Source organism: Anopheles gambiae, chromosome 3 (assembly GCF_943734735.2).
Source record: "Anopheles gambiae chromosome 3, idAnoGambNW_F1_1, whole genome shotgun sequence".
Classification (NCBI taxonomy): Eukaryota; Metazoa; Arthropoda; class Insecta; order Diptera; family Culicidae; genus Anopheles; species Anopheles gambiae.
Window position 1 is genome coordinate 20,314,986 of NC_064602.1, and position 268,848 is coordinate 20,583,833.

The 268,848-nt window shown below is 44.5% G+C and overlaps 9 protein-coding genes and 2 long non-coding RNA genes across 18 annotated transcripts; 6 read left to right on the plus strand and 5 right to left on the minus strand.

Moving 5' to 3' along the window:
* Positions 1–61,788: 61,788 nt before the first annotated feature.
* LOC133393309 (uncharacterized) lies at positions 61,789–62,146 on the minus strand. Its single transcript, XM_061657768.1, has one exon. The coding sequence runs from the start codon at positions 62,085–62,087 to the stop codon at positions 61,815–61,817; it is 273 nt and encodes a 90-aa protein (XP_061513752.1). The 5' UTR covers positions 62,088–62,146; the 3' UTR covers positions 61,789–61,814.
* Positions 62,147–66,835: 4,689 nt separating this feature from the next.
* On the minus strand, positions 66,836–86,348 carry LOC1279881 (activating transcription factor of chaperone). Of its 4 annotated transcripts, none has more exons than XM_319661.6 (4): positions 86,101–86,348; positions 84,474–84,791; positions 84,259–84,369; positions 66,836–69,453 (listed from the first exon to the last, which is right to left on the minus strand). In XM_319661.6, the coding sequence occupies exons 2-4, from the start codon at positions 84,625–84,627 to the stop codon at positions 68,276–68,278; spliced, it is 1,443 nt and encodes a 480-aa protein (XP_319661.5). In that variant the 5' UTR covers positions 84,628–84,791; positions 86,101–86,348; the 3' UTR covers positions 66,836–68,275. The 4 variants fall into 4 exon arrangements, with proteins under 4 accessions (XP_319661.5, XP_061518974.1, XP_061518976.1 ...); XM_061662990.1 differs by having other exon boundaries at positions 84,259–84,366; positions 86,101–86,272; XM_061662992.1 differs by lacking the exons at positions 84,259–84,369; positions 84,474–84,791; positions 86,101–86,348 and adding an exon at positions 76,213–81,496.
* On the plus strand, positions 81,253–83,072 carry LOC133394104 (uncharacterized). Its single transcript, XR_009766603.1, has 2 exons — positions 81,253–81,374; positions 81,446–83,072. It is a non-coding gene; the product is annotated as an uncharacterized LOC133394104 (long non-coding RNA).
* A 2,761-nt stretch (positions 86,349–89,109) lies between the features above and the next one.
* LOC1279883 (glutathione hydrolase 1 proenzyme) lies at positions 89,110–101,442 on the plus strand. Its single transcript, XM_061662993.1, has 6 exons — positions 89,110–89,579; positions 95,126–95,920; positions 96,011–96,436; positions 99,369–100,181; positions 100,271–100,699; positions 100,780–101,442. Exons 1-6 carry the CDS (start codon positions 89,575–89,577, stop codon positions 101,297–101,299), a joined length of 2,988 nt encoding a protein of 995 aa, XP_061518977.1. The 5' UTR covers positions 89,110–89,574; the 3' UTR covers positions 101,300–101,442.
* A 2,002-nt stretch (positions 101,443–103,444) lies between these two features.
* Positions 103,445–104,841, plus strand: LOC1279884 (large ribosomal subunit protein uL30). The gene is made up of 4 exons (XM_552798.4): positions 103,445–103,548; positions 103,638–104,011; positions 104,115–104,307; positions 104,390–104,841. The coding sequence occupies exons 2-4, from the start codon at positions 103,638–103,640 to the stop codon at positions 104,651–104,653; spliced, it is 831 nt and encodes a 276-aa protein (XP_552798.4). The 5' UTR covers positions 103,445–103,548; the 3' UTR covers positions 104,654–104,841.
* A 2,876-nt stretch (positions 104,842–107,717) lies between these two features.
* Positions 107,718–116,309, minus strand: LOC1279885 (DNA topoisomerase 2). 4 transcript variants are annotated; one of them, XM_061662996.1, is made up of 6 exons: positions 116,182–116,309; positions 115,350–115,625; positions 110,559–114,611; positions 109,654–109,779; positions 109,226–109,546; positions 107,718–109,137 (listed from the first exon to the last, which is right to left on the minus strand). In XM_061662996.1, exons 2-6 carry the CDS (start codon positions 115,362–115,364, stop codon positions 109,060–109,062), a joined length of 4,593 nt encoding a protein of 1,530 aa, XP_061518980.1. In that variant the 5' UTR covers positions 115,365–115,625; positions 116,182–116,309; the 3' UTR covers positions 107,718–109,059. The 4 variants fall into 4 exon arrangements, with proteins under 4 accessions (XP_061518980.1, XP_061518978.1, XP_061518979.1 ...); XM_061662994.1 differs by having other exon boundaries at positions 115,943–116,309; XM_061662995.1 differs by lacking the exon at positions 116,182–116,309 and adding an exon at positions 115,845–116,088.
* Positions 116,310–117,335: 1,026 nt separating this feature from the next.
* On the plus strand, positions 117,336–120,697 carry LOC133394105 (MAPK regulated corepressor interacting protein 2). The gene is made up of 3 exons (XM_061662998.1): positions 117,336–117,865; positions 118,443–118,815; positions 119,109–120,697. Exons 1-3 carry the CDS (start codon positions 117,849–117,851, stop codon positions 119,256–119,258), a joined length of 540 nt encoding a protein of 179 aa, XP_061518982.1. The 5' UTR covers positions 117,336–117,848; the 3' UTR covers positions 119,259–120,697.
* Positions 120,698–121,569: 872 nt separating this feature from the next.
* Positions 121,570–126,128, plus strand: LOC1279886 (E3 ubiquitin-protein ligase CHIP). The gene is made up of 5 exons (XM_319666.5): positions 121,570–122,375; positions 124,304–124,644; positions 124,729–124,834; positions 124,911–124,967; positions 125,037–126,128. The coding sequence occupies exons 1-5, from the start codon at positions 122,256–122,258 to the stop codon at positions 125,277–125,279; spliced, it is 867 nt and encodes a 288-aa protein (XP_319666.2). The 5' UTR covers positions 121,570–122,255; the 3' UTR covers positions 125,280–126,128.
* Positions 126,129–127,337: 1,209 nt separating this feature from the next.
* Positions 127,338–131,087, minus strand: LOC133393413 (uncharacterized). The gene is made up of 2 exons (XM_061658357.1): positions 128,271–131,087; positions 127,338–128,183 (listed from the first exon to the last, which is right to left on the minus strand). Exons 1-2 carry the CDS (start codon positions 130,964–130,966, stop codon positions 127,466–127,468), a joined length of 3,414 nt encoding a protein of 1,137 aa, XP_061514341.1. The 5' UTR covers positions 130,967–131,087; the 3' UTR covers positions 127,338–127,465.
* Positions 131,088–133,889: 2,802 nt separating this feature from the next.
* LOC1279888 (uncharacterized) lies at positions 133,890–206,024 on the minus strand. 2 transcript variants are annotated; one of them, XM_061662419.1, is made up of 6 exons: positions 202,791–206,024; positions 138,017–138,115; positions 137,729–137,927; positions 137,475–137,653; positions 137,213–137,369; positions 133,890–136,620 (listed from the first exon to the last, which is right to left on the minus strand). In XM_061662419.1, the coding sequence occupies exons 1-6, from the start codon at positions 204,054–204,056 to the stop codon at positions 135,677–135,679; spliced, it is 2,844 nt and encodes a 947-aa protein (XP_061518403.1). In that variant the 5' UTR covers positions 204,057–206,024; the 3' UTR covers positions 133,890–135,676. The 2 variants fall into 2 exon arrangements, with proteins under 2 accessions (XP_061518403.1, XP_061518402.1); XM_061662418.1 differs by having other exon boundaries at positions 137,213–137,378.
* On the plus strand, positions 153,697–154,319 carry LOC133394051 (uncharacterized). Its single transcript, XR_009766585.1, has 2 exons — positions 153,697–153,892; positions 153,959–154,319. It is a non-coding gene; the product is annotated as an uncharacterized LOC133394051 (long non-coding RNA).
* Positions 206,025–268,848: the final 62,824 nt, after the last annotated feature.

The window sequence follows — 268,848 nt, forward strand, 5'->3', positions numbered from 1 at the left end:
ATCTCTTCTTCATAGTGAAACCGTCTTCGTGTTTCCCAAAAGTGTCCTTAAGGACAAACAAATCGAGAAATCGAGCCCCATCTTCGGTGGTTGGGCGAACTGCTTTTCTGTGCTTCTTTTCTTCCACCGACAGAGCACTTTGGACCAGTTTTGTGGCAAATCGGATTTCCTCGAAAGGTTCTGAATCGTTCGGACAGCAGAGGACAAGAAAAATGGGCACGACAAGCTACAGCTCTCTGTCATGGTAAATTCAAGGCAGCTCCGGCAGCCAAACTGATGCCTGTAAATATTGACATTACAGCGGAATCGGGCAAATCACCATCGATGGTCGGAGTGAAGTGACAGTGTGAAGGACAAATCGTTGGGGCCGAGTCGAGAATTCCCAAAGCTATTTGGCAAATATTTTAATTTGTCTTACTTGCCGACCTGAGCCCTGACCTCCGCCTCCGCCATACAGAAACGGGGACTGGGGGTTTGATTTTGCCCGGTGGAATGCGCAAGACGTATTCTGGCTGGCTGGCTGGCTGGCTGGTGTGTGCGATGATCCCCGACGGCGGCGGAGGTGGTGTGAGATGATGAAAACGTTCGTGTTTATTACACCGGAGTTGTATTTCTTCAAACTGGCAACTCCCCCAGCTTTCGTAAACCTTTCTTCCCCTTGGGCTGTTACAGGATGATATAATTTTACAATTCTCCAGTAGTTGGTAAATTGCCCCCGGGGTGGATCAGTGGCAGTTGCTATGATTAACTCTTGCACGGGTGAACCTGAACGAACGGATGAATTCGGATTGGCTTATTACGTTGCAAGTGTTTAAAGACGGTCTGTTTGATTTGCGTGGCAGTACAGGTGTGGTTACAGTCTAGTGGAGAGCTGTTGTGCTTTTGACCGTTCGGTAGATGCGGACGCTTTAATGTGAATTAATTCGTTTAAAGGGTGGTTTGTTGACTGAGCATAAAATGATTTAAGTTAAAACCAGAATTTGTCCATTACATTCATTAGTGACAACACAAGTTGTGTGGAGTTATAGTTATGTACATAGCTTGATAATCTTGATCTAAAGATACCATCAAATGTTCATCACTTTGTAACACGCATTGCATACCTTAAGGCGCTTGATGGCGTAGCTGGAGCGATAATTTCCTGAGCAGTAAATGGAGCTGCTCCAAAACAATGTCGTGTGATAATTTATCAACAAATATGAATAAAAAGAGCATTACAATTTATAAACAAAAACTGTAAATATTCATTCGTATTCGTTTGAGCTTATGTGAGAAAAGCCAAATGTTACATCAAATTGCATACCTTCAGGCTCTTCATGCTTAAAGCTCAAAGGAGCTGAAAGCAAACCAAATGTTAATATGCTCATATTGAATATTTCTTAAAATGAATTCAATGACTTTAAATGTAACTTTTTACAATGTTTAAGATTTAAATCCTTCCCAAGTTCAAGTTCGTTTAACCACTTGCCTAGCGTACATCCCACACCGTTTCTTTGCTAGCTTCTTTCGACGGTTTTGCTTTATGACTGTCCTTCGCAACCGTTTCGGATTGTCACCGAAAAAAAACACACACACAACCTTCCGGCAAAGCACGACCGTTTAACGATCCCCGCAAAGAGAATTATCATCCGGGCGGACACCAAAGCGACCAATGTCTCGCTGCGTTTCCGAGGAGCAAATGTCCTTCGCAAAAGGTTTCGAGCTGTACTGTACTGTAATGTTTACTGCCAGCGTGGCACTTTGCCCTCCTGCATTGGGTGCAAAATCGTGGTCAGCCTGTCAGACTGCGGCACCGTTGACAGGAAGTGGGTGGGAATATTTAAATAAACTTAAAGTTTTATTTACCTTACACCGAGTCCGGGTGGCTTACACAGTGCAGAGACTGTAGCAAGGAGGTTGTGGGAAGCAGGAAAGCAGCAAAACACTTACAAACAACGCACCCAAGAACCTGCCTGCGTTAAGATGAAGCATGTAGAAAGAAAGTGTATGAAATCTCGCTGGTTTAACATCTAGAGGTAGAACTGAAATGGCTACCACGCAATGATTCATTATGGTGGCGAATAGACTAAATATACAGGACGGTTCCGGAGCAACGGACTGTGTTTAATACTGTTGCAGGGATCAGGGTGGGTGTGGATTACCAAAGCATCTTCAGCTCAGGGTACGAGCATTGGTTGCTAATTACAAAAAGGCGAAGGGTAGAACTGTGTTGCTCCGGGAACCAAAGACTGTGAGCAGAGCAATTGTGATAGGTTGCTCCTCGGTTGCTTGCGCGTTTTAAGGATGGTCATCTGTTGGTTTCTAATTCTTTGTTTTGAAAATGAGTTTTCGTGGATTATTTTGAATGGAGAAATTGATAAGAAACCCGAGAGAAACTCGCTTTCGCATGCCCTTGAAGGTGCAAAGCGATGTAATTTATTAAAACAGCATCCAAATAATGTAGAAAAAATGTTCACTTTGCACAATTTTATTGAAAAGTATACAAGTATATAAAAGAGTTATTTTGCGAAAGAATTCATTCAATTCATTTAAGCAAAAATACAGCAAATAAAAAAATGTGCAGTTTCGCGACATGAACGTCCTAAAAAAAATGGAGAGTTTAAATAAAAAATAATAAATTAAAAAGGCCTGATTTGCCTCTTTTAATCAGAAACTTACAACTAATCGTAATATCTAACATCAAAAGATTTAATATTGATAATTGCTTTGCCAAGCTATCAGCATCAATTTTGCATATCTTTAGGCGCTTTGCGCTCTAAGTCGAAAACAATCTTTACTGCACACCTTTCATAATACTATATTCATTATAAATATGAAGTAGTGGTAGAAAATAAAATAAACGGTATATTACAGTACATGTTTCAGCTACAAGTTAAGCAGTGATGTATAACAAATTGTTCTATTAGATAATAATTCCAAAAAGGTACAAAGCACCAGGCTGCTCCATCGGGTTCGTCTTTCGCTCCAACTCGCAACAAATTCAATACGCAAATACTTCGAAATGAAATTGTCCATACCGCGAACCATTAACCTTGTCCTTTTCGCACGCACTTTGGCGCTTCGATCTGACCGGAATTTAATCAAACAAAATGAAGATGTCAAAAAAGGCCCCGCGCGTCCGTTTAGCGATTTAATTAACTCTTGCGATTAACGCTTCAATCACAGAGAGAGAGAGAGAAAGAATGCTCCGTGCTACGTTCTTAGCATTGCGCTCCGTCTCCCTTCCGTCCCCGTTTCCGATCCAACGGCGTACGGCGTCATGGCGTTTTCGTTAATGAACCCATCGTGACCGTTGTCCCCAGAAACGAGCCACAAACACCACCGGTCACCGGTTGCCTGCCCCGCAGCTCCCGCGTGGGAAAGGCTCCCGAAAGGGAAAGGCTGGCGCTAACATTCTTGTGACAGGAGAGAGGAAAAACTTTTTTCGCTCCTTCCAGCAATGAAGCAAAAAACCGGCAGATACAATACTCTTTTCCTTTCACTCTTTCGCGGATGCTGTGCTATACTTTGGAAACTTTCTTTTTTTTGTGTGGTTACTGTTGGTAGAGAATTGACCAAGCTGCTAAGAAATGCCAAACACAGTCCAAAGGAAAGCGGAATGGACGAATTAATAAAAATCAACTCGTTTGCGTGCCTGCTTTTCCCCCTTAGTAATGTTGTTGCTGGAAGTTTAGTAGAGCGAGCTGTGCCGGGAACGCGGTTAGTGTTTTCTCGTGTTCGGAAGCAAACACAGAGAGACACACATTGTGGACAAGATTAAACAAACACCAAACGGCCCGGCCCGGCCACATTCACTTCAATCACAATTACAACTTATTCCTGCACGATTCCGCTTCCGTGGGGGTATGCTCGTACCTAGAACAGGCGTCCTCATGCCCTTTCTGCTGCGCGAAACTCATAATTGTGTAACGCACCACCTCCGGCCGGTGGAATTTCCGGCTACCGACGTCATCAACCCTATCGGTATCGGTGCGGGGGCGTGGAGGGTGGGATGCGAAAATTATCGCCATAATCTCGCATCGTCGTCGTCGTCGAACGTCGTCAATATTTTGACGATCACCGTTAGTAACACACCGTCGTCACCGAAGGTCACCAGTATGGGGGAAAAGCAATAGAATCCATCCCCGTGGCAGGTCGGAATCGATAGAACGGCGGAGGGATGCGAGCGGAAGCCAAAGCCGAGCAATGTCTTAATGAAACATAATTCACGCATTGGATCCTGCTGCTGCTGCTGCTGCTGTTCGAGCTGGTAGACTCGGTTTGCCGTTGCCGCTCGCAAGCAAAGAACGGGCAGCAACAGGCTTGACTCGCCATGCTTTTCCATCACTTCTGCCTCCCCTTTCCCGGTCGGTTGACAGAATATTGATAAAGTCAACAGCAATCTGTTGTTTATACATGCGACTTTCGTACTAACTAGCCGGTCGGCGGCGAAGCGAAAACGGGGGCGTCCGTCCATTAAGCGGGCGTAGCGACCGGGTGAGAGAAGCATATGCTGGAGACATAGCCAAACACGACAGCGGTGTATATGCGAAACAGGGAAAGATTACTACAACAACAACGACAGCCAAAATGGGGGAACACACACCACGACACCAACGACAACGACGACGACGACGAAATAAATGAACACTTTCCGCTGACGTTCTGATGCTTGTTGCCATGGTGGCGACACTTTGCCGGCTTGCTGAGATTTATTTTCGTTCATCAGGTTAAATCGATCCCTCCGTTTCCTCCATCAACCACCATTCTTTCCTTCCCGGCATGCCGCATCGATGGAAAAATTATCACCCAAATGCTATTCCGATCGATTCCGTCCGAAACGCAAGAATCTTGTGAGTGCGAGAATCGGCACCGAGGAACCGAAACACCGCGAACCACGGGCGCGAAGATGACGTTGATGTACACGCTACAGTTGGTGGCGGCGATGGTGAGGAGCGTGATGTTGCATTTTCTAATCTTTCTATCTATCTATCTATCTATCCACCGGCTGGAGACAGACGACTGCGCCCGACTGCCCGTCTAGAGCGCCGGCGGCTAATGTATGCAAATTGTTTTCTCACTCATGGCGACAATCCAATCAACGCGGCAGGCGTTGATTTAAACGCGCGCGCGTCGGATGGCAGACGCATACGCCACGCAGCATCGCTGCGCGCTTGATAATTATCAGAAGGCGCGCGAGGATGAAAGCTCTGCCAGTGTATTTGTAGCTAATTTTAAGCTCACAGTGTAGAGGGAGTTTATTTTTATAATTTTGATGTGATTTGTTGTGCAAAAATAAGCAACTGCGTGGGATTTAATGAGCTGAAGTCGAATGATTGGGAATTTGTGCATGAATAGAAAGGTAAAATGTTCATCGTTCTTGTCATAGAAGAATGCAGATGCATTTTCTTGAAAGGAAAAAAAACGAACGCAGCAGTGTTTTTTGTTAGTTTTTCGCTGGCTAAAATATGTGCAATATGATGATTTTTTTTTTCAGACAAACATGATTATTTTTTTTATTGAAATAAACGATAAACATGAAATAAAAAAAAATGCCTCGATAATGCAAAGGAAAAGTGTTCTTGCATCCCTTTGCTCATAGGGGGTTAAAATTGAATTTCAAAAAATTGCCTACATTCGTTTAGATATCCTCAAAAGTAATTATCAATATTTTTCTTATATACCCAGCACAGATGCTGTTTGAAGAAAAATGGCGTAATTAACCACCCCTAGTGATAAGGCCATAATATGTTTATCTAAATGTAAAATATGTAATTTCCGGTTTTTTCTGTTCCCCATTGCAAAGCCTAAATCCAATTTGATTATGCCAATTTTCTAATTAAATTTCTTTGGAATAGACCAGAAGCCACCAGAATGGTTCGATCTCGCCCCCCCCCCCCCCCCCACTTGCTTCTAACCCTATCGATAGGATAAATCTGTTAATTTAAAAGTAAAACAAAAGTCCCCGCCGCCAAACACCAAGTAGCGGCAGAAAAACCTTCTACACTCGCACACCCCAATCAGTTATTGAACAGAATTGTCAACCCACCCCCCAAAAAAAGCCCTAGCAATAGGAAAGCAAAATCATTTAATGCATAATTAATACCAATGGGCTCATGGCCCTAGGAGGGAAAAAACGGCACAAAGAAAAACCTCAAATGGAATGTAGACGATTTTTTTCGGTTTTCTCGCTTTCTACTTTATGGATTGATTTTATGCTTTGTCGCTAATAAACTTCTAGATTTCCTTATTACACCACACCAACGCGGTTTCATTTAGCGTCTCGTTTTCGCCGAAAAGAGTGCAATGGCTTGTCGGGGAAAGCTCGAGACTTTTCAGAAGTGAAAAAGGAGAAAAAAAACAGGTAAGGGGAAAATGTTCACCAAAGTTAATTTTAATTTTTACGTCTTCATACACACCTTTCTGTTTCTGTGTTTTGTCAAGCATTAATTTCGGATTCTTGGTGTTGATTTCCCATTATTGAAACACATGCATCTGCTGATGAAAGAGGGGAGCATGAAAAAATGGTACTAAAAACGGAGGAAGAAATAGAAACACAAAATTAGAGCCCGTTAAATGTTGGTCAAAAATGTGAAAGAAAGTCACTGTTTTTTCAACCGATTTCATAATTGACTTTTAAGCAAACGCAACTCTGCTGACACTTTTTTTTTGCTAAATGTTGCGCGTGCATTTGGGTGTATAATTTGACCGACACGTTGGTGGGTTGGTGGTGAATAAGTTTATCTTTTACCTTCCATTTAGTTTTGTAAAAATGAACGAAAAGAAATATCAATCAAATGAAATCTAATTAAAACAAATTAATTCTTATGACAGTTTTTGGTTTCGGAAGCAAAAAAAATCAAATTCACACTTTCTTAACGTCACCGGACGTTAATGCATCTTTAAGAAATGAATTCTCGACTAGCCTAGATTCGCCCATTGATTGGTGTTGTGCGCGGTGTGCCGTCCGCATCGGCAGTGGATTAGATTGTGTTTTACCATTAATCATGCTGCGAGCGGTTGCAAAAAACAACAACAACAACAACGAGGCCGCTGGCCTGCCCCCCCCCCCCCCCCCCCCCCCAGTCAGTCCCCAAATGCAAATAGAAGCGGTTCGTTGCTTTCGCTGCCTTCGCCACTAATCCACTGGCGCCTGCCGGAAGTATCATTTTCCCTTCTCGGCGTCGCTTCAATCAGAAGCATACGCAGGCCTGGGTTCTTGGGGTCCCACTTCGTACCACTCCCAATACCACCCATCTCCTCACGAAGCCGGCAAAGACGATGGGGGGTGGGCTGCTTTCTTGGGCTGCTTATCGCAGCGAAGCACAAGTAGAAGTAGAAGTGTGTAATGCATTCACCCAGCTGGGGGGGATCCAATTTTTTGTTTTGTTTGAGGGATGAATATCATCGACATACACACACACACACACACGTACGGACAGAATCCGGCAGAAGCATTTCGGGAAGGTTCGAGCTGTTTGCGACATTTTTGTTCCCCTGTTTGACATTGACGGTCACCCATCGTTTCATCAGTGCCAATCGCCAGCCATCCGTCTGGAGACGATGGTACGATGGAGAAACAAAACGAATAATAATAATAATAATAACAGCACCAAATCTGTCAAATAACAAAACCCACCCACCGCTGCCACCCACTCGAGTGAGTCTCGTGCCACGTATTCAGCGGTGTGGCCGGTGGATATCGCAAGACATTTTGGACGGCGCGCTTCGGTCGTTCTGGTGGAAAATGTGACGAAAAATAAAACAAAACTGTGGCTAGCCGGGCCCATAATCGATACCATTTATCATTTTCCTTTTTTTCTAATTGTCTAAGAATGTGTGTGTGTTTGTTTTTCCTTCGAATATAAGGCTGCGGTCGCTAAGGTGTGTCGTTGGAGCAAATTATGAAATGAAGCTCGATTTCAGCGCAACCAGAGGCAGAAGGTAATTGGGTAGAGCTTTTTAAGAATTGCTCTTTTCTGTACTGTGGTGTTGATAAAGGCAAAATCAATCACAGTCCAAGCAGTACCGATTAAAAGAGCTACAAGCAGAGAAGAATGGTAGATTGTGGGAAAAATGTAAATTGTTTTGCTGGATATAATAAGCTCAGTTGATATGTGACTAAGTGAAAACTTTCGATTTACTCCATGGGCCATTTCTTTTTCGATTATTTTATAATAAAATTATATATTATGAAGAGAAAGCAACTATGCACGATCATACCAATTTGTGTCTCAATTTTATGATTTTGTATATGGAGGAACTAGTAAATTCCTTGATTTTGATCTTTGATTTAGAGCAAATTTATTAAAATAAAAATAAATTGACTGTGACGCTTTGAAATGAAATAACAATGTAAATTGACGACAAAATGCATCAACACAATCTCAGACTCATAATAGGCTAACAGTTTTGCTGAAATAATAGTTCATTTTTTTAATTCATGTATTTGTCGGATTTTTGTTTCTTTTTTACCGATTGCAGCTACTAATTGAAAAATACACATGACGCCAGATAATCCTTCGCTTGAAATTTTAAATTTCATTTAAATAAGAAATTTCATTCAATTTGCATTCGATTTCTCGTTGCCACAACAATTTGCTTCGTTTCAAAAACGAATGAAGAAAAAAAATCCACACAAACCTTCAGCCAAAGCACTTTGTTTTCAATTTTTCCTCCCACAGCAGCAACCAATCACCATCTAAAGTGCATTGGTGCAGGCTGATCCACTTACATTGACTGTGGATTTCGTTCCTCTGCCCCTTGTTCTAGTTAAGCTTCTAACAAAAAAAAAACGAAAAGAAAAACACTGACACAAACAAAAACTGGTTGCGGACAACTACTTGTTGATTTTTTTTCCATCTTTTCCTATTGCCACGCGATGTAAGCTCAGCTGCTAGACGGCACCTCCCCGTCCTCCGAACCTGAACCTGAGTGCTAATACACGCTCCCCAAACGACGAGGGTCGACGATTGGATCCCAGCCACCCCAGTCCCGGCAGACGCATGCAACAGGTGGCCAATGATGATGAAGTTCTGGCATCGATCTGCCCTTTCTGTGCTTGTCTGCCATTTGCGATGGTGTGTGGTAGGTGGAGAGTGGGTGGCAAAAAATAGAACGATCGAAAGCGGAACGAAAATCCCCCATAATTGTTCCAAGGGATGCTTTGTGCAAAGACGAATCGTAATCGTTTTTCACTTCATCTGAAGGAAAAATATTTAACCCTTGAGTGATTAGCAAAAACGAATATGATGTGAGAATTAAAGCTTTATTGTCGGGTCTATTGATATTGCTAAAATAAAAAGTTTAAATTTATCACAAATATATTCTAAGGATTTATAAAACAAATGTACCTTTCTAGACACTACCAATTCAAGGGTTATTATAGCTTTTATCCTCCCGTAGCATAAGGGACAAAAATGGATGCTATTCAAAGTATGAGTAAAGATCCGGTGTATGTAGAAGGCAACTCTCAAGGCAAAATCGCAATCACGTCAAAAAATGTGTGTGTGTGTATATACCCTGTGTCTAGCCTGCGTTTCCACTGTGTGTGTGTTTATGTGTGTTTGACGGCACTCACAACAACAGCACAGACACAGGCAAGCGAGCGTGGTCGCAAGCTTGTAAGGAATCCTGCTAGAACATAATGGGCGAATTAAGAATACTTAGGATGCCACAACGAGGCGCAATCCGATTGTGTGGGACGTACACGGTGCCCGGCTTTGTGGCAAAATAAAAACCAACTGCATGTGGGATCTTATTGAGATGGATTTATAAAGTGAAAAAAAGAGGAAGAGTGGGTAAGTGAAGGTAGGTTAGAAAAATCACTTTAAAAGTAGATTTGTTGAGCAAGCAAATTTCTTAGTAAAACTTTACAGACTGTAAAAGTTGTGAGAAGGAAAATAATGCAATAACAATACAAATAAATAACAAATAACAATAAAAGTCACAAAAGAAAAATTCAGTAAATGAACAAATTGAATGTAGTAAAACGATATAAATACTTCTCAGTAGTGGTGGGAGCACGGAATCAGACCTACCCGATTCCGATTCCGTATTCTGAATAAATTCCGGAGCCAATTCAGATGGTGGAATCGATTCCGATTCCGGAGCCGATTCCGGAATTCGCTCTGAAGTCGTTTCCGGAGTTGACTCTGGAGCCGATTCTGGAATTGACTCTGGAGCCGATTCTGGAGTCGACTTCGGAATCGATTCTGGAGTCAACTTCGGAATCGATTCCAGAATCGGTCCTGGAATCAGAATCGGTTCCATAATCGAAATTGACCAAGGAATCGCAATTTGTCCCGGTAACGAAATCAGGATTGACTCCAGAAATGGAATTAGCTCCGGAATGAAAATCAGTTCTTGAATTGAAATAAGAAGTTTCAGTAGCGGTATCAGTCCGGCAATCTTCATGATAATAGATCCTTTACAAGTGAATTTTGATTCTTAATGCGTAGCATCATTGGACCCAAACAACTGCTATTATGGAGATGCCGAAACCGACTCCGTCTCTATGACGATTCTGATTTTGGAGGCTATTCTGATTTCGGAGCCTATTCCGATTCCGGATCCGACTCCGCAAACAATTCCTGAGAAGATTCCAATTCCAGAGCTGATTCCGGAATCTATTTCGGAAACTGATTCTACTATACAGCATCGATTCCAGAAAACTTTGGAGCTAACCGGAATTGATTCCGACAAAAACTTCATTTTTTCCATCACTTCTTCTAAGACAAAAGAAAAAAAACATCTACAAATAAATACCATTTTTAAAACTGTAATTATCACCAAACAAAAAGAATAAAATCAGAAAAAACGAACATCTTCAAACGTAAAAATGAACTTATACCATAAATGATGTCAATATAATAGAACATATAATGAACTCATTTCTATGAATCAAAAAGCAATAGAAACAAAGTAAAAAGCACCTAATGAAATGCCTCTCACAATGACCAAAGTAAGTGACTTTCCGCATCAAAAGAAACACTAAATTTAACGTTTAATTTTGTCCCTCGAAAAATCTGGAAATCTTTGTTCAATAACCCACAATAGAGCAGAGAGAAGGAGAGACAGAGAAAGAGCGCTGCCTCTAAGGTGCTCGAATAAATCTAGTACCACTTTAGCTGCGCTACTGATAAAACGTAATTTAAAATGATTTTCAGCCAATTTGTAGCCGTTTCGGTGGAAAGCCACCCAATTCCAAAGAATCTTTTTGTCACTCTCCACTCCACTTCTCCCTGAATTTAATCCTCAACACATTTGGTGGTATGGGAAATGGGAAGTGAAAAGGCGGACATTATCTCGATACTTTCCCACCACCACCCAATATGATCTTGACTTCTTGTGCGCCTTCTTTTCCGCTATTTTCAGTCCACTCGTGTGCCACCCGATAATAAGCAACCTTCTTTTCTTTTTACCCCGGTTGGTAGCTTTTCTTTCTTCCCAGCTTTTTTTTCTTCTTCTGTTGTTGCTATGAAGCTAAACGAGGCTGTTGATTGGCCAAGGAATTCAGCTGGTGACAAAATCCATTACACTTCACGGTAAAATGTCACTGAGTGTGTGTGTATATGTGCACGCGTATCCGTTACAGCCGCCTTTTTAGCCGTCGTGCCCGTTTCCTTCCGAATCAGCGGGTGGCGCAGCACGAAATGCGATGATATTCTTTCCCATCGCGAGAGCAGATTATCGGCATCGGGGATGCTGGATGCTGGAAAAATCGGCTTCGTTCCGGTGGTCGAAGATTTCGAATTGAGCGCGTGGAAGAATGAACGCGTCGGAAAAATGCCTTCGACCAAGATCGTAGAACGGAAACGGCATGTAGAAGGAAGAAGAGCAAGAAGGGGGACACACACACACACACACACACACATTGCTTTAAGGACACACCATAAAAGGAAGCATATCGTGGGCTGCCCACGCACGCCTTTGCTCCCTTGGTTTCAGCGCGGAACGAAGAAAAACAACCAACCTGCAAGAAAACCATCCGCCCCCGGGACGAGAAGAATCTTGCGCGAGAGCGGTATTGACAGTTTAGAGTAGGACCGGCTCAAGATGAGAACCGATACGGGCACCGAAGGAGGGGGTGGCCCCCAGAGAGGGAGAGAGAGAGGAGAACCCGACAGCGAATGAGCTGTAAATGGATTGGAAAATATGTTATTATTTTTATTATTATTTGATTATCGTTTCAGTTGCAGGCATCAGCGACCTGGGACGCTGGGCTGGAAGCGCTTATGGGAGTCGTAGGCACGTGGACGCGTAAGGACGCAATGGGAGCGCGCTGACCGGGGGGGGGGGGGGCGGCTATTGTCACACGCCGGGTAATTCTTGAAAGACTGACTGACATCGTACAACAATGGAAGAGCGGGGAAAAGGGGAAAAAAGACATATTGTCAAGACACCCAGCTCCGGGCCAAGACGGCCGAGAACGGAAGCAGAACGTCTCCGTGGCGTGGAAGGATGAAACACTTCACATCAGCCGGGCACATTAGTGGCCCGTGTTGGTTATGATGGGCAAGGGTGAGTGAAAAATGAGTTGAAATCATACGCGCTGCGCTAGAAGCTGGTTCATATTCTGCGAACCGTTTTGCTGGGAATGGCTGGTACGGCTGGAGGTGATCTGTGGTGAGTGGTTTTCTCGATCGAAAGGTTTGTCGTATTATACAAACATTGATAATGGAGAGCTAATGATGATGGGAATCATTAATAACTTTATTTTATAGACAAACTTTGAACCTGTTTTGGTGTTGCACAAGACTACTTAAATGGTGTATCCTTGTAGTATTTTGTTTTGACTAGATTTCAGGATCTTCAGATATTCTTTAAATGCTTTCATGCGTTTTGAATAGTTCATTTAGTGTATTTGTGTTAACATGAATGAGCTCCAGCGTCTCTCATTATGTTGATTTTATCCGAGTTGCCGACTGCTAGAGCATGAGCATCCTTATTTAAAAGCCTTATTTATAAGAAAATTGGTCTGACAGGCAGGTATGACAATTACTAATTAGAAAATGCAGACTCTATGCAAGTATGCGCACGCGAGGGCTATTCGATTAGAAAATGTCAGCTTAGCAACGATTATAATCAACTCTTAAGATAAGATGAGATGAGATAAGATGGTAAGATCTTTACAAGATCTACTTAATTTCCGTGCAGCCTGGATTGGTAACATGCGCACCTCCAGCTTAATCCTGCTTTGGATAGTGTACCATCGGCACTTAAATCATAGTTAAAACTTAAGCTTGACATTGATTCTAAAGTACAGCGTCAACATATATCTCAAGCTTGGAAGTATCTGGCAAACACTGGCAAACACGCAAACGAGTTTTATCAAGTTTTCTACGAAACTAGTGAGTTCTGTGAACGTATTTACCCCCTATTCCTTGTCAAGCTTTTTCCGCTAAATTGTTGTTTGACCCCTAGAAGGCCACTGTACTTTTGCGTATTTTCAGTATTTCAAGGAAGTAAATGCCATTTTATTATATATCTGGAAACTACGAAAAAAAAATCCATCGCAGCATACGTCCAATTTAAACCAACTAACCAAGCAGCTTCGACCACCTGTATCTTCTTCTCTTCTTTTGGCTCAACAACCGTTGTCAGTTAAGGCCTGCCTGTACCACTACTTGTGGGCTTGGCTTTCAGTGACGTATTGATCCTTCCATAGCAGGATAGTCAGTCCTACGTATGGCGGCACGGTCCATTTGGGGCTTGAACTCATGGCGGGCATGTTGTTAAGTCGTACGAGTTGACGAGACCATCTGTATAGTCTATTACATTTATTGGATACATCTTACATTATATTGCACAAAATATTACATTATATTTTATAACCCAAGAACATAATGAAGCATACAATGAGGTAGTATTGGATGTGGTCATCGGCTTATATAAAGATCAGACGTAGTTCGATTCTTACCCGATCTGCCGTCCCCACGTAAAATCGTCCAATGACTTTGTTTATCCCAATAAGACTATATACAATCACAAAGATCATTAGATCCATAAAAAAGGAGAGTTGGTGAGTTGAGAGTTGGAAAGTTTGATCACAGAAATACCAAAATATCATTCATCTTTTTTCCTTTACTTTAACCAGAACTTGGAACTTACTTAATAAAAGAAAATGTTTTTCCATTCAACATTTCTTGAAGGTAATTGATATTGCAAAACCAACGTAGTTACAAGGACAAGACACAGTGTCCATTTCCCAGTAAAAATTACTTCCACTACAAACCGGACTACCAGCTCGATTACAAACGTCCGGACAATCATTGCTTCCGGTGTGACTTCAAAGCACGACTGCAATTACCAGCGCAGTGCTCAAACTCATTGCTCAAACTCAATGCTCTGCTCCTATTCCGCCCGTTGGAATGTGTGTGTGTGTATGTGAGGAACGGTAAAATGGTACATTGAGGCAAAGTCAACAACCGTTGTTGGCAATAGGTTTGTAAGTTTGCATAAATCCCTCATTCACTCACTCACACGTACGCACTGGAACTTGAATGGTCCCTCCACAGGGTGAAGATACACTTACACAAAGGGCGAGAAACATAAATATAGAGCTCGAGAGCCAAACGCACTCGGAAAGGTGTTAATTATACACCTGTCAAACCTGCACCACAACCTCGTACGCTGTCTACCATCTAGTCTACCCCAGCCGAAAACGGTCGGTTGCTAGCAAAACGATGCTGAAGGAGCTTCTGATGAAGCTATGTTACCTTCTCGCCTTCTGCAAAAAGCACAATCTTTCGCCGTGTGGAAGAGAAGAAACGGAACGAAATCCAACCCGCTCATCGCTAACGCGTGGAGGTAAAGGGTGCACCACTTTTCACGTAACGCAGGTCGTAACCTTTTCCTTTCCGAGGGACTGGAAGGATGGTTTGGAAAACAATCCCAAATCCTTTGCTTTTCTCCGCAAAAAAAGAGAAGACCGGTGGATAATGAAATGGGATCCTGTTGGCAGCCACTCGTCCTCCTGCACCCTTGTCCATCGATGGCTCGAGGACCACAGATGGAAGCAAAACAAACACACACACACACTCTTATCCAGCATGGCCGGGCGACCGGGACGTAGCAAAAGAATTGGCCCCGGTTTCACTTCATTCTGGCCGAAAGAATAAATCATTTCACGCCAACTGAACCGTTGGCCCAAATTAGGGTTCTTCAACACGGCGGGAGGATAACAATCGCTTGCACAGGACTACCAAGGTACCAGCAGTGCCACGTGTCAGGGAGAAGGTGAACATTTTGGGGCTTGGAATAAAATTGTTTCCATCCTTTGCACGGCGGTAGAAGCATCGTGCTACAGCAACCCGTTCTCAACCTCGGTGCGGTAGTTCATGGTTCGGTAAAGATTTCATAACTCTGGCACAGACACACGCGTGTGCACGCTTTCTAAAGAGAACTGTTGGTTCGGAAGGATTGGGTGGGCTCAAGCTCAAATGAAGGATCCGAGAACGATGCAACAAGTACCGACTGAATCGTGCAGTGTGGTTGATAAGATATTTTGAGTAAGCAGCCGTCGTGTATGCAACAGGTTTGGAGTGCTCAGCGAACCACCCGGTTGCCGGTGCAATATGCAACTATATTGGGTGGATTGGGTGGGTGGGCTAACGAACCTTGGACCTTTCTTTTGTGTGGTTGAGATTGATTCCAAAAATACTATTGTCGATTGAACGGTTCGATTGCTGACGAGTGGTTCAGGGTAGATTAATCTGGATGCATCTGCATATGGACGAAATATGTTTACCATCGGGCTATACATGATATGTTTGCGTGCTAGGATTTGGAAAAAAAACTTCTGTAACAGAAGAAGTATAAGTATGCATTGAAGGATGTATATTCGAAGCACTAATTTAACATAAACTTTTAAAAGCTTTTTTGGTTTAAAAGAAAGCTTTAAAAAGACCTTTGGACAGTTTTTAGCTGTGTAATCGAAGCAGGCATTGCAAATTCTGTTTTTAAATTGCACGTTAAACTCCTTTGAAGATTGTCTTGGATGTTAAACCGACAATATTTCAAAAGAATAAAAGAAAAGAAAAATAAGCAAAACAAAAGCTAGTATTATTGATTATGGCAAGTAAGAAAAGCGAGGGCCGTTTAAAGCAATTGGCCAGTATGGTCACGCATTTCTTTAACAACCAGCATCGAGAAATTGCTGCGAGATGATGATATATTATTTTCAGAGAAATTGATCTACTAAACCTTAAAAAAAAAGAAGAAAAAGCATGAAAACTTTAAAGATTGTTCACCAAACTCATCCTTTAAATCTTCCCCAAAAAATCCCCACCTTCAAGTAAACGTAACACACAGATCAGAAGGCCATCTCATGTTTCTGTCTTGCCATTTGTGGTTATCCACTTACGGGTTAAGAAGAACACAAAAAAATCTAAAGGGAAAAAGGGCCAACATCCCTCCCCCAAAGACGTATAAAGTGCCAACGTTTGACGAGCATGAAACATATCACATGGTACGCACCAGCACCCAGCGCCCGGAGCTCATGACTCGACACATTTCCGCACGCATCGATACGAAAATCCCAGCCGAGGGAAAAACCCTCCCCCTTACCACCACATTGGAAACACTTCTTTCCATTTCTCTCTTCTTCGATTCGGCGTTCTTCGATCGCCATTTTTTTTGTTACTTTTTCAAGAAAAGCAGTCACATCACAGCCCACAGTCGAGAACGTAACGTGCCCTGATTCGGCATAAATCAATTACCGCATCATGAGGCGTCACTTGCGGTGGTGCTAAGACATCGTAAAACGTGTGCGCGTGTGTGTGTGTGTGGGTATCGTACGAAGTGTCTAGAAGAAAAAGAACGACCTAAGATACCGCCCCAAAGTGGTGTTGGATAAGATAAATAGCCCTTAATCGACCGGTTGAATCGATCCGTTTTGCTCGAGATAGGAAGAAAACAAACAAATATGGTTCACATGTGTGTATGGAAACATTGAAAGCAAGTGGTTGAACGCATTCTGAATGTGTAGCACACAAGAAAACAGTGAGAGCGCCTTAACCTCTGTAACACGCAACCACCTGTCGATACATCGTTTCATATACGTTTGCAATTGCATGCTGGAGGCAATTTCTTCGTGCTGTAGCGTCATGTTATGGGGGCGACAAATCAATTCGTCTTACACGCACTCGTCAGACGCTAAATATTTGCCGTGTAAGGCCTGTCAGGTTGGCTGACTGACGGACTGACAGTGTGGCAAGGCGAACGATGCGCAATGAAAGTCTCACCCGTTCTATGAGTTCATCAGTATCCCACCTCATACCTCATAAAACTCATACGTAAAGAGATTTCTCCCCGCCCGAGGAAGGGTCACCGAGAGATAGCGACCGAGATTCTAGGAACGACACGCAAAAATGTCAACGACAACATTTCCTCGTCATCTTTTCTGCATCGCTGCTTGCTACATGCCCGAAATCGACAGTTCGTCCGCCGCGCTGACGTATCCCAGCCGAGAGTGCCCTCGGAATCGGTATCTCCTTTGGATGGCATGGAGGCAAGCGTGCTGTGTATATGTGATGTATGCTTTATGAAAATTGTATCAACATGATTTGATATTTCCTGCGTAGTTTGGGGTGCAGAGGAATTTCTTGATCGATGCCGCCGTATGCGCTCGAGGGAAGAAAGTAGAAGACATGAGGGGGTGGAATTTGTTGACATTCGTAATCTCTGGCCGGGGTGGGAAGTGTTATTTGAAACGGAACTAGAGACTAATCGAGTATATAAATAGCAGAAACAGTCGCATTTAACTGTCGTGAAGTTTACAAATTCTTGCACGGCTTGGAAACTTGCACGGCTTTCGCATGTAGTTTTTATCGTATTCTGTTGTATTTTTTTAATTAACTTTACAAGTTTAAAATTTACTTTTATAGGCGCTTTTTCTGATAGGATTTAGGCTAAAATAGACTAGGAAAAATTTAAATATGTATAAACCACTGTAAACCCAAAAAAGGGACAATTTTTACTGATTTTGTCATTACAGGTCGAGCTTTGGAAAACGCCTAAAAGTATGCAATAAAAAAGAAAAGCTCAATTGTCTAATAATAGACGAAACAAAGATTTAGGATTTAACAGACGACGAAACTGATTTAACTGAAATGCACATTTTTGAAAGACGTTAAAACTTATCCAAAATAACTGCTATGGTCCTAAAAGTCATACAATCTACTGCCACTTTATCAGAAACTATGCAATAATATATTTTCTTGGTAAATAAAATTCAACACGAATCGGCACCATACCGTTGAAAAATATTCAAAAATGTCCATCCGTCTAGACATGAAGCATACGGGCTTGTAAGTAAATTCCGGCCAACCTTCCTACAAGAATGTCACATCCCAGAAGTGTGCTCGATAAATCATATAACATTTCGCTAGAACGAACATCCTTCCTATATCCATCGGCTCCTTTTGTCGGCTATTGAAAAGCGACAAAATGATAACCTATCAACGGGATAACGTAAATTCCAAAAACATCCGCACCCCCCCCCCCCCCCCCCCCCCCCGGTCGGCTTACATTGGATTCACCCTAGCAGTCCTCTACCTGCAGTCCCGGCACGGAAGGAAAAATTCTTAACACAAACCCACACACCCTACCCTGCAGTCTAGCCGTTTCAAAGTGTCAGCACGGATATCAGCTTGCTAAACGTGTTAACTCCATCAGTACATAGCTTCTGATACTGCACCATCATCATCATCATCATTGCCATCACCATAATCATCTGCGCGCGTATCTTTTGTCAGAATGTCTCCTTAGCGTGTTCTGCTGAATGTGTCCCTTTGCAGGCGTCACACGCGGAAGGACGCTCACAATGGCCTCACTCAATCAGGCGCACCCTACTCCGCACCGTCCCACAGTCACCGTGTCCGAGGCAAGTGAGAAAATGCGTGTGGCTCGTCGTGGTTGGGTGTGGAAACGAGGGCCAGACTTTAACGCAAATGTGAACGTATGCGCAACATAGCGGGCGTCCTATGACCTTCCGAAAGCAGAGGAAGGAGGTCGTCGTCTTGTACACTTTTGAACCTTCTGGCTACATGCACAGAATGCTTTCCGTGCCCGTGCCCGTGCCGTACCGTGCCATTGCCGTTGATGGAGTAATGATACAAATTTGAAAATATGACTCAATTTATCTTATTCCTCTTTCTACTGGGCACCGGGCACTGCTTCTAGCTTTATCACCGCTTCTCGTGCTTTCGTCTCCGGTGGTTTAGAATGGCCCCCGGATTTCGCTTTGATTGTATGTAGAGCAATGAAGACGCTAGAGCAAATGTCTACACCATAGGTCACTGGGCCGGAAGGGACGGAATAGGGGTCTCCACAAGCTCTGGCGCATCGGACTAAAGCAGTTTCATATAGGTGGCCGTGGTGCCTTTTCTGCCAAGTTGAGGCCGTTTCTTCACTTTATCCCTCTCGAAAAACAAAACCTCCTGTCGCGCATCGCGCGTAGTATGTCTCCTGTCCATCGACGGAAGATCACAAAAGTGTAGCTACTCCTGTACATTATGTTATTCTTGCGCCTTGCTGTCTCTCCCCAATTCCTTTCGACTTCTGCAGGTTCGCATCATTTTTTACTACTTGGGCAAAAAGTTTCACTTGAAGAACCATTTCCATCGTTGCGGCCAGCTCGCTCGTTTGCGAGCCCGGTCTGCGTTTGAGAGGTTTTCCTGATGGGCAAAAGTTTTTCGCTCTAGCTCTATTTTATTTCCCCCCATTTGTGCTGCTTTATTTTACACTTTTCGGTCGAGCGGGAGTATTTTTACCGAAGTGTGGAGTGTGTGATTGAGGGAGGACAAAAATAGGAGGAAATATAAAACTGGAATGAAAAAAAAAAAAATGACAAACACAACATTTGTGTTCGGTGCAGTCGGACTGTCTGACTGTTTGCTATTGGGACGATGTTAGTATTGTAGATTTTTAGAGAGAAAACTGATATTTACATTGGATTTAATATTTTTCTAAGAAATTAATTTTGGATTAAGAAAATACAACAGATGGTCACAAAAACTCAACAAAACATTATATATAAGTCCCACATTTAAATCCCACATTGAGTAGTACACAGTTGTCATTGTCAAAGAAATCATAAAAAAAGAGTTAGAGAAGAGAAACAAAAAAGTTGACAAGGTTTTATGCAACATACTTGTAAGAAAAATGTAAAATTTAATACTTATACTTATGTTCATTTTATACATGCTTAAAGTAATGTATTTTAAACCAAACAATGCTTATTAGCACAAGAAAAGCATCTCATTGCATACTTTCGGGCGTTTACTTTCGAAAAGATAATCTATATTTGGCCTTTTTTTTAAATTGAGACCGTAAGCCGTACTGATTATTTTTTAATAAAAACAACATGTTGGCTCAAGGTCTCTATAAAAAAAACAAAAAAAAAATTATAGATAAACATTCTGTTGTAGTAATTTGCTATTTGATGTACCTGTGCAAAATGCATTCCGTTTTACGATTCAGTAAATTTCTTAATTTTTGTTTATTCATGTTTCAATGAAAATATTTATTTCTACTCTTTATCACACATCTTTCTCATTAGTGGCATTAGTTGTTTAGTTAAAATTCCAATATTTCATAATATTATAGTCTAATTGCAAAAATAAACATCAATTCACAAAAAACACTACATTTAAACAAAATTGTGTCTAAAGGTGCTTCGTCAGCTAATAATCTTATGAATAACAAAATTGATCCCAATTTCGCTCTCAATTACGTTAGTGTCACATCTTAAATAGATCTCATATGACCCACAAAGCATGACGCATCTCCAGAAGGAATGTGATGGATGACGTTTGCTTTTCTGTTCGGTTGTAAGCTGCTAAAGGTGCCTGCTGCCCGAAGCGTGTTATTTCGATTGACGCCTCGTAAATGTTTAATTCGATCTTAATGAATTATTTTACCACTGTCTTTTTGCGGGTGTAACAATACACACTTCGTATCGCTGTACTCTTTTTTTGCTGCTTTTGCCGCTCATTTACTCGCCAGTCGCCAAAAATGCTAATGAGAACACGCGGCACGAGAACGAAGCGAAACGATAAACCAGCAGCCAAGAGGTACGATAAACACGAGACACCGTGGGACACTGTCTGTTTTGCCCGTAAAGCTCAGCCCGCCACAGCCCGCCACAGCCCGCACTTAATTAACTTTTCCCGTTCTGACAGAATAACAAATGAATGGTTGCGTCGCTCGGCAAAAGGTTCGGGCAAACCGCAGATACTGTTTCATGTCCTTCCGCTTTGCCACCTGGCAGGAGTCTGTGTGTGCGTGCGTGTGGTTTGGTAGTCGTTTGAACAGTGCTCTACCGTTTGAGAACACTTCGAACCCGAAACACACATCGGAATGGATATTCTACGCCACGCCACGCTGGGAAAAAGCCGGCAAGGCTGGAAGTGAAAGACAAAAAATAGCTAAATTGGGAAAGACGATGACTTGAAGAACCGGTGGACCGGAGCTCGATAAACTGACGATGATGCACGGTTTTGCACACGAACAAAAAAAACAAGACCACCACCATAGTCAAGAGTGGGTGGATGGGTTGGCGATGCCTAAGAATACTAATTATAGGATGATGCTAATGATGGGTCACAATCGTCACAAAACTCCACCCGCCCTTTCCGCGGGGGTGCCGACCGTATGCAATTATTTGGCATTCTCAGCTAATGGGAAGAAAATTAATTTCAGAAACACACTTGACGGCGCTTGGGAAGGCGACGATATTTATCATTCTGCCAAGATATGTCTTAATCAGTAAAGACAAGAGTTGAGTTTTAGTCGAATTGATGACAATAACTGGAAATTGGATGCGTGATGTGGTAAATGTTTCGACATTGTAGTGTTTTTCCTTATAATGATTGAATGGATTTTGGCGGTTTTACATCACTATGGGTCTGAAACACTTAAAAATAATTGTAAATCGAACGACTTATAATTTCATTTGCAAAATATTTGATAATATTAAACACTACTATTTCGCCCATAAATATATTGAAATTACCGACAATGAAATATATCAAGAGAAAGTTACAATTAAGTTCCACAGACTCAACGCATGACTACATGTTTAAAATACTGTGAAATATGTATACAAAAATTATAATTGAATAATGACACAAAAAAGGTAGAATTAAGACAAAACTAAATAATTTTACAGTTTTTTGTACTTTTCAATTGATATTTTTAGTCCTGTACATTTTGTTAAGTTTGATGTTTTCATGTAGGTGTTAAATGTATGTATAGTTGTATGTGTTAGTACATTTTCAAGTACATAAATGTGTATATTTATGGCATTATAGAACCCCTAAAAAAGTAACATACGAATAAAAACATACATTGTTGCATATCTTTAGGCGTTTTTAAAAAAATCTAAATTATGTGAGATTATTTTAATTTCTCGCGGGCTCTAACCATTATGAAAAAAAACTACTTCGAGTTTCTATATTAAATTCAATCATGGAAGAACAACAATGTTGTTTTTACAAACAATGACACATTGTAAAACGCAAATTAAAAATGTTGAACATTTCCTGTATTTAAAATAAAATTAAACATCAACCGAACTCATGTCCTTATGCTCACCCTTTTCAGCACGTTCTCAATTAGTCAATTCAATTTATACTGTCCGACATCGATCCGCATAGTCATCTTTAAGCAAAAACACCAATGCAAACCGTTCGCTTTCTTTATGAGTTGCAGTTGGCGTGCAGCATTCCGACCCGAAGCACGTAGCCCATTTCTGATGGATGGATAAATTTTGCAATCTACCGATCGAGAATGAAATCTACTCCCCGTTCCCCGTGCAATACAATTCGTCTCCACCGGAAGCCAAAACTTCAGAATCCGGCAGTGCACCGCCCAAAAGCAGCAAAACTCGCACCGACTTGAGCGTTGCATAATGTGGCGAATTAATTATTATTTATACGCAGACACCTTTGCCTTTGACGGCGAACGGGAGGCAGACAAGGGGCAAGGGAAAGTTCTGAAGCACAAGACATCACGTGCAACAGCCGCCAAACAGGGGATGGTGCTGCTTTGCAGGAATAGAGTTGAATTTTCTTGCCCCTATACTTGCTGCAGCACGTAGCAAAAACGCGTGTAGCAAAAAACCGAATTAAAACCATCGCAGCACCTGCCCACCTGCCTTATCCGGTTTAGCGTCTTGAGCGAGCGACGATGAAGCAGATTGGTTCGAAATCTCGCGATAAGGCAGCCACCCCGGGACCTGTTATAGGTTGGACCGTGCGGGTCGTGAGCTTTCTTCCCCGTGCAAACAAACAACGGGAGGCTGCTCCCGAGGGGTCGTTTATCGGAAAGTTCTGGTCAAAGTAAATTGCTTTCAGGGAAATTGCATTCTCCTCAGCCCATGCTCCGTTCTCACTCGCCACCTCTGATACATCGGGTGCATCTTGCGATCGTCCCGAATATAAAGATACCATCCCGACCTGCCCTCCCGGACTGCAAGAGCAAACGTGAAGGTGAACCATAAACTAAGCTGTACCGTGCGAACCTGGTCGTACCTGGTAGGTTAAGCGAATAAGAGGTTCTTATGTCACCTGGTGTTAAGATATTTGCTCGCTCCGCTGGTAGTAAGGGCTTGGCAGCCCACGCTCCGAACGGGGACGACCAAAAGTGGTACACTATAAACTATAATGCCACCCATTATTTGGTCGCGACACCAGCTGCACTACTGCAGCGGGAAAGGAGACAAAAAAGGGGGAAGAAAATAGCAAAACGCACAGCAAAATAGGGCCAAGATAAATTCCCATTTTCCTACCTACCTTCACTTCACCGCAAGGTCTGGACTTTAGTGGTACAAGGGTAGCATCTTCCGTGGTGCTGCTACTGCTGCTGCTACTAGTTGGCCAGGATGTCTCCGTTTCAGCAGGATCGTAGCACAAGCGGTGCTACCACTGCCGCCCTGTCACTGCCGTCTCAAGCCGGAGAGAATTATCTAATTAGCAATTTAATTTATTAATGGAAAACTCTCGCTGCCACTTCACTAAACACACGCACCGCACACACACACACAGCACCTGCACCGAGGCTTGTCGGAATAGTTAGTAAGTGCTCAGGGCTGGGGTAAAGTGAATATCACCTTTGACACTAGAGCACGGGCACACAATCACGGTAGCAGGAAGTTGGAAGTATGCTGCCAAGAATGGTGCCAAGATGCGTGCAAACACACACACGTACACTTCTTGGAGCACGTTCTAATTGGCATCGAATCACACGGCAGCAGTGTCAAAGTTCTATACAGTCCTCTAATTGAGCGTGTAGTATGCCACAACACTCCCTGGGAAAGGTTTCTGGGAAGAATCACTTCTAAAAGTCTTTCCGCAAGAGCACTGGGAAACTTTTGCTCCCTCCTCGATCTAGTTGTCACTGGGTAATTGTTGGTACGCTCTGGCACTACACGACACCGACTGTGCTGATGAATCTTTAGGGGACGTTTCTAGCCAAAGTAGCTTACAAAGCAACAGGTAGGATGTTCGCCTACTGTGACTACCAACTACTGCACACTCCGCACATTGTATTATTCTTCTTCGTTTCTACTCACAATGTCCACTTCAATCACCCAATTCGATCATCGATAGATCATTGGTCCGATCCGACACTAACGCACACACAAATCACCTCTAGCACCCACATCCACGGGGGACGTTCAACCTGGACTATTGATTGGCGATGTGCAACAGGCAACTGTTGGACGCGTACTGAACCGAACGCGGGCCGCAACACAGAAGCAACACGTAGCCGTGTCCCGTGTGTCGCTTGTTTTTCCCACCCGCACTTCCCCACCCCATTCTGGTTCTATTTTCCACCCCGCTCACCTCCACTTCTTATCAGGCAGCACCAAGCGGGAAATGGGAAAACACGCCAACAACAAAACACGAACGAAGGCTTCGTGAGGAGCAGAGGAGATTCTATGTTTCGGTCGCAACAGGTTCTCGAGTGTTGTCGGTGCCGCTTCGGTACCGTTTTTCCTTCCCCCACACACGCACGCCATTCTCGGCTTTGGAGAGTTTGTTTCACTGTACTGTTCCTTTCCACCCACCCTCTTTGTCCCTCAAGATGTCCACTGCGCGTCAATGAAAAACCGCGAACAGGAGGCCGAACGGCAACAGGGACGGGGGGCGCGCGCGGTCACTAACTGTAACCGAACTTGTTGCTTTTTGCCAACAAGTGGTTCGTTCGGGTTCGCTGTTTCGGTGGCTCGCAAAACTTCGTGCCCGCTTCGTGACCCGTTCTTTTCAGCCGCACAAATGCCGTTGGATAGAGCGGGTGCGGTACAATTCCCCATGCTGCGATGCTGGTGGCAGTTTTGGCTGCCGTGCGATTGTCCTGCACCACACTGTACCGAAGGGATGTGAGACGCGATGGATATGCTAGTTGTGGTGTGGTTCCATTCCTGTTGGATGCCCGGTGACTTGGTGCGGCGTGAAAGAGTACACTTGCACTCCCGTTTCGCAGCGTGCGTAGCCTACTTGATGTAGGCAGAATACTTGCTCCTTCTGCCGCTGTTGCTGAACGTTTTAAATCTGCTACTGAGATGGCAGAGGCTACAACGCTTCAGCGCTACCCACCACGGTCAGTGTGTGCTGCGGTCACCGCAAAACGCGCTTCTGCCGCTGCCGGTTAGGTGGATAACGCGTGGGAATAGCTGCGGTATTTTTGGCGGCCTGCATGGGACAGTTTGTCGCGTGCGTTCGGTGGATTTAGCGCGGCGGTGTGTTGGTTGTTTTTTTCTTTGTGTGAGCGACCAGGCGACTCCATCGGGTAGCGTGGTGCGTAGGGAAATGGGGTTGTTTTTTTCGACACACACACGCAAAGCCACCGATCAGTTGCAGACTAGCGGCTAGAGTTGTTTTGGTGCGGTTGGAGTTCTAGGATGGCTCTTCGGATGGTTTGGATTTGTTGGTTTCTTTTGTGTTTTTGTACCATTCACGCGCTGAGATAAAGGATTAATGGGATTACTCTTTCCGCTATGCGGTTGATTTATGCCGTTTTAGCAGCAGCAAATAATTCTTATGATTTTTTTATGGTAATGGTTACATGCAGATACAAAAATCATTTCTAAAGACCAATATTTCAACATTTATATTGTTAAAATTGCAACGATTTTTAGCTATAACATCTTAAAAATTTATTTGTGATTCTTTAAAAATATATAGTTACTATTAAAACTTCTAAATTCATCATTAAAATCAGCTTTTTTAAGGAATAGATCAGGTTGAATTTCGATCAATTTTGTTTTACACATTCCCGGATATTTAGCAAACCATTAACATTGAAGTCATATGACACCTTGGTTCGTTGATGGTTTATTTTTTGTAGCGTTGAATAAAAAAAAAGAAACGACACATGCCGTATGAATATAAATAGCATAAAAAGGCAATAAACTTCCATCCCATTCAATATTTCGTCCACCCTCCGACGCGACTCGCATGACACTCGAACCGGCTTTCAAATTTCGCATACGTTCTTATGCTGAAATTGAATTCTTACCCAACGACTGTACGACCTCCCTCGCTTGGCAATCGAATTTCCAGCCTATCGTCTTACGGCGCCTACGCCTGCCTGTCTGTTTTTCCGATGATCGAAGTCGCATCGAACGGCATCGAACCACCGTAAGCCACCAAGCGCCTCCTTCTGAATGTTCTGAAGGGTGTCTGCCTGCCTTCTACCACCTTCCCTGTTCCCCCGTTGTCTCCCTTCTTTAGTGTCCACAAGCCTTCGACCGCGTACGAGGACCGCCTTGGTTCCGGGCGCGCTAACGCCAACGCAACAGGCGCGCCAACCGTTCTCTAGCAGGCACGCAACACGAACCACAAGACAGCGCGTGGAAAGGATGGTTCGGGTTGGATTTTTTCCCCTCCACACGAAGCACAGCCGAACCGAAAGTACAAGAACGAATGGTTCGCAGTGAAGCTGTCACTAGCTGTGAAAGCATTCGCTCGTCGAACGCCGTACAGTGTGGTAGCGCGTTGCTGCTTCATGCCGTAAGCAAACGCTTTACGCAACACGATGCATATCGGAAAGCGCCGCAATGTAGGCAACCAGCGCTGCAACAAGTAGCGTAGAACGTCGCGCAGCGGACATTCTTTGCAAATTGTGGAATGTTTTCTTTTCCATTCTTTTGGCTGCTTCTTTTGCGAGAACGGGAATGGCATAGGGACGTGTCCGGGACGTGGCATAATAATGATAATGTGACACGAGAATTTAATAAAATCTTATCGAACTTGTTTGTTGGCGTATTTTCACACGCCACGCCTGTGGTTCTATTTTCGTTTTCCCTCTTCTTCGGCTTTCACTGCCCCTTTCCCACTCGATACTGTTTTGATAAGGGTGTTTTGCGTTGGCTTGAGCGAGCTGTTGTAGTGGAATAATCTTATCTACCCCTAACAGTGTGGAGAATATGGAAAATGTTTGGGCAGATAGTGGATAGAAGTTATGGAGGGTTTGTTTTCGTTCTTGCGTTTTTGGTTTTTTTTTGTGTTGAATATGCAGAACAATTATTGGAAGGCAGAAATGGTAGAATTTAGCAAACATTTTCTGGTTTCAAAAACCAAAAATATTTTAAAAAAAAGCTAACAGAACCAATAAGCGCTTCAACTTCTCAATAACAAAAGTTTGAGGAAAATTAGCACACGACAAGACAAATCGTCCTGCTCAATTCACGGATGCCTTTCCCGATGACGAGGGTTCTTTTTCCGCATTTGCTCCTCTTGCCATTCAAACTCCAAAATAAAACACTTCATCACCGTTCATCGATTGTCGCCGTCCATGTTTTTCTTTCCCTTTTCGACTGTGGGACTGTACGAAATGGGGGAAAAATAGTATGCTTCAACTAGCACCCGTTCTGTAGGGCGAAAGTGCCAACACACACACAATAGGGGTGGCCGTGGGATTCTTCCACCGGACGACGCCGTTCGCTACCGCTTCCCCCGTTCAAAACCCACCACGGAAGCTGCCCAGAACAGAGAAACAACATTAAAATTAGACACGTTTACTCAGCGGGTGTCCTTTTTGCCTTCCGCCTGTTCGGGCTGCTTCGTCCGTGCAGACCGTGCTGACCGGTAGACGGGAAGTCATGCCGGGCGCGTTTCATCATGGGAATGACGAAGGTTCTTCACCGCGTGCATCTCACTGCAATGTCGCCGTGCATTGGAACAGCAACGAAATAGGAAAGAAAAAAACTAAACAAAACCGATGGATTCGTTTTGGGATGGATTGGACGGCGAGGTACACGCATAACACGGCCACTCACCACTATTGACGAGCTGCTGTGGTGCTGGTGGCGGAGTAGCTTGTATTGAAATAGCTGCCGGGACGGGCATATGGACCGCTAGGTGGGACGGCAAATACGTCAGACTGGGTCAGTCAGTGTGTCGCTCGTTTAAAGTGTTCGATTGTGTGACGTCTTGTGGGGGTTCGAACGGTTCTTGGTGAGTTTGGGAATGGTTGAGGAAAGGTCAATGGACGCAACGGTTGATCGATATACTGTCGCAGTACAAGATCATTGGCAGTGAAGTTGAGTTGGATTGAGTGTTAGATGGTTGAAGATGGGTGTCAAAGCTTACTGTCTTAGAAATATATTAGATATGAATAAACATTTGTTCTTTGCCCTAGCATGACTATTGTTAATTCAATTCTGTTTCAAATTGTTTATATTTTCAATTTTGTTTTTTATGAATATTCAGAACAGAAAATTTTCGCACAAGTAATCAATAATTAGATTTTTTATATATAATTTAAAAACTGCCTTTTTTTGTAAAATTAAGCTAGTACATACCTCAAGTTACTTACGAAAAAATATTTAAATACAAAAGAAGACATATTGGTTTCACTGCCTTACCTAATTATTATAAAGACATTTTGCAAAAAAGACATGACATTAGAGGCACCTGTTGGATTATTGACCAGGTGATTATTGGACCTGTTGGATTGGATTGGAAATATTATTACTAGACATAATAAGAGTTAAAAGAGGGCCGGTCTGGTGGTACAGTCGTCAACTCGAACGACTTAACAACATGCCCGTCATGCGTTCAAGCCCCGAATAGAACAAAACCCCATACGTAGGACTGACTATCCTGCTACGGTAACAAAAAGTCACTGAAAGCCAAGCTCACTTCTCGTTGACGGTCAAGGCCTGCCTTGTACCCACCCACTAGTTGTTGTGCCAAAGAAGATGAAGAAGAAGTGTTAAAAAGAAGTATAAATTGACAGAAAAACTGCAATAAAACCGATTTTAGAGTATACAAGTCACAAAATAACTAGTTTTTCGCTTTAAATTTGTGATACTTGTATCTCAAAATGAATGATTTTGTAAAAAAAAACTATTTAGGAAATAACATATTCAAGAAAGTTATGATATTCAAGCTTTTCTCCATAGATGGCAACCTTAAGTATCGACGCCTAAAGGCATTGAAAGCTTAAGAGAAAACTGCGCCAACACTAATATTGAACGATGTTTTTTGGTAAAAATAGATGATGAGAATCGTACCTTTTCCCAAGTATAACTTCTCTCACTACGAGACCCATTCACTATTCGTACTGCTTCAAAACATTCAGCACCGAATGATTGCACTGACAACAGCATTACCCAAACCGATGGTAAACAGACCACCATCATCGACAGCATCGGAACGAACGGTGATGATTAAACTTTCCCCTTACAGCTGCTGCTGCTGCTGGTCTGTGTAAGGAGTGGAGGGAACCAGATCTGCCATTATTTAAATAGTTACCAGTGGAAAACCTGTTGAATAGGAAATGCAGTACAAATGCAAATAAGCCACCACACACACACACACGGTTCGACGGTCGAAGACGATGCCAATTATGAGGGTAGGATGGTTTTCGTTGCTGCAAGCGACAAAAAAAGGAAACTCACACGTCTAACTACATTAAGGGTGTGGTACGGTCATTGACCTTTGGTTTCCCTGGACAAGTGGAAAATGCAAATTAGCCTCAAATATTCAACCATGAGTTTGGCATGAGTTTTGTAAACAGCATAAGCTTACGTATGATGAAAGTGGTTGCGTGAAAATGTGTTTGTGGAAATGACATGTTTGCCTTTGCTAAGAAACGTTTTGCGATAACAGGTTTAAATAGAAAAGCAAAAAAAAAGCTTTAGTCTTCCAAAGCAAGCAAAAGTAAAAATAGCAACCCCTTCGTTGGTTTAAATCAAGGAAATAGAAGCACTCAAACCACCATGCCCCGTCTGTTCGATCGAACGCAATTTGCGGTAATTCTGAATCGGGGCGCATATTAATTGCTACCACTGGCTTTCACGCTCTGCGACTGCAAATCATGAAATCCTTATCTGAGTGTGGTACAAAAAAATGGAAGATAAAGCACATACATACGAACTTCCTCTTTGCAGGCGCGATATATCGATAGCAATAAATTGATGCTAACTGTGCGCAGCCCAAGCGACAACCGTCCGCGCGCTAGTGGTCGCTGATTGCGCGATAGGGAAGAAATGATAGATATGATCGCTCCTTCCCCCCTCTCCCCCTTCCTCTTCAAAACTACACACTGCGACTACACCTTCCCCCACTGCTGGATGACTTACGATGGAGCACACACGCACACACATTTCCCGGGACGTTCTCATGCTTTTCCACGCGGAGTTTGCGAACATTGCGCCACGGCGACGGTTATTGCAGGTGCAATCGCTAGCGCGAATGTAAATACCTGTCGTAGAGAGAGGGGGGGATGAGGTGAGTTGTTGCTTATCAAACGAGTTTACGTCATGTGATGATAAGCCTGCTGCTAGAATGTGTGTGATGTATTGGCGGTGATGTGTCGAAAGGTAGCCAATAACGATCGATCGCTCGCTGGTAAGAACGCGAAACACGTGAACGCGAAGGAAAAGCGAGCATGAATTAAGGGTTTTTTTTTATTAATTTTGCTTTTCTTTTAGTTTAAAAGAGTTTAATCATAGAAATAGATACATAACAAAGATAAATAATAAATTCATGTCTTTTTCTTCTATTTGGCGTAACGTCATAAATGCCGGTCTATACAGGCTTATTCAGTACTACCAATAAGCTACTGTAAAATCATCAATTGAGCAATGCTAGAACTATGTTTTTACTCTAAAACACATATGAAAAAATAAATAAAAGCATGAATGATTAGCTTAGATAAAGAAGTACTTTGAATATTTAAATCAAATTCGTATACTAAACCTATACAACCATATTCCTAACGATCACCACCGCCGATCGCGATGATCAGTGTGTCTGTTTACTTCCCACTCGCTCGTAAAACTATCCTACCCGCCGGACACCCTTTTCCCTCGAACTACATCTCTAGCACGACTTTTGCTAATCCACCGACACCGATGTGAATCTCGTGCAGTTGCTATCATTTTAAGAGCGTAAAACTTTCAATCCCACGCCATATGTATTCAAATAGTCGCTCCTCACGATGGTCGAACGTTTGCCCAGTAATATCACTGCTGGCCTCACCGCCCCCAAAACGAAACAGTGGTCACTTACTTTGCGTAGCTGATTTGCATCTTTTGAAGCGTTGTGAAACTTATCCGAGGGGAGCAAAATAAAATCAACCCTTGCAAAGTAACAGATAGCAAAGTAAACCGTTCAAAGGGAAAACAAAACCCGTACCGCGGGATGCAACGCGGGGAGAGGGAAGGAAATTAAATTGAACCAAAAGTGGAAATTTACTTCGAAAATCTCCACCAAAGCGACAGTTCTGGTTTCTGGTGTGCTAGTGATGTCCTTCTCCTTGCGTGTAGCTTCGGGGGATTTTGGGGTAGGGGTGAAATTGGGTTGAGCAGATAAAGTGACATAGTTTGCCAAAGTGGCCACCGTTCGTGATACAAGAAGTGATACAAGCAACAACGAGCAAAGAAAGGTAACAATCGATGCTGTTTTGTGCAAATGTGTGTGCGTGTGTGTGTGTGTCTTTTAGGTATTCCCAAAGAGCACTCCAATAAACAATCCCAATATGCTTCAACAGATGGTGGATATGCTTTCAACCAAATTAGGACCGAGCATCGATTTCAATTCGCATCTAGTCAAATTTACTAAATTACTACGCTAATTTGATGCTAGTGGTTTGGAGGTTTTTAGTTTTGTTTTTGGGAGGATTTATTTTAGTTAAATTAACGTAAATGCCAATGCTAATTCCTTGGCTGATTTTTGACACATAAGCTATACTGCGAAGAATGGTCGTCGACTTACGGAGTCAGTTACTGGATCGAAACAAAATCACAATTCACGGTTTGGTACAATACCAGCTTCAGTATCAATTCCAGGACTGGTATAGGTTCATGGTTGATTACAGGGGCATAATGGATGCTTGATCAGTTCCAGGTGGGATATAGAATCAATATAAAATCCAGAACCAGTACGGGATCAATATCAGTACCAGGGCAGTTATGGTTTTAGTATCAGTTCTGCTACGAATTTAGTATTAGTCATATAACCAGTATGCAGCTCCGCGATCAATTACACGACTGAGATGGTAACGAGCTCGTTCGTAGAGCAATGAAGAGTTTGTCATTAATTCATCATTTGGTTTTTAGTTTGGTAGTTGTTTGTTTCGGCCTATTTATTCTAGTAGTGGGAGCTTCGGATTGGATTCCTGAATCCGCCCAGAGGCTGTTTGTTGCGGGACTCCTTAATAACAGGGTCGAATCGCCGGCGCTTCTATCTAAGCTCAACATCTTACGTCCCGCCGAGATTGCTCCGAGCTAGATCGCCACTTGACGTGGAGGAGCGTCGCACACGCTTCGGCTCCTCTGATCCGTTTCTTCATATGCGCCAAGATCTATTAAGGAGAACAGGTCGACGCAAAGCCCGTTGCTAGGTTGCCATTTTCAGCTCGCTTTTGACAGTTTCATGAAAAAGTGTTTACAAAAAAACGCCTTATAGTTAACGTGGAAAAGTGGACGAATTTACTATTAGGAAGATTATATTGGTTAAATTTAGAAAAAAGGAGAAGTAATTGCAGTCTACTCTGTAAACAGATAACCTCATTGCTTGCCATTCCGTGGCCACGAATCACTACCGTTTGCAACGGTCCTGCTGGAAGAACGAAAAGTTTAACAGGCATAAAACAGCACTTTACATGTTCCAACTGGGTAACAGAAGTCCTATTTACTTTCATTTAAACACTGAGAGTAAAATAAAACATCGAATCGGCACACACTAGTACAATTTGCATACCGTCTTCTGCTTATAACCCGGCGACGAATGATAAAAGAGATCCTTGGATTGTATCAGCCATGTAATAATCTAACTGGATTCTACTTCTTGTAATATTCTAATAGGAAATGAGTGCAAAATGTTGAACAAAATTCTTATTCACTCCATAGCAACGTCCATCGCTAAACATAAACAATCTTCAATTTAACTGTCAAAATTTTCCCATAGCTTTCTGTCAATTTACTCTAAACGCGCTGTTGGCGCGCACCGAGCTACTAAATAATATCCGTGCCGTGCCGTCCTTCTACGTCCTAATTTTATTGACTGACTGATTGACTAATTTTATGACTGAACGCATACATGTATTTTGTATTTTTAGAGCATAACATTGCGAAAAGCAAGGACGTAAATAATTATTCATGATTTTAATTTTTAATCCTTTAATTTGTATTTTTAATAACTTAAATAAAACATGCAGTACAGTATGGAATATTCGATCAAACAAAGGATATCACATGCTTTTACAAATTTTAATTATTAAACTATGTTTCATTTACGTCTTCTATTACACCAAAATAACTCAATTTAACATTATACACTTCTATACTAAATATATAAATCAATCAATCTTACCACTCTATTACAACCGACCGACCGACTGGTTTTATGTATCGATTGCTTCCACAATTATTGTGTCGATTTTACAAGCGACAAATCTATCACACACGTATCGCCTGCACCCGGCAAGGTGCGGATAATCCAAGATGTTATCCGTTCTCCGTGCCAAGCTTCCGTTCGCATGGCGTTGCATAAAATTGCTGCCTGTTATGCTTGCACACATACACACACACACCTAAACGTCCCCGTCCCTCCTCTCTGGCAGGTGTTAAACGCTTCTCTCTTCTAATCAAATGTAACTTCAAACGGTGATGGTGAAGAGAAGAAGTGAAACATTCCACCTGCCAGCATGCACACAGGGGATGAGGGATGGACTAATTTCCAACCCCGTTTTAACGTGGCAACCGTGGCAGCAGTAAACAATAGTTCTGTAACACACCGCGTACACGCTCGACACGTACGTAGCGTGATGCAGCGGTGGTCCGTTCTCATACTGAATACGTCCCTGCTGCACTGCAGGATGATGCAGGTGAATATGTAAATTTTACCTCTCCCCCAGCACAACCGTCCGGACGAATCGTGACGAATCATCGGATCAACCACGGCCCTTCGGCTGTGTGAGGTGCGAAGCGACAGCGTCAATGGTGAATCCAGTCGCAATACCCGGAGCTGTTACAAATGTGGAAAACGCATGCACGCGCAACAATGCCCCACATGGCATGGCATGCGTTTTCCCCCGGGGGTGGAAGTAAGAGAACCCTTACAGGGCGTGGGTAAATCGGAAGACGTAGATTAAAAGCACAAATCACTTAATAAAATGTACATCCAATTGCACAATTTCCCTTGCATGCGGGGAGGCCTTTCATTCCCTACCTGGCTGGGAAAGTATGTAGCAATGGCGTAAATGAAGGGGAGTTTTGGTTTTTTTTGTGTGGTAGGATTTAAGCGCTTCAAGTCAACGAATATTGAATTGGAGGTTTTATGAAGGTTCGTCATGTCAAACGTTTCGGACGGAGAGACGGTTTGAGGAGGTTTTGCTAAATGTTCACACGGTGTGCGTATTAGTGATGGGTAAAGTTGGCAAAAATCCGGAGTCGACTCCGATCCGACTCCGATAAATTTGGAATCGACTCCGATAAATTCGGAATCGACTCTGAAATGTAGGTCCACGCTGCAATATCCGGAGTCGTTCGGAATCGTTCGAAAAGGCCTGGAGTCGTCCGGAGTCGTCTGGAGTCATCCAGAGTCGGAGTCGTCCGAAAGTGCACGCGTAAAGTGAAAGACAAAAAAAACACAACAAAAGGAAAAGTCTGATCACAAGCACTCCGACCAACTCCGATTCTGAACGACTCCGGACGACTCCGACTCAGACTCCGAACGACTCCAAACGACTCCAGACGACTCAGGACGACTCCGGACGACTCTGGACGACTCCGAACAACTCTGGACGACTCCATCTCCGGACAACTCCGAACGACTCCGGACGACTCTGAACGACTCCGAACGACTCCGGACGACTCCGAACGACTCCGGACGACTCCAACTCCGGGCGGATCTAGTGGTTCCATTTTGCCCGAGTCGAAATCGGACTAACAATAGTCGGAGTCAGATCGGAGTCGTGGGTGCGCTCCATACAGCACATCACTAGTGTGTATTAACTTCATTGCTGTTCGTAGTATTATTTTACAATCCTTTTGGGAATATGAGAACTGAAGTTAACAGAGTAACCTTTAAAGCTTTAAATAAAAAAATAATATGTAAAGAATTATATTTTACGGTTTTCAATGAGAAAGTACCTTGGTACTTTTTTATTAAATATGAATAATTTCATCAAAATTAATTTTAGAAGATAATACCACCAATTCATCATATACAATTGAATAAGTATGGCGTAAGGCTAGTATAATCAAGTAATAATAGATATAAAATATTGGTACCAATGTTATACTAAGATTCAGCGAAATATAAATAAAATACAGGAACAAAAACCGTTATTTAAAACAGTGATACCGTTGCAAAGTAACTAACATCCTTTAACACGACACCAAACCAGACAAAACCATCCACGGGCACAGTCCTCCGGCAGCCAAAGCGCCATCCACAGCGGAAAGTGTTGGCGGAAAATTAGAGCAACGATCGGTCCGGCGCCAACGAGCCAGACACCGGACAACAAGTGATTTAATTCATCTCCTCATCTCCTGTTCCCTTTTAGCTCTTGGCTCGTGCGGCGCCCTTTAACGGGGCGAGCGTACCAATAGTGACCGACATTAACACACCCCACCTTGCTCCTGTCGTGTACAAAGAGTGTACAAAGCACCGCGTAAACCGACCTAGAGTGCAACGCGACAAGAGTGGAGGCAAAATGCTTCCCATTTTTCAGCTCCATCCAATGCGGAACAACTATAATAAATCAGCTTAAAAATTGTTCACAGATTCCGTTGAACAAGTGAAGCCTGCGGGCCTGTATGCCGTAAGATGTGTGCAAACTATGTGCCCAGCAAAACCACTAATCTCAATATCATTCCGTTGTAGTTGGGGATTCTTTTTTTGTGCATTGTTTTATGAGCCTTTGAAAAGGGGAACTTTGAAAAACAAAGTAAAACAGAGAGAGAGAGAGAGAGATGGAGAAAGAGCAAGGTGGAAATAGTAATACAACCAACCATCCTTGATCTGAATGTTACGAAAGGGCGCGCCCATGTCACGCAAAGCTAATAATCGTCATTATTTACCGAACGATTTTTATTCGAAAACTTTACCGTTCTCTCGACCCAGGGCCGCTCACGCGCTCGTGTGTCCCCGTGTTCGTGTTTCCCGTTCTGATAGGTGGCTTATCTGGCTGGCTTCCTTCAGCTTTTCCCCTCTGCTTCCCAGGGGTAGCCAGTGGTGGTAAGCGATGGAAAACTTTTCCCATTCCCAATAAGGCTTCCGGTAATTGCGTGCACACTTTAGCAAAGACCGCCGTACACCCCATCATGTGTCAATCATTAGATGGGGAATGTTGGGAGAAAAAGTGAGCACACTTACCGATTTACGGGAAAGTTTTAGCACTGCAAGAGGAATGCAAAACCTCCACCCCGGGTGCTGTCGTTGGTGTGGGTTGAAGAGGAAAGTTTGATGTGGAAATGAGGTGTTATATTGAGCTTTTCGAAGGGGGGATGGTGTATGATGGGACAACAGATTCATAATTTGGACAAATATATAGTGGATGGTTGGTAAAGGCGGACACTACTGGAATGATGGACACTTCTCATACATATATTTTAGAACATTTTAGGCAAGCATATCTAACAAATGCGTTAAATTCATGAACAAAACAAACAAAAAATCATAATCGTGCGCATCCTTGTGGATCTAATTTGGCTTCTATAGATCATAAGCTCATCAATTTACGTAGTATTTTCGGTAGTTTTACTAAATGGGTGAGTGGTCTTGATTATTAAGCAAAAGCCTGGTGAACAACTGATAATGAAAATAATAAAAGTTCCTATTTTCTGGCGGTTTTAGCATCCAGAACACCAAAGAGGGAAAGGCGGACACTCTATCGTAGGGAAAGATAGATGAACACCATTTTATGTATTTATTTTACTTATTATATCACTTGATGATTCACAGAAGTCATCAAATACCTTGAACTATCCAGCCAATAGAAAAAAAAACATTGAAATAAGCGAGAAGTATTCTCAATAATCCTGTGAAGCGGTGAAAATTATAGCCATGCGTTATGACATTACTCGCTCGACGCTGATGAGGCACTTCACAGCACCTAATATCTTGCCATGACGTAGACTACTTTAATTAACCAAAAGAAGACACATCGATACGACATCATTCAATAATAGATAACAGATTCTAAAAGATTACAACAACAGAAACATTTTGATAGTATCGTAAAATTTCCTGGTTAGGGCGACTCCCATACTAAACCAGAACAACATTGGGCTAAGAAGGAAAATTTAAGATTTTTGTAGAAATAATTATTTTTATAACAATTTCATATTTGAATTTTGCTCAGTGAAATAAGAAACTGAGCTAAAAAGCTGAGAATTCCATAAGTAAAATACACTGAGTTGTATACTGTAGACCTCTACCTTACTTGATTTAATGAAACACCTGATGACCACTGCATCACATTACTTTTATAGCGCACTGTTAACGAAGATTGTGGTGCTTTCCGTGCAAATCTTTCGGCGAGACTTCTGAATGCACTTTATTATGTCTCTCCAACTCAAACAAAATTAACAATTCATAAAAGGTTATAAAAATGTGGCTACAACCAGTGAGCAGTAACAATCAACCGTACAATAACATCATAAACCCCTGCGCCTGACGAAGTGGTCAAGAAATAATGCGTTTAGCTGCCATTTGCTTCCTTTCGTTTCGTTTACACAATAATCTACATTCTTAACCAACATTGTAGCGAATTATTGATGGTATAATTTTTATCATTCCTTTAGATCAAATGAAATCTCTTAAATCTCTCGCTCATCCTCACCGATAGCGCAAACATAAAACACTTCAGCAAGCGACATGTTGTAGGTAGAGCTATCCACGAAATGAAGAGATATCCAATGTTTTGCCACTCCACACCGAAACCGGGCGTAAGGTCACGAACGTGTCCTTCCCCACCCCCCCCCCCCCCAACTCGTTTCGCTGGTATCGCTTCAAGGTGTACACATGTATTTAGGATCATCTTTGCATCATGTGCGTCGCATCGGTACGGAGTATCGACGGTTTACCCAACAGGTGCCGTGCCGTTGGGTGAGGGAAAACCACGAGAATGAATAAGATAAACAAATAAAGATATTGATTACATCAATAAACACCTCACGAACGTTGACGAGCGATGACGAAACGTTTGCACCCCAGCGGCAGCGGCAGCGGGCCTATGGGGGAAACTGCTTGCTTCCTGCTGGAAGGAGTACAAAGCTCGGAAAAGGATTGAAGGACATACACCGCTTACATTCAACCGTGCTCAATGCAAAACCATCGGATCGGGCATCGGGGCAAAGAAGGGGTAGGAGGGTCTGTTTACCCCCCCCCCTCCCCCTTAACCGGTGACACATCCGTGAAGGGTTCTGTATCGGTATCGAGTATAGCACCGGATAAGCACCCACGCAGATCGAAACCGGGGGAAAACTTGGAACCACACCGTCGAGTGTCGCCATGACAGTGTCCAGAGAATGTGCTAGCATCTTAATATAGGGGGTTTGTGCATGTGCGTATTTATTCGTGCGATAATATGTTTACCATCAAGGCATCGGTCCTCGAGGTTGGATTGGATTCTGGGAACAAGCTTGCAAAGGTGTGAAGGTGTTTTATGTCGAACACACACGCAGAATGGAATCAGTTTTATTTGATATACATTTTAAATAGAGACTAAAATAGATTCGTTACATAAATTACTCATCTAATTTTGGCAATTAGTGAAGAAGCTGGCGTTTATAAAATCTACTATTTAAATGTATTTGAGTCAATTAATTACGTTACAAATTAATATTGCATTCATTTTAATCATATTTAAATTAGACCTTTATCTTTAGCTAAACATTATTGAAAATTTCAATAAATGAGGTATTATCATTACGAATACAGGCGTTTTTAGGAGTTCATATTGCGACCACCACATTTCAAACGTCTTGACACAAGGCTAAGCGCCAAAGTCTATATAATACAGAGGTCGAGTCATCCAGAAAATTTTATCAAAAAGCGTGGGAAAGTTTTGACAGTTAGATGAAAATGCTTCAATAGTTTCATCGCAGCATGCAGCATTTTAGTTAAGGTGCATGCAGTGGTTTGGATGCAGTTTCAGTCATTTTTTTAAAGTTTGTTTATAATTTTGTATTTAAAAAAGTTGACGAATATGAAAAAAGATAGAAATATAGTGCAATTATCGATTATAACCAAATCAGTGCCGAAAATTAGGACTAAATCATATTCAGTTCATAAGGACCAATTCTAAGAGGCTACTTTTTGTGATTGTAGTCGTTTTTAATCGATGAAATACTGAAAAAACTACTTCATGCCACGTACATACGTACGTGGGACCAAAAACGTGCTATGTATCGACCTCTGTATTATACAGACTTTGGCTAAGCGCAGTCATCATATTTCTGCAATATAAATTAGACCAAGATTTGAACACAAACCAGGCCATGACAAGCTCCAATTAAACCATTGGTAGTTATGGCATAACGTTATGTGTAGCAAATTAGATTGAGACACCCTTTTAGGACGGGCACATTGGAAATTCCTACTGGATTTCAAATCAGCTTGCCTGAACAGGGTACTGTAGAGTCCACTTCGTGTAAGACCTGTGACTTCGTGTAAATAAAGTATCCTAAAATTATGAGAGCCTCTACAAAACAGGGTTTTCCGATAGAACTCAAAACCGCGGGACACTTTGATGAATCGGTGGCAGTTAATCGCAAGACTGCGGAACGGTACGTAAAAACATTGACGATGATCTGACAGCAGGGATTTTTCAATTTCAAATTTTGAGTGTCCACTGTTTGGGGTTTGGAAAATCAAACATTGGGCCCCTCTTCCGTTTTTAGATCGTAGGCTGAAATATCAGCCTGCCTACTGTTGTGCATTGTATAGCAGTTTTCGAAGCAGCTATCAATGTGAGTATAGTATTCAGGTGGGCTTATCCCAAGGTGTATGTATTTAGAAGGCTGATTTTTATCACTTCTGTTTCTGAAGTAATTTCTGAATGATTTGAGTATTTGTAGAGCCTCCAGAAAGCTTGTTTTAGCAAAAGATGTCACCCGTCCTGTCAAAAGTGATGTTCAAATTTGGTTTAAAAAACATGCTATGAGATCACCTGGACTACATACACTTTGATTCTAGAATCCATCACCTGATCTCTTTAACCTTCGTTTCTATGTCCAAAAACCCACACCCTCATCTTTATTTGTATTTGTATTTTTATGGAATTTGTATTTTTATTGGTCAAAATATGTCTTATTTAACTTACTCTATGCAGCTATAATAACAACACTTCTTTTTATGTTATAAATTTATGATGTATGGTTTTTAGTTACGTTAATTGAATGCACATCAATTAATTCAACTGACACTAATAGACCGCCATGTCGTCCTGACTATCGAGGCCAAAGTCTATATAATACAGAGGTCGAGTCGTCCAGAACATTTGATCAAAAAGCGTGGGAAAGTTTTGACAGCTGGATGAAAAAGCTTCAATAGTTTCATCGTAGCATACATTGAGGTTTTAGTTGTTGTGCATGCAGTGGTCTGAATGCATTTTCGGTCATTTTTACATCGTTTGTTTGTAATATTATACTTAAAAAAGTGGACGAATATCAAGAAAAGATAGAATTATAGTACAATTATTGATTATAACAAGATCAGTGCCCAAAATTAGGACGAAATCATGTGCAACTCAAGAGGACCAAAGTTAATAGGCTTGTTTCCTGATTTTGGTCGTTTTTAACTGATGAATTAGTGAAAAAACTACTCCATGCCACGTAAATGAGAAGGAAATGTATAGTTACATTAGATTTTTTACAGAAAAAGCACAATTGGCCCTAAAAAGTGTTTGGTTGTGTGGAATCGTTCACAAACTTTTTCATCTAACTGTCAAAAACAAGCTTTCAAAATGGTGGACCAAAATCGAGCTATGCATCGACCTCTGTATTATATAGACTTTGATCGAGGCAATCATTTCAATCTATATGACTTTAGAAGAATATTTGGAGCTAGAAAACTTTTGGAATAGATTCTATAAATATAAGTACATGCATTGCAGTACATATCATTACAAAATTAGCGACTAAACCGAAACCAAAATCATTTTATTGTATGTATTACCTGTAGGTGGTCTTGGTGATAGAAACGAAGGTTATTCGTAGGGAGACGAAATACTGTAAAATTCAGAAGTTTGACAATGTGAGATTAACTTGATAAACGTGCTGTGTAGTAAAATAGGCATTAAAAGTAAAGTGTAATAATTTCAAAGTTAATATTAATGCAAATCCATACTTTACATGTAAGCAAAACAAAAAAATCCTAACAAAAAATCGGTGCAACTCTGTTGTCACCGGCTCAGTGTCAACGCTTTTTTTTTATCAGCACAAATCATTCCAACAACTCGCTATTACTACCCTTCGGAGAATCTCCCTCCTTCCGGCCTTACATGTGTACCGAAAGGATCAACAAGTACCGGACAACGGTCACGAACCACGAAGAAGAGAATAAAGGGGACTGATTAAGTACTTGGTACACGGCACTACCTTAATACCTGCCATCCATCCGACAGACAATACTCGTTCGATCGGAGGGGGAAGAGGGGGGAGGAGGTGGAATTTTTTGTATCGCTTCACCTGGGTCCGTTTGTGCCACCGCCCACCACTGGAAAGGAATTAAACTGGAGCAAGAACGAATCAAACATCACGCCTGGCGGCGCGACGATGCCATCAGCAACCACCCACAGGTACACAGGTAGTAAAGATGATATTAAAAACTTGTGCATCAAATCGTGCAGTAAATATTGACGATCGTCGGTGTCCCTTTTTTCGCTTTGATTCCCGTTCCTGTCTACACCTTCATCGCTGCCCAGCGTTTGCCGTGGTGACCGATTTTCCGGCGACATTTAATACGCTCGATAAAACCGCCGATATAGACTGCTTACGATTGCCGTTTATTCTGTGCACACAGAGCGTTTGTTGCCGTGGAGCGTAGTGGAGCATCATTTCCATCATTTCATGGATTATATTTTAACGACGCTGTCGCTACTGCAGCCTGCATGCGAACGCGCACTGATAAAAGATCTAGGACATTCAATGGGCACGCGGCGGGGGGGTTAGCCGTTGCGTTGTGCCATTACAATAAAAATCTATTTCCGGCTAAATGTACCTCACACCGATCGGTCAAGTGTGCTGGACAGTTCCCTGGACGTCCCTGGATTTAGTAATTCAAAAATATCTCCCCACCATTACAGGGGGGAGCTTCTGCATCGTGGCCCGTATTGTGCCCCGTAGCATCATTTCTTGCCAAAGGCGTGCCACAGACGTAGTGCAATTTCAACTGCACGACATACGACATCCACCTAATAACCCACCTTCAATGAAGTCATCCCCGAAGGTACGTGGTTTCGTTGACAAATTATCCTTATTTGCCCAAAACACAAATGCGACTGGCGGCGCATCGCTGTATCGTTTTGCCCCTACCCCAAAACCGCCGTGCCCCGGGAAGTACCCCGGGCGAAGTGGACGCCAAGTGGAAACGTTGACAAGCCGTGAAATAGCTCCCGATCTCCCCTCTCTTTTTGTCTACATTGGACGAAAACTTGCCCCAGCGTGCCCCATCATCTATTTCCCGTTCAATTTTCCAACTGTCACCCCGGACAGGGCGGCGTAGGGGACCTACCACACTCCCACTGCCTTACAAAAGCATGTGTGTGTGTTTGTTTGTGTGAGTCCACACGATACCCACGCGATCATTGTCACGCCGTCCGAAGGTCCGTCCGGGCGTCCAGGGGTGAGGTTTTCTGTGTACATTTTTATCACCAAGCTATAATTTATTATGATTACAGTTTGAATGTTTCAAATTAATCTTACTTGCGCCCGGTCCGGTGCGGAGCCGTACCAATCACGGCCTGGACCCGACATCATCACTCCGACACGTTCTTGTCGCTTTGGTGTGAGATCAACACAGTGGCGGCAAATAATAATAGCCCCCAGGGCAGGATTGGGGGGGGGGGCGTTACCGAGCGATGGGTACATTCTTTGAAATGTGTATATTTTTGTCCTCATTCGTATGATAATGAAGGGAGGCTGAGATCTGTAGCTCTGTACTCTTCAATAGAGTGTCTGTAACTGTATCTTCCCATTGCACCATCAACAGTCCAGCTTTTATGTTCAGGTCACAGTTCGTTGGCTTAACAATCTTTACGGACATTAAATTGCAGTACAAGAATTTCTTACCAATTGACAGTTGAGTAAAGACCGCTCCGGACCGGCGCAATCGTTCAAACACCAAAGCCTACTGAAAACGGAAATGCAACAGGTTAGCCATCATGGGTCCCATCTATGTAAAGCGACTTTGCTTTGCTACTTACCCGGATGTCGGCCTGTTTACACCATTCGGTACCATTCCGGTCACGTTTTTCCCGTAAGACAGCATTTCACCGCATGTTTGGCGTGGCGTCGATCCGCGAGGGTGGAAAGATTTCTGAACAAAACAATTTTACTAGGTCCCCTGCGTACGAACCTTTTGCCCCGTTTGGGTAGGAGTTTCCCTCTTCTTAGCAACATCCAAGTAGGCCAGCCAGCGCGGTTGAGTTGCTCGTTCGGTGGTAGGAAAATTAATGTCAGCTCCTGTGTGTTTCACCCGGTGATGACAAATAGGTGTGTGTGTGTGTGCTTGTGTGCGTGTGTGTGACAGTGTTCAGTCAACCGGGTGTGCATAAAACGGCACACGCTCTAATCTTGTCAAATCTATTGTCTATTGCTGTAACCCAACGTGGCCGAGCAATTAATAAAATAAAAATAAAATAAAATAAAATAAAATAAATCACACGTGGACACATTGCTCTGAGGTTCGCCCGGTTTACTTTGTTAAAATGGAAATAAAAATTGATAATATGCGTTCGGCCGTAGGTGTGCGTGTGTGGGTCGCTCGAACTGCTGCACGACAGCATGATTGAGATGCAAATCGAATTTGTCGAACCTTTGGCCGAACCTTTTCTGTCAATCTTGGGTGTGTGTGTGTGTCAAATGAAGTCAAAAATAATGAAGATAAAGATTCACTCGTTGTGGGAAAACACGCGTTGGTGTGTTTTGTTTCAAAGTCTTTCAACGAAAGTAGGAAAAACTAAACCGGAGCGTCTCGGGGAATTCATTAATTTTAATTTTCAATCATCCGTAACTAGACAGATATTTACAATTTGACACGTTTTTTTTTTTGCTGTAATTGAGAGAGTCTGTGGCAGTGATGTTATTTTGAGATCAATAAATAAGTCAAGAAAGAACGATCAATTGATCCAGCAAACCGAAGTTAAATTTATTCTTCACCAGCAGATTGGTAATAGTACTTATACTTTACTACTACGAAAAATGAATATTTGGTATGTGATCATTGATTGTTTATTATAGTTCATTCCAAATGCACATATTTGTATGGAAAATTTGGTAATATACGATGTAAAGTATTTTAAATATGTTTCCGGCGAAGGTAAGATCTCGTCGTTGTACCGGGATCCGTTGAGTGGAAGGACATATGGGGTCAAAGTTCCTTCTGAGCATCTTCATCTCGAATGCAGCTAAGAGGGTTTCGTCAGTCCATATCTCAGAGGCATATCAGTGAGTAGTTCCGACAGGTTATTCCAGGTGAACTGCATTCTCAGGATTTAGAATGGCTTATAATTGGCAACTCAGACTCCATTGCTGTTTTTGGTGCTGACCTTTGACCTGAGAAACGGAAAATTTTGGACGACTTCAAAAGCACGATAATCACGAATCCACACGTTATCCTTACGTAAATCGGGATTTGTTTTATATGATGTAAAGATTAATCGATGCTTTAGTAAGGTATAAGCCTTAGTGACTCATCGATAATTGTTTTGAATAGGTAAAATATGATTTATAAAGTGGATAAAAATTCAATTTTTAATTTATTGGTTGATATTTCTGAACAAAATAATCCCATTTTCATATCCAAATTTTGATCACATCGATGGTGGTTTTAATAACAGAAAACCTATTTCAGATCGCAAAATCCTTCCACAGGTGCATCTGACATCGACACCACTGTCTTTGACAATCTAACAAAATAAAAGAAAACGAAGAGGATAAAAAAACACAAAAATTGCTTGTCTAACTCAGACTTCCTACCAATCCAGCCGGTGCAGCAGCTGGAGCAAAGATTCCACTTTTCCTTAACAACAACCTGTTCATTACACCGCATCGCACACAGCATGGTACCAAGGTTTGCGTCTTCACAACTCAGGCTCAGGCCCAAGACGCTCCCGATCCAGGGCCCGCACAATGTCTCCTTGTCGAACATCATTGCAAGCCATCTTGAAGGCTTAATGCCCGCATCACAATGCTTGTATAGCACTCGAAAGTGCGTCCACGGTGTGCTGACACACAGTGTGGTCCTCTTTCTTTTTTTTGCTATTTTGGTTTTGCTCAGGGCGCATAGTTCGGTGCGGGAGAAGGAACTGCCTCTCCCATCCAAGAGGAGCGCAAAAAAGGGGTATCATCTTCATCTTGCATTGTACTGTGCTGACATCATTATATAATTGAGGCATTAAATGAACTGAGAGTGCTATTGACGTTTTCATTATTATCGTTATAAAGTATTATTATTGTTTCCAGCAGCAAGAGTGGGTACGTCTTGCACGCGCATCGGAAACGCAGCGGCAGTCGATTGTGCAAACGCAACAAAGAAGAAAGCACCAAAGCAGCACCTGGCGCTAAGAATGATGTTGATGGCAAATAAATGGGAAACAATCAAACGATAGCGATGGTATAGCGATGGAAAGTTGTGAATTAATGTTGAAACAACAAAGTGAGATAGTTTAATGTGTTGTTGTTTTGGCTTTAATAGGAAGGCTAAGGATGCCATGAACTAGCCACTAACACTGACAAACGTGGAAATTGTGTTAAATAAATACGGAAATGAGCACGAGACAGTGAAAGTCAACCGCTACCCAGACCAGAACCCATTGCAGAAGGTAAGCTTCTAACGGTTGTTGTTATCTTCACACTATCAACGTGTCTCTATCAACGGGTCCTATCAACCTCTCCTCTCTTCTCCTAATCATTAACAAAGCCATTTCGGTTTAATTGATTTATACTAATGGCATTCAGAATGTTGAACCAACTGTCAACTCATCGGCCCCAAAAGGCCCAAAACCATTCTGCTGTCTCTTGCCAACTGCTGCCCCAAAAGCTGCCAGCTGCCCGGGGCCAAACAATAATTATAGCCTAAAACGGAGATACACCGGATCGAAAGACACCTCCATGGGGGAAGGGGAGCATTCACGACGCATCGGAGGCGCCCCCTGTCGGCGTTGTTGTCGTACATCACAACGTACAAAAAATTAATCCAATTAAGGCGCAAGCGTAAACGCTTAGTGCGAGCACATAAAGTCCTCGTCCGGTAATAAACACGGCAAGGGAAATGCTCGTGGAGCACGATTTATGGGTAGTCCGGACTTTCGGTTGGAAGGTTGATGGCTTGTAATCCTACGGCGTGGCGTAGGTAGGTAAGAGTCTTCAAGCACTCTTTTCCGTCCTATACGCACCTAAACGCAACGGAAAACGATTGACCTTTTTCGGAGGCGGGTGGGGGGAGGGGGGTGTTTTTCTGCAACCTCATTGCCATCCAGCATCACCACCAGAGTGCTTTGTGAGTGTGTGTGTATGTTTGGATTGGAACTGCCCATGAGCTGTGAGATTTTAAGGTTGTTTTAGGACGGTTCGGTATGTTTTAAGGACCAACAATCAAGGCCATTCGTGATTTGGAGATGAGTCTGGTCGTTCGCTTTAATGCACCACGGATTAGCTGCTATAGCTTCGATGGAAAGGGATTGTAGAGAAGGTGTATCTTTATTTACAGTGAAACATGAAACAAAATAATGCTAGCATAGTTCGCAAGAAGATACATAAACACAAATTGATATGATAATAAGTTAGAGTAGGAGGTTATCGTCTGTTCGAATCGATCACTTCTAAATGTTGTTCAATATCAAAGAAACAGTTGAGAAAGGTTCCACGAAATACGGCTTTTTTTCTAATTAGAAAAGAGCTACCTGAAGCAATATCATTCCTAATGATGGACCATACACATAAAAATAAAGAAAACATATTTTGCTTGCTTAAAACTTGTTGCTTAAAATAAAAATTAATCTAAAAATCAACTAAAATAATCACTAAAATGTATAAGTAGCTTTAAACCCACTAGTAAAAAAAAACAAGAAAAAAGCAGACAAAACGATAATAACATTTGAATAAGCAAGCAAATACTATAAAATAAAATAAGAAATGATAATCAAATATTAAACAATAATAAAAACAGTCAACTCTCTCTTATTTGAGAGCCGATGGGACTGGTAAGAGGGGGTTTCAAATTGAAGAGGTTGTAGTGAAAGAGAAATTCATACAAACTAGAAAGAGATAGAACATTTAGTAAACAGCCTTGACTGTTGCTATAGGACACTGGGAACACGATTGCAGATTGGAGCAGACATCATTCAATAACCATGGCAACACCATACACAAATAAGAGGGATCCATATTTCAGCGGTTTTTTTTCAAATTAGAGGGGCAAAACTGTACTTAAAATGGAGGGACTGTCAAATAAAAGGGACTTTTTTAACTGGAGAGGTCTCAGATTAGAGAGAGTTCACTATATGTGCCGGTTTGGGTCGATCCCATAGAAAAATCGTCAACTCGTACGACTTAATAACATGCCCGTCATGGGTTCAAACCTGGACCTCCCACTCGTAGCAAGGACTGACTATCGGGCCCTGTATAGGCCGGCAGGACCGCGTAGACAGTTACGCCAACAAGAAGAAGTACCGGTTACAAAGTTGCGCAATGCAGTTTAAGCTGATCGCTCACCTGTGATGTGTACGCCAAGCAAAATGATTCAAAAACTTAGTGAATCTGTACTTAATCCTAAATTCATACCGCTGCAGGATCTTATTTTCTACTTTTATTGGTTCTGGGACTGATCCTGAACATGAACTAGTACTGTAACCTACCCTGAAATTGAGGTCCTAACCTATCCTAGAATTGTTGCAGGACGCGTGACAATTTTGGAATTTATACCAGCATCAGACCTTCCGGAGTTGGTTTTGAATTTATAACAGTACTGATAATGATGTCGATCACCTACCGGTCCTGGAACTAATACTACACCACCTTTTCTGGTACTGGAATTGTTCCATTTTGTATTCTACTCTAACAACTGTACCTCTGTTACAACTGTAACAACTTTCTGTCTCTGTATCGGTGCATGAACCGATACAGTATCTACTACGATCCAGCACCATATTCTGAGGGAAACCAGAATGAAACTGAATGATTCCTTTGCAGGTCTATCAGAACTATTCCTTCTTGAAAGTTCACCTTACTTTCTAATTCAGTGAATTGTTTTACGTGTACTTCTTTTCTCTAGTTTTAACATTCCCAGCAACTCCATTTTTGTGCCATATCATCAGATCCACTTTGAGTTATCGTTTCGCAATCTAATTTTTAGTTTCACCGTCAAACAAGAAAAACAATGACACCCTTAGCTTTCACCTCCAACATCCTCCTTAACCTACTCCTCGACACCATGCTTGATCGATTGGAAACCGCTTAACCACTACAGCGAAAACGATATTTTCTTCCATAAGCTTGTGCCAATATTGTTCCTGCCCTGCAGGTGCCTTCGCGTCGGACAACTTCACAACCCACCCAGATGATCTGCTCCAAAGTGCTCCAAGAACATCCGTCCCACGAACATTCTCTTGCTCGCTTGTCACGCTTGTCTTGCTTTTATGGGGGAAGGGGGACAGTGCGAGTGGAGTGGAAATGATGTCTTGTTGTTTTTCGCCCCCACTCACCACCATTCCTTTGCTTCCCGGTGCACCGATCCACCGGGTTGCACATCTTGGAAGTTGGCTCGCGTTCTGCACGCGTCTGTTGACTTTGGGATGTTGCAATATTGCCGGCAGCAATCGAGTGCCGCTCGACGAAGGAAACCCGGCAAAGTTCCCGTCTGCAAAGGCGGACCACACGGCAACGATGCAACTGTGAAGCCGTGTGGTATAGGACAGTGGCAGTGGATATTCACGTGGAGGAAGCAGCAAAAGTTCACCGCCAATTTGTCGCAGGCGAGTACACTTCCGTTCTGTGCGCTGCGGGGATGCGGCAAAAGGATAAAGCTTTAACCGCAACCAGAATGTAATGGCGTCAGCAAACGCATTCTAGTTGGTTTTTGGGGAAAAGGGGAATTTCCACAAGCGGTGTGAACGGTGTGCAATTTCCGATTGTTTACGCGCACGAAATTGATCGACAAAAATTGTGAATACAAACGAAAGCAATCGCGTCGCCGGATGGTGGGATAGGATCAAATTGTCTAGCTAGTTGCAGTTTCAAATACTGTTGCGCTGTATGTAAAAGCTTCTCTATGTTGCTTCATTCATTCATTTACATAAAAGAATGTTTTATCATTTACATTGTGATATCATTACAAATAAGTCTTTTACTGTACGTATTTTCTCCATTTTTGGACATGATTTCACTGCTTTGAAAACCTTTAAATAGCATTAAATTAAGTAATAACGAGAACATTATCGTTTGCATGGCAGAAGCAGAGCAGAAAAATCAATTATATAGGCTACATGTTAAAAGCTGTGTGAAAAGGAACTGACCCATTAACAAATAATTCATTAACTACGATTTGCAAATTGATTCATTTTAATCATCTCAAATTCACAATTCCTTTAGATTAATTTAGATTATTTTAGATTCACTAAGATAATTTAGATAAGATTCAGCATCATGCTAGGATTAGGAGTACCTTTCATTTCTTTCTTTTTAAGAAAATAGTTTATTTTATAATATTTATCAACTTTATTTATTTATATTTATCAACTTATTTAGTTATGTTGTTATTTATTGGTTTATTTATGTAATTTCCGTTTTATTTAATTATTTATTAAATTATTAATTTATTTTTTTATTCATTAATTTATTTATTTATGATTTTATTTATTTATTCATTTGTTTATTTTTTAAATTTGTTTAATTTTTTTTTATTTATATATTATTTATTTATTTATTTATTCATTTATTTAATGAAGTTTTGATACAACTTTTTTTCTATTATTTTTATTATTTATTGATTTATTTATTTATTAGATCAAATGTAAGAGTAATTTAATTATTATTTAATACTTTCTGTGAAGTTTAGTGAATAATAATTTCTCTCACTTTACTCAATGTTCATATTTTAACATATTTTTACGGATTGTTTTACTTTTGATAAATATATGCAGTAAAATTTATCACTAATAAAACTACACAAATGACAATTATTTTATAAAATAAATTCGTCAAATGAGCTTAGATACATTGCATTATAAAAAAAAATGCTTAGTAAAAGTTGATGCTTAATTTAAGTGTTCGAAAATGAGTGTATTTTGACAAAATCGCCATTGACAAAACTATCACATGTATTTAACAAACATACAAACAAGAAAAATGAAATTGCTCAACTGATGGATGATATATTATCATTCCTTTTTTAGGTTTGATTTAAGCTCCTGATACATCGTGATAAAAACTTCACAGTCTCAAGTAAATTATGGAAAACGCTTCACTCCGTCAAATGATTCCCGCCTGCCCAAATGGGCCAACAATATTGCATTCCATCGCCGCCTCGAGGGTTTATGACATAGTCGGAACGCAACAGTTATCACCATCCCCTTAACCAGAATGTCCCCTTCCTACTCGACAATGATAATCGACACAACCGGAGGACGGCATCAAAATGCTAAACTAAAATAATTTCCAAATTTAACGAACCGAACGATGGAACATCACCATCACCAGCCGGACCAAATCGGTGTGTACTACGCCCGAAGTACGACGCCAGCCAGCGTTGACTGTTTAGAAGCTCACACAAAATGGGACCGAGTGTGTTCCTCTCTTTCTCTCTTTCTCTATCTCTCCTCTTTTATCTCTCACTCTCTTTGTACTGTACACACTACCGGGAAGCTGTGCGAACCGGAACACTTTACACACACCCCACAATTGTCGATATCCATGTCAGTGGAAAGCTGTGAGCGCCGGTTCCTGCAAGCTGTGGCTGTGTGCATGTGTTGGCACCCTCCGGTTGGCGCCTGACTGGCGATTCATTATCTCCGATGATGCTGAATTATAATTTGTAACCATTTTCCTCGCCTATAAAAATAGCGTGGTGGAAAGTGTTGTGCCTTTCGCTTTCTCACTGTTACATCCTTCGGCCACCCCTCGCCGTATGTACCTTTGAGGCAGCATCCCCCCGCTCGTCACTGCGCCTCCCCATTCCACCGTGTGTGCGTGTACCGCGCGCGTCCAGAACGCTAGCTACACACACATGTATGTGCGCGCACCCGAACCCCTTTCAAAACCCTTTCAAAGGGGGTGGTTGGTACCAACCAGTTTGTGGTTGATGCGACTCGCATGAATGCACCTAGTGAAAGTGTGCCGGTTTTGTGGCCGATAAAGGCAAACACTACAGCAACAAGCAACAACACAAAGAACGCTGCACCCTGAACGCTGTTCGAGAGGCTTCGATGGAGAAGCTGCTGTGTTACTACAGTGTTTCGTATTAGATTGGGGGGAGAAGGAAAACAGAACGGAGAATACCTAGAAAATCCTTCCGAGATCATGATGACATCCTCCTTCCCGAGCGGTGAGGATGTGTGTATGTGCGTGGACCGTTGCCGCCAAACTGGAGACAAACGTTTCTACTCGCAACACCTCGCCCCTTTTTTTACACTAATAAACCACCTCTTAGGATTCAAAGGGGTGTGAAGAATGGGAGTGTGTTGGGTGTAACACCTAAGTGTTTTGTTGTAAATGTGCGTGGGCTGTAAGGTGTAGTGAGGCTGGAAGCTGGAAACTTTCCTTCAGGCAGTGCTGTGTTTTTGACGTTGTTTGATGCAAATATTAACGACTCGTGTGTCATTTCAAACTGAACTTCGCTCAGTTAAGCATGGGCGCCTAAAGGTATGCAATACAATGTTTGGTAATGTACTGAATATTATTGATTATTGAATATTTTAACCAAAACGTTGGACTGGTGCCGCAGTACTGGGATTTAATCGTAGCCTGGTTAGGACCGACCACGATTGTTACTTAAAATATGACGAAGAAGTTCCAAAAATACAATAATTTCACTTAATAACAACAATTGAAGGTGACTTGGCTGAACGCCTTAAAGTATGCAATTAAACATTTTTCATGCACTGTATACTATTTACCGCGACAAATCATTTTTTGATGTGTAAAATGTGTTGCAAAACACACAAAAAAATTTGGAAATATATAATAAATTGTATAAAAACAAAGCGTTTGCCGCACATTTTCTTCAGAACATTTTAGCAATATTGTTTGTTAATTTATCGGAATTAACCAGAGTTCGATTGAATTATTGAATGTTGTTTTATATGAGTTATCCTTTCTACTATGAAATTCTTCAATAGCTCACATTCAAACACAAGTTTGAAGGTTATCAATTATGTTTTAAAATTTTTACACATTTTTATCTGGAACACATCGAACATAACACAGCTATGGAGTATAACAATCTATTTCATTCGCTTTTAACAATAATCTGCTAAGTATTTCATCCTTTAGTAGTAATCTTCTCATCGTACGGTACATACCTCATTCTTTTACTTCGAACAAAAGTGCATTCCTACACACAAACGACTGTCCTTCTTCAGCCGGCAGCCCATTTGCGGGCGTGTGGAAAGCGTTATTATGTAATTTACTGTTATTTTCTCACTTGCCTTTTCCTACAATGTAACGAAAGCGGATCGTGCGTTAAGCTCGATGGTGCCGTACACTTTCTTGAGCGCCGCACGTACCGGTTGATCAGGCAATTGATTAAATTATCGATTGTGTCTGTTGATGAAACGCTAGTTAGAAACTTAATTCCACCGACACTCAACCGACTGTCGCTGCTTTGTTTTCCATTTCTTTTAATCAACTGACATTTGAGCTCGCGTCCGACATTGCCTGTTGACACACGTTGATTATCACCACTGTAGGTGCAACGGTTTGAAAGAAAGAGAAAATAATGTCATTCTGCAGATCCAATTAAGTGGAAAGTAATTAATTTGCTGCAGTAGCGTAACATACCACCTCCAGTACGATATTACAAGAACAATGGTGTTATTTTCTATACCGTAACAGTCAATTACTATATTCGTAGCACGTGTTTTTCAGTTTGAATTTATTTAAATTATTTTACTTTTTTCAATTTCCCCAATAAAATAAAATAATGTGACCCAAGTAAAGCTGAATCTATAAAACGTGTGAAATTATGCCGACCTTTCGCATGTAACGAAAAAAGAGAGTAATAGATGCCCTCGAGACACGAGATTAGTGCCGAGGGAGTTAATTTACTTCGGCGGACAGGCGTGAAATGTGAACCCCCGCAGCAGTTGTCAGCAATTTTGGTGTAAGTGATACGCTTTTTCGTCCACAATTCGCCAACCAACCGACCGTCCGCCAGCGATCTCAATCAACGAGAAGCGACAGGACGAACGGCAGCGACAAAACGACACGATTAACGAATTTCAAATAGGGGTCAGATATTTAAAATTAATGAATTAATCACCCACTAACGAGGATGTTGGCACGGTCATTTTCAGTTAGGGCACAAGCGGCAGCGTCTATTAACGGGCACACAGACATTTCCAGAGCCTAATGAAATTGACAAACATTTTGAAGGTGTGCACTAATGCATAAGCCCTATTCGATTAAAACGTACGACTAATTTCAAACCGAACGTCTGCTTTTTTCTCACTGATTCCGATGGGATTTTGTTGGATTAAAAGGGAGCAAAAAAACCCTCTCGTAAGATTGCTGTAGGAGATTCGAAGCATTTATCAGTAAGTTTCAGACGTAGCGTGTTCGTGTTCGTGTAGCGTGTTCAAGATTCATATGAGAATTTTGAATGAATATGAGTATTACAGCTATATTTTATGTAGACAGTATATTAAATATAATTATTGATTATTTGGTCTCTTTTTGTTGTGGTTTTGCTCTATTTAATTCTATTGTTCATACAATCTATTGTTTATACATCTGAACTTGTTTTAATCAGAATTTAACGTTTTGTCATGCTAATTGCATACCTTTAGGCGTTTCGCTAGGACGTTAAGCAAGAAATGTTCAAGTTCCTCAAAAAGGGATAAACGATGAGTTTGAGCGTATTTTCGATTCATTTTTAGATTTTATCTGCTTGATTACAGTAACACAACCTAAATAAAAAATATTCCCTATGACCCAAATATCAATATTGATCTCAATATACTGATTTGCAGCAGAATAGCTTTTGATTCGTTTGACTCTGATGGGGGAAATTTGAACACAGAACGAAGTCATTTTTAAACCATCTATTTAACTACCGTTAATTGCCACTGAACAGCTCAGTTTCTAAAACAATTCTCAAGATATTTTAACTCTTACCACTATAAGTTCACCCACCCAGTACAGGCAGACGGCGCAGCAAACCCCCCGGAGCACCATTGCACAAAACAGTAAATCGTCCATTGTTTGACGTCATTCGAACGCTCTGCTCGTAAGACACCCACTCGCGCGTCACGCTACTTACATCGTGGCGATGGCGGGTAACGGCCCTGGCCTAAGCTCCATACAGCCGGGCCTACACAAACAGCGGGCGCAAGCGTTTGTCTACCTTTTTGGCTCACAGCACAACACAACACACAGACTCGCACGATGACGGTATTCTTATTTTCCATAGGCTCCTTAGAATGGAGATGGTGGGAAGCAATACGGGAGCGAGCATCACTTTCGCTCACACACGCTTTATGAGAGCAGGTGTGTGTGTGTGTGTGTGTGTGTGTGTGTGTGCGCGCGTATAAGCATGCGGTATGTCTTGGCACGCTTCAAATCTCATTATGAACTTTTCAATACAATTTCTGTTGCCCCTTTCAATATGTGCGCCATCGCTGTTGTGTGATTTTATTTTGTTTTACTTTGTATTCTTTCTCTCTCTCTCTCTCTCTCTCTGTTAGATTTCCATCCATTTTAAATCGATGAAAACTGATTCGCCCTTACATCTACTCCTACTTCAACCCAACTCCTCTCGATTGGGCGCAAATGATAAAAGCGACCGTACAATACCACCTCTTCCTCCAGCAAAAGGGGAACGCGGGGAAAAAAACCGGATCAAGTTTTGCCGCTTTCTATTCATAGTATTTTTCTTATCACGCCAGCACCCCGTGCCCGTGACGCGAGCTCTGGCGCAGCTTTTCCCGTTGATGCGTTATTATTGTTCGACCCACCGGCACGGCATGGGAATATCCTTTCGCGCTGGTAAAACGAACCGACGGGAAAGCGGTCCATCTCCCTGGCCCACCCGATACTCCGATTATCCTAGCTGAAACGGGCTTCCATCATCAACACAGCGACGGTTATGGAGTATGCGGTTAGTGGCATGATGCACCCCGCCTTCGTGTCGAGTCGCGTCACGATGGGAGGTGAATAAAAATCAAAGAAACGTATAAAAAATAACTAACCAGCCCGGCACTGGCTGGTGCGAGGGGGGAAAGAAATTAGAAACTTCATAAATCTGCACATGAAAAGTGAGACTTTCCGTTCTGTGTGCGTTGTGAAAAAAGTTGCTCCTATCGGTTTAGCGCAAGGGAGTTTCCGCTGGTTCATATCCTCGCTGCAGTCACTGCTGCAGTCACTCCCTTATACTGTGGCTCCGGTGACGTGAGTGGTACTGCAACGACGGTGAAGTTGAATTGATGTCTTATGAGATTAGCTTGCGTGAGTCAAATACTGAACCGCCGGGGTCGAGGCGGACAGAGTCGTTTATGGCGTTTTGATCGAATGTATTAAGTTATGAAAATTCGACACTCAATTATCGGTTCGTTGGACCGAGCGGGACCGTGGTAATTGAAGTAGCGCACCCAAGTGCTACTGAAAGGAGAGACTGCTTTCTCTGCTAGTTCGTATCAAGCGTTTGATTTAGCAACACTAAGCAGAGCAACTTCCTCTGTAACAAAGATATGAATAAAATATTTTAAATAGTGAAGAATTCCTATTTTTGGGTAGTAGAACGCATGAAATAGTTGATTTGTTAAACGAGTAAAGTTTATAGCAATTAATGAACTTGAAAAGAAATATAATATAATGCTAACAAATCTTGTAGCTGTGTTGGAGCCAAAAATTGGGCATATAGGCGCCTAAAGCGCCTAAAAGTATGCTGAGTGGTTGTATCCTTGCTTTTTTAGCTAGATTCAATGTTTGCTGGTTACATTGCATACCTTCAGGCGTGTAACAAGACAAGCTAAAGGAAGGCAAATACTTATGCCTCAAAATCATGAAAATTGTAGATAGTCGCAGAAAATTGTAGACATCCGCAAAAATACGCTTTATTTCATAAACAATGCAGCGAAATGAGTAACAAAATAAAACGATTTAAGAACAATTGTCAAGAAGCTGTTTTAATTTGCCCACTAATATAATTGGTGCTTTTGGCTTAATTCTGGTTTGAAAAAGGTTTCTTAATTTCGTTTCAGAATGCTGAAAAGCTTGCGCTTAATTGGAAACCACACTATTTGTGACTAAAATTACACTCTGCTCATTACCCTCCACTAGCAGCCTGTTAACTACGAAATGTCCCACTACCGCAATCAAAGGCAATCGGTTTACAACAAAACCCATTCAAAACAATCCCTAGCCAAACGAATTTGGGGTTTTGATTATTATTATTTCCACAAGGAGCTTCCCACCAGACCCTGTTCTATCTGCACTTCCCAGTTGCCAAAGCGGCCAACATCAAATTGTTATCGTGTACAGCCTTTCTTCTCCTCGGTGGCCATTCCTGTTCAGCCACACGCGCCACAGTAGTCATGGAATGGTGAAGCGTGGTGGATAATTTTCCTACGATTGTCATCAATCATGCGTCCCGGCCGTGTGCCGTCCGATCACAACCAATATCCAAACCAACAGCACTACCAGCACTGCCGCAATCAATTAGCACTGGGCACCATGGGGCGAACCGTACCAAAACGGACACTGGATCGCTAATTAGCATCGAACAATGAAGTTTCAATTTCACAATAATCGACTTAGCAGGGATTCAATTTCTCGACCTCACAATACCGCTCCCCCTGTCGCCCGTACCCTTCGTTTTGGTTCTTCCCCTTCCTATTCCGCCATGGCGTGGCTACATTCAAACATAACTAACCCCTTTTAACCAGCCCGAAACTGAGGGCGAGAAGCGTACTAAGATTTAGGCAAACAACGTCACGATTGATAATGTCCTTTGGCGCCATGGTGGTGATGGAATTTGGGGAAATAATGAATCACAGGCAAGCAAACAGACGGCTCGAAAAAGGGTAGCAGGGTGCCACCGTATTGTAAGGATTCGCTGTCGCTTCTCTAGGTGACCGATTATTAAACAGATTTCTTGTTAACAAACCATTTAACACTGTTTTAATGAAAGCTTTCGGTACTTTTTGTGTTTTAAAACATAATACTGATACAAACGCTATGTGCTCAGAAATTTAGTTGATTTGATTTGAAACTATGTTTTGCTCAGAATTTGATTCAAAATATAACCTATATGTCCTTAACTTGTGTGACGTATTTTACTGCATGAATGCCTGTCTTTAAGGTTTACTCTCCTCTCTGTTGCCAACTTTTACCCCTACCTAAACCCATTTTCTATCATTATTGGTGTATAGTTCCTGTTATAAAAACGAAGCCTTAGTAATCACATTGGCTCATTTGTTAACTTGTACTTAGTAGTTTTTGTTCAACAAAACAGCTTCCAAGGCTCACAGTGAGACAAACATTTATAAGACAAACCAGTACGCTAGGATAATCGATTCCTTTTTATGGCTTCGTTTGCGTACATGTTTAAGTGGGAGGCTTTAATTATAGCTTCAAATAGCTCCCGAGTGTTCGTTTTGTTTGTTATTGTTTAATTGATTGTACTCTGTAACATAGTTCTGATTTTACGTACATAAATGAGATCATATTTAATATTAGGACAACAGCGTCATGTTTGCATAACTTCAGGAGCTCTGACCGTTAAATTAAGGCAAGTAAAACATAAAATGTAGGCAAACTTATGATTATTGATTTTTGTATCTTTTCATTACTAACCAGTATTGTGACATCTACAAGGCTTTCCTAAGACTTTCCCACAATTCATGGAGCGATTGCCGGAATTTTTGGATCATTTTTATTGATTTGCAATGGGATGATTTTTAATAAATCCATGGAATTGATCCAATAATCTATGAGATACGGTGCATAAATCGTGAGGCGCACCCAAAACATTACTGGAACTCAGCTGTAAATCGTGGGAAACCCTGTATCGAATTAAAAAAAATCGTCTCACTTCATCCCATACATCATTGTAGGCGCCCGCTTAAGATGCTCATTTTATCGCTCATCAAATGGCTACAATCAATCGATAAACAATAGCATGTAATCACTATTTAGCTCACAACAAATGGATAAACGATGTCACACTCTCCTAATAACTGCCGTACCGAGGGCAAACCCTCAAAGCGATACCATTGTCGACTCTAAATAAAAGACTCATTTACCACTTTGACTACCAACCGTACTAATCGCTTTGTGCGAACAGTTTTGGTCAATTTTATGCTCGCCTAGCTTTATGGCTCGACCCCTAGCCGGAGCTGGTAGCTGGCTACGGTGACCACGGTGGTGAAATGGTTTAACTCTGTTACCCTCGCCTCGTACACTTACAGTGCGCCGGTTTCATCTTTTAATTGCGTTAGTTTTTCAATTTCACCCTACACCATCATCACAGGCGAAACCGGCAGCGGCCGGGATGGATACAATATTGAATTTTACATTCACCACCTGATGCTTCGAATGCATCCGGGGGAGCATCGGGATGCATCGCTGGCGTAAACTCTGTTATGGTGGTGTTGGTGGTGGTGGATTGTATCGAAATGCTGACGAGCTAACGAATCGAAGCATGCCGTGCTGCAGATGCATTCTTTTGTTGTTGTCTGACTACTCGTTCACTCGTTGAATGGAGAAAGCAGAGAAACGGAGCGAGAATTCTGTCAAAACAGCTTTGGAAGTGCCAGTGGCAATTGAATATTTCATTTTTCCACAAATGTTGCATTTATGGTGTTTAGCAAAGCTTTCTTCAATGGAGATGTTTTACTTTAAGATCTCTATCGCATTATGTCTGAAGTGGATCGCTGGATCCTAACGTTTGAACGACTCCAGTTGTAGATTTGAATTGATTTTGCTGGACAGATTCTGGAATTGTGCCACATTACTACTGTGTGCGCTGTAAAGTTTGACCGAATTCTATCTTACTCAATCTCTCAGCTTCAATGTCCACATGTCCGTCATGGAGTCAAATCAAGAATGAACTCGTTCTTCCGTTGAAAGGACTTTGACTGACTATCCGGCTGCGTGGTACTGAAAAAAATCACGAAATTCTGTATAGGCCGGTATGTCCTCGCAGGACGTTACACCAAGTAGAAGATGGCAGGGTCTGATCTGATACAGTATCACCCGACACTCTGGCACCAATCGAACAAGACATCGAACAAATTGTCAAATTGTGAACCTATCATGTCATGTCCGATTGGTGCCAGAACGTGGCCTATTTTTTTTCTTTTTCTGAAGAATTTTTGTGTCATAAAAACGTTCGAAAAGCTAACGATCGTTAAATAATATACCGCTAGCAACTTTATATTACTGGCTTCTCCAATATTTTTGCAGTCTCCAAATGATTTTGCGTTCATCTTACGAATTATTGACACTTTCTCACTTGTGCTTGAACCATTCCATGATTGATCAACCATTCCTCAAAACTGTGATAGTTGATCTCACAATTTATTGACTTGAAACATCTTCTTATTTGGCACATCTTTGTCGGTCAAGGCCTGCGCCTGTACCACTACTGGGCTAGGCTTTCAGTGACTTTTGGATTATCCCCACTAGCAGGATAGTCAGTCCTACGTGTTGCATGTTGTGAAGTCGTACGACCAGACCGGATCGGAATCATCTTTAAGTTACAAAGCAATTTCGAATAATTCTTAAAAATAGTAAGACATTCGATTCGAGTCGAGAAAATTAACTCCAACGTGAACTTTTCCATACAAATGAATACACAGAATTCGAGGTCGACTCGATTATAAGAATAGAATACGACTGATTGAAACATATTTGGGACACAGTCAATCAATCGTAGGATCATTTCTAAACTTTTACTTTGCAAAACCCTTTTAAGAGGTGAAGTGATATCACACTATCGTTCAAAGTATTTAAGCAGCAACGAATATTTCACTGAACGATGTTGAACACATAAAGAAAGTGTTGATGTTTAGTGAGCTTTTATTCCTTATCCACGGCTGATCCAGCCTGCAATGATGTCAAAAATAAATTTGGTGAAAATTGACACGCGTCCTTGCGGGTTGGCCTTCAGCTCAGCCTCGATCTCGGCCTCGGATTTGGTACTAGCAGTCTGCTCCTGTCCCTGAGCTCCCTGAGATGCCTGTGCCTGAGCGTTCGCATCCTCGGCAGGCTGTGGGTAAGCCTGACAGATGCACACCACCGCGAACAGAGCAAGCAGCACAAGAGCGAACTTCATGGTGACGGTTTTATTGTTGAGCGTTGGGTACTAGTCAACTGATGATCGTACGAAAAGCCCGAGCCTATGCTTTTATACTACATCCAGCAAGGGAAGATGTCCTCCAAAGCGCACAACAGCTTTGCGATGAAGTAGAGTTTGCTCAGATGGTATGAGAAGCACAGAATTTTGCATTCGTGGATTTGTATAACGTGTTCAAAAAGATTTCTGTATCGATTTTTATTGCACGAACGCAACATATGTCGACCTGCGTCAATGAAAGCTAGCGATGTAGCAACAAGATCTGTTTATTTATTTTACTGTTTTGAGTTGTGTCTACACGATAGCACATATGCGTTCAATATGTCCCATTTTGTATGGTATTTGTATAAGAACTTGTAACTAAAATCAAATCCGATTTCAGTTTCTAGGAAAGAAACGAGCCAATTAATGGACACCAACTCAAAAGTTGACACATTATGGAGATTCAATTCAATGAGTTTGATCAGTATTTGCTTCAATAATGTTTGTCCGATGTAAAAACATGGCAAGACAAATTGAAAACTATGCAGGAACAGTCAATAGACAATTTTTTATGTGTGAAGTAAAGTGATATCGCACTATCGTTCAAAAAGTGAAGACTGATATGTAAGTTTCTATCGTTGCTTTAATACCTTATCCACGGTTGATCCAGTTTACAACGAGGTTACCAACGATACTAGCAAGCGCTCCCCAAAAGCGTCCCTTCGGGTTGGCTTTCAGCTCAGCGATGATCTCGGCCTCGGACTTGGAACTAGAAGCCTGCTCCTGTCCCTGAGCTCCCTGAGATGCCTGAGCTCCTTGGGATGCCTGTGCTCCCTGAGCGTTCGCATCCTCGGCAGGCTGTGGGTAAGCCTGGCAGATGCACACCACCGCGAACAGGGCAAGCAGAACAAGAGCGAACTTCATGGTGACGGTTGTATTGTTGAGCGTTGGGTACTAGTCAACTGATGATCGTTCGAAAAGTCCGAGCCTATGCTTTTATACTACATCCAGCAAGTGAAGATGTCCTCCAAAATTGTTTTTTGAGTAAGTTTAACAGCTTTTCGGCCAAGTAGTGTTTGCTCAGATGATATGGGAAGTACAGAATTTAGCTTCCGTGTGTTTGTATTAGGCGTCCAGAAAGATTTCCGTATCGATGTTTTTTATCACACAGGCCTACCATATGTCGGCCGAACGACCCGCGTCAATGTAGGATAGCGTGGTAGCAACAAGATCTGTTTTTTTAGGTAAGCATTTGGACACCATACAAGATAAACAAACACAAAAACCACTCCACTTGAAAAACAGCTCTTTGCGTATACTGTCTTATTCTCACAAACATCCTTGTCGATCGGGTTTAGTAGTTGAAATGTTATAAATGCAAAATATTTTTGGGTAAGAAAAATAAAAATTTAAACGTTCCGAAGCTGATAAAAATTCACCGAAAATTAGGATTTTTTTAAAAGAAAAAATAAACTCCATCCCATTGGAGTTAATAAAGCACAATAATAATGCACTTATATTAAAGAACAACAATTCTACAAAATGCAAATATTTTAAAATAAATAACAGTTTGTATATTGGCCTTTAAGTTTGCAAAGCAGTAGATTGATTCGAATCCATGTTTCCTCCATTGACCTTTGCTACACTTCTCCTGGCTTAAAATCATTATGTTATGCTGTAACAGGTATATTTCCTGATTCGTTAACAACTGCTTTTTATTTGCTTTACAACGTGGCAACGTTCGGTGCGGTACATCCTCTATTGTGTCATTCAACCTTCATTGGCGATCGTGTAGCAAGCAAAGAGGCGGAAGTATTCACTGTTTAGTAGGTTTTCTACACAAATCTCTCGCAGTGTGGCTGTCTGTCGTTGCAAAACCATCTATGCAAGCAAAAGTACCAGCTTGCGTACCCCACATATTTGGGAAATACATGTTAAATCTGCTGTGCTAATAGAAACGTATGGAACATTTTGAAGGACGGCTTTAGTGGCGAGTTTAACGCAACTGCGTAAGGTCTATCGATTTGGGGGACCAGTGGATTTAATACAGTGGGAATAGTAGTCCCGTGAGGGTTGATGGTTGCATTCGTTTCTCTAACCGTAGCATAAGCATCTGGTCGACCGTCTAACTCTTACTAGTAAGGAGAAAGCAAGAATCACGGCACACCATTTGAGGCTCAAATTGCGGCTCATTTGAATGCCAACCCGGATACTACCTAGATTGCTCGTATCTGATTCACAGCGAGTAATTTGTTTGGAGGCGTTGTTTCAAAATAATTTAAATAACTTAAGGAAATAAAAAAACATATTAACATATTTTTTCCTTTTTTTTCTTTCCTGTATTAACACAATAATCATTTTGAGACGTGGTACAGCCGACGTGATACAGCTCAAACCCCCATTAGACCGTGCTCCCGTACGTAGGACTGACTATCCTGCTAAGGGTAATCAATAACTCATTGAATGCCAAGCCCCACTAGTGGTACTAGGCCTTGACCGACAACGTTTGTTGTGCCAAAGAAGAAGAAGAAAAGGGAGAAAAAGAAGACAGTCGCCAACTCACACAACGCTCAACATGGCCTTCGTGGGTTCAAGCCTCATATGGATATCACACTACTTGTTACTTTATAAGTCTCGAAAGCCTGTGTGTTGTGGGCAGCCGTGCCGACCCCTGGACTTGCCGTGGTAGTTGTGCTGCCACTGGTCAATGTCCAGGGGACGACAGTGAGTCAAGCACACTGTCGTACGCACACTAAGCGCGGGCCGCTTAGTGTGTGTTGTGCGCTCGGACAAGCAAGTGTTGCGAGCAGCCGGTCGAGCAGGGCTCCCGGCAGGGCACGGTACGGCTGGCGCGCGGCCGAGTATTTTAATGTGTATTGTGCTTGTGAGTTTATACTTATTATGTGTACTGTAATTTTGTATGTAATAAAGTACCTGAGAGCAAGCCAAAGACACAACACTGTGTACTTCGGCGGTATGATCACGCAGGTCATTATACCAATTAGAAGAAGGAAGTTATATTGACAATTTATTAGAGTTAAATAGTTTTCCAGGGCTATACAATGAGCGTGTTGCTTACTTGTATCTTGATTGATATGTTGTTAAGATGTTGACTTCTCGCCCAATATTGGTGTAAGTGCCGAATGAAAATCTATTTCAATTCTGCCGAATTTCTCGGTTGCCTGCCAGTTGCTTCGATATGCTTCAGGTATACAGTTAGCCCGAAGTTCAATTTTGTTTACCAAGATAGCCATAATCTTACTTGCTGGTCTACTCTGGGTTGAGAACGTCTTGCTACCATGGTCAGATGGCTAATCGTTCTTCAGGTTACTCGGTCTATGACCGCCTTCCTCTAATCCTAATACACAGTCAAAATTCGACAAGTTCTTCGTCGCTCGATCTTAGTGAGACATTTCGCTCACAGTCAATTGTAGCACCGTTTTAGTTCTAGCGATATATTACTTTAATGTGATCATCATTCACAGTAAAGCAAGAACTCGAATGCTCTCGAAACTGTGATGGCTCCACTAGCTACCAAATTTCACAAAAAATTGCGGCACCCTCTTTTTGTTATTTTTTAAATACAGCAGTCATTTACCGTCTGCTAAACGGAGTATTTTAAGATTCCTTTTAGGCTGAGAGCTGGAGTCGATTAGACCCCGTTTAGGAGTCGTTTAGTGGATTTGTTGCGCTTGGGATATTGCAATTAGACTGAGAGCTTGAATCGTTTAGACCTCGTCTAGGAGCTTTTGAAGGCATTTGCGTCGTTTGGGACATTACTATACCACTTTTCGGTCCACAAAGTTTTTATATCTAAAAAAAAATAATTATTCACTGATGAGCGACGATTTTTGTTCGACGAACGAAATAGCTAATAAACCCGCCTTTTAGCATGTTCACCTTTATGCCCCGTGAATAACCAGAACATCGTAAATGTTTCGAGTTGTTTTTTTTTCGTAAACGATACATGCTCAAAATTGATACCGAAAACCAGCATTTTTGAGAGCTTGGTTCGCCTAGTAACGACAAGTGTGACATTTGTGCCGTTCGAAATGCTGCTTGGGTTTTACAAACCCACAGGCGTTACGTGCGTAACGTCACCGCAGCGCGACGGGGTGGCTACTTCAGCAGATCATATGATTGTCAACGTAAACATAAACACATTCGTTATTCCGAAGACCGTACCGTGACCTTGGGCCATTCGTTTCCGTTCCCCGTGTGTGTGTGTGTGTATTTCCGTCCCGCCCAGCGATGCCAAGATGGATCTGCTCGAGCTGGACGAAGATTCGCTGATGGAAATCTTTTCCTACTTCTGCTTCAACGAGCTGCTGCTGCTTTCGTCCGTCTGCAAACGCTTCCTGTACATCAGCCAGCGCCATTTGCGCAAAATACGCAACTTCGAGCTGGACTATCGGAGCGTGGCCGGGCGGGACAACTATCCCGAGTATCTGCGCAACGTATTCACCAGCCTTGGACCGACGATGGAAGCGTTCCGCTTTTCCGGCGGCTACATTATGGACGAAACGCTCAAGCAGCACATAGTGGACAATCTGGCGGCGCACTGCAGCAACCTACGATACCTTACCATCAACTACACTATCCTTACCGAGCAGCATCTCCGTCCGCTGGCCGTACTACTGGCCACTCTGCACCACCTGGATCTGGGTCGGTGTGATTTGACCGACGAAAGTTTGGGTGAGTTTCTACGGTCCCGCCCGCTGCATCTTCGCACGCTTGCCATACCGGGCAATCCGAATTTGTTGGGCAAGTTTTTCAACGATTGGACCACGGCCCGCGAGCTGGAGCAGCTCGATTTGAGCTGCTGCTTTTCACTGAATGTGCAGGAAATGGATGAGTTTTTAAACACCGCCAAGTGCCTGCTGGCGGTCGACGTTACCAAAAGCCTCTGGTTGGAGCGGAACAAGGACATCTTCCAGAAGGACGGTCGGTCGATAATGCTGGGCACGAGCCTGCCGGTGCTGGAGTACTACAAGGCGGGCTAACGAGTTGTAGGTATAGAGAAATTTACTTTACCTTGCAAATCAATGAAACAATTCCTTCCAAAGTGTTCCAAGTTCCAAGTGTTTTCAAAAGGCCTACCCAGAGGAGCGAGATTAAAAGCCGTCCAGCTTAGTTGGTTGTTAACTACACTATATTGGCCATCGTTGTGTGGCAGAGCCTACTTTAATGCGACAATCTCCCTCTGGCCGGCTACACAGGCATAGATCCTACGCCTACTACACAAAGGTGATGGTACAAATAATCGATTCTGAAAGACCTAGTTCAAAACGATATTCTAAAACTGGCAAAGCCTCGAAAAGCAATCAATTTATTATTAATTGTATTAAAAGAAAAGGTTTGTGAATGTTTTAGGTAGATTATTAATTCTATTATTGCATTGGTAAGGCCTTTTTGCAGCAACCTACCATGAAAGTTGCATTCTACGATCAATACGCTAGTACCTAGCCTGCCACTCCCAAGTGCACATACAAGCACGATCGATGATCTCATCGATCAAGTCATTTGAAACGCGAAGAAAAAAAAATCACCCTCCCCCAAGATCCATACAGACGAGATGATCGTAGACTAGACGTTGGTTTTTTTTTTTTTGAGCCGGTTTTTTTTCTTACAAATATCTTTCAAACACATAGACAAATAATAACGCCAACCAGTTTTCTTTCCCCGTTCGGTATAGGGTTTACCGATAAAAATATATATATTTGAATAAACAAACGGGGGGGTTTTATTTTCTGTGATCAAAATCTTCATATTCCTTTCTGGATGTATTTATGTGTATTACGCCATCACTATCGTATTGAATTCGTTCGCTGCCCGATTTGTGCCTTATGGTTGTTTAGAATGAAACGTATTTGAACATGAAATACAGTGCATTTAAAATGTATTAAGAGAGTGTGTGTTTCTTTTTTTTGTTTAAATTGCCTTCCCTGACCCTAATCTATAACACAGTTTGCGTGAAATTTCGATCCTGTCTTTCTGTTCCTCTCTGTTGTTGACAAAACAAAACGTTGTACATATGTTTTCCTCCCCGAATTCAATACGATCCCCTTGCGCCACGAAAAAAAGAAAGAAACCCTTCCCCCGCCGGAGTGGTGGTAGACAAACGGTTCTGCAGAGCTTCGGCACAGCATCACACTGCACGCCATGCACAGAAACCGCCTGCCCACCCACACCGGCGGGGAGCGGGGAGGGGGGACATACAAAAATACAAAACATAGAAACGGCCGTACAATAAATGGCGTCAACTAGCGACGTATGCGTAATCCGATCTCAACGTGAAAATCGCAATTTCCACCGACATTCTCCTACGATTAACTGCAAATGGTCGATGATGGGTAAGATCGATAGAACTAGACGACGAACCCCGGTGGCGGCATTGGCGCGACAAAGTGTCCGGCACACTTGGGTATAACGATTGCCTTTCACCCCCCAACTACCAAAGCCACCTCCTCTATGGGACTACAAAACCCTCTACTCTCTCTCTCTCTCTCTGCCTCTGCTAAGATTCTTCGACTTCTCACGACCGTGTTCCTCTAAAACTGAGTGTCGAGCTCGGGATCAGACCGGCGCATTCGTTTGCGCTGCTTACACTAAGCCGACGCGAAAGGAATGAAGATATGGAGTTTTGTTGTTGTTAAAGTCTAAAATGCATCCATCATGATCCATCCTCTTCTACCCCTGCTTAGGTGCGTTATAGAGGTGTCCTTGGGGTCCTCCTCATACCTCACCTAAGAAAGGGTAGCTTCGGCTCGGACATATAGCATGGATGCATGGATGCATGTTTAAAATAACGACGATCGCTAGGACTGTCTCTACACGAAGAAGGTACGCGAAGTAAGTATTTTAATGGTTGTTCTGGTGGCGCTCTGGAGCGCTGCTCTCTCCAAGTTTGCCGTTAGCTCGGTAGCGATTACTGATTGAGCTCCTGATTTTAATATTGCTTTATTTTGCAGGCAAACTGCTTTTGCGTGTAAACTATAACTGGGGTACGAGAGATACAAACAATAATTATCTTTTACTGCTTTTTTTACTTTTACTTGACTGTTTTACAAATGGAAAATGTTTTGAATCGCTTTTTTTAGCTTTTGCTTCTGTTAGATCAAACCCTTGCTACGGCAAAACTCGCGCATCAGCTTCTTGATGCAGCTGATCTCGCGCCCCAGATCCTGCGACTTGCGCTTCAGCTCGTCATTCCTTTCGCGCAGCTTGCTCTCCTCAATAAGAATCTCCTCGATTTCGGCCTTCTTCTTCTGCCGGTAGCGCGTGGCCGCGTTCTTGTTTTGCTCCTTCTTGCGGGACTTTTTCTCCTCCGGCGCGCGGCCACCGTACGTGCGGGTGGTGGTGCTGCCGCCGGTACGCTTTTTCGTGACGGCACCGCCGTTCCGGACGCACAGCTTCTTCGTCTTCGACGGGCTCCAGTCATCGTCGTCGTCGTCGGCGGTGGCGGCGGCCTCATCGTGCCGGCTACCGTAATATCCGGACGATTCGGCCGAATCGCTGTACACGGGCGAGTGGGCGACCAGCGAGGAAGCCGACGAAGCTGACGACAGCGAATCGGCACCATTCTCGACCGAACCGGTCTCGGAAAATCCGGCACACGAATCGTCATCGTCATCGCCGCCCTGGAACGAATCATCGTCCATCTGCAGACTGCGCACGATGTTGGCCATCTCGCTCAGCTGCTGGGGCGTGTAGTTTTCGCTAAAGTGGAACGGAGCGGACCCGATGTCGGCCGGTACCTGCTGCAACGGTTCCATCGTGACGGTTTGTTGTTGCTGCTGCTGCGGCTGCTGCTGCATGCCACCAGCACCGATCTGCGTCATGGTGGCATACTCGTCCACGATGTAGTAGCCGGTCGAGAGCACGTTAGTGCCCTGGACGAACGGAACCTGTTGCTGCTGCTGCTGCGGCAACAACAGTTCCGGATTCGACAGTGGAGCGTACAGGGGTTGGAACTGCTGCGCTAGCTGCTGTTGCGGCAACGGTAGCTGGGTCTGCATGGGCAGGACGGTACCGACAACACCACCGAAGGCCGTCGTTTGGGGCGGCGTTTGCGGCGGTGTCAGCTGGCTCATCAGCTCCAAGCTGCCGGCCCCGGGACAGTCAAACTCCATCATCAGCTCCGGTCCGGCCCCATTGCTGCCCTTCGCCTCCGGCTGCAGCGTGAACGGGTAGAATTCATCCTCCACAACGGTCGGCAACGCGCCATAGCTGGCGGCAAGCAGCTCGGACTCGCTGGACGATATCTTCACCTTGTCATCGTAACATAGATCTGGCGGGAGAAATAACCAAAAAAAAGAAGAATTTATTAATATTATCTTTCAAGTGCATTAACCGTCAAAAGAGCGTTCTAGACTCGAATCTCTTCCCCGCGGGACAGCAACAGCTGGACCGCGATCACGATTCCATTGGGTGGTGATAAAAGCTCCATTCAACGACAGCAAAATTCAATGCATTATAAATAAAAGGCATCACAACACGGCGGGGACCTTGCAGATACGGTTGACCGTAAGAACAAATCGACACCAGCCAAGAGAGATAACCGCGTTGCACGAGATCCGGCTCAAACCGGACCGTCCCGAAAAGTGGATCGTTTACAAAACCGGCTATTGTTTCTATCGTCGCATCGTCGGTCCCACCTTTGACCGCTGTTTTTGTAGCTCGGCAGCTGTCTAAATTTACAACCGTTTCTCCCTCCGCTCACCTTTTGGACATTTTTGTTATCACTAGACGATGATTAACTAGGCTTGCGATTGTGCGAGATTGAAGCTATAGAGTCAACATGTTGAATTATTTAGGGGAATATTTAAGACTGGCAAAATCAATGAATGAGGATTTTAACGCAACCGTCTCTAATGTTGAGCGACGAACGTCGAACAAAGTGCTTTAGGGAGTACCACACCATATGCTGCAGACGGTATGACTCACAACACTATCCACCGTTTGCAAGGCAAGAGAGCATAGCATAATCAGGAGCATTTTACACTCTCAAACCATGATGTCACGCCACACCTCGCGCCTCATCGCGCTAAGGCCAATTTCCAACCGCGCTCTGAGCGATAACGCTCCGATAAGATACTCTTCTAGCACCTCCATGCACACAGACCGAGTTTGATTTTTTGCGATATGATGGAACAGACCTGTAGTGTACGGTAGGGTGTTCTGCACCTTTCTTTCCTTAGCAACAAACAGCGCATTTATGCTGCAAATATGTTGCGCATAGCAACATAAGGTAAGATAAGGCTGATATGGCTAACATATTGATGAGTGTTTGCGTTTTTCTGTGCCCTACTGTAACCCCGGGGAGGACACGTTGTAGATTACATTTTATGACTCAAACGTTCGAAAACGGACCTGCTTTCGGTAGAGAAGCGCCCGCCCAACTTTCTCTGCATCAAATTGTGAGAAGCAACAAGAAATCCCCCTCTCTTATAATATTCAGAAGTTCGAAATACACATCTCGTCCGAAAATAAAGGATGGTTTCCTCCCCCCCCCCCCCCCCCACCCCTCCTTTCTTATCGCGCTGCCTACCTGCGCGGGGAAAGTGATAGTTAAACATTTCCGCTCGTGATGTGCAGCGTCAGGCTTTTGCGTTGCTCGCGCGATTCGGCCCGCGGGATCCGGTGCAGCAGGCCCCCGGTCGCCCCACCGGCACAGTAGCAGCAGCAGCAGCAGCGACAATCCCGGGACACGGTGCAGCAGCAGCAGCAGTGTACCGAACCCTCGCAGATTGGGCGCGACGACGAGAACGGTGCGGCACCACCACCACCACAGGCGGCAACCGACGCAGAAACAGCAAACGATGACAACGGCGTTCCAACACCCGGCAAACAACCGTGCAGCAGCGGTGCGTAAGCGTTTATCTTCATTGACACAGGCGGCGGAGGAGATTGTCTCTGTGGACCGTGGGGGTGATTCTCCTTGCGCTTTTTGAGAGGGACAGAACAGAACAGTGTCTTCTTCCTTTCTCCTTCCGTATATCCTTCCCAGCAGGGGATGCAAATGCTGATCACCACCACCACCACTAACTTGATCGCTTATTTCAAATCTCTATTTAAAGCTCAACCGTTTGAAGCTACTAAATTTGAGGAGGGCCTTTAGGTAAGCCTTCTTGCGCCCATTCGAAGTCTCCTTCCGTTGCCGCACACTACAACAACCCAGCGCACACACTAACGGTCGGCTGCAAACTAAACTGACTCCTGGGCCCCACCAAACGGACGCCCGAGTCCTCTCCTCGCAAGTTGCCATCAACATCATCATCATCATCGGCGGCGGTGGCGGCGGGTTGCGCTCTTATCGGTACCATGAACCTTCCCACCCCAACCCAATAGGTGATAAGGCAAGGGCAGTGGTAGTAGTCGCGGGATAGGTGGCACCCCCTCTCCCCGATGAGCCTGGGATGATGATGCCTACGGTACACGATCTTGAACCATCTCCTCCACGGACCTCCAGGGGTAAGACAATAAATAGGAAATTTGCCAAAGAAACTCCCACTGGACACATACCACACATCACAAATACCACAAAAAGAGAAAAACAAATACATTGTAGAGAGCGAAAGAAACACTTTCTTCCTTAATGGAGCTTTAATACGATCGGGCCGGAGGGTTCGTCGCTTCTAACGATGAAACCGAAGGACACCACGCACGGACTTCTATCAGGCAGGGGGCATCTATTTCGGGGACAATGGTCTCCCCGACTCGCCGATTGTGCACTCTTTCACATCCAACCCCCATCCCCTTTCTCTGGTGTTGTTGGTTCAGGGTTCAGGTTAGGCTTTCACAGACAACAACGTACGCTTGCTGATGCTGCTACTGCTACCTCGTTAGCCCCGTCGTTATCTAATACCAGGCCAAAAGCAGAGCTTTACAGTGAGAGCTAAGCCAGACAGAAATTCCAGAACTTTTACTCTAATGCAAGTGATCTTTCCGCGATGATCGTGCTATACACGCATGAGAGCAAGGCATTGACCGGGTTCAAGGAAGCTCGTGGTACGAATTTCCGGATCACTGCGCTCCGTACGGTGCAAGGTCTTCTTTTGGGGCCATAAGCCAACAACGAACCAAACGTTTTACTTTTCTACCACGAACAATACACGTGAATTGTGTGGTTTTTCATTCCATTTTGGTTGCTCAAACAAACAAACCAATAATGCAACAATAACAATGCACAACAACCGTGCAAAACACGATGCGTTTGCAGTCTTCTTCTCTCCATTTCTCGCCTTCGATCGATCAATCAACCTATATTAGATCGATGTGACAAAACATTGGTGTTGGTCGGTTCGGATCACGCCACGCCACCGGTCGATTGGCGGCATTGTGTGAGACCGTCGTTTGATATCAGTGTCACGTTTTGCAAAACAACACATCGTGCGATACTACCACTCTGCTCTTGATGGTGGGTCAGAGAGATATTGGGGTACACAGAGAGAGGAGGGATCAAAATGCCATATTTCCCTACCGATTATGTGCTCTTTCTTTAATGAGCATGCACTTGTCTCGCAAGGCAAGGACTCTTTATGATTTGTTGTGTCACTCTAAATCACAATTTCATCATAGCGATCATTACAATATCTGGCTCACTCACTCCAAACTACTCTATGGCCATCAGTTGCATTCTCTAGCTCCTTCGCACTTGTTCTTTCTCTTGAACTCATTAAAGCATTACGCGTACATACACGCTCGAGCTGACCTACTTTTGGCATAAACACACACACCAGAAGTCCTCAATTCGCACGCAGCCGAACCAAAACACCGAAGGAATAGAAAGGCAAGGCCAGCGGGTCAATTCATTGATAACTTCTACACCACCACCACCACCACCTGCAGCAGAGCTCCTCCACTTCGCATTCTTCAACATCAAATTTGGCGGGCTTAGCTTTGCTTTAAGCTTCAAAAGCAGCACTGCGTGATCAGAAAAGGGTCATTGGCTTGTGCGTTTTTTGTTGTTATTCGGCGAAGGCATTTCAAGTTTCAAGGTTACATCATTGGCGGGGTTGCAGGGGTGTGCTGCTTCTTGTCCACACTTCCTGGCATTGCAAATTTGATAGAATTAATCGAACAGAATCTTTCCACGCAAACATCCAATTTCAAAGTCAACATTCTACCAGATGCAAGAAAAACAAACCCATAACATTTATCACACATCATCATGCACACAACTCCCTTTGCGCGCCCGGGCTAGACACTCTCCATTACAAAAGCCGGAGTGTGTTGCAGTAGCACACCGAATACACCCAGCGACTGCTGCCTGGCGGCGTACTTGCTTCTCGCAGATATAACCCGATACAAAAATATAAATATTCATTGACCGTGGAGAATGGAAAGCGCTCTAAGGCTGGCAGAGTTTGGCGGCCTCCCTCGGGGCGATCCAGCACAACCCTTCCGAGGGGAAGGTGCATCCATCCCACTACTAACACGATGCGAAACCTGTTCCTTCCTATGGCAAACAATTCCTCATTGTCGCACGGGAACACCGGTTTCTTCATTCCCTTCCAGACCTTCCTTCCTCTTCGACACACAGGTTGGTTCGTGGTGCCTGCCTGGTGGTGTCGTGTATATTCATGGATTCCGCTTTTATGGGTTCAGATTCCACACAATGCAACATTCGCTTTCTTACGCAGATGGTGCCACACACGCACACACACACACAGGACCTGGGACCAACACCTCCTTGGGAGGGAATGGTAAAACTGGTTAAAAGCAGTTTGTGCAAGCTCTCTTAAGTCGCGCAGTTAGAACAATTGCCGTCACCGTCACTGTTGACGAGTGTGTGCAGTCCGTGAGCTAAATGTCCCCAACTCCCGCCGCAATGTGACCGAATATCGACCGACAGAAAATTGAAACCTGTGTCGGGCGTTTGATTAATAAATAGACCACCAGCTTTGCCGCTTATATTGGCTCGCTGCCCGGCTGTGTACTAAGCCGCGCTGCTTTAAATGGACGCCCACACACGCAACTTAACCACACCACATTTGCATGGGTAATGCTGTTACGTTAAACGAGTGGGGGAGAGGAGGAGCTTCGTTTCCTTCCACACCGGTGGGGAATAACCACTCTAAAGCCAGCCGCTCTCTCCCTCCGCCTTCCGGGGTGTGTGTAGGTACTTGTTGTAAAACGATTCTCAATTAAAAAAGCGATCAAGGGTACTGGTACTCCCTAACCGCGATAATGGGGAAAGAGTGAGTGCTCCCGCTGCTCGATCGTTCACGATCATGATCATTTTGCATGGGAAAATTAAAGCCCATTACAATAGGCCGCTTAAACAGTAAAACAGCGTTCTTTATGCGTGCTTTAGAGTGTAACGTAAGGAAAACGTTACACTCCATTCATGAGCAACTGTTTAGCGATGAGTTGAAGGTGTTTAACAGATGTGTGTATATGGGCAGAGAGGAACCTGTTAACGCAGGCTGAATGCATTATTTACACTGACGCATAGAGTTTACGCAACACAGGCGCCATTCCATAGGCAGTTAAGTAAACAGTCTGACGCACAGAGCTGTACAGATATTGTTGAGGTGAGTTTATTGAATTCCCATCTCATCTGTGAGACCTAGAGCTGTGAACTACCTATGCCTAGAAGTATGGGAATCGCGCGGAATAACAATAATAACTTCCGGGTTTAATGCACATTTTAAACCTCGTGTATGTAAAAACCCAATCCAAGATTGCGTTAAAATCAAATAAAACCAATCGATAACATATTATGAAAATGAAATATTCAAATAAGAATTTGCAGTCATTATAAAAAAATTCCCCAAATCTATGATATTGATGAATATTTTTAAAGATTTAACATTGAAGAAATTCCAAGATGTCCAAGAAAACAAAAACGTCATAAATTGTTGAACTATAAAACATCTAAAAGACAAGCTACCAAGAATCAATGTAATAACCAATAATTAACAATTCGTTTAAGATCAAGATCAATCATCTAAAAGTTCTAATTCTTGTTCAAAACGCATTCCAGCTCCTCCAATGTACAATGGGGACAACCCGGCACAGATATCAAAATCCTATACTACCAGCCAATAAAACGATAAGTCACAGTCCGCACACGCATCCACGGCGATGGGGGGGACTCACCGACGGCGTGCTGGATCAATGTCCAAACACACAGACACTTTGGGGGGCGCCCTCTATCGGTAACCTAATTTTGGACGGAATCTAATCTACCAACTACCGCGCGCACCGTACACCGAAGATGGGCCCTCCTCTCTCAATGATTTGCGCAGTTCTGTAGCGGCACCATCTCTCTAGATTCATGCGCTCAATGCTAATGTCAATCACTTAAAATAAGGCCACAAAACCACACACCACACCATTGTGCAATCTGATCCTGATAGACGTATTGTTTAGTAAGATGTGCATGCATCATCACACCGGATCATTCTTCAAAACCCCTACCACAAAGCCCCACAAAATGCATCGGACCTCTTTCGAAGTGTGTGTTCGCGTGTGCTGACTTATCAGCCTTTTCGCAGCCTTACGGCCCATCTGCCCAAAGAAACAAAAGCCGTGTTGTTTACATTCTTGCGATCATAACGCTCCCGACCAGTGTGTCCTAACCATACCGCCCGGTTCGCTCAACACACACTTATCAGACTCACACGCGCCGCCGATGAGTGTGACGACGAACCTTCGAAAAAATAAAAACCGATCGCGCCTTAACGCATCCGCTGCTTCATTTCTCATCTGTGGCCTCTTCTGCTATGCGCGAAAAGGCAAAAGTCAAAAGACACTGCCGCGGATTGCTGATAACCGAACGAAGATAGTGGAGCTGTTTTGCATTTGCAGAAGAAGCAAAGGGCGACGCATCTCTTCGCACCGGACTGGAGTCAAACTGGAGCAATGGCTTCAGGTTTAATCTTCGTTTCGTTGCTGCACGATCGAAGAGCCATCTTCATTTTATGACGGGTAAACAACACAAGGGTGTTTACATATCGTTTCGGCACTTTGAACCCATACACATGGGAGGGGGGGGGGGGGGGGCAAATGCAAATTTAACTTGAATGCGTTCCATACTAACCGTAGACATTCATCATCTCGTAGGGATAACCCCGCTCGAAGGGGTTTGTGTAAGCCGTGTGGGTTGATTTGTCGAAGCTTTGCTGCTGCCGCCAATTCCTACCCACAAGCCGTTCTCTATTGTCTATCCCCTACTCTGATGGCTAAAGTTCCTTCCTTTCACCTGTTACGAAGTGAATTGAACGTCTTCCGATGTCTATATCTAAAGACCCTCCTGCTCGAGAGGCTCCTTGAGACAGCTCGTATCGTATGTGTGTGCGTGTTTACTGCTTTATTGCTTCCTGTCCTGCTGCTCTCTCTCGCGCTTCACTCGTACCGTCGTCCGAGTTAGAACAATGACAAACAATCTAATTTACGCGGTTCAAGTGCTACTAATGACTACTTCTACTCTCTAAAATTAATCTCGCAACAGTGCAATCACACTAAAGTTTAAAAATGTATATATGCTTCCTATGACTAAACCTCTGCTGCTTATAAGCAATATCCACCAGGGATTCGAAAATATGGGCACAAAAGAATTTCACAATTGGTTTTTCGACAATGCGCTAATGCTATTTCTTTCTCCTCCGGGCAAGAATCGAGTGGCAAAAATTGGAAATATTAATGCTGCCAAAAAGGTACCAACAAAACCTTATAAAGAAAGGATAACGAAACGGCAAAACAGTGGCGGCCACACCACCAAAAGCTCACACACACTCACCCACTAACCCCCGAGACTGTGAGTCAACCTCTGTCTGTGTGTGTACGCCGGCGCTGAGAGAGACTTTACCGCACTACAAAATCGTACTAAAATTTAAGCAAATCGTCTAATGATCGTTAACAACAAAACAAGCAAACAAATTATGGTTTAAACGTATTAATAAAAAAACACACAGCAATTTTCAATCACAGATATTGTTTGCGCACACCAAATGAGAAATAAAATATTTCAATATTAAACACACACGCACACAGGGTGGGTGGGTGTTAGTGGTTTTGAGTATTGGCAAGATCCCTCGGTTTGCAGTTTTGTCTATTTTCGTGTATCCTTAACTCTCTTCTTTTTGGGGGGAGGTTTGTTGTTGTTGTTGTTGTTGTTTTTCGTAATGCCTCTTTGCCTCCGGAGAAAGATTTAATAACTCTAAAACCGTACTAAAACTGCAAAAAAGAGAGCTTTCTTTAATTATTGTCCCTATATACGTTTCCTTCTCAATTCACAAAAGTGTTCGTTTAATTCTGCACGTTTTACGTGGCGTTTTCCTACTCAAAAAAGCATTGGCCGTTGTACAAGCGTAATGGGGTTTCGACTCGTGCTAAAGGTCCTTGGACTGTGCTATGTTTGATTGCCCTCTTCTTCTCTTCCTCTCTTCCTCTCTCTCTCTCTAGCTCGCTCGGAAGGACTCAGACGGCAGCAGCAAGCACGGTACGCACCAACGCCACCGGTCGTCTCTTCACCAGCTTCTGGGAGTTGAACACGATCTCGCGATTCCAAGTGTATCGATAGGCCACCGCAACGACGGCCACGACGCTCATGCTCACGGGTGGTAGCGGTAGCACTGTATGCCCAATCTTGCCAGCCCCGTTGCTACAGGGCGCGAAAAAGGGGTTAGGATCCCGCACACACAAACACACTTTTTACATGAAACTTCCGGGTCCTGGTATCGCTCCACCGGCAAACACCAGACGACAGCGGACGACCTTCTTTTGCTTCATACACCTCCGCTCACCGAAGCGACACGGACACGGGACACGCACGCACACACTCTGGTGTGGTAAGTTTCACGCGCACTTTTCCTTTCTAAAAATGTCGTGTGCGCGTAAACTGTGTAATTCAATTAGAACACTTGTCGTATTTGTTTGAATAATCGCCTGCCGAAGTAAAAACAAAGCACAGAAGCTTCCACACCAAACCAAACGGCACCAATCAGAAGAATAAGCAACGCAGGCAAAGCTTTACGCAAGCGCTAGCGCAACCACGCGGACACGCGACTCAAACGATCGACTGAGTGTAACTGATTGAGCCTGTTTTGTGATGGCGCCGCCGCCACCGGACACCCTCAGCAGCACCAGCAGCACCAGCTATTGGTATTGGTGATGGTTCTAAAGGTGATTTCGATTCGATTTCTCATCCCCCGAAGCAGGGCAGGGTGGGTGACGGCGCATTTTGCTGAAACCCTGAAACAAACACAAACGCATTCCGCATCGGGGTGTGTGCGTATCAACACCACCGTCAAAATGGCTCCGCCACACACACACACACACACATAAGGGTGTTAAGTGTGCTAGTGTATTACCCCCGCGCAATCAATCCAGGCCAGGAGAGCCTAAACGGAGAGCGGGCGAACCGTACACATCGTGGTCAGTGAGAGTGATCAACACCCCGAATACTATCGCGCAACCCCCGTGTTTTGAGGGGGTGAGGGAATCGACCAAGACGACCACACAACCCCCGCTAATCCCACACCAATACACCCAGCAGCACCCAGCCAAGCACGCATGTTTTGACGCACACCAATGCCACTAGCGAGCGCCAAGACGGGTCAAAATATAATGAGAGGCACAAGTTGCTCGCCCATTGTGTCGACAATCTCGCGATTCGTAATATTAATGGACGATCTATGGGCTCTGAAAGCGTGTACTAGGGTGGGGATGGAATTGCACCACCTTGTAGCGTTCATCTCAACCTGCACCAGACGTCCACCAGCGAAGAGCCTGTTTTTAACATTCCTTGCAATCCTCCTTCGTGCCTTTGTTTCCGTGCGCAAGCATCTTACGCATCTTCGCGTTTGGGTAGATGACACGTTTTTACACCCCAAAACCACCAAACCCCACTTGTGGCCAGTGAAGGGTCTTCCGAAACGGTGTATCTCTGTCTGCAAACGCCATCGACGACATACGACGACAGCAGCAGTTGAACCTGTTACACCACTTCCCGGGTGTTGTTCAAGACTCCGAACCACCCTTTACCGGGGAGGAGTAGCCACTTTCCCGTAGCTGCCCTCCTCTTCACGCCCGTGAAGGCTAATGACGGTGACGATGGCCATCCAATTTTAAGAGGTAAGCGCCGCCCCAGCCAACCCCTTGCTGGCTTTGCTGACCCGCGATAAGCGCAGCTGGTCCAGCGGGTCCAACGGGTCCAACGGATCACAAAGAAAGAGAGAGGGAGAATAAAGCCTATCACAACGCGCCATATCGTACGGCTGAGGACAACAACAACGGACGGCTTGGTTACATGCAGGGAAGGTTGGAAGCGGCCGGAATAACTTAACCAGGGCGCGCACACATACTGCACCCCAAGACCCAGTGAAAGTCATCCGAATAAAAGCGGGCGACAACAACACACACCTGTTTGCCATGGATTTTCGTGTGGAATCGGAAAAAATATTCGAGGCTACCGCGAATTAATGGGTTTCCGATGTTGGGAGACAAACCCCGTGAGACATCGAGAGGGTGGGTGATGAGGGGGCTTGAGATTCCTAATTAGAGAGGAAATCTTTGACATTTTCATTTGAATCTTATGCAACGAGTGTTTGTGTGGAATGACCCGACTTCAAGCAGATGATTTTGGAGATCGGCTTAAACGAGTGAACAATTATGTTCCCCAATATCTCCATTGGATTATACAGGCTTTTCGAGGAGTTTTCATAGTTTTGGAGCACTTTAGTGACTCTTTCTACCTGGCAAAGGAATCTATGTCATGGGAATTGGACCCAATAGGAATTTCCAAGGCACCCTGTCCAAAAAGGGTGCCATATAGCCCAATTCCCGTCAAATAAACTTCACTTCCAAAAGGATAGAGTCAAGGAAGTGTCCCACAACTATGAGGATCCCTGGAAACCCCAATAAAGTACTTCTTGTAGTACACATCGCACCACTCAATGCAACCTCCTCATCACTTCAATTCTCTGAGATTAGCACTGACTGCCACAACGAATCGCCACCAATGCCGATAACACTTCGTTTTTCAGTGCATCATCCCTGTCTCCGACTGCATGATGCGTTGGTGAGATCACGGTCTGTGTGTTGTATTCTGCTTTCCAGAATGCGAGAAAACATCCTCCACCAGGTCATCTCGGGTGTGGGCACAACATTAAGCCCTAACCTTCCCTCTATCTTATCACACCCGAGGCAAGAAAGAGCGCACAAAGCTCTCTCAGTGAGGACGCTTAATGCATTCCCGGAAGGAAAGAGCAGCAGATTGTTTGAACCGAGTGATCGTTCATAGCAAAAAGTAATTTCACACGCTTAAAAAACATGACACCAAAACAAATTGTTTCCATCAACAAACACGCAGCAGCGTCGTCTGCTCTGGTTGTCCATCGGTGTCCCCTCCCAGGCAATCTTGCTATACAGACATTCCCGTACACACACGCACACACACCAACTGACAGTGACAACGACGCAAATCCCCAATCACATGCTTCAATTAAATCGTTTAAATTATTTATCATTTACCGCGCGTTGTAAAACGTACATCAGCAGCGACTACCGTAAAAGGGTGGCAGGCTGGCTGGCTGGCTGGCGGGCTGGCGGCGCTCCTACCAGGGTTGTATGCAAATTGCGACAACATGCGACATATTATTGCCTGTGACTGTGATATTGAGACAAATCACTAGTAGCAGGACAGCGTACAACACATACAGGCAAGAAAATCAAACACACAAAAAGAGTTGGATTGTTCATCGCTCTATCGACTGTCCAGATTGACGGCCACGGGGTATTGCTCACACCAGCCAACCCCGCCAACCGGTAGGTTCCTGTTGACCGTTTCAAATCAATCAAAGGGATTTCCAGACGATTGGAAATTGCCGGTCGATTGTACGGCCGTGAAGCGAGGGTTTCCCGTACCTCATCGCAAACCGGGCATCGAACGTGACAGAACAGAAAGCCCTTTTTTGTGTTTGTCTCAAGAAACGGGTTTCAGAGAGGGTATTGCTTTCTTTCAAAACAACAATCCTCTCCCCCTTTGTTGTCGCTCCCTCTAGAAAGGGCATTTTGAGCGAGCTCGGCTTAGTGTCAATGTGTAAGGGTGTGTAATGGTCGCTCGCGCTATCAGCATCCACCCAAACGTGCTTCGGGCTAGGGCAGAACGTGTTTCAGACACAGCCGGACAGGACACAGGCACGGTATTACGTCCAATACAGGAAGCTAACCCGTCAAGGTTAGATACGGTTACATGTGTCTGTAAGTAGTGCGGTTGAAGTCTTCTGATTAAAACGTACCTTGTCAGCACAATATTTAATTCTTTGGACTAGGTTATGCTTTCCGGGTGTCTCAATGGATCATCAAGGGCTTTTTTTTAAACAAAAGCAATTTAACAAATCATTGGAGGAGATCGTAGAAACTATTTAGAACACAACGAACCAGTTCAAACCAGTCACAGTTTGCACTGGTTGTTAGATAAACGATCATTTTGTTTAATTCGTGACCGATCACTGAAAGAACCGGTTGCAGTAAACTAGCAATACATGCCTAGACGTGCAATCATGATTGATCAAGTGCTAATAAATTAACATATTGCAGCTATCCTAACGAAACCGCTAAAGTAATGGAGACTATCAATATAATGCGGTAATTCCCAATCGATCCAGCAATACGTATCATTCCATTTTCATCATTATAGAGCTTCAAATTTGCTCGTAGCGAACGGATTTTTCAAAAGCATTACTGCTCCTGCTTTACCTTCATTATTTACTGGTGAAGTTAATAAACTTGTTCCATTATTTTAACGCTCCAATGATAACGCCTTCAGCTCAACAAAGGAATAACGAAAGCATAAATAATAAACTTAAAATCCCCCGGCCCAGCCCGGTCGAATCGAACACCACCAACTTCCTTTCTAGGTGGATCGATCATGCAGCAGTCACGTGATATCGCTAACCAGTAGCCGCACTCTAGCTGATTCGAGCCCACACGCACACACACACCCACAAACACCCAACCCATACACAGCCATCGAACGCTCGCAGTAACATTGCCAAAGTTGATAGCTCCAAAGCACATTGGGGCTGCATTTGGGGTCCCGCTTGGGTCAAAAACTTAGAGCAAAACAAAAACGACCCAAAACGAAAGGAAAAAAAACAGAACTCAAAAAAAAAACACCAACTAACACAAAGCGATCGAAACGAATCATCCTCTCTCGGGGTGGCACACTGATCCCCACCACAAAACCACAGCCTGAATAATGATGCGTGATGGAGCAGGTTTTTGCTTCATGGAAGAGTTTGTTCCATTTTTTGTGTGTGTCTGTCTGTTTTTTAACTTCATTCAAACCTCTCGAGTCTTTGATGGAATAGAGGGCATATAATTTACTAATTACAGGATTTTCCAAAACCAAATGTAAAAAATTTTTCAATTGAAGTTAATCGTAACGTTTTTTTTCTCCAAACCGTTATTAGACCTAATGAACAAAGTAGATTTAATGTTTTGCCCATTACTGACTTTTGTGAAGATTTACTTGTATAGAAGATCAAATATGTATCATGAACGTTCAGTAGATTAATTCATGTTTTTGTTATGTTATTAAAACTAAATTAAAAATTGAGTACATTAGTATCTTATCTTGACTTCTTGATCGGAACTACTAATGTCGATCAACATTTCACACATCTATGCGAATTTAAAGCCAAAGATAAATTCATCCAAAAGTCAATTTTATATGTTGCAGTTCACTACAGAGGGAAACTTTCAACACTCATGGAAATTGAAGATTAAAATAAAATAATCGTGATTTTCTCTTCATCTTATCAAGTCAGTCAGCTCACAACGGCCATCACACATCCAACGCGTGAGATAGCAAATGGCAAATCAAATGCATTACGATTATGTTGAAGCGATAAACACAATTAGCATTACGGAAGAAATATAATCACAATATAATCCACATTATTGTGCTTACATGGTTATTTCATTTTCGACGGCAATAGCATCAGATATCAGATATTGATTATACAAAACGATAACATAAACCTTTCAGCCTTAGCTGATAGTCGTTTATTTAAAGCAGCGGTTTTCAACCGATGGGTCTTTTTGGGGGGGATTTTTGATCAAATCTTCGCCTAATATCTTGGGTTACAACGCTCTCCCCATGCTCATGATCTTGTGAGTGGGGAATGAAATCCTAAATGCGCCCTACATTGGGGAAAAAGCTGCAAAAAGGTTTAAAACCACTAATTTGAAAGATCATAGCTGATTAGCATTAATGTGGATTTAATTGTTTGAAAATCGAAACAGCAATATTCATTGTATTTGTAATTGGTAAGGTTTACATGAAATATAAATAAATAGATCGTGAATGCTCAGATAGCCAGGGAGTTTTGAGAGCAACGTCAATTTCTTGTATCAGAAGAACTTATTGCACAAAATGTATATGGCATATAGAGAGTCCAGCCCAATGATGAGAATTTAAGCTACAGAAGGCATAATTTTAGATCAATAACTAATTATGTATAATAGTTACGTACAAGCCACAGATCGTCCATAATGGACATTGTTTAAGGTTAAAAGAACCAAGTTTTGTTTAATAACTGGCCTTCATAACAGTAGGCAACAGGCAGAACGATCGATTATCGTATTTGCTGTAAATAATTACTGACTTATCTGACTTAATAGGAAAGTAACCATTTCCTTCTATCAGATATCTAAAAAAGTGTTTCTAGTTTGTCATAAAATTTCAAAAGTTTCGTGATGCTTTTCTTATGGCTTCTTTTGTTACGGAAGACAAGCATTTCTTGTTTCTTCAAGAGGATAAGCTATCCCTTTTGGGTCGTAGTAAACCTCCCCATTGCCACAAGTCTAAGGCATGAAAAACGGAATGGCCATTCTTGGCAACACACGAAAACAAAAAGTTGTTGAACTTTGATTCTTCAGCTCCCTCAGTACAAGCTTATCTCGTTATACAAAAGAAAACGTCTTTTTTTTTCAAACAAACGTATTCCAAAACGTGACCGTAAAGTGTAAACATAACAACGCGGAGCGATTGTTGACAAACCTTGGCTGCTATACAGTGTACAATGGTACAATTTTGTACCCATTATCCCCAGAAAGACACAAAAAAAACCTGTCCTACCTTCAGGCAGCGTTTCAAGAGGAACCTCCAGAAAACTACCATCCACTAGTACCGATGGTTCCGGCTTAAAATCAGTTTCTAAATCGATGAGAGCATTATTGAACAGGTCTTCTAAAACGAAACAAACGAGAGAGAGAGAGAGGAAAAGCAAATTGAAGTGAGTTTTGTTTGGTTTGCTTGAAGCTTCGAATTTGCCAGTGCACGAAAACACACACCTTTGCAGTAATCGTAGGTGTCGTCGAAAATGGACTCCTCCTTAGCAAAGGAGAAGTCGGATGGAGACGCCGGCTCCATCTTGCCCTCCCAATCGATCTTCAAGGGAAAGGCGGTCGGCGTCGTCAGCATATCCATTATGGAGGCGGACTGCATTGGTGCGGAAGTTGGATGCTGTTCTTGTTGATGATGATGTTAATGTTCCGCTAAATTGCTCCTGGGCAATGATGGTGGATGATGGTAAAAATTGTTCTTGTACGAAATCGGTGGCCTCCGTCGCTGGGGACATCATTTTGCTGGTTTGGGGTGCCATGACGGCGCTGGAAGTTGGAGGAAAGCAGAAAAAAACATCAGTGTTTGTGCTAGCGTAGACATCGAAGGGTTTCATTTCGAAGTGCAACACTTGCTCAGCCCATGTTCAACACGGCAGAAGCGCAAAAATCCCCCGTAACCAATTACCTCACAATCAAACTATACGATCGAGGCAGCGTAATGTAACAAAACAAATACTATCACATCTGGCATATCTCTTATCGCCGTATCATCGCACTCGACAGTAAATAAACAGCGTTTCGTTTTCGATAAGATTTCGCATTCCGCACCGACCACTTACAAGGGTTCGACGTTAAGAAAATTGATTTCACCCAACCCCCAGGTGGGTTACCTGGCAACGTACCGCGCGGGTCTCTTCTAATGCGATGACGATGACTCATGCTCTCGCAGCTAGAGATCAGGAAATGTGCTGTGCGTGTTTGTGCAACATATTTGTATGTGTCTGTAGGGGTATGTGTATGAGGGTATAAGAGCATCACGGCAAAATTGCTTCGTCATTCGCATAGCATTAATATGTGACGCTAATGGCAGCATCACGTCACCCGCTTCAATACACGGATGCCGGGCCGATCGAGCAATGGTCAAAACGTTGTGAAATTCGCTATTCCACCACATGGAGCATTTTTTTTTTCTACAACAAAAAATAACTCCAACCCATGCTTCAAACAAGCCGTGGTAAAAGTAGGTCAACATAAGCAAAAGAAAATCTGCACCGCGTTGAACTAGCAAGTGCAACACACCCCCACCCATCAATCTATTTAACCCGTTAAAGTGTCGACCACAAAACCAGTTTTTCCCCGATAGGCCGAGTAGGCCGTGCTTTTTTCGCCACACACTTGGTGTGTTGGGTCCAACGGGACCACTAACACCACCCCGAGGGGAGTGAAGGCGTCCAACATGAATTGCAAGCACGCGCATAGGGCATTACATCATTCTCGACCGAAATAAATTTCCCTCGCTTTTCCCAAATTTCCGGCATCGTTCGATGGGCGCTTTGTTTTCCTTCCGTTTGACACCCGTTTGGTGACGGTGCGATTACGCTAAGCGGGTAAAATTGCTGCATTTTTGATTGCAGTTTACACACACCCCTCCGCCCTCGCGGTACGCACAGTTTCAACCCACCCTTTTCTCCATGACGCGTACGGCCCCCGGGGCTAATGGGCATGTGTATGTTGCGTAGCAAATATTTCGCACCCCTATGCCCCTTCTCGTTCCTTTACACACCCGTTTGTCTACGAATCACCCTATTGCTTCTCACTGTTCCGTAGGTATATGGAGCGATTTATCGATACTTACAACGTGTTAAATAGCATTTTGTTGGGTGTACTTTGGGCACCGTAGTGCGCTTGCTTTGCAGCTGGCGATTAATCCATTTTTCACCTTTTTATGAGCACAACACAAAATTTCAGTACGTTCGTTCTTGGTGGCTGCATTTGGGAAACTGAACTCCAATCGTCGCGTGTAAACCACGGTACGGTGTGTAGAGAAGAAGGTGAGATCATGGCGCTTTGCGAACCGCCATGTTGTATACACGTTTCAATTTTGATGCGTTGGCATGTTGGTACGTTGAACATCATTTTGAATGTTTTTTTTTGTTATTGTTACTATTACTTGATTTTTTATACCATTACCACATCATATAGATTCCAGTAAATTATCGGCACACAATTTTGATTAATTTTAATATTTTATCAGTTTTACCTTTATAATTTAAAACTTTATATTAGCACCTAAAAATTCCTGTTTTTATTTATCAATTAATCTTCAATCATGACTTCTAGTTGACTACACATTCAAATGCACAGCATAATACCGTTAATTTAAAACAAAACTTTCCGTAAACAAATAAAAAATACCTTAATTTAAATATTCGTGCTTCTGATTGCAATTTCACTCAGCCCAGTGTGCAATGGGCCAAATATTCCGATTGACAGGCTAATTTACAGCTGATCGTGTATTGATGATCTTCGCTGGCGGTTGCGACGGAAAAGGTAAACAAGGCAAAGGTGAAAAGCCGACGCCTATAAAAACAGTGAGTTTTGTTAGTTGTTTTGTGATCAAGCGCAAAAACAAGCTTTTGCAAGTTATAAGTAAATTAAAGTTTAACATTTCAATAGTGAATGTGAGTATGGCAGTTTGGTGAATACCGGTCGTGCAACGTGGAAACATTTTACCTGGTGAGTGCCGATCGATTGATCTTTTATTGCATTTTATTCGTGTCTTTCGTGGATAGCAATTATTGTAATGATAACATCATTGTGACTAAAATTAATAATTCATGTCGTTCTTTCACATCTTAATACATATAACTCAGCATAATTAACTCACATAATTAATTGTTAGATTGTCGATCTGTTGAAGTGTATTGTGCGAAAGAAATTTAGGCTAACACATTTAGATCACGTGATTCGGGACACATCATGTTCCATCTTGTTAATAGGAAGAGCAATTTTCCTTCGATATAGAATTAGAATTTAAAATATCTTGTATCTGCAAATATCTACTTACGTAATCCATCGAACCTAACGTACTGTGGGTGGGGATATTTGCCATCAATTGTCATCATCCGGCGCGCAAACCTTTTTACAATACATCATGCCGGCCCCATACGGTCCAAAAACCTGCACCATCAAAACAAATTTATTCCCAAAACTTTCTGCACCAATCAATGTGCAATCGCGAAATAAATAAACGCCTCGTAAACCTTATCAAATTCTGCCAATCGATCAAGCGTTCGCGCGTTCGCTTTCGCGTCAATGAGATAATTAATATGCTGTCTCCGAAACAATTATCTTTGATTGTGTCGCGAGAGATCGCACGGTTTAACCTAGTATTTGGGCACACGCTAGTGAAGAATGCTAGTACACACGCTTGCCAATGTTTACGAGCATCTTCAACGATCCTCCGGCAGCATCCACTTGGTGGCTACCCTGTTGGCAAAACTCAGTGGTGCTTCTGAGTGACGGAACTCATGCTGCCGGTACTTTGCCGCATGGAATGAGCTACCTTTGCGAAAGTGACCATATCTCAAAAACTACTCGTCACATTCTAGCGAGCGATACCGTTTTGGAATCTGCTTGTCCTATACAGGCGGTCCCCGAGATACACGGTTAATGGGGACCGAAAACGGGCACTAAATGCCGCGTATCTTGAATTTCCGCGTAAGTCGAATCTCGTAATTTCCATCCAAAATATCACAATTGGTAGTATAATTTTGTAAGTGGTTTTAGATAATTTATCAATTATTTTATATGATACTGACTGAATACAACTGTTTCAAACCTTTTGAAATGGTTTTTCACATTCGAGAAATTCTAAAGAGAAATGATTTTTATTTGCCAATTTATGTGTCAAATCAGTACAATTTGCCCAAATAACTGTCAAATTTAGGAAACTGCGTATCTCCGAATTCTCGTGTGAGAGGTACCGTGTATCTCGGGGACTGCCTGTAGTTAAAAAATCAATTTCTGTCTCTATTGGTCATCAAACAAAGATATAACGGAATGAGGGGTTTTAAACCAACTTAAACGGGGAAAAAATGACCCCTGATCTTTTATTAGAAGGAAATGTAGTATCGTTATCAAATCCTAGCATTGCAACTAGACATATCAAATAGCGTCGCACTGTGAAGCGTGAAGCCAAAATCTATTACATATGATGATATTTGATGAGAAGTCCATACAAAAGCAATCGCTTCACTGCGTGAAATTGACTCGACATGTCTGGATGCAAGGTAAGGTTAGAGAGCGTAGATTAACCAGCAACGGTGCGTAAACTTGTACAGATAATAGGTATACGATAAGCGGAATATAAGACGAGTGTGAAGAGATCAATAAAGAGAACGATCATTCGTGTTGAGAGCACGGAGTGGAACATTACAGGTATGCTGTATTTTTATCTTTTTTTCTGCTATTTTATCAAAACCAATGATTGGCTGCAGTACTTCCGATAATTTCAGCACACTTTCTAAACACCTTCTAACGTTATGTCGTATTCTGTCAACATCACAAAGCATTGATACTCCAATCACATGCAAAACATGTTCACAGTTTGTTCACTATTTCGTTATTAAAAATCATAAGCACTTTAAAGCGAGGTTTCACCAACCAAGCTGTGTGTAAGTGAGTGCCACTCAAATATCGTTTCAACCGGACGGCAGCGATCCAACGCACTGCTGGAACATGGAGAGGTTGAGATTGAGTGATTATTTGCCAGCAGGGCAGAGCGCGCGCGCTCTATATGCCGTAGGGCCAGCGTTCCACGACGACGCAGTGGCAAGGGTCTATTGTGCTGCGGGCAGACCGCGTGCAGTCGTTGTGGACGCCGGTACGTCCCCCCTCCCTCCACCTCTCGTAGTCGGTACGCGGAGTATATTAGGCGGTTCATATCGCTTGGCCTCTGCTATCAGTCGCCTCAGTCGCGGTTCGGCAGTGGTGCCCTAGAGATGTGGTTTTACTACGGCGTGATCGATTTTCTTACGTGTTGCTGCGCGTAAACCTCCCCACCAACCAGCGAGATCTCTGCTAAAGAACCGACTGTAAAGTTTGCGATACTTACTATTAACTCATAGTGAAATTTTGAGTGCGTGTGTGATCAAACAACGAAAACGGGGTGATACATATTGGAGTTGTGATTATAATTCAATTAGCGTTTGCGGAAAGTGGAGTAGTGGTTATTTAAAAATTGCGTTACTTTAGGCATTCGGTATCAACGATCCCGCCTGCGTGTGTGTGAGTGCTTTTTTTAACTTCAAACCCGGAGGGTTAGAAAATGATGTAAGTTGACAACTACAAACTCAAAAAAAAACATTACCAACGCACCTCGCTGTGAGCCACGTCAAGCACCTGCGCAAAGCTTGCGGTTGTGTCACTCACTGCCTGCCGAAGATCGATTTGAACCGATCGCGTTAACCTAGCTATGCAATTCTCTCTCTGTGTGTCTGTCTGTGTGTCGTGTTGTTCTGCATCTATTATTTCCCTTACATCATACAGTGGATCATTTCTTGGGGTCTTGAGTCTTTCCCATTTCTCTGGCACAACATTTATCTCGAGCGCACCCCTACAAACACCCTTCTATTTACGTGCACGCTGCTTATTGCGGGACTCCTACCATAGGTTACACACTAGCAAATAAGTCGAAACTCTGATCGCGATCGACACAGAAACCGATCAGATAATGTGGATCATTCTAACCATGCGATGCGTCTCCGAAGATGTGAATTAAGGGTTGTATGCTTATGGTGATCAATGGACACCCTTTGTTCATGGGGAGGGGAAACACCCTCTCCAGTGCCTGCGTGTACCGATCGGAAAAGCCATCCGGATGAGAGGTACCACTCCTCCACACTCGCGTCAACCCGGTACTCGACTGCAAACACAGCGCCTCTAGCACAAGCTGTGGAACAAGAATGGTGGACAGGCCGCGTGCAAACATTCTGTCATGTATCGAACAAGTATTTGACATTATCTTGAAAAAGTGGGGAGGTGTAGTGTACGGGGGTAAAACGGGGTTTTGTGGGGCGATTTTACAACGCTTCCCGCGATAACCACATTCAAGATTCAAGAGCGCGTAGCACAAATGTACCTCAACCGGTAAATGAAGGCGGCGTGCTGAAGCATTCCACTACGCAGATGGCGCAGATAAAGCCTCATACGCGCACTCAATTGTTTGGCGTTATCTAGAAAGGACCAATTATGATGACGGATTTTTAATCCCGATTGCTAGAGTACACGGTAAATTGGGGATCAATGACTGGACAGTTTTGGCCAGTTCGCCCGGGTCCAGCATATCACACGTGGTTATGCCTGTGACAAATGGTTCTTTTATTTTTAGACGAGCTAGTTTTCGGGCATCCATCAGGTGCGAATGAACTTTTTTATTAGAATACATACACGGTTCAGTCTATTTCCGGTTTCGGTTTGGCGAGGTAATTTTCCAGGCCCATTACGGAACTCGTTGTACAAAATGTGCAAAACGGGGTTTTTTGAGGGCTGATTTTTTTCCAAACATGATCGTACATCTATGGAATCTATGGATGAATACATTAGAGAGAGAGATAATGATGGCCGCGACGCCAATGGCGACGACGATCAGCAGCAACCCATTCGTCCGTCCGTCCTCTCTATCAGGGTTGTTTCTGAATGAGAATAATAGAATTGTTGCAAAAAAAGCCCTCCACACACACACATAAACACACATTATTGTTCGTATCGTGCATGTAGGGCTTATGGGGGGATGATGGGAGACCACCCTTATTATTTGATGCAGCTGTACCATTTGGCCTTGGACGTACGGTGAGTGAGCTATAGGCATGGGAGAGCATGGCAGCATTTGGTACGTGCCCGATCCACAATGGACAATATCTCGCACAACCCCGATTCCAATGTGAAGCCAAATCAGATAGAGAGCACGCGAGATCTTGCAGGGGGAGATCTTGCAAAGGGAGAAAGCACAAACCCACTTCAGTGCCACTGGCGGAGGAACAGTGATCTTTACCAAGTGCCACCGGCCGCTTATGCAATCTACTCGGATAAAAAACTTCCTTTCATTCGCAGTTTGTTGCTTCACTATGTGACACTCAGCATGACGCCCGTGACTGATTGATACGGCGGTCCGTTGGTTGGTTCGTTTGCTGGCCACCGGCCGGCTCGGCAAAGGGAGCTACAGGCGGGGAGATCCTTTTCTCTATTTGACTTGACGATGAATTGACAAAATAGGAGATAATTGAAAAACAACCAGCCAGGGAACCAGCCAGGGCACTACACAAAAGGTTGTGATAGTAGTACCTTTCCATTTGCTCGCGCTCCCTTCCATGCTGGATCGATGGCAAACGTCGTCGATCGTCATACAGTAAGGCTGTGACTGACACAAAGCGTCGACCAAAAATAGCCAACAATCCATTTAACACCCAATTGTGTGTTTGTGCCTTTCGGATTGCGGATGTTCGGAACAGTTTGAATGGTAATAGGAATGTGCCAAAATCGTCGATCATGCCAATAAATTTAACACCCTTGTTGTGGGGTGTCTTTCCCATTGCATTCACGCTCTCTCTCTCTCGCTCTCTCTCTGTCTTTTTGCCTGGCGTTTTATTAATTGAAGAATAAAATAGAACAAAACCCAGCTACACTTCCCGAAGATCACTTAAGAAACTAGGACTAGTTCAATCAATCATCGCCCAATTGTGATGTACAATTGGCCTACATTTGTTGGGGACAGGCTTCCCCGCAGAGTAGCCGGAATGGGCAATAAATAGTGTTTTGCGAATTTCATCTTTTCCCCCACCCAATTGCGGTGGTTCAATCGGAAAACAAACTGTATCCCCCGCTACGCGGGAAAGTGTGTCCATGTGTCAATCTGTCTGTATGGACTACTGTTTAACAAGCTATCAACTTTATCAATCACCTTCAATGGCGGCACAATTCCCACTTCCCACTACTTGCTATCTGCGATCTCGTTTACAAGCGTTCATGTTCGTGATCAATGTCGTTTGTGCGAGGGTTGCACATCGCCCGCCCAAAAAACAGCTTAAATGTTCCCCAATTTTCTTGCACACAAGGTCGTGTGACAACATCCTGCAAGGTGTGCCGAGGTAACGGGAACCCTTCAAGCTATTTGCTTTTTTTCTTCTTTGCCTTCCTTTTTTACATGTTAATAGGGTTGTGTGGAACGATCGCTTGCACACTTAATTGCCGCTCCCGATCGATGATGCCTATGCTCCAATTCGGTGCCCGATCACCTTGAACCGGCGGCCGGGCAAACATAAACAGACAAATTGGTACGCAAATTGTGCCCTTTTAGTGGTAAAAGTACCCGTCACGAAGGTAGACGCTGCCGGGAAATGGGGACAGTTGGTGAAGCAGTGGTACTAATTATCCTCACCCATCGTCATGTCGTTGTTACGGTTCTGGATCTCTCCCCCTCCACACACAACAACAATTAGCAACAACAGTAAGGGGTATACAGTTTTATTGTTATACAAGTGCCGCACGTCTGTGTCCCCACGGCTTTTGGAGAGTGGGAATGCACGTGGTCGGTTGCACTGTTGTCCACTGTCCACTCTAAACACTCTCGTTCAGGTGAACCCGTTAGCTACCGTGTGTGGTTGCGGTGTGGCTTGTTGGCGCTCTACTGTAAAGCTGTTGGGCTTATTCCGACGCGTGCTGGCACTTTTGAAGCGGTTGTTAAGTTTGAAGTATTTCCCCCAGTGTGTGTGTGTGTATGTGTTTCCGTAAGCTCACCCCAACCGAGCAATGTCTTTATATGGGCAATTAGTTGGTGTTCTAGGTAAGATAAAGTGTAGAATCATTCCAAAACTGTGACCGTAGTTAACTGCTGCGCCATGCTTGAGCAAAGGTCGTAAATGTCTTCTGTGCCAAAGCATGCTATCGTTTGCCGTAGCTCCATACCGAGTTATCAGTTACGATCACTTTTATTGTTCCGCCGGTTGATAAACGTAACAGATTCCGTCGAGACAGTTCTTGGGTGGTCATCGTCACAGGGTGTGAACTCCGGTTGGGTTGGTCTACCCATTTTCTGAAGGAGGTTATCGTAGCATCGGAGATTGCGGTGAATTCGGACGTCACGGCACTTCCGCGCCGGTTACAAGTGGATCTACCACATACCTGAATATGGATCCCATGAGGAGCATTTAAGATTGGGAATTATTGTTTTAAGATTGGGGTGTCCCCCATCTTGCTGTGAGCTTTATGGCCTAGACTGACGCTGATAATGGTTGTTGTGACACGCTAAGAACCCAAAGAGCAAAATGAAGACGAGAGTGAAATTAATAATTAGTATTTCAACTCTTGGCACACGATCTTCTCGCCCAGTGCTGTCTACAATAAAATACCTCTTCCAAGCTAATTACGACCTTAGCCGCTCTAGATCTTCTCGTTGGGCTCATATATCTGGCAACTCAAAACATGTAGGTGCTATCACAACAGTGTTACATCTAGTTAGGGATGGAGAGCTTTTATGGTACTGCGCACTGCATTATACGCAGAGGCTCGTGCAATCTTTTTTATTATCCTTGGATTCTACTATTCGGCAAGAATATATGGAAATTGTAGGTTTACTATAGGCTCCCATTTTAAGCAGTGACTTAAGGCGACGAACTCGATGTTCTTAGGTTACACAGGTTATAATCAGCGAATGTTGATAATTTTGGTCAAAGTTTCTGATATCTCATTCTCCTCCTTGGTATATTCACGAAGAATATTAGATCGTTTGGTTCAATAACCAGGATTGTTTTTTTTTGTGTGTGAAATTATAAAATGGAAACCAAACAAGTTCATCTTTCGCATCTTCAAGTTCCTCTTAAAGCAATAACAATGTTTTCTTAGCTTAACTTAGGTTAATAGCTCACGTGGAACCGACTTACACCCTTTTTTAGCATATTTTATTACGTTTCTGATGCTGTTAATACAATTTAAAACAAAAATCGAGTTGTTTCTTATGTAGTCCATGTAAGATGAACCTTCCTTCAAATTATTTTCAATGTGGTGCGATCATCTGCTACACTGCACGGCGATCGCTGGATACCCGATTCCGAGGCTGCAGCGTATGGGAGCTGCGCATGCGTCGGGTTATCCTGGGATGATATGTGACACCGCACGTGGAGCTACAGCTGAATGCCTGAGGCTACAAATCGTGGGAACGCCTTGCTTGTTGGTATAGGTTGCCATTATAGTAAAAATAAACATAGAGCATAATCTAAGCTCTAGATCGCAATGGTCAGAATAATGAAGAATTCTTCAATAAAAACCGCATAGAAGGAAATAAGATCATTTATGTTTGCGTAGTCCGTAGTCAGCCCACAGCTCATCTCGAGTTACACAGTAGTCCAATGGAGAGAAAAGACAGTTGGGCTCGAGTAAATGAATTGGGATATTGATGTACGAAACAAAAGTTTTCGTGATCAATTCCACCGTTAAAAGATCGTTATTTTGTGGTGCCTTACCCTAGTCATATAGTTGCAAAGTGCAGTAACGATTAGCAATTGTGAATCTTTGATTGTTGTCAAAACATTGAACTCATCTTTAAGCCACACTGTCCTAAAACAAACATATTTAGATGCGATCAAGACGGCGGAAGCATTCATAAACCGTTTCCACTGTGGTGCCCATCAAGAAGAACTGTGTGAAGATATCTTCATAACTGGTATCCTAAATCTTGGAATTCTAGACCAAATTTGATCCTCTCATTGTGTGCTGTCTTCAAATCATACTACACAAAACCATGTTTTTGTCCCACTTTGCTCCCGTGATCTACCCCATAACCTCTGCAACCGCTCTTACAATCCTGCACCTGTGTCACGTTGCAGATTGAATGTCAATAAGAAAAAGCTTCTGCTGCTATCCGTCCTAGCAGCGATAGTGATCGTCGCCCTTGCCGTCGGCCTCACCGTCGGGCTTCGCTCGCGTGACAGCTCAGACAATCAGCATGCCCGCCTTACCGGAGCCGCCGTCACCTCCAACGGCATCGAGTGTGCCGGCATCGGTGCAGACATCCTGCGGCGCAACGGTTCGGCAGTGGATGCCGCCATCGCAACACTATTCTGCGAAGGTGTAACCTGCCCCCAGAGCATGGGTCTCGGCGGTGGCTTCCTGGCCACGATCTACATCCGCGACACCAACACGGCCGTGGCGTTGGACGCACGCGAAGTGGCACCGGCCGCCGCCACCAAGGACATGTACGTGAACCAATCGTCGGTACAGGGCGGACTGGCGGTCGCTGTGCCCGGTGAGGTGAAGGGCTACTGGGAGCTGCACCAGCGCTACGGACGGCTGGAGTGGAAGGAGCTGGTCGAACCGACGGTACGACTGTGCCGCGAAGGCCACCTGGTAACGGGCTACCTGGAGCGCATCCTAAAAGGCCGCGAGCAGCGCATCCGCAACATACCAACGCTGCGCGATGTGTTCATCAACCCGGCCACCGATCAAACTTGGCAGGAGGGCGATCGGCTGAAGCGCCCAACGCTGGCCGACACGCTCGAGGTGATTGCGCGCGAAGGCGCGGACGCACTGTACAGCCGCAACGGGACGCTGCTGCCGATGCTGATGCGCGATCTCAAACTGTTCGGCAGCATCATCACCGAGGACGACTTTTACAACTACGAGTAGGTTATCCTTCCAGTCTGTGCGTCTGTCTGTGTCTAGGGTCAGGTATGATCTCGTCTAACGCTTTCGGCCCAATTTGCCATTCGCAGACCACGGTGGGTTGCTCCGTCACGAACCAGTATTAGAAAGTCTAGTCACGTGTACTCGTTCCCGCTGCCCGGCAGCGGTCCCGTACTGAACTACATGCTTAACATCCTGGACAACTACGACGAGCTGCGACCGGACGACCCACTGTCCTGGCACCGGATCGTGGAAAGCTTCAAGCACGGCTACGGCATGCGCACGCGCCTCGGCGACCCGGCCTTCGTGCCCGGCATCGAGGACAATCTGGACAAGCTGGCGAGCAAAACGTACGCCCGCTACATCTCGGAAACGATCCAGAACGATCGGACGCACGCCGAGTACGCACACTACGGCGCGGAGTTTTCCAACGAGCGCGACCAGGGCACGGCCCACGTGTCCGTCCTTGCGCCGAACGGTGATGCCGTCGCGGTCACCAGCACCATCAACAGTGTGTAAGTGTGTGTTGTGTGTGTGCTATGTCTATTGTGTATGTGTTCCGGCACCGTTCCTCACACCTCTTCCCTCCGTTGCTCTTTATCGTCTATCGACAGCTTGGGCGCAATGATACGCTCCCCCTCGACCGGTATCGTGCTGAACGACGAGATGGACGATTTCTCCACGCCCGGGCTGATCAACTCGTACGGGCTGCCCGCATCGCCGGCCAACTTTATCGTGCCCGGCAAACGGCCGCTCTCCTCGATGACACCGACAATCGTTACCGATGACACGGGGGACGTGCGCATCGTGGCGGGCAGTGCGGGCGGCTCGCGCATCACCACCGCCACGATGCAGCTGATCGTGCGGCACCTGCTGTTTGGCGAAACGCTCGGCACTATCATTAGGGCGCCCCGGATGCACCATCAGCTCGCGCCGATGTCGATCGAGTACGAGAAGGGATTCGATCCGGTCGTGATCGCCGGGCTGGAAGCGCGCGGGCACGTTTGCGTGCAGGCTGCGTCGGACGGTGGGTTTGCGGCGCTGACCGCAATCGTACGCCACGCACGCGGCACACCAATGTCCACCCTCATCGAAGCGACGTACGATCCGCGACGATCGGGCAGTATCGAGATTTTGCAGGATTGCACTAGCACTAGTTGTTAATTTGTGCTGTGCGAGTGTATGTATCCATGCCAGATACATACCATTAGAAAGATAGATAAAGGGAAGAGAGGAAGGCTGGAGCTGCGTGTGGGGTTCCTGTAGCGGTAGCTTGCCGTTTTGTTTTAGTATTGTTGCTAGTGATATTACAATTCATTTATGTCGACACCAGTATACGTCTGTACAATCGTTACCTAGTTACCAGATTTTGTATAATAAAATGAGATTTAAAGAGCAAACATCACGTGTGCGTACGTGCGATGTATAGCAACAACAGCAATGATGGGGACAGCTTCCTATTCTAACAGCAAATCGCACCGCTTCCTTTCCGCACGTAACACCATGACTAATCTTCGCGTACTACTAATCCAAAGCACCCAAGCGCGGTGTCATCCATCAATTACGTAACGCTTAAAACCCTTTTTTTTAACATATAATTACTATCCAATTCCTCTCAAACCCGGTCGATTTCAATCAATTTGAAGATGCGCATAAAGTTGTGAGTCTTGTTTGTACGAAATTGAATAAACATTACCAAACAGCCCTTCCAATGTATATGTAAAGAGCTACAAAAAACATGTTTGAAAGGCTTTGCTTACTTAATAACTCAAAAGAGTCTTAACACTTAATACTTAATTGTTAAATGTCTTAAACAATCCCTCGACGGGGAGTCTAAACGACCCACAAACTCAGCCAAACCTTTAGACGGCAAACAGTAAACGCTTGATTGAAATAGCAATAACAAACAGTGTAGAAACCCAACTAACGAAACACAATGCTTTTTGATGAGACTGAGAATATTGTTACGGATATTAGTTATTAACTTATCCGGCGCTATAAACGCTTTGCTTTGTCTTGGTCTGCCTCAGGAGTGTCCGAACCCCCTTACGGTCTCGCTCCTTAGTCTGCCAATCCGTCATTCCGGCCTCCACGCCATCTTGCCACCTCAATTCGGGCATACCACGCGTCCTATGTCCTTGTGGACGGCCTAAAAAAATAAGAAATAATTAAAATCTCGATTTCGTTGAATAAAGTAATTTCAATTTCAATAAGAATAAAGTAAATAAAGTAATGGTGATGGAAATCGATGTTTCCGTCGGAATCGATACCGGCTAGCTCCAAAGTTTTCTGGAATCGATTCCGGAAGTATGTCCGGAATCAGTTTCCGGAATCGATTGCGGAATCGGCTCCGAAATTGGTTCCAAAATCTGATCCTTAATTGGAATCGACAACGGAAATGGCTCCAGAATCATAATCGTTTCTGGAATGGGAATCGGAATCGGTTCCGGAATCGGAATCGTTTCTGGAATCGGAATTTAGTCTGAAATCTGTTCCGAAATAGGAATCGGTTCCAGAATCGGAATCGGTTCCGGAATCGGAATCGGTTGCGGAATCGGAATCGGAATCGGTTCCGGAATCGGAATCGCTTCCGCAATCAGAATCAGTTCCAGAATCAGAATCAGTTCAGGAATCGAAATCGGTTCCGGAATAGGAATCAGTTACGGAATCAAAATCCGGAATCGGAATTGGCTCCGTAATCAGATTCGGCTTCGAAAGTCGGAGTCGGTTTCGGCATCTTCACAAGAATAGATCGATCGAGGAATGGGAATCGGAATCGGAATCGTTTCTGGATTCGGAATTGGGTCTGAAATCTGTTCCGAAATAGGAATCGGTTACGGAATCAGAATCAGTTCCGGAATCAAAATCGGTTCAGGAATCGAAATCGATTCCGGAATCGGAATCGGTTCCGGAATCAAAATCGGCTCCAGAATCGGAATTGGCTCCGAAATCAGATTCGGCTACATAAATCAGATTGAAGGAGGATTCTTCCAGTGCTACATTTTGTGGCAATAGCACAGGCCAAGCCCGGAATAAAAAAAAAGCAACTTTAGCGTTACGTAATTGATGGATGATGCCCAAGGTGGCGTCGAAGCATGAACAGGTCATCTAGCGGGTTACGCGCCATCGATCCTGTTATCAGCGGCACGAAATTGACCGGCAAAACAGCTTAACTAACACACGTTCGCATACCTCCAAAAATGATGGAATATACGGGGACCGTACAGGATTGCATGTAACATTTAGCTTAGTGTGGCTTCGACTGTGCATCGGTTCGGTAGTAGAGTAGTAGATTTACACACTTTCCAGCAGCATGTTCTAACAGTGTTGTTTTTTAACCCCCATTAACAAGAAAAACAAATCAATGGCTTATTAAATACATTGTTTTTGCTTAAAAAAGAAATTAAGCAGTGCGTTTCGATAGAACACTCAGCGACCCACCCCCAGCATCATGAAGCGCAGAACCATTCTCTCGCTGCTGATCGCAGCGATCATACTCACAATCCTGATCGTCGTGTTTGTGCTAGCCACGCAGGGCAACATAACACTCCCCCCTCCACCGGGTGAACCTATCGCCCATCATCACCGTACCGGTGCGGTCGTCGCAAACGGTGCCGAGTGTGCCGCGATCGGGGCCCAAATCCTGCGCCAGAATGGTACCGCCGCCGACGCTGCCATCGCAACGCTGTTCTGCGAAGGCGTGACCTGCCCGCAAAGTATGGGCCTGGGCGGTGGCTTTCTGCTGACCATCTACGACCGCCAGAACGGTACGGTGGAAACGCTAAATGCACGCGAATCGGCACCGGCCGCTGCGGAGCGCAGTATGTTGCGCGTAGCGAAGGAACGCGGCCAGGATACGCGTGGCCTTACCGTCGCCGTGCCGGGCGAGTTGAAAGGATACTGGGAGCTACATCAACGGTACGGACGGCTGGAGTGGGCAGCACTGGTACAGCCAACGATCGAGCTGTGCGAACGGGGCCACCTGGTGACGCCCTATCTGAGCCGGATACTGGCGCGCGTTGAGCGACAACTGTACGCAGAACCCTCGATGCGGGAAGTGTTTATCAATCCGGCAACGAACCGCACGTGGCAGGAAGGGGACACAATCAAGCGACTGCAGCTGGCAAAAACGTTGCGCATCGTAGCGGCGGAAGGAGTAGACAGTTTGTACAGCGCAAACGGGACGCTGCTGCGCATGGTCCTGAAGGATCTGAAATCGTTTGGCAGTATTATAGAGGAGGAGGACTTTTTAAGCTACAGGTAAGAGCTGGATACAAAAAACCAAGAAAATGTTACAAAATAATGATCCTCTTTGTTCCCCCCCCCTCCCTCTTTTCCCCTTTTTGCAGACCACGCTGGGAGGCACCGGACACGGTAACGCTGGCTGCCGGCGAACGCGTCCACTCGATCGTCGTGCCGGGCAGCGGGACGGTGCAGAACTTTATGCTGCGCGTGCTGGACGGGTACGCGAACATGAGCGCGACCGATCCGCTCAGCTGGCATCGCATCGTCGAGAGCATGAAGTTTGCGTACGGGCTGCGTACGCGCATCGGCGATCCGGCCTTCACGCCGGAAGCGGTGGCGGTCATACGCAACCTAACCGATCCCCAGTTTGCGGCGTACGTGCGCGAGCAGCTGATCAGTGACGAGCGTACGCATGACGACTTTGCGTACTATGGGGCGGAGTTTGCCGACGTGGAGGACAAGGGAACGGCCCACATCTGTGTGCTGGCGCCGAACGGTGATGCCGTGTCGGCCACAAGCACCATTAACTATCTGTAAGTGAAAATGGGGGGGGGGGGGTTGAAAGCCACTATCTTACAAAAAGGAAGTCATCATCATCATCGTTTCCTTCCAGACTTGGCGCTAAAATACGCTCCCAGTCGACCGGCATCATACTGAACGATGAAATGGACGACTTTTCCACACCGGGCACGGTCAACACGTACGGGCTGCCGGCATCGCCCGCCAACTTTATTGCGCCGCGCAAAATCCCACTCTCCTCCATGACACCCTCGATCGTGACCGATCGGAACGGTGCGGTCCGGATGGTGCTGGGTGGTGCGGGTGGTTCGCGCATTACCAGCGCAACGGCCGTCATGATCTATCGGCATCTGGTGTTTGGTGATGATCTCGCCACGATCATGAACGAGAAGCGACTGCACCATCAGCTGGCCCCGATGTGGGTCGACTATGAGGCTGGCTTTCCGCAGACCGTGCTGGATGGGCTGGTAGCGAAAGGGCACCGGGTGAAGGAGAAAACGCCGGACGCTGGGTTTGCGGCGGCGACCGGCATTGTGCAGGATGCAGCGGAACATCTGGTGCAGGCGGCTTACGATCCACGGCGCGGTGGCAGTGTGGAGATTGTGAAAATGTAAGGTGCGCACAGTTGAGGCGCATACGCGGGGTAAACGTAAGGGGAACGGTTTTGGGTGGGAGTTGGTTTAAATGTAATCTTTATAATTGAAGTATTTACCGACAAATAAAATGGCACACAAACAAGTGTTTGAGGACATTAAAAGTTTAAACGTTTGTTAAAGAGAAAGCAACACGTCGAGCGATCACATCCGCTGTTCATGAAGAGTGGGTACGATATTGTGATTGTTGTGGCGTAGGAATTTAACTTTAACTATTTAACAATCCAACATACATGAAAATGTAAAAAATCTTATTAACTACTTTCAATTTGTCATGTCATTTTCCGTTCGACCTTCCGTGCGAGTGCCGTGATTAGGCGCATTATTTGCAATCGTCTTTCGTGTTAAGCTTTCTGGCTCACCAAAGCCAAGCATAACAAGACAGAATTGAACCTTTCTCCTAAACACGACATGTTTAGCATTCTGTTAAAGATCATTCGTATAATCAATTGCTCAAAAACGGCTATTCTTCGCTTGAACGGTCCAGAACCTGTCTTCGTAAAGGACAATACCTCATAACTCGTGTCTTCTGGAAGGCTTGCCAATCTCAGTAGTTTGAGGAGTCCGTATTAGGAACGATTTGCTCCCGGATATCACTTATGACATCAATGTCTACATTTTCGACAATATACAGGTTTTTTTTGTATTCCAGTTATTTTTCGTCTTATCATATCCTTTTTTAATCGTTTCTGCAATTTATTGGCATCCTCACAATATTTTTGAAATTAAAAATTATCCAATGAAAAATGAGAAACGCTTTAAGTAGGGCGAATTTAAAAAGCATATAAAATTAGGAATTAGGAAACAACCAAATCCTAGGGAAAATCTGTAACGCGCTTTTTCAAATATTCTACTCATAATGCAATGTCACCTTTGTATGTTTTGTGTTGTAACGGGGTTTGTGATATTTAATGTTGGTGTTACTATCTACATTAACTGCACACGTATTAAAACTTTATAAATTAACATAAATGTATTATTAAAAATCTGACTGCTTGCGCCGAGGACGTTCTTGTAAGTGCCGCGTTACAACCAACGTGTTCGGCACCATCGCTCCCGTTCATTGGCCTGGCGAGCGATCATTGCCCTATCCTGCCGAACCGCTCTCACTAACACATCAACACGCTGGCAGGACTGTCAGCGGTGAGTGACTGCAATAACGGCGATCGCAAGTTCGGCAGGTCGGGTCACAACAGTATGGACTTGTCATTTCTCAACAGCACGGATAAACGGACAGCCGGATAACAGGTACCCGGATAAACGGCGCTTCACTGTAATCAGAAGCTCACGGAGCCCCTAGCTGGTAAGTTGTAATAATAATGAATACTCAGATTATAATGCTGATGTTGTGTATTTGTCCGAGTCACCAGATACGACACAACCGTTGCAAGATAGTAGATCTCCTTTAACTATTCGAAATTGATGCTGTGTACGACCTCCTAAGCAATTTATATCACAATTATAACCATTGACGTAGGTGAGACCTTTTGAAAATAGCACTATCGATGTCAAGGCTCTTTGTATAACGGCTTTTTAAACGAAGTTAAAAACAAACATAATCGTTATCCTGTTTTGGATAAAGAATTGAGTTTTAACAGCCGAAGAGATTGTTACATCACGTTTAAACGGTAATGCTTTCAGCATTGAGAATTCGGACTTAGAAGATATTCAAACGAATCTTACAAAACATTCGAAAATTTTATCGTTACGTTTTGAAATGACAGTCAAGGGGTGTAATAGGATATGTTGTCTATATTACAATGCTGGTGGTGGTTACATTTTCCTATAAACTGTCCTTCCGAACGTAAAACCGTTAATACAAATAAAATTGACCGTTAGCTGCGACGTTAATTGTAGTCAGCCATGATTAGTATTATTATTGTGACATAGATTTTGTTTTTTTTTAATTGAATTGTACCCCATCGCTCTATAACTGTTTCGTAGTTGCCCACGAACAACATTTCCTGCAAATAAAATTCCAAACATATGTTTACAATTTCGCTACCGGTTATTTTGAAATTTCAAACGCATTCCAAGGTACATCTACAACCCCTCTAGCCATCTTGCCCTTGTTTTGCCGAGTTCGCCCCATACGGAAACTCACCATTTTCGCCCCGCCGTTGACGGTTGCCGGGCTGTCAAATTACGGCGCTACCAACTGATGACAACTTCCTACTTTTTCGGTCTTTTCGACGTACAACGTGCTGAAGGTAGGAACGGTGCATTGTTTTCCTGCCCGAAAAATAGCGCAACAACAGTGAAATCGGCCCTGCTAACCGTGCGCTTTCCCTCCCAACAGATGGCTGATAAGGCTAAGAGTGCCCCGCAGGCAGTGAAAAAGCCGGCCGTCGCCAAACCGGCGGCCACGAAGGATGCGAAGCCGAAGGAGGCCGGCGCGAAGAAGGTGAAGCGGCTGCCCGTGGTGCCGGAATCGTGGCTGAAGATTGCCAAGTGCAAGCGCGGCTGCAAACCGAATGTGCTGCTCCAGCGCCGCAAGCTGCGCGCCGTGCGGCTGCTGCGCCGCAAGCAGAACCTGCTCCGCGCCATGAACTACGAGAAGAAGTATCTGAAGACGGAGCGTGCCGTCGTGGAGCAGGCCCGCATTGCCAAGGAGAAGGGCAACATCTACATCCCGGCCGAGCCGAAGGTGGCGTTTGTCATCCGTATCCGTGGGTAAGTGGTTGGATGGTCTTAAAAAGCCCCGGTACGAAGGTAAAGTGGTGGCCCCGAAATGAATGCTAATGCACGCCTTTCTCCTCCCCCTCACCGCGTTCAGTATCAACAAGGTTGCCCCGAAGGTGCGCAAGGTGCTGCAGCTGTTCCGTCTGCGCCAGATCAACAACGGCACGTTCATCAAGCTGAACAAGGCCACCAAGAACATGCTGCGCATTGCCGAGCCCTACATTACCTACGGCTACCCGACACTGAAGTCCGTTCGTCATCTGATCTACAAGCGTGGCTTCGTAAAGGTGCGTTTCCCCCCACCTCGAAACTGATTGCGCCCCCCTCGCCGTACTAACCTGCTCAATGTTCCTTCTCTCCATCCTACAGCACCGACACAGCCGCATTCCGATCACCGACAACTTCGTGATCGAGCGTAAGCTCCGTGGCCACCGCCTGCAGTGTGTGGAGGATATGGTGCACCACATCTACACCGGCGGCGCGTGCTTCAAGAAGGTGAGCAACTTCTTGTGGCCGTTCAAGCTGAACACGCCGACCGGCGGCTGGCGCAAGAAGAACAACCACTACGTTGAGGGCGGCGACTTCGGCAACCGCGAGGACAAGATCAACGAGCTGATCCAGCGTATGGTTTAAGTTTTCCCCGTAAAACACACTGCGCGTCCATCCTGGTCTGTCCGTGCCTGGCGGCGAACAGCGGCCGCCTCACCGGGTGTGGGCAGGGGCAGATTTGTGGAAAGCTTTTTTTTTTAGGTTGGTGTGTGTGTGTGCATCGAGATAAGTGGAATAAACGTGAAGAGAAAAGCCTCGAGGTGAAAAATCTAGCTGCTCTTGCGTGGAAGTGTATTTCAGCGTTAATTTCGTGTGTTACTTTGATGCGTACGTACAGCTGGGTGCGTGTGTGTGAAATGCTGCTCGGTTTAAAATGTGGCATTGTGTACGTTGGCAGAAAATGGCAGAGAGTGTTGGTGGCATTGCTTGGTTGCTATGGCGATTGAGACACATTCGAAGGTGGTGGTGGTGGCGTGGTGTATGTGTGCGTTCCGCAGAGGTGGTTTGTTTTAGTTCGTGATTGATTAGAGGAATTTTGTTCTTCTTCCTTGGCACGCGTACTTGTTCTATTGGTATCCGGTGGCGTTAGTTTTGTTGTTCTTGTTCATAGTAATGTGTTCTGGTTGTGTTGTGTGTGATCACTTAAGTCTTCTCCAACGGGGAGCTTTTCCGACAGGATAAGAAATCCTGATCTTTAAAGTGTCCAGGGGTGGTCTAGTGCTGGTATTTGTTGCTAGTTTTTTTTTACGGTCAACGCATAAAGCTCTCTAAGGTTTTTGAAGTCATTGGAATGTACTCGCGGCTGTTCCGCTTACCACTCTCTAGCGCTTTAGAATTTAGAGTTTTTGGTTAATAGAATACGCCAAACGTGAACCCAACATAGAGTAATGTAAATGCAAGCAAACGATTGTTCCAAAATTACAGCAAAATCGAGTTGAAGATACATCAATCCTACGTACCTTAAACCGATTGATTATATTTCGCTGTTTGCGGAAATATCAACAGCCTTTTGTTGGTGAATTTGCTCCACGTGGGCCCTTCATCTCGGCATACTTCACTCAGTGATCATTCGAATGGTCTCTATGGTCGCCCCACTCGGTAGCACAGGCTATGCATCAAACAAACACATCCGAATCAGGTCGTTTATTGTTCGTGCCATCCTCTACCAAAGCTCCTTCCACTTGATACTTGACGAAGAATAATCAAATTTAGTCCTCAAGAAAGAAATGTTTTATTTCAGCGTTTCGAAGAAGAAGCAGCAACGAAAATAACTAAAAAAGGTGTCGATGCACGTGGCGTTGGTTAGCATGCTCACTCAAGCCAGTGACTAAGGACTGCAGAAAACTAAAGACAAAACAAATTTAACACATCTATCCGATCATACAATGCAGATCATCCCGATGGACAGAACTCGATTAACAATAAATTAGATTGACCGCCAACTTATGAACATCTTAAGCAAAACAATTTCTTTATGCCAATATGCCCGTCCTGAGTTCTAGCCCCGAATGAATCGTTTGAGCCATACGTAGAACTAACTATCCTTTGCAGCACGGGTAATCATAAAGTCACTTTAACGGCTTTCATGTCCTTTTTCCTCATTTCGCATCGGATCGAACTGTAATTGGCCGTACAAATGAATCCTTCGTCCCACATGAACATTTTGCCTAGAACAGTGATCGTCAAATTTTACGACCGAAGGAGCCAAATTCTACAATAATGTTCATATAGTTTCACGCGAATAGTCAAATTTATAAACCAAGAACAACAATGTGTGAAAGTACTATGGAATATATGGAACTGTTAAGAGCCGCCATCTCGATATCAAATAGTTGCACTTTTGTCGATCGCTGGCCTAGGATATCACAAACGCTTGCATTTACGGAGAGATCGATCGAGCGATCAGTTCAACGGCTGTCAAAACGTTTCCCGCTCAAAAATGCTTCTCCAGATTAAGCATCGAACCAGTGGCGGGTTTAAGGGAATCGGAGCGGCGGTAAGAAAAGCTACTTCAAGGTCCTTGCGGCCACAGGGCCTCCATCGAATAATGGGCAAGATTTCTAGCCATATTGAAGACATTACGGGACGGTCAATTTGTACAGTTCGCCCCAGGACTCTCTCTCTCCTCTTGTTGGCCTGCTCACTATAGAGCAAGTCGATGTGACATGGCCCGGTCAACAATAATTCACCAGGATGCTCGATCCTGCCAGCCTTCGCCAACGTAAGGTTGCACGGTTCGCCGTACAGTTCAGCATGCTCGTGGTTCATCCTTCTCCTCCACGCTCCATGCTCGAGCACACTGCCAAAGATGGTCCGGAGGCTGCGTCGCTCAAACACGCCCAGAGCGTTTGCATCCTCTGCTCGGATGGTCCAGGACTCGTGTCCATAGAGGACCACCGGGCTAATCAATGTGCGATATATCTCACATTTCGTGCGGACTCGAATTCTTCTGGATCTCAGCAGTCGGTGAAGCACATAGTATGCACGATTCCCCTGCACAATGCGTCTCCTGGGATATCGCTGCTGATGTCATCCGTGAAGCCAAGAAATTGGAGAGACCGGTAGAGGATATTGCTACAGATGTCGTTGTCTAGCCCCGCGCTTCGAATGACACCTTCCCGGGGCGATGTTGAAGAGCAGACAGGAGAGTCCGTCGCGCTTGCCTCAGACCTCTGTGAGGTTCGAACGATTCCGACGTCAAGCCGTTATAGCCCCAGGACTATAACGATCTAATCCTCTCTAAACCTGTAACGCTTTTCACTGATTCTCCCACCCATTTTGCTGCCATTTTGTAAAAATGCTTCTACAGGTAGGATACCGAGGTAAGGAAAAAGGTCCTATCGCTGGCTGAAAGTCATGGCTTTCTTTGTTGATTATATTCTGTTCACAACTCGATCAGCCTTGAAATTGATCTTCAAGTTGAGTGTTTCAATGCCAATACTCTTCAATGTCGCTTGCTGCGCCTACTGCATGCTTGTGCGCGGCGTGTTTTACCACGTGTATTCGATAAGATTATTAAACATATAAACCCAATGTTGGGGTTAGGAAAGATACACTTCCGCTCCATATGTACCATGCTGCTTCTTTATACAGCACAATATTGCGCAATGTTTCGGCCTGCCGTTGTTTGCAATAAATCAACCCAATGTACAAAGTATCTACAGTGTTTATTTGAAGTATTAATTTTAATTTAGACGACGAAAAAAAAAAACTAAACAAATCCGGATCCACTTTGGCAATTTCTATCAAGTACGAGGGGGCCAAATTCTATATGGAGAGTTGTAAAGTGTAGCGGGTAGTAAGGAGAGAAGAGTACATTTTGAACTTACATACATACACACACACACGTTTTTATTCTTTTGTTTTACATTTAAAATTCAAGTTTTCTGTTCTGCAGTAAACGGGACAACATTCTGCGTTTTGCGCAATGTGAGAATGTCGATTTGTCAGCTTCCGCGACCGGGGGGAAGTGAGTGGTTTCTTGTTGTAAATGTAAATTGTACATGGTACTTATATCTGGTTTTACGGTAATGTATTCAGTTTGATATACGTTTAAGTTGTGTAAAATACTACTACAGATGCCCAACCTACAATCGCACCCAGAGCCCCGCTAACCCTCTCTAAATACGCCGGAGTAGGGAGACCGGGTTACAGTTATAGGCGCGGGGGAAAACAATCCATCCTCTTCCACTTCTTATTCTAGCAATGTTGTTGGCTGTGTCATATAATTTGCTTTTATTCTGGCCCTACCAGATAGAGAGTGTATTTTTATTGCTGCTAATTTAGCTGACAAAAGAAGGTTTGTATTACTAACCCCTCATGGTTCTGTTACAATCCACTGCACTGTAACTGTAAAGGGAAAGGGCCAGGACACACCAGGACACTACCAATTGTGGGCTTTTCTGATGTGCGTGTGTAGTGTTTGTGTAGTGACGTCGTTAAACGATTTAAGAACGCTTTCTCTCAAGATGGAGGGAAACAAAGCTTCTGCTTTTGAGACCAAACCCCTTTTCCCACTAAGCTCTACCCAGTTTAGAGAGAAAACCATTCACAAAACGTACACAGACACACACACACACTCATAAAACAAACGTGCCATCATGTTTAAAGCATCTATTCGCTTCTAATACTTCTATAATCGCTTACCTTTTAGCCGGCACAAGAAATGAAATACATTAGAACGGCTACTGCCGCTGCCACTGCTGCTTCTGCTTCTGTTTAGTTCATCGTTCCCTAATTACTTCTTCTTTTCATTTCCCTCCAATATTCTAAACACTACTTCGTTTGCTTCTCTATCTCCCCTCTGTGTTTCTGTGTGCGCGCAGTTCATCATTTTGGGGGGGTGGCGGCGGCGCTTATATAAATTGGGGTTTGTTTTAAAATTATCATATAAAGGGGTTTTCAACGCTACGGTTGGTGTACAAAGTAAAATCACGAACTCTCTCTCTCTCTCTTTCTCTCTTCCTACTTCTCCCGACCAACCGCCCATTTTAGAAGTCCGAATCATCATCGTCATCCATCGACGGTGAATCTTCCTCCTCAGAGTCGATGACCTTCTTCTTTGCTTTCTGTAACATAAAACGTATGGAAATGAAAAGCAAATTAGATATAAGTAAAGCATAATTGTTAAGATGTACACGCTTAACACACACTCACCTTTACCGGTTTGTCCGTTTCGCTACTGCTTCCCGCTGGCTTGCGGCCTCGCTTGGTACCCGCCGTCGTTTCCGTCGCCTTCGGGCCAAGGGCACGCTTTTTCACCGGGCCCGGCTTCTTCTTCACCGGCGACGAGTCGTCGTCGTCGTCGAGATCGATCACAGAGGCACCGGGCGCATCCTGCACCTCCACATCGCTGTCATCGGCGGCGCCCGGCTTGCGGCCACCCTCCGGATTGTTGTCGAACATTTCGTCATCGGAACGGTTGAAATCGTCATCCTCGCCATCGTCGCCCATGTCCATTGCGGAATAGTTCACCTTCTGCAAATGCCAATGTTGGGGGGGGAGGGGGGGGGGGGGTGAGGTTTTACATTTAACATTCCCGCGTCCGCAGTTTGTTCGCGTCAGGCGAAACGAAAGAAACCTACCTTGGCAGCAGCTGCACGGCGCCCCGTCTTCTCCCGTGTTGGGACGTTCACCGGCGAAGCGAAATCATCCCCGCTCAGGTCCGAGTTGAAGGCATCCTCCTCGTCGGACGATGTGGCCTTCTTCTTCTGCAATGTGTCGAAAAAGGGGAAAGAGAAAAAAAAGAAACCAGAATCAGCATTTGAATTTTTGTGGAGTCGATTCCGGAAAGTAGGTCCAGAAGAAGTTTCCGAAATTGGCTTCAGAATTGGAATCGACTCCGGAATCGGATTCGTCTCAGGAACTGATTCCGAAATCGGATTCGTCTCAGGAACTGGTTCCGGAATCAGATTCGTCTCAGGAACTGGTTCCGGAATCGAAGTCGACTCCAGAATCAGAATCGGATTCTGCTCAGGAACTGGTTCAGGAATCGAATACGGCTCTGGAATCAGAATCGGTTCAGGATCAAATTCAATTTCGGTATCTCCATGAGAATAGTCGTTTGGGTCCTATGCAGCTACAACGGTATCGATAGCCGCCAAGAACCCAAATTTATCCGTAAACGATCCATGCCTTTGGAGATACCGGGACTGATTTCTAAAATTTCTGATTTCAATTCTAAAACTAAATCTGATTTCGGAGCCAATTCTGATACCGATTCCGGAGCTGATTACGTTTTCTGGGCCAATTCCGATTCCGGAGCGCATTGCGAAATCGGAGTCGACTCAGGAACTTACTCCGGAATCGGAATAGATTTCAGAATCGGAATTGATTCCAGAGTCGAAGTCGTCTCTGGAATCGGAATCAGCTCCGGAATTGATTCCGAACCCAGTATCGGAACCAGATAGTTCCGATTCCAAACTTCCACCACTTATTTCAACCACCTTCCCAAAGCAACTTGTGTGCCTTTATTCGTGCATCAACTTACCCGTCCACGCTTGCCCTTCTCGGCCGGCGAACCCTTCTCCTTCTTCACCCTCGGCGCTCGCGGTGCTTTCGGCGCTTTCGGATCCTTCGGCTCCTTCTTGACGCGCGGTTTCGGCTTCGGCTTGTCGCCCGCCGTACCACCCTCCACCAGCGCATCGAACTCATCCATCTCGCCGCCACCCTCCTCCCCATTCTCGCCCGGTTCCTTCTTCTCCTTCTTCACCTTGCCGGCGACGGCCCGCTCCAGCCGCTTGATCATCTCCTCCGACATCCGGAACTGTACCGGCTCGGCATCGACGCTCGGCTTCGTGTCGTCGATGGCCGTCTTGCGCGAAACGGCCTTCGCACGACCACCGCCGGCGCTCGCCTTCATCATGCCCGCCTTCAGCTTCTTCTCCGTGCTGATCGCATCGAGCCGCTCCTTCTCCTCCACCTCGTCCAGCTTGCGCGACAGCGCATCGAGATCGTCCATCCACAGGCCCTGCACCGTCTTCGCTTCGAGCGACTTCAGCTCGGCCAGCTTCTGGTCCCGCTGCTTCAGTATCTCATTCTTGCGCTCCTCCGTCAGCATCCACATCGACATACCCAGCAGGTAGTTGAACTTCTTCACATCGGTCAGCCGCTGGAACGCTTTCTCCGGATCGACCGACGAGCTGCCGGCGCCCTTGCCCTTGCCGGCCGTCGATTTGCCCGGCTTCACGTCCTCCTGCTCTTCCTCCTCCTCGCCCTCGCCCTGCTGGTCCTCCTCCTCCTCGTCGTTGGTTTGCACCCGGCGCTTCCACTCCTGGATCGGGTCGGCCCGGTAGCCGCGCTTGATCAGCTCGTCGATCAGCGCCTTGCGCTTCTTGTTCTCCACCACCAGCGTGCCGTTGCACTTCTCCATGATGAAGCGCGCCTTGTCCGACAGGCTGTCCGCTTCCGCCTGCAGCATGCCGAGCAGGTACGCCCGCCGCTTGCCGTAAAAGTCGAGCCGCACCGTGTAGAACTCCATGAAGATTTCGTTCGCATGCGCGTACCGCTTCAGGTAGTTCTTGTCGTCGAACGCGTTCATCGACGCGGTCGAGATCGAGCTGGTCAGCTTGAACAGCCGGTGGAAGCCGCCCTCCTCCGCGTACAGCTTCTCGTACTCGCCGGGCAGGAAGGAGATGACGAACCGCACGGTCGTGTCCGTGTTGTACTCCTTGTAGTCGGCAATGACCGCCTTCGCCTTGTCCGACCCGTGCAGCAGCGGCTCCAGCACGTTCTCCTTGTACGTTTGCGTCCACGTGCCGATCGGCAGTTCGGAAATTTCAATTTTCTTGCCATCCAGCAGCCCCACAGTGCCCGCCGTGAGATACTTCTGATGTCCGACCGATTCGATCACACCACGGAAGTTCTTGTACCACGGCGTCAACATCTTCGGCTCGTCGCCGTTAAGCATGCGGCGAATGTTGGCAATCACGTCGCGCGGATTGTGGTTGGGGATTTTCGTAGCCCATCCGGTACCGATACCGTCCGCCCCGTTGATCAGCAGCATCGGAATGATCGGCAGATACCAAACCGGCTCGATGCGCTGATTATCCTCGTACTGGTACTCGAGCAGCGGATCGTCGAGCGGATGGAAGATGTGCCGCGTCAGCGCGGACAGCATCGTGAAGATGTACCTGGGGCTGGCGCTGTCCTTGCCACCCGTCAGCCGCGTACCGAACTGACCGCCCGGGTACAGCAGATTGATGTTGTTGCTGCCGACGTAGTTCTGCGCCAGGTTGATGATCGTCGAGCAGAGCGACATCTCGCCATGATGGTAGGCGGACTTTTCCGCCACCGAACCGGCCAGCTGGGCCACCTTCACCTCGCGCTTGTCGTCACGCTTGAAGCACGTGTACAGCACCTTGCGCTGGCCCGGCTTCAACCCGTCCAGCATGCACGGAATGGAGCGCACGTTGTCCGAGTTGGAGAACAGTACCAGCTCCAGGTTGACAAAGTCCTTGTAGCTGATCTCCTTGGTCGTCTTCGTGTACAGGTAGCGCTCCTGCAGCCCGACTGACTTCCGGTGCCGGCACTCCTCCATGTGCGCCGTCAGCCAGTCCTTGCGCTGCTCGATCGCCTTCTTCGAGAAGGCGAGCATGATCGCATCGTCGTCCCCGGTGTCCTCGTACCGGAACAGGATCCGGTGCCGCTCCATGTTCTGGAAGTACTCCTTCGCCTCCTTCGACGTGGACGTACCCAAACCCTTGTAGTACTTGATGTTGTACGTGTGCGAGTTGGCCGTTTCCGCCTTCCACTCCTCGAACTCGGGCAGCGAGAAGAACGACAGCTCCTCGCCATTCTTCTTCGTCGCCTTCACGATCGGCGTAATGAACTCCTCCAGGAACGGCAGCCGCAGCAGCTCCGGCCAGTTCGTGTGGATGAAGTTAATCAGCAGCCCCTTGATGTGCGACCCGTCCTGATCCTGATCGGTCATGATCATCACCTTGCCGTACCGGAGCGTCTTCAGGTCGTCCATCGTGAGGTACTTCTTCTTGTACTGCAGGCCGAGGATCTTGATCAGATTGTTAATTTCCGCATTCTCCAGGATCTGCTTGTGCGTTGCCTCGCGCACGTTCAGCAGCTTACCGCGCAGCGGAAACACGCCGTACGTGTCGCGCCCGACCACCCCCAGCCCGGACACGGCGAGCGTTTTGGCCGAGTCTCCCTCGGTGAGGATGAGCGTGCAGTTGAGCGAGTTGCGCGAGCCGGCATCGTTCGCGTCCTCCAGCTTCGGGATGCCCTTGATCTTCGACTTCTTCGAGCCGGACGTTTTGGCCAGGTCGGTTTGCGCCTTAAACTTGGCCCACTGCAGCACCGACTCGACGATGCCGCTCTTCGACACGGCCGTGATGAACTTCTCCGACAGTGCGCACTTCGAGCCGAAGCTCTTCGACTGCAGCGTCATGTTTTCCTTCGTCTGCGAGTCGAACGTCGGGTTCACGATCAGACAGTTGATGAACACCCACATGTGGTTCTTCACCTGGAACGGCTTGATCGTGACGCCGCCCTTGTTCTTCTTCTTCAGCACCTCGATCAGCTGCTTCACGATCATGTCGGACACGTAGTCGACGTGCCGGCCGCCCTTGGTCGTCGCGATCGAGTTCACGAACGAGACCTGCTGGAAGCCCCGCTCGGAGATGGCGACCGCCACCTCCCAGCGCTCGTTCACCGACTCGTAGCACATCTTCACCGGTGCGCCCACGTCGTCGGTCGTGTCGCGCAGGAACAGATCGATGTAGTCCTTGAAGTTCTTCACCGGCACGCGCGTCCCGTTCAGGTAGACGCTGACGCCGCGCGTCGACGCGGCCACATCGTACGCACGGCGCGACAGCAGCCCGACGATGTCGTCGTCCAGCTTCTCCATCTTGAACTTGCTCAGATCGGGCGAGAAGGTGATCTTGGTGTAGTCGTTGCCGAAAAAGTCCTCCTTGATCTTCGGCTCCGTCGTCTTGGACATGTTGTCGCCCCAGGTCTGCTTGAAGCACTTCTTGTACTGCTTCGACGCCGTCTCGACCGTAAACTTGGTGCTGAAGATGTTGCACAGCTTCGCACCGTACCCGTTGCGGCCGCCCGTCACCTTCTCCTCCTCGTCGTTGTAGTTAGACGACGTGAGCAGATGCCCGAAGATCATCGTCGGCACGTACATCTTTTCCTCCTTGTGCATCACCACCGGTATGCCGTGGCCGTCGTTCCACACCGAGATCGTGTTCGTTTCCTGGTTGATCTCCACCTTGATCGTGCTCATCTTCGGGTCGCGCTGCTTGTTGTCCGCCGCGTTCACCAGTATCTCGTCGAAGATCTTGTACAGCCCCGGGACGTACGTGATGTCACGCTGCACCATCTTGTTCGCCTCCTTGTCGAATATCCACATCGGTTCCTTTACCATCTCGACCGACCCGATGTATGTGTCCGGTCGGAGCAGGATGTGCTCCAGCTGGGATTTCTTCTGGTAAATCTTTTCGATCGATTTACCGCCAATCTTCGGGCTCGCTGTGGCGGCCGCGGCGGCAGCTCCCGAGCCATTTTGCTGGTTGGCAAACATTGCCTAAAATTGATAAAAAAGAGAATTGTTTTAAAATTGTCCATCATAAAAAGTAAGCGTTTACGAATACATATCCATGTGTAATTTCTAATTACATATTAAGGTTTTTCTCCAAAATGTCGTTATTTTTGCTTTCATTTTCATTTTACGCAATTTAGGAGATAAAAATGATTTTTCCTGTGCTTTTTAGCGTCGATTGATCTTTCTGTCTGTCTCTACAAAGCCAAACACAAACCGTCCAAGTAGCCAGCAGCCCCCGCCGCTTCGAATCAATCCGTTGCAAAGTGTGTGTAGTTGTTTTTGCACCGCTACAGCGTGCTATCTCGCTTCCACTCGACCCAATCGGTGGGCGCGCTTGTGTGTGTGCGAGCAGGACGCAAGAGTAGCACAGCTCGCCGCCAGAGCGCGTTAAACACAAAAATGGCGGCTTCGGGCAAATTCCGCCGCAAAGCCAAACGACGAAGCGTACCCCGCGAGAACAATTGCTGGGCAATGATGGCTTTTGATTAGTTATTTTTCAAAAAATTGTCCTTTCGTGTAGATTTACAGACACATTTCTGGGAAGCGTGAAATAGCCTTGAGCTTCCAAAGACAGCAAAATTAAATCGAAAAAAGACAAGCTCCTACAAGTTGCAGCTAGGTTGTCACTACCGGAACACACACTACCGGTAATTTCGTGCGCTTCACCATAATAAACCTACGCCTGGTTTGGGGTTTAGGGGCGAGGAAATTTTCACTTACCCGGATGTCGGTCATTGCTGCGGCTTATTCTTCGCGTACCAGAGCAGCTTCTCTTTACGTTCCCAACCAAGATCGTTATTCTCAACGCAGTAGACTGCGGCAACGGCGGGTTTGTTGCTGTGGGGAAGCTGCTGCTGCTGCCGGATGTCCTCGACCAGAGCAGTATATTGGACCGAAAAACACACCAGTAATCACCCTCGCTGTTCGCTTGTTTTGTTGGCAAGCACTACCCGCACACACGGAACCACACACAAACACACAAACACGCGCGCGCACCTGAAAAAAAAACCCCGAAACACCAAGTTAGTTTGTGACGCTGAAAATGTTGACCTATAGCTAAAAACAGGCAAGCGAAAGCAAAAGAAAAAAAAACTCTTCTACCGTCAGCACACTTTAGTCTTTTTTCGCAAACACACACTCGCAGGGACTCTAGATTTGATCACGGCGTCACCCACAATACCGCACCACCCGGCCCGCGTATGTGTGCGTTCTTACCCGGCAGAGGAAACAACTAAGCAGGCAGGGAAAAATCACTTTTTTCCGGCGTTTTCTCCAGCTTCCCACAGCCGGACACTTGCGCTTGTGTTGCTTACCTGCGAGATCTGATGTGCGAATGAAACCAGCTTTTGGCAGACCCGAGGTGGACAAACACAACAGCTGCAGCTTTCGTTTGCGGTGACGCCGGCAGTGCGAAAGAGCGCGCGCTAATCGGAAAAAGCCGAGCTGTCAACCGAGATACGGTTGGGATGCGGCTTCACTTGTGCTCGGAAGTGTTCTATTCTCTAATCTGACGTGGTTTTGTTTCACTTTCAAATGATAGCCGAATGCTTACCTTTTGTTTTTTTTTCAGCTAAACTCCTCACTGCGACGCGATGTGTTCGAGTTTGCAACACTTTGCGGTTAGCGGATACGGCAAAGAGCGGTTTCCGAAATTGGCGTTGTTTGGAATGAAATTTAAATGTGCGAATGTCAAAACCGGTGACATACCCAAAGAGCAATTCCGTTTTGGTGAAATGTCAAACTAATCGAATTTTTCAAAAAAGGCCTTTTGAACGGCCTTTTTTATGCGGACAGTTGGAGTTTTGAAAATTCTTGGAAAGGATCGCAAAGCAACTCCACAGAGCAAAAGCGTGAGTAATTTCTCTTTAATTTGCTTTGGAATTCTTCTTCTTGATCAATTTAAGTCAAGAGTCGTTTAAGCTTAATCTGTTAAATCGCATCCGACCAGCGTTACCACCGCCCTAACATCATCTAATCATGGCCTATATAGCCTTCAAATCCGACCAAAACCCTATATGAATGGTCGCGTGGTCAGATACGTGGTCGTTTAGTGGTAGTTTAGTGAATTTGTGGCACTTAGGCATTCACAACTTTGCCAATGCCAAACACTTTTACCAATGGGACCACTGCATGTGTACTTGAGGCACTACGAATTAATTGATTTAATGATGTCTGGGGGCCGGCCTGGTGGTACAGTCGTCAACTCGTACGACGTAACAACATGCTCGTCATGGGCTCAAGTCCCGAATAGACCGTGCCCCCATACGTAGGACTGACTTTCCTGCTATGGTAACAATAAGTTACTGAAAGCCAAGCTCACTTCACTAGTAGGTACAGGCAGGCCTTGACCGACAGCGGTTGTTGTGCCAAAGAAGCAGAAGAAGAACGATGTCTGGATGTCCATTTGCACTAGAGGTATGTTGTTTTATTTGATATTTGCTTTTTTATTGCCTTGGAACAATATTGAGTAATAAAGTGCAGGGCTAGAGATGCCCTAACGATAAGTTGTTTATACTAATCTTACTTCAGTGCTCAAGAAACAGCTTTATTGAAAATATTCCTGTGTTTGGCGTACGGTTCTTGAGACATCATAGCATTATAACCGCATTTTTACCTAAACATCGTTAACGGTTTTTTTAAAACGCCTGACAGCTCGAACGCATCTACTGTGGTAATTGCTGCTCGAAACCCGAGCTGCAAGACGCGCTTGTCAAAACAAAAGCCATCAAACAGAAAAGAGGTGAAATTTTATTTTCGTTTTCTGTTTTACCCTCAAAAAAGCGAAGGCAAAAGGACAGGGCAGGAATACAGGCAGCAAAACGCGACACCCGCCTCGTAAGCAACCTGTACGGTGGCACGTTGTGATTGCATTCCGCACCCTCGATTCCAAAGCAGCAGCAGCAGCAGCATCAGCACTACCCAAACAATTTCGGGTCGAACCGTGCAACCAGCAGCAGCAGCAGCAGCACCCCTCATATTCATCATCGTCATCATTAGCAACGCGCAAAACCCGTCCGCAAAGGGTGGACGGACGAAGGGACAGACGAACTCAAGAGGGTAAAAGCGCATTCGTGTTTTGGGTGAACGCTGCACCATCGTTTTTGGGACTGCCAGAACTGGGGACGATCGTGTTAATCTACCGCACGGTACAGCTGATAGGCACACCAGCACACCATTAGGTTGGAGTCATCCCGCTTTTCACCAAACGCTGACAAAGAGATGGATCGAAATATGGTGTAAGTAGATATATGCTGCTGTGCGCCAAGTGGCCAAGTGGGTTTCGCGCGTTAGTGTGACAGAGCAAGCGTGTCCGCACCCGAGCGAGACGCACGTAGTGTGGTGTAGGCCTAAGGCCTAAGAAATCAGGTTCACGCGAAGAAAACTCCAGGAATGTACTTCCGCATACGTTGCTTCGAGCGAAACAATCATCGCCCGCGCTGTGATGGAGCATCATGCTTTCCTTCCCTTTTCGCACCAAAGCCCTGGTGCTTCTTCCCGTTTTTTGTTTGGCCGAGGACGAGAGTGCCTTTCATCGTATGTAGGTGGAAATTCCCGCGCGTGTGTGCGTGTGTGTGTGGATGTGTGCACCGTGCTGGTGTATATGACCTTGTGTCCGTAATGTTGTGTACGTTCGAGGGGCGCCCATTTGTGTGTATTTTTCTTTCATCGTCCGTTTTGTCGATTTGTTTACGATTGACAATTAACACAGGGCAGCACAACTTTGGCCAGACATGGGCGCGCGCATTCTTATCCGTAGCGTTGTTGTTGTGCCACACAGATTCGCTGATCACAATTTGTCCCCTTCCATTGCAGACGGCAGGGAGGCATGTCGATGTCACCGGGCGTGATGCGAAGACCGGGCGGCATGGGCGGCCGGGATATGCATCCACAGAATCACGCCCCGTCCTACCAACCACAGCAAAACCTGGTATCGGCCACGGCCGGTGCCATGCTGAACAATGGGGGCAGCAGTAATGGGCCACCGCCGCCGTCGTCGGTGGCGCCTCCTTCGGCGATGCATCCGGTAATGCATCCGATGCAGCAGAACCAGCAGCAGCAGCAGCAGCACTCACAGCAAGTGCACCAGCAGCAGCAGCAGCCACAGCAGCCGCCGCAGCAAACCGCACAGATTCAACATTCGCAGCATGACGAGCTCATTCGATACATAAACGAAGCATGGAATAGTGTAAGTGCCATTTATTCACTCAAGCTTCAGCAAATGAGGCCAACGGCAGGTATGTTGTTAGCGACCCTGTGCTTACCCCGACTCGGAACACTTTCACTTTCGCGCGGTAAATTTGAAACAACAAAGTGCACCCCCCCCCCCCCCCCTGCTTTGCGAGTCGTTCCGTGGGTAGCTATGGATTGCTAAGCAACGCCATCTTGGACCTTTTTTTTCTTCTTTATTAACCATTTAACCATTTGGCCATCTTTAAACTCACCTGTTTCTGGTTGCTCTACCCCTTTGCCCCTTTGCAGATAACTACCGACAAGAGCCAAAAGGCGCCAGTATTCTACAAGAGTGGCACGGAGCCGCGATTGTCCGGATTCACACCATTCGATCTGGAGCGCTGGTGGGGCCAGCGGATGGTACATCACATCAACATTGGCTCACACGGACACCAGTGAGTGGTGCACGCAAGTGTACGAACAGGGGAATGGGGAGGAGGGTGGGATGGGAGGGTTGGGACAAGCGTTGTGGAATTAGTGAAAGGGAAGAGGGGGAGGGATGAGAGGGGGGGAAGCAGGGAGGAATGGAATCAAGCCAGCCAGCCAGCTAAGATTGCCCTTTGGCACACTGTTCATGGACGTGTTCTTCGTCATCCGCCGAACTGAATGCTTCCAGTTTTCCTGCTGTAAAGTGACAAGGGTTATCATTTTCAGGTTTCTCTTTTATCCAGCATCAGTGTACTGTAGCTGGTGCGTGTAATGTGTGTAAAGAATAAGTTAGAATGATGTTTTTAACGTTTTTGAAGTCATTTCCTTTCAATTTGCTTTTTTTTTTTTGGGAGCAAGACCGTCAGGCCCTTTGTGCCGTGTCCGTCTGCTTCGGATTAACAAACCAAACCAACAGCGGCGGGGTGGGTTTCGAATCTATCGATCGATTCCCATTCCTAATTCCTAAACTGATTGTGATTTTCGTGGTGAATATGGCACAAAAGTGTGCAAACGCAATACAAGGGCAGAGAGTTGAAGGGCCCCCGTGCAAGACGTGACGGCACGAAATTATTTTAAACAAAAATACAATTTCAATTTTATAGCAACTGTTTAATGTATGTCAGAAAATTTCGGTTAGGCAGATACGATGAAAAGCAGGGACATGGATAGGGAGAAGAGTGAACTGTCGAAGTGCGGCTTAAAATCGGGGAAGGATATTGTAATCAGAAGCAGAAGAAGAAGAAGAAGAAGAAGGATGCGCTTAACAGACAGGATCGGAATGTATTTGAAACAAAATTGCAATATAGTGCAAAAGAGAGAAGTGAAGTGGGGATAGAGAGAGAGAAGTTGATTCAAAATGAAGCGGAGCGAGAGAAGCTAAGACGAGAGGGAAAAAGCTGAGTAAAAAAAAGAGTGGAAAACAACACAACAACGCGCTGAAACATAAACCAACAGCCCCGGTGGAGGAGTTTGTAGGCAATTGCACATTATTTCTTCTATTCCTCTTTCTTTTTTTCCCCCTCATTCATTCGAATATACACACAGTACTCAAGGCGCGCAAGGTGGCAATAGAAAAAGCATTGGTCGCGGGCACGGTGGTGGTGTTGTAGTAGCAGTAGTACGTGTAGTACCCGAAGAACAAACACAACCCACTGCGCGACGATGCTGCTCTTTTTCCGTTTTACTACTACTGCTGTTTTACTCCTGCAGAGGACGATCTACAGGACGAAAGATAGAAAAGAAAGAAAGATAAAACAAATGGAACAGTTCCACAGTTGCAACCAGGAAATGATAACAAACACAAAACAACCATGTAAAATTCCTTCGTAATTTAAGCGTGGGGACACAGCGAAAACAAAGCTTCAAACGGGATTGGCAGTGTAATAAACTATCATTTGAAGAAAGGTGAATCTAGCTGTTTGTATGGTTTTTGTTATTGCACGGAAACATTTTATTGTTTGATGATTTAAAAAAAACACTATATTTTCCGCACATTTTAAAATATATTTCAGCAATTTAAAAATAACGGTCAAAATTGTCTGCTACACCCTGTGCTTTAAACAACGACGTGTCGCTTAACCACTTTTGCCCGCAGGCCAAATGTCGCGGTTTTCGTGAGCTCGTCAACGCTCCAAATCGGTGCGATTTTTCCTCTCTGGCGATGCTTTTCGAAAGTAACCAGCCAGATAAATTGAGCTAAAATTATCCCTATCTTACCGCAAAATCATCGGTAATTTAATAGTAATTCTATGGCAAATTAGCAGTCGTTAATTAAGCTTTTCGAGCAGTTTTGATTGATCCTTTTCTCTATGCTTCCTCTATGTTATTGTGATTTTTTTTCTCGGCCAAATTGTTAATAAATAACACAAAATGCGTTAAATTATAGTTTTATGTTTTTATTTCATCGTTTTCCTCAAGTTATACAAATGATTACAGCTTTTTTTTTCAGCAATCTCGACTTGAATAGCCGCTTCGCCCGGAGAAGGATTTTAAATTAGCAAGAATAACATCTCGCCACGTTTTGAACATCTCGTTGACGTCTTTTTCCGCTAAAAGTACGTTAAAATAATACACTTTATGTTCTTATTAACAACTTTTCACCGACAACAAACGACAACGTACCGCTAAATTGCTCTTCAATTACTGTTGTGCCAGACAAAAACAACTGCTCGAATGAGTAAATTAGCAGAAGGCTGTCTGGCTGGGTAGTTGTGACGGTTTTTGACGTTTCGAGCGAGGGCTGGCCGCCAAAATGCTCGGCGGGTGAAGAAATTTCGAATGACAATTGGCCAGAGAAGAAAGAAAATACACTCCAACAAAAAACAACAAAAAAAATCAAAGGGATTTCATTTGTTGTGCGTGACGAAAATCGACCAGCCACGGAGGGACTGCAGGCGTACCGAACAGCAAATACGAATTAATTTCCCAACCATACCCGCGGGTGGGGGTTGTCGTGTGCGTGTGTGACCGAGTTTTGTGTTCAGTTTTCCCAGACGGTCGGGTTTCGGTGCATTCGCTTTCCCCCAGCTGCAGCTCGGCTGTGTTGTGTTTTTGGTTGGCTGTAGCAGTGGTGGTGGGGCGGATTGATATTTTCCCTCTTCCCCCCTTGTTAGTAGAGCAGTTTGGAAACTATTTTGGGTCGCCGTGTGTGTGTGTGTGACAATTAGGTCCGCATTTTATTGGAACGCCACACTGGAACACCTGGCGGGAATGTACTGTGGTCAGGGTACAGTGGTGAAGTGATTCCTGGTTTCTGCTGCTGCCTGGAAACGGATTGCTGAGTGGCATTGCTGCACACTCCTTATAAGTGCATTGAAAGTATGCCTGGCTCGATGCTGAACTAGAAGACCCAAGTCCATCCGGCCTCCAAGCGGGTCCGTGCGCGAGAGTTGTGCCCGAAAGAAAAGAAGCAAACAGAAAGAAACGGCCCCCCTGTGCGGTCCACCGAAACCCGCATACATCCCAACAATGAGCAAGCATATGTACTCCACGGCAAACCTGTCGGACGTCGAGCTTAAGGATCAAGGCAATCGGCTCTTCTCCGCCCGGAAGTACGACGATGCCGTCAATCTGTACACGAAAGCAATCGTAAGTATCATCATCATCATTGATTCGCTCCCATAATTCGCCCTGATCGCGTGATGCAACTCGGCACACGATTCTTTTTTGTTCTTATCTGCAGTGTGGGAAAATAGGCTGGGGCTAGGCTTGGGGACAAACCTCCGAACAATTAGGCTGTATTTCAGGCCCGCCGTCCTACTTGGCTGGGGCTCTACTCCTCGATGCACCGTTCGATGCCTGTATGCACTCGGATGTCAATAATCTGTCCATTCATTGCCTCGTTCTGCTGCTGCTTCCACCGTATGCTCATAACGTTCCTGATAAAAAGGGGGAAGGCATAATTTGTGCATGTTTTAGTCACGAAAAGCCCCCTCCAGTCAAATGAGCTTTTTGACATGAATATGTCCTTTTCTAATGGGTTTGTTCGGGCTCCAGCACGGCTCGTAATGGCGTAGCGAACAAAAAGAAGAAAAAAAAACCTCCCCAAAGTGGTGGGCTCTTAACCCATTTCAAGGTTATCGTTTTATCGATAAGGGGGGATTGCGTTTTTGTTTCTACTACCCCCACCAATCAGCTAGACAAATGGGTGGAGAGTGTTTTGTTGGGGAAGGTTTGTTGCTGTATCCTCGCACAACCTTTACGCATAGCTTTAGGGTTTGCTTTTAGAGGGAAACTTCCACTGTTGAGCTATGCTCGTGCCCGGAGCGGATTGTGTCGCTAGACGAAAGTTCGAATTAATTAACACTCTCGACGAATCAATCAATTGTGAGCTTGGTTCGGGTGAGGTAGTAGAATAAAGTAGAATAAGCAAAAGTAAATGCTCTGCATGGATGGATGGAACGGAACGTCACGATTGCGTGTGATATTTTCACTCGATAAACGGCAACGTGTAACAAAACACTAAAGAAAAACATACAATCGATGTTTTATGTTCAATCCAAGTATATCGGTCCTTCCTATAAGGTCATTAGCATTAAAATTAGCCTTGTGTTGTACGATTGAACGAATTGATTGGTGCTAATGGACCGTTAATCACAACTTGCCGTTACCATTCAACCTTATCGTTTTGCATTCAAATGGATCGATTTTATAGAAGTAAAGCTCTGTTGTCGTTTGGCTTTTATTTTTTCTGTTTGCCTTTTCATGAAATCTCTAATTCCTTGCAGCATTTTGCTTTCCTTTGCGCCCATGATCAGCTTATTGTCGCGCGAATGTCGTCACGCGCGAACCATCCCTTTGACGTATGCTCGTTGCTACGATTTATGAATGAAACATTCACGGCATGCTTCGGGAGCAACGGGTGCATAAGCTTATTGGTACCTTCCGACGTACAGCAAGGGCTTGTTCGCGGGCTGTCGTCTAATTGGATTAAAATCGCTACAGTTAGGAGCCACCTCAGCTACCGACCAGCGCTCGACTTAGACCACCTTTAAGGTGGTTAAAATTATAACTTTAGCTTTGATTGCGTTGCAGTATTGAATAGGTTAACGTATGTGTTGCACAATTGTCTACCTTCTTGCAATTTTAAACGTTTTTCTTTGAGTGCTATATTCTTCCCATTCGTTGTGTCCTGTTGCAATGATGGAACGAGCAAAACAAGTTAACACACGTTTTGTGTGGCTATATTCAAGTTGCAAACACGTCTAGCCACAGGGAGTAAGGATGTCATTGTACGGTGCCTACGTGGGCAGCGTTTTTGACCTACGCCAATGTGACCAACGCGTGTTCCGGTACGTTCGATACGCATAGCTGCACGTGACGCAAGCAAAGGGCGCACGTGCGCCGGTATGCTTCGGGGTTTCGGTATCATGTTTCACCACAGCGTGTTAAACGTTCGATTTGTATGTAGTAGTGTGTAGTTGGTTTTAGTACAAAAGTCCAAAAATCCCAAAAATCCAAAAAAGAATCAAACCGGTCCCTAATATAGCTGTTTCTTCTCTAAATGTTCTTCGCAGATCAAAAACTCCACAAATGCCACCTACTTTACGAACCGCGCCCTCTGCCACATCAAAATGAAGCGCTGGGAGACGGCCTGCGTCGACTGCCGGCGGGCGCTCGATATGGACCCGAACCTCGTCAAAGGGCACTTCTTTCTCGGCCTCAGCCTGATGGAGCTGGAATCGTTCGACGAAGCGATCAAGCACCTGCAGCGCGCCCACGATCTGGCCAAGGAGCAGAAGCTCAACTTCGGGGACGATATTGCGTCCCAGCTGCGGCTGGCGCGGAAGAAGCGCTGGAACATACAGGAGGAGAAGCGCATCTGTCAGGAGATTGAGCTGCAATCGTATCTAAATAGGTAGCTGAACTGTGGAAGGGAGGGAGGTTTTTGAAGGCAGGAATTAAAGGTTTTCATCCTTCCTTTTTTTACGGTTACGGGTAGACTTATCACGGAAGATATGGAAAACCGTATGGCCAAGCTGAAGGTGGACGACACGATCAACGAGGAAACGCTCAAGGAAAAGGCGATGGAGATAGAGCGAGAGGGCGTAAGTGTTTTGCCTTTTGCTTAAAGGTTCGAAAGAAAAAACGCTTTTCTAACCCAATTATTGATTTCGATTGCAGGAAAATCATATGACTGAATTAAACAATCTGTTTGCAAAGGTGGACGATAGGCGACGGGTAAGCATGAGGCAGGTTTTTAATTCGCCGCCTTTTATTTATTCGCATCCTCCCTTTCATCCACCCTAGAAACGAGAGGTACCTGACTACCTGTGCGGCAAGATCAGCTTCGAGCTGCTGGTAGATCCCGTCATCACACCGTCCGGCATGACGTACGAGCGGAAGGACATCGAGGAGCATCTGCAGCGGGTTGGCCACTTCGATCCGGTGACGCGCGTCAAACTGACGCAGGACCAGCTGATATCGAACTACTCGATGAAGGAGGTGGTGGACGCGTTCCTGCAGGAGAACGAATGGGCGCTCGATTATTAGGCGACGACGGCGACGGAAACGAAGGAATTGCAGCGCGATTATCCCCCGAGGTGTGTGTGTAGCAGTAGCTAGGAGAGGATTACGGTTTGGAGTGCGTTTGAGACGATAGGGGTAGAGAAAAGGGACAGTATGTATGTACATGGTAGCACCAAATTAAGCAACAGTGTGTTTTTACAACCTTGATTGAATGCAAAAATTAAGAAAAAAATAATTAGAAGTTTAAAGAAAAAAAAGGAAATTTGTTATAAAAAAGAATTTCTATGATGATCGTTATAATTAGGATGAAAAACACAGAAACAAAAAAAACGCTCCGCAGAACTTCCCATCATAGGTTTCCCCTCCCCTCTGTAGTTAACGGCCAGGAAGTAGCGCCTCAACAACAATTCGATGTGATTTAAGTTAGTGACCCGTAAAGTGTATGGCTAGATATGTAAAGGGAACAGCTCGTCAGCACCGCCAGCCAGTTGGCAGCATTGTTTGTGGAGCGCATCATCTTCCGTGTTCCGCGAGCCTTAGCTGTGTGTGTGTTTTGCACGAAAAAAAAAACAATTCTTACAGCAATACTATATCATCCATTTTGTTTTGTTCTTCTACGTAGTTTTACGGTTGTTTTGAAGTGTTACGCTCTATTCCAATAGGTAAACGCAATTGTAAAATTACCCTCTGCTCCCATTGCTGGGTTTTGGAGCCGTGGAGTGAGCGAAACGAAGCTTAACTTAACATATCCCATCCTCCAGTCGTGCGTTCTCCTACTCCTTCTTACATGTGAAATCGTGCTCAGAAACGTTTGTTGAGTGATTGTTAATGGTGTATTTGAATTAAGTTACAATAAATTTACCATACCCACCAGGTCGTGTGCAGTTAATCAGTGTTCTCACCGTGTGCAAACTAGTTTCGTTGGGTTTCGTGAATCTTTCGTTGAGATGAATGAATATGAATCTTCCGTGAAGGGTGATTCGAATCTCAAATCGACTCTTCACAGATTTTTCAATCTCTAAAGATTCATAAAGATTCATTCATCTCCATTCATAAATCCATTAAAATATATCATATATCTTCAGGAATTCATGAATGTATACAGATGAATGATTTTCAGAATATTAAATTTGCACGATCCCACCTATAAACAAGCCCTTCGTGGGTTTAAGGGCTGTGTGGTACTTGCCAAGAAGTCTCGAAAGCCTATATAGTAGGCCTGGGCTATTTGGTTCATTAGGATGAGTTGAACGTGAATCACGATTCATTCGTTCATTTCAGTTGAAGAAAGTATGATAAATTAATTCATTTTGCAAGAACAACATAATAAGTGTATTACATCTTGAACATTATTAGGCAGACCAGGATAAACTTTATTACGATTAGTAGGACGTTCTTTTCGTGAACGTCTTGGTATTACGGATCTCGTTCATATTTGTATTGGAGGAAATGAACGACCTAGCGTACTAGGACGTTCTTCATTTCGACGAGTATGACGTTCTTTTCATGAACGTCCTGGTATTACGGTTCACGTACATATTTGTATTGGAGGAAATGAACGACCTGGCTTTGTAGGACGTTTTTTATTTCTACGTATAGATCGTTCTTTTCGTGAACGTCCTGGCCAGACGGGTCACGTTCATATTTGTATGGGGGAAATGAACGACCTGGCTTTCATTATTTCGACGTGTGGGACGTTATGTCCATGACCAACTCATTACATTTTGATTTATAAAGAATCGATGAACGTTGATTAGATGAACGTAGGTCGTTCGTTCTTCAGGATGAATTGAATGAATCGTACAGTTCTGGTTCTTGGGGCACACCTCTACTGTATAGGCTGGCATGACCACGTAGGTTGTTACGCCAAGAGGAACAATAATGAGAAGCTGAAGCTCTATGAATCTTGGAGACGTATGAATCCCGATAGATCTTTTAAGATTCATGAGACTTTAAAGACCCATGAATCTTTGGAGATTCATCTTTGAGGATCTTTGTAACCTTGGAGGATCTTGTGTTCATGAATCTGAATCAGATTTACCCAACACTAGTAGAAACGAGGAAGTGTAGGACGGGATGCACTTTTCACATAGAACAATCAATGAATTTAGCTTTATTTGTTAGTCTAACGTATGAGGTAGAGTTTCATAAATAACAGACAACCTAAAAATAAAAAAAAACTCAAAATGCTCCACAGTTTGTCAAATAGTTCAGCATTTCACTTGATGCAACAGCTTCTCGCGCAAAGCTTTCATTTGCTGTGCTATTCCCGGCATCAGGTAATCCGACAAACACTCCTCCTCCTCCTTACGCGCCTTCGTTCCAGCGCAGTTGCGTTGCGGCGGCCTGGCGTGGGCATAATAGTTGAACCGTTCCAGCTGCACCTCGTCACCGTCCGCCGGAAGGCTGGAGCGACTGTTGAGGCACATTACCAGCCCACCGTCCAGCGGGCAGGTCGGAACGGTCGCAAAGAATAGCTGCAGCACCTTCTCCGTTATCGTTAGCCGGTAGTACTCTTTCTTCGGTTCTTTGGAACCGTAGCGAAACTTTCCCGCGTGCTGTAGCGCTGCCAGCAGGGCTTCGGCGCCCTTACCGCCCGCTGACAGACCGAGCAGCTGGCAGGCGTGCTGATCACGCACCGGGACGGAGAAGATGCCATCGCAGGGAGGATTTACGTTCACCGTGAGTGGATTGTGCTGCAGCACGTTGCACTGTGGCCAGATGGTGGGATATGTGGTGTACCGTACGGACTGGATGTTGATGTGGGTTAGCAGCATGAAGTGTGCGGAGGGGCCGGACACTTTCGTTGTGGCAAGCGGGATGCACGGTGGTGCTCGGTGGCGAGTTCTGTGCGGTTCGAGCGAAATGTACCGGCCGATGCGCGGTGGGCTGATCGTGAGCTGTTCCTCCTTTATTGCTCGATTTCCTCTGCAATGATTAAGACAGTGGGGAAGAGAATGGAATTAGTATTTGCAGTTTCTTTTGCATCCCCGGGGGAGCTGGGCTGCATCGTACCTACCCTCCAGCGAGCTGTTGGATGTAATTTCGCTGCAGGACAGGAATACATCGTCCAGGACTACCGTTTGTCTGTTGATCGCGAAGAGAGCGTTCGCTCGCGCAACGATCGGATCAAACGCAGCCGTCTCCACCTCGACCGTTCCGCCGACCGTGTTTAGATCTTCCGAATCGTTCACGTAGATGATATCCGCTTCCGGGGTGGGCAAAATTTGCACATCGTTTTCGTAGCCGGACGAATCGCCGCCGTGCGCTTCGACCTGGCTCAGTGCTTCCTGCTTGATGGTGAAGCTGTGCAACGGCGCATTGGGCGGTGTCGAGCCCGAACTCCCGGCAGGCTGTTGATCGTTTGCCACCTGAAACGGTGGTATGACCGAGCTGGCTTGGGACAGTGTTTGACCAGCGTTCGGCCTTATCGCAGCGATTGGCGGAGATAAATTGGAGGAGGCCGGTGTGAGGCAGGAAGCGAAGGGGTTTGGCGCAGCTAACGGCGGTATGGTCGTGCCGGACAGCTGCAGTGGATCCTGCGTGAGCGGAGGAGGCTCTTGGGCGAGCAGCGGCACCGTTTCCCTGTCGTAGGGCTGCTGGGATTGCGTTTGCTGGGTGGAGCTAGCGTACGGCACAAAACTTAACGTGTCGGGCGTATCTTGGCTATGGGGAGCGTTCGAATCCTGCGACAACGGGGGTCGCAGTTCGCTCGGTACGGGGGCGGCGTTGGACGGTATCGATACGAATGCAATCGACTGATTGTTGTTACCAGCGTCGGGTGCCTCATTCAACACATCCTGATCCCGAGGTTGCGTGTTTTCGATCGAGTTTATCGAACTGTCCGAGTCGTACTGAATACAGCCGGGCCGCGTGGGCACAACAGTGCGCAGGATGGGATCTTTCTTCTGCTGTTTTGCCTTTGGTTCGTTGCTGCTGGTCGGCCGGGGCGGCTGAGAAACTGAAGGGCGTCGTACTGCCGGTTGCGGAACCGGCACGGGTTTCGGTGGAGGTCGAAGCTCTAGCGGTAAGCTATTGTTATTGCTTGCGGGCACTGTGGCCTGTCCTTTCTCCACTTTGCCCAGCGCCCATACTAGCGGTCCCTTTTCCGACAGTTCTTTCTGGTCCTGAGGGTTTAGAAAGTTTATTCCTTCGGGAAGCTGCTGGCGTGCGAACGTGTCCCGGAATAGATTGTAGTACTTCGCCACGTACTTCTCGATCTTTTCCAGCGACAGCGACTGGTTTTTGCCCTTGTTTCGCTGCATATAGTTCTGAACGGTCCTCACGTAGATGTTGGTGTGCTTGGTGATGTATTCCAGCGTGTAAACCACCTCCCCACTCTGCCGGCGTATGGTGGGTTCGCGTAGGACAGCCGACAGGTCGTTGGAATGTGCGTTGGCGGCTTGTATAGCATGGGCAGGTATTACCACCATCTGATGGTTTTGGGGTACGTTTTCCATGTTCGGTGCGTTCACTGGTTGGACAGCTGCACCATCCTCTGCATCAGTTGTAATGTTTTCCTCTTTTATATCCTCTTCCGTCAATTCAATCGCTTCGTGGATTGCTTCTTGCGTATCCTGTCTGTACGCGGAGCTGTCGTTCACGGGTGTAATGCAACGTTCGACCGAATCCATCCCAGGCGGTCCCAGCTGCTGCCCAGCAGCACCACCATCATCCCGGAAGTCAATGTTGCGCACCGCGTATTCAACAATTTCCTCCGGCTCGACGGCCACATTCAAGGGGAATTTGGAATAGTTCGCCACGCCGTACCTTTGGTTCAGATGATCGTCATCGAACCGCAGCAAACCCCACACCATACTGCGGCGCTTTTCGCTCGGTAGCCTCCACTCCTCGATCAGATCCTCCAGCACCATCGGCTGCCTCAGCGTCCAGCTGCCCTTGAGCGAGGAGTGATGCTTTACGAGCGAAAGGAACTTCCGGTCCTCGGTTTCGCGCTTCCGCTGGCACATCAGAATGTAGGTGGGAAGTTTCTGCAGCTTCGACGACCAGTGCTGAAAGTCGGCCTTCAGCTTCTGTAGTACCTGGGCCTGATGGTCGAGGGCACTGTTCCGTTGCGTCATGTCTACAAAGCAAAGCTGCGCGATTCCTGCCCCGGCTAGGGTTTGCTTGTGTTCCACCAGTGCTTGTGGTGTTGTCAGTGGCATTTCGGTGGCCATACGAAACAAACCCTCGTGGTAGCGCGTGTCGAACCGCACCTCGTGCAGCGGCTCACGGATGCGCATCTTGGGCTGTTGCACGTAGAGCTCGTAACAGTGTGCCGCGTAAAGCTGCTGCGTTTTGGCACTGCGTTGCGGCATCTTTTTGGCTACGATCTCTTTGATGTTGGTATGCTTCAGGAACAGTTCCCGTGCGTACGAATTCTCTGCCAATTGTTTGTTCCGCTCGGCAGTGGGTAAATTTCGCATGGAAGGCATCGTCTTCGGGGTGGATGGTCCCGGTCGGGGCCCTACATTGGAGGGTTTGGAGGGGCCTGGTTTTGTGGTTATCCTGGAAGTTGCTGGTGCACCTGACGTTCCCCTTGAGGGTCCTGGTTCCGGTGCGGTCTCTGTCGAGCCGGTGGTCGGTACGCTTTGCCTTCGAGGAAGCAGTGTATGCTTCTGGGTATGCTGCCGTATGTTGGCCATAACCTCCCGGATGTCTCGCTGCGTACTGGAGCTCGATTGTTTCGATGGACCCGGATGATTAGCCATGATTTGTTATTATTGTTTTCACTCACACACGCAACATTAAATTAAACATTTGCCCAGCAGCTATGGAATGTGCATTCGTTGGAATTGGCGCGCCTTTGGCAGTTGTTTACGAAATTGACAGCACACTGTGACCGCACATCCTTGTCCGGTCATCGTGTTTTGGCAGATTTTGATTTGATAACAATTGTTATCCTGTTTTTACAGTCTTGATAAACTTTTGGACTAGTTGTTTGTTGCAAAAAGCTGAATATTCAGTATTTTTTATTTTTATTCAGGTTTTAGCAATTATATTTAACAAAATAAGCAACCAAAATAATGATTTTAATTTTTTAGTACACGTGGCGATTTTCGGTTGTACTAAAATGCCCGTGGTTCTAAGGTGATTTTGTTCATCAATCCCAGTAGACGCTGCAGTGATTTGGTTGTACATTTTGGCTATTGAAATGGTTCAGTTTGTTCGTCACTTCCTTCCAATATAGTTCTCTTGCTCAAGTAGTGCAAATAGTTCAGTGTTATGTGTCGTGGAGTTATTGAGTTTAGCAATTGATTTGCTCCATGAAAGGTAGCAACAAATGATGCTGACTTTGGCGTAACTGCAGAAGCTTCAACCGCACGTGGAAGGTAAGTTCATATCTAATTATTAATACTCATCAATTATGTGCTACAATTACAATCATTCTTGGGCTGCTGCAAGAGCATCCTGAACTACTGATACTGAACTGATATTGGTCCTGGAACTGATTCTAAACCCTTTCCAGTTGTGGGACTCTGGCAAAACTCCATACCAGTCCTGGAACTATTCTTGTACCGATACAGATCCTGGAACACATCTTGACCTCATAATGGTCCTGGAGCAAAAACTGAACCTATAAGTTTCGGAACTTATCGCTAATTCATATAGATCCTGGAACTGATCTTCAACCGTTCCTGGAAAGTATGATTTCCGGTCCTGGAATCGATCGCGAATCGCGAAACCTATCCATATCCAGGAACTGATTAACTACTTACGCCGACACATAAGCGTTTTCCGTTACCATACTGGAAAATGCACCATTCCCGGCAGCAGTTGCTCAGTTACTTGAAAAACTCATCCTAGAGGTTTAGCCATTCTAATAGCCAGGAAGTAACAAAACTAATGCACATTACCCCTTATTAGAATGTGTTTATAGAGATGTTCTAGTTATAGTAATAGAGATGGCTACGAAGTCTTATCGGTCACGGGATCCCAATAAACCACGGGTGATCTCTGCGATCAATTTGAATACCTAGCTGCTATCTGCTCCTACCTACTGCCACTAAACATATGTTATAATTACAATTATTCGCGCTCCCCAGACCGACATGGTCCCTGGCTGTTCCTTTATTGTACTTACCATTGAAGCCGCCACAGGTTACGAAACCCCGGGATGCGTAGACTTACCGCTTAAAACAAATGAAGAACACAGTTTTGTTTTCTTATTAACATCTCCCTCACATTCTCTCTTCACATTTATTCCTTTTTTGTTGTTGGTTGTTGGTTTGTTTTTCAGATTGCCGCATATCATCCAGTTGCTTGCCTAAACTTACAAGGTTAATCGCATTTGTTGCAGTGAGTGTGTAATATACTTTCTTGCTTTTGTTTCGATCGATTAAGTTTCAGTTCGGCGTAGTACAAGTAGCTTTTACATCGCTATGCCATGGCCATGGTTGTGATGCATTTATTTGCCAATTTTGTTCGTCTCCTTCATCTGTGGCTGTGTGCTGTTTCTCTTTGTTCATTTTTTCTTCTATTGCTCACGAGCAACAGTTGCCCAAGCTTCCTTCTTTTGCTAACTGGTGAAAAATTATGCTTACATGTTAACCAGCCCTTAGTGTGCGCTTGTTTTACTTTTCTTGCTTTCTTTTCTTTGAAGCGTGTTGGACTTTCGTGTTTGTGGAGGAGATGCATTCTCAGGGCCCTCGGGGTTTTGTGGAGCACCATTCTATTAGCGCGAATACGGGATGGGGGACGCGTCAACTATTGCGGTGTGTGTGTAGAGTGTTTTAATGATTCTTTTGCTAGATCTAGCCGCCTGGCTGTAGTATACCTTTTGCTTTGACGTGCCACGTTAAGTTGTTATCGTTGCACACCGTTTGGTCTAGGTTTCACCCTTCTGCTGCAGGCTTTTACAGATAGCGGAGCAACAAAATTATTGTGGTGTACTTCATTGTCGCCTGCTTTGGTTGTAAAAAGGCGAACTCGCGAAGGGAGTGGTTGGGATGTTGGTTTGTAGTTGGACATTATCAGTAATTTGAAATGATCAGTTGGACTTTTCCACCAGGTGTGTCTTTGCTTACTGGTTTCCTATCGTTTTGCACTACCCGGCTAAATAACTAAATCCTGTGTACGGGCCACTTTTTCTGGTGCTTATGTACTTGGTGCATAACCTAGAAGTAACTCATCATAGCAACGTACCGCAATGAAAGCACGATCTGCACAAAATAAGCTGAAACAAGAGCTGTTCTCTCCGCTTCTGCTACTGCTTCGCCAATATTTACTTCAGTTTGATTTTATTTCTTTATGTTTTTGGAAGCTATCGCTTATGAGAGATCTTTTCAGCGATCGCACTATACTTTACGTTCCGGCTGTTGCAGCATGTTTAACTGCTTATGACTTGCTGACATTGTTGAAACAGGCAGAACATTTTACTTAACCAAATGCGCACACTTAAAAGGCATTTAATTTATTCGAGACTGAAATCTGATGCTGAAATCTATACAGAAAAATGTTAGCTTTTGTGTTTGTTTTTTTTTTTCAATTTAGCTTATGGCGTCTTGCTGGAGTATCCCATCCCTAACGGTCACTTAAAGTTGTATAAATCTGGCTGCGTTCAACTCATTTCAATATTGCATCCATTGTGCGGCCCATATTCGCATCCATCTTGGAGACCTCCATCTTTTCTTCTTAGCACTCCTCCTCATCCTATAGTGTTGAGTGTGTATCTCGCGACTATTTGCAACTTGTCCGGCATTATTTGCTACCGATAGATTTGGTAGTAGCGTTTGTTTTTTTCCTTTTCTTAGGTTCTCCCTCTAACTGCATCCCTTGATTTGTATGATTTGAATAAAAGTTCTAAACTTAGTTAACAATGCAATAGGTTTATTATCGTTTTGATTTTTGTGTTGCCTAGGGCCAAAAATCACTGTCATAAAATCCTTTCAAGTAGCGTCAACAAATTTATAATCAACTCCTATTGTGCATCAGAACGTAACGGGTACTCGTTTATAGAATCATCTGTGTGAACAAAATGTACAAGGCTGTGGAAGGAGGGCACCGGGGACGTGCGCTTGCGCAGAGCGGGGTTTAAGAAAGGTTCGTTAGTTTGAACTTCTACTGCCTCGTGGCACGTGGCACTCTACAGTGTGTGTGTCTTTGATTTTATGTTGAGACATGACTTTCTTTGGGTTTTTTTTTAATTTATGTTTGTAGTTCTGGTTGATTACACGCTAATTAGACACGTAACAAATGTGGAAGTGGTTACGAGGGTTTGCGCGGGATGGTTTCGTTCGGTTTAGGGGAGACAGAACGGGTTGATAGTAAGAAAGGCATTTGAGCGTTTAAAACAATGTAAAATAGTTCTTTAATATCAGCTCATGTTGGCAACTGAAATGCTAGTCTGCAGGTGGGGTTGCCTGCCTAGCTAGCCCAATAGAAGCACCACATCATCGAACCAGAACCAAGTAAATTGGCTCGCTCAAAATTAGCTCCTGGAAGTACCTCGTTACTGTTTGGTTTTTTAATCAATTCAATCTCTCGATGGCAAGCTTGTGTTTATGTGTGTATATGTAGTTTTGTGCTCTCCAATTAATCTTGGGCTTGGTGTTCGGTAGGGAGTGCCTGTGTGTGATTGTGGTTTCTCCCCAATTTTTACACCAATCTGATAAATAGCGGCGTTACGCTGGCACACAATCTGCAGGATGCCCTCTTGTTCCACGCTAAAGTAACTCCGACTTTGTGAGTGTGTGTGTATGTTTGTGTGTGTGTGTGTATTTTGTTTATTCAGAAGGCTGCCATGAGAAGTTGCTCAATTTATACACTTTAAAAATATATATACTTGTTCAATACATTGTTGTTTGGTTTGTTTGTTTGTTTTTTTTTTACACAATCCGATGGCGATATGTAGAGCTAGACACTAGACATGTTTCTTTTTTTTTTCTGTTGTTGTTTAAATACTTTAATTATTATGATTTCCATAGCAACAAGCCATGACGGTATGAAGAATACTTCAAAAGCTATCAAAGCGATAAATCAATAGACACATCACCGAGCAGCCTCTGCTCTGCTCTCAATGCAAGGAAAAGTAGCCATTTTGCCTGCGGTTTGTGGTTTGCTCCTGTCGCCGCGGCCGCCTCATGTCTGCGCGATCGCGACTACGATCGAGAGGGTTTTTTGTTGGATTTGCTTCTTAGCGGGTGGCGCGGTAGCCTTTGATGTTTGCCGATAGCATTGTCTATCGTGTGCTCTTATCGGTATCATTGTTTCTTCTTCCTGTAATCAAACCTGTGCTCCGCCATACTCACGCGCAGGCTTTCGATTCTCTTCCTCTCTACTGGGGTGTTTGTTGTATATAAGTCTATATAGCAGGCAAGGAAAAAGGGGGGGAAATGAGTGGTTCTACTACATACGCAGCGAGACACGGGGCGTGAATGGGGGTGTAGGGGGGGTTTCCTTCTTCACCTCTGCATCGTACTCTACTGTCCTAACTTCGCTGGACTTAACACTAGCTCCGGTTCGGTTTTGTTGGAGCTGACCGATGGCGCGTGCAGCAGCGTGGTGGAAGCCGCCGTCGTGATCGTATTGGTTCCGTGCGCGGTCGGCTCCGCGTGCTGCGTGAAAGGCGGTGGCGAGTAGATGTAGTTGCTGCTGCTGCTGCTGCTGTTGCTGTGGTAGTGGGGCGAAACGGACGACGGCATGAAGCCGGGCAGCGGCGAGGAAGTGGATGACGATCGGTAACCGCCGGCTACCGACGACGACGGCAGGTACGACGTCGATGGCAGTGGCGAAAGCTGACCCGGCAGTAGCGTGCTGCCGGCGAAACTGACCGTCGGCCCGCCGGCACTACCGGCCGTTGAGCTGGCGGTGGCGATGGCGGCGGCTGGAAGCGTTAGCAGATTGCCGGGCGTGGTGCTGCTCGTGGCGGTTTTGCTGCCCGGCTGCCCCGCACCGTGCACGGCGGACCCGTTCGCGGACAGGGTAGGAACGGTGAGCGTACCGCCGGGCGTCCGGGTCGGTGGGGTTGCGTTCGCCGCCTTCGTCGGGGAGCTCAGCGGCGTTGGGCCGATGATCATAAGAGACGTTTCCATCAGCAGGCTCGACGGTTCGCTGGGCGCCGTGTTGTGGCCGGCTGCCCCGCCGTACGCCGAGCTCTGCAGCTCTCGGGCCGGCTTCTGCTGATGCACGGAGGTGCGCTGGCGACGCAGTTTGCTGTCCTTGCGCTGGTGGCTCGTGCCACTGCTCGGCGAGTGGGACTGCTCGTCGTCTTGGTCTTCGCCGGTCAGATCTATCACCTGCGTGTCGGACGCATGGTGCTGGGCGGCCGCCTGCTTTCGATGCGAATCGTCCTCCCCATCCGATATGCTCACGATCGCAGCCTCGTCCTTGCGCGATTCTAGCTTCTTCAGCTCTAAAGGTGGTTCTGTGGAAGGGGTTCAAATGGGTTGATATTGTATGATTGTATATAACATTTTGTGTGATTGGCTAGGATGTAGTTTGAATAAGGTTCTTTCATGTTCTTTCAGTCATGCATGCCACCAACAAATTCTTGAGTTAGAGCCTCGACAGTACTGTGATTTCCAATACTTATTTAATATCGTTAATCACGATATTTAAAAAAATCAAGTTTTGCAAGAACTAAGCAATTTATGTATCTGAATAACAATAATAATTCAAGATTCATGAATCAAAGAATCAAATTTATTCGCAAATCCTAAATCTTAAGACACAGAGAATGTATGAGGTTTATATTCTTTGTTCTGGAAATTGGAAATCAATTCAGACTCGTCAGTCATTGAAATTAATCGCAGAATATTAATTGCATATTCTTGAGAAGATGTTTGAATCACCACAAACAAGATTTACATAGCTTGAGATTTAGTGATGATTGATGATTGATGTGAATGATTTTGGTCCGAAATCAGTACAGCTTAAAATACAGAGTTTGGCCAACTACACCAATTTCCAACGGATCTCCAAAAACCCCCAAAATAATATTATCCAATTGTTCTTACCTTCTAGCTTCTCCGGTTCTTTGATAATAGGAACGATTCGGTTCGATGACACCTTTTGCTCATTCTGCAGAAAGAGCGACGTGGTTGCGATCTGCCGCAGTGCCTCTACACCTTCGTAGGTTTTGGTTTTGACGATAGATTTAGGATATATCTGAGGCTGTTTAGTCTGGTTTAAAATGGAATTATAAAAAAATGGTGAAGAAAAAACCCCAAATTAGATTCAATGACAGGCTTCTTAGTGGATGGTTCACTTCTTCCCTACCGGTATGTGAGGTCCGCGTGCTATCGATACTCGTTTACTGTCGCCTCGTAACAGGGAAGTTCTATGATCTGCGTCTATCTTGGCGTTTTTCTTATCTCGCGCTCTACGACTAGATGATATACAATGGGATGGGCATATACAAAACAGGATACGTAATGTACAACATAATAAGCCGAGACCTGAAAGAGAAGGTCGAATTACGAGGTCAAAAAAAAGTTGTAAAGGTATTGAAGCAAATTGTAAATCCAACCCACCAATTAACGATGGTCCGATTAGTCTTAGTTCAACCGTTTTGAATCCTTTCTCGCCAGTACCGACGAATGCTATCACTAAACCGATTGCTATGGTACCTAAACCTACGTATAGGAAGGCATTGGCGAATGAACTGGGTCCTCTGAGTACGCCGAGTAGGTCTTCATCGTCCGAGGAGCCACCTAACGATGAGTCTTGTATCTGGAAGGCGGCAAAAAATGGGTGTAAAAAACGGGTTGTATGGTGCTGTGTGATTTGTGGACGACCTGCTGGCCCCGGCGCTCACTTACTCGATTCCGTTTGACCCATCGTCGATGGCAGGAGGCGGGTGTTTCCTGTACGCTGCAACGTCTTCCTCTTTCTAACCATGCTGCACGACCTTGGGCACACTGCGGCACACGGTTTGGTACGGTACGAGTTGGGCGAAGAATACAGAACAGAAAAGGTAAAGCTCACATTAGAACAGTGTAAACGTGTGGGAGCATTTAAGGGGGTAGATTGTTTGGGGAAGTTGAAGGGATTTTTTCAAGGAGGAAGTAAAGATACATCTTATATTGTTGGTTTGGTTTCCTTTTCATTTTTTTGTGAAAGGTCATAATCGTTCGTAGCAAGTCGTAGCAGCATACTGGTTTGTTAGCAATTGTTTTGTACATTTCTGAATACACTGTTGGCGTTTATTTTTTATTTTTACACGCTGGTAGTATTCATTCATTCTTTGTTGCAAATTGTGTTTATTTTTCAGCAGTACGTGTCTCTGAACTACATTTTGTCCTCTTTACAATCACGATCGATCATGATCGTGTACCGTTTCGGATCGTTTGTCGGGGTGGGGTGTTAAGGAAATTGAGGATAAGTAGCTTACCTAGAATGGTGGAAGATAGAGAGTGCAGAAAGAAGTTTTGTGCGCGTTTTGGCGTGGCCCACACACACACAGGCGACACAGTAATGGCGAGTGTTTTTACTTAAACATTAGTTACTTGAACAGTTAGTTGCATTTTTTTTTGTGAAGAAAATTATTGCTAGCATAATACAGCACACGACACTACAGAGCTTTTGGAAGCAAACAGGCATGACAGCACAACATTACCAACTACCAACTACGAACTTTAAACGTTCAGCACACTACGGAAGCATGCCACAGAGAGTCTGCCTGAGATGCAGAAGACAACCTCTACCCCTGTCCCGTGTTGCGGTTGTCATTCGTGCTACTACCCCCTGGTCGCTTGCCTGGTTGTCCTTTCCGTGCCTTGCCGTGTGGTTAGTGTGCTGGTGCGTGTATTTCACTGTAGTGTGTTCCACTGTACTGTAATTCTCTGGTGATTTTGCAAAGTGTTGGTACGTATCAGTGTAGCATTGTTTGCGAGTAGCCGGTGCGCGCACGTTAGCATAACGAATGGGTAAAGTTTTTCCTATTGACGGATTTATCGTTTGCGAATTGATGGCGGCAGGTTGGTTTCCCAATCGCTTTAATCGTGATTTACACGCCAGTTACTTACCTCAGTGTGCTGGCTCAGGGAGCAAATGGGGCTTAATTGTGGTGTGTAGGGTGGTTGCGTTTGAGTACTCTTTTTCATTTTGTCACCCTCCCATAGCTAATGACCATTCGTGCATGTTATTGATATTTTACGTGATTTAAACAGTTTGGTCCTAGAGTCAATGTTTTGGGGACACATTGCACAATTGAACCAATTGAACCAGTTTCCAACACTAATTCAGGTGAAACGATCAATGTCCGAGCCGTATGCAAAATGATAATATGCGTTTGTTGGACTAAATCTGTTCTTACCACGTAGAAAAATTCTTGAAATCCTCAAATGAAACTTTACTTTCTGTGATTTGAGTCCTGAGTCTTTCTTGTACGGGTCCATTAAATTCCTAAAATAGGCTTCAAATGTCAATGGAATGGTTTCAAAATTATAGAATTAGCTTAAATAAGCATTCTTCCTTGATTGTCTGCTAATGATGACTGTATTGGAATGTTTTCAGACGAGCAGTGTTAAGTAACTCTTCTCAGCATAAAGAAGAACTTTAATTGACAAAAGGTTTCTTTTTGCAGATTAATAGTTGACCTTATGAATGTATAATGTAACAATTCGTATAATAGGGTTTTCTAACGAGAGAAGCTTTAAAGCGGATTTTTTATTCAATTTAACCTCACAGTTCAAATTACTCGAAGTGCCAATTCCGTCTGCCCTTGGAAATGAAGCGTCCGGCGAAACATCCATAAATAACGAATGTGTTCATGCATTTTAATTACTTCCTAATCACTTTAGCTTCTCGAAGCGCTGTACGCGTCCAGCTGGAAGGTCCAATTTCTAGTGTCAACCACGCGATACCCATCGTACTAGGGAACGAAAACGGCCGTAGTGGTTGCTGGCCAGCGAGACGAGAATGTGCTGCTCTACACATCCTCATGTACTCCCCGAAGGATAGAAATTGGTTGTTAGTGCTCGCCGGAAGCTTCATCTTAGCTACCAGCAGGGGGAGGAGGGCAACACATACGAGCACGAAACTGTTTCGTCACACACTGGTGCCAGAGACGACCAGCAGTGCGCGATATGGAGATGCTGGATTACAACCAGACCCACCAGGCCAACCGGGGCTTGTCCGTGGCCTAATCGGGAAATGCGACGGGACGGCGTTCACTACCGCTACTATTGCCAGCGAAAGGCGTACGCTAATAACCGTAATCGTTTGTAATAATGACGATAAACGTAAACGTCAGCTAAAATTATGCATATTACGTTTCGTAGCCGCGGGAATGGGCTCTCAGCCGTTGGCGAGCAATATTTCGGTCGCTTTCGGAATTTTCAACTCCGTCCGTCGCGCTAGCTCGCCAACCTCGGACATTGTATGAGGTTGCGGGTGGCAGGCAAAAGCAGAACCGTTGGCAAGCTTTTGGATGGCTTCTGGACGGTGGAAAAGCGAATGGCAAATGGTTCTGTTGTGTCGCGTGCTACATACCGTCGCGGTACTGTCGTATTGTGTCGGACAGTTCCTTGTGCTGGACGCTGAACACAACACACTGGACGAGAGCGAACAGAAGCGAACGGGCTAACAGTTTTTCCCTCCTGATTCCTGACCCATTGTTGCTTCCGTACGTTCACCCGACATTGGGTGTGAACGAAGGAATGGAAATGCTTTTTGGCACAACGGTATGATTAGAGAAAACTGTGTGGCGATTGGGCCTGGCGAGCAGCTGATTACTTTTGCCTGACAATTGTGATGGGGGCGTGCGGACCCGAGCAAACGCAAATCCAGTTCAGTCGTATTCGGACGCAATTTGAGATTTGGATTTCAGGCTAAGCGACCAAGCAGGGGGCTACTGCTATAAATATTGGGCAAGTAATTTAATGATATTATGGCTGATACCCGGGTCTCCGGGTGAATGACCTGCTAATTGAAATTGCTGGAGTGTACCGAATTCAGTGAGAGACAAGCTGAATCAAGCTAGAATAGTTTTAGTGGAAAAATATGTCATTAAATTTATTCTACAAAGAATAAAATAATTAGGCTAGTAAAAGAAATGCTCTCAATGTCCTTTTGATACTGTTATTAATAACGTATGTAAGTACATATCAGTAGATATTAAGATTCGTTGCTTTAGGACCTAAAGGAGCTTATAAATACTTTATAACTAATGCATCACACGTAATCGACGTTACAGTTTGATTAATTTAGAGCATTAAATGATTTTCGTATTATTCAATAGTCAAAATAGTTGTTTTAGTAATCTAATTAATTTTTGTTCGATTTGCAATTCTTGCTGATATCAGCAAGCGACGAGCCCCAGCCTGAAGCCATTATATGATCATGAAAATGGTTGATCCATAGTAGAGTCATCAAGCTGTTGGCCAGATGGTCAGACAAGATTTTGTGAATACGTGAAAATGCGCTACTGACAGTTAAAATTTAAAAAAAACCAAGGATGAATAATTTCGACCAAGATACCGCAAGCATTATAATTTAAAAATGGAACGTGTCTTACGTAGACACTCTCAAACTTTTTGAATCTTCAGTATATTAACAACCTTTCCTTTATGTTAACCTCTTAATGGCTTGCGGCATGTACGCTTCGAAATTAGCTCTTTTATTGGCCTCGAGTGCATAAATTTTCTTTTCTTGCTTTTCCCGTTTTCGGTTTCCGACCGTTTCTTCGAAGTCGTCTTGTGTTCCTTCGCACAGCCAGATAGTTTCGATGAAAAAAGCACATTAATTTCCCTACTCCCCTTTTTTGAGAAGCGAACTTCCTTACAGTTGCTGCCGAACACACTGTGTGGTGTTGCCGGTGTTATTGTTTCCGGTCGTTATTCCGGCCTCCAAATCCGGCCGCCGGCACAACCTATTTAGCAAACGAAGCTCACCACGAACAGCTGTATGGTGGCTGTCCGATTCGGCGTGTGCCGTTTTCTGCAGCCTTTTAACATCGCCGAAGGGAGTCCACTTGCGTACCACAATATATAGAGGGGAGGGGAATGGTGTCCTTTTTTGCAAGCACAAGACCGCGGCAACAAGTGCTCCGGAGTGGCTCCGGGTCGTGGGGACGGTCTACGATGTGTGTGGTTTTATGTGCTATGAGCGCGCTCCCGTGTCACAACGCTCTAATGCAACCGGACGCAGATCGTTCGAGTGCCGTGCTCCCGATGTGTGTGTGTGTGCAGTAAATCGTGAAGACCTTGTTGGTTGGCCCGACCGGCCTAGCAACAAGTGGAGGTAGCCCTACGGGCGAACGTGTAGCCCCGGGGGCCAGGACAAATAAAAACCCACCAGTCCGAGATAAAGCTGGCGCAAAGGTTTCAGTCAGGCGGAACGATCCCGCCGCCGGGCTACGGTGAAGCAGCACGCCCTGCCACAGGATTGTTTGCGTTCGCGAAAAAGTGGGCAGGAGAGGGTGTGCTGGCAGAGGAGCGAGCTCGAGATGGAGCCGAAATCGTTAAGAAACTATGGCGTGGCAGAGGTTTCGGTCAAGTCACTGATACCGCGGCATGCTGGCGTACGATGGTGAACGATAAAAGCTATACCATCCGCTTTAGCTTCACGAATAGTCGCTGCCGTTCGTGGACAGTTGCTTGTTTCAGGCAAGGTTTCAGCGTTGCTTCTTCACAGACGGTTGAGGATAGGAGGGTTTCTTCTCTTCCAGAAAAATTAGGTTCTTAGCTCTGCTCTACTCGGAACTTCCTCAACTTGGCGTACTTGGGTGAACCACGGTGGATGCGGGGAATGATATATTAATTAGCTAGTGGTTGGCATTTTAAAAGCAACGCTTCGTGTGTTTCCTGGCGATGGGAAGTCTGGGGCGTTTCGATAAGCATAGATTATTAGCTGAAACGATTATCTACATCTTAGATAAATACAATGGACGGAAATGTCTGCCTGAGCGAGGTGCTGTGTAATTACGTTTTAATGGTATAGCTTCATTAGGAGATACATTGTGGAGTTGTTTTAATTATTTTTTATTTAAAAGCGTTTAAAGTGCTTTGAAATTTTTGGCGGGCTTTGGTACTATAAGTTGTGCATTATTTCGTTGTCGTTAAACTGATGAGTTTAAAGCCATCCTTTCTTTTCGTTAATTTTGCCGACTATGTATCGAGTATCTGATTATGCCATTTCCAGTGAAAGACTGTATTCTTGGAATGATTATCAAGTGCTTAAAAAAAACTATGGATAGAAAACTTCTAGGGCCTATCAGAGTACCTGAAGACTTTTGTTTATATGTTATTTGACGTAAATTCTAAAATCATCGTCTACAAGTTAATCCAGATTCTTGTAGATATGATTGATTCGTGATCTTCTTTTATATTAAGCCTTCTAAAGGATCGAGAAGCCAACAGAGAGTTCTTTTATTAGCCAGATGAGCCTGCAGAAGATCAAAATGATGGCACTATCCCAAGCAACCGTTGTAATCAAATTGCAAAGATTAACTCAAGTCTGCTTTAGATTGATTTACGGAACGGTGACCGCATCATTGAAGCTGCCTGATATTCCGTTAAACCTAAATATTCCGCCCATCGTTGGTGGTTTAGGTTCGATTGGAACTAAATATCTGTGGCTGTGTTGACCTGAACACTTGAAGCGACACCTCAAGAGTGCATTGAAAAATCGAGTACGAATAAAACTCAATACAGCACCAACTATCGGCCACGCTAGAGACCTATAGGTTGTCGAATTCACCTCTGATAATCCGTTATATTCACCTATCTGTAGCATTGCCTAGTTAATCTGTCCCTGAATATTTAAATTTCTTCTTGTACAAAGGATAAACAAATATTTGAGTGAAAATGAGGACTGATCAACGTTGAATTGTGATTGACACGGCTGATCGGCGATTAAAAAAAACTATTTTTTATTAACCGTTCCTTTTTTTGGTAAAACATTAAAACTCCCAAGAGAAACGTTTAGTGGTTCTGTCAATGACAAAGGTTAAGAAGGTTTTTTTGTGATGTAGAAAATTGATCATATTATGATATTATGTCTCTTCTTCATAATTTATTGTTGTAAAAGTCGATAAATAAGCTTGCATTACATTTGCGGAAAATACTGTAATCACGAAGCCAAAACAGGAAACTTGCTGGACAGTGATTGAACCTGTCCCATCCAATGCCCAAACGATAGATCAATATTGGACAGCCAGGAAGTGGTTTTCACTATCGCTCACTTACACAGAACTATTCTGCAGCATAGCGCGCGCGATTACAACCGCAATGAAACTTCCGGCCTCCTGGGTACGATTGGGTTTCAATTGCGTACTCGTTATTGAAACGTTTGGCCCTAGCGGGCCCAGGGGCGAGCAACAAAAAAAAGTAGGACAATTTATATCAAACATGTTTAGCATGCTCATCACACGAACAGACAGGACAGAAAGAGAGAGTAGACAAGCCTTGCGCACATTGCCCCCCCTCCCCTCAACCACTCCCGGATGGAAAGGTGTGGCGTATATTTTACATTTTATAAAGCCGGAAAACCACAGCCAAATACCAACAAGCGTGACGGGAGAAGTGGCAGCTGGTTTATCCTTTTTGCTTCCATTGCGCTGCTGGGTATGAGCTATCTGCTGAAAGGCTCAAACACAAACACCCGACCACATGATGGTAGGACAGGAGTGCAAAAAAAAGGCACACGCTCGCCGGAAAACTAGATCCACCGGAAAAACCTAATGCTCAATGAAGGCCGGGTAATGCTCGGTGGTGGGAATTAAATGGGGCTTGCGTTGCTGTGGTGCTGTACCACGTTTTGACAGCTTCAAAATGCAGCACGACGGTGGTTGGTGCACACGGGCAGGCAAAGGGCAAGGGCACACGAAACGATAAACATTCACACCGACCAAGCCCGTTTCCGGTATCGGTCTCCACCCCCAAGGCCATTTTGAGGCCAGTGTGTGTGTGGTTGGTTGGGAAAAGGAGGGGAAGCCGAGAGAGAGAGGACGCATAATAAAATGCAGCGAGCACCCGAGGCCGTGACCGGGCGCAATTGAAATAGAATAAATAATTGCCGCTGCTGGCCAAATAATGTGATGATGCATTCGGTTATTTCGGCTCGTCCGTTGCCGTTGGCATTGCTTCGCTCTGTGGGCCGTGTGGGCTAAAGCTTTCTAATTTGTGCCTATTTGCTGCGCGGGGTTTTTGATGCAGTTTCGGTACGGCCGCGCGGTGCACACACTCCCCGTGGAGTAGTGGCACGGAAATAAAGTGATGTTGTTTGTTTTTATTGTTTTTTTTTCTTCAATGGACCGGAAAGCCGTGTGAGGGGGGAGTCTTTCCGGATAGGTGCATGGGAATTTCATTGCATTTGCTAGTTTGTGATAGTGATTCAGGTTCAGTTTGGTCCCTCCTCCCTCCATTTCTTTTTGGCGCTGCCCTGATGGCTCACGCTGATAAATGTGATTTGTTGCGAATGATTGCCGAGTGTGAACCTCACAAAGGGGTGGGAATTTTTGGAATAATGGTTTGTATACGGTGGCAAGCGAGTAATACATCACACAAATATCACCAAAACGGCACAGCGAGTGTTGAACGATCTGATTCGAATCATTTGCAGTGAATTATGCCGCAAAGTGGTCGATTTGTACCGTTCTGATAGGTTTTGCAAAGTTACAAAAATCGCTTTTGCCCCGCTTTTTGATCCCATGGAAGGCAGTGTAGGAGAGAAAGAGAGCATTAGTGCGAATTTTAAACGTAAAAAAAACTATAGTTGATGCGAAATCATTTTGCTGTTGTTTGGTATCTTTTATGGCATGTTTGTTGGTTTGTAAATTTTTTGTATGCAAATTGATAAAAAAAATGTTTCTGTTATGTTCTTCTTTGTTTTTTTTTTCACTTTGAGCTGGCGTAACTGTAACCGTATTGCGTTTAGTAGTTTCACAAAAACTGCTCATCAAAACTGAAAGTTAGAATAAATTCTTCAACCATAAATTTTTAAATAAAAACCATACTTTCATTGGGTTACTGTTCTGGTTCTTATTTTAAGAAAACCTGCCGAACCATTGACTGACAGCAAATTTGCCGAAAAATGTTGAACTCTGCACATTTTATTTGATATTTTTGAAAATATACAAGGAAATGACGTGAAACTTTGTATATAAATGATATGAATAAATGAGCATATTTTCATTTGAAAAATGTGTTTTAAGACATTTTTTTGATACGTTTATTGGTACGTTGATACGAAATTAGGCATAATTTCACGTTTATAGTTACTTTTCCGAAAACTGATACCGTTTGTGTGATTTAATTTAAAATTACATTAAAAACTTCACACAAAACTGATTGGTTTAAAACAAAGATATAACATTCGTTATAAAACCCGAACCGGTTACTCGTTGATTGCTTAATGCCTCAAAAAGAAAATATTTCCATGCAAAGATTTTGTATGTTCTTTCAAAATTTGTCTACATTACTTCAATTTAAGCAACTTTAAACGTTATCAATTTCATATCAGATAATTTTCATATCAGATAATGAAAGATACAAACACTGTTCCAGGTATAATTAATTTATTTTATGTAAAAACCACTACCACCCGTCATCAATTTGTCTGAATCGGAATCGATTCTAATTGACGACGATTTGTATCCTCATCGGTATTGTGTCCGATCGGAATGTCTTGTGTATCAATTAGCGCGCAACCCATCGCGGGAGGTATTGTGCGCGCCCGTGTGTGTGTGTGTTTATGCGCGTGTGAACACCGTCTTGCCGAACACGCAAGTTATTTGACTTTCCCAGGAGATGGCAGATAAAACCCCTATCTCTCGGGCTGCAGTTTAATAGATTCCTCCACGCCACAGAGCCCCATCACCGACACCACCACAGGGTAAAAGACACCGGGCGCGGGCAGATAAGCGCCAGTGCGACAGAGCTATAAATCAATCAATCACTTCGGCCGATGGTTGGTTGGTTGGATGGTGTGGTGCGCGCGTTTGTCGCTCCGCAGCCAAGTGGCAGTAATCCTAATCGATTTACGCAATTATGGTACGGCGCGGCGCGAGGATAAGTGGGGTTATGGTTATCCCACTTGTGTATCGGTTCGATTTATCCCCTTCCCCAGGGGGGGTCGAAAATGGGATCCGCGTGACCGCGATAAAAATAAGCAGCACAGATCACACAGGCACAGGATGTGACTCGCTTTCCTGGCGTGCCACTCCGTCTCGGAAGTGGAAATGGCGTAAAGCAGTGATACAAAAGAGATAACACAAAGCACACCGCTGCCGTTAGTAAAGCGCCCCCCCCACTCCCCATTACGAGATGGAAAGCAAGTCTTCGGCGTGCTATGATGGGTAAACATAGCAAGGGAGTCGTCAAGGAAGATGTCTCATAAAGCTGCCACACAACAGCTGGATTGCGAGTGTGTGAGTGAGAGAGAGAAAGCCTGTGAATGAGTCTCTGTAATTTACTTGCATTGCCACGTGGGACACATTAAAGCATGTCGACTGATTTTTGGTTGCTCCTTTTCCTCCTTGTTAGGGTCCGACCTTGCCAAAAAGTGCTGTTCCACACGCCCGCTGTGCAAAGCGACGGAAGGCGTTATGCCGTTCTGAGAATTTTATCATGCCCTCTTTTTCTCTCCAACGGCAAATTTGTCGAGCAGCGTTTCGAGCTACCCGTCCCTGACTCCGCCTCATACCCCTCGCCTGAGCGCGCTGCCGAAGGTTTGAATGTGTTGGTGCGTCAGACGGCCAATCGCTGTCAGCCATCGTCCGTGCTCTTTCCCTCCCTAGCGCTATCTCATTCTCGCGTGTTGTCAATGCTCGCGAGCTGTTGTGGCGCCAAAAATGCCGTTAACAAACATTGCGGCGATGAAGTTGCATTTTCACAAATCAAACCTCAAAATTGCTATGAGTTTAATCGATGCAATATAAAAATGACTAAGCAAGCGCTAGTTTACGCTGGAGGGTTTGCTGTGCAACGCGCTGAACCCTAATTCGCATTGACACGTTCATCCCGGCGCTGATTTTCATCAACTTTCCTTTCCACCAGCACCTAGAACGCAGGCTGGAAAGTTCACTGGCAGTTCCTGGGGCCTGCTATTGATCTGAACGTGTTAAGCAGTAAACATAAATTTGTTACACTAAGCTAAGCGCAGCTGTGCCGTCTGCGCAAGGGTATGAGCGTGCGTGTGTGTGTGCACAACTGTCGCCAAATGTGTTTTCTTCCGGAATGTTATGATCCATCGGTCAAAGAAAGGAAGGTGTTGATGAAATGCGGAAAGACGAATTGAGGCACCTGTCAATGGTAACTGATGACAGGGAGCAGGGGGTAGTGGCACACAGCTGTTGGGAGATTGAACAGTATACTTAAATTGCCGGCGGATGGGGGGGGGGGGGGGGGGGTGGCCATGGGACTCGATCATCGGTCACAGGCCCTAAAATTGTAGTCGCCATGGGGGGAGGGAAGGTGCAAATGGTTCTCCAGCCACGGAGCCCCAACGACCATCTTTCCGGGGGCCCTTATCGCTAATACTCTGTCCACTTGTAGACATACGGCATACTACAGCCTAGAGATCATCGGCGACCGCCTAGTCCACCTACCGTTAGATCTGCCGGTGGTTCATGACGGTGTTTTTGTGGAGGTTCATCCCCCGCGTATGCGTATGCACCGGGCAGAAGACAATGTGGCAGTATGCAAGTTGCCCGCACCGTCATCTCACATCTTAACAGCATGTCCGTCATGGGTTCTAACCGCGTATGAACCGTCCGCCGTAGCAAGGGCCGACTATCCGGCTACGTGCTACTCAAGACTTGAAAAGGCCGGCATGATCGCGTTGGCTATTACGCCAATAATAATAATAATAAGAAGAAGAAGAACTTAGCATAGCAGTCCACACTCGGGGAAGGTTTTTGTTTTGACTTTGTTGCTGCCGGGTCTACTGCTGTGGCGCGACAAATGCACGGAATGCACTCGACCAAAACATGAGCCTACCGATCCGAACCCATTCCAAGGCATTGCCGGTCAATCGGCGTCGTGATAACTACTCCAAACCAATAAGCCACCAGATTCTGGACGGACAGGTGCAGCACCATACGCGCACCGCAATAAACAAATCCAGGATCCTCTTTTGTATGGATTCAATTCAAAATGTTGTTTCCACTTGCGTCCGCTAGCTGAATTGGAAATAAATGTGCAACATATCACACGCACGTTTGCTCAGGTAGCGAGATCAAAAATGCATGGACTTTGTAGCCGCAGCGGATGAAAATGTACGCATCAGAATCAAATAGTTTTGGGGTTTCCAAACGCACGCACACACACAAACACACAAACACGCGCGCGCAAACTCACACACAAACACGCGCGCGCTAACTCACTCACACACACACACACACACACACACACACACACACACACACACACACACACACACACACACACACGCGCACACATGCATGAACGCGCGCACGCCAGCACGCACGCACACACACACACATGCGCGCCCGCGAGTATGAAAGCGCGCACGCCAGCACGCACCCACAAAAGCGCGCTCGCGAGCACGCACCCCCGAAGTCGCGCAAGCACGCACTCCCCCCCCCCCCCCACTAGACCATCCCCCCCCTCCACGCATGATCGATTACGGCTACCTTATCGGTAGAACGGTTGGTTCAGCTTTCTTGAAGCATCCTCATCCCTAGCGCCGGGCGGGGTGGGGAATCGCGACATGATAGAGTGAACGGCCACTTTCCCCGCGCTGTGTGTGTGTGTGACGAGACCCAAAAACTCGAGACGGATTTCAGCACATTAAAAAAAAATTTCATTGCCACTATACACTGTGCTACATGATGCTTAGAAGGTCGTTGAAGCATCAAACATGTTCAAATTAAAAAATATTAGATTAGTGTTAGACGTTCTCCTACGCTTGTTTTAAATAGGCTTCTTCACCCTCAATTGGCAGGGGCATCGAATGGTCTCATCAGCAGCGGCACGAAATAAAATAAACCATCAATACACCGATAACACTTTGAATCCCAATCCAGCTTCTCCCACAGCGTCTCAAGGTCACACACAAATTAATAAATGCTAACACCCACCAATAATAATACACAACCGCAATGCACATATGAGTATCAACGCATACACCACAAACACCCAATCAGCTGGCGGCGGAAGGCACGGGCTGAAGCGCAAGTAGTGCAAGGCAGGGCGAGGGAGGGAGAAGAAGCGGACGAAAAAATGGGCGCCAATTTTTTTAAATTTTTTTGACCGTTTTTTTTGCTCCGCCGCCCGAACTGTCCGAACTGCCCGAACTGCCCGAACTGCGCGACCCAGCGCAGAAATCGCTGAAGAACAGCGCGGGAGACCAGGCCAAATCTGCGCTGGCCAGCGCAGATTTTGGTGCGTTTTCTGCGCTGGAAACTGCTCGAATTTGCGCAGCGGGAAGCAACACCACCGCGCTGGTGTACAAGTTTCGAGTCGAGCTCGAACGATAAAGATACCATTTTGTTAACTTATCTCCTTTGGCCGGGAGTGTGTTGTCGTAAAAATTCTCGACTTGCTGTCTCGTGTGCCAGTTTTTCCTCCGTTACCAGTACACACACACACACACACACACACGCACACTTCAAGTAGTTTGTTTGGGTGCCAAGCGGAACATACGGTCGGAAAGCACCGAACGGTGTCGCTTTCCTCCTTGCTCATAATGCGCTCATGACATGCTGCCTAGAGACCGTCGCGGTGTATTCCCCGTGGCAACCCATCTGCCGTCGAGCTTATGGGTCTTTCCTGCGTAAAACACGAGCGCACTCTCGCATACGCCCCGTGTTCGCTCGATGTTTGTTGTGGGGTCATAACATTAAAGGAAACATGACATCAAACTGCTGCCGTCTGGCAGCGGTGGGTGCCGCTAGAGAGCAGCAAGCAAGGGCAAGCATAATATGTTGTATACGACTCGTCCCCATCGCGGCGGCAATGGGTCCCCGGGCCCGGTGCCGCGACTCGTAACGGAACCGATGCCATCGCCCGGTTGTCAATGAAACGTAATCGAGAAATAATGTTGCTTTTTGGCGGGGCGCGCTCGGTTCCGTTTTTTTCCCCGGCAACGGTTGGGGGAGGTTTGTTGCAGCAGTTCGGTCGCGTTACCGGGGCTGTCAGGATGTGGCGAGGTGTAGCAGTTGTGCAGTGCAGCGAAAGAAAACATGGCGGCAGACGTTCTCGGCGAGAGAAGGTTACAACGATGGGAAGAAGCATCATTTCGCGCGCTTCGATACACCATGTTGAACGTAATGTTTTAATACGCTTGCATCGCGGGCACTGGTTGGAACTTTTTCGAAAGGGGGTGGTTCGGAAGGTTATCTTTTAAAATTATAGACTCTTGGGTTGGGAAAATTAGTCACCACTAATGGGGTGTTGCGGATGGTTAAGTAACATCCCAGTACATGAGTTATTTTTATGTGTTCTTGGGCGCTTTGGATGGTTTTGTAACGCTCGTTAGTTTATCTTGTCGTTCGGGGTTAAGATAATAAAAAGAATCGTTAAGCTAAGAGGACAACACATCGTAACAAGAACAAACGAAGACGTTTGTGCTGAGATTGATACTTTAAAGGTTAAGTATAACGAGCATAACTGAATGTCTTACATGTGTCTTTCGTGATTTTAAAACACACAAGATTAAACACAATTCAAGGTTTTTGTTTAGCTAGAGTTTTATGTTTCATATGGTATATCATACAATATGGTTTGTTTTGCTATTTCAGCTTTTAATTCAATGTTTTGATCATTGTTTTAAATTGTTTTAATTCTGCCAGAATTGTTCAGAGTCTGTGTAAATCAATATACACTAGCAATATATTATATTTTTATAGTTTTACATTATAAATAAATCATTAATTAATACATGATAATTTAAAGATTTTTATCATGCATCAATAATTGATTAATATCAAAGTTATTATACTTTAAGGAACGAAAAATAATCATCCAAAATTGATATTCTCCTTTCTTTATATTTTGCTTTATATATTGATTTATGCCTTGGATAGACTTATTGTTTTGAGCTACAAGAGTGTTGTTTAATCCTTTTTATTTTAAATAAGTTAGGCCTGCTTATATATCAACTACAGACACTGTATTGAAATAATAATATAGTTCCACAGATAACAGATACTGTATTGAAATAATAATATTTTGTTTACGGTTTAACCCCATGAGCCCCCATTGGGTTACAGCAAAAGTTCGACCAAAACTCGATTACAAAGCACTATTATCTCGCGCTACACAGCGAATGTATCTCGCGTGGCGAACAAGATCTACCGGTCGGCAAAGCGGGCGAAAGTTTCGCCAACCTCCCCGTTGCACCGACCGGCTGCGACGGGCCGATGATTTACGTTCGCAATTTAAATTGTCAGTTAAATTACCGTGGTCATCGAATCGTGGTGAGAATATATTACTGTTCGCGCGCAGTGCGTTGGATTGTGCTGTGGTGTGCAAAGTTGAACTTTGCCACCCAGTTAGTAGCCGGACGTAGTTACAGTAATGGTTCGATGTAATTGTATGATAAGCCCTGTCGGCGGGTATGTAGCACGTGCTTTTGGGTCAGTCGATATGATTTCACTGACTGGAGCCGAACACAACACACATTTTACAGGGTTTACCAAGTCACTTTGCGATGTGAGCTGCACAATTCATCTCACTTGAGACGTATTTCTATTCTGACGTGCTACTTCATTTGGCCCGAAATAATTTTCTATTCCGCCGCATTCATTTTCATCCATTATATGAAGCCTTTTCACAGGGGATATTAGCTGGAGCCGTCCGCGATGTTTACATTTTTTTCAAAAATAAATTTTTGGGCTTTTAGTGCTGATTTGTGATACAAGTATGTTGTTAAACAAAGAATAGAAGTTTATCTTTGCTCCGCTGTAGCATTCTAGCCGAAACATGGGTTATTCATTGAGTTATAAGCAGATTTGACTGAGCAGGTTCAACTGCTAATATCTCAAAGAATAATCCATTTTTCGGCTAGAATGCTACAGCGGAGCAAAGATAAACTTCTATTCTTTGTTAAACAACATAGTTGTATCACAAATCAGCACTAAAAGCCCAAAAATTTATTTTTGAAAAAAATGTAAACATCGCGGACGGCTCCTGCTAACATCCCCTGTGAAAAGGCTTCATATAATGGATGAAAATGAATGCGGCGGAATAGAAAATTATTTCGGGCCAAATGAAGTAGCACGTCAGAATAGAAATACGTCTCAAGTGAGATGAATTGTGCAGCTCACATCGCAAAGTGACTTGGTAAACCCTGTATTCACTCTCTTTCTCTATCAAATTGAATTAATTTCCACGAATCTCGCGAGCAGTGCTGCGAGTGATTTGTTTTCACGTGCCTCTCGCACAAGTACGTGCGGACAGCACCGCGTACCTGGAACGGGCAAAAAACAACAGCGGCTTCTATTGCTGCATTTCAAGAATTCGCTTGATAAGAGCTGCCGCTGCTGCTCGACGGAGAGGGGGGGGGGGGGGGGTTTGGTTTTGATTTCGTTACTATTTATTGAGCCGTTGGCACAATCGATTGCTTTCAATCGCTCACAATTGGTCGGCCGTGATTCTTCTTTGCGATCGCTCTAAAGTAGTGTAGTGCAGGCTGAACGAATTATAATCATGTTGCAGTGCGTGGTGGCTCTGGTGATGGGCTTGTTCTCCATCCTTGCGATGCATGAGGGCCTCACAGTTATGCTAGGGGTGAGTTCAGTACGGTTTTATTTATTAGCTGGAATGATGAACGACTGAATTAATCATCCTCGATAGGCATCAAACATCTGCCCGCAAGGAATGCGGTTGGATCATCGTGGCGTGTGTCGGAATATCTTTGATTGGCATGATTCTGATGCAATCAGTGCGTAACGAAGCAGAACATTCAATTAGAAGCAGTATATGTGTGTGTGTTTGTGTTAAAATTGAAACAATGCATACTTTATGCTTAGTGAAAACTGATCTTAAAATAAGTTAACATTACTTTTAGCTCATAAGCTTTTGAATTATTGGCCCCAAGTGGACAAACCATTGGCTCTGCGTTAATTAAGTAGTGCAAGAATCCATCCTCAATTACACAATAAGTGTACTTAATATAATAAAATGTCGATGAAAGTGTTTGATTTCGAATATACAGCATTTATTTCTATGAGAGAACTTAAAACAGAAACAAAGCAGATTAATGTACAGTAAAGTTGAGAGAATCCAATAGCTACCAATAGCAATATTGTCATATCAAAAGAATCTCCAAAAGACCAAATCATCGATCACGGATTTAACACGTGATAGACTGTAAGGCTACGGATTTGCTCCTGCACGACCGGGGGTCTGTAAGCCTTCTTTTTTGTGCTGACCTTGAAATATGTACATCCTTCATTCTTTTTTATGTTTCTGCCCATTGCACGTGGGAAATAAAAAATCCCAAAAACAAACAAAGTCGCCTGTTCTGGTGCGGGCCGCGCTTGGCTTATGAATTCTTCACAAAGGCGATATTTTTTTAACCTTCACTCTCTGCGAACGTCCGTCCAGCTAAAGCTGGCCGGGTCGCCGTTTCCTTGCATGCACGTTTCCTCGCCCCGCTCGCGACCGCTCGGCTTTGCTGACTTTTTCCCGAAAGTCGAAAGGAAATTGGAACACGAACTGACCAGTCATCTCAATGACAGGTCGAAGACGGACGCAATGTTTTGTTTGCGGATAACGGCTTTTGTGTGTGTGTGTGTGCGTTGCCTTCCGTACATCGTACATTCCCCGGAGACGCAGGGACCCCGGACACGACACACTGTATTCGATAAATTAGGCAACGAGGGAGCCGGGCATGGTGTGCTTGGCAAGGGGCGAATATGGTGTTCCAATGATGGCCACGGCGGTCCGTACAAACAAATCCCTTTCGATGTTTGTGCCTTGGTTAGTTCATTTGAATTGCCAGGGAAGTCACAACTTCGGACCGGCAAAAAATCTGTATCAGCATAATGGCTACCGGGAGAGTGGTCCTGCAAGTCACCGAGGATCATTGGAAGATTGCGACAAGAGCGGAAGAGAGAGAGAGAGCGAGAATAGCAAACGGTGTCCTGTTCTGAATGTTTTTTTGTTGATGTTGTTATCTGTCTTGTTCCTTCACCACACACAGCCGTTGACGTTGGAAAGGCATGCCGAGCTGAGAACGCACCGTGCTGCAAAGCCGGCCGCTCAGTTGACCAATCGCTAGTTTGTCTATTTCATTTATGAATAATTTATCTTGTTTGTTTTGCCACTGCATCCGGTTGATGATTGGTGTGGCAGTGGTGTGTGAGTGTGTTTTTATTTCAATTTCTGTTTCGTGATTTAGGGAGGAGTTTTTTTATTGTTACCAAGCAGCAGATACGATAAATTGTATTTGAGCACGTCACTGGGCTAGTAGTTAAGGATTGATAACTCATGGGATATCTATGAAGCACGCAGAGTTAGTGGCGCACTAACTTACTAAGTAGAGGTAGTGAAATGGCTAATCGATAATTGGATTTGTGTGCCTTGAGTTTGTCCAACGTGTTATATTTTGGGGACAAACATATCCAATGCTTGTCATACTTCTTCCATTTGGCGTAACGTCCAATGAGGACATGCCGGCCTATACAAGGTTTTGAGACTTAATTCATTACCACACAGCCGGATAGTCAGTCCTTGCTACGTGGGGACGGTCCATTGTAGGCTTGAACCCATGATCCCATGACGGGCATGTTATTGAACCGTTAGAGGTTACGACTGTACCACGGGACCGCCACTGTCATACAAAGTTTGTGAAAAAGAGCACCTAAGCATATGCAACTAACACAGCTCAATATCGTGTCAGAAGCTCGTTACATTCCATCGAAGATCGATGACAGAAATATTGCCAAAAATCATACGTTAATTGTGCAAACATGCTAGTTCTCCACATGAAGATTGAACATTCAACTGTTGAGGTAATGCATTGCACATCCCACTGTATGCCTAGATACTATCCTAAACTAATTGCGACTAGACACTTCGCAAGCAAAACACAGTCAACTGTTTAGTGTAGGACGAACGATAGCTGAATGCAACATTAATTCCAAACCCTCCTTAAACACTCGCCACCCGACACTCGTCAGGCTAGATTGCGTAACAAACGGCAAAAGAGCTATAGGAAACCACACGGGAGCTTGCACTTGATACGAGACGTTAACGCACTTAGTTTACTGTTTACCTTAACGCGCTGCTCCGTTCGAAAGAAGTTAAGGAACGCTTGGGATGCCGGCGGTAGTACCATTCACGTCGAGTTAGTCGTGCCGGGGGGGAAAACGACCGAGTAAACACACACTGCCTCCTCACAGGGAAAAGGCGGATTTGCTAGGTGGGCCGCTTCACCACAAACCGAACGAACGATATCGAAACCGGGAACAGGGAACACCAAACCCTGGCGATGAAGCAAATAGCTTTATGTCTCGTCGATACTCAAACTCCAACTGACCACTAGAACCCGGTACGATCCAGAACAGTCACGACAAGCGAGAACGAGACGGAGAAAGAGAGTGGGATACAAAAGAGCCCGAGTGACCGTGCCTCGTACTCGATTATCGATGCCATCCGTTGGCCGACATGGGTTCGATGAATTATCGAAACCGGGAAAAGCGGTAGATGCAACCTCCTGCCGAGAGGAGAAGGCAGCAAGCAGGGGCAAACACTGGAGCATGCATACAGAGCGCCTACAAAGGCTTGGTTTTGATGAGAAAACGGTACCATTGTTTCAGATCTAATAGCTCACCCACAGACGACCTCTCACTCCCCCATCGGTACCGGTTGATGATGGTCAGAGTGGTCGAAGATAATCTAGGACAAAGCCAAAATGATGTCTGTTGCGTCATCGGATCATGAGGCAGGGTAGGGGTAGTGAAGGGGAATGGGAAGGGTAGGCTTATCGTGTACCGTTTTCTTCCACCAGGTCTTGGAGCTGATTTAAATTCTCCTCAATCCCGCTCCTTAATATCATTTCCAAGCTTCGCCAAACTCCTCCCCAAACAATGTTCGGTCCGGGGCAAGAAGAAGCCGGTCATAGAAAATCGATTGTAATGAGTTTTAAAGTTTCAATAATTAATCGTATTTGCTGCTAGCTCTCGCTCGCTCTCTCTCTCGCTCTCTCGCTGTGTCTTGTGGTAGACGATTTTGAAAGCTCAAGGTTTTTGGGGCTTGGCACTTGGGACCACAAAGCAGTTGCCCGTGTTACAGTGTGTCGATCGGTGCGGTTAGAGAAGAGGGGGCGGGGGCAGAGGTTGTGCGCTCGTTATGGATCGGTTTTGAAGGTTGATTTGCAAAACAAGGCACGTTGGCAGACAGGGCCAGGCGTGAGGTTTGCATCGGGTGGGCCCGTGCAGCGGCATCGGTTGGGCACACGTGTGTACGTGGTGCTAAATTTATAACTCCCCCGTCGCCGAGAGAGTTCTCTTTCGGCTGTGTGGCTCCCCCCCCCCCCCCCAAATGGTACAAGGTATAAATAGCAGATTAAAAAGTTTTCCAATTACCCATTGATTTTGCCATTTGGGGACTGTGTCAGAATCAATGGTAGATTGGTATCATGTTGTGGGGAGGTTTTAAAAACGATCCAACACAACTAGGATCGTAACTGATTGGTAGAGAATTAAGAGAAGTTGTACAGATAAACATAAAAAACGATACAGCTGATGCATTAAATGTAACCTTTCAGGGTTTAGATTGATTGTAGCTGTTGTACAATATAACTGGACTGCTGATCTACGCTCTACGGGGTGGTCCAATGATATACCCGTCAAAAGCAGGGTATTATACCATGAATGTCTGTTGTTCAAATCTCCTCTTCACATGTCTGTTGTTTAAATTTACTATGGATTAAGAGCCTGTCATATCCAGATGTTGATTAACGACGCTATGACGTGAGTAATAATACGTACACAATGTAATGAAGGGTAGCAATGCCAAGCCTAGGTTAGTTACACTGATGCGGCGTGAATAAGAAGAAGATCCTTTCTTCCGACGGCCTTTTCTCCAAATTTCTGTACATTTCTGCTGCAAGCATGACCTTTCCTACTGAAGACTTCCTTTCCAGTTTGCTATTACGGCTCATTTGCATTATAATATAAGAACTCCCGACTATTTGCAAAATAAAATCGCACAGCTAAAACCCGCCCCAATAAATTTAGCCTCTATCGGTCATGTAATTTTGCAACGGCTCGTATCGTTTACCGAGCCCCCTACCCCCTTTTGGATGAACCAAAACCCCATGAAGCTGGCCAGCTCGGGGTGGTAAACTTTGACGCTGCAGTAAAACTGACCTCAATTCATCAATTTGTCAGCATGGTTTCGTGCGGGAAAGGCCACATCATACCAACGCCCGCCATCAGCGTAGGCCATAATTTTATCCCCATTTCCGGTATGCCGTTCTTTCAGGGCGCGCGTCAGAGAACGGCGGTGGCGGTGGTGCATCATGATGCACCCTGAGCCGAGAGCGATGTCGGAATACCATCACGGCAGGCGAAAGTTTTCGCTTCCATCTAGATAGCGCGGTCTTCAGCCCTTCAAGCGCGGAACGATGGAGCCGCACGTCGGATGATGATGGGCTTGGGCCATTTGCATAACAATTGCTGTGTTAGCAGGGGATGGTAGTAACCAACTCCGCTCTGTACTGTCGCGGAAGGAAAGCGAGAGGAGCGAATATTCGGCATACGGCCGCGTCCGTGCTATACGTGCCCTGTAACTGTGCACTTCCGGCTCTGTAAATGCGAAATTTTAAAGCAGAAAATGAGCCCAGAGCTCAGAGCGATCGTAAGGAAACAGTAGCGGGCGGAGGTGAAGAATGCTTTGATGATGGTTGGAGGTGGTGCCCAGTCGGGCGCGCGCTGGTCAAGGACAGGGCACTTCTCACCAGGTACGCCTGCAGTGCTTTGGTGTGAAGCGTTCGTGACTTTTCGCTTCCCTCGATTATGCCCGGCAGAGCACGGGTTAGGTCACGCAATGTGTGGCCACTCCTCCATGACACTGCTGGCTGCGAGCGAGAGCGTTTAGAGTAACGTGGCGAGGGGTCGCAAGTTGCACAAGTTGTTGTTTACTTCGTCAGATTGGATTACGACGGCCCCGCATGTCCCATGGCGATGGGATGACCTTCACGTGCGGTTGCGAATCGGTTTGCGCCGACGACCAACTGCTGCGCGTGTCTTCCAACCGGATCCAGCGAGCGGGCACGAACGGACGATAAAGTGCGCTCGCAGCGCAGCGAAAGTATCCTCACAAACGCACACCAGGGATTCGCATCCGTGCAGGTGATCCAGCGATTTTTTTTAAATGTCAGTTAATTCATTCCACGCACAGTGTAACCAATTGTACAGTGTACTGGTCCGACGGGTGTCTAATGGTGGTCGTAAAAATGCTATTATACGTGTGGAGAAATTAATTGGCATTATTAGTACGCGTAAGTTAACATTTCCCCCGCTTAAGGCGAGTGGCCGGGTGAGAGCGCGCTTCCAGTGGCTGATGTTGTCGGTGTTTGTTATTTGAAAGTTTACGTAGGGAAAAAATAGGGGTAAAGCGCGGCTGAGCTCACCCAGTGTCGGTCAGTGAAACACTGAAACGAGTTAATTATGGCGCTGGGTTGGGATATTTTACCTTCGTTACGAGCGTACGATTGTGTTTCCCGCTGGGTTTTACCGATGGTGGTGGTGGTGGTAGTGTCCCAGCGTCAACAAGGGAATTGTTGTGATTTTTCATGCCATAAATACCACGCATCCCGGGGTGCAGGGTAGGTCATTATGGTTGCGTTGAATAATTGGACCCTTGCTTGTTTGTATGTGTGTATGCTTTCAGTTATAATAAACACGTTCTTTAGTGTGGTAGTTGAGTGGGAAATTTGTTACTGTTGGTATACATCGTGAAAATGGTAATGAGATGCATTCGCAATTTTGAAACACAATTTATTGCATCGTTTTCATTGCGCCTGTTTAGGATTGTAGTAATTTGGATTCAAATAAGGGGTACAATTTTACAATCAGAATTTTAAGATTGAGCTAATCTATGAGTGCTGTTTGAGCGACAAATTTTTCAGTATTATGATACCAATTTTTGCAGAAAAAATAAAGCATGGAAAGCTTACACAAAGTGCAATCAAAAAGATGTTTAATATTAGACACATAATAAAACGTTAATAACAACTATTTACTAAGCTTTATCCAGTGCAGCCGTAAAGGATTTAGCTATTAAACTTAGAGGGAAACCCCACACTAAACCGCTTTATCATCACTCAAAACAACCTCCTCGAACCAGTGCCGTGCGAGGAAAAGGCAGTAGATCTTCCTGTACCCACGAAATTAAAGCTTTCACTGACAGTTTAATTAGCTGCTTAAAATGCGAATTAAATCAACAGAGGACTATTAATTACATCAACTCCGCTCCACTCTCCGCTGCCACGGAAAAGCCAAAACCACCAAACTATGGTTTTCGCGACAACAAGTGTTAAATTTCACTCGCCAAGCCACTTTCCCCGCTCTTTCATTTCGAAAAAAAAACGAGACGCAACCGATCCGAAACATTCAACCCGTCAACCCCATGTATACTACAGCTTGTTGCGTGCAGGGGGTTCGCAAAAGGGCAGTTAACATTGCGCGGGAGAGCGAGCGGTAACTATACGGTGTAATTTATACTTTAATATAATTAAAAGCATAATTATGCAAATAAATAATGTCTGAACGCATTGTGGATCGCGGCGGCATGTGGATCAGGGGCACCACGAAGGCGGCTGGATCTTGTTCATTTCAATGTAGATACGACGTGTGCATAAAATGAGAATTACATAGTTGGCGGAGGAAGAGGAAGGTGAGGCATCGTTGTACCGGGGAGTGACTCCGGTAATTAAATATATGAAAGGCCGGCGCTAAAGCGGTCTAGGTGCAACAAGCTGGAGCGGTAAAGTTGGCATATTGATTACACAGAGGGCATCCATTTATGTGGGCGTGCTGGCAAATTACAGCATTATTCTCCTCACACCCTATGCGCGCGTTTGTGCCAGCACCTTTTCGCCGATGATTGCAATGATTAGGATTTAGCAGGGATTTGATGTGTCTTTATTTCCATCTGGCCCCACATTCGCGCCAGTTATCGATGTGCACCGATGGAAAATGAGCTGTCAGCTTTTGGGTTTGGGGGGTGAAGTAATGGAATTATTTACCGCAGCTGCAACAGTCTTGCAGCCCATCGGGGGCAGCCCGTGGAAACACTGAATGATGAGTTCATTTTCTGCTGAATTGGGTCATTGGGGTCGGAAAAGGGTTGAAAGGAGAAGAGCAGAGGTACATATTCAAATGCTGGAGTTGGCGGTGCGCGAGCCAGCCTTTACAGTCCGGGCACAGGGCGATAAATAATGCACATTGCTGTTTAGGAGTTCATTAATTTCGCATTAGCTTACGGGCGGTGGGTTTTGTGGCCGTTTAAGGTGTACGCAGATTTTTAACCACAGCTTAATGCGAAACAGGAAAATGATAGATAAAAGCGGAAATTAAGTGGAGAGCTTCACAGTAAGCTTCACTTTATGTCCGGTCATTAAAGGAGTGGCAAATGATGGACTGTTTAATTGAGATGGGGAGGTTGTGGAGAGTTGCTTTATATTGAAAAGAACCTAAGAGTTTTATTTTAAGGTCTGGTCTATCTTACTTGTTATTTGTCATTTTTTCATCCTGAGCTGTTTCTGAGCTCATAAATATTAGCTGAATAAACCGAGGAAAAAGGGTTGGCACAATACAGGGTTTACCAAGTCACTTTGCGATGTGAGCTGCACAATTCATCTCACTTGAGACGTATTTCTATTCTGACGTGCTACTTCATTTGGCCCGAAATAATTTTCTATTCCGCCGCATTCATTTTCATCCATTATATGAAGTCTTTTCACAGGGGATGTTAGCTGGAGCCGTCCGCGATGTTTACATTTTTTTCAAAAATAAATTTTTGGGCTTTTAGTGCTGATTTGTGATACAACTATGTTGTTTAACAAAGAATAGAAGTTTATCTTTGCTCCGCTGTAGCATTCTAGCCGAAAAATGGGTTATTCGTTGAGATATTAGCAGTTGAACCTGCTCAGTCAAATCTGCTAATAACTCAATGAATAACCCATGTTTCGGCTAGAATGCTACAGCGGAGCAAAGATAAACTTCTATTCTTTGTTAAACAACATACTTGTATCACAAATCAGCACTAAAAGCCCAAAAATTTATTTTTGAAAAAAATGTAAACATCGCGGACGGCTCCAGCTAACATCCCCTGTGAAAAGACTTCATATAATGGATGAAAATGAATGCGGCGGAATAGAAAATTATTTCGGGCCAAATGAAGTAGCACGTCAGAATAGAAATACGTCTCAAGTGAGATGAATTGTGCAGCTCACATCGCAAAGTGACTTGGTAAACCCTGTATCGATCGCATTTGTTAAAGAAAGTAAGATTAATATTTATAAACATTAAGCTGCCAAGGCAGCTTGAGCAAATACCCAAAATACTCGACAGATGAGACACCAGATTAATAGAAATACACAAAATGACAATATTATTCGACAGCTATGATTTCCCTAATTAGATCCAATTAGAAATAAGTTTAGAAATAGTTACTAATATGACAAATAGGACAAGTAGCTAAGCTGATCGGTTACGAAAAGACGATACCTTTATGAAAATTGCTCGTCGAAATACTATACGCGAACGAAAGTTTATGAAATGATCATTTCAGTCGTAAGACTGATCAAACTGATTGCTATACACGTAGCAACAAATAGTTAAGCTTAAATTTGCAACTCATTACATCCTTCCTGCATCACGTAAATATAGTAAAAATAAAAATTAATGTCTATTAAATATGTCAACAATAAGCCACCTCATGTGTTCCATATTGTATACATTGGGGCGTAAAATAAAGAAACAACATTGTATAATTGACACCGCGTATTTGTTTGCCAACGCGGTACCTCTCTGCACGATCGGACGAAGATAACATGCAAATAGTTCCGCAGGTTCATTAATTTGATAAACCGATAAAGAAACATGGCCACACGGGCAGATTCTTTGAGGAATGTCCGGCTTTCCTATACGCCCTTCGTCCACTAAAGTTGTGTCGCCTGATTATGCACACGGAACCCTGTGTTTGGCTAGGCATTTCTTTTTCCCTCTTCATCACTACCATATCGTCGCTCGGATCTTCAGTTAAAGGGCGCTTAAACGGGGGTGGGTGTACCTTGGATCATTCCAGTAGAAACATTCTCGATAAACCACTTACCGCCGTCCCCCTCCCTCACACACACACACTTCTTTTAAGTAGGGGTTCGGTTGTTTGTTCTTGTCGCTGCAATGGACAGCGTCCTTGCGCGGTGAGTTTTTACCAACCGGCCTGAATATTCAGCAGCCGGATATGGGGCAACATTAATCCCGCATCCCGCGGTCCCGGCAGGACGCGCGTACCTAGCTGAAAGCTGAAATGGCCTAGCTCTGACCCAAATCCGCACCGTCTCGCATCGGTGCGTTGTCACGTAGGGACACTAACACCACCGCTAACCCACCAGCAGTGGAGGGTCATTGACGACGAGGACGGCGACAGGAAGGACCTTCCGACGACAGGACACAGTTAGCGGAAAAGGGGGGACGGTCGATTCGTAATTTTCATAAAATCCATGTCTCCGGCCTGTAATGCCATTACCTTCGCTTGCACTATGGACCTTTAGCAGAGCACGGGGTTCGTTCCGTGTCAAATTTACGTGAGTTTGAAAAATTGATTTTTGGCACGGCACGACCGCATGTGCTTTCCATCGTGTGTCGTGGTGGAAAGGTGTAAAAAACTTTCCCTGCAACCCAACGGCGATTGCATGATACGCGAACGGCAAAGGTGGCAAATTTGAAAAGCGGTCTAGGGAATAGAAATGACGTTGTAAAGCAGGAAAGACAGTTTTTTTTGTGTATGGTTTTGGTTTTGTAAATAAAAATTTGCCTTATTTAGTTGCAATATTTTGCAAAATAGTTCGTGTAACCTGTGAAACGATGGGGATTTGTTCAAGGTCAAACTGTTGAAATTGGGGTTTTTAATATAAATTGTCAATTGTGACGTATTGTAGTATTGCGAAGTTGTAATATGGTTTATATAAATATAGTTGTATCATTCGATTGTAAAACTCATCACTTTATGTAACTTTCAACATAAATATATGTAAAATTTTACCCAAAAATTCACCACCCAACTTAGTCAAGCGGAAGCAGGTCTAATGGAAAAATAAAATGTATTCCTAGCTCAATCGACTTCAACGCTCGGAAGGCCACAAAATTGCTCTTGCGAAAACAAATTTGCATGACCATTTGCCCTCCCTAAATCCCGAAAAATGGAAATGGAAAACTATTCCAAACGGACGGAAAAATGATTATTATTTCCCGTACCAACATTCCCATCGCGTTCCACTTCGACCTGCGCTCTTGCGTTTCCCCTCCTTGCGAATCATAAACAAAGTTATGCTACTGACAGTAGTAATTATTGTGGATAATTGGCACCAAATGGATGTCCGTCCTGCCGCTGCGGCACGGCGTGCGAGCGACGACGACCCAGCGCTGCCCGGACTAGGCGCAATGTGTGCGTGCGTTCGGTGTCCCTGGCAGAGGGGGAGACGGAGAGTAAGCGAGAGAGAGAGCATATTGGATTGAGGACGTTTTGTGATTTCTCGTCTACCATTTGAATTTCAAAATGGTGTGGAAAAAGCGGGGAGCCACACGGGGGGGTTGTCACTGGTCGTGAGTTTCTGGAAGGGGCTGGTCGAGTGGTCAGCGGGCTTGGCTGTTGTACGGTCGCCGCACGGAGCTGAGCCTGAGTGTGCAATAGTTTTGATGGCTTTCAAAACCCCAACCGCCCAGCCACTCTTAAGCGCCCAGATATGCGGAAGGGCAATTTTGATACCCGTCGTGCACATTTCAGTTTTGACGACCGGTCACGACGTGTACGGCCCCGAAATGCTGGGAAGCACACGTGACTACTGTACAGAACATCCCGACCGACCGACCCGACTACCTACCGAGTCGTGTTTTGTGATGCATTTGCAATGCCCGGGTTATCGTGGCTTTTGCGTTTTAACTTCTAGCCCATGGAACGATGCAAGCTACAGGAAAGACACTGGATTTGCGTGTGCAGTGCGTCGTCCGTATCGGAATGCACCGGAAGTTAGCAAAGCTAGAGCGAGTAGTGGGAGAGTACTCGGACGACCGCGCCGCCAGCGCTCGTACGACCAAGCCGCGGTACAACATCATTATTTGATTTACGGCGAACACTTTATCGCACATACAATCGGTTTAGCACGTGTGTGTGTGTGTGTGTGTGTGTATGAAGTTGGCCCATATAACCCGTTTGGTAGGTGGCTGGAAAGGCCATCGTGTCTGGTGGGATTTCTAGCCTTGACTTTCAGTGCGTGCATCTGCACTACCTGTGCAATTTGTACGTGCTGCCCCGCTCCGGAACAGCTTATGCTTATGCGGGGATCCGTTGGCTGATCGCTTCGCGTAGGTGTTTTTTATCAGGATCATCGCCCCGGCATCCGGGCTGGAGGCGCGTACTGGTGCGTCGGTTTCAAAATACCCTTACGCCCGTACCGGATAAGCTCGCGCGAGGAGCAATATCCGAGCTCAGGTGAGCTTTGGAGATTATTAAATGAAGTCCGCCTGCTTTTGCCTTGCTTGTCAGAACTGAGCTTGATTCTGCAACGTTAGGTCAGCCTTTGCGTATGTACACCTCCGAAAGGTGGACGAGTCTTTGGGAATGGTTCGTGTTTTGTACCACGAACGACTATCGGTGTGTGTGTGTTGTCGTGGTCGCTGGCTATATAATGATGATTAATTACAAGGCTGCGGTGGATTAGGACAGGCTTCCCGGGCCGGGTGCGCTACACACCACCGGGTGCGATCAGCGATTATGTATTATGCGAATTAGGATCACGCAAATGGATTGGGCTTTGGGGCGATCCTGTGCGCGTCACTGAAGATTCGTTGGCAGTGGTTGGGCTTGGGGTTGAGTTATGGGGATAATTACATTTCTGGGGAGAGAGCCGTGTGCTACTGATTGGATGCACGTTTCAGGGGTAGCAAAGAAATTGTAATAAGCGCAAAACTGGCTAGATGTTGGAACATTTTCAGCTAAGTTAGTTTGTTTAATGTAGCTTAAGGTTTTTGTTTTGTATAGTAAACACAATTTTGTATAATCAGATTCCCACACAACGTTCCCATCGGTGCATTAAACAAGAAGGATAGATCTTCTCAATGAATAATTTCAGAGCTTAACCAAAACTTGCAAAATCTCATAGAGAAAAACGTTGAGAAAAAAGATGTTTTCTTTTATCGTTGAAGCAATCATTTGCTTGTGTTGTATGTGACGTGTATAAATGTGTTCATATTTACGTGTGCTGCTGCTCTTACTGTTGTCTGCTTGTGGTGATAGTTGTGTCTCTCCTTCACTGTGCTTTCGTATAAACCTGCAAGTCTGTGGTGGCTCCTACTCACCGTTGTCATTATGGACAAAACGTTTAAATGGTGTGTTAACTTTAAAATATGTCATTATTTATCAAACAAAATATTAAACAACTTGGTTAAACTGTTTGAACGATAGAACAGAACGCATTAAATATACAGTATTAACGTGAATGAAAAACAAACGCTAAACTACTTATTAAGATTAAACGATCGGAATCCATTTTGGCTTAGCTCAGCGCATGACAAACAGACATTTAAATGGGGATCTTCGCTTGTACTATTCTATGCGTATTACAAATGTAGTATATAGGGGAGAAAAACAAAGAACGGTTGAATCAAAACAATCAATCAGCGCAATGAAATGGAACAAAATGTAAGGGGGAACAAACTCTATCTACTAAAACGAACGGCATACGGTATTGTTATGGTTTGGAAGATTGGTAATTCGCAATTAATTTATATTACTTTCACATGGGTTTTGAAATGTACCTGCGTCGCTTGGACAAGCGTAGGACAAGTATTGTATATTGTATGTGGGTTGAAAAAATATTTGTATTAAATGCAGGCAAGACTTTATTATGAAGCAGAGAGTAAATGCATCTTCAAAAGGAAGTTACAGTTTAATCCTTAGTTATTTACTCGGAGCTTACGCTTATTTTACTTCAACTAAAGGATAGTCTTTACAGGGTATATGTAGAATTATTGCCAATTATGCTTATACAGGCGGTCCCTGAGATACACGGCTAATGAGGACAGAAAACGACCGCAAAATTGTCCTGCAAATGAGGACCGAAAACGACCGGTTGCTAAAAAACTGTCAAAGGGGCTCATTCCGTTTTAAGTTCGTAGGCTGAAATTTCAGCCTGTCAGCTGTTTGCATTGTATAGTAGTTTTCGAGCAACTATCAAAGTGGGTATAATATACAGATGGGCTTCTCCCAAGGTGTATGAATTTAGAAGGCTGATTTTTATCGCTTCTGTTTCCGAATGAAGATTTTACGAGTGTTTAGACGATTTAGTTAAGCCTCCTGTTTGAACAAAAGTTTTCACCCATCCTTCCAAAAAGTGATATTCAAATTTGGTTATAAAAAATATGCTATGAGAACACCTGGACTACATACACTTTGATTCTGGATTCCATCACCAGATCTCTTTAATGTACCATGGAGTAAATGTAGACAACACTGTGTTTTCGAGCAGGTACTCGAATCTAATTCTAGCTTTGAGGCTAGAATAATCTAGACTGAAAATTGCAGGCTAGTTTTTTGTGTGGTTTTGTATGAAGTGTTTACATGATTTCAGCCTCCAACTGTCAAACTCCATGCAAAAAACTAACTAGAATCGCGAAGGGCCCCGAATTTAGAAATTCGCGTATAAGAGGTACCGTGTATCTCGGGGACTACCTGTATACTACATTTTATAAAATTGATGAATTAATTAATTATTACTCTTTCAGCTTATATCCTCTATTCAAATCTCATCCAATGTTCAAGTATGAGTTACATTATAAAACGTGTGGAGCGCAAACGTTGACGCAAGTGAACAGTAGTTGCACGAATAAGTAATGGATGGTAAAAATACAGGACCAAAGTATATGAACACAAAAATGCAAACTGTAATAAGAAATTGTTTATGGAAAAAAAACACACACACATACATCGTAAAGAATAACGCAAAACTATCATATTTACCCATTTGCTGCTGTTACATATTCAAGAGAGAGAGATAGGGAGAGGGCGTATGTTAGTGAATGTATTTCAATTCCTACATATATCATCCCCGCAGGTCGTTGTGCTGTGCTCGAGAGCTAAAGGGAGCGAGAGTGCCTTGATGGTTTGTTTTTGTCTGTTAAAAATTGTCTGCGCTGATTGAGAGCGTTTGATTCATCGCACAAGAGTGCAATAGGACGGTACTAGATGCTATCCCGTTGCGATTACGCTGCTGCTGAATCGTTTCCTTTGCTGACTCTGTGTGGCTCTATTCTAGTGGTGGTGTTTGCACGCAACAAACCTGGTACGTGATTTGTTTATGGCGAAACGTGTAAACAAATGTGAAAGAATGTGTAATATTGCAGTACAAGTTTGTTGGAGGATTCATTCCAGAAGAACTATAAACTTATGTTTGTACAATCATCATTAATATCGTTCTCGTGCTTGTTTTCTTCTTCTTCTCTCTGTTCCAAATGTGTTGGTTGTTCTTTCTCTAACGTTTTAATAAGAAACCCTCAGTTTCTGTCCAGTTGCTTTCTTCGTCTTTTGTTTTTTGTTTTGTTTTTTTGGTTTTGTAAGTTCATGTTTCCAACAGAGCTTTGCTTGGAAATATGTGCTTCTACTAATCCTAACGGAAGTGTGTGTGTATGTGTGTGTTAACGAACTGTTTTGTTTTTTACCGTACTAGCAGTTTGCTCACCAGGGTGGCACAACGCATCTATAGAGTATTTTGTGGACGTTAAGACAAAAAAAGCAAAAATTAGTGCATGGCTTTTCAATTGCAACTGGCCTTTCTTCTTCCTCTTTACTGCTAAAACACCAGAAATGCACACTTCAATTGAGTAAGATCAACAACAACGTGTCGGAGAGCGTTCGATATTTGCATTCGATGATGACACAGGCAGAACCGTGTGGCCTGATCCGGTTGTGATTGGCCATTTAGGGTGGCGCGGTTCTGTACGAGGAACTTGATCATTCTAAGATGCACGCTACGGGGGGAAAACGAACCGGAAAACAGCCCGGGGTGGTGGTTGGTTGGTTGTGAGTCGAGGAGAGAAGGTGGGGAGTTCGGCGCCGGCCCCTATCCACCGCGGGCGATGATGATGTGTGGCCGTGGCGATGAGACGCGCTCCTTCTCCCTGGCCAGTCCCTGGCGATGGTGGCGAGTGTTTTTTTTGTGCGACTGTGTGGTTGTTGTAGCCGCCCCTCAGTGCGGCATGGGCGCATGTAATGTTGGGACCGTTAAGAGCAAACGGTGCTGCGACACGATGATATTGTGGTAACGAGAGACAGAGAGAGAGAGAGGCTACGATGGGGGTGATGGTGGAAGGGACACTTGAGACCGGAAAAACACTCGATCCCCGCCTGCTGGCCCCGACTCGACTGCTGGGATTATAGAGAGAGTAAGAGGGGGGGAAGGGTGGTTGTGATGCACACAATCGTGATACGACTTGGGATGACTCGATCGCAGTTCCTCGTATGAGATGTCCTTCGAAGGTGGTGGTGGTGGGATGGTTGAAAGTTAAGGGTGTCCGGTGGTGTCTAACGATGGAGGTCCAACGGTGGAAGGGGGGAGGCTGGGGGTCTTTTTACGGGGGTCTACTATGTACGACGGAATGTTCTACTGCTCTCGTCACTAGTGGGGTCGTCACCACTTCACATGCGTTTATGGGTATGGCGTTTGACACGGGATTGTAATGGGTTGCGCTTTTTTATCGAGGTATTTTTAACCCTTAAATGTGCAGAATTATTCGAGAGAGGATCTCTGACCGGGTTTGGAGCGTAAGGTTCATTAAGTTGGTCGGAAGTTGTTTGGGAGTTAAAGTTGATTTACAATGCTTTGGAGATATAGTATAAACAATTTTAATTGATATTTATACTTTAATATATTAGATGAAATGATTCTGATTTTATGGTTTATCGAATGCTTCATAAATTATTTGTTTTAATTAAAATTAACAAAGTTAAACTTAATTTGGAAACTGCTCGAAAAGAACTCGAACAGCACCGGAGCTAAGTGTTATGAACAGAGCTTAACGATTCAGATTCGTCATGTTAGATTGACTCTTTTTGTTTAAAATTTTATGTTAATTGTGAAATTGTTGGAGAAGTTTTTGTATCAGCCGTAAAAATCCAATTATTTTAAAATGAGTTAAAATGGGGTTAAAACATGATTATCCAACTTCATTTTACTACTAAGCTTTAAAGCTGATCTCTGGCAGGTTTTATTTACTTTCGAACATCCGTCTCTAGTAATCTAGCACATTTAAGGGTTGCAAGAGTACCACCGTGTACCTAGGATTACGGACGGTCTCCGGTAGAATTCGGATCAAGCTCAAGGGAAGCAACTGTACGTACGTAACTAACGTAGTGGTTGTATATTGCACGAGAACCATTTGCCGCGAGCTCCGCCGGGAAACCCCGGGCGGCGTACATCATTAGTCCAAGCAGAGGTCACGGGCACTTCACTTTCGGCGCGACACTTGTGCGCTGTACGGTGTGCGTGGGCAAACAATCATTAAATTTAATGACGCTTCCCGCACCTCCCTTATCGATGGGACGATGGACCCTTCCTTCCACGTGTGCCGCCCTGTGATCTCTGACCCTCGCCGGAAATCGATCCCTGTCTCGGGTGCAATATACAATCACTACGCCAGTGCACGGGTGCACCATTTTGTGTTTGCTCGTCTCCGCCGGCAGTCGCTTTCCGCTTTCGTCACGAAGCGTTTCGTCTACAGCCTCTACGGCAGTGCGGTCTGCAATCATTGTAAATGGGAGCGGGGGAAGGTTGCTGGTCTGTAACGTAATCGTGATCGTTCGCCAGCAACTAACCGCCCCTCCCCACCACTGCAGCGTAGCACGAAACGCGTGAAAACCGATTTCTACTCCGTAGACCATCATCCAAGCCATTTGCGAGATGCAACAAAAAGCGCACACCCATTTCCGGATTCCCGTTTCTCCCTTCCTGCTGCCGGCTCTGTGGTGGCATTTTTTGGAGGGCACGCACGCATTCGCCATTTTCTGGGATGTGTTTTGATGGCCGCCATCGCGCAAAATCGATGAAGAAGGAAAGACCGACGGTGTGATGGTTGGTGGTGGTGGTGCTAGGAGCGCGGTGGCGGCAACTACGACGAATGCAACTAGCGACGCTGATGGCTTTTGGTCGGTGGAGGGCTAAGGTGATGTGAGTACTGTTTCTGTGGTCCGCTTCTTTTCTTTCCCTCTGGGGCGCTCTCTTGGTCGGGTGGGTGGGGAAGGGGACGGTTGCCAACCGAGTTCCGCCGATGTTTCGGGCTTACTCGCTCTCATGCATGTGTGTTGTTGCTGGTTCTTGCTTATCGTTGTTATGTAGGTGTGTATGGGCGTGTGTGTGTGTGTATTGTATCTTTACTGTATGTGATAAGAGAGAGGAGGGCTTAGGAATCGGGATCTTTTAAGGAAAGGGAACGGTTGCAGGAATACTGTTATACTCTAGCAGCTCTACCGTACTGTCGCACGCCGTAAGGGCCTACCGTAGTCTCTGCAGTTAGGTTGGTTAGTTTGCTTTCGATTGGCTTATGCACTGTTACTAAAGCTTTCTTTTGTGTCAAATCAGGCCCATTACATTCGAAAGAAAGTTCTAAAGCACACACAAAACTTACTGGTTATCTCTGCTGGCAATCAAAAACATTCAGTATCTAGTAACATTGGAAGCTACTACTAGCGTAATGTTAATGATACAACTTTGTGAACATAATGCCGAACTATTGTTTTTTTTAAAGTATCAACCGTCTCAGAAGTATTATGTTAGTGGTAGGGTAGTTCAAAGAATAGTATGTGTTACCGATATGTTCAATCACATGGGTGTGTTATTGTAAACAAATTATATTAAAAAAGGTAACTGTTTCTTGCATTTAACTTAATTTAATGAATGGCAGTCGTTTAGTTTCACTCTTTTAGCTGAAAATGATAGTTTCAAGGACTATACTTGGGGGTGCTGGCAGAAACATAGCGACTAACTACACTGACGCTATAAAATGCACACGGTGGACTCATATCTGGTAGATAGTAGTTTGGTTAAATTGGGTAAAGTTTAATCATTTCTATGTATACATTAGTTACAGCGTTTATTATGTTCAAATTACAAATTATGGCAGTTTGTTTACAAACCTACGTCTCCGTTATGGTTTGGATAAATCTAATCCTTTACGTATGAGGTGTAGAGAACTAGACGAAGGAAGGGGGAGAGAGACATAAGGGTTCAAGTAATAAAGGAAGTGTGCAGTTGTGTTGTGTAGATGTGTTTTCAATCAGTGTGTCGAGTTTATATATAGTCAAATGGGTTTTGTGTTGCGAATCAAAATGATTAAATCAACGTTTAAATATTCGTTGTTTTTTAAGTCAAACTTTTTAAATTAATTGTAATTTTATAAACGTTTATAAATCAAATTGCACATGCTATAGTAAACTTCTTTTCATACTGCAAAAAAATAACAAACAAAATTTTTCAAATGTAACAGCTGTAGGATTCAATTTTATGATCAAAATTAAAGCCTGTCGTGATGAGTGGTTTAAATATTCGTACTATTTTACCAGTAAATAGATAAATGTTAGGAATTTATAAACGAGTCATCTTGAAACTGTTGTCTTAAAACCATGCGAAAAAAATGTGAGTGATAAAAAGAAGGAAGTATAATATCTCAAAACGGTACGCAACAATGTAGAGGAAATGAGCGCTACCCAAGCAGCAGACTGACTGCACCATCGATGAAACAACGGAACGTTGGTGTGTGATTAATAGACGCGAAAATCAAGCAAACTGCTCAACACATGCACTAATCTGCTTCGAGTGGATAAGAAATCACCGCGAGGTGTGAAATTAATCTTACTCTACTGCCCAAAGGGTAAGAGTTACTGCCGTATTCACACAGGAGAATGTCAGCACGCTCTGGTGGCACACCATAAATTGCACCATTTGGAGTGCGGTTTCCCCCCATCCCCCCCACCTTTCCCGGTCACGAGTGGTTTCGAAAATATTCGTCACTAAATTTGCATTTCTCGCTGGGAACCATCTTCTCTCTCTAGCCCTTTTTTTCGTTCGCGCATACGAAAACGCTAAAAATTTCCATTTCCATTGTACGTGCTGCGTAAACCTTTTCCCTGTACGGGAGATCCCACCACAGCCGCAGTATACTGTCAGACAATGGAGCCTTTCCTTCCTTCATAGAAAGCGGAAGGAAACGAGCGTGTGTGTGTGCGCGCGAGCGGGTAACGTGCGGGCAGGAAAAGAATTAGTTTTCTTTGCTCGGCCAACGGTTGGAACGGGCAGTGGCAAATGTTTGCAAAGTGGGTCGTTTTCTAACGGCAGTTTCCGATTCGACGGTACGGCAGCGAAGGTCCATTTTTGGCTCGTGTTTCGTGTGCTGGGTCCGGGATGTGGATGTGTGCTGGATCTTGCGGAACACTCACATACACACACACCGATACTCATACACGTACAGGTTTGCCAACCGAAGCCGATGCGCGAATAATGAACTTGTTATCGTAGAAGGAAATGCTTTTCTTGGAAGTTGTGCCGTGATGGTTTATTTTTGTTGCGACCTGCTTATAGCCGCTTGTGCTCGCCTTTCCCTCCACTATGCTGGCGAAACTAGCTGCGGTTGTGTTTGTTTGCCCGGGGACCGCCTGTTGGCAGACGTTCGCTGACGAGAATTGTTTATTTCCCAGCTAATGAATTCAAATGAATTTCGCATGATTTTGAATAGTAATGTTTGGTGCACTGGAATCGATACGGAGGTTTATTAAGTGAAAGATTATTATCGCATAAGAATGTGGAGCGATTTGGAAGAGAAATGGGAGAGGGTCGAATAAGAAATATAAATATTTGCCATTTTTTTAAATTGACATCTGAAAAGGTTGAGTAAAAGGCCTTGAAAGTGGCTCGAGTTAATCAACCTCTTTTGTGTATAAATTTGTGCTTAGCGAAACAAACATAAAATGTCAATGACATCAATAGACTTAATGATTCAAATCTTAATGTTGTGGGCTTGAAGGTTGTGTGCTTGATGGATACGCCTGGTACTTTGTAAATTTTTAATGTATCTCAATCATCAGGGTACATGTTACATTTCAAACAGTTTTTTACAGTTAACCAAACAAACAAAAATTTATTTTCATTGAAGATTTTTTCAAGTGTTGGAAAATTTTAACATATTTTTTTATCGATTATGTTCAAAGGATGCGCCTGGTACTTCGTTAATATTGAAACAACCATCGTTTGTAATATTTATAGCCTTAAGAAGCATTTTTTGTGTAAAAAACTAGATTATACCGAAAAAAACATAAATTACTTTTTAATTTTTTTGGTAAGTTGAATGGGTAATCAGTAATAAGAGAAAACTTATAAAATTCGTGATAGGTATTTATGAATTAATTATAAACTTATATCTGCAAGAAAACAGACCTGCATGAGCTAAAATTTCACAGAGTCTGTTCTTATATTCACAGCCATTTGGTGATGGTAACCGTACGTTAGACCGAGCATACACAAACAGACCAGTTTCCATCAAGGCCAGAAAGTACCCGAGGGAATATGTATTTACCCACCGAGTGTATGTTTATTCATGTGTGTGTGTGTAGTGGCACACGTTTGTTCCGATAATTGACTCTACATGTCACATTGACATCGATCCCAAGGGAGTAACAAGCAGGAGGCAGGCACTGGTAATTATAGTAAAACTGATTGCAAATCACATCAAACCTCTCGGGACGAACAAAAAACAAAATAATGAAGAAGATTTTACCGCACCATTGTGTGGCATGCTTAGTAGGTGTTTACCGTTTGGGAGGACAATAAAAACCAATATCATTTTAATTAACTGAGCCCATTATGAATATAAATAATAATTATAACTCCATCACCGCACGGCACTAAGCCACAGCTTCACATTTACATACATAGTCTGAATGTGTTTGTGGAGGAAAAGCAACCTCAATTAAGCTTCATTTCTTTAACCGCCTCGTATCAGGAAATGACACAAGCTCGGTTGGGGGTAGCTGTTTGTGTGCCAACAAAAGAAAACGCTTGGAAAAACTATTTGCTATGAACGATATTTAAGTTTAATTTCTTTTTCCCTCCGAGAACCAACATTCTCGAGCTGTAGAGTGAAATTTAGAAAGGGTAAAAACCAGAACTTTAGTTGACACATAGGGGGGGGGGGGGGGGGGGGGGGCACATAAACGAAAAAAGCACACATAGCAGCGAAGCTTTAAAAAAACAGTATCTACAACGACGGGAAACAGCTTGAGCACCGTGGTATTATACTGTTTTATGATCGAAGGCTGTTGAGGCACAGGAACGGAAACGATGGGAATATTTCTTGCTCTCTTTGGGCACTGTCCTCTTGCGCTCGATTTGAAAGCATCGTTGGAAGAGGGGAAAAAGATGACTCGCTGTCAAAGAAAGAGACAGTTGGTGGAAAGTTTTATTTTTGCATGGCCAACTAGAGCTGCCACTGCTGGTTTGTCACTTCTGGGTGAATAGTTTCCCAGCTAAGGGCCATATTTGAATTGACTCCACCGAAGAAGAAAGGAATATTCTGCTTTTACATGTATTTTTTGCTACAGAAAGTAACCTGCACTGCACAAATTTCAATGCGAAAACTTCAACCCCAAAACTTCTCGCTTTAAAAGGTTACCGTTTTGCAATCTTTAAGATGTGTTTTGCGCCCACCTTTGCAACATGATTGGCGTGTTGTAGAGCAAATCTTGGTAGTGCAAGAACGGAACAAAAAATCTCAACAATGTTGGCGTTTGTTTTTAAAGCGTGCGCTACCCACACGCTTTACATGCCGTAAAAATGTTCCCTCTAGGTGCGAAACCAGAGGGCAGAGAATCGAGTAACATGTTTGCAATAAGCGGCGCAAGCCAGCATATGTGGCGCATGGTGTGAGTTCGTATGCCTTTATCAGGATTTTCACTGGCCAGAGAAAGTGAACCAGTCGAACCAACAGGAACGTTACGGACTGTGTTTGTTTGACTTCAGTTTGCCATCACCCACGGCCCTGCTGTACGCGCGTACCGGAGCCATATGCACGAAATTTTCATTTCGTACTGCTGCGCGGTAATCAACGGCGGAAGTGGTTGTCTGTTTTGCTGTCGGAGTGCTTTTTGTGTGTGTGGTTCTTGTGCGATCCCGTACGTTTTTGTTGCTAGCCATGAGTTTCGTTTTGTTCCCTTCTACTTTTGGTTGTTATTTATTCGCGTTTGTTCGCACGCCCTTTCCCGTACGCGCCCGTGCGGCTGGCTCGTTCGATTGCATTAACAAGGGTGTGTGTGTGTTTTTTTTATTCCATCGGTTACAATTCCCGCGCGTGCTGTCTTGTAGTGTCGAGATTATTGGGAAAAAGCGCCGACCGCATTTGCATAGCTATCGGGAGAAAAACACGTTGGTGCACGTGAATATTTCATACAGTGGTGGCGAGTGTGCGGCGAAAGTGTTGTTTCTGATTTCATTTTGCTTTTTCGTACACTGTTGTCCGTTGATGTGTGTGTGTGAGTGTATGTAAACCTCGTGAGATTTGACTGTAGTTTGTACAGTGTGTCTTTTGCTAGACTGTCAATTGTGCTGAGCTTTTTTTTTACCTGAAGATTTTTTATTTCGAATAAACGAGGAATTTTATTGTCTGTTCACTTGTTGTTTTTAATTTTCCATAAAAAAGACGTTTATCATTTTTAGTGTTGTTTTCGTACATTACTTTTGAGTTGCAAAAAATAGTGATTGATAGAAGAAAGATTGTATTGTTTCAAAAAAAACTATATTCAATTTAGAACCAATTTCGATCGTGGCCTTAATTTCATTTAGAGTGACAGTTTGGCGTCAACCAATTATTCCGTAATGGGACTGGCAGGAACACAGGAACAACATTAACGGAAGCCTTAAAAACTTACCCTTTGCACACAATGTACGTTCTTGTCACGGATTTTCTACCCATTTCTTGCCCGCCATTTGCACAGTTATGTCGCTTTACTTTGAAGGTTGGCATCGCGTCTTCGAGCATAAACGCATTAAAGCGAAGGTAATATTTACATAATCTTCAAAGCTAATGTTTTCCACTCCAAGTTGTGGACCAAGCTAACATTTAGGCCCATTAGGCACAAAAAGTGGCAGTTAAAACAGTATTACTTACGCTGTATTGTACGATCGCTGAGTACTGCGTACTACTTTCCTAACAATTGTACATACATTTACATGGAGCATGTTTCTGTTGGTCATGTTCATGGCAAACATAGTACTTTTTGCCGGCACACAAATGCACATTAGCTGTTTAGGAGTTTTAAAGTGATTTATTTAATGTTATTCATGTAGTGTCATAATTGTAGTGATTAATTTTCTGACGGAAAAGCATCGTCCACCATCGTTTCAATGGGTTGGACATTTGCACGGCTTAAGAGGGTGCATTGTACGGTAGCTTTAGTAGCTCGATAGCAACAGAGATAAAAAAAAAGATAGAGAGACATTACATAAATACACCTAAGTAGAAAATGTGACGGTGCCAAATGGTGGTAAGGATGCACACATTTCTGTACAACGCGTGTCCAGCGGTATGTGAAAGAGATGCTAAGGACCCGTGAGATGCAAATTGTAGACAGTGAGTGGAAATTGACAGAGGGTATTAAGAAAAGCCTGCAGGCAGGTATGGCAGAGTAAGGCAGCGAGAGAGTTAAGTAGAAGGAAGGGTGAAAGATGCTTTAGCGAGCAAGAAATAAGTAGACCTGGTACACGTAGAGCTATGCAACGTCAACGACACAGACACATAGACAACAAACATACACAGTAGGGTAGGGTAAGATGAGCGTATCCTTTGCCGAAGTGCAACGTAGAGAGGAAAGATAGCCAGAAATGAAGTTAAAAAAAAAGAGAAAAGGAGTGTTTGATAGCAAAGAAGAGGCTCAAACATAATGAACGTGATACATCGAGAAAACATACGACGTTGAGAGCCGTAAAAAATGGTTGTAGCAGATTGTATTATTTTTTTTTTTAATTTTATATGGTCTGACTGTTTTTTAAAGCGCATTTTTAAGGTTTATCCTGGTCACGGCACCAGTATTTCATTTTCGATGCATGTACATGCATATTATGTCAAAAGTGAGGTTATTGAGCTCTAGGTTTAGATTATATAAGATACTTAATATAGTTCCTTATTTCTTTACGATAGTAATTATTTTTTGTTACGTCATAAATGAGTCCCATTCAATGACAAAGTATAGATTTTACGGGAAAGTTTTATAATAGAAATAAAAAAAAATCGTCGAGCAATTATTATCCAATCGCAGATAGGCGTTGCTTTTAAAAACCTCAACGATGAATTGGATTCAGGGCGATTTCCGACTGCATTCAACCATTTTTAGTGAGTGAAATCCGGACTTAAGTCATGGAAGGAGGAAGCCTTTTACTTCCGTTTGCCACCTGTCAGGAAGCGCCTTCGTTATTATTTTGTGTTGCATTTAAAAGGCCTTATTTTTTTGTACGTTCCCAAACCAACATATTAACCCAAGCGAGCAATGCCGAGGCGGCGGCGCACCGGCGTTACTAATGAGTGGACCGAATGAGAGTTTTCCCTCTGGCTCAAAGTGGCAAACACGCGCACACACACAGTGTCATGTCAAGCGAATGCGGAGAAAAACGCGGGAAGTAAATTAAGAGCACAGGAAGTATCTTCAACGCTCGAGGAAAGCACATTGTACAGCTTTTTGTTTAACCCCTTTCTAAAGGTGCGATAGCGATAAGAGAATAAGCTTAGTCAGCTAATAGTGTGATGGTGATGGTGCAGTCAGAAGAACGCTAGTGCGCGAAATATGTGCAATAAGGGTAGTTGTTGAAGTAGTGAACAGTTTGGTGAGATAATTAAATTACAAAAACAGAAAATTCATTTGTGAAAAAGTTATTTGAGTTATTGTTATAAAATAATGATGTGTTTTAGACTATTATTTGAAATATGTTTCGTGTTGATAATAAAATAAACAAACATTTTTTATACAATAATGTACATTCTAAGCACAGAGAACAAAAAGTTTATGATTGTGTCTATTAAGGTTATGCCATCGTAGGCTAACTATGCTCGATCGACAGTTTTGAGTGCAAGCTATGAGAACAACGGTTGTGTTTTATTTTACCACATTACATATACTTCTGAGAGGGTTTTTTTTTTAATTAACAATACTGAATGTTTGCTGACACGCTTCTGGTAAGGTGCATGTAGATCAGAAGACAGCATGATAAGAACCTTTCCTACGCTAAAAATCAACACTACTGCACTAACGCAATGTACGTCAGACTTACGCTAATTGAGCGCCTAGCGTACTGCAGAAAAGCATTTCAATTTGCTCGTGTCGTCTAGCTAGGCAGATAAACAATTAAAACTACTTGCACAAGAGCTCTAGTAGTGAAGAGGGGGGAAAGGTCTGGGTCGATGGGGAAGGTCAGTGTGGAAGCGATAGATATATAGAAAGAGAGTAGGGAGTAAGTGAGTTGTTGATTCGAATTACATTTTCTATGATATAGTTTGGCTGAAATTGAGAAGCACAAAAAACCAAAAGGAAAAGGAGAAGAGACGTGAGAAGAAGAAAATTAATACTAAAGTTCGTTGGTTTTTTTTCTCTCGCTTTTTCATGTGTGTGGGTGTGTGAATGGTTTGGTGTCGATGTATGTCAAAAGGGCGGGTGAATGTGTGGGGGGTAGTTCAAAAGTGTGTGTGTGTGTGTAAACACAACAGTGGCGTTGTGCGGGTGGTATGGGGGTAAAGAAGCAGAGAACCGTGTGTCATATTGCCGTCTCTGGGGATTGCCGTCTCTGGTGAATTGGGTGGGAAACGGGGCTACGGCTATGGTGCACACAAAACAGGGGGGTGGGGTTTTGATGTTGGTAATAAAACACGATGATGTGTGGGTAAGTGAGCGGCAAAAGCGGTTGATACGTTTTGAAGGGCGTTTCCGAGCGTTTGACTCATTAAAAAGTTTGCAGGAATAAGAAAAAAAAGCGTCCCGGGCAAGATTTATGTGAAAGTGTACATTAAATATAAATTCACTAGCTCAACGTGAATCGATATTTTTCATTAAATCTGATAGCGCCGTCTAAGCGGAGGGGTGAACAAAAAAAAAAAAAATCCAACAGTTCCAACTAAACACCTCATCGTGAGCGTGTTTGGTGTATTTTGGTGTTTTTATTTGGGACCTCTCCCGAGAAAAAAAAAAAACGGTCGTTTGGTATTTTCACGCTATTTCGCACCCAGCGTCGATTAATGCTGATGGCTTATCGTGGGGGTCCTACAACCTCCAATCGAGGGAGGCAGCAGTAAATGAGGCGCAGAGGAGTAGGGCAGAGTGGGCAAAAATTATGACCACAGTATCCTTACGCAACGAGAGGAACAGCAACAAAAGGAAAAAGAAAATGACGAACCCAACAAAATCATCAACAGTCGCCCGAGTTGAGCGGGGTTCACTTTCTGGTCAATGGATAATGATTTTTCGAGAGCTTTCTAACGACGACCGACCGACCGACCGACCGACCCCTCCGCCTATGCTAGCAGTAACCGGATTTGGGTCTTTCGATTAACGGACAGCCGAGTGTTGTTTTTTTGTGGTTATTCGTTGTTGGTCGGGCTGGCTTCTGTTTTGTTTTGGTACACATATTGATTTTGTCTGAGTTTTTGTGTGTATGTGTGAGGGCTTTTCCACTTGAGCTTCGTGAGCATCGGACGGTCGCGTGCTGTCGCGCGCGTATTTCCCCCGCCCAGTTTTTTTTGTTGTTTTGCTTTCAGCCGGGGAAGAAGAAGGTACACATCAAAAAAGGTTAAATGTAAATACACGCCGTGCTTAATGCACAGCGAGCTTTTCAAACCGCCATTACTTTGAGTGTGCGAGTGTGTACTCTGGCACACCGGGAATATGTTTGGTTCGGCTTCATTGAAGGGATCGCTCTGGGTTTTTTGTTTTGTTTTGTTTTTTTCGGTCGTGTTGCCCTGTAGTCGAACACCTTTTTTTTTTCGTTGGTTGTTGTCGCTGTTGCGTGTGCAATGGTTACGGCCGGACCATTAGCAATGAGGCCGGCCCAGCAGGAGGGCGTACAGGAGGAAAGTGCGTATGGGTAAGGTGCGTGCTATAGCAAAGAGGATGGGAATGGAATGTGGGCGCACGGCGGGGATGGGTGAAAAAATGCTGACGTGAGAAATGGTGACAGTGCGCTACCCTTTGCTGGGCACTTGGTGATCACGTGATCGTTGACGTGGCCAATCAAGTCGTTCATTTGGGTTGATTACATTTTTTTCGGGCGTGCAATTGGGGTATGCTTTCAGTGGCAGCAAATAGAGAGTTAGAGCATTTTAGGCGCTTCAATGTAAGCTCGACACGTGTCGTCGTGTTAAAAGCTTTCTTTTAAAAAAACGTGATAATTTAATTTTACGATAATTTTTGTGATTTAGTTTTGACGTAGAGTATTTAAAGGCTACAGCTGACACGGGTAAAATTGAAGGAAACAAATTACAATCCAATTCACATTTACGGCACATTTACGTACATTTACAGAGAGAAGATGTAAGAGCACAAAACAAACGGAAGAGTAAGACACTGAAAACATCAAATGCACAATTTTAAGATTCGCAGAGCACGTGGAAAGGAAGGATGAAGCATAGTACAATAATGCGGACAGGATAGACAACTAAACTAAAGAACTACAATGAGAGCACAATGAGAGTGACGATAGAGGAGCGTAGTAGGTGCGTGAAGGTGTAAGAGGAGGCAGACGGGTGAAAAAAAAACAAGGTACGCTTTCTTTACCGTAAGCGAGCACGAGCGAGCGAGATAGCGAGTGCAAGTGTATGTGTGGCTGTGTGGGAGATTGTGTGTGTGTGTGTGAGTAGGTGCAGATAGTGAAATAGTAGTAGAGCTTACAGAGAGATAGAGACAGAGTCAAAGGGGTTTGTGTGTGTGAGAGAGGCGGAAATAGTATGGGGGAAGTTGAGGCGAATAGGATAGAGAGAGAGAGAGAGAGCGACAGAGAAAGAATAGGTGGTAAAAGTAGCTTGTTGATACATTTACTTTGGTGAGTTACTATTGCGTTATTATTAGTTTTTTTTTCGTGGGAAGGGTAAAATGTAATGGTTTAGAGTAGAGTAGCGTATTTTTTTTTGTTTAATAAAAATTAAATGAAAATCATACCCAAGATACTGGTGGGAATGGTGGATACGGTGGAATTTCTTTGGTTGCAACATTGCTTGGTATCTCACCCTTTCCTTTCTTCAAACGTGATACACGTTGCTTTGATCTTAGCATCAAAGCCGCCTGCATTTTGATTTTTTATATTCTTGTTTCGTGTTTCGAGAAAAAAAAAGAGTTATCAACTTGAAGTTGATCCTACCACACACCCGTTCGGTCGTTCGGTTTTTCGGTGCTTCTTCTACTACTGCCTGGGCTTTCTCCTCGCTGCGCTATCACTACTACTCGCTACTGCTCGCTGCCCGCTGTGGTTGTACTCTATTTTCTTGAGTCTTTATGGGCAAGAGCTATTGCTTGGTGCCTTGCTCATATCTGTTTGCACATACACGGCGTCGTTTAGTGTTTTTATTTGTGTCTGCGTGTGTGTGAAAGTGTATGTGTGTGTGTGTTTGTTTCTGTGTAGTTATTGTTTAGCTATTTATTTTAGTTGCTCTTTTGTAAGACTAACTTGAAGTTTCTTCCCCTTGCTATTTTATCTTCTTTTCTTTTTTTGTTCTCTAAACCTCTTCTCGTTTCACTAAACAGTAGGCTTAACTACACGCTTTACGCTTTAGTTGTATAAAAAATAGACTCTCCTTCTCCTAGTTTCCTTTCTTCGTTTGAGTGTTCGTGTGTTTGTGTGTTTATGGTTCGTATGTAAGGTGTGAGTTTTGTAGTTGGTTTCCTTCTTTCCTTCTTTCTCTGTATCTTATTGTTACTTCTTTTTGTTTTAGTTAGCAAATTGATTACTAGTGATTCAGTGGTGGTATTTCATGTTCTAGATTCCATAGAGCGATTGTTTCGATAATTCCTTGTCCAGTTTGGGGTTACGCTGTGTGCTCACTGGCAGCACGACCGTTGTGTCGTACGCTTCGTGCAGCTGTCATTGTATTCCATTTTCGCATTCCATTCATTGCATTCTAACATTCATTCTGAATAAATTCCAACTGATGCTTGGCGGCGGTGATTAGGATAAAAGACAGTTTCCCGAACCGGTAAAACCGCGAATCTAAACGAACCCGAACCAGGGTGTCTTGCGCACGGCCTGGTATTTGTAACGAAACGCGCTTCAAGCCCTCTCGATCCCGCGATACAGAAGCGTGTGAGCTACGGGCAGATCACGCACACACACACTCTTTATCTCGTTGCTTATGTGTTGCGCGTCGCTTTGCAAACCATTGACGAGATTATTTCCTTGATCCTAAAGGGATTTTGTTGTTGCTGTTACTGCTGCTGCTGCTGCTGCTGCTGCTGCTGTTGCTTTCGATGATTGATCCTTGACTCTCGTTGACACACCGTAGACCGTAGATTTTTGATTAGCTTTTTCTTTTCAGGCACTCGTCGCGCGTCGTCGCGGATGACACTTTTACGAAACGAAAAACTCGCGATTTTCGAACGGAGAAAGAAACGCGCGCACTCATACACGGACGATACACACGCGATCACAACATACAACGGCGGAACGGAAACACTCACACACGCTCACTCACACGCACATACGAGCAAAATACGCAACAGCATACACGCGTTCGCGCAATCGGAATTGTGGCGTTTCCGTGCACTTTTAGCTTCGTTTCTCACACGCAGAACGTGTCACTAAGGCGTTGCTGCTCACCTTCACTACTGCCTCCGCCACTACCGTCACCACCACCGCGGCCGGTGGTGCCCGGTCGGCTCGTGTTCTATTAGTCCGCTTGCACCCGGGGCGCACTGTCAGCACTGTGGCACCGGTACCACCACCGTGGTCGTCACTGTCGTCGTCCGCTTCTTCCGCCCCTGCCTCCCCTTCGTCACCGACGGCTTCTTCTTCGCGGCTGCTTGTTTGGATGGCGTTTAGTGTCGCTCGGGTTACCATTATCACTGGCGCTTTTTTGCTTTAATTGACACGCGGCTCGTTAGGTTAAAAGAGATAGAGAGAACGAGAGAGAGCGAGAGCAGGGATAGGCGGATAGGCGCGAAGAAACTAGGCGAAAGATGAAGAGAAAGAAGAGGAGCAGTAGGTTTCCCGGACAGCTGGTTTGCGTTTGAGTGCTGCGGGGAAGGGATGACCGGGAGCGCACTTGACTCTCTCGTTAGTGTGTTTGGGGTAGGTATTGGTACGCGATTTGTTGCACAACTTATATTGCAGCTTTGCCACCTTTTCTCAGCATCTGAATCATACTGCACTGCATGCGTAGGTCGGCATGAATACAAACACTTAAACTGAATACACACACACACACATACAGCTTTCTCGAACACCTATGTACAGTGTGAAGCTCTGGCTCTGCTCGTATTTCGGCAGTGGTGCGAGCTTTGTACTTGTACGTGTGGATCGCGTGCACACGTTGTGCTATATTGTGAGCTCTACCCACTTGAGAGCTACCGGATCATCAGCATCATCAGCGTGCGTCTGTCCGGCCAGCGGCACAATGCAACGAAATAACACATCCTTTGGGGCTTTAGTGAGGCATCTTTTTCCGCATATTGATCGTGTGGTGCGGAAACTCGTACAGAAAGGTGAACTTGAGCACTTGCTTTGCTTTGATCATTTTTTGATACTTTAACCGTTTCCAACTGAGAGTCTGACAAGCACTGGCGGTTGTTTACGGAACGGATGATTGTTTCTCTGTGAAGAGTGGATTCGGTAAGGGTTACGTGGGTTATGAGGGTACGATGACAGCATTGAAGAGAGAGAGCGAGAGAACTAGAGAAAAACGCACACACGTATCGCAAACAATCAATCCATATTCTTCTAAACATATAGAATTCTTCAATCAAATTTTGTCGCTAAAGGTACCCTGCAGTTTGAAAGAACGAAGATTTTTAAAATGCGCAAGAAAAAAGAGACTCAAACTGCAGATTCGGATGAGATTTTGATTGAGACTTCAAGTTGATTTGACCCCAAAATTTTGGTCCTTGGAACCGGATACATTTTGGTCCTTCGAACCGGGTACATTTTGGTCCATTCGATCCGGATAAAGGCAGTGTGATTAATTTCTGTATTTCAATTATTAATATTGTGTGCTTCGCACAACATAAATTCTTAAAAATGTTTTAAATTGATTTCAACGTATTTCTTGTCAATAAATGATGCAATGATAAAATGATCTCCTGAATAAATGCATCGTGCATGCCCAAATGTTTGTGCAAATTGTTGTATGCCTTCTTTCCTATCACATACATCTATTGTACGATGGAGATCCGTAAAATATCGAAGGCAATAAACTGTTTGGTCCCTCCGTTTACGACACAACTATAATGATTCATTTCAACGCCACGCTAAACAAACCTAGCAATGCTAGTAAAACATCGCACCCCAAAAATTAGGTCAAAGTCAAGGGTAGTTGTAAATAGTTTCAGCCACGACAATCCCATGCACCCGTGCACAAACTATGCGCTGCGGTGCTATCCGATGCTTTGTTGCCGCAGAAACTAATGAAACAAAGAAGCTACAGCCTTAATCGGTGCCAATGTAATCTGATTACTGTTTAGAAAATCCAATTAAACTTTTTAATATCTTTTGCCCCGGTGAGGCGCAATACAAGCGGCCCAACGATTTAGGTTGTTTGCAAAGCGTTGCCAAGAAGAGGGAAGGTATGTGTATAGAGGTACGGCAACAGTTTTGCGCTGGAAGTTTGTGCTAAGGAAAGAGCAGGCAATAAGGTGTTGTACCATTTTAATCACAAACACCGGGCGTCTCCATTTCGATTTTTATGCGCCACTAGGCGTCTCCATCGGGAATTGTTTCGTGCGCCGTGAAAGGTAGGGTTTGTGTGTTGGTTCATTGCATTCAATAAACGGAAAGTTCTAAATGAGACAGAATAAAGCAATGAAGCCATTGAAACCGACTGATTTTCAGAATAAATAAGGCTTTAAAACGATTTCACAATGTTTACAAATTGCAATCGATAAGCTGTGCCGGAAGCGTTGGCATAGGAAGTTTGTAATATAAAGTATTGCGTGACAATACTTTTAACATGACTGAGCGTTCATTTTACAAACACTGTGCGTTTCATTCAACTTCAAAAGCTATGTTTCAAGCTCAAAAGTTCTTGTGGGAAACATTTTCTTCTTCGTAAAATCAAACCTCATCCTAACGAGCTGACATGAAATCGGATCCAAGCAAGCATTTCATCGCCCCTGACAAAATCTGCTGACCCATGAAATAAACTACCGAGCCTTGGCGCTTTTCTCGTTCACCGCTCGGCAAACGTTTGCTCGCTTCTCGGCCATATTGATGGGAGCCCAGCCCGAGTATTTACGCTTTCAGCGCACTTTGCCGCACGTTGCAGTTTTCTTCAACGGTAAGGAGGGGGGGGGGGGGGGCAAAGGTGCTGCATCCGATCAGAAGATTGCTTCCCAATTTTTGCCACCTTATGCGAAACAGAAAATCGAAACTCGGTTCGAAACGTGACTAGCGATTGCATGTACAACACACAGTAGCGTGGGCCCCGTCTTTCTCGGGCCAGTGCTGAAAAAAAAGGACGATGATGTGAGGGTGATGATGAAAATGATAAAAGATTGACGACAACGGGTTAGTGTTGGACGATTACCAACCATCCTCCGTCGCTGTTGCTCGGTGTGCTTGGCTACCTGGTGTGCTGGCTCGATAGTTAGAGGCAAAACAAAAAAGACGAGAAAAAGGAACGGCAAGCAATGCACTACAAACGGATGTGCCTTCGGGCAACTGGGACGAATCGAACGGTACCGAACGATGAAACTAGATAGGTCGAACCTGATGTGTCAGCAAAAACTCGAATCGTTGCGAAAGGAAATGAAGTGTTTTCTTGGGCCCTGCTGGTGTAAAACCGGACGCCGAGTAGGGCAGATCGAGTTTAGAAGTTTATTTTTGCCATTTTCTATTTGACAGGGTGCTCAGCTGTTCGGTGGAAGGATGGGAAAGGATGGCGGCAAGTAGGCGGCACCAGTTGCCAAACTATCGGCAAAGGTGACATTGAGCTTAATTCTGTTGCTTGTTTACAAGAGTGTAAACGGAGCAGCAACCGAAACGGGTTCGGTGTGTCCGGAATGGTCTTTATGCTGGAGAAAGCTTTTCTCTAATCTCGGCTTTTGGTTTTGGGTGAACCAGTAGGGAGGCATAGCAAACCTCACGGGAGGGACCCGTGTGTACCACCCGTAAATGGGTAAATTGTAAATTGAGATTCAGATGTTATGGCGAAACAGCGCCAGCACTGCTTTGTGTCCTGGTGAAAGTGAAGGTAAAACAAGAAGGGATTGTAAAGGTGGCAATCATATACAATGATGTTCATTAGGGCATTTGGGGCATTCTTTTTGTCTCGCATAAAAATAGGTTCTTTTGTATCGAATAGGAAGCTGAGCATATCGGTATTGAGCAGGTGATTTGGGATTTGGCACCGTAGCAAATGAAATGGAAATACGCAAGATGGTATTATTGATATTATTTTCAATTTGGTTGTCAATTAATAAATGAATTTTATTTATGAAGGGGGAATTGGGTGAATTAATTCGGAACATAACTTTCAGATGTAAAAATGATATTTGGCTTAATTTAATCGGGAAGTCATTTAGTAAAGGATTCGAACGAGAGATGTTGCGCAAGAGAGTGTTAAGCAAACTCTAATATAAGTTGCAGTTAAATTAAATTAAAATTTTGTAAAGGAATTCACACGACAACTTGTCTTATAATTTAAACTATACTTTCAGTATGTTAAGTTAGAACCATAAACCATTACCAACACATTTCTTACTTCCTTATATTGCGTATGTACCAGATGATTCACGTTAGCGCAACGTGTTGCTGTACTACATTCCGCAATAAAGATTTTATCCCACCGGGTTTCAGCCGAACGAACGTGTTAAGCTTTTGGCTGGGAGTGCTAAACGCGCCTGGCTGCTCTATGCTTGTACTTTTATATCTTATCATGTGCACTTAATCCGCGTTTTAGATGCGTTACTCTTGCTCACGCCGGTACACAACGTACACAAATCCACTGCCAACTGGTTCACGAAAATAGTTTGAAATACCTTCCGCTAACACATCGCTAACACACTTCTTCATCCGTGAGAAGGTGCCCGAAAGATACGATGTATGTGTGTGTGTTTGTGTGCGCGCTCGCGGAAACATGATAACATGGAATGGGTAGACTAACAGAGTTTTCACACCACCGGGGAACCGCCCTCGCATTAAGCGGCGATACAAGCGGCGGTGCCAAAATAGTTGCGTGGTAGGATGATAAGGTAGACAAAAAATAAATTTATCATTCTGTGCACACGAAAATATACACACACACACACACACACACACTTACAGGCACACAAAACGTACAGTGTGACGCCCGTGGTGGATTCGCATGCGAAAAGGGAACACAACCATTGGCGGCCGTAAGTGGCTCAAGCCAGTAAGCCAAAAAATGATAAATTGCATTGTGCGCGCCACACGAGCGAGAGGGAGAGGATGAAGCAAACCGGTCGGGCAGAAAAACAGTTTGTTTACAGCCCTGGACGAAGAACGCACACACACAAACACAAATATACATTGTTCTGGTGCCTTGCTCATCCGTGGTAAGCTTGTTTGCGCATTTGAGGAAACCCGTGGATCCTTCGCTGCGCCCCCCTGTATGGAAAGGATATTTAAACTACCGAATGCTTCCACTCTGTGTGTGTGTGTGTGGGCACCAACTGGTGCCAGGGATAATGTCGGAAGAATCATTTGTTTGTGCCTCGGTGCCTCGGCGGTGCCTGTAAGATAGTTAGGAAATGCTCCGGCCGGTGTATGTTCCCTTTGTGCGCGAGCTTTTCCAAACCTTTCCAACGAGCTTTTCTCCCGCCCGTGGGCGAAGGGGAGGGGCCTGACGGGCAAATTGAAACTGTGCCGAAGTCGAAAATCCGTCCGTTTTGTCCGTGGCGCAGGTCGGATAAGTTAAAGTAACAAAAACGCTCCCTGGTCGTTCGCTCGTGCTGTGCCGTCCTGTGCCCTGGTGTGTGGGCATTTAGGCCAGCGGGCCCGGAGCGCGGTATAGGATTTGAGCAAATATCCAAACAAACAACCGAACAAACAGCATTCGCACAGGTTGCTTAAGGGGGGGGGGGGGGTGGTAATGCCCAAGAGGGAAGCAGAACAGGGGCAACAGGACAGGAGTTGGCATAATTTATGCTTCTTCCCCCGGTGATTGCCGATGTTTACTCGATCAAGAGTATTAGTTGAAAGATGCACCATCATCAGAGTTGAGTGGGAAGAAGAGATTACTGAAATTGTTGGGGAGGAGTTTAGTTGTTTTGCACCTTTGATATGCCGAGGTTGTGATTTACAATGATTGCAAAAATAATATGATGATGTATGAAACAATCAAGACTACACAATTCCAATTTTCCCAAAAGCTAATCAAAGAAATTTTGCTACATTTTCTGAGTCCTGTTTAAACGTGGTGCGAACCATTCAGTATAATTTTTAGAAAGATAATTCTGACGAGCGAAAGAAAACAAAAAAAAAGTTATGCTTTTCCCTTTTTTATCCACGCTAAAGTTCTCGCGAGTTCCATTGAGCGTGATGAAAGCCATCAGTGAGGGCAAAAGTTCGCTCGTGGCTTCTTTGCCTAGTCGCAACCGAGCGAAACTAATTTCCCTTCATATTGTACTTGAGTGCCGAACCATCTGCCAAAACTTTCATTATATTGATTTCTGCCCTTTGCCTACTTTGAGAAAATCGATGTGCACCCACACACAAAAGGCACAAACATGGCTTTTTTTGTTCACAGTTTCTCTTTCCCTTAAGCACCATTGTGTGAGATGAAGCGTTTCTCGTACATGATAAAGAGCGAAAAAAACAGCCGCGTGCTTTTAACAGTTGGATGCTACAATGTTAAAAATCGGATTGGATTTTAGTGAAGAGCGAACCGAAAAAAAAGAAATGATTTACTAGGTACAGTGGAAAGGTAAAACATAATCATCATCACTGCACTACTAGTCGGAATGCATTAATCCTAATGAAAACGGTTGTGTTACATTATCGATTGCTCCGCGCGCTCGTCGAAGTTAACGAATAGTGGGAGACGTCATTCAGAGGTAGGATTAGTGTGTGTGTCTAGAAAGAATGTGTGGGTGTACCGATCTAGTAGCACAGAACCAAAAACTAATCTCACTAATGTTCGTTTTTACTTTTGTTGGTGCTCTTGCCGCCAGCGCACGGGAAGATCTGGCTCCCGGGGCTCGGCTTCATTAGACTTTTGCGATGTTCAATATCAATGGACCCAAGGAGAGACGATCCCAAATTTAATATAATCACTGCTGACGGTGATTTTTGCGAAAGTTTTATCGAGTAATCGAGATGGAGCAACCCCGCACAACCCAAGCGTGTAAGTCCGAGGGCGTCCCGCTGGAAAGAAAGTAGGCTTCCTCCTTTCCGGCTTATCTGACCGGTTGACTTAATTAAACGGTTGTACGGCGCCATCGGAGCCTGTTGAAGCCTTGTCGTTACTATTTCGGTATAGCAAAAGCCGAGGAACGAGAAGTTAACTTCCTTTTACTGGCTAGCACTCATGGGCACTGATATCTACAGTTCTTAATCCCGGTAGATCTTTAAGTAGATTACCATAAGATGATCCGCAGCAGATCGTACATGTTGCTGGTTATCTGAGTTTTTGGGGGATTTTGCATGCACCAACTACCAATTCACCAATCACTATTGTAAGAAGGGCTTTAAGGAACTTACTAAGCAGAATTATTCTGTTTTCAAAATGTTTCAAGTTGTGCTACCCATTTGAATGTACACTCATTTTTCCTTCACATTCTAAAGTGTCCCAACTTGTCTAGAGCGTATTTCGTTTCATTAAGCTGCCAGAACATTAATCAATCTCAACCTTGGGCTTTCCGCAATGGCGGGTTTGGGCACTCCACGTGCGCGCTCCACCAGCCACTGATGCTTGACGAATGAGGCACAAAGACTCGAAGTGGCTCGAAAGGTTCCTGTGTTCTGCCATATGTCAAGCGTCCTAATACCTGTGGGGCGATAGTAGTGGTGCCAGCTTCCCGGGGCATTCGCAACACACTTCGCCCGCGGTTCTACGGAGCGCCGGAATCACGTCTCTATTGCCGCCCCAGAGAAAGGATTACCAAACGATGACAAGGTGGCAACAGTTTCACCACCGGGCAGATACTACACCACCGTCACCACCAGCTTCAACGGTAGTTTGTTCTAGTTTTTTTTCGTTCGTTCGTTCGTTCGTTCGTTCGTTCGTATCCCGTTGAATGACAGGCGCAACCGTACCACGCTCGAATGGATTTCGGTTGGTACACTGTGGAAGCAGATGTGGGTTTCAAAAAAAATCACTCCAAGAGAAAGAGATTTACAACGAGTGGGATGCGGAAAGACACGGTTGGAATGGGTGGGGTGGAACGGGGTTAGGGAAATATGTTTGCATTAGTGCTTTTCAATTCGCATAATGTAATACCGTTTTCTACATACAATTACGCCTTGTTCGTACGGCGTTTGCTATGCCAGCGAAAAGTTTTTGTGTGTGTGTGTGAGTGTTATCCTGCCGGAACACAGACGTTCGTTGGTTGTATGGACCACACTCAAGTCTCATTCCCATCATTCATTCGCATTCAACCGATCTCGTTGCCGTATGTAGTGTGCAGGACTGTTTTTAGTGTGTGTTAGCGTTAGCAGTGCTATTGCAGTTAAACGAGATGAAAATGATGCCTGGCTCGTCTAGTTTCAAGCAGTCGTTGTTTAGCGCAAGTGGTGGGAAGAGCCGGAAAAAGGGATGATTTTTTTTCTGATGGCCTACCAAAGAGCATGTCTGTGTAAATGCAGTATGATGATTATTGTTCCCCACTGTAGCCGTGAAAGTGATTCATTGGTGCAAGAAAGTGCTGGAACTGCACGAAGAGGGAGAGATTCGCCATTGAGTGGTGCAATTAAATGGTTTACAGGGTTTTCCATGGATACTCATAGATGTGGGACACGTCCTAGACTCTTTCCCATTGGAAGTGAATTTCATACGTTGGAAATTGAACTCTATGGCACCCTTTTTGGTCAGGCTCATTGGACATTCCTATTGGATTTGTCTAACAAGGTTGCTAGAAAGTCCAATTGCCTTTACAATAAGTTCATTTCACGTTAGAAAAAGTTAATAAAGTGTCCCACAGCTATAAGAACTCATGGAAATCCCTGTATGTGCTGTGGTTCGAATGGAATGTTATGCACATACACATTTCGAGCAACTTCATTTCGCAACTTTTATTCGTAATTGTGGCAGATCAATGCAACATGATGCCTTTTAGTTGAAGTTGCTAAAATGAAATAGCAAACACGTTTTTGGAGCATATGTCGTATAGACCAGAGTTCTGACAATTTAAAAACATTGCCACTTTACTATTAGGTACTCACGCCTTACGGGAGGATGCAGATATAGATCAACTACAGTTGTTGCGGTCTATAAGAACATAGCTTATTTCTTTTCTTCTTGAGGTACCTTGTTTAAATGTGAAATACACTCACTTCCACACGTCCCATTAGTTTTTACCAACACTTTTCAACCCCCAAAATGGCGATGGTGGCAGTTTTTTGCTGTGCGACTGTGTCAAACCTTCAATATCGTTTCGAGTAAGATCACCTTAACCTACTACTGCCGTGCGAGCATCAGGGCGGAAGGTGGTTTCCAGGGTAAAACTCGTCTCGCATCCGGGCTCCTTATCCCAAATGGCCTTGCACGTCCGATCCGTTGCAACACACGCCCGTCCCTTCCACCACCCACGGATGCCCACGGATCTCCCGCACCACCCTTACACCGCCTACACCTAAATGCATTTCGAAATGTACCCCCACGCACGTCGTATCCCGGTACGACGCTGGCCCGGGAACCGTTGTGCATTCGCATCACAGTCACACACATATCGTGCTGATGTTTGAGTGAAGTTTCTACTTCCGGTAGACTGGGCGGGAGAGAGAGAGAAAGAGAGAAACGGAGATATTACGTCGACGAGGACGACCACCACGACGGCATCAGCAGGTCCCGGGAATGGCCTTGTGCACTGTGTGTGTGTGTGTGTGGTTTTGTGCATGCACGATGCATGCAGCGTACTGCCTTCCGCGCATGCAACTGCCGCGCCGCTTTCAAAGTCTTTCGGGCAAGTGGCCAAAGTTTTTCACCTCCCACAGGGGGTGCCGGTGGACTGGGGAGGGCTTGCGGAAGGGGTTTTAGGAGACGGGGGGTGGTGCAATTTGAGCGCTTGTTTTGAAGCATCGCTACACAGTCGCTTGCTCTGGTACGCGTCTGGCTTGTGCCTGGTCCGCTGCGAGGTCTCAGTCCTCGGCCCAATTCTGACAGGTCTCTGTCTATGTGTGTGTGTCTGTACATGCAAGTGTAATCGTTACATGGCAGTGTGTTCGGGAACATTTCCCCCCGATTTCGTGCTGCTTCGGCAGTTGCGGGATTTCTTTTTTTTCTTCTTTCCGGTAAGTTGGGCCTCCCCAACCAACCCCAACATCGAATCGAAACATTTCTCATTTCTTTGCCCATTTATTTCTCTTTTGGTCGTCGCAGTTGATATGAGTAAGTTGCAGAAAGATAGAAAGAAGCTCCTGTGTGTAGTGGTGGTATATCGGCCTCCCAACGGCCCCTTCCCCCAATCCCCTTTTTCTGGTGCTGAGATAGGAGCAAATGTTTTGCAGTGATTTATCGATTTTCAGCCGCCGTGCTGCGTTGAGTCGTGTGCGCCGGGCGGAAGGGGGGGGGGCGTTGTTCTACCCGCAGTTTTTGTGGAACCACACCGTTGCCAATAAAGAAGGCTGGCGGTCTTTCCCTTTGCGGGAATCATTTTTGGCGCAGGTGTGCTTACGGGTACGTTCGGGATTATGGTTACGGCTCCGTTTTTGGGAACCGTTCAGCCGAAAAGGAAGAGCTGGGCATTGTTTTATTAGCGTGCGCGCGGGACAAGAGTGGCAACAGATTGAGCGTTCCGGGGTGAACACACCCGACGGAAAGTGGCTATCGTCAAAATCTGGCGCTGGGCTTGTGAAAATGAGTTTAAATATTTATCAGATAAACGTCTCTGTGGTTCTGCTGCTGCTGCTTCTGCTCATGGGATTCCGTCGTGGGAGAATGTTTCAAGCTGAGCCATTGCCGTATGATTGGCAGTAAGTCTTAGGGATTGCGGAACATAAAAGGCGGCAATTACACGTGTTGGAGGCTCATAAATGGTTTGTAAATGTCTTGGCTTATTGCTGCACTAAATTATGTAACAGTGAGCAATTTTAAACTAAAACATAATTTCATAAAGATAGGGAAAATTCATAGTCGCCCTTATTCTTATCATGATTTATTGTTGAATTACACATCACAAGAGTAATTTGAATCGCTATAAAAGCTTTATTGGTAACGGTAACGCAAGATATATTGCAATTTTTTAAGCAGAGATTTTTTCGTGATTTTTTGCAAAAAAATGAAATGTATTTGCTGTCATTCACGCTTTTAGAAACATCTAAGAACGATTTTAAAAACTTTTTACCATCCACGGTATTTTCGTTTATTCATAACCTATACAACTTTTGAGCGCTGGTAAAACTAAAACAAAAACTTGCGGATGTGATTGGTATTTCGATATAAAATTCCCAATTTTTTACGATTGCGATTTCTTTTTCCTACCATTTTGGAAACAAAATATCAATTCCGTTGTATTTGTTGTTCGAAAATGTTCAAAAGTGTCACTTTAATTTATTTTACGCATGTTAATGAAATTCAACAGGAAAGGTTTTTCTAATATTGGGGTCCTTTCCGTTTTAAGTTCGTAGGCTGAAATTGCAGCCTATTAGCTCTTTGCATTGTATAGCAGTTTTCGAGCAGCTATCTAAGTGAGTATAATATACAGGTGGGCTTATCCCAAGAAGTATGAATTTAGAAGGCTGATTTTTATCGCTTCTGTTTCTGAATGAAGATTTCAAGAGTGTTTTGAGTATTCGTCAAGCCTCCAGAAAGCTTGTTTGAACAAAAGCTTTCACCCATCCTGTCAAAAAGTGATTGGTTATAAAAAACATCCTATGAGCCCACCTGGACTACATACACTTTGATTCTGGATTCCATCACCAGATCTCTTAAATGCACCTTGGGATAAATGTAAACACCACCTTGTTTTACCATTTTTCGAGCAGGTACTCGAATCTAATTCTAGCTTTGAGGCTATAATAATCTAGACTGAAAATTGCAGGCTAGTTGTGTGTGTGGTTTTGTATGGAGTTTGACATTTTGAGGCTGAAATCATGTAAACACTAGCATCGTGAAGGGCCCCATTAAGCTAAGTTCTACTTACACATATCAGAATTAAATTCTTAAAAATAAATAAACATTTAAAAGTTTGCTTAATTAATGGGACTTTGCTGTAACATTGTTTAAAGCTATATACAACAAGTATTTCTAAGCAAACTACATAAATACATACATTAACATATCGGCAATTTGTGCACAGTTTGTATGTAAAGCTTTCCAAAGCGCTGAGAAACATGACCAGAGGATCATCATCAACAACACAGCCCGAAGGCCTCAATTCAATTGACATTTTCTGATACCTTCGACATGACAAAATTGGAGCAAAAACTTCCCCTTCTTATACCAAAATGGATTCCTAAATATGAAAACAAACAAAAAAACTGCCTCTATCCCATAAACAAGGTTAGCTTCTTTTTTGCTTGCCCACACACCCGCGCTACGCCGAGTCGAGATACATCTTTGCTGCAACATATTCGCCAAAACGCTTGACGACGCTGTACAGCCGATGCTTGCGCCGTTGGAAATCAATTTTGGGAGCATTCCAACGACGACCACACATTGGTAGATGCAGCAGCAGCATCGGCACCGTTTTTGCAATTTGCAAGTGAAATGCAGCCATCACGTGATTTGCATCGTTCGAGAGCGCACTAGACACGCCTAGTCCGGTTTTCTTAGCGAACGGTACAGTGTGGGGAACACACCGCAACACTCTAGCAAAGTGTATGGAAATTTGTCGCAAACGCACACACACACGCATTCAAACCGACTGATCGTACGCGTGGGCTGAATGAAGGTTTGCGAAGATGCAGTTTGCAGTTTTGCACCCGGCGGGGGGATTCCGGCGGCAGACACAGTCGTGCCACTCACATCACTCATACTAAGATGGATTGCAGTTGCAGATGTGTGTTTGTGGCGAAAGGGTGTGTGAAATGTTCACCCTTTCCTTCATTCAAGCCTGGAAAGGTCAAAGGCATACTGCACTATGTCTGCCTTGGGGTGGGATGAATGTTTGTGGCTTCCCACACGTTCCCTGGAAGCAGCAGCAGCAGCAGCATCAGCGTGCCGTGTTGACAGCAGAAACAGAAGCAGGAGGTAACAAAAAAACAAGCGAGACTCCACATTCGTCTGTATGGTGACATTGGTGCTTGAAAGTGTGCAATAATCATAAAGCAACTACCGACATGGCTGTACGCGTTTGTGGCGTGTCGTGTGCCGTCACCGAAGTGACAATGGGCGCAGCAAGACACGCTCGCACAAAAAGCCATCCTTTCGCGTTTATGTCATTGTCCGCCCTTTTTTTGTTCTTGTTTGTGCTGTTTTGTGTTGCGTGTTGCCCGGAAAATGTTGGAAAAAAGAAAGAAGAAAAAAAAGGAAAAGTGGCCACAGTTCGCGTGCATATTAATTGTACCGCTTTTCTATGTTTCTCTTCTTCGTTTTTGCTCAAATGGACCATGTGGGTAGGACACCCGGTAGCTTGTTTGGCGTGTGTGTGTGTGTGTGTTCTTCCACTATACAACCGATTGTTTGTCATTTGGCATAGAAGGGCGATGAGGAAGGAAAGTAGAGAGGGATTGGTCTTCTCACTTGCGCCCGGTGAAGGCCACACACATCCGGCAAGGACACGCAGCCTGTTTGGAGGAGGACGAAACAACTCACGAATCGGTCTGGTGTGTTTGTGTGTGGATGTGTGTGTGTGTACAGCCATGCTCTGTTGTGTAGCTCCCGTTGTGGTTGGTTGTCGCCGGATCCGCTCGAATCCGTCCGTCAATTCAATCATTTGCGAGCTTCATAAAACCGAAACCCCGTAAAACGGTTCCAATGAAGCGCACTGTGGTAGGTGGCGCGCAAGCAGGGCGGCCGGGAAGAGGTGAGCTGTGTTTCATTTCTTTGACAACCACAACAGCGCGCACACACACACACATGCCAACGCGCCAAGGCGAGGCTGTGTGCAGCTTCGGATGAATTGATGGCGCTGCGCCGCGTGCCATGTGCTCACACTGATGGCAGCTCCCAATGGCGCACTGCCGTGGACGAGACACCAGCATCGATGGTTGAAGCATCGGTGGTGAGTGAAACGTTTCCATATTTCATATGCCTCCGGTTTCGTTTTTTTTAGCTGCCCCATTTCCATTTGTTCGGTTGTCTGCGCTGCGCGGTACTTTGAATGGAGATTTTGATGGACTTTGGTTTTCTGCAGTCCCAGCAAGAGGGGCGCGCTTGACACGGAGGAAAGCCATGGCTAACACAGATATATACAGACACAGATACCGCACGGGGCCGAAACTAGAGCAAGGTTGCAATACAATCGCTGGACGACGCTCTGTGTGCCGATTCCGAGGAAAAGCGAACAAATCGCTGAACAACATCAGGAAACTGGTCGAAAATGGGGAGATAATAAAAATGGCGACTCCACCACTGACGTTCTGATGGAGAGGATGGATTGCAGTTTGAATTTCTGTTGATTTTGTCGCCATTTCCCCGGGGTGATGGTAGGGGTACAGAGTTTCGTCTCGTGCCGAGCGCTTGTGCCTTGTGTTCTGTCGTTCTATTTAAACGTGTCTGAATGTCTAGGGTTCGTCGTTTGCATGATGCATTCGTTGTTTGCAAAGTGAAGCTTTCAAAGGTTTGAAATCTAACATAACATATCATAGTGAAAAAGCAGCATTTGCTCTTATTAAGAATGTTTGATGTATTTGTCGTATTTTATTTAATTTGAGTGAAACCAAAGTTCTCCAGAGTCTTATGAAAGTATTACCACGTTTTATAGTTTTTCCAGAAATATACGGAAAAGCTTTTTTCAATGTTTATTTTTGGGTGAAAATAAAATGGGTAAATGGTGTCCTTAATTTAAATACAATTTTAAAATTTTCATAAAATGAATTCCATGCAGAATTCTTTGTTCGTTCGAAAGCGTTATAACATACACAACATTTCAAATTTATTGCCCATTAGTACACGCAGGTATGCAGGTATGCTTGACATCTAAAATCACGAAATTTAATTAAAACAATATTAATGGGTTCAGCCTGGTGAACGGCACACTGCAATGGTTAACCTATGAATGTGGTACCACACACCACAGCTTGGTGCGAGCGAGGCAGAGTGAGAGAGCTTCAATAGTACCGTTCAGCGTTCATTAGCCGAAAGCATAATTTTAGTTTTTAGTGCAATACAGCAAGCTGGCAAAGCGAAGCAGAAGAAAAAAAAAGATAGAGATACCGTGCAATAATTCCTGCGCCGACCGAGAAGGGTTTGGCTCACGCTCACGCCAAAGGCTGACCAGCGTTTACCGCCCAATGCCCACTGGAGACACGGTCGATCATCGGCGTGGCGTGCGAATGCTCGTAAAACGCAAACCCAAGATTAATGTTGACCATCGCGTGTGTGTAATTAAAGCAACATTAATCACACCATTTTTCCCCCCGGGGCCGTCGGTGACTTTTGCAATTGTCAGCTTTGTGCAAGTGCGCACGTCCAGTGTTGACATTTTGAAGCTTTAAGTGTGAGGCAGAGAATTAAATGTACGGTGGCGATTGTGTGTTAAATAAAAAGGCACGCTCTTTTGGGCACTTTATGTTTCCCTATAAATTACCATAAAAAGGAAACCTTTCTTCAGATATAATTGTAACGTTGTTGAATGATATTTGGTAATATTTTATGCTGTGGCTATTTGTCACATACGCTTTCAGAATAAATAATTTCCGCACGTCACAAACTTGTCGTCTTTACGCATTCTATTTTACTTCAGAACTCTTAAATCAAGCCACGTATACAATGTATTTATTTTAATATTCATCCCCAAAGCCCTTCTTAATGCGTTCTTCCTACTTTCTACGCATTTTTCACTGCCCTTCAGCTCGACACCCTATTTGCTAGCAGATTTAAGATTAGCTAGACTCGTTGGCACAATCGAAAAAAAAATCTTCAAACGGAAGCGATTTCCTCAATCACTTGTAAAAGAAAGTTGCCAACTGCAACAATGGTGGATCTGCTAGGAAATGGACCAGCAGTGGAAACAGAACCATCGCCGTTCCGCTTTGCGTGCGATAATGACGCGGATCGATGCAGACACGACGATGCACAGACACGCCGACCGTTGTTTCATAATTGAAAAAGTTAGCAACGACTTTTGCTCCGGACATTTCGGTCGACGGCTTTAAGCGCTACCGAGTGAGAAGACGGCGAGAAGGTCGTGCGGGTTATGGCACTGCACTCGGACCGTTCCACTTCCGCCCGTAGTTGCTGGCAGAAGGCATTAATGTTTTCCATTTCATTAGATTTCGTCCATCGATGTGTGCGAAAGCTCTGAACCCCGGGGGCATGGTAAAACCACAACCACAAAGCTATTTAACGAACGGGAAGGGGGGACAAAGGGATGTTCAAAAACCGAGCACCACACCGGACCTTTCGAAGGTGGAGCAGAGGTTACACAAGAGCGCCCGAGTTGAACTTTCGTTTCGGAACAATGGAGGAACGATTGCTCGCTGCTCTTCACAGGCTGGTGCGCTTCCCTTTTCGCAGCATCGGACGCGCACCGGACATGATAGGAACGGGTGGCCCGTTCATCGGCATGGCAGTGTGCAAAAGGGACACAGCACAGTTAGTGTCAGCAGGTCAGCAGGATAATGTAATGCAAGGCTGGGAAGGGTTGGCAGAAGGTTGCGCAAAGGTAACTGGGTCGGTTTCCGATGTACCTTTGAAAACCGATCCGATAAGTACCGTCAGTGCTCTGTGTATCTGGTTTTGCTCCAGCTTTGACCCGTTTTGTGTGTGTGTGCCTGCATACAGTGCACGGTGACAATGGAGCGACACCGTTCGGGGGTAATGGTCAAACTTACGCTGATTATGTTGTTGCAGTTATGCAGGCCTGGAGGAGGACGGTTCTGGTGCGTCTGGCCTGTACCGGGCTGATTTGAAGCGTTTTGTACTGTTTTGTTGATTTAAGTTGTCTTCAGCCTGTTTGACAAGGGCTTTGATTAGCATGCAGACTGTTAGTTTCGGTCAAGAGCAATATCTCTTTGTGAGGTAAAATAATATTCCCTTTTCCGTAACAATCTTGTCTTCTCGTGTGATAAAGCATCGTAAACGAAAGACGAATGCTTTATTAAACCTCAAAAGCGAATGACTTCGTCCACACTGTAGCAAACGTACCAGCAAGCGTATCCACAATGTCTTGAGCTTGAACTTTGCATCAAAATATCTAACGTATGTACACGGTGGCGCTTTTGATCGACATGCTCTCCTAAACCATCCAACCCTCAGCCATAACTGGCAACGTGACGAGCCGTCGTAAACTGAACGAGCTCCAAACTACACTCCCGACAAGTAGCCTTTAGCCCCGGCAAAGCTCGCAAAAAGCTAACCCACAACATCACTTTAGATGCACTTCGAAGTTCCCCATTCGATGGACGAATCGAAAGCGAATTGTTATTCGCAGTAAAAACGGAACGATTGAGAGGAAAGCATGTGGAGGTGCAAGGAAAAATCATTTCCCCCTTACAAACGAAAGGCTCTCAATCAACGAAGCGCACCAGCCGGGGCACAATTGAGTGCTTCTGGTAAACCCACAGTCCCCAACCACTTCCCACGTTGGTGTTTACCGGCGGAGAGTGTGAGTGGTACTTTATTACCGACCACATAATATGCTTTCATGCGAGCATAAATACATTCAATTACGTGCTCCCATTCGCCTGCCAGTGTTTCACGTCGGTTGCCGGAAGAGCCAGAGTGAAAGGCCAGGGCATAGGATTTTTTATTTTTATTGTTATTATGATGACTACCCATCCGCTTTTTTGCGGCTTTTCTTCGTTCCTTCGAGAAATGCACCATCCACAGTTTGGGGGGATTGGGGAAGGCTTTTCAGCCGTGTGGGACTTATTGCTCGATACGAATCGATTCGAGAAGAAGTGGCAGTAGTAGCGCACGGGAGATATATATGTGTCGAATGGCTGGAAACAGGATGCAGCTTGATTTACGCTAACGAATAAAAACGGGCTGCTGGCCGATCGTATGGAGAGCTCTTGGCGTTTCAAGCTGCTGCTGTGATCCGTTCTCCCGACGATCGTGTGTAAGATTGTATCGAATCGTATCGTTCCCACCAACGCCTCGTTTGGATTCCCACACACACAGAGCTGTGTGCATGTGTGGGCAAAGAAACCCACACTGTTTGACTCGTCTCTCTCTCTCTCTCTTTCTTGGAGCTTGAGGGCCTTTTTCTGTCCTCCCATGCATACCAACGACCGGCTACGGTTCCCTTGGCTACGTTTTCGTAATAAACGATAGCATAAAGGAAGCCGATTGTGATTTATCATTTTGATAGCGTTCCAGTTCTGCAGGCGGCTCCTTGTCGTGCACATGCTGTCGTGGGATACAGGGCGGCGGGCCTGCAAGAGCTGATACGAATCGTTTTGCACGAGTTTAGATAGCATCTTCTTTGCCAGAGAGCAGTGGCAGCAAAGATGGAAACGCTTTTTCGTGTTTTTTCTTCTCTGGTGAGAATTTCTCGATTTGATGATAAGTTATCTTTTTTATCCCGCTTTTCCCAGGGTGGCATTTAAAATTGCGAATAAAAGGCAAGGCTCCGTGCATAGAGTGTGGAGCCGCAACTGAGGCTCGAACGATAAGCAAGATGTAATATTCAATGGTTTGAAAATGAAGATAAAGTTGGCGATAAGCCGTGAATTGAGGTATCGATTAAGGATGTTCGATTATTGGAAGGCATTGTGTCGTGGAAATGATATCTAAAGGATGTGGGTGATGTTCATCACAGCATCTCACGCAATTTGAAGTGTTCAGTACTCAACCTTTGCTGCCTTACACCTGAAAATATCATCTCCCAAGTCATTTACTTACAGTGCTGCACTCTTTCCAGTATCTGCTGACTTGCTACGAAGATTTAGCTTGAATGGCGGGGAGAATACATCGTCATCTGGTGCGCATCAAGTGTGCGCAAGGCTTACCTCGAACTGATCACAGGTACACACACCGTACTGGCGGTGGTCACACTCGCAGCAGTAGTACTCCGAGTCCCATTTCGCCAGCTGCCCCTGCTGGTGGCCGGGCGTGGTCGTCGTGGTCGAGTGGCCGCCCCCGTTCGGCATGCTGCCGCCCGCCGGCGGGAAGAACACATCGTCCGGCTGGTACTGGTGGTGCTGCGCGCTGCTTATTGTCGTCGCGTTGTAGTGCCGCTCCTCGAACGGGTCGTCGTACTTGCGGGCCCGGTACACGCTGCACTTGCGCTCGAGCGCCCCGGGCGCCGGGCTGGCCAGCGGCCGGACCTCCTCGTCGTCCGTCAGCACGAGCGGCTTCAGCCCGAGCCGGCCCGGCGGTGTGGCCTGCGGTGTGGCCGGCGTAATGATGATCGGATCGTTCGGTATCTGCAGCGTCAGCGGCTGCGTGAGCGCGTCGGCATCTCCGGCCTCCTCCTCCCCTTCCTCCTCCTGTTCCTGTTCCTCCTCGTCCTGGTCATCGTGGCCCAGCTTATCGAGGTGCTGTTGGGAATGATGATGGTGCTGGTGCTGCTGCTCCAAAAGAAGCAGCTGCTGGGGATGATGGTGCGGGTGGGCCGGCTCGCCGAACCCACCGAGCGTTTGCTCGGGCGTTTGCGGTGGCGTGTCCTGCGCCTGGGAAACGAGCGGCAGGGTGGCGGTGGCGGACTTGGTGAGCTGCTGGCGCCGCACCAGCCGGTCGTACTCGCGGAACCCGGTCGGTTTCGGCATCGGCGGAAAGGATGCGCCGGAGGCGGGCGGATGGCCCGACGGTCCACCGGCCGCACCGTGCAGATGGCAGGGATGGGCGGGCATACCGGCAGCACCGCCCGCATGGTGATGGTGGTGGTGATGGTGGTGCGCGTGTCCCAGGTGTCCCGGACCGTGTGCGTGATGCGCAGCGCTGGGCGTAACGGCGGCCGGCCCGGTGTAGGAAGCGCACGGATGGTCAGCGAACCGGTGGTGCATCGGTGGTGCCGCCGCCGGTGGCTGCTGCTCCGCCCCCGGTATGCTCGTGTAGCCGGCGCTCAGCTTCCGGTGGTGCTGGTGCGGTGCGCGCAGGTACGACGCCGGCAGCTGGTGGAAGTGTTTGCTTTTGGTCGGCGTGGTGGCCGCCTTCGCGGCCAGCTTCTCCCGCAGTATCTGCTGGTTGGTGGCTTTGTTTTTCGTGTTCTGCTGGGCCTGCTTCTTGCGCGCCTGGCGTGACGCCAGCGAGGCGCCACCTGCTGCTGCATACATCTTGCGCTTGCGTTCTTACACCGGCACGGGTGACTAACGGCTGCTACAAACGCGGCTAGAGAGGCGGCTACTGCTTCTACTGCTGCTGCTGTTGGTGTTGCTGCTAACAACAACCTCACCACCACCGACAACGACGACGATAACGATGGCGCAGTGTCGCATCCACAACAATAACAACAACAGTGATAATAACAACAATATGATAACAGCAATAATATATAACGACGACGACGACGATGCTTTCGGGTGGCGATGAAGATTGTTGTGGGTGTGTGGGGGTGGCCGCTGGCCGGAAGATTGGGGTGCGGGTACGCGTGAAGTTAGAGCCCGAATTTCCACCCCCTACAGGAGCTTCCTGTCAGCCTCAAGCCTCTGGCGACGGGTCGGGGACTGGTAACAGGATAGCTTTCGCGGGTCGTTTTGCTTTCTCCCCGTTCGTTTTAACCGCTGACAAGTGGTTCGATTGGTTGGCTTTTGGATGGGATGGTGAAGGGTTGCTGGGAGGGTTTTGACGGGACGACTGACCGATGGGATGATTAGTAGACGGATATAGCTCTATATAGCACACAGTTGTGAGGAGTAAATCACCTATACGCTTACAACAACAACGGAAGCTGCACGCTTTCTCTCTCTCTCTCTCTCTCTCTCTCTCGCTCTCTCTTGCTTTCTTTTTTCTTGTTCTGTATCTGGCTACTGCTTGATCAATTCACACGGGCCTATATCGCTACGGGCGCTTCCCCCTCCCGACATTTATCTACACGCATGCAAAGTAAGACGGTATCGGTTGACTGTGTGTGTCTAAGTGTTATTTTCTGCTGTTTGTTGCTGCTTTTTTGGCGATTGAATTAGCTCTCCTCTCCGCGCACAGACACACTTACAAACGAGCTGCTACTACACTACATCGTTAACACTGAAACGCTTACACTTTACAGTATCGTTTTGCGCGCAACATAAACCCCTGGGCGCACGCTTGCAGGGACACTTTCGCCTCCTATCCCTTAACCTCTGTAGACAGTTATCAAAAAATGCTTATCTCTTGGGTGCGCACTAGGTGCTGGATTTAAGATTAAGTTTTTCACTTGTGTGTGTGTGTGTGTTTGTGTGATTTTGTGTGTTTGTTTCAGCGTGTATGTTGTGAGTGGGTGTATTTATTACAAGGGAGTAAGAAAAAATCTTGCTCACCTCCTTGTCTAGCTATTTAAACTTAGTTTTGAACGACAATTCTCGCTACTGTATCGGCTATCGAGTGGGTTTTGTTACAAGTATGTGTGGTTTTTTGGTTTTTGCATGATGTGTATGTTGTTTGTTTCTTATTCTTCGCGGTAAGCGTCAGCGACGAACCTTCCCCTTTTGCTTATGATTCGTTTTTACCTTGCTTCTTCGTTCTTTTCAGTGAGTGGAGCGAATGTAATAGTAAACGACCGATAGAAGTGGGGGGACGCACGACGATTGCTCTACTACGAATGGGGGGAGTTTTAGAGTATGATAAATTGCACACCTCTACACTGTCGGCAGCTGATTAGTACCGCGCGTCCTAAACAGACAGACAGACAGACAGACACACTAACAGTCAAAGCACAGTCACCTCCCGGCTAGGAGTAAATGATAGAAAACCAACACGAACACTCTGTCGCACGCGGGTGTTCGTTCTTCACCTGCGACGTTCGCCCCCCAGGTGCAGACGGTGTACGGTTAAGCCCGCTAGTTTGCATGCAGCAGTACAGTGGTTAAGTATACGTTTAATAGTTTTCCCATCGATTTTTTCGAACGCTACAGCAACATTCAGCTACCATTCAGGTGATTAGTGCTGGTTTGTTCAAGGATACATTCTACACACAGACATACACACATACATACATACACACATGGTTTTGCATAGCGTAGTTTAGGTGGACACTGCAGGCCACGGTAGGTGTGGAGCTTTCATTGCCGCCACCTCCAGCCGACACGTTTAGCCGACGGAACTGAGGAAAAGTAATAGTAGAAAGGGAACAGAGAGCAAAAGTAAACTAAATAACTTTATCTATCTCAAATCCGCTTTATAATCCGGATAAAAACTGGACAAAACCGCTGCCTCTTGTACACACCTAACCTAACCGTTTCAACCAACACCGGTTGCTGTTCGTGTAAAACAATTACCAAAAATATGACAAACCGTTACCGAGCGATACCAACATGCTGCTAATAGTGACATGCAACGCGTTTGGGGCGTATGCACTGTTACGGGTGTTACGGATCGCTTGCAAAAGGTAACATTACTACAATACAATAATTTCATCTACCGTATATACCATACATATATCTGCGCGTGTGCCTGTTGTTGTATCGGTCAAACATTAATTTTCGCTTGTTGGCTCGGCACACTTTACGCGATGTGTTCCTCTGCTGACACACTGTTTTGCTTGTTTTTTTAGAAAATATGGCTTTGATTGAAAGTGCGTCCAAAATGGGGGTATGCGCTTGTATTGTTTTACCTTCTGATACTTCCTCCTACTTGCGCTTTACTAACAACAAACATCGGGTATATTCTATCATTCGGTTATCTTATATGTTTATATTGTTCGTGTGTGTTTTGGTTTTCTGCTGTTTCTGCTGGACTAACTCGTAAAATTACTGGCAAAGAAACCTAACCCCGTGCCGATCGACTTTGCTTCACTGTGTGTCAATATTGCTGCCGTTTTTTTTCTTTCTCCAAAAACCATTCTCGCTACAACCTGGGCCGGTGTGGTCGTGTACACAGTGTGCTGCTTCGAATGTCAACGGTGGTGCATCCAAGTGCATTCGAAACGGTGCCTAATGGTGTGTCGGTAGAGTTGCTTCACTCGCGTGTGTTGGCGTATGTGTGTGTGTCTCGCTGTAGCTTACAATCGTTCTCTGGCGCTCTCACTGCTAAGTATAATTATTTGTATTAGTCACATCCTGAATTACCCCTTTCGCCTTGCAAAGGCTTTCAATCTATCTGCTGTCCCGCTGTTCCGGGAAGTTTGCTGCTTTTCTGTAAACCACATTCAGTTAACTTACCAAAAAACACAATTTCCTAATACTATATTACTGCTAGCTAGGCGCAATCTGGCGTACGGTAAGCCGCATCCGATCCGGATCGACTTTCTCTGGGGAAGGGATTTTTGGGGGCTGCGCGTCTGCACGTCTTCACTTAAGACTTAACTGCCTCGAAAGATGGGCCTTCAAAGTCACGTGCAGGAATCGTTTGTGCGAATTGTCTCGAACGAAAAAAGCCTTTATTGGGGTTTATCATACACTAAACATACATCCGATACCTTTGGTTTCGTTACATTCGCAAATATCTAACTAAATAAACAACTACCACAACCGGCACGATTGTTCAATTCAGGTTATCGGTTTTTTTGGTTTGTTCGTTTTGGTTTTGGGGTTCGTCGGCTTACCGCTCTAGGGGTGCTGCTCGTAGTTCCAAACCGTTTTCGTATTGTCCTAGTATTTTCTTTTGCTTTTGCTTCCGTGTCGTCCCTCGGTCCCTATATCAACAAGTGCTTACAAATGTTAACGTTTGTAGCAAATTAGAAAAAAATAGTAATGTATCAAAACTTGTACTAAAACCTGTCTGTCCCGCAAGAAGCGTACGTACGATTGCTTTATGTATGTGTGAGTGCGCGTGCGAGTCGCTTACTGCAACACTTGTTGGTGTGTATTGAGTGACCCTAGCCGTCCGCTTTGGTCAATGACGTTTCTTCCTTTTTTTTACGGTAAATCTTTCAATGTCTTTTGTATCGGTATAAAAATAGGGTACTGCAAAAGTAGTGGACGTGTAGCGCAGTGGGTAGGTGGGGAAGTAAAAGAAGCTTACAAAAAATACATTACAATTCCTGTACCTGTTTACAATTCCCAAATTTGGTGGTGGATTTGGAAACCACAGTTGTGTGGGGTTTCCCGCTTGCTTACTTACTTCGCGATCGGTTCAATTCATCTACCAAGCGTATTGGTTCCGTGTGACTTTTAACTGCTTTACCTGATGAATAACTCTCCTACCATAATAGGTCTGTGTAAATATCTCTCTTTCCTAAGACTGCTTCTCCGTCTGTGTGTGCGTGTATGCAGCTGTTTCTATTTTACTCACAAAATGGCTCGGTTTTATCGGGGATCGAGAGCACCGCGTAAGATATGGTAAATTTATACTGCGCCAGTACACTTAACGAGAGAGGGAGTGTTTGAAACTTTTAACAGACAATTGTTGTGATGCATTGCACCGGCATTGTATCGCTAGCGTATAGGTGATTGTTCTTTGGTGTGGTACAGGTTAGGACGGGAGGGTTCGTTTGTGAAGGATCATTTGGGAAGGATATTCGATGACACCATTCCATTTTCGATAGCCGCTAAACCGCTGTCAATGTTGATGCTATCTGTATCCGTTTAGTTTCCGTTGCCGGCTGGCGCTGTCGTTGGTGGGCTAGATAGCTAGGAATTAGAAGAATTGGGGTTAAGCGGGAGAATGTAAATTGTTTAGTTATGTGGCATACATAATAAGGATATAAATTGCGTGAGATGGTGCGAGATGGACGGCGAGGTAATGATATGGCGTTGTAGTAAATATGCTCAATTGACTCGTGAAGTATAAAAGACAATGAACTTGTCTTCTTATTAAAGTATTTTTTTTCCTTACAGTTGCACTTAATCGCACAACATTTTCAGCTAAATCATCATTATTGATCCCCCGTAACCCGCTGCAGGTTCTTCGTCGACAGAAAATACTCGTCTCGTGCAATGCCCTTTGGTCAGTGTTGGTCGTGCGTCTCATCATCATTTCCCACCGTCTGACCCGGGGGAGACGCAAACACGGTTCGCCCGCTCGCCCCGATTGAAGTGTGGAAATAAATCAAATCACGGGAAAAAAGGGTGAAGGCTCTCTTTCCTGCGATGGCTTATGGAGCGTTTTTTTGTGTTTGCTAGAACGCTCGAGTGTGTTGTGGTTGTTATGAATTTTTCCCCTTCTTAAATATGTGTGCGATGGGATATTCGTTTGGTGGTAAATAACGGGTGGTAAACTCGCCCCCCTTCGAGTAAGCTCCACGTGCCACAGCGCGTACCCATCAATCGTACCCACTAGGCAGCTTTATGGCCGCAATTTGGTCCTGTCTACATACTCTCCAAGCTCCCCCCCCCCCCCCCTTCCATATAGTGGTATGACGATGCTTTGTTGCTTTGTCGTTGTAGTTCTTTTTTTTCTCTTATCGGGGTTTCCCCGCTTACACGACCAAAAACCGCGGCGCGCACGTGGCGAGGGCGGTGATGGTGTGGGTGAGGAGGATATTTTCAGCTACTTAGCGCAAATGAAAATGTCTACGGCTTTCCACGCGCTCGCGCTCGCTGTCTCGCTCACCCATCGGTTCTGTTTCGATATGGGTGTGATGTCGTCATCACCGTCCTCATTTAATGGGGCGACCCTAGTGTAAGGGTGTGCTGGGTGCGTAGCCGGCTGTACGGGTGTTGGATCATATCATGAATAATGAATATTGTTCACACGCTGGTTCGCCGCGCGTACACCAAAAAGCCAGCGGCGGTTTGCACCAAAGTTGATCGTTTGTGCTGTGTTGTTTTTGTTTTCTTTTTCTTTTCCTGGCACGGTCGAATCTAATTGAAGACTAACTTCCCCGTTTTGGGCAAAGCGAAGACGGTGGTGAGAAAGGCGGGAAGAAAAATCGAATCACGACCGCAAGCCGAGCTTTGCTCTGGCAATTGGGGTGGAATGAGTGGTAGTAGTAGTTTCTAGCAACTACTCGTGCTAAGAGAGTTGAATGACGAATTGTGATGTGTGTTGGGCTACGAAAAAAAACGATTCACAAGAAAACACTCATACATAGTTGAAAAGAAAACCATCTCCCCTCTTTGGTAACGTATAACGTGCAGACCAGCGGGAAAGCAAAAAATCCGGCCTGTGCACACAGAAGTTCTGTGTGAAGAAATCAATATTCTGGCCGCGAAATTGTAATAAATATTGCTTCCGGCAGCTGTGTGTTTGTGGGCGGAACTTTCAGGTGGTCAGAATTAGCCAGTTTGTTCGTGGGAGCACAGCAAAAAACACACGATGCGATAAGGATCGTACAAATACTGCATACTGGGAAATGTTTGGCTGCAGTTGCAGCTGTTCCGAGGTGCAGTTGGCCGAGACTGTCGCATTGCCCTGTCGGGCCCAGGGTTTATGATTAGTGGACTTGCTAGTACAGGAAGGTGAAGGTGAAGCTTCTTATGCCATCAATTTCCTTCTTGTTTTTGTTGCTGGTACAATTTGTTATACTTGCTCTTTATTGGTGTTTGCTGTTATCGATGCAGAAACCAGGTACAACTCTATCAAAGTTCAATATTTTGCGATCGAGAGTAAAGTCAGTGACGACCGGGTCACACAACAAGTTGGCTCAACAAAATGAAAGCGATCGAGTAAAGCCAACGTTTTCCCCACTTTCGAGCAACTGTGTGGAGCAGCTGTTGTTACGTAATCATTCTACGTTCACGGATAAATATTTAAGTCCGTCGAATCGGAGCAGTTAAGGAGGCGGGTTGTTTCGCATGGGAGAGGATTTTATGACGCGCTACCCGTTGATAGAATGTTACATAAACACCTGGGAAAGGATGTTGCCTTGCTGCTATTATGCCAGCGATTTTAGCAAGCAAAGGGTACAGTTTAGAAGCTCTTGAAAATGGAAAGGTCCGAAAAGTTAGAAAAGTGTATTGAAGTGACATAAAAATACGCAAACATTTTAACAGCTTGATAAAGCAGGGTTGATGATGATTTGGTTGATGATATCAAAACATGAACTTCAAAAAATGATATCAGAAGGTGAGTCGGCCATCTGTTTTACGAGAAAGGTTTTTGGTTTATAGAATAAATGCTTTATTTATTCATTGTATCACTATATTTTATAACTTTGGTTAGTAAAATTATTATCATAAATCATATCATTGCGATAATTAAGTTAGGATTACTCGAAAAAGTAAGTAATAAATTTACTCCCATACTGAGATAAAGCAGGAATCGCGTTATCGTCTCTAGGAAACGTTTGAATAAACTTGAAGTACCTTGGGAACAGTTGAATAACGTATTGTTGTGAAATGTAGTCTTCAAAGCAATCGAAACTCTTGATCGATGCTTTGTGTCGCGCTCTGATGTGCTGTTCGGACAAATCTTAAACGAGTCTCATAATAGCTCTGGAAGACTCCAACGAATGTATGAACTTCATAACGCCCCAGGACAGTGCTTCAGGGTCGAAAACTGACGACGAAGTAAACTACCCTCTACTGTACTTGCGCTAGTAATGCCCATATTAATGGTTATTGATCCACTCACAATGTAGTGTTGAGCACCGTTGGGGCCGTATGGTAAAAAGTAACAGGCGAAAGCTCGCCTAAAGACGTGTTCGTGGAAAGTACCGAGGGTGGGACACGCTTTATCCCCGCTACAAAGGGGATACACATCCGGCAAAACTGTCATAAAATCGTAAACTGCATCCTTTTCTTCTGACATGACAGTCATTACGGTCTCCGCAATGCCAGCTCTTCCTCTGTAGTCCCTCTCAACCCGACGATGCTTAAAATTAAGTTTTGAAAGTTAGCAGCTGATTCGAGCGCGTCGTAAAACGATCGTGCCAGAAAATGGGAATGGAGAACGGGAGTGCAAGGGTGTCTTTATCGCATACACTTTTCCCAACCACTCCCCATCTGGCGCTAGAAAGCGTGAGGAATATGGCAAAGGAAGTAGGCAGATTTTACGATCGCATTTCCAAAAACCCAGCGCCGCTACAATGTTTCGGTCGGAGACAGTGGCTTGGTAAGTCGGGATGGTTAATCACGACGGTTGCGTTTTTTTTGTTTCGTTCTCTACGAATTATAGGTACTTGTTTCGTTCTTTTTGGAGTGGTATTTTTTCCCGCTTCTGTGGTATGTTGTCTGTATCTTCTCCTTAAGGCGACGGTACACTTTTGCTCGAGTGTAACTTTGGAAATAATTTAGCTCTATAATTGTGTGCACCACAATCTTCGCTCTTGTTAGTCCCGTTAAAACTAGTGTTGGGTAAATCTGATTCAGATGAATGAATCAGAATGAATCTTTAGAATGATTCAATCAATGAATCTGAACCTCGGTTGGGAAGATTCATGCATCTGAAAGATTCATGGAGGATTCATGAATATCGAAAAATTCATTAGATTCATGAATCTCTAAAAAATCAGAAAGCTCTCTAACTTTTTATTATTCTTCTTCTTGGCGTAACAACCAACGATGTCTCTCTCTCTCTCTCACTCTCTCTTGTTGGCCTGCTCACGATAGAGCACCTACGTGGTCATGTCAGCCTATACAGGCTTTCGAGACTCCTCGGTAAGTACCACCCAGCCGGATAGTTTGTTTTGCTACAGGAAGACGGTTCATGCGATACTTGAACTGACAACGGGCAAGTTTTAGGTGAGATTGGGCAAATTTAATATTTTGGAAATCATACATCTCTAAAGATTCATCCTTAGAAATACATGAATTTTAATGGATTTATGAATCTTAAGAGATTCATGAGTCCTAGGAGATTCATGAATATTTAGAGATTGAAGAATCGTGAATCTTTGAAGAATCGCTAATCTTTAGAGATTCGTCAATCTTCAGTAATTCGCGAATCTTTGAGGATTTGCGAATATTTAGAGATTCATGAATCGTTGAAGATTCGGCTCGAGATTTGAATCATTGATCACTGAAGATTCATATGAATGAATTTCAACGAAAGATTCATGAAACCCAACACTAGCTGGTACCCAAGACCAGACTGGTAATGAGAGAGAATTTCAAACGTCTTTTTGATTATTTCGCTCGTATCTTGTTTCGGCGCTGCACTGGGGTTTAATGATGCCGCAAGTTTAATATTTTTTGACAATTTTTTTAGTCTCCGGTGACACAATTTGTTGAATTGTGTAAGAGTAAAGAAAAAGAGCTCCCGCTGGTTCGATAGCTCTCGGTGCAAATGAGCAAGCAATCCTAATGAAATTATTTCCAGCAGCACTTGCAGCAGCTGCAACGATAGCATTGATAATTCGTTCCGGAAATGAATGTTGGAAATTGAATTCATTTAATTTTGCAAAACCAAAGCCCGGTTCGTGAGATGTTTACCAACTCACCAACCAAGTGGCGGGTGGAGACCGTGGGCAGGGAGGAGGGATGAGTCGCTGCGATCGATCGATTTTGTGCCAGGGCAAGTACGGCCAGTTAAAAGTCGGCAGTCGCCGCATCCGGGTGGCGCTAGTTGGAAATGAACAGCTAGGAGACTCTGCACTTGGGATGGGAAAACGAAAGAACTTAAAAAACTACATCTCCCGCCCCCACACACTCCTTCACCACAGCATACGGTGAGCAAGATACGGTGAGACAAAATAACTACTTTAGCCTTCCAACATTGGCGCCATTCGGAGGTTGTGTGCCTTCACACAGAGCCCCAAGTGAGCCGAAGTGGCGGGCCTTATTTTGATTTTATTTCACGCTCCGCAAAAGATTCGCTTTTGGAGAAGTATGTGTTTGTGTGTGCGTGTGTGTTGCTATCTCTTCCTTTTTGCTTGTTTGTGCATCGAAGAAAGCACACGGAAGAAGGTTGTGCAGTTGTGCGTCGGTGGTTTGCCGTCGCTGCGGCCTCGAACAAACGCAGCATCGATAGTGCCCTGATAGAAGGGGGCTGGGTGCAAAGGGGGCGGCTGGGTCCAAAATCTGATCACCATTTTGCGTACGCGGTGCTGCGAAGATGCGAGTTGTCTTCTTCGATCGTGCGCGCTGCTTGCTGGAACGAAGCCCAACTTTTCCTTTTTTATCCAGTCGCTTATCGCCACTCCGCCAGTCCCAGGATCTTCCGTCCTCCTGTCACCTTTAAATCATGTGCATTCTGATTTATCTTTTACGGGGGTGGAACGTAGCAAAGGAAAGCTAAAACTAAAACTTAAAAAAAAAAAAATCCCATCCCGATGCACATCCGTAAGAGAAAGAAGAGGGCGCTTCAGCAACAGCGGTGCTTTAGCGTAGAGCGAACGCGGTAACAAATGTGTAAATGGGTGCAAAAGGGGGAGGGACCCCGTACCGGTGGCGGACGGGGAGAGAGACGTCCTGACAAACGCTCCTTTCGCAACGTTCCGGGCGTCGCGTTGCTTGGGCATTTAGAATGCACTACTGGGAAGGCATCCAAAAGTTGCCTCCAGCCGGTTTTGGCAACGCTGCGCTGCTTTCGTGGCCTCCTGCTTGCACAGTGTTGCCCTCTCCCCCGGTGTTTGGGAGGTGGGAGGCAGCCACTGAACAGAACGACCAGTTACGCGTACGGCATAGACACTAGGGCAACACGTGCACACTACACAGACTCACACACACACATGCATACATGCTTGCATTCGGGTAAGTTGATCTCCACCGCTCCTCAAGTGGTGGCGTGATATATTTTTTTCTTTCCCTTGTTGACGAAGGCGTTGAAAGATCCAAAACAACCAATCGAAGGGAGCCAAACTTTTGTCCATATCACCGGGCACACATACATCTTCTGCAGCCGCGAGGGGCCAATAGATAAGTCGGATTTTTGCTGTACGTATAAGAAAGCTTATTCCGGCGAGCGCGGTGGCGGCCCGTTTGCTGGAGGTATCCGCCCCAGACCTGTCGACGGCGCCTGGGATTAAGGTGCTGGTATGGATGAAGAGGATAGAGAGAGAGAGAGAGAACCTCGATGTAGGTTTTATTCGATCCACTCTTACCATCTGATCCTTGTGGGAGGGAAGATCGTTTTGCGAAGGAAACAAAAAAGTCACAAAACCCACTCCCCGGAAGCTATGTTGGAGCAAGTATTCTTTGGGGTTTTGCCTCTTTTTGTCTACCTCGATCTTTTGAACTATCGGGCAGGATCTGAACCGTGCAGTGACGTAGTTGGTCGCTGTTCACGGGCGACCAGCAGAAAGGAAGCTTTAGATGCTCGGGAAACCTCCCCCACGATCGATCGTTGGTTTTAGGTTAGCTGTGTGGTGCAACGATTTTTTATGCTTCCATCGTTCCATTTTTTTTGCAAAAACATTGAAAAGCATCAATGGAAAACGCCTTTTTTGCGGGGGGGGGGGGGGGAGCACGAATGAAAGGTAATGTTGTAAGGAAGGCGCCAGGGAGGAAAAACGGAGCGTTGCAACATTGCAACCGTGTCGTACCCGCTCGGGCTAGTACTGCCAGCCGCCGTTCGATGCTCGAAATGGAAATGTTCCAATTCCCATTCGGCGCTGCGGTGTGTTGCTCGGTGAGGGAATGCAGGAGAGGGGGAGGGAGGGAACGTTTGATGAAATTGTCAGTTGACCTTCTATGGAATCAAACGGCACGGGGAGGGAGGAAAGGGAAGGTACATTGGGGACGGCAGGGTAGAGGCAATGTCGTGGCAATCGATTTTGATTCCGGAATCGGTGGGTGGGCTCAATGCATCCATTTCATTCACACGCCAGTGGAAGAGAAGCGCGAGTCGGGCACCATGCATACAGTTGGCGATATACAGTGGTGATCAGTACGTTATGATTGCTGATATATTTATTTATTTATATATTAATTTTTGGACAATCGTTATCAAATGGAAAAGCAAATGCTTTATTTAATGCACAAGTTAATTGAAGTTGCTAATCAATACAATAACTGTAGATAACAAAATAAATAGCATCAATAGATCAATTGTAATTAACTTCAAATAATTTAATGGTAAATTTTCAAGTATTTTATGGTTCTAGTGAACCTTAAATATCAAACAATTATTCAAATCAAATTATTACATTATTCTAATAAACTGGTAACTTTACGCTAACGACCGTCCCTGTAGCCCAATGCACTATGCTAATTTGTTCATCGAAGTGGAAATTAAAATTTTAGCTCGTTGACTATTGTGCTTAAATTAATTTGCAAATCCAATTTTTCACCTGCACCAATTGCCATTTCCCTCCCCGGTGCAAAAGTCTAGTTGGAAATTGATTTAACAGGCTACACTTTTGGTACCAAACTGGTACACTTTTTCCTTTTTCCACCCTTACCGCTCACTTTCGAAAGAGATTCAATAATAGTTTTCGTCTGTCCGTTTTGTCACCAATAATATACACGTTCTTTAATTTCACGCGCCACCTCGAATAAATCACCCTTGGCGCGTCCGCTATCTTCCCCACCCAATGCTAACCACCGTTGACAATCGATAGTGTAGCGGTTACCGTTGACGGCTCATTGTGGGCCATCGGATAAATGCCGTGTCTATGGCAAGGACTAGCACCGTCTGATGGGAACGAACAAACGAACGAACGAATAAAAAAAACCACACCAAAATAAATGTTAAATAAAACGAGTAAAAATTTGTTTTTACCATCAGCAATCAGCTGTGGGGTTTGGGGCAACGAGTTGTCGCACCGGGGAACGGGATTTATATTTCGCGGTTTGACAATTCACCGCCCAGAGAATGTTCGCATCCGGGGCCAAGGGTGCCAAAGGGGGGGGGGGGGGGGGGGGGAGGGAGGTGAGAGCAGAGATAAACCACTTTCCTGCCTTGCCGCGGTGCGCTGCGTGGTGGGCAAAATTGTCGCTCGAGGAAATGTCAAAACCACGGAGTAAGCGTGGCGGTAGTGATTTCATTTCGTCGTGCTGCCCTTCGCTTAGTTTGGTGAAATGGAGCGGTGACATTTGCAGACGAGGGGGGGGGGGCGTGCACTGGGAGTGGTCCTTTCCCATCATAACATTGTCATCGCTTACGCGCGCTCTCTCTCATTGCGAAGAATTGATTTCTGTAATGAATTGTGCTCGGCGGACACAGAACCGCAACAAGGACTGCTGGTGGAAGTGGTTGTGGGTGTATCCTGGAGGAAGAAGACAAACAACAAATTCGTTCCTGACCGCGCACTAGCAGCAGGGTCGAACGCTGCGACATCTTTGATGTCGTTTGTCAACTCCCCAATGCCTGCCTGCCTGCTCAACCCTAAGTCCTCAGGGCGAGCCACATTGGGTGGATATTTCATCGCAATCGAAAACTCCTCTCCCCACCCCCTTTGCGAAGAGGTGCCACAAGCAAACGAACGAACGGCAACCGATGGGGAGAACATTTGCTTTATTGCATTCATTTTGTTCATTCCTTCGATTATTTATGTCCGAGTTTGTTCAAAGGTGGCATGCTGGGTTAGCGAAGGTTTCGGTTGCTTTGGATTGTTTTAACGCTTTGTTCGCTTTCGTGCGCTTCTAGCGTTCGTTCGTCGTTAATGTCAACCTTTGGTTGAGATGTTTTGCGTCGTGCGTTGCGATTGATATTTTTATGCTACCATGCCCTTTGAAGCATGAAGCTCTGTAGCACGCAGCGAGAGGAATCACCAGAAGGGCAACGTTCGAGTGAAGTAGAAACTGTTAAAACTTTCATAAAGATTAGCCCATTCGGTTGTGGCTGTAGATTGAAGAATTAAATTACGTCCGGTCATAAAATTTGCACAACATCCCTCGGACGTTGGGGGGGGGGGGGGGGGGGAGAAAATGACGGCGAAGGAGGGACGGAGCTCTGCTCACCAAATGAATCTCAATAAAAGGGCCAGCAGCTCAAGGTGATCGATATTGGGAAAGTTTTGTGCGCTGCAACTTGAAGTGGTCGGGTCGTCCTCCCATCGGGTTTGCGGAAGAAAGGGCAGTCGAGAAAAGGTGACAAGAAGGAGCTGAAGCTGGGGGAAGAGAAATTTAATTTCTCATCCCATGTTCGCACGTGTTTTGCATTCGAGCAGGAAAGGTGATTCTCCATGGAGGGAGGGTTGCCGTGTGTGTGTGTGTGTTGGGAGAGCTGGTCCGAGAAAAGATTTAACGATCGATGCCGCATCGTTGTCATAAATATTTTGTCTCGATTTGCTTCCAGCTGGCACCGGGCCCATTGGATGGAATTTATCACCCCGGGGGCAGCCAGGATTGATCGTGGGCGGATTGGAGTGGTTATGTTTGGACGAGGGAATGTGTGTGTGTGTGTGTTGTATTTCTCATGCTATTCACGCTGGGAAGGTGTTTTGTAAGAAGCTAAACAATAGTGCACTTTGTGTGAGCGATTGCTTGAAGACGTTGATTGTTGTTTTAAAATTAAAAAAAATATATTTATAAATGCTTGGTAGCTTTTATTTGAAAGTATTTACATTCAATATACAGGGTTTTCTAGGAGTTCTCATAGCCGAGGGACACTTAATTGACTCCTTCTTCCTGAAATGAACTTAATGTAATGGGAATTGGATTCCATAGCACCCTTGTTGGACAAATCCAATAGGAATTGTCAAGGAACTCTTCCCAAAAGGGTACCATAGAGTCCAATTTCTAGCAAATGAAGTTCATTTGCCAGCAGAAAGAGTCAAGGAAGTGTCCCACAACTATGAGAACCCCTAGAAAACCCTGTAAAAGGAATTAACTACGATTTTAAGTTTTATAAGTTTAAATTTTAAATGAATATTAGGCGTTTTTCGTGTTTGGAATTAAATCATTGATATCAGATATCAGATATCATATTATTCGTGTTGATTGTTTTAACTTCCGAATGTTTTTGCTTTGCCGTTGTTCTTTATGCTTTTTTTGCTGGACTGGTAATGTTTTGCACTTCAGAAAATTAACACTTAAACACTTAAAAACAAAATAAGAACTAATGAAAGTAGTTTTGAAATTATCCCTCACAAACAGCAAGTCCTCTACCTAAGCATTTCATGCGGTTGATGCAATCACTTAGAACACTGTTTTGGTTGAGTTTTACAGCAAAAGTGGTAGGTTTATGACGTTGTTTCTCTGTAACATAAAAAACTAACATTTCCTTTTTGGTCCCTATGAAACCATAGAAAGCACAGGTGTGTGTGTGAATGCAGTTTTGTTTGATGAAGTTTTGCCTCATTTTTCCATTTTGTCATAAAACTATCCCAAAATGGAGATACAAACACGCTGCACTACCTACCCATAGCATCATTCGCAAGGATGTCTACCGTAATGAGCTCCCAGCAGCAAGTCATAAAACTTTCCAGAAATTCTTCCAAGAATCTGGAATTGCATGACCCTGGTTGGTGTGTTGAGATGCGGAGCCGAAAGGAGAGATAGCATAACATTATCATTCCCACTGTTGACGGCTCGAGTTGTGGCCAAAAGGTTAAGCACAAGTGGACACGCGGCTGGATTTAGTGTGTCGTCTTTCAGGGTACGATAAAAACGAGACAGGGCAAGGATGTGTGATCAAGATTTCGGTACACCGCAAGGCATGTGTTTAATACGTGTATGTGTGTGGCTGTTTAGTAGGAAGAGCGAGTGTTAAGAATAGGGTTGATGCTGTGCCGGAGCTATGGAGTGGTTAGATGCAGCATCATAAAATAGTTGTCGATTTGCCGGACATTGGAACTGGATGATTAGAAGTGGATTTGCCGATTAGGAGCTGGGGCTGTTGTTTGGTTTTTCAAGGCAAATTTAGCGTTATAGTTGATTGCGATATGTGAGATTTGGAGAGGTTTGATAAACGTTTATATAAATTAATTTTTGGAGCAAAGTATAAAGGTAGTTTGGTAACTGATTTCTTACAAATGTACCCTACCATTCCGCGTTTCAATTCATTTAAATTGAATGGAAATAGTGATCCCCTCGACTTGTCCTTTGGTTTACCCCTTGAGACCCATTCGCCGTTAGCAGATGTGAATTTTCTATCCTCAACTCGCTTGACCCTTTTTTTTTGGCCGCTCAGCCGTAATTTCCATTCGCAAGCAAACCCCGACCAACCCGTGCACACAATTACGGGCCATGTTTGATCTTCTTGTTTGTCGTCCGCTATTCATTACTTATTGATTTGTACGATCCATTTACGGTGCCTTCTCGTCCACTTGATTCCGTTGATTCCGTCCCCACCTTCACACCCATTGTGCTGCCATGTGGCGTAAGCAATTCCTCTGTGCCCTTGTTTTTATCGCCCGGCAGGGGCTTAAGACCACGGTCGGAATAATGTGCAAAGGCGGGCGCGGGCGTTCATGTAGCGAGCCTTGTTGCGAATGGCACCGAGAAACGGAATCCTTTCCAAGGGTGAATGCCAAAACCACCCCCGGTCAGTGGCCGGAGCTAATCCAGTCTATTCCATTAGATCACACGCCCCGGGGGCGCCCCCTGATCCGTGCCGTGTCGTCGGAGGCTTGAACGCGCCCAGTCAAATGTGGTTAAATTTATCTCGTTTTCGTTTTATTTTCGTCTTTGGAGTTGTTTTTTTCTTCGCACTCCGATTGTTGAGTCAGTTGAACGAAACAGAAAGGACGTGCCTTCGCTTCCCTCCCTTAGCATTCTTTTCTGTTCGCTAAAATCTCAACGAGCGAAGCGGCGGAATTCATTAAAAAGTGAAATTTTTGGAACCGTGCTAAATTTTGTATCACTTTAACGCCCTTTCTTGTCTTGTTCATGGCACGCTCGTCGTGAGACAAGAATGCCTGCAGCGAGCTGGCTTGGTACAAAAAGCGTACCCGTCGCCACCACCGCTGTGCTAAATAGGGAATGAGCCGTAAAAGGATTAAACCCAAGCGGAGAAGAATCGGATAAACCAGCACCGACCGAATGGGTCTCGTTGGAAATGAGAACATTTTTTTCACTCCACCCATTCCAGTTGGTATAGTAAGCCCACGGTCGGTGAAAGGTGTGAATCCGTTTGGGAATTGATCTGGCCGACCCGAAACCGGGCGAAAGGTTGCTATTTTTGAATCTCGACAATGCAATCGGAAATAAAGGTGTCAGGCGGTGGGCGTAACACGTAACGCGCAACGCGTCTTTCAGTTTGATGAAAGTTTTAGCAGACTGGAAAAGGTAACGCAAGGAGACTCGTTGAAAAATGGATGCAAGAGAACGGCGGCGCTGGATGGTTGCTGGTCGGAAAGCTCAGCACGAACAAGGCTGCTGGTGTGCTACCAGGGTGGACCAGCAGCAGGCTGCAGGGAATTTATGTCGAGCGTTGAGCAATTTCACGGCACAAGCCATTCCTACGACCGACCCGTCTTTGGCAGGTGCTCTCGCTACTGCCAACGCTTTCTTTAAGGAATGTAGCGCACGCCGAGTACGGCCGGTTGTTTTGCTTGCTTTGCTCCGTTGCTGGGCAATTTGGCACGTTACTATAAAAATACATTTTACGAGCATGTTAAAAGGGTGAGTTCTCTTCCCCCGCAGGAACACAGTAACGCGAAGGAGAAGGGCAATATGTGTGGGTTTAGCTCGTTTAGTAACGGCTTTAATTGCAAAAAATGCACATTAAAAGTCGTACGTTTTATGCCAGTGGTTTGGAGCCGGGGTTTGGCACGGGCAATGAAACGGTTTGTTTTAAACCACACTCACACTCACTTTCACACACACACAGCTATGAGCACGTGTGGTAAAATGGCAGTAAAGTAGAGAGTTAAGTGATTGCATTAATGTTTAAAGCATAAACGTTTTCTCGGGGTTTTGGCTTTGATTTGGTTGCATTGGTAGTGGAGTGATTTAGCTCGAGCAGGGTGAGTGTCCAGGGTTTTCAGTGAGGGTGTACTTGTTGCATTTTTTATTATATATTGTAACTATTTTTAATTTATTAGGAAGATTGTTAGATATGTGATGAAAAACAAACTACTATTAATTTTACATTCAACATCTGTCTTCTATGAATGCTAGTTAAATGTTTTTCACGGTTATTAATACATGTTGTACCACTAGAAAATTTAATTGTTAAATACATATTACACTTACGTATACATAAAATACATTATAAATAATAGTAATAATTTGTTGTTCATCGATTTTGTTGCGTGAAATTGGTCGTTCAAAAGGACATTCAATCACAATCTGCTATTCTTTACAAACATGTTGTTGAAAATCAATGCTACTGGACGGTATATTCGCACCATTTTTTTATGTGCATCAATGTGAATAATTTACCATCGATTCGAAATCAAATAACAATCGCTGCAATGTAAGTAAACATTTCCCACACACTCGCATTGGAGTACAATTGGTAAATAGGGCTTTTGAAGGCTTTCCAGTTGGAAATAATTTCTTCCTGCGGTTGTTCGATTCACGCTTTGCGCACTGTTACGCTGGGCTACTGTTTTAAGCTTGTTGGGGAAAAATTACAACCATTACTTTGTTTTGCTTGCAAGCAGCGGCGATATATGGCAACAACACCAGCGGCAAAACAACGCAAGGTAGAGAACGGCACGTTTTTATCAACGCCACGTGCTGCAGTGTGGCAGTAACGGGTGAACTTGCGCCATTAAACTTTTCCCAATCGACGAGAAACTTCCGCACACCGCCACCGGTTCGATCGGCACATCCGGTTGAGGGGTGGGAGAATTGGGGAGGGGAGGATGGTAGTAGCCATGAGGTGGCAATAAAAAATGAATGGTTTTGGAAAAGAAAATTTCACTTCACGTGTGGGTGCGATGGGGGCAGAAAATACAGAAAAAAGTAACAGATTCTCTAAACACACATACACAACAGCCCTCCCCCTCCCCATCACACTATTATTGCTGAATCCATTGAAGGATGCTTTGGGTGAAAATCGACCACTTGAACACCGCTCTTATGTGTGCAACGGGGAGGGTAACGGGAGAAAAAAACGGAAAACGAGAAAATAAATATCTGCATAGAATGGCATTTACGGGGCAACGCAGCCAAGAGCACAGGTTCGGACCGGTTTAACTGGCTTCATTGCATCGTCATTTTCCGATGTTTCTTTGGTCCGCGCCCCCCGGTCCGATTGGGCGAAGGGGAGCCAACCGGAGCCAACCGTCAATGCAGTGCGCACACAAGGCAGCATGGAGCCTGTTACAATATGCATCGAGCCGAGAGGGAGAGAGAGGAATGTAAAGAGGGGCAACTGGTGAATTGGTTTCCCATCCAGTAAAATGCACTTTCACTGCAGTTTTTGTTGTTTATTTTTCCATCAACTTTCTCCCTTTCCACACAACGCCCGCCATCCGTTGGGGCAAGGATGTGTACTGTGTTGTACAAAGAGTAGCAGCAGCGGCGTCGACAAAAGGCACCACCCAACAACCGGTGCGCTGTTCTGGTGCACCACTGCCTGGGAAAGTATTAACAGCTGGCTTTTCGTTCTTCCCGTGCCCTTTCCTCATCGATGTTGATGGGCGAGTGACGGGTTCGGGTCAGCAACAAAAAAAGGGGGAAAGGAAAAAATGATTATAATGAGGAAATGGTGCATTTTTTCTCTCTCCCACCTCTCTCCTTTCACACCAACACACCACGAGCGTCCATCCTGGTTCGCTTTGTTATCCTTCCCGACTTCATTCGAGCTTGCCCGTTGGTGCTGGCTCCACGACTGTTACTGTGGTGCTGCGTCGCACGAGAAATCGGTTCACCGAAGTGGATGACATCGTATTTTTTAGCTTTAATTCACTTTTTCCTTCGCTCATTCTTCCGCTCGCCCTGGTGGTGGTCAGTGTTTGTGTGCGTTTGGGAGCGGGAGTTTTTTTGCTTCGCTCCTGCTTGCGGAGTAAATTATTCATGGCCACGATTGTGTAGCGCACGCGGCGTGGCCCGTGTGTATTTGTTGCGGTTTTGCAGGCTTTCCCCATTACGATGAAGATGGATGAGAAATTACGAAACGAAAGACGTATGGTTCCAATCAGACAGAAAGGCAGAGCAATAAGCAATAGTAACAACAACACCAGTCAGCATACAAAACATAGACTTTGGGCAGGTTTTTTGCAACGTTTTTTGTTGTTGTTGCTGCTTGCCACCCATTTCTTCCCTCCTGTGCTTTCGAGCTCGTGCTGCAAGCCGCAAAACATGAGTATCAGCACAATATCAAACAGACAAATTTGCTATATCCCCAAGTGAAGAAGGAGCAAAAGTCTACACAAAAAAAAAACAACATAAAATGTTACGTGGAGCAGTGTGAGGAAATTTTTGAGCAAGGCCTAAGCTTGGTCGACCGGTTGGGGGGCCGAAGCGGCAAGAACTTAATTCCCCAAACTCGTCGAAAGGCTCTTGAATAGTTGCTGCTTCTCCTTTTTCTGCCGCTAGTTCCTTCGCGAGGGTTTTGCCAGCGCTAATTTTTGATTAATGATGAGAGTGAATATTTTGTTTTCGAGTTGATTTTTCCGCCTCCCGGGTGTTTCTTTTGCTCGGTTACAGATTACGTTTCATTATGGAGCGAGGTAAAAAAAAGGCATTTTTAATTTCTTTTAAGGCAAAAAACAGTGGGCAGTTTGCCAGTTCATATATAAAAAAAACTAAATAAAGTCTCTGACGTTGTTTTATTTTCAACTTAGGTTGTGAAGAACAAATAATAGATTTGTTTTTAAAACGCTGTTTTAAATTAAAAACGTCCAATAGGGAACAGGTTACAGCACAGAAATTCTTTTCCTCATTTTTGCAAAGCTTTTGAATCCCAAACTGGCTATTTTTAGTGTTCAATCTGGGGACTTTTTCGCTGCAAACGTTTTTCCTTTAAATCAAGATGAAAAATCCCATCTCAAAAGGGATCCCCCCAAAACATATTGGTGTATAAATCAAACATTTTCGGTTCATTTTTTCCTCCCCCAGTGACAAAGCTCGATGCTGTGGTCGAAGCTTTTACCATTTTTATTCCCTTTGCCGTTTGTAGATGGCACTTTTTCTTAGTTTTGTTTGGTTTGAGCAGCTCTCACCCCCAAATCCTGTCTATTCTCTGTTTTCCCACGATTACTACTGTCCATCCGTTTCGTTTAATGTTTATTTTCCTTTTTTTTTGGCCCGGGATCATGACCGGTTTCGGTGTTCGGCTGGATGGATTTTGTCATCACACATACACACACAAGGTCAATCAGTGGATGGACGATTTTCCCCGGTCTGGGGTATTTCAGGGTTTCTTTTTTTTGTACTATTTCGCTTTTGTTTTGAAGTCCCCGGGAACAGTTAGTCGAGTACTGCTGATACATCAACTTTGAGCTCTAGTCCTCAACGTGTCCCCAAAGAGTATTGAGAAACCGTTTCGGTATGCGGGCCATGGAACCGCGAGGTATTGGGAAGCAAAAGCAGCAAATTGTGTCGCTTTTCATATACTTTTGGCAGTCGGGGAAGAATATGGATTGAGTTGTTAAAGAGCGACATTTTTTCTTATCGTCATCAACTGTGTTCTCGGTGGTCGATTGCGTTAGAGAGGGAATTCGTTGGAGTTTTCCCACGAGGTGCGTTCTCTTTTGCTCTCTCTTTTCAATGCTGTGTTTGCACTGACGAACGATGAATTACGTTTCGTGGGAAGGTTTCGTACTGTGTTCATACACCGTTTTTCATTTAGCATGAAAGCAAACAACGGTCGCTTGGGATTGTGAAAAGAAAGATAAAGAAATGTTCCCCCATTCGTTACAAAATACCTTTCGACGATCGCTTTACCGTAGGTGGAAACAACGCAAAAGAGCACCAACACTGATACACCGAGACCGCTGTGCTTATCCGACGGCTGCTGGTCGGTTTGCAGCGCGTTGCACCATCACTAACAGCATGCCGTGTCGTTAACACCACGCACTTACACACACACTTCACAGCACTTAAAATCACATTTTTACCCACCCTTCACTCGCATGAAAATACTGCACGGCAGTAGCAGTTGCAATCACAATTGGAGCAACTCAATGCACGGTGCACTATTTGTCATTTCTTGCAGCTTCGTTTGCACACTTGCACGACATCTTTTAGCAGACGAAATGGTTCTCTCCTCGGTACTGTACCGAACGGTTCGTCTCGGAGAACGAATCACTTTATTGCCTTCAAGTTTTGATTATCAAACTTGCAACTGGTGTGCCCGCGGTGATGGGAGGGCGTTCCCGTGCCCGAGAGTAAGCATTCCCGCAGCGGGCAATAAAGCACTTGGAGTAAAGCACTGATAAGAGGGCGAGTTGGATCGCGTTTCGCGAGCGCGACGGGTAAAACAGTGCAATTGCAACGCTGTGCTGTGGTTGTTATTATTACACAACGTTCTTCTTGTGGTGTTAAAAGATACAAGTTGGTCGAATTTTATCGTAAGGCTTCTTTTTGTTCAGAGTATAAGAGTGTCCCGCTGTTGGAGCAAAAACAAGCCGTTACACATCACAGAAAGTAGAGACTATTCAAATCAAACACAGCTAACAGTGGGAATCCAATTATTCGTGTGTGTGTGTGTGTTTGTTGGTTTCTTATTCCAATGCACTTTTATATATATTTTTATAGACACACTGCTCACGTTATCCTTCGTTCTGCATCTCTGGCAGCTTGCGTAACCAGCACCTTGACGATGATCGTAGCATCTTCGAGCAGTCGTTGAGTCGAAGAAGTTGTTGCACAAACTCGGTATGGAAACGGAACTGCACCCGCTGAGCACCAAAAACTGTATCCAATGGAATCTTCTTCACTCTAGAGCCCTTGCGCAACCTTCCCGATGCTCTCTACGATCGGGGATGCAATATAGAACGCAAAGACCACACGCAAGACAGTCGCACAGTTGGAGACGCACTTGGAAAAGCAGTATTGCTTTGTGATGCTGACGAAGAAGATGGTGAAAGCAATTGCGAGCCACGCCAAGAGGTTTGTGTCGTGCTGTTTGTTGTGAGGGGGATGGGCAAGAGGGAAGATATCTAGGGTGTATCCTGGCAGAACCGTGGGCGGTGTGGTGTGCATCGACGGGCCGCACTCGTCAACTGAACTGTTGCAACCGATCCGAGCGTCAGGTTCGCCCCCAAAACAGTGGAAAGCCGTAGACACGCGCGTACCTTCGGCATCGGGCCGCCTGGCTGGTTGGGACAAGAGCGCGCTGTTCGTGAAGTTTCGTCACAGTTGTGACGATTTTTGTTGTTGTTGTTGTTGTTGGTAGGACGCGTACTTGTGAGTCAGACGCGCGAAGTCAGCGCTATTGAACGTTTGTTGTTTGGAAAGGAAAGACTTTCGGGGTGATTACTTTGCTCAGAGTTGCTCAAATTGCTTCATTGCGTTACTTTTTCTTCTTATTGCGCACTGTTGTTGTTGTTGATGATCACCATTTCACACAGGGGAGGTGTAGGGGAGGGATGCATTACACAAAGCACTCGAAACAATCGCGACGAACGACACACGAACACTCACACGGACACATTTAAATACGCATTTACACGACACCGATGAAACGAATAGTGGCAAATGGAGCAGGAGAGCAGGCACAATTGCCGGAGAACGGGCGGGGGCTGTAGTGTGGGTGGTGGCGTCGGGCTGCAAGTGCACTCCTGTGTGTGCTGCTCGACTCGCCAGAAAGTCGACGGTAATTGTTGGCAGCGGAAAGGCGTTGGGTGACGACGATGAACTTTTGCTCGTTGGAGAAGAGAGGTAACGTGTGGGAGCGCGTGAAGAGTAATTGGTTTCGTGGTGGTGGTGGTGTTGGGTGGTGTTGGGTGAGAGCGAGGGGAAGTTACAAAAAAACCAATCCGACACACAACATCAAAAAACGCGCAACCGGACCCGGGACCGTACCGGACGACGTCCTGGTAAGCAATGGCAGCGCGGCCCGAACGTTCGAACCCAAACCGAAACCCGATCGTTGCGAAACCAACCCAACCCACGTTCGCTCGCTCCTCCCACGTGGGTCGATTCGCGAGGGCAGCGAGGGCGAAAAGCTTCCGCCGTGGGGAGTCCTCGGGCGAAATCGACCAGCTGACTGGGTCGACCGAAGTGCCGGCAACGAGCCGCGTGAGTGCCGCGCCATCGTGTTTCGGGCGGAAAGCTTTCGATGCGAGCACTCAGGCGGGTGCGCTCAGTGTGAGTGGGGCAAGTTTACGACGTATAGCTGAAGCGGTGCTCACTCTTATCTCAACCATCAGACCGAACCGTTGTGGGGGGGCATGGTAAAAGGATTAGCTCGATGGGGGGTACCGTCCTTCCGGCTTGCTCGTGGCGGAAGTGTTTGACGTGCTTATTTTTTGTTGTTGTGTGTTTTGCACGCAGCCTTCTTTCCTCTACTGCTGCCCGGCCATCGTTCGCGTCAGTTCCACGGAGGTGTCGATCGTGTGTCACCTTGTGTGAGTTGAGTGGTCAGCCCAACGCTCCCATGAAAAGGAGGGGTGCTCGTTGGTCGATGGTCGTATGATTAATTGCCCGGGTATTCTAATCGATAAGTTGTCCATGAACAGATTTCTGTCTTTTTTTTTCGTTTGTCCGTTTCCCGTGCCAAGCCGTTTCTTTTTTTCCTCTAGATTTTTGCTGGACAGTAGGTGTTGATGCTTCCGAATAAACGTTGTTACATCAAACGTTGTTTCTGCGGTTCCGAGAAGCGCCGGTACGTGTTGGCGGTTGTTGACCATGAACCATGTATGCTAGCTGTTGGGTTCAAAGACGACCGAGCGCGCGCTCGCTCAATGCTTAATGAGAACTGGATTACAGTCAATCGAAGTATTATTTGTAGAAAGTTTGATGATTCAATACCAAAACGTAAATAGTTCCAAAGCTCTTTTGCTTAAGAGCTGACAACGGAATTGGTCTGTTTTGTTGCGTCACTTCCCGAAGTATCAGTTTTTATAAACTAATAGCTGTGATAAACTAAAACAATCTGATCATTTGGTTGCATTGATGTTTCTGGTTCTGGTACAGTACAGGAATTCATATGAAATAATAAATTAAATATTACTTGACGATTCTCGTGCAGTTTGTAAAGGCCACGTATTATGCAATAACACTGAATAAATCATATTTAATATAATTAGACGAAAAAATTGTCAAGTTTGACGGTTTTAGCTTTTTTAGAAATGTTTTTTGTTGATTGCTTTTTTGTTACGATACGGGATTTTACTTTTCTTTTCCTTGTTATGTCGATTGTTTTCTTTGTTTTGTTCTATTTCTTAAGAGCTTCGTTTGTTCTATTCTAGTGTTTGCTACCTTAGACCAGTGAGAAAGCCGCCAGTTGAAACTTAAACTGATTTCAGTTGGCTTTAATTGGTAGTCATGATTCAACATTGTTTTAATGTTTTTTTTTATATTAAAAATGAAATTGAATTAAATAATACAATTTCCGCTTACATTTCAACGAACTACAACACGATAACAACTCTACCTTTTAATGATGTACATATGATATTTCCCTTCAACAAGACACAATTAGCGTATTATGGTTACACTTGCCTAGCTTTATAAATATTTACAGCCGGTCGTGTGAGTGACCATGAACGCCTTGTCAACGTTTGCGGCTTCCAAACCACTGCCATGCCGCTGACACAGTTGGCAATGGCTCACCTGTTTTCTATGAAAAATTGAAGCAAAAACGTGTGGGCCTTTTTGGCAGGGTAAGGTTAACCGCCTATTAAACGCTACCATCTGTTCCATCTGTACATCAAACAAACAACAAAAACCGCTTCCGGGTTTGCTTTGTTGGCAACCGTTCCACCGTACCGTGTTCTGTGGCATTAGGTGTCAAGTTAAGGTTTCTAGTGGGGATTTTTTTGTGGGTCACCACTTACCAGGCACACAGTGTAGGATGAGAGCGGATGGAAATGTTTTATTTTGCTGGTGTGGCTCACTCTCCGTTGCCTTCACCGAAATACCGGGTGGGATTAATCTGACCCGATTTCAACCGGTGCCCGACCACAGATGCGATTGAAACGACACTGCCGACCGCTTCCGGTCCAACATCTCGCGCGCGCCTTCACACCATACCCCGGCCTACACCCTCCCCCCCCCCCCCCCCAAACCTCCCTCACTAGCTTTGCCCCAAGAATTAGCGCCCGTCCATTGATTGGCCGATGGCAGGGGGCCAAATTGTAATTCCACTAATTAATTATAAACGATACGGCACCTTCGCCGTGCACTTTGCTTTCTTTCCGATCAAGGACGGACTGGGCCATGGATATTGCAGCATTCCCAAAACCGGGCGCAACGGTGACACCTGACCGTGGTACCCAGGTGGGAGGGATAAAGCTAAAATCCCTCCTCTTACCATATCGAAGCGACCAAGACTCAGGCGACCGGAAAGCGCAGCGATGCTAATATGGGCAAGGTTTTGGTGCCATGGCTACATGATGCATGTGTGTTATATGTGTTTGTGTGTGTGGGTCAGTGGGATTGAAATGGCCGAACGCCTGCATTGTGTATGGTGCGCTCGGACGCAAATGAAATGGGATTTACCCCCCGGGCACATCGATCCGAACCGCCGTTGGTTTCGGTGGAAAGCCAGCAGGCTAATGATGGTTTCATTTCAATGTTTTGCTATTGACATTGGCAAACGGGTTGCTGGGCGCAATGGGTCGGCTAGATGCGGCAGCTTGGCGTGCTGGGATGGTAGGCTTGCGTGAGCCAGCCAGCCAGCATGGTGCAGCACAAGCACAATAGGTGGCAGTCGCGGAGGCAAATGGAATGAAAAATTCATCATTTATTTAGATTCCATTTATCAGCCATCTAATGTGGGTTTCGAGCAAACCAAACCGATGGCACCACTTCATTGCGGTGGCGAAGGTAAAGTGATGCGCCATGACCTATCACGAGTAAGTGAAATGGGCTGGAATGTAACGAAATGGTGAAACGAATTGAACACCAGCATCCGAAATTATGTGTAAAGCTTTATAGTTTATTTTTCTTATTTTACTGTAACAAAGATGTTAAGATAGTGTTTTTTGTTAAAAAAAACATTATGTTCTTTGTTGCTTTTAGAACTTTTTTTTCATACAGTTCAAACGAAAACTAGCATCAAATAAATACAGGCGAAAGCATCCTGCAGGCGGGAAGGTGTGTTGAGTGAATAAATATTGTTCTTTTAGTTTGAGTGCATTTCTCATAGAGGGCGCCACAAAGGATGATTTAGGTTGAAACTAGCTCTGTGGCCTTGTTTTCTTTTTCAATAGATTGCAACGCAATCAATATATGTGATATTGAGCAAACGAAAAAGGATCTAAATCAAAACAAATGTTCATTGTACGCCGACCAAAAACTGAGTACTGTGAGTGAACAGTTCATTTCAAAGTTTCTAACGGTAACTCAGCTAAACTTGCAAAAGAGATCCTTCATCTCGAAGCTTTCATGGAAAGCTACATTCGGTAAGTAGCTTTATTGTGTAGCAAGAAGCTTTTGAGCTTAATTGTAGGTTATGCTGAAGAAAATGTTTGAATATTGTAAGCTTATTTATATATAAAAAAAGATATAATGAATTGTCTTATAAAATCTTGAATCGCTTCATAGCATTATTATTAATTAAAATTGATATGTTTTCTTGTAACCATGCTTAGAAGCAGTTGTCCTCATGATCCAGTAAATATATTACTTTATACTTTAGTTTGAGAAACTCAAGCAATAGTACACTATTCCAAGCTACCCCGAACTTGCTTTTTCATAATGCGGATTCTTAGCGTTTTGCATAGAAACTTGTCGTCTAAAATGCAATGCCGGACAGTGGCTCTAACGGAGGAAAGTATGTTTAAAATTTTAATGAGCACGTTTCGTGGTGATAATTTGCTGCGATTTATGAATATTGCATGAAACGGTACGGGTGGGCGGAGGACGACAGTTGGTTTCCTGATGGCCGTTCCGGCTTTCATTTCCGCTCCTGGCGGTGAACTTGCTCGCTGGCCTTCAATTAGTGTTCACGATCGTACTGGACAGTGATGGACGACATTGTTGTGGCAGGTCACGCAGTTGAAATAAAGGACACAGCTAGTAGAGAGGATGTAGGTTCTTTGAAGTTAGCATATATGTAAGGCCTTATATTGTGTAAATAATTTGTTTAAGTTAATGCATAAAATACCCAATTGTAAAACTGGGCTGTTTTTGTACAGTAATACAACATAAAGCAACCATCCAATCTATTTTGTGGTGTCAGTTATCACGTATGCTTATTTTATATTGCACTATTTTCATAACTTTGCATTTATTTTCATATTCTTCCCACGTCAAATTCGCAGTATAAGCTCGTGTGCCTGTACCATTTTCCCAGAAGGGGCGATGGATATGATTTATGAGTGCTTTTTCCGCCAATTGTCGCCTTGGTGACGCACCTTCATGCACCCTCGGTACGTGTGTATGCATGCGAAAGACGCGTTTGTTTGTTTAAGCAGGACATTTGTCCAGAAGAAGGTGGACAAGCGGGTCGGCTACATTGTGGCCTTGCGGTCTGACAAGGATGGGACAGTTTTAATTATTCATTTTCGAGGAATTATGCATTCGATAGATGGAAGAGGTAGTCACAGAGGGTTTTTGTTATGTTTTTTTTCATCATCGGCTGCTAGTAAGCGGTAAATGTTCATGCGCAAAGGATGGGCTGTGCGTTATTGGTTGCTAAAGATTTTTTTTGTTGGAGCAGTTTTTTGTACCATATGCATGTGTTCATATCGAAGATATTAAAAGGTTGTTACGATTTTAGACCAGCTTTTGACATTTAAATAGAGGAACGTTGGTCATTACAATACAACAGCTTTGATGGATGATTTACCTAAACAAGCTAAACTTTTTTGTATGCTTATGTAGGAAATAATGCTCTAAGTGCAGAAGGTATTTTTATTCTAAAATTAAATGGAGAATGAGGAAGCCATGTCTCTGCGTTCAATAGAGATTGATGGTAGATTGACTCGGGAGTGAACATGTATTACCTTTAATTTGATTGCCGTTAACAATACAAGGTACTAGGCGTCTCCATCAATAAGACAATATTTGATGTGAAATTATCATCATCATGATTTACTAGAAATAACTCCCTTCGAACTATCGCAAACGTGTTAACATATCGAATGCTTGTATATTTTGTTAATATTATACTTTATAAATAACAATGCGCTCCATTAAAAATACGTTGTAGAGGAAAAGTCTCCTACTAAAAGCTAATGTTGGTTAAATTTTATAAAACCGTTTATGTTAACGATAAGTGTAAAAACGTAAATAATTAAATTAAACTTATTAAACTTTGACCAGTATCAATAATTTTTCCATACATCGTAGCTAGCCAGGAACTAATTAACAATAATAAACAATTGTAATCCTACCGTTTTCATTTGATTGCTTAAACTGCTTTGTGTTCAATAAATTACGATCGGATAATTATCAGGCTTAATTAATAATGGATTCATTGATAATGTTATTTATCTTACTTGACCACTAATGCAGTAATGGTTGGTCAACAGCTCTAGCATGAGCGAGTACATATATTTACTGTTGGCCAGTATTTACTGATAAGCAATAAAATAAATCAATTTGATTATCATTTAAAGAACTAAATTCACATTTGTGTGTGGTTTATGTAATTTGTTCGACTTTCAAAACACTATTCAAGCCATGACAAAAACAGACTAATTTGTCTTTTCCTGTGTAAAACAATAGCCGGTTTAATCTGAATCGATGCAGGAAACAATCAGGAATCGTTTAGTGGCGAACAAATCGAGAAATCCTGGAAGGAGGAACATACCTAGCCACTTCTGCTTGGTTGATGTTGTTAAAAGTATTAGGCGGAAATTTAATCAAATATTCATCGAGTCAGTTAGCCTCTCACCGTAGTAAGTCTTCGCTTACGCTAACGGGCTAGCAGGAAACAGCTGCTATCCTGCTGAATCCCGGTATGTGCTGGAGGTGTGAAGTGCGAGTGAGCACTGGAAACAACAACTCTCCCGAGTACATGTGCTTGAACAGTTGATTGAGAGCAGTTTTGTGGGAATCTTTACCCCGTTTACGAACCCCACCGAAGCGGGAGAACCACGCTTAACCACCGGGAAGACATGCTTGCTCTGGTGTGGGAACTGCTTCCACGAGCGCTGAATAAATGATGGCATCATAAAAAATCGCTACCTCCACCACCGTGTTTTGCGCTCGCTTGTGGTTTTGGTTGCGGTCGTGGCGTACACGGTACAGAGACAAAGACAGTGCGAGAATTCACTTTTGGGAAGTTCTGCCCGTTTAGCCAAAGTTCTGCCAAATGATTGTTCCTGTTCGGTGCCGTTTCTTCTTTTCCGACCCTATGATATTTCTCCCCGAGGGCGTATGTGCATGCGTTCGATTGGAGCGGGTGTGTGGCTTAGGTTGAGAGCCTCCAGCCCGTAAAGTAAACGTGACGCCACGTGTCACTGTTTTTTGTGTGATTTTCTTGCTCCTCCTTGCCCTGGGAGTATGGAGCACACCGTTCACCCGGGCTCAGCACCTGGACCGTACCGCGCAGACGACGATACATGTCGATGATGATGGAAATGATGCTAGCGATAATGATGGTAGTGAGCGGTTTAGTAATGTTTAGAATGTTAGCCACCCCTCCTGTAGCGTGCTGGCAGAGCGGAATGGGGAAAATGTTGCCGAGGGAGGACCAGTAGGAGCGGGAGGACAGGCATGTTTACCCGTCCCGCTGGGAGGAGTATTTACGACAGTATAAATGAAACTTTTGCGCTTCAAGCTCACGCGAACGCACACGTGGATGCGTTTTTTTATGTGCGTGCGTGGATGTAAAACGTGGTGTTTTGTTTTGGGGGTCGTTTCTGAAGCCGTTTGTGTTGATTACCAACCATCAGGCAATCAGGGATGATGTGTGCGCGTTGGAAAACAGGCGACGGCGTGTTTTGGAATGTGGTGTGTGTGTGTGTGTGTGTGGGAGAAAGAAATTACGCCTGGGACGAACTATTTCAAATCAACAAAAGTTGCTCCGATTCGATGGCAACAGATACGCTCCCAACGGTGGCTAATAAAGACTTTGATAGGCGTTCCCTCGATGGGAACACGGGAATGTGTTGTTTTGCTTTGCTCAACAGATGTTGTTATTGTTAGGCGTGTGGAGCGAGCATCAAGAAACGTCACAAGAAGAAGCGTTTTCCGCTATAAGCCCGCGTTAGAGCCCCAGTGAAAGTGAACGTGAATTTTTGGGGTTTTCTGCTATATTTTAAAGAATTTTCATCAGAATATGGCTTATTACTTGTTCAATTAATTATATAAACATGTTTTAAAATATCAATAGTTGTGGAATTAAATATCCTTTCTGTTGGTGTACGATAAGCTTAACTCAATGTGTATAAAACATTTTATTATGATAAGGACTTTCTACATTGCTACAGTCAATGTTGCAAAGGTATGAAAGTCTTTTGAAATGGTTCACCTTTTTCCCCACTATCTGTATCTTCATACAGATTAGTTTTGATAGTTGAATAATTCTTCAATAATTTCAATCATTTAGAGCATTTATTACATTTCCCCACTTATTGTGAGTATTAGTAAAAAACATTGCTAGCAATCTATTCGTTGTTTCTATTTACGCAACGCCTTTTCATAGGATCTGGTAAAAAATATCCTCTTTCGGTTTAGCATAATGCTTTGCCCCCTACTAAAACTAGTCCCAAACGGTATGACGTCCCTAGCGACGACATTGTTCCCAACGTCGTATCGTGCGTTATTGTGATAGGGCTTCCCTGACCTGACTCAAACTTTAGAGTGCACAGTGAATGATGTCAGAAAAGGTTTTACAGATCAGCTTTGGATTTACCTTGCAGCATTTCAGCTAAACTACTCCAGTACAAAGTCACAAAAAAGCACCAGTTCGGATGCTGAAGTCGTAGTAAAGGAACACTGCCAATTTTTGCATTGGTTTGTGTTTCGACTCTCAGAATGTATGTTGAACGCTGCACCAGATTTGGCTTACGGTCTGGAGTGATTTTGTGGGAAGAAAGCGATTGGATTTCATTTACAGAACTTACTTATTGCTTCTACTTAGATTCGTGTGCGTTAGTAACAAGTGTGACAAGTCCAAGTACTGTTTATCGTGTCTGTTTATCTATTGAATTGGTTTTATTCCTTGTGTTCATTCATACTTTCATAATAACGTTTAATAAAACTATACTTCAAAACTCTATTTGCGAATCTAATACATAATAGTTATTCAAATATATTTCCAATATACGTAATTGCAGTCCTCGCAACTGACTTCACGTGAGCATAGACTGATCAACAAAAAAAATAACACACACACAATTGACCTCAATAGTACGGTTTAGTGACGGGGCATAATTTCCGACCGTCTTGTTCTTCATTATATTTTATTTCTGCACTTTTCCTAACAGCACCTCCCTCCGGGCGGTCATTTAAGAGTCCTTGTGACAGAGGCATCTCCGTGCATAAAACAAATTTCTGCACAGTAGCTAGTAGAGTCGTACACCATCCTCTGCCGCTGTATCATCGCAACACGGTGGACCTTTTTTATGCATCATATTTGCCAAAAAAAAGCGTACCTGATTCACCGACCAAAGCGACTTGTCTCTTCGGCTTGTGGATGAGCACAGGTGTGTAGCATCACTGTCCGCCGTTGTTACCGGAAGATGATGATGGAGTACGTTTCATCGTTTCGGCGATGGTCATTATTTATGTGTGTGTGTGTGTATGAAAAAGGGAGGCATAAAAAACTGGTTCCCCAATACACTGAATGATCCCGTGGTATAGTGAGCACCTACACATGTCACACACAGATACCCACACACGCACGAAATGCTGCTAGCGAGTAGGACACCACACCGAAACGTGCAGCAAAGACGTACTGGATGGATTAAAGTGATAGTTGACGATGGGTTGTAGGGTCGCCTTTCGGTTTGCCTCTACAGCTCGGAGATCGGTGCTCGTGGAGCTCGTTACCGAAAAGGCGGCAACGTGGTACTGAAGAGCCACTTTTGGGCCTTCCTTGCTGGTCGCATCCGCTTCCAGCGTACGTACGAAACGGGAACCGTTGCCACACCGGGACCCAGCTCAGGCTCCATTGTGTGAGCTTCTGTGAGCGTAAGGGCAGTAAGGGTTTTTGAATCTGATTCATCATCTTGTTATGCTGTGCTAAAGGTTCTAATGGTACTTCAATATGCATCACCTTTTGGGGGGGGGGGGGGGGTCCCTATCGGGAAGCTGTCCTTGAAAATTATATCTTCATTATAGTTCATCTTTTTTACAATTTGAACCATTGTTAGCGAATAGACACGGTAAAGTATGGGAGGATGACGGTGAGGGTTTCGTTTGTTGGATGGATTCAAAAGGAGGAAAATAGTGATTCTTAATGTGGAAAATAAAGCTTATTGTATTCGTTTTTACTATGAATGGAATAGTAAAGAACCATGTATTTAATATGACCTTTTTGGATTCAACTGTGATCAAAAAATTTGATGAATCAAATATGGCACCAAAAGATTTAATGATTAATAATGCAATAACTTGAAATTCTAGTTCTTTGCATACAATTCATTGGGATAAAATGAATACAGTTGTTATGTGTTTAAATGCTTCTAAAAATTAATTCCTGAGGCTCGAAAAGGTCTATAATCTGAGCTACTAAAACCACTACCTCGTTAAAGTAATTAACTAATACTAAGCATGCACATTCAATGCAGAGAATAAAAGAAATATTCTCCAATAAAATCGTTGATGTGCATTGTAAAGCCTACAACATATGCTCGTTTCATCACCAGACTGCCACCAGCAGTAATTAATTCCAGCCTTTACGGTTTCTAAACTGAACGATCAGTATAAATCTTAAGCATGAAGGATTAGCGATCATATCAACGAAATCTCAACGAGAACGGAACGGTCGCAAAACAAAACAAAAAACAAAAATCAAACTGAAAAACGATTGTAAACTTTCCTTTCAAACGTTTATTACTCACCCATTATCATTCGAAATCCATTATTTTATGAGAGCAAGTGCACAGTACACTTCCTACATCATTCGCCGGAAGGAGAGGAAACACGGGCGCGAATGTCTTCTTTAAGATTTCCCCAGGCCCATTAACCATTAACTCCACCGTATCCGTTGCAAGGCCGGCTTCCGGTGCGTACAATTACAACTTTCACCATAAATTTAATAGGGTCTAAATCTAATCTATTACCGGGCGGCAATGGAATGGCAAATTTTTACGGCCGGTTGGGAGCTTTCACAGTGGGAGATTAATGTGCGCGTGCACAAGTGTTTGTGTGTGTGTGTGTTGAAAGATTCGTTCTTTTTGTTACACTCATTCATTTCATCTTTTACGCATCGTTTACGCTTATACGTCTGGACGCATCGGTTGCTCGCTGGCAGGTGGATTAGAAGGACATATTAAACGAAAAAAAAATTACTTTCTAACTTACAGCAAAAGCAATTAGGATACATTAAACGTTTAAACATGGTTTATGCAATGTACAAAAAAAAAAAAAAAACCGCATCACTTGATGAAAATAATCATCACGCTACGAAACACCTTGCCAAGAAATTCACCTTAAAGCAGAACCGGCGAACAAGCAGCAAACCGTTCCTAAAGCTGTCCAACGTCTCATGCGCTGCGCATTGTTTCAAAACTTCCACGTGGACGTGGAGCCAAAATCTTTGTTCATTTAATTATGTGATAATTAATCTTTCCGCTGCCTGGCTGCCTCCAGCCTCCAGTCGCTCTCTGCCACCCACGAAGGTCATTAAAAAACGCGAAAAGAATCTGTTCCATCATTGCGGAGCGCTCCGTTCCGTGTTGCAGCGTCTTCCGGGGGCTGTGTGATGTTTGGCTGCGGCGTTGTTGCGCTTCACGACCGGACCCGTGAAGCCAGCAAATTGCGGCATGCTCGTAAAGAAGGAAGGAAACGGACCGCGGGGGGAAATGTTGATGCTGAAACATCATCCACTACCCGCCGGGGAGAGCTTCACGCCCATTGTAACCCATTTTACGATCTGCCGAAAGAGAGAGACAGAGTTCCGTTGTGGCCTGGTGGCCTGTGAAATGGGCGCAGTCCTAAAGGTTGGAGGGCTTTGGATGGGTCTTCTTTTGTAAAGCGACTGCCACACCGAGTTGGCAAGGAGAGAGGTGTCTTGGCTGCTGATGCTTTGCAGCTTTACTTTAGATCAGAAAATATGAGCATTATTCAATCGAGCGACAAAAGAGAAAGACTGAGAGAGAAAGATGTACAGTAAGGGGCATTCCGTTTGGCAGTGTTTTGGAAATAAAACCACAAAGTCGCTTTACGACGTGACCTTTCCATCCACACCGCCCTAATCGACGCAGAAAGGAGACGGCGGGGGGGATGGAGAAAGGGCCTGTAGTATTTGCGTATAAAATATAATTTTACGACTCGTGCGCCTTCTTAAATAAGGCCATAAACATCTCGAATTCGACGGATTTGCCATCGCCTTCGTGTGGAACTGCTTGCACGATGTTCGGTCCCCTTCTCGCCTTACATCGTCCAACCGGATTAGGGTTTCGTTTTGTGGAAAGGTGCCTCGAAAGGTGGAAGGACAAGGAGCGCGCTGAATTTGAATAGAACTTCAGTGAAGAGAATATGACAGACAGAGAGAGGGAGCGAGAAGGAGAGAGTGAGGATGGTGGCGAAACAAACGCAGACAATTCATGGCGTGAGAACAATTCTTCCTACATTGTGCTGCTGGGCCGCGGTTAAGGTAGCAGCCACCCACTTTCCACCCCGCTTCTCTCACTACCACCCAAGGTGTGGAGGTGCAAGATAAAGAAATCCAACAGCAGCATCGTTTTTTTCACTCCCTCTCTATCTCTCTCTCTCTCGCGAAGTTCAAAGCGCAGCCTCTTCTTCCACCACACAGTAACCGCGCATTCCGTGCCCCAGCACGTCGGCAATTTGTTGACGTTTAATGTCAGACGATTTGGAGTTCTTCTTGTTGCTACCTTCCCCAACTCCTACTCCTCCTGCCACTTCCCTCTGCACGTGGGGCTGCAGTTCAGAAATCAAATGGAATCATCACCGGCAGACAGCGGCACAGAAGTGGTTTTTACAAAATCCAGTCCAACTCTCCGCAATGACGTCTGCTGTGGGAGGGTGGCATGGTTGGCTGTGGGATGGCGCAGGATGTAAAGGAATCAGGCCGCAAACTTTGTTCCCCGTGTGTCCGTCTCCGTCGTTCCCCTTCCCCGGAAATGGTTGTTGAATTCGTTTTCCTTTCGTTTCCACCGGTAAAAGCCTACCACCAGGAGCCTGAAACGCAGACACAGGCAGAATTGTGGAATTGTGTAGCCTCGATGAGGATGATGTTTCCGACAAGCAATTAAACAAATCTTCCTCCCCCACCCATTCTGCGGGGCACTGTGTAGAATTTAAATAAAAAAAGAACAAAACAAAAAAGTGAAACCAAGCTTCTGCGCGATGACAGCGCGTGGATGTATTTTTGCAGCAAAACCAGCGTCTTGTCGGCTGTGTGGCTATGTGTGAGTGTTGTGCTGACGAAGAAGCCATTGTGGATTATTTAAGCTCTTAAAGCTTACGGCAGTTTGAAAGCGCTTGCCCTTCCCCCCTGTCCTCATGCCCCTTACCGATCACTTTTCTAAATTGTGGAGGGATGATTCCTATTTTCTCATTCCGGGGTTTAGGATTTTGATAGGCTCCTACCCCGATTGGGAGGGGCACGATTGCCCATCGTATGGTATTTTAGATGACGGCAGGGAAACAGAGCGAAAACGACAACAAAAAGTACGAACCTCCCAGGCGCGCTACACTGGGATTGAATTTTGGGAAGGAAATATAATGAACCGCCCGAGTACGACCGCCCTCCGGCAGCTGGCGCGAAGTAATGGCACCTAATCCCTTTTTCGCAGTAACAACTCCCACGGTGTGTTTCTATCCACCGAAAAGAAAAGGCAAAAGAAACAGTGGGTAGATTTGTAAATGGTCATAATTAGCGCTAAGCACCAATGGTCACTAAAAGGCACCAAAACAGTCCGGGAAGCCAGTGCTCCAGCAGTAGCAGCAGGTCTATAAAGGTCAGCCGTCTGTGCTTGCGCGCGGAGGCTTTTGATAATCCTGCAACACGCTTGATTTTGCTTGATGAAGGTTTTTGGGGCAGTCGGCAAGCAGCTTGCTTTGCGTTTTGGTTTGGAAAGCAAAAACAACCTCCATTTGATTCATATTTGGATGTGGCAGTATCGTGGAAGAAGTGACGCCCTTGCACAAGGTACGCACGGAACGAAGCACCGTGCGTACAGGAAGGGAAGTATCAAATTGTGACTACTCATTTACTGTGGATTAACTGTGGGCTGTAGTGGTTGTAGTATTTTTTGGGACGCTCTTGTTGTTGTTGTTGTTGTTGTTGTTGTTGCATGCGAGCACGTGTACGTGGGATTAACTTCCAGCACGCAAACGCACCGCAGTAGCAGTCACTGGAATTGTTATTGATTTTCTTGCGATTTTACCACGATAAGCGTGGTGTAGCGTCAGGTAGGAGAGCAACAGAAAACTGCTGAAAGCCGTGCTCTTTTTATACGGACGGACACACTCAAGTTTACAGCGTTTCGATTCGTGTAGGTCAAGGTCTAAAGGTTTGTGATTGGTGCGGGGTGGGATTTGAGGTGAGTTCTATTTTTAAAAGCAAACCAACATGTATGGGCATGGGTCGGCATCATTTGGCAATGAAGCGGTGAAGCGTTGTTTTGCATACTGATTGGATGGTAATTAACTTACTATAGAGACTCTAAGAGCTCTAAAGTTTCTATAATCATGAAAACAACAACAAGAATTAAGTTACTAACCTATTATGTTTACTAACTTAAGGACCTGGTTTTTGCTTTTTTACTTTTATAGTTTTAAAAAAGGACTGTTAACATGAACATTATAAAACATATAAACTATTTATAGATCGGGCCGTCGGATTTATCTCAAGATTAATATTTCTTAAGCCAAATAATCTTCTCAAAAAACACTGAAATAATCTGACGGGATAGAAAAAAACGACACATGAAACATACAGATTAATATCATGCAAACTATCATTAGACTCATTATTAGGTCCTCCTAAAGAATTTGACATCGGATCTTGTTGCAGACACATGAGTAATAAAGTAGCACGATATGAAAGGACATCACACCCATAATTGGTATTGTCGAACATTGACCGCATATGTGTAAGTGGAAGAACAATGAAAGATTTACGAATGAATAATATAATAATGAAGACGATTAAGCTTTGTATGATAATCGGATTATATATTATTCTTCTGTTACTTACAAAGCTTCTGTTTACTGACAACACCCCTGGAATCATTTCTGAGAACCCATACCGTTGGACGCATATACCAAGACTCTGGAATTTCCAAAGATTTTTATTGATGTCACGTTTTTGATTCGCGTTCCAAAAAGAGGGTTTGGGTTCAATCTTCTTGCCTAAATCACCGTCTTTGTTCATCGCGCAGTACTATGAGGGTAGTCAAATACATCTAATCTTTTTGACGCGTACTAAAACTGAACTACTTAGATGTTCATAATAGTCAATAGAAGTGTGATAAGCCTCAGCTAAGGTTGGTTGATAACGAAAATAACAATGTCACAACCAGGGTATTAGGTGTAAATAACAAAAACAAACAACTTATTTATTCTGGAGAGAAAGAATGTTACTTTAAAGAGACCTTTGTAGGAATCTTTCTAGATGATCTTGATATTTCCACTTGCTTCCCAAATGCAGATCTTGAGTGAATCAGGAGTAAAACCACCTAAGTAAACCGGAGGTACTAGAAAGCCAAGGACAAGAACTGTAGTATCTTTGGCATATGAAGGATTTGAATTTCCGACTGATCAGCAGATCAGCGATACAAAGTAGTTGTAGTGTCTGAGGAGTAATCAAAAGCGACATACCATGTAAAACCAGTTCTGCCTTTGTTTGCTACATACATTATTGAGCTTTTGTGGCTCTGGTCGAAGAGGTCAAAAATTGTTCCATTTCACTTGACTAATTGAATTCATTGAGCTGGATTAATAATTGAATACTTGTCGATCGGCTTTCCACCACAGCGATCCGATGAAGTGATTTTCAACGCTTTAACGTTTTATTTTTTATGAAACATGATACGTTGATTGTTGCGCCGCTGTCTACTGACCACAGGCTCCTGTTTCCTGTCCCTCCGGTGTGCAATTGACAAATCTCTCCGTCTCCCCTACGCCCCATTGTGTAGTTCACAGATATATCTAGAAGCTGGAGCATAACGACGTGACACCGCATACGATAACGGTCAATGGTAAATTGATTGAAAGTAAACGAGGCGTAAAGCACCGATCATCGAGACAAGCGTGCCCCTCCGGCACATACATACACACACATAGTACACGCATTGCATGCAGTGATTCTCGGGCCTTCTCGGGAATTTATGGTTTCTGGAACGGCTGCCTTCGTCCGGTGTGGTGGGTTAGAGTTTTATTTTGTAGCCTTGAGCCTTGACCGCATGTATGCATATCGTATTAGTGGGTGTATGGGGCGTACGAATAATGTCAAACACCCACCCGCAGTGTTGTCGGGCTGGGCGCAGTTCGTGGGCGATGAAAGAAAAATTGTATCTCCTCGGTTCCAGTCGCCACCTCCCCCTCGAACCCACTTCCTATTCACAGGACAAGGCCAGACGTCGTCATGGGCGTTCGCCACAGCGGCGTCGGGTGCGTATTATCGGTGAAGTCATGCATGCACGTGTGAAATATCATCACCGTAAGAGATTGCGAGCAGTCGTCCGATGCATATAAATCGCCCGGGTCTGTGTGTGTGTAGTGTGCTTTTTTTCTTCCCTCTACTCCGTACGACAGTATCCACTGTGAGGAAAAGGTTCCATTTCCTTCTCCTGCCCACCCCATTTAAGCTCGAGTTGCAGTACATAGTGCAGTATGTGCAGGGGGATGCTTTATCAAATTTGCTCCACTCAAGAGCTCCGAGCTCCGGGGAGGGCTCGTGGAGAGTCACATTCGCCATTGTTCCCCACTGACGGTGCATTAGCCGAACGTTATTAGTCGTAAATCGCTGGCACTTTTCCTCCGCGTTGTCCCGGCCGAGCGGCGATGCATGTGGTGGTGGTACATGCGACTAGTGAAAAGCGAATCCAGTCGCGCCGCCGGGCAGCGAAAAAAAAAGAGTGCCGGGAGGAACCGTGAAACGGTGCTGGCATGATTTAATGAAACATTTCCGCCGTTTTATGATGGCAATTTGCTCGAGTTTCACTCGCCTCGTGTGTATGTAGGGCACGAGGAAGTTCGTCGTCGTCCAGCGTTTTCGAGTAGAGGGTACGAAATTCGATGTCCTGCCGAAGCGCGGGGAAGAGAGTGTGCCGATCATTTATGCACCTGCCATGTTGTTGCGCGCGCGATACTTTCAGGTCATTAGGTGAGTAGGGGAATGGGTGAATGATACATTTCGAAAAAGGTGCACCATCGTGCGATGGAGGCTAGGATCGAGTGTGGCGTGTATGGTGGTGCTGGTGCAGTGCTGCAAAGTAAATGATCGCTTCCTTTGAACGTTTATCGGCGGGGTTGCGACGTGGTGCATCGGTGAAATCAATATTGAAGATTTACTGGGCTTCTACTTTCAGGATACTATTGACAGAAAATAAATCGATGTCATACGCGGTGGGGATGCATTGAAAAAAGTCGTTTGCAAAGTGGATAAGCAGCGGGGGGGTGATACATAAATTGTGTATTGAAAATTGGAGCCGCATTTGTGGTAGTCTCGACCGAAGTGTGGTTTTTGCTAAACGATAATTATGTGCAGTACCTGACCGGAGTGTATAATTTATTTAAAACAATTGTAATCTATAATTAGTAGATCTGGACAACACAAAGATGCAAACAATTATCAAGCTTATTGATTCAAAAGTACCAATAGCTCAAGTGAAATAGATTAGGTAGCCTCTACGCATGATAGAAACGTTATTAGTATGCGGTTCTTCTGGGTCCATCTGTTAAGATTCTCCTTATTATTACAGGGTATTCTATTCTTTGGAAAATAAAAATGTTTTTATTTCCCCAATTGATATTTTCGACCACGAATAATCGGGAATTTCGATCAATTTCCCTTAAACTGGAGCCTTAAACTTCCCTTAAACTGCACCAGTTTAAGGAAATTTAGAAAAAAGCTTTTAAAATCAACTGTGAGGCGACTTTTTCGTTGTTTTCTTCTAGATTCGCTCGGAAATGATGTTTCCTATCGTTATGGTTGGTCATGTTTCCATTTTATACTTAAATAATATCGATTTTCTATAAAATAACGTCTCACAAAATTCGCTTTTGTTTTTCATAAAAAATCAAAGCTACGAATGTAAAATGAGCTCGACGCCATCGTCAATCGATAGAAGAAAGTCTAATTTACGAACTCACCAAATCTTGGCGTTTTCAACTCACTTGATCACACACAAGTCCACAATTTCAGGCGTATCGAGTACTAATCGAGCAGATATGGGAAAACAATTTCGAGCAAATGTCACTTGGGTCATTTCATATCATTCTGGAAATTTTATTAAGAACGTTTTGGCCCCAATAAGTGTGTAGAAAATTCATTAAATTTAGAACACATTAGAACACAATATCCATTAAAGATCAAATCCTGCAAGAGCATGCCGTTGAGCTATGTATTTGCAGATGATATCTGTGAATCATCGCCTTACTTTTGAAGGAGAATTATCATATTTAACAGCTGAATTAAAGTTCAATATTTTCATTCTATTGTGCACTCAAAAAACCCAACAAAATATTCATTTTATGGTGATTAGAGATTCCAGAGATCCAGCATTCTTTAACCATCAATGTCTCTGCCAGCTACTGCCAAAGCATAGATTACTCACAAGTTTTTCTTCAGCTAGAATATAAAAAAAATCACAAAGAGTAGAAATAAAGCAGAAATCAAATCATGCCAGTGTCACAAACGATAAGTTCCGTGCAGTTGGTTGGTTCACTTTATCGCCGTTCAATATTATTCGTCAAGCTTCTGCAATGAGACCGTCCGCGTCCCCCGCACTGGGCGGGTAAGGAAATGCGAAACAAATGATAAGGAAATTTAAAATTCAAATTTAAATTTAACCATGAAATGAGTTCGGCCAAGCCCTGCGGGAAAGGGCTCCGGCAGAACGAAGGGTCAGCGAAACGAACTCGCAGTGTGACTGACGCGGGTAAGAAAGAATCGTGGGAGAGAGAAAGCATTGGTCACATCATGCACCACCCACACTGTCTAGCCTGCTCGGTTGGTCATTATTCTTGCAGGGGCGAAAATTTTATTTGCAGTTTAATTTTCTTCGTGCGCGTCTTTCGCATTTGTTTCGTTGATAATGCGGTTCCCACCCATGTCGAGAAACACTTTTCACACGAGGGAGGAGGTTTGTGTTTAGTGAAAAAAATAAAATAAAATAAAAAAACACAACTGTTTTCGGACCGTCGGGTGCACCACTTCGAGCAGAATGATTATGTTGATGGTGATAATGATGACGTGGGGTGAATATTTGCGTTTTTTATAATTTTTAGTCAGCGAACCGAATTTCGGAATAATCGGAACGAGCGAGCGAGGTTGGTGGTTGGGTACGAATTTCGCACGAAATAAAAAGAGTGTGAAATGAGAATCGACAAATTTGCACCAACATCCAGTTTACTACGTGACTAAAATATGATATGTTCGGGAAATAACCCCAACTTTGACGATATCGTTTGAGGGTTTGCGCATTATGTTTTGTGTGAGAAATAACGAAAATGGTCTTACACGGTCTTGTTTCGCACGCTGAGTGAACAAGATGAGTGCTCTTGCGCGATACTGACCTTTACAGAGTTTCAAGGGATGTGCTGAACCCTTGCATTGATTTCGTAACATATAAATTGGATAAATCTTCAGATTTATATGACAATTCACCTAGTCACATGTGTAGTTTAGGCTTAAAACCGTATGTGCTACGAGCAAATATTGAAAATTTTATAAATTAAGCAATAAAATGTAATTATTAAATGCATTTCTGGAGAAAACTCTTAAACAATAAGCAGAGCTTGTAGAGCGTTGTAACAGTAATTTGTTAAAACCAAAACAGTTCAAATCCAACAAATTTTATAATGAAATTACATATAGCATAAAGGCTCTTGAAAACTATTGCCATATGGAAAGATCTTCCACTTCCAGTTATTTATATGATGTCACGTGTCAACCCTTTCTCCAGCAGTCCAAGCCTTGTACAGTTTTGCGAATAACTGTACACACACAACCCACACACAAACCCACCTAAGGGTTGGATTTAGCTTGCGTGTCATCACGTCAACCAGGCGCCTCCATTGGGATGGAATTTAATTTCAGGTTTTAAAGCACCCGAGACAGATTTGCGTTGAATCGTGCAAACGGACCGGCTTGCAGCATGCAGACGGCACAGCGCAGTGCAGCCCCTTAAGCTTGCTTGTACTACTGTGCCTCCCCCCTCCCCACTACCCAACGCGTGTACGTAAGTGCAGATGATGCTGTCGGGGTGTGCTCCCTTTCTCTTTATCTCTCGTCCTTCCGGGTCGAGACCTCTTACCTAGAAAACGGAATGGAGCTTATTTTTCTGTGTGTGTGTTTTTTTTTGTGTGTGTGCATGTGTTGTAGCTTGCGTTCTCTCCGAGCTGTGTATCGTTTCGCATGAGAAGTTTTACATGACATGCACGGTAAATCCCCAAATGTCACCTCGGGTAATATGGAAGCTGGGGAGGTGGTGGTGGTGCGATACGGGGGGGGGGAGGCATGTATCACGAAGGCAACACTTCCTTACATCACCGCCTAGAATGGATGTACGATGCGATGCGATTGGATGCAATCCATGTGCTGTCACGTACCAGAAGACACACACACACACACGCCCGGGGTCTCACCCTGCGGCACGATTTTGCTCTCACCTCCGTGACGGCTTTTATGGCGCACCCTGGAGCACGCTCGTCCTAACGTCCGAACCATGACCATGGACACAGAACGTACGCGGGCGCATCTGGGCGATGCACGTGTGGGAAAACCTGCCACTTCTTTAACCCCATTTTTTCCCCGGTGCTTTTTTTCGCGCCATCGTGTTACGCGTTCGTTACGCAAGAGAATCGTTTGTGCGTGAAGCACGCAAACAAGCAAAAGCAGGAAAGACAGGGGAAGGAGAGAAAGAGGGGCAGAGATAAGGTGTAAACCCACTTGCAACGTGTGTTGGAAGTTTAATAAATGTAAGCTTTGGTGTGCACTGTGCAACCTTCAGAGGTTGGCTGCACCGTCGGGCTTTAGGGGTCACGGCGATTCCATTCCACTTCATGTGCGCTGTTTGAAATAGCTTATTGAAAGTTTTCACACCGTAATTCATTATAATAAATTAAAAAATTAGAAATTAGAGCTTACGCAATGTTTAAATGAAACCATATTACAATATTTAATAAAATCATGCCAACAACTCAAGCTCAAATTCGGCACCAATGCTCGTCCCTGAGGCATTCAAATCCTTTTCACACTTATGCTTCTTTTTCTTTATGTCCCCCGCCGCATGACGACCGTAAAAGCACACTGCGCACACATTTTACAAATCGATGTTTGCTTTCAACGTCACCGTTCCCAATCAAACCCAACACACACGGCGTCCACCGTCGCACGTACGAATCGCTGAGTGATGGATGAAAAATAAATCACTAACAGTGTACGTTTTCCCGTGTGGATGCTGGCTGTGGTGCTGCTCGGTGCAAAGGAAAAGTACACCCCAAAAACACCCCCCCCCTCCCCCCCATCCGACGGGGCAAGCTAGCTGCAGCTCAGGATCAAGCTGCTAAAAATGTTGCTACTTTGCAAAGCTTCAAACGTTTCGATCGTGCTTTTTTTTGGTCGGTGCTTTGTAGAGCAGAAAGAAAGAGCCGAAAGAGTGCAAACGGTGGTGGCAGATCCTGGGGCGGTATGAAAGGGGTAAAATAAATTATACGACACAAATTCCCCGAGAAGCATTAGACGTCATTTAAAACCTAAATGGAGCATAAATCTCGCCGGCTGCACACAGTTTCGATTTCGTTTGTAAAAAGCTCCCCCGAGAGGGAAGGGGGCGTTTTTCTTGCGCTTACTCTCACTCTATCTCTCTCTCTCTTTATCGTGTGCCCATGAAATTTCTCTCTCTCTTGCCTGGGTGTGGAGGGATGCCCTTTCTCCCCAGATCACCAGGCGGCTTGGGAAGTAAAATCCGTCGAACTCTCAACCGACGAAGGATTTGTGTTTGAATTGAAACATTTGGATGGTGAGATTGTTTGGTAAAAAAAAGTTGAGAGAGAAGAAAAGCTCTGAATAAATTTACATCGACGGGAAACGCTGGGTGTTAAAGGCAGTCAGAGAGAAAGAGAAAAAAAACGGAGCGAGAAACGACACATTAACGGGTTAGTCTACGCGACCGTAAATGCAACGTGTTTCAAGGCAAACGATTTTATGTTGTAAAATGGCACAGTAACAGCAGCAAAAAAAAAAACAAAAAAACTCCCCCCACAGTCACGATTTGCATCGCGAACCACGAACGACCCGCTCGTTTTGATGGATGCTCCAAATTACGGCCATCTTTCCGTTCATTGATTGCGCGTGTGCTGCGGAGCGTATAATCTTTTACGCCACATAACGATTCCACCTTCCGATGCGTGTATGAGGGCACGGGCTCTTGGCGCACCACGTTGCGCCTCATTTTTGCACGCCACGGGACGGCTAAAGAGAAGCTATTTTATGATTTAATTGCTCCCACCGGGATGGATGCAGCGCAACATTGGTGCTTAAATGGGACTCATTTAGCTGTACTGTAATGGACTTTGCTGTGTACAGGTGGCGGCAGTCTGGTGGGAATGGGAGTGTGTTCAGCTTCGCCGGGCTAATGTGTCCCCCTCCCCGGCTGGTGTGGGTGGAACTGTATTTCAACTCGTTAAAGCTTTATTTGCCCAATGAATTGAATGCACAAGAAGCGGTGTAAAAATTCTGGGGGAGGCGGTTTATCTTTTAACCAGTGGTAGTTACGATTGTCAGAATCATTTTCTGTACACCTGGGATGTGTGACGAGAAAAGGTGGCTGATTTGGTAAAGAGGAGAATCATGAAGGACATAATGTGTTTGGATATGTTTTTTTATGAATTACCTGGTGAAAGAAATTCCAAAAAGTGGAATAATATATTTCCGAAATTATTATTATTATTTTCAATTATTAAATAAACTTTTTTAATAATGGGCCCTTTTCCGTTTTAAGTTCGTAGGCTAAAATTTCAGCCTGTCAGCTGTTTGCATTGTATAGCAGTTTTCGAGCAGCTATCTAAGTGGGTATAATGTACAGGTGGGCTTATCCCAAGGTGTATGAATTTAGAAGACTGATTTTTTTCGCTTCTGTTTCTGAATGAAGATTTTAAAAGTGTTTTGTGTATTCGTCAAGCCTCCAGAAAGCTTGTTTGAGCAAAAGTTTTCACCCGTGCCGTCAAAAAGTGATATTCAAATTTGGTTATAAAAAACATGATATGAGACCACCTGGACTACATACACTTTGATTTTATATTCAATCATCTGATCTCTTTAATGCACTTTGGGATAAATGTAAACACCACCTTGTTTTGCCATTTTTCGAGCAGGTACTCGAATCTAATTCTAGCTTTGAGGCTATAATAATCTAGAATGAAAATTACAGGCTAGTTTTGTGTAAGGTTTTGTATGGAGTGTTTACATGATTTCAGCCTCTAACTGTCAAACTCCATACAAAAAGTTGACTAGAATCGTGAACGGCTCCTTAGACAGTTTTGTTGATTCACAAAGATAATTGTGAGTCAAAAAGTCATCTACGTTCTTTTAAAAATGTTGTTAGACTGTCTGTTGAAAAAGCAAATCTAGATTAAACGGCATAAGTTTGGTGCCTGACACAAACTTTAGAGTTCACAAGAAATTGTTTTTTTCTTCTTCTACAAATCAAACATCAGACGAAAAGAAGACAAAAACAAACTCGGTTTTTACTTATAATTTTATTTTGCCTGGCCCGCATATCGCTCTTTCTTGCCCCACCCAATCAGGAGTAAATCATTTCTAAGGACAGCCATAAATATTGCTCAGAATCTGCGCTGACAATCTTGAACCTGAGCAACACAGCTTCTGCCAGCTACTCCACACCGCCTGGTAAGAGAATTATCTTAACGCTCCCACTCGCTCTCTCTCTCTCGTTTCCTACCTCGTTCTGGCAGCCGCGCGCTATCTGTTGCATAACGAAACTGTTTCGCTTTATTGGTTTTTAATTTATTTCTTCCAAAAGCACACTGCCGGTGCCGGAGTCAGCAGAATCGTTGTGTACGGTAGAACCACGCCCGAACGAACAGCCCCCTAGCCGTCCCATGGGTTAAGAGGGAACTTTTCCCCAGTTTGCCACTGTATGCTACTACTGCAGGACGTTCACCCATCCGGATAGTTGTAATAATTTTCTGATAACGGAGCAGACGCAGCAGAAAGTTTTTCTTGTTGCTCTCGTCGAGAAAACACCCGCTTACACAACCCACGCATACAGCCAAATCGTGGGCGAGAAGAGCCACCGTCAGCGGTTGTTGCGGGTGGCAATCGTTAGCAATCGGCAAAATTCTCTACGCGACCGAAGCAGCCACAGCAAGGCGGGCAACACTAACAAGCAATATTCCAGCTTCCTTCCATGCGTACAATGGTGCGTTTTTTCTTCTTTCTATACGCAGAGGAACAATAAGGGTAAGTGTCTGAAAAAAAACACATGATGAACTATCGGAAATAAGGAAAACAACGGTTGACAGAGAGCGGGGTTCCATCGTAACCGGATGCTATCATCTTGACCTCTCTTTGATCCGGAAATTTCGCCTACGTCTTCGAGCGGATTGTCCTGGTCCTCGCGTAGCTTTTGTAGCTTTGCTGCCTCCGTTTCGTGTGTGTGTGTTTGAGTGCTCACAGTGCTTGCATAGTAGTGGTATTATCACAAACAAAAGATGATCGCATATAATTTAGAGCTCCGCTTTACCGATTTCACTGCAGTGGTGAGAGTACATAGAAACAGTTTGAATAAACAGTATGTTTGACAAAGTTTCCCACGATTGTCTCTAACCCCGTTTCGCTAACAATGTTCTTCTGATCAAAGAGAACGCTACATCAAAGAAAACCCAGATTACCCTTTTAGCAAGATCGAACAATAACAGGTCGGAGAAAAAAAGAAGGAAACTGTTTTTCTACTTTCGAACGCAAACGATAGAGGCACATTGTATCCAATGTTTATATTGTTCGAATAAAATATCTGCCACAAATCTGACCAAACTCCGTTCGAGTACAAAAAAACAAACTTTTCCGGGTAATCTTCACATTGGAATCGTGTTTTCACCTACGCTCCATTTTACCGATGCATGTCATATAGAGCTGCTGGTGCTACCCGAAACGCTCGTCCGTCCTTTCCTGTGCCACTGCTTCGCGTTCCGCGCTCGCACACATCCGAAAGGCAATACGAAATTTATCGACAGTGACAAGCGGCTGAATAAAATGCCATTCCCACGACGGAGCGAGGGAAAACGCTATCGGGCTTCGATAATGACTTGCCTAATGGGTCCCCCGACCAGGCAGCGGGTTGGCCCGGTGCCAGAACCGGTTGCCCGGTGCCACGGGGTTTGCAATTTTGTGGCACCAGGTAGACTCGGTCAGCCACGGAAGCAGCAAGTTGTGGCCGAAAGGAGAGATAAATGAGTTTCGGAGTAGGATGGTGATGGGAAGGGGAGGCAAAGGATCGGGTGTGTTGGTGGTTGCGCATACCTTTGGAGACGCTACCGGTGTCTGAGAAAATTGCTGGCCGAATGGGCCCCGTGGAGGAGTGCTTTCGTTCGGGGCAGTTCATTATGTGCATTGGACGGTTGATCGAATTTTGCGAACAGCGTAATAATTCATTGTAATAAAGTGAGGTCAATTAATAATGATATTTAAATTTAAACGACATTGTACGTATAATGCACATTATTTGAAGTTTTTTAAATAACTAATACCAATTTAAACCGATTTGATAAAATAAATAAAAAAGCTTATATTAAAAAAAAATCGAAATAATTCCAAAAAGTTTCTGCAAAAAAGTGATCTAAAATGCACTGTGGCTTGGAAACCTTTCCAGCACCTAATAAAACCAAGCAATAATGCTAATTTTCCAATCCTGCCATGCTTCACTTCCCGCACAATCGTTCTCTTCCGTACACACACACCACCCGCATCCACATTCCCGACCAGCCAAACGGATGCTTTTCATCAGCAAAAGGTGCAATCAAGAGACACACAGACAATGGACCTGTGTGCGAGGATGTTGCACGCGGAGCGGAGGGTGGGCAACGGAACGATTGAACAAGATTTCAATTTCAAAACTGTCGAGAGCTCGAAACGAATAGCAGTCCAGCGGCGGCGAGCGTACACGTCAAAACTCCATCACCTCGAGGGAACGCCGCCATCACATCGTGATGGCACCTTCTTGATGCTCCCCGCCTTATAACTCCCTCCACTTCAATTGATTGTGTTTGAAGAAGGGAAACGATGAAGAAGAGAGAGAGCGAGAGAGCGAGAGAGAAAGAGAGAGAGAGAGAGAGAGAGAGAGACAAAAAAACAGGCAAATCAAATCCAGTGAGGTGAGGGCAAAGGCCACTTTGGCAAATCGATCATATCGCCATCGGTGCTGCTGCTGTTCCTTTAGCCGCATGCATACGCCATTTTTTTGTTGTTGTTGCCGGATGATGTCCTCCGGTAGAGGGTACACAACGGAGAAGAGCAACGGGTGGAGATGGAATATCCTTCCGCTTGTGCTCAATATGGTGAATGGCGTTGATAAAGAGTTTTCCATGAATATTTTACAACAGCGCTACTAGCTACTGGGCGCCTCCATCGGGCCCGCGCACATCTTTTCGCGGAAGGGGGATTGAAGCGCAATGTAACAAGCGGAACTGATCTGTGCGAGAGGAAGGGGGGGGAGGGGAACTTTGCCTGCCCCGAGCATATCTTTGGGGGACGAAAGCAAACATATTGAATGTTGTTGTTAGATTGGTTTCTTTCGTTTTTTTTTTTGCTTGGTTGCTTTTGCTTTACTTCCCACTAACCTTGTCTGTCTTCGTCATCAAGCATCGACGGTGTGTTACAAAATGGCAAAACAGCCCGTGCTGAAAGGTGTTTGGCTGCGAACGCTTGCTGTTGTCGTTGTTGCTTTGCATTTGTGTCTGGGCGATGTTTGTATCGTGCGGAGAGATCCTCCCCTGATGTGCAAAGATTCACCTTTCCAGTCAAGAGTCTTTCCAACCCGTGAAGCGCGAGTTTCGATTTTCAATCAAGAAAAGGATTAGCTTGTTCCAAATCACGAACACATTCGTGCGTCAACACCTTGAAGGTTGCCGCAGGGGGGGTTTTCCGTTCTTCAAAATTTAAAGAACTATTAGTGTGATTGTGTAAGTGAAGTGGGCGAAAGCGGACGTTGCCAGGCACAGCAGAGCAGGGTGAAGTGGGGGCGGTATTGATTATTGAGCTGATTTGAATGAACAATGACGATTCGCACACCATCCGTTTAGCCGTGTATATCGTTCAAATCGGATGCTATTTCATTTTATTTCCTTTCGCACGAAATTGCACCACTGTTCTTCGGCTGTTCTTGCTTTGATGTGCTTTCTTCTTTGCCGCCAGTGCTGGCCACGAGGCAGCTATCGGAATTCGATTCCGATCAATTTGGTGAAAGCAGCGGATGATCTTGGAATTTGAAAAAAAGGGAAAGGCATTCATTTCGGCCCTCGCTTGCTTGCTAGTCGATCGATAACGATGATAATATCGTTCGCGGCACGGCACGTGACTATTAGAAAGGTGTGCGAACGATGGAACTGTTGTATAGAATTTCACCTTTTTTTGCTAGACACGGGTGTACACTGAGGTGGGTTTGAAACGGTGCAGAATTTTAGGGAAAGCTGAGGGACACTTTAAAAAGGGAAAGGGAAGAATGACGTACAATTTAAGGGGTGGTGTAAATAAACGTTTTTACTTAATTTTGTGAGAGTTACAACGCTCAACAACAAACCTGTACGGTGGTATGGTTTTTATTGCATTCTTTAAAAAATATAAAATTTACAATTTTATTACATTGCATTGCTTTAAAGGTGGGCTTGCTTGGCATTGCAAAACAAACAACGAAACACGAAAACCGCTCCGCCGCATAATTGGTAGTAACGACGTTTGGCTATGGGCATAATTCATTCTTTGAAGTCGAGAATTAAACCATTAAGAGTTTGTTATCTGTAAAATTCCCACCCATTCCCTTTTATTTGCCTAACGGCCGCTCTAATGACCTCGGCCAAACATTTGTGCCGTCCCGTTTTTGTTCCATTCGTTTATGACCACTCCGACGCTGTGCGACGTGCTCACAAAATTATGAAAGCTCATCGTCCACGGGCCTCCCCAAGCTCCTCCTGGATCCTTGGACACAACCGGCGATACATCTCACCAGCAGACGAAGCGGTCCGGCCCGAGACGAACGCGCCGGGCCTAACGACAAAATAAACGTTTACATTATCTCTGGTGGGCGCGTGCCTAACATTAATGGTTTACCTTCGGGTTGCGTTCAGGCTCCCCTGCCTCTCCCTCCTCGGGGGAATTAGATTTACTGGAATTAGACAGTAATTTCACTGCTGCAGGTGACGCTTGCCTGGCGGCTCTTATTTGCATAAATTGACTTGCCCCGCCGGCCCCTGATGCGTTCTTCAAACCCTCCGTTTCTCAGCTACACGCTCCGGCACGCTGGGCACACTGGGGCTTTTCCCCGGTTGAATCGCCCGCTGTCTCGGTAAATCATTCGGCTGAGCAGTGTGGAAACGCACATCCAGCAGGCATATATGAGTGTGCATGTGTCGGATATTCCCATCGTTTGATGTGGCCGTTCAGCTGTGAAGCCACGCGGTGTTCATATACAAACGCAAATGTTTCGTATTTCGCTGCCGGCAATGGGTGGGGTAGGTGGTGGAAGATCTTTAAATCATCATTAACATAACAATTACCTGAAACTCGTAGTGTGGTGTTGAATTTCGCTTGGGCGCGATGTTTTCATTCTGCATCACTTTCACGCCACTGCCCTCTAGGTGTGTGTGTGTGCAGTGGGTAAGTGAAAACATTAAAATTGCTCTACAACCAACACTTGTACTACCAAACGAGCGATGCTTCATAAAAACGTACACCAAACGTTAAAAAGGAAGCTAATTAAATTGTATACTACTGTGCAACGAAGCTGGAGGCGTTTAATTTTTGCTAACTTGTTCATAATCACTTGAAATTGTGACAGTGTTTGGTCAGTGAAGGATCATGAGTATGAAAACTGAATGATGAGTCATTCGTATCTATGAACATTTCCCTTAGAGGGAGAGTTAAAGAGACAGTATTAAAGAGTCAACGTTTTAAAAATCAACTTATCTTAAGGACCCTGCAAAACATGAGACATAAAAGCTTTAGTAATCGAAGCCCTTTGTGTAGATCAATGCTTAATCTGATGTGTAAATAATACATTCACCACCGAAAAAGCCCCCGTATCAAGCTCAGTTCTGTCTACAACGGCGTCTAACGACTACGACAAATAATGGAAGCTTCACATGCATATCCATTTCATAATCAGAACACTCATAACCACACGCCTGCAGGGATTTTGTAATACCCACAAGCTACTGAGCGGTCCAATATGGGATGCATAATTAAACAAGAGGATGGGCTGCGCGGAGGATCAAACAGCTGCAAAAGGTACGACCGACGTGTAACATCGCTTAATAATTCAATGTTCAGGGGGTAGCTTTTAAAAGATGACACTGTTTTGTGCTTTCGGGCTATCTCGAAACAGTGCAAGAGAGTGAAAATTGTTAATCATTCAATTAGCTTTATCGTAGGACGATGGATGAATTAATAATTAATTTTCAATTATAACTCTTGTGTTAACGTTTTGGGTTTGATATCAGAGTAATCAATTGAATGAGTGCTTTATTTTTATTTATATCCTTTGTACTGTTATGAATCTAATTACGGGCAGCTTCAAATTCCGGACATTCGGCATGTTTTTATTGAATTTCTTCAAATCCAGTCCCTGGCCGTACCACTTTTTAATTTTATAAGATTGGTATTATGTACTAGAATCGATTAAAAATGTAACTGTCCCCTAGTAGGCCCTGATGCCACAGTAAATATATACCTTCTGTCAGTCAGTTCACCACCAGATGCGTTCTTTTCGCAGTGTTGCTAAAACCGAGTTCAGCGTTATTTCTTCGATAATTCCTATTAATTGCGTCCAAGTAGAAATACACCGGAATCCAATGTGTAAGTAGTTATCAACGTGAAACCAACAGTGTCATAATGTGCTCTGAATTTCATTAAATCACGCATTTAATTCTGTCCAGAATTAGAAGCAAGATTTTTGTTTTTTTATTGTTGACAACCAAAGTAAATTGTTGTTAATTGTATGAAAATATGTTTTTAGACACTGATAATAATAAGAAAACAACTTTGAATTTGAAGATTTATGTGACAAATGGCTTGATGACCGTACGGGAAAGCCCGTCAATTCGCTTAACAGTTCTTCGGTTATATGCATGTACGAGTACAAGAGCAAAACAGCACCGAAGCCCCGTTGTTTTAAGGACCGTCGTTCTGTTGGTCTAGAAGGATTCCTTCACTCAAGATTGGATGTTTGGGGCTTTAAAAAAGTTGAAAACTAAAAAGGTGTAGTGTGAGTGTGAATATGAAGACAATAGACGAACTTTTGAGGCTGTCCGGAATTTAAATAAAAAAAGTTCCGTAATTTTAAACATGAGATCGAAACTGTCCGGAATATGTATCAATATATCGTTGAAATTTTATGATTTTTGGCAATGTTCCAAAATAAGTTTAATGTTTTTCTTCAAATGTAGAAGGTTTGTTTTAGAAAAGTGAGCTATACAGAGGTTTGACCGATTTAAATTAGTAAGAAAATAATACATGCCAAAAATGCCTTAAGCGTCCGTAATTCGGATTGCTTGGTATGACGTTTTTATTTATAACATAAATCTAAATACAGTGTTTCACATGTTGTGTATTAGCACAAATATGGTTTATAGAATTTTTGTATTAAATTTTATGTGAAATTAAATCTTTTAAACGATGTTTTCATACCAGAAAGCCCCGACCTAGGTAAGCAGAGGCAGAGTCCGTAGCAAAATAAACACCATTTCTGGTGACAGAACTGACGTAGTAGTTATTTAAGCAACACAAACGTGTTTGAAGATAGCTGCCGGCGAGCAAGACAAAACGCACCACTGCCAGCCGACACCCGTATGTGTATGTGTGTGTGTGTAAGTGTGCGCGCTCCGGGCGAAGTAAAACAAGAAGCTGCAACCAACAATGTTCATTTGCAACCAGAATGCAACGTTGGCGAACAGCAACACAAAAAAGGACACAAATTGATGCTGATACTCTAGGAACAAAATAGCAAAATAAAACAAAAATAACCAAACACAGACATATACACACACACACACACACACACACACATACAAAAAGCTCGTTTGCACAGCAACAAAAAGTCATGTCGCCGCTTTAAAACCATTCGCCTTTGTGTGCTTGCAGCCTGTGGCGAAAACACCAGCCAGTATAAGGACGGTGTACGCGTTTGCCTGGCTACAAGCACCATTACCACACCACCAGCCAGTGCACCGGTTTGTAAACACTGTGCGCTCTGGCGGATGGCGTCAGAAATCGTCACCACAGTGGCCGAGCACTAGCGTAAACTAGCGGGCGAACTAGTTAGCAGAGCACACGCGTTAGTCACCCGTGCGGCCAGGTGAGAGAGGTAACTGGAGCACTAAAACTTTTACCACCCAGCCCAGCGCATACGAGCGTAAACGCAAAATATCGTTGATGCAGGCACACAGGCAGTTAAAAAAGTAAAAGAGTTTAACGATGACCAGAAGAAAAAAAAAGCATCAACGTAAAAGGATTGGTGGGAAGAGTAAAAACCGGGGCGTGACAATAATTTGCTTCCCGAACTTTTTGGCAGCTTTGGAGCCACAGTTTTGCCATTTCGAAAGGATTTACAGTCGTAGTGTACCGGGGTTGGTATCGATAAATTTGTTGCGTGTTGGTCATTTACTTTTGCCAAGCCAGTTGGGTGCCAATTGAGGTGGTGGGGAGGGGGGGGGGGGGGGGTGGGGTTGATGTTATGTAAATCAGTCCTTTGTGTAAACTTTGTAACAGAATCAGATTTAGTCGGGGAATGTGTAAACATTTGTTGCAATGAAGAGAAATCATTTCCTTAATTTTTTAAGAAGTTTTTCGTAAGAAACTGATAGTGCTGTTCTTTTCCATCTATTTTTTTATTTACTTGAGGGGCTTCAAAATAGAAACAGTTTTAATGGTTTATTGGTATGTTTTTTTCTCTGAAATATGTTGTATCGTTTATTGCATTATCGACAGTTGAAAAGTTATAAAAAATATAAAAGAAACTGTCGAAAAATGTTCTAAAACCATGTTTTGTTTCACATGCTTATCTTCCAAAAACTCGAAGAATAAACTTTTCTTATGCTTCGTAATTGAACAATGGTAGGAACAAGTTTTCTTACTTTAAAGCCTCTCCTTACTTAGCTGAACAACGACAATGTACAACTCGCCTACCTATTTCCCTTAATTCAATCTTCAGCCTCCCATGAAGCGTAAAGTTGAAATGGAAGGAAATGCGAAAGGACCGTTTGCAAAACCGGAATGTGTGTGTCGGTTTTTTTGCAACTCCCCCTTGGGGGACAAGATGCTATTTCCTGGCGAATCCTTTCGCAGCAAAAGCAGCACGGCAGTCCACGACAAAAGAGGGGTTCTGTGTTTCCGTCTGCCGCTCCGGCCGGGCTGCGAGCTTCCATTTTGCATATATTGATCATTCACCGCGGCTTACAAGGTTTGCCTGATGCGCTGAGCCAAAACAGGATTTACGGTGCTGCAGATCGTAATGCAATCAAATGGGTGGAAAAAGGGTGAAAGTCAATGATACAAACATACAAAAAAATAAACATCAAGCACAAAGCTCATCCGTTTTCTTGCGTTTGCTTTTTCGATCTCCGTCTTCCTTCCATGGAAACACATTCTTTGCGCTCAACAACTATGAAGACAACTCAGCAAAAGGATGTAAAAATATCTTTCGCGTACTGGGCAAACTGGGAAACGCGCAAAGCGGGAAACGCGTAGCGTACCTACTAACTGAGAGAGAGAGAGAAACCATTCCCATTCTGGAAAGTAACGCTTTGGGGCAGCAGCAATACGAACGGAACAGTAAAGTATTCGAAGCTGCTGCAAAATGCCCCCGAAGCTATAAAACGAGCAGATCGCTGAAAGGAGCGAAGAGGGAAAGGGTGTGATGAAAAATAAAGCCAAAAAAACAAAAAAAGAAGCCCCCGAAGGTTGAAAAATGGACCAAGACAGCTTTTCTCGGTTACAGACCGCCTCAAGGCAACCCCGGGACTTCCTTTTTCCAGCAAAGATGAACCACGCCACCACGCCATCTTCCCAACCCTGCCGTGTTGCACCTACGGGTGGGGGTAAGCTAATGTTCATTGCTATCCCATGTACCGGCGGTTCCGTTCGAAATGCAACTTTTGCTGCGAGCGGTAAGGCGACAGCAGCGGCAGAACCGTTTCCGTTTTTGCGCGCTGGGTTCGTCCGTTCGAATGGCGGTGATGATGTAATCGTTTGAAATCCTCGCAGCAAAAGCCATCTCGGTGTGCCTTTCGGGCGCAGCGATGTGATACCTTCATTTCCCATTAGAGGATGTGAGATGCTGTGTACACATATCCTCCGGCAGCTGCTGCAGCTGCTGGTTTGGGGGTTGTTTTGGGAAAATTAAAGGGAGAACAAACGTCAACATTGCTATGAAAAGCAGCGCACTTGAAGAAATAAAACATTTTGTTTCATATGTTCACTGAATTAGAACTGGTTTTGGGATTCCATTTTTGCAAATTACTTTTTTACCCTTTTTTTATAATAATCTAATTTCTTTTTCACATCTCCACCTGTGTTAGAATCAATATTCCAAACCAATAAACAGCGAACGTGAAGAGAGCTCAATCGGTGCAAACTTTTCCCGGCACTCCAACGGATTTCCCTTTTATCTCGTAACTTTTGCTTACAAAAAAAGAAAAAAAGGAGAGCCAGAAATTCCTGTGCCCAGGAGAGAGAGAGATAGAAAAAACGCGCCGCACAAAACTTCGCGGGAATGAATTGGGCTAAGGGCTGAAGTGCCCAGCGTGGGCCCGTTGTCGATCGATAAACGGCATTGATATTCCGATGGCACCAGTTTTTTTTTCCCGAAACTCCAACACCACCACCTACCAACACGATGGTGATGGAAGCATTTATTAAAACTTTTACCGATAATGAGAAAACGGCCTTTCCCCAACATTTCATGCCCTCCTCTTCCCGGAACCACTCGCCCGCCCCCCCCCCCCTTCCTGTCGACCGAGTAACAGATCGTACGTAACCATCAATTGGCTTTTGTTCTCGTTTCTCTTTGCACGATTTTATCGCTTCCGGGGACGGATATTCGGTTCGTGGCAGGCACGAACTAGACAAACAAATAACATCACACAGATTTTCCTACAGGCACACACACACCAACACCCTTGGGCTTTGTAGCCGGAAGAATGAAGCAGTCCTTCCCGGAAAACGGTGGAACGCATCACCGACCATCGGAGCAATTACAAAGCGATGGTCGTTCATATCGATGAGCAACAAAAAAAAAACAGAGGGGAAATGGAAGCCTTTTGCGCAATCCTTTGGGGGGAGTGGGGCGGTGGTTGGTTTCGTGTGGTTGCGGAGCATTAATAATGGACGTGATGATGCATCGTAGATGAGTTTCCGTTATGTGGTACAGCAAATAGAGAGTAATTTGTCGTGGTTCGTGCTGTGGAGGGTAAGTTAATGGTGGGTGGGGGCTGAGGAAATTCTGATTGTGGCTTCGAAAATGCAACACACAGTCTATTTGTTTCGTATTGAAGTTCTTGGTTTTTACGTATGTTTTTGTAGTGAGAGATTATTTTTACATTTATACCAATTTTGAGAGAATTTCAATAATGTTCTACATTGTAAAAAGAGATTTTTACTGGTTCTACAAAAGCAATTTTACCAAATCAAATTGTTGATGTGTAATACAGTTTTTAATATGTGGTTTTACCAACGCTAGCTACTTAAAGGCATACTTTTATAGAGGTTTTGAGCCTTCTGACCAGTGCTGCAGAACGTCACTGTCAATGCCAAAAAAATCTGATAATATCATATAAAATCACCGTCACGTATTCAATTGTGATAATCATAGATGATACTCAAAACAATTGATGTGATCAAAGCATGCTGCGTGACATTTTTGCAACCAACGCTTGGTCAGTCACTATGTCATGACTTTTTTTTTAACTTTGATCAAATCTACAAAATGTCACTGACATAGTCTTGACAAATTCCGGCTGAAACAAAACAATGTCAGCGTCACGAGCACTAATGTGTTGATCCGAGGTGAGACTGAAACGGTTGTTGTGACCATCATATGCTTGGTGATAATGTGTGCAACCAATTCTTGGTCTGTCACTTGGTCGCGACATTTTCAGTCGGTGATCATCGCGATGGTCATGGGGGATATGCGGTGCGGGCGAGTGGTTCCAAGAAACAAAATGAGCATGGTTTCTTGCTCTGTTTCACCTGACACACAATCAAACTAGACAGAGAGAGTAAGCATGCTCATTTTGCTGCTTGGGACCACACACTTAGTATATTCCAAGAATGCTGTGATTTCGCCGACAAAAATGTCGTTACCAAGTGAGTGACCAAGAGTTGAGTGCTAATCAAAATGTCACCAAGCATGTGATTGATCCTCCAACTGTTTAAGTCTCGTCACTGATCATCTTAGTTGTGTACATAAGTTGGTTTGAGCTTTGTTTCAGGCATGAGTGTTGGTGACTGAAACAGTGGCATTTGGTAGCACTGTTCACTGCCAGAAAAAATCATGATTGTGCTTGCACCGGCATTAAGCTAAGGTTGTCAGTCAGAGTATCGCGTTGGACTCAAAAAGTCGCATGTCGCGTTCGGTATGTACGCACTTTTATTGAGTATCAGCAATGAGCATCAAGCTATCACGGATATGTTCATTGTTTTCGTTTGTGAATATCTCGTGATACTCATTTTGCAGCGTTGCTTCTGACTATATTTGTCCCTATGTCATAGGTAGAGACTGTTTAAAAAACAAGGGAACTAATTTCTGAGGACTGAGGGATGACTCAAGGTCATGGTCAATGCTGTCCATCTGTTTTATTCATTGTTAGTTGAAAGCCTTAGCTGGTCTCGTGGTATAGTCGTCAACTTGTACGACTTAACAACATGCCCGTCATGGATTCAAGCCCCAAATGGACCGTGTCGTCATGCGTAGGACTGACTATCCTGCTATGGGGGGGGGGGGGGGGTGGGTAATGCAAAACACACTGAAAGTTAACCCCACAAATGGTGCAGGCAGGTCTTGACCGACAACGGTTGTTGAGCCAAAAGAAGAAGAAGGAGAAGAAGAAGAAGAGCTGAAAGCCTTTGTTTTCCATTAAACTGCTTGCTCCTAGACTCAAATAAAGTTTTTGTGTTTACAATCGGTCTTGGATTACAATTTGTACAAAATGGGAACCAATTATGGAAAGCACACAACAGCTCAGCACTTCAAATAAAGTTCTTATCAAAGGATTCATCTAGTACACCGACCGTCCCGAACGTCCCAAACTCTACAAGCTTTGTAATCTCTTTGGCCACAAACCAAACCAACCACAGGTTGCAAATGGCATAAGCACTGCAGCAGCACTTCCCACATCCCAAAGCGCAAAGTTCAAGCGTTCACTCGACGCACACACGTACGCTCTGTGTTGTAAACTCGTTTCTGATTGCATAACAAACATAACTACACAAATGGGAGTGAATATTGAGAGTGAAATTGGTCCCCGGAATACCCGTCGAACCGCACCACTTGGCACTCTGGGATCGAGTGTTTCCAATTCACAGTGCATATGTACTCCCGTCCACAGTACCTGGTGGTGTGCTGGCAAAAGTGCGAACGGCGAACGGTCAATCATTTCCAAAGGATAGCTCAATTTCGTACCCAATTTTCGTTCACAAACATGGAAACATATACAACCACACGCACAGGCTCACGCTCTTTACCGTGCCTGTTCGTTTGGACAGCTGCAAGTTTCCTTCCATCGAGCTGTTGGGCTGCGTTCGGTAGCAGCAAAATCCATTACCATGGCTGTGCGGAAGACGCCTGGACGGGAGTTTCTCGAGTTTTCCAACGCGCCCTGCTTTCTTGTGGGGTGAAGGTTCTGTTTGCCGCGCCCTTCCCTCCCAACCAACATGCCCGACATGCCCTGTCAAGAGTTTGGTTCAATAATCTAGTTCAAACGTTCGGAGAAAAACAAGAACACACTCCAGAAAGGCAAACAGAATCCCCAACCCAGTCGCAGCGAGGCGAGATGGACGGACGGCACTGGCGACGAAGGCCTGTTATGCTTCGAGAACCATTCGCTACCGTACTTCGGCACGGAACGACCAGGCAGACCGTTCGGTGGACAACGGCGATAACTCACACCTCTCCGGTTCCCCACCCTTACCCGCCGGTGATAGGATCGCGTATCCCCAACCATTACCGGGGCGAAGCTTCATTATCGTTTCGGGCACGTTCGTTCGCGGTCTCCGCACACCTGCCCCAACACACACCCACACACACACCACCAAGACATTGCCGTCTTATCGTGTGTGCAAATGAAGCAAATTTTCCGAACAAGTCCTTGGCCGGTGCCCGGTTTCATGCGAAAGGTCAGCCCTCGCGGAACACGTACCGTCCTCATTTCCTTGCACACTGTGGACTGGCATGCTCTGCTGAAGCAGAGCGGGCGAAGAAAACACGGTACGGTTTGCGTACAATGCTCCGTCACCTTCGGCGGCACCTCGTTTCCAAAAAGGCGTGTTTTTGTGCAGCGAAATTGTTGTGCGTGCGTCCGCGGGGCGGGTTTCTGTTAGCGTGGTAAAGCGGGCAAGCGGTTGGTTGTTGGTTGAAGCTCAAGCATCAGCTTAATTTGGCGGAAATGAATCATCAATAAAGTGTCCGTGATGAAGGATTTTCGGTTGACTGGGCGCCGTGTTTTTGCTTCGATCACAAGTGCGAGCGTGAGGTATGATGCGGTCGAATTGAAGTCGATCGGTGGTTGGGTGTGTGTGTGTGTGTGTTGTAATAGATTATTTGGAGCGAGGGCGCATTTCGAGCATTCTTTTTTACATACTTCTGCACAGAAATGAGGATGATTATTAAAATCTGTGATCAAGAACATTATCGGTAAAATAATTGAGATGGTTAAGAAAAGCAATGTACAGTAGAAGCAGCCTGTACAAACACCGGGATAAATATAGTTTTTTAGTAGATAATACTTTTTATTGAAGAGAAATTTCACATTCTATTTAGACTTAAAACTTATTAAGATTCAAATAACAAATAACAAAGACTAATATTTTGCTAAAATTAGTTTCAAACAAAAACATAACCAATAACATTAGAATAGAAAATTAGACGGTTGTTGTATGACTATAAAAAAAAGAAAAAAGCTTTTGAAATTTAACTAGCAACGTTGGTATTTCGCGGTATCCTATATACCGTGTTTTTTTACATTTTGACTCAATATTCAATTTTACCTACGTATATCTTATTCTTCTTGTATTTACATCTGTGAAAATGCTTGAAAATAATTTTAACAACCCAGCTGTAATTTATATTATATATCTATCATTGCATTCTTGAATTCATCGGCATTCAATGCATCTTCGCTTTCTTGTAAATATGATTACAGTTCTAAAAACTGCTAATTTAAATTCCTGCTATTTAAAATAACACTGTTATTTATTATCCCTTTCCAAATAATACTATTAGAAGAAGTAATATGGTCTATATTTCTTACATACTGATAATTACAAAACTGTACAATAATTCCATGATGTAACTTATAAAATTGCGCAAAGTGCATCTTGATTTTCTGTCGTTAGCCAAAAAATTACATTAAATCATTTTACAATGTCTCGTACTAGAGAAAGACATTTTATTTATTTTTAATGTTCTTCTTATAATTATTACCATAATTCTTTTGAATATGAAATAATTGTCTAAATATGACATTCATTTTAAAGGTTATTAACATTTATAAAACACTGTTTACCATGAAAATCCAAGCACTACTTTTTGAAATATTGTCATAAATTTTCATTTCACTTTCATCTTGAAACCCGTTTAATACTTTTAGAAATAAATTAAGGACCTCCATTACTATCAATTGAGACGAATTTTGCAAAATTAAACAACACGAAATATATTTATCAACCTTCAGTCAATAGTAGTAGTGTTGTTTAATTATTATTATTAGAGAAATACCAGAAATCGTAACTTCAATGAAAAAGCTTAGTTATTAAACATGGTTTGCATAACATACATATTTTGAGAACCAATTGATAATATGATGTTAAATCGTAAATGTAGATAACACAAAATGTTGAACTATTAATGATACTTTTCAACTGCCACAATAATAAATATTATTAAAAGTAAAATCGTTTCCATGCAATGTACAACAAAATGTAAGGAGTTTTAATGCAATAAATCCTAACAGGCTTCACACATATTTTACTTACATCCTGCAAGTGGTGTGCTACTCTACCTCACCAAAGCACAATGTGTCTTGGTCAAAAAACACAATCCATAAACACCATCTGTGGTGCAGCTTACCCAACAACACGTGAAATCGTACCCAACCAAACCGCACTCGACAGTCTGCAATTTTATCGCGTTGCATTAAATCAATACTTTCGCCTCATAAACAACCTGCCAAATCTCATGCCAAACCCCCGAGAAATCCGGAAACCATTCCAATTACAGCCACGATTCGGAAACTGCTGATGGCATCGAAACTGTCTGGAATGAAGCATCGGCTCGAATCGATCAGGCGGCTGGGTTTAGGGCGATGGGGAGAAATCCAAGCACGAATAGAAACATACCCACAACCAGAAATGCAATCTCAATCAAATGCTACCAAGCAAGCAAGAATCTTGCTGCTGTCAACGAAACCGTAAATGAGCAACCGACAATCCAATAAGAGTAAGAACCCGTACTTCTTGTGTTGTTTTTTTTGCCTTTTTTTATGTGTTTTGTTCTCCCGCAAGATTGTGATGCGATGTCGGTGAAGTTCGGTTGCAGTCGTACCAGCGCCAAAGAAACAACACAAACCGCACACAAATAGTGTAGGTCAGCATCCGTGTTTGGGTTTCGTGGGTGGAAGAGGATTCGTGCACTGTACGCTTCTTTTCATGCCAAGCGTCCATAGCAACCGTCCGTAGTACTCTCGGTGCCTCGCAACTACTGCATATTTATGACAGTTCGCGATGAGAAAGGGAAAGGAACTAAAAAAAGGCGTACAACAGACCCGCCCGTAGTCGTCATACAATCAGTACACTCTCGGCATGAATGTTGCGAAGTCGACGATTTTAGAAACCGGTGTGATAGTTACGGTCATGATGCTTTTCACGGCATCCTTCAGCACGGCGCAAAACCGTCCGCTGACGCAACGTGACAGTGTGACAAGAAATGAACACGATGAGAAATGTCGTTTCAATCCTGTCGTTCCGTGTTTTTTTTGTTGTTGCCAAGCACGTTACCCAAGTGACCCTTTGTAACCATCAGCAGCAGCGTGGAAGCGTGTAAGTGAGATTCTGCTCAAAGCAATAAAAAAGTGCACCCCGCAAAGTGCCCAAAAGACCTGAACCGAAGCAAACACAAGAACCTATCAAAGAGTCGTAAAAATTATCCCCATTCAATGTTTGGCACACGGTGCCGTTGAATGGAGAGGACGGCGAGAACGGCGTCCAAGGGTTGATGTTTTATGAAATTGTTGCTACAAAACCACGGTCAAATCTGAGCTTTCGGGTGGTTAATTCCGACACACACACACACACACACACACACTAGTACGGATTATGTGCGTTCCCTTTCAGAGAAAAACCAGAGAAATTACATTTCCCAAGCGTGAACGAGAAATTCAGCTGCTGCTACTGCTGCTCGGCATTGCAGTTCGAACACGGAGTTAGACTTTTTTTATGACCATCACAGCTAACCAAACGCCAGCTGGTGACTTCAATACCGATGCGCGCGGTTACGGGGTCACCCACTATCATCGCACGAGAAAAAAGTGTGCTGAATGCGGCTGGGTAGTGTGGCAGCGAACTATTACAAAGTTACGATCCTCATCAAACGAATGTGAATCGTTCGTTGCCGGACTACGGTGTACAGTGTTTTTTTTCCCCCACTTTCTTTATTATTCCACAAACGAACATCTCGACAAAAAGTGCAATTTCCAAGTTTTTTCCCTACCTTTCTCTCTCTCTCTCTCTCTCTCTCTCTCTCTTGCTCCATCTTTTTACGATTGCTGTCTGTTTTATTTGTCGGGTAGGGAAAAAGGAAAAGCATAAAGGGAAAACGTTTCACCGTTCGGTCCAGCGTTAGGGAAAAAGGGGCAAAATATTACGAAATGAAATTTATGAATAGTTTTTTAATCCAACCCATTATTCTTCGACCTGGACAGAGTTTGCAGGGGTGATGCAACAACAATAAAAAAAGCATGATAAAATGGTTGCAAAGGGAACTGACCAGCGCAGAGCAGAGACCAGGGCAGAGATAAAAAACCAGCCATTTCACCACCTACCGTGGAACCCATCGCTCGTAATTGTGTGGGAGTAAAATCGGGCAGGTGCATGCAAAAGCGTTTACATGTCCAGTTTTGTTACTGTTTTTTTCCTCTTTCTCTCTCTCGTTTTTTTCCCCTTTTGGTTTACCGGTTAAATGTTTTCAATGGAAATGCAGCAACTGAAATCGGAATCGAGATTCAGGGGGTTTATGAAGAGCAAGAGGAAACGAAAAATGGACAAGGAAGAAACACCCGATTTTATGTAAAAACGTGGAGGCGTGTACTGTCGACTGTGCACATGTTCTGCACTATATATCATCTGCTGTTTTCGCTCTCTTTTTTTCCTTCTCTCTTTGTCTCTAGCTCACTTCACAAACGGAACCTATACGAACGCTTAGTGTGCTGCAGTACAACGTGAATGGAATATATTGAATCAATATTC

Excerpts from the sequence above, each read along its gene's own strand:
- LOC133393309 (XM_061657768.1), bottom strand. The coding sequence starts at position 62,087 with ATGAAGTTCGCTCTTGTTCTGCTTGCCCTGTTCGCGGTGGTGTGCATC.
- LOC1279881 (XM_319661.6), bottom strand. The coding sequence starts at position 84,627 with ATGCAGTCCGCCTCCATAATGGATATGCTGACGACGCCGACCGCCTTT. Across the intron at positions 84,370-84,473 it reads CACCTACGATTACTGCAAAG|AAGACCTGTTCAATAATGCT; the intron begins GTGTGTGTTTTC and ends GTTTCGTTTTAG. Across the intron at positions 69,454-84,258 it reads TCTTGAAACGCTGCCTGAAG|ATCTATGTTACGATGACAAG; the intron begins GTAGGACAGGTT and ends TTCTCCCGCCAG.
- LOC1279883 (XM_061662993.1), top strand. Across the intron at positions 100,182-100,270 it reads GAGGACTTTTTAAGCTACAG|ACCACGCTGGGAGGCACCGG; the intron begins GTAAGAGCTGGA and ends CCCTTTTTGCAG. Across the intron at positions 100,700-100,779 it reads ACAAGCACCATTAACTATCT|ACTTGGCGCTAAAATACGCT; the intron begins GTAAGTGAAAAT and ends GTTTCCTTCCAG.
- LOC1279884 (XM_552798.4), top strand. The coding sequence starts at position 103,638 with ATGGCTGATAAGGCTAAGAGTGCCCCGCAGGCAGTGAAAAAGCCGGCC. Across the intron at positions 104,012-104,114 it reads TTTGTCATCCGTATCCGTGG|TATCAACAAGGTTGCCCCGA; the intron begins GTAAGTGGTTGG and ends CACCGCGTTCAG. Across the intron at positions 104,308-104,389 it reads ACAAGCGTGGCTTCGTAAAG|CACCGACACAGCCGCATTCC; the intron begins GTGCGTTTCCCC and ends TCCATCCTACAG.
- LOC1279885 (XM_061662996.1), bottom strand. Across the intron at positions 109,547-109,653 it reads GCCGTGCAGCTGCTGCCAAG|AAGGTGAACTATTCCGCAAT; the intron begins GTAGGTTTCTTT and ends TGGCATTTGCAG. Across the intron at positions 109,138-109,225 it reads AAACGGACAAACCGGTAAAG|AAAGCAAAGAAGAAGGTCAT; the intron begins GTGAGTGTGTGT and ends TTTATGTTACAG.
- LOC133394105 (XM_061662998.1), top strand. Across the intron at positions 118,816-119,108 it reads TAAACGAAGCATGGAATAGT|ATAACTACCGACAAGAGCCA; the intron begins GTAAGTGCCATT and ends GCCCCTTTGCAG.
- LOC1279886 (XM_319666.5), top strand. The coding sequence starts at position 122,256 with ATGAGCAAGCATATGTACTCCACGGCAAACCTGTCGGACGTCGAGCTT. Across the intron at positions 124,645-124,728 it reads CTGCAATCGTATCTAAATAG|ACTTATCACGGAAGATATGG; the intron begins GTAGCTGAACTG and ends GGTTACGGGTAG. Across the intron at positions 124,835-124,910 it reads TGGAGATAGAGCGAGAGGGC|GAAAATCATATGACTGAATT; the intron begins GTAAGTGTTTTG and ends TTTCGATTGCAG.
- LOC133393413 (XM_061658357.1), bottom strand. The coding sequence starts at position 130,966 with ATGGCTAATCATCCGGGTCCATCGAAACAATCGAGCTCCAGTACGCAG. Across the intron at positions 128,184-128,270 it reads AACAGCTCGCTGGAGGGTAG|AGGAAATCGAGCAATAAAGG; the intron begins GTACGATGCAGC and ends TAATCATTGCAG.
- LOC1279888 (XM_061662418.1), bottom strand. The coding sequence starts at position 204,056 with ATGTATGCAGCAGCAGGTGGCGCCTCGCTGGCGTCACGCCAGGCGCGC. Across the intron at positions 137,654-137,728 it reads AATCGGACCATCGTTAATTG|GTCTCGGCTTATTATGTTGT; the intron begins GTGGGTTGGATT and ends CTTCTCTTTCAG. Across the intron at positions 136,621-137,212 it reads AGAACCGGAGAAGCTAGAAG|AACCACCTTTAGAGCTGAAG; the intron begins GTAAGAACAATT and ends CCCCTTCCACAG.